The sequence below is a fragment of the Seriola dumerili genome, unplaced genomic scaffold (assembly GCF_002260705.1).
Source record: "Seriola dumerili isolate Sdu_G_001 unplaced genomic scaffold, Sdu_1.0 BDQW01000104.1, whole genome shotgun sequence".
Classification (NCBI taxonomy): domain Eukaryota; kingdom Metazoa; phylum Chordata; class Actinopteri; order Carangiformes; family Carangidae; genus Seriola; species Seriola dumerili.
The window spans coordinates 618033-872152 of NW_019174359.1; the positions used below are offsets into that span (position 1 = coordinate 618033).

General features: G+C 40.2%; 14 protein-coding genes across 16 annotated transcripts in view; 7 read left to right on the plus strand and 7 right to left on the minus strand.

Annotated features, from left to right (window-relative positions):
• Window positions 1–7879: 7879 nt before the first annotated feature.
• On the minus strand, window positions 7880–27794 carry LOC111222570 (large proline-rich protein BAG6-like). The gene is made up of 25 exons (XM_022746352.1): window positions 27703–27794; window positions 26542–26629; window positions 26325–26442; window positions 25391–25605; window positions 24561–24623; window positions 24355–24477; window positions 24059–24255; window positions 23674–23806; window positions 22925–23125; window positions 22613–22835; window positions 22233–22283; window positions 21440–21786; window positions 21268–21340; window positions 20202–20572; window positions 19064–19322; window positions 18762–18931; window positions 18458–18511; window positions 17703–17811; window positions 17329–17453; window positions 10065–10199; window positions 9757–9813; window positions 9429–9653; window positions 8713–8820; window positions 8478–8624; window positions 7880–8071 (listed from the first exon to the last, which is right to left on the minus strand). Exons 2-25 carry the CDS (start codon window positions 26620–26622, stop codon window positions 7976–7978), a joined length of 3681 nt encoding a protein of 1226 aa, XP_022602073.1. The 5' UTR covers window positions 26623–26629; window positions 27703–27794; the 3' UTR covers window positions 7880–7975.
• On the plus strand, window positions 10977–17060 carry LOC111222572. The gene is made up of 4 exons (XM_022746353.1): window positions 10977–11132; window positions 13096–13251; window positions 13343–13422; window positions 13565–17060. Exons 2-4 carry the CDS (start codon window positions 13113–13115, stop codon window positions 14969–14971), a joined length of 1626 nt encoding a protein of 541 aa, XP_022602074.1. The 5' UTR covers window positions 10977–11132; window positions 13096–13112; the 3' UTR covers window positions 14972–17060.
• Window positions 27795–27824: 30 nt separating the features above from the next.
• glrx3 (glutaredoxin 3) lies at window positions 27825–29603 on the plus strand. Its single transcript, XM_022746354.1, has one exon. The coding sequence runs from the start codon at window positions 27874–27876 to the stop codon at window positions 28849–28851; it is 978 nt and encodes a 325-aa protein (XP_022602075.1). The 5' UTR covers window positions 27825–27873; the 3' UTR covers window positions 28852–29603.
• A 2013-nt stretch (window positions 29604–31616) lies between these two features.
• apom (apolipoprotein M) lies at window positions 31617–35793 on the plus strand. Its single transcript, XM_022746424.1, has 7 exons — window positions 31617–31776; window positions 32194–32333; window positions 33399–33469; window positions 34812–34946; window positions 35363–35461; window positions 35562–35589; window positions 35698–35793. Exons 1-6 carry the CDS (start codon window positions 31663–31665, stop codon window positions 35573–35575), a joined length of 573 nt encoding a protein of 190 aa, XP_022602145.1. The 5' UTR covers window positions 31617–31662; the 3' UTR covers window positions 35576–35589; window positions 35698–35793.
• A 25324-nt stretch (window positions 35794–61117) lies between these two features.
• LOC111222585 (tumor necrosis factor-like) lies at window positions 61118–62936 on the plus strand. The gene is made up of 4 exons (XM_022746377.1): window positions 61118–61393; window positions 61494–61548; window positions 61663–61722; window positions 62015–62936. The coding sequence occupies exons 1-4, from the start codon at window positions 61208–61210 to the stop codon at window positions 62476–62478; spliced, it is 765 nt and encodes a 254-aa protein (XP_022602098.1). The 5' UTR covers window positions 61118–61207; the 3' UTR covers window positions 62479–62936.
• A 3063-nt stretch (window positions 62937–65999) lies between these two features.
• Window positions 66000–134957, minus strand: LOC111222634 (gamma-aminobutyric acid type B receptor subunit 1-like). 3 transcript variants are annotated; one of them, XM_022746428.1, is made up of 24 exons: window positions 134632–134957; window positions 131455–131541; window positions 131113–131177; window positions 129001–129139; window positions 123044–123229; window positions 121326–121343; window positions 113530–113690; window positions 106381–106515; window positions 101994–102164; window positions 101203–101304; window positions 100844–100909; window positions 100427–100618; window positions 96372–96617; window positions 95208–95271; window positions 94262–94339; window positions 88063–88213; window positions 82775–82907; window positions 78634–78750; window positions 77012–77122; window positions 74005–74098; window positions 71497–71624; window positions 69244–69372; window positions 68304–68447; window positions 66000–66292 (listed from the first exon to the last, which is right to left on the minus strand). In XM_022746428.1, exons 2-24 carry the CDS (start codon window positions 131531–131533, stop codon window positions 66008–66010), a joined length of 2994 nt encoding a protein of 997 aa, XP_022602149.1. In that variant the 5' UTR covers window positions 131534–131541; window positions 134632–134957; the 3' UTR covers window positions 66000–66007. The 3 variants fall into 3 exon arrangements, with proteins under 3 accessions (XP_022602149.1, XP_022602150.1, XP_022602151.1); XM_022746430.1 differs by lacking the exons at window positions 66000–66292; window positions 68304–68447; window positions 74005–74098 and having other exon boundaries at window positions 69270–69372; XM_022746429.1 differs by lacking the exons at window positions 123044–123229; window positions 129001–129139; window positions 131113–131177; window positions 131455–131541; window positions 134632–134957 and adding an exon at window positions 121485–121551.
• A 2223-nt stretch (window positions 134958–137180) lies between these two features.
• Window positions 137181–145250, minus strand: LOC111222631 (SH3 domain-binding protein 5-like). The gene is made up of 6 exons (XM_022746426.1): window positions 144565–145250; window positions 142290–142352; window positions 141573–141701; window positions 140420–140584; window positions 139083–139256; window positions 137181–137797 (listed from the first exon to the last, which is right to left on the minus strand). The coding sequence occupies exons 1-6, from the start codon at window positions 144802–144804 to the stop codon at window positions 137252–137254; spliced, it is 1317 nt and encodes a 438-aa protein (XP_022602147.1). The 5' UTR covers window positions 144805–145250; the 3' UTR covers window positions 137181–137251.
• A 1293-nt stretch (window positions 145251–146543) lies between these two features.
• On the minus strand, window positions 146544–150160 carry mgat1 (mannosyl (alpha-1,3-)-glycoprotein beta-1,2-N-acetylglucosaminyltransferase). Its single transcript, XM_022746392.1, has 3 exons — window positions 149906–150160; window positions 148053–148985; window positions 146544–147860 (listed from the first exon to the last, which is right to left on the minus strand). The coding sequence occupies exons 2-3, from the start codon at window positions 148683–148685 to the stop codon at window positions 147162–147164; spliced, it is 1332 nt and encodes a 443-aa protein (XP_022602113.1). The 5' UTR covers window positions 148686–148985; window positions 149906–150160; the 3' UTR covers window positions 146544–147161.
• Window positions 150161–151370: 1210 nt separating this feature from the next.
• Window positions 151371–152816, minus strand: LOC111222604. Its single transcript, XM_022746395.1, has 2 exons — window positions 151965–152816; window positions 151371–151862 (listed from the first exon to the last, which is right to left on the minus strand). The coding sequence occupies exons 1-2, from the start codon at window positions 152718–152720 to the stop codon at window positions 151779–151781; spliced, it is 840 nt and encodes a 279-aa protein (XP_022602116.1). The 5' UTR covers window positions 152721–152816; the 3' UTR covers window positions 151371–151778.
• A 1776-nt stretch (window positions 152817–154592) lies between these two features.
• On the minus strand, window positions 154593–157279 carry LOC111222601 (RING finger protein 225-like). Its single transcript, XM_022746393.1, has 2 exons — window positions 157096–157279; window positions 154593–156300 (listed from the first exon to the last, which is right to left on the minus strand). Exon 2 carries the CDS (start codon window positions 156241–156243, stop codon window positions 155254–155256), a length of 990 nt encoding a protein of 329 aa, XP_022602114.1. The 5' UTR covers window positions 156244–156300; window positions 157096–157279; the 3' UTR covers window positions 154593–155253.
• Window positions 157280–158463: 1184 nt separating this feature from the next.
• Window positions 158464–175516, minus strand: dhx16 (DEAH-box helicase 16). The gene is made up of 21 exons (XM_022746391.1): window positions 175257–175516; window positions 174729–174931; window positions 174376–174614; window positions 173389–173557; window positions 173224–173280; window positions 172745–172999; window positions 172389–172622; window positions 171731–171922; window positions 171325–171435; window positions 170926–171041; window positions 170424–170634; window positions 169979–170077; window positions 168690–168842; window positions 168136–168276; window positions 167165–167327; window positions 166946–167064; window positions 165641–165708; window positions 164831–164993; window positions 163521–163682; window positions 159599–159772; window positions 158464–159289 (listed from the first exon to the last, which is right to left on the minus strand). Exons 2-21 carry the CDS (start codon window positions 174924–174926, stop codon window positions 159161–159163), a joined length of 3153 nt encoding a protein of 1050 aa, XP_022602112.1. The 5' UTR covers window positions 174927–174931; window positions 175257–175516; the 3' UTR covers window positions 158464–159160.
• A 2354-nt stretch (window positions 175517–177870) lies between these two features.
• LOC111222602 (lysosomal thioesterase PPT2-A-like) lies at window positions 177871–183939 on the plus strand. Its single transcript, XM_022746394.1, has 8 exons — window positions 177871–178192; window positions 179045–179198; window positions 181613–181708; window positions 181877–181984; window positions 182097–182180; window positions 182312–182396; window positions 182765–182819; window positions 182913–183939. Exons 1-8 carry the CDS (start codon window positions 178037–178039, stop codon window positions 183054–183056), a joined length of 882 nt encoding a protein of 293 aa, XP_022602115.1. The 5' UTR covers window positions 177871–178036; the 3' UTR covers window positions 183057–183939.
• An 8896-nt stretch (window positions 183940–192835) lies between these two features.
• LOC111222632 (type-4 ice-structuring protein LS-12-like) lies at window positions 192836–194510 on the plus strand. The gene is made up of 4 exons (XM_022746427.1): window positions 192836–192874; window positions 193084–193158; window positions 193516–193666; window positions 194249–194510. Exons 2-4 carry the CDS (start codon window positions 193107–193109, stop codon window positions 194508–194510), a joined length of 465 nt encoding a protein of 154 aa, XP_022602148.1. The 5' UTR covers window positions 192836–192874; window positions 193084–193106.
• A 33794-nt stretch (window positions 194511–228304) lies between these two features.
• The window catches only part of ntrk1 (neurotrophic receptor tyrosine kinase 1), a 47131-nt gene continuing 21315 nt past the window's right edge, over window positions 228305–254120 (plus strand). Inside the window, exons 1-13 of the mRNA XM_022746383.1 lie at window positions 228305–228501; window positions 235050–235124; window positions 236195–236266; window positions 239221–239289; window positions 240557–240711; window positions 241985–242130; window positions 243781–243919; window positions 246678–247010; window positions 248338–248352; window positions 248465–248523; window positions 248623–248725; window positions 250918–251073; window positions 251390–251520. Coding sequence (XP_022602104.1) covers window positions 228305–228501; window positions 235050–235124; window positions 236195–236266; window positions 239221–239289; window positions 240557–240711; window positions 241985–242130; window positions 243781–243919; window positions 246678–247010; window positions 248338–248352; window positions 248465–248523; window positions 248623–248725; window positions 250918–251073; window positions 251390–251520 — 1650 coding nt within the window. The remainder of the gene's footprint in view (window positions 228502–235049; window positions 235125–236194; window positions 236267–239220; window positions 239290–240556; window positions 240712–241984; window positions 242131–243780; window positions 243920–246677; window positions 247011–248337; window positions 248353–248464; window positions 248524–248622; window positions 248726–250917; window positions 251074–251389; window positions 251521–254120) is intronic.

Consider the following 254120-nt stretch of genomic DNA (forward strand, 5'->3'; position numbering starts at 1 on the left):
TGCCATACTATACTATGTCGTTTTTTGACATTTTTCTGCCATACTATACTATGACGTTTTTTGGCATTTTTATGCCTAATTATATTATTTCGGCTCATGCCTTGACATACTATGACGTTCTTATGACCTTTTATGCCTTAATATACTATGATGTATTTTTGACATTTTCTGCCATACTATACTATGTCGTTTTTTGACATTTTTCTGCCATGCTATACTAAGATCTTTTTTGGCATTTTTATGCCTAATTATATTACTTTGTCTCATTCCTTGACATACTGTGACGATTTTATGACCTTTTATGCCTTAATATACTATGATGTATTTTTGACATTTTATGCCATACTATACTATGTCGTTTTTTGACATTTTTCTGCCATACTATACTATGACGTTTTTTGGCATTTTTATGCCTAATTACATTACTTTGTCTCATTCCTTGACATACTATGACGTTTTTATGACCTTTTATGCCTTAATATACTATGATGTATTTTTGTAATTTTTCTGCCATACTACACTCTAAAAAATAATGTACTGGGTCTACTCAAAAAGGTGTGTTAACTATTTCCACGGATCTTTTTAAGTTGTCTCAACTTCAGTATTATTAAGTAACTATTACTAACATATCACTATTACACCAACATAAATCATTAAATACACTGAAAGCTATATTAAGTTAAATCTACTTGATATTCAGTGGGCACAATTTGAATTTTCACATTGGATGTACTTAATGCCTGTGTTAGTTACACCATTAAATTAAGTACAATAAACATGTTTTTCTTCTGTATCCAAAAGCTAAATTAAGTAATACCTACTTAATATTAATTCAATATGCATTGAGATATTAAGTTGTCTCATCATTCAAATAAAGTTGGTTTAACTTAATTTGTTTCTTGTTTTCTACTCAGAAATGTCCATGCAAATAGTTAACATACCTTCTTTCGTATTAATACCTTGATTTACTTAAGTCAGGGGAAATAAAAAAAGAACCATATTTCACAATTCAACATTTTAATAAACAAATGTTAAGACAGCTTCTTTTTACAGTCTGGGTCTGCAAAAAACCAAGGTGTACTTACCAATTTAATTAAAACAAAATGTATCCCAAAATATTTCTGGAGATTATCTTATCAATGTGAAATGAGCTAAATAAACTCTTGAGCTAACATTCCAGCATGTTAAACAGTCTTTGAAAAACTCAGACTCGGACCCAGGCCATTTTCAAATGATTTGTAAGATGATTATGTTGCAACAACATTGCTACAAAACATGGGAAACCTTGAAATCACTTTAAATCAAACTCCAGCATTGAAGAGAAAAGTTTCAGTGAAGTGAAAATGTTAAACACACACAAGTTCATCACAGTACAAGTGAGAACTATGTTTGATGTTCAGCGACGAGGTTCAAAGATGATTGCTGACAGCTTCTGCTTAAGCGATGTGACTTTTGGGGTGGTCTACTGACCATCTAATTTTAGGAACACCTTTTGAAATCCCTCCAGAGTGTACTTGAGCTCTCTCGGCTAGCTCAGATTGAGGGCATAAATGAGTCCCATCAGCAAAGCACAAGCCCCTGGTACATTCAACCCCTCAATGACTTCTGTTCCTTCGATCATGATAGTTGTACTTGCTGGATCAGATGCTGTGGCGCCTTTGGTAACTAGGATCTTCATCACTTGGCTTTCAAGATCTCCGATTTGGCCTTCAGCATCCTGGTTGCACAAATATCAGAACAAAATTTCAGTCTTCATTGTCATTTAGCTGGTATCCCTAACCCTCTCATAGGTTATTATGTTAAGGGTTGGGAGAAAATACTGTATCAACTTGATGACTGTAGTCAAAATGCAAAAAAAAAAAAAAGTGATTTAGTTTTACCTACCAAATATTTGAAAAGATCCTCCTCCTTTTCCCCAAGATAAACCACTAGGCAGCGGATGGCAACCTCTCGGCGTGTCTCAATTGTGTTGTCCTGATAAAGTCATAGTAGGGCATAAAAACTTCATCATACAGTAAGGCATAAAATATCATAATATAGTAAAGCATAAAAAAAATAAACATAGTATGGTAAAGCATAAAAACGTCAAAAAACATCATAGTATAGTAAGGCATAAACACATAGTATAGAAAGGCCTAAAAACGCCATAGTATAGTAAGGCATAAAATTGTCAGTGTATTAAGACATAAAAACGTAAAAAAAAAACAAAGTATAAAAACGTAAGGAATAAGTCTCTTTTTCCTCAGAAAGCTCAGGTCCTTTGACGTCTGCAGTGAAATGCTGCATATGTTTTATCAGCCAGTGGTGGCCTGTGTACCTTTTTATGTTGCAGTCTGCTGGGGCAGCAGCATGTCAGTCATGAACACAAAGATAATGGACAAGCTGGTAAAAAAAAAGGCTGGGTCTGTGCTTGGCAGGAGCGTGGACTCACTCACTACTATTGTGGAGAGACACATGCAATGTAAGATGGAGGCCATGTTAGACAATCCCAACCATCCTCTCATCCATTCTGGCAGGACAGAGAAGCAGCTACAGGTGCAGCAAATGTCTCATCTCACTGTGCTGCAGAACAGAGAGGTTCAGGAGATCCTTTGTTCCCACTGCCATCAGGCTACACAACACCTCAGCCAAAGGAAGTGGACTAATCTAATTATTATTGTTTATTTATTATTAAGTGTTTTTATTATTATTATTATCAACAATGAGCTAATGGACACATGAATTTCCCCTAGGGGATAAATAAAGTATCTTACTATCTATCTCTCTATCGATCTATCTATAAATATGGCAATAAACGTCATACTACAGTGAGGCATATAAATGTTAAAAAACATCATAGTATAGTAAGGCATAAAAGGTCCGTCTCGTATGGCATTAAAATAGTAAGGTGTAAAAACATCATAATATAGTAAGGCATGTAGCTGGCCCTTGGTACCAGTAACTGAGGCGGAGAGTTTCATACTGGTGCATATATTTTATTTACGTCAAGCACCGTGAAAACTACAGATAGAAATATTAGTCAAAATACACAAGCAGAAATTTCATTAATACATTTACAATGTTGATCGCAATCAAAAGAAAACTTCATAGCACAAATTACCAAATACTATAAAAAGTGCAATTAACTAAAATTAATAAGAAAAGAAAAATACATTCATTAGACAAAAGGTGATCATTAAAAATTCGCACAAATAATTAACGCAGCACCATCGCTCAGAAACATCACTCAAAATTAAACAACCACAGGATTAATAATCATATCAATTCAAACTTACATACCTCGTTCCACAACCAAGGGGGCTAAAATATTAGGGGAACATCAAGGTACGAGTCTTCTAAAGGATCGTCTGTTTCCTAACAACCCGACAGTAAGAACTTGACATTAACAGCAGGGACAGGATAATTATGATGGAACCAGTGCGTCATCAAACAACAAAACTTACTCTGAGTACATCATGGACATGCTCGCCACACCGCAGCGGACAACAGGTGAGCAGTACCAGCAGACAGGAAAGCACGGGTGGATCATGTCATCTAATTAATCACTTCCTCCCCTTCCTGCCGCCGCATTTCCTCTGACGCTACACAACAATGACCGGTCCCCAGGCAGCAGTATGAACCAACCCGCTGTCATTCACACTCCCACCAATCATGTTATGATGGATCTATGACCACATGAATCATACATGATTTTTAAACAAAAATAACAAACTGCACAGTTAGAAAGGCTTAAGTTCTTAATACCTTTAAACCCATTGTATTGAGTCATTAAGGTTAATGTTGGCCTAATAATTACAAACAACAAGTCACTCATTCTCGAGAAGGAGCACCAGCTTCTGGATGGGCCTTTCAAGGATAGAGCGTTTGGGGGAGGGAACTGCTTTCCCTGATGGCTTCCGATCTCCGACTTGTACTTTAACTGTACGAACTAGATCATCACTTCCTCGAATGGTTTCAACAACTCGTCCCAACTGCCACTGGCTTCTGGGAAGGATGTCGTCCTTGATGATAACAATGTCATTTACTTTAAGATTGCACTGAGGCACATGCCACTTCTGCCGTGTAGAAAGATTCAAGAGGTATTCCCTCTTCCAACGACTCCAAAACTGTTCAATCAAATATTGCACTCGTCGCCACCGTTTTGTTGCATACATATCTTCCTTTACAAATTTCCCAGGAGGTGGAAGAGCAATCTTGGATTTCATCAGAATAAGATGGTTGGGCGTCAGAGGCTCTAGTGATTTGGGATCGTTGATTCCATCTGTATTCAACAGACGACTATTAACAATGGCCATAGCCTCATAGAACAAAGTTCGAAGTGAAGCATCATCAAGTCTACCCGGACAGAGAGAGAGAGTGGCATTCAACACATTTCGCACAGTCCGGATTTGGCGTTCCCATACACCACCGGCATGACTTGCTGCAGGGGCATTGAAGATGAACTCACATTGGTTATCAGACAGGTAAACCTCAAGGCAGTTGGTATCACACTGCTTAAGTGCCTCTCTAAGCTCGTTTCTGGCTCCCACAAAGTTTGTACCCTGATCACAATGCAATTGACGTACAGCTCCTCTGAGGCTAATGAAGCATCTTAATGCATTGATGAATGTGTCTGTTGACAGATCTTCAAGCATTTCAATGTGCACAGCTCGGGAAGAGAAACAAGTCAAGATCAATCCATATCTCTTATATTCTTTGCGTGCCTTTCTGATGATAAACGGGCCAAACACATCCATACCACAGTATGTGAATGGAGATGAGACCTCAACTCGTTCCTTTGGGAGCTCAGCCATTCGTTGCTCTTCTAATGGGCGTTGGAGTTTCCTACACCTCACACAATTGTATATCAGCTTGGCAACAGATTTACTCCCACCAATGAGCCAAAACCCATTGGCTCTAAGCTCCATTTGGGTTTGACTCCAGCCTTGATGACAAATTCTGTTATGGTAATGGGACAGAATGAGCTTAGTAATGTGAGAGTTTTTTGGAAGAATGACCGGATGTTTTAATTCTCGGCTGAGGGATGCTTGCTTTAGCCTCCCACCAATTTGAAGGAGTCCCTTATCCACAATGGGGTCAAGGCGGAAAAGAGGACTGGAACGAGGAAGACTGCCTCCTCTTTCAAGCGTTTTCATCTCTTGGGAAAAGGCTTCTTGCTGGGCAAGTTTAATGACCACCTCAGCTGAACTCTCTCGTTCTTCTATGGTCACATGATTACTGTGATGCCAGCCACTTGATTTTCGCAACAACCTTGAGGAGCCTTATCCAAGATGAAAATCGACTCAGACTGCTAAGCATGTTAATAGAACCGCTGCTGGTGGTGGTGGTGGTGATGGTATTCACTTGAACTGCTCTCACTTCAGGGTCACCAACCAGCAGTTCAGTAGAGAAGGTAGGTCTAGATTTCACCTCTCGCTCCCACAGGAACTTGGGTCCTGACATCCAACTTGTTGAAGAAAAGTCAGAGGCACGAAGGCCTCTGGAAGCATAGTCAGCCGGATTATCTGATGTATCAACATAATGCCACTGAGCGGGATCTGTTTTTTCCTTTATCACTTGAAGCCGATTTGCAACAAATACATGGAACCTTCTTGCATCATTGTTGATTTATGCCAGCACCACTTGAGAGTCTGTCCAAAAGAACTCTTCATCAATTTGCATTTCCAATTCAGTTTTCAACATGACACTTGTTCTGGCAGAGACTACAGCAGCAGAAAGCTCCAGTCTTGCACTGCTCCACCTGCTGCCCCTCCACTATTTCAGTCCAATGTCTCTCATTTGGCTGTACCTCCAAAGGTTAGGCACCTTCCACCAGTAGAGGGCAACTGGTCCCGCTTGCGTGCGGCGGTGCCAGCTGCCGACATCAGACGACAATGTGAGATGGTTCAGACGTGATGGTCGAGTTTTCACTGTAGCTGGCCCTTGGTACCAGTAACTGAGGCGGAGAGTTTCATACTGGTGCGTATATTTTATTTACGTCGAGCACCGTGAAAACTACAGATAAGAAATACAAAAGAAAAATAAGGAATATTAGTCAAAATACACAAGCAGAAATTTCATTAATACATTTACAATGTTGATCACAATCAAAAGAAAACTTCATAGCACAAATTACCAAATACTATAAAAAAGTGCAATTAACTAAAATTAATAAGAAAAGAAAAATACATTCATTAGACAAAAGGTGATCATTAAAAATTCGCACAAATAATTAACGCAGCACCATCGCTCAGAAACATCACTCAAAATTAAACAACCACAGGATTAATAATCATATCAATTCAAACTTACATACCTCGTTCCACGACCAAGGGGGCTAAAATATTAGGGGAACATCAAGGTACGAGTCTTCTAAAGGATCGTCTGTTTCCTAACAACCCGACAGTAAGAACTTGACATTAACAGCAGGGACAGGATAATTATGATGGAACCAGTGCGTCATCAAACAACAAAACTTACTCCGAGTACATCATGGACATCGTCAAACAAAGAGAAGGTGAGCAGCACGCCACACCGCAGCGGACAACAGGTGAGCAGTACCAGCAGTGACAGGAAAGCACGGGTGGATCATGTCATCTAATTAATCACTTCCTCCCCTTCCTGCCGCCGCATTTCCTCTGACGCTACACAACAATGACCGGTCCCCAGGCAGCAGTATGAACCAACCCGCTGTCATTCACAAGGCATAAAAATGTCATAGTACAGTAAGGTATAAAAAGTTATAGTATACTAAGTTGTACTTACTACAATTATTGTAGCTGTTGTTACTTTAGAAAATAGTTTGACATTTTACATACAAAAAATACAGTGCTTAAAGATGATTTGCTATAGACTAAACTACCAAACAGCATATATAACAACTACATGTTTGACTGTATTTTTTCTTTTAAAAATGCCAAACATTTCATGGTTCTTGGTTCACAAATGTAAAGGTTTGCTTCCTTGCCTTTTAATCATTTTAACATTTTTTATTTCTTCCTTTCATTTTAGTTACATTTGTTGAGTTATTAGTTGGACAAATCAAGGTGTCAGATTTCTCACTAATTTCTGAAGCCAATTAATTAATCAAGAAAATAATCTGCAGATTCATTCATAATGAGAAGTAGTTGCAACTTAATATAAAAGTTCCACCTCAACCAACATTAAAATGGAAAAATAATAACGATGATATATAAGTCTTCCATTCAGTATTTTTACTTCAGATACATTTTCCTGAATGTATTTATATACTTTTACCATTTTCAATACAAGACTTCTACTTACGTAAAGGGTTTAAATACTTCCCCCACCAGTGCTAACAGCAACACAATTTCTAAAATACCAAACAAACCTTTGGCATTTCTGCACTGCAATTTCATGTTATTTACCAGCATATCCACAATAAGCTAATATCAGCTCATAATATTTGTCAGTTTTACCCAGAAATCAAAGAGCACTCTGTTGTATCAAGATTTTATTAAGCTTACTGTACATTCATGTCCTGTACAGCATGTTCATCACATGAAAGTATACTCCTGCGCATCAGAGTATTGAGAGGAAGGCAAAAGTTCACTAGGTAATGGGAACTCAGGCTCCATATTAACAAAGCAACACGAGGATAAGAAAGCAAAAGAAATACAGACGTACACATGTATGCAAACAGAATTAAAGTGACCTGATTTAGTCAAACTTAAATCTAATATAATACCTTTTTGATAAGGAACATTCGCTCAGCAAAAGTTGGACCAGAAATAAACAAAGCAATAAATAGGCACTGGGGAAGTAGTCACAACAGCATTGGGCAATTAGTCATGAGAGCTGCTAAACTGCTTAAAAAAAAAATATATATTATATTATATATATATATTATATTTTTTTTTTTTTTTTTTTTGGGGGGGGGGGGGGTGCACTGAATGGTAGTCAATGAAGATCCAAAACAAAAAAAATATACAGATGAGGATGAAAAAAAGCTAGAGCGCTTATCAATTGCAGTTGTTTATGAGTCTGATGAGAAGGCTCTGTGTGCGTTGGGAAACTGCTGAGAGTTGAAATCCGGGTCCTCCCTCACTCTTTTCTTGATGTCGGCTTTAACCTGCAAGAACAAAAAGATGACACGATTATGGTGGGAGATACAAGCACAATTAAGAAGCTATAAACTACAACTAAAAGACTTTTTCAGTGTTTTTTCTTGAAAATTGAAAATGATTAATTATATATCTTCAAAACTGTTATGGACATTGGATACTCACATTCTTTGTCCCTTGAAAATAATTAATTTCGATAAACAAGTTATTGGAGACCTGTCTAACCACCTGTGTTGTAAAGTGTAAAAGTAAGTAAGTCTCTGCAATGAAGATTATGATTAAACGATATACTAACTAATGCAAATCATGGGCAAATCTGTCAAAACAAAAAGGACCACACTATGGTCATTATTAGCCTAAATGATATGTAGTTTGTCCCTGGTTTGTTCTACGATACAGGTAGGATTCAGTTACCTGTTCTGCATATGCCTCCTTCAGCTCCTGGGTCTCCAGATCGTCCTGTAGTCGCTCAGCAGAGGTCATTGGCTTCACTCCGGCTGTCCTGGCTGCTTGACTCACTGCATCAGAGAGGGAGAGGAGGCTTCCACCGCCCTGTCCGGTCTGAAAACACACACGTACACACAACTTAAAGAAGGCAAGACAGGTGACACTCATTTGTCATGACTGAGGTTACAACTGATCTGATTACCTTTCTGCGTTTAGCTGGCATGCCGTGCAAATAGGCATCGGACAACGGAGGCTGAGCTTTCATCTTCCTCTGGGTCATCATATCACACCTGATGATGGGCACCCACTCCTACAACACATACAGTAAATACACAAGGAAGATATGTCTTATGAAGATTATGAGTCACCAGGGTTATCTTTTAAAAAGGATCAGTTCTCATTTTTAAAACAACAAATCAAATAAAACAATCAAAGCCTCCTTGTGCTATTATCACTCTACCACAGTTCAGCAAGGAAACACAATCTGGGAAACCACAAGGGGGGAATTTTGTACTAAAAAGACTAAATCTTGATTTGACAAACTCAGACTGCAGAAGCATTATATTAGCTTTGGCTAAAGTTTAATGTGGATTTTGTCCCCCATCTCTTACACTGGATTTGAAAACTTTTTCAGTGTCCTGTTGTTTTAAGAGTCTCATTCAATTTGTCTTTCCAGAAACAATGTACCAATTACTCTGAGAAATTCAGACTTCACTAAAACTGTTTTCACTGGAACTATTGTCTACAGAAGAAACAGTTCCTATAAAAGTGCTGCAAGTTTGTTCATTGGATTATCCAGAGTAACAAGGAAACTTTCCAAGAAAGGGTCGACATGACTACATGTTTTGTTGCACTGTCCTGGTAAATTAGAAGATAAATGTTAAATAAAACCAGTAAACAAACTGCGGGGGCTCTTACAGGTGGAACAGCAGCCGCCCAGGCCTCTGACTCTCCAGCAGAATCCTCACTCCCTCCCTCAGCTCCCGCTGCTGCCATGTCGCCACCTAATGGTGCAGCTCCTCCTGAGGCTCCCAGGTCCCCAGGTAACACCCTTGTCTCCCGTGACGATGCCCTCGTGTTGGGTGACACGGACATGGCCTCCTCTGCTGTGGTTGCTGCAACTGGTGAGAGGGTGTCCCCAATCTTTTGAAGTGGAGAACAGCAAAATGAGGGAAACTAAAAGGCAAAGCAATACCTAAAATGTCACACTGAGTTCATCTGAAAAGGATATTAAAGACACACTTACCGTTGCACTTTGTGCTTGTTCAGGCTCTTGTGTGCCAGTGGCAGAAGACTGATCTCTCTGTGAAAGAATGTCATCTAATATTTATTAGCCATTTCAGACCTGCTGTCCAAAGTAACACGATATGTAACAGCCATCAGGTAAGACAGTGTTTTCTCTGCAGGTAACATGTTATATGCAGATGTATTCTGTTGTGCAGGAAACTGATAACATTTTCAAATGTAAAATTCAGGAAATTAAATCTACAGATACAGAGTCATTGATAATGAGATAAAATAAATATTTGAAAAACTGTGTGTCTGGACCAATACCTGTGTGCGAACTATGTAGTTCTGGATCTGCTCCTGTGTGATGGGGATGTGCTCCAGAATGACCTGCAGCCTCATCGTCATCATGCTGGTCATCCAGTTGACAAGGCTGGGGCTGATGTCACTGGACATCCTCCGCTGGAACCACAAAAGAAAATTCAGGTTTTACTTAACAACAGCTGTTTTGTTCTGTAGTCTGTCCTTATGGTAATGTTCCTCTCTTTGGTTGTTTTTTCTTTTACATGACCATTCTAGTTGCACAAAAACATTTCAAGAACACAATACATGATTTCAAATATTAACATAATATGAGTCTTGAACATGTGAAATGATAGTTGTAGAGTGAGTAGGTAAATTAAATGCAGGTGGAGACAAAATAAACTGTGAAAGAGTAAATAGCTGTAGAGTTAAGGTAGTGGCGATGCGTGGGTTGACCCATAACCTGCAGATCCCTGTGGTTTGACCTGCGCTGTCCGGTGCTAAAGTAGAGGACGGATTTGTAATTGCGCCTTTTTTTCCTCAGTCCTGCCCTTCTGTCAGTTTAGTCTCGGATCTATAATATAACACTCTATATGATAAATACTCCATTTTATACTGTATTGAAGCCTATAGTACACTCTATAGAGCAGTGCCACCTTTGTGATCAAAGTGACCAATAGCAATGTGAAGTTGCATTACAGCAACAGAAATAAGAGACACATTGCTGACTGCGGTATTCCTGCAATATTTCTGTGATCATTCAGTAGCATATATGCTGCTGAAAATACACACAGACCAAACTACCTGTCTAACAGATTATGTTAGGGGAGACATGCAGATATAGTTTAGGGCTGGCCCGACCAAGGCCAAGCACTGCATCTACGAATGCCCTTGACTGACTGAGTGAGGAAGTTACACCATTGGACGGCTAAGTGTTAGACTTTTCCTATTGGCCGTTGCGATTCATCTTCCGTCACCCGACAGCTCTTACAGCGGATCGACGACAGTTTTCAGCTAGTCTGTATATCGGTCTCTCTGGTGACTGCACCTAAACCCAAACTTATTACAACGGAATATTTTTGCAGTATTAAGGTAAGTTAAATGCTTAGTACGTTATACATTTGCCAGAAACTGAATTTTACTCGTGCAGTGCCCGTTCAAAATGTTTGGCTGCTCGCTTGGCCAGCGAACTTACCCGTTACAGAAACATACTGACTGTACAGAGGCACGGAGCCCCCTGTGCCCCGCAGGGGAAAAAAGATCCATATGAACATGTGTAGACACTGGGTTTAGAAATCTGTGCGCACGGATTATTGGCGGTACTGTCGGTGTTATACTCCTCGCCCTCAGATTTGTACACTGTGCCCTCGGATCCATGCGCTGTTTAGAAGTGAAAAGCATAAAAACTACAACGTTGCACAATGACAGCTGTGAAACGTACAACGCACAACACAGTATATCTTAGGATCTATCTGAAACACTCAACGACTCTGTTTGCGTGTGAAAAGCGAAGTAAATACAACGTTACACAATTTCAGTCAGTACACAACATTAAACAGCGAGTTCCGCCTGTTCCCTGGCATGTATATGGTCCGGGTGCTGCACTGCTTTTGTAGTGTAGTTCCGCCATTTTCTCCACGTCAAGTAACGTAGAGAAGCGGTGGCTGTGGTCGAAAAGTCAAAAGAAAATCTCCTTTCCGGACCACATTTCCATGACCTCGATGAAAAACGTCATGAGGTCGGGATCAAGGAAAAATGTGAAGGAGAATTCATAAGGATTTAGGAATATACAACTGCGGTGCAGCGAGAATCCGACTGCTTTCACTTTTTTTGAGCCAACTTTATTTATAACACATGGACGATATATACACCTTTCCTAACCACAAAAACAAAACAGGATTGAAATGTTGAAATAAGAATGGCCAACATAAATAGTTGAGGTATTAAAATAATTAAATGAAAAATAAGCAACTAAGTAAGAGGCCAGAAAACGGTATATTCAGACATAAGTAGGCTATATAGAGTTTTAACTTTTTTTAATACATTTGTTAAGTAGAGAAAATTCATATTTAGTGCAGTGGGAAGGGTTTTGAAATTACATTTATATATAAAGTATGTTGTTATGATGATGATGTTTGAAAGAGAAGAAATTTATATATTTATGGATTTGGAGCTTAGCCAATCACACAAAGATTTCCATAAATTTTTAATTGTATCTCACGCATAAAATAGGTGCTCTGTTTCTACATTTACGTGGTTCTGCCGTGGTAAACTGACAATCGTGCATCTTTTTAAATGTTGCTGCAGCAAGGACTTGAGGGACAGCATTTTCTCCTTTCCTTTCATAAAGGAAGTATATCCTATGCTAAAGGAGATAAGACAGGAAGCATTGAAGCTCCTTTCCCTATCAATTAGAGAATTTGACCGGCTCTTATCATGGCTGCCACTTAAGATTCTTTCAGGTCATTTCACTCAGTTAGGAACGATCCTAAGCAAAAAGGACTTTTCGACCACAACTGATGCTCACCCCACAGTTGACACTGCACTTTGTTGGGTCCTCAGCAATACACCTGCCAAGTTTTTGGAGAAAATCGGCCTGTGATTCTCACAAAGCAGTTAAAAGTAGCTCCACCTCGGCCAGCTACACCAATAAAACATGCTCATGCGTTGACTTATCAGTATTAATAATGTAACATTACAATCACTGAACCAAACAAAGCTGCCATAATTCTGCAAGCAGTTCAGTCTACAAACTACAATAGTAAAATTCTCCATATTAAGCATTAATAATGGCACGTTTCTTTGTTAAACCGCCCCCGTTTGTCCTGCTGTTTGTTGTAATTGCATTGTTAATGCTGACATAAGGCTTTTACTTTGAAACATGTGCAGGACCATGTTGTGTATAATTCTGTCACTTGGACTGTCCTGCAGATATTTCAAAAAACGTAGCTACTGCCATCATGTCTGACTTGTATTTCAAAAAATATGTTGTAATTCTTGTTGCTCCATGTAGTATTAAATCCAAACCAAATTTTGTCATGTTATCTTATCACAGGCACCTGAGGTGTCAGGATGGTGTTGACCTTAGTGATGACTACTGGGTGGACTTCCTGGGAAGCACACAAACCTCCCACACAACACCACAAAACAATACATCGCAGTCCTCAACCTCCAATCTGCCAACCTTCCACATCTGCCTTTCCAGTTCCAGGTGACTACTGTTGTGTCTATAATAGTTTAGTCATTAATACTATACAAGTACTCAGTATTTCCATTTTCTTCCCAATGATACATGTTTCTAGATGAAAGAACGGCACCTCTGGATCAACATCCAAGTTTACCTGCACAAACTGCTGAAGAGATAGTCACTGTCATTTACCAGGTACTTCTTTCATTTTTACATTATTGTGGTTTGTGCTGTTGCCAGGTATGAGGTATGCTTATATGCAATCATGCCACACTGTATAAACCCCTGGACACTATGGAATTAAATGACTCAACACTGTTAAAATTATTTCTGACAGGGAGTTGACAGCCCTCTGTGTCATCCACTGAAGGAGGAACATGAAATAAAGGAGGAATACGAAATAAAGGCGGAACACACAGGAAATCTATTTGACCAATGTCCTGAAAATAAGCAGATTGTGTGCAAGATCTGTCAAAACCAGTTTAAGAATTTGCTAATACACTTGAAGAAATCTAAAGCATGCCAAACTCATTACGACATGGATTCTTTACAAAAACAAGCAAAGGTGAAACGAAAATCAAAACATACTGAAGCTCAGGCTTCTTACAGACGAAGGCAATTACTGGAAGATCCAATCACATTTAGACAAAAACACGCTTTGGAGCAGGCCGCTTCCAGACTAAGAAACATGGAAAAAGATCCCATTGGAACTAGAGCTAAACATGCCAGAGTGCAGGCAGCTACCAGACAAAAACATCTGGAAAAAGATCCCATTGGATTTAGAGCCAAACATGCCAGAGTGCAGGCAGCTACCAGACAAAAACATCTGGAAAAAGATCCCATTGGATTTAGAGCCAAACATGCCAGAGTGCAGGCAGCTACCAGACAAAAACATCTGGAAAAAGATCCCATTGGATTTAGAGCCAAACATGCCAGAGTGCAGGCAGCTACCAGACAAAAAATTCTAGAAAAAGATCCCATTGGAACAAGCGCAAATCATGCTACAGTGCAGGAAGCTACCGAACAAACAAATACTAGGCTCCAGGAGAGCCAGAACAAACCAACAGAGGCTTTTAAGACTGAACAAGAGGAGGTACCGTGCAACCTCCTCACTGACCTGCTTTGCAATGATGAAAATGACCCGACCCAGTTCACCTTCTCCTGTGAGGTTGGTGAAGGCCACTCATCGAATGGAGATGGAGCCAGGTCTCCAGAAAGAAACTCTTTCCCTGACTCATCTAAACAGCACCCATCATTCATCTGCACTGCCCCCAAATTCGACCTCAGTCCTCTTGAGAACACAACAACAGTTTTTCTGACAGGAGCAGACTACCCAGGTGAAGAAGGATCAGTCCAGGTGCCAATAACAGTGGAGGTAAAGACAGAAGCAGATGAACAAACACCAAATACAGCTAGTCCCACCAGTAGCCTCTTGAACATGCCTTCCCCAAGTCCTGAGTGGTTCACCATTGAGGACAGCGATTTGAAGCCCCCAGTTGATGCAGCTCTGCAAAGGGCAGCAGAGCAACAGAACCTGAACAGACTCCAGGAGAACAAGAACAAACCAACAGAGGCTGTAAAGACTGAACAAGTGGAGGCACCGTGCAGTACTTACAGCCTCCTCCTCAGCCCTCTTCCACAAGCTGCACCAGCAACATTAGTAGTAGTACCCAGTAGTAGTATTCAGCTAGGGTGCCCAGTGTTTGGAACAACACCAGGCAACCCAGTTCTCTTTAAGTGGTAAAGACTCCCATAGTGGGGCCCACAGCACAGCCTGCACACAGTGAGTGAAACTGTTAACTGGGAGCTGGAACTAGACTTAGTTTTTATATATCTGGGGAGGAGAGAGACCAGACATTCCCCTAGGCTCTATACAGGAGAATGTATCTTCATCACCAGGCCTTTTTTGTTTTGTTTTTTTTGTTTGTTTGTCTTCTCACTTTGTTATTCTCTGTACATGTCAGTGGAGTTTTTTGGTACAGGTTCATGCGCATTTATACCTCAATTTACACAGGTCATGTCAGGTTTGGGTCATATGACTAATATGTTATTAATACTAAGTATTAAAGTGAAGGTATCATATAGTAAGGTTTATATTGGGTTTTAGATGCAAACTGATACAGAATGAACAATATATTGATGCATGTAAATATTTAAATGGGCCTTTCTTGTATATATTGGCATGAGCTTTATCCCCGACTGTTTTGTTCCTATACAGCCAAATGCATTCAAAAATGTTCAAGTTCATGTGAATGATGACTGACCGTTAGCAGTATGATTGGCTGCGGTGCCTTACACCTAAAACTGAGGGATGATGTCCCTTTTTGTTTTTATATAAAAACTTCTCAATAGTAGTGCAATATATTCCTTAACCTTTAAACATGTGTTTTTCATAAGTACTACTTTTCAGTCTTTTGTTGCATACAAAAACTTTTATTACCTTCACCAAGGAGTTTATGTTTTCCCCTGTGTCTGTCTTTCTGTTTGGTTTGTTTGTTTGTTTGTTTGCACTTAGTGGAGGGTTGATGCATGGGCCAAGGAAGAACCCATTAAATTCTGATACAGATCCGGTTAAAGGACCAGATTCAGGAATTTTTTTTATAACTTTATGAAAGGTACGACATTTTCCCCCATTTCCATCCATTCCTCAGGTAATATATGGATCTTGATGTAAAAAAAAAGATCGGACATATTTATGGTGTTGACATCTGAATTTGTACTATTTGGTTCAGATCCAGATAATAATCCGGATCTGGTGGAAATAAAAAATGCTGAATCTGTATTACAGAGTTGTACTTATTAATACTAAGTAACATTGCATACGGCACCTGCAGCATTTAGGAATGAATCAGTATTTAATTTAACATACAACTAAATAATAATAAAATAATAAATAATAATAATAAAAGTTCACAATAACAATAGCGGTGGCAACATAGTACTGAGACAATTCATACAAGATGTAGAGCTGTATGAATTTTAGAAGGCTGACGTCATTATTTCATGGCTTATGGAAGCACTTTAATAAAACAATTATTGTTAATGTTATTAGTAACGCCTACACTTTTCCTGCTATGACTAAGGATTTCTCAGTATTTGAATCTGATCAGTCATTGTTATGTGATTGTTAGGCCACTATCTGATCAAACTAGAACAAACCAGATCCACATGGTCCTGATGAAGCATATTAGCTGAGTTTTTGAGAGTTGAACATCATTTTTTGTTTTTCCAAACTTTAACCTGATTATTGGCTCGGCCAACCACAGCCCAGCGCTACATCCGATAATGTCTGCGACCAACTGGTGATGAAGTTACACCACTGGTCATCCGGCCAAATGTTGGCCTTTTCTTATTGGCCATTGCTCATTCAAAATGATTTGGCACAAACAGTTTCTATTACATCATCGTGGAGCATTTACAGTGTATCCATAACAGTTTTCAAGTACTTTCTCAGGGGGTGATTCCTCTCATCACTGTACCTAACCCCAAATATGTCACAACGGTACACCTGGCCTTCAACAGTTAAAACATACATTACTGCTATTTCATCCTGGCACGAGGGCTTCAGTGACAGATCAGTGTTTAGCCACCCTCTGATGAAACATTTCCTAAAATGACGCACGGAGACACAAGCCAGTGTCATGCTCCCTCACCACTTACTGGGATCTAGCACTGGTTTCACACGAGCCAGTTAAAGCCTCCTTTGAACCTCTGGATCTGGTTTCGCTTAACTTGTGTAATTTATGGTTATGTTACTTAAAATGGCCCTGCTTGTAGTGTATTGTGGAACCCCTGCTGAATAAACTCAGTCTGCTGCATAAATCTAAAGGTGCATTTACTCATTACTTTAATACACAGACTTTTAATATATTTTAAGCTTTTTTTCTTGTGCATTTACTGTCACAAGCACTTGCAAGTGTACCAATCTGGTATCAATGCCTACTTACAAGTAGACATGAGTGTACCTACATATTCATAAAGCACTAAATTTGATATCATTTGGCTAACATGTTTCATCTGGCATCTGCTCCATGCTGATCAGAGACCTGAATCTCAGCAGAAAGAAACAGTGAGTGATTTAGTGAAACATTGTGTACTAACTATTCGGTGGTTGATGACTGCAGTAAGAGCTCTCTGGTCTCCTCTCAGGCAGTGCAGGTTGAGGGCAAGACACTCAAACAGTGCCTGGTTACACATCTGTAGCAACTGGGGCCCAAAGGAGTCATCTGGAAAAAAATAATATACTAAATATTTTATTCCAATAACAAATTCCCCTACAGTTAAGTACCACATTTGCTAAGGAGACAGTGCACTTTGAGGTGGTTAATTTTACTAATTCACCTCACAGCAGTATTCCTGATAAATAATGCAAATTGGTTTACTTCTAGTGCTGCAACCTATACTTTAACACAACCAGTGGAACAAAAAGCTCAACACATACAGTGAACTGGAAACGGGGAAAAAAAGAAGTTTACCACTGCAACGCAGAATATGTGTGGCGATGCGAGTCAGCTGCTGTTTGAAGAAAGACATGTTGGTCTGAGTAACATCAACGCCCTCCAACACGGTGACTGAAGACTCTCTCTGTGAGAGGTGAGAGAGAAGGTTATAATTACTTGAAGAAAAGATGGCACAGCATTTCAACATTTAATTGTTTTTGTTTTCCTTATAAACTATTATCTGTCCTAGAATTTGAATCTATTCCATTCTTGATACTTCCTTAATACAATATACCGGTATTCACTACTATCAGTTTTACATTATCACCCAGAACACATGTTTTCATTTCATCTATTTCAATATAAGTTTGTGGTCCATGTTGTTTGTAACCTCTATGTTTTATGTTCTATGTGCTGCTGCTGTCTTGGCCAGTAGGCTCCTGTAAGAGATTTTTAATCTCAATGGAACTTTACCTGGTTAAATATATAAACTGTGTTGTTGGATCGACCTTGTGAGAAATATTTTACCTAGTACATTGGGCTCAAATTATCCATAATGCACACAAAAGTTGTTGTCCAACAATAAAGTAGGCTCAAATTTATTGTGTAACATCACAGCCCTGTTTAGTGTCCACTATTATACATTAAGTGACAATGACAAACTATGTACACTACAACAACAGACAGACTGTGCTGGATGTCACATGTTTTATCTGTGGTAAATTAATATCTTATAGTGTAAATAACTGTTTTGTATTTTACTGGAAGAGGAGTGGACATCAAGGACTTACAAAGCTCTCTGTGATGTACTCCTCCAGTTCATTGACAAGACTGTTGGCAGCCTCCTGGAGATGGAAAGAAGAGGACATGAGGAAAAACAAGATAATGACAGCACACAGAGGAAGAAGACAACAAAAATATAACATTTACTGGTTAATTACACAAAAAAATAAAGCAGATAAGCCATCAAACATGTGACCTGTAATGAAAGCTACATTAGCACTACCCATTTTTTCATTATTATTATTATTAGTATTTAAAGACAGGTAATCCATCTGAAGTTAACACAAATCATTTCTGGTGAGTAGTACTGACAGCAATGTTCTGGTCAGTGGGCTCTCTTCCATTGAGGTAGTTCTGGGTAAAGAACTGGGAAAGCTGAGGCTGGATGCGACCCAGCGGCTGGTGCTGACCATGAAGCAGCATCACCAGGTCTGACATGGTGAACGTCTGGCACACCAGCATCAGCAGCTCTCCAAAAAACCCTAAGAACCATAATTTTAAAAAAAAAAGCAAAAATAAAAGAAGATACGGGAAATTAAATGATCAATAGGAGTGAAATTCAGGTAAAATATCTTCTGATATGCTCCTTGACTAAATAATGTGATATTCTTTACCAGTAGGATCCTCAGGACTGATGAAGATGTTGGTTGCCTGTGACAACCTCTGCATAAACTGAGCAATGCTCTCTGTGTCGTTCTGGGCTTGGCCCAGAGAGCCCATCATGGTGCTCAGAACGCCACGCACGATGCCTGTGAACAACTCTGGGTTGAGGGCTTCAGCTGCTGCAGACGGGTTAGGCATTGGGTTGGGCCCTGCACCGGGAGCTGGAGTAGTACCAGAGGGAGGTTGGGGTGGAGAAAAGATTGGCTGGGCCTAGAAATGAGATGAGGATTTGTGAACATTACTTTGCCTTACTTGAAATAGAAGTGATTTTTTTAATGGAGAGAACTATATGTATAGCACAAATAACAACACTCACTGTCAGCCTATCTGTCCTCTAGTGGGTCATTAGGAGACATGGTGATGATTAAGGCTGGGTATCATTTGAAATTTTTCAATACTAGTGCCAACACAATGTTAACAAATAGTAAAATCACTTTCTACAAAGTCCTTTTGTTACATTTAACAAAAATCTAATTTCTCAGTTGTTCAAAGTTGTGAAAACAACAGTCATACAACAAAAAAAAAGTTTCAAATTTAGTTTCAAACTGGCAAAATTATAGTAAAAAATAGTTTAAAAAAAGAGCACAAATCTTAGCAAACATTCAATGCCAACTTTTGGTACTTCTGGCACAGTTTCCGATACTTGGTGCAACAGACAAAAAATTTCAATCAGCACCAAAAAAGCGCAGTTCAACAGACAATGATTTAGTCACTCTGTTCCTCCTTACAATACTGTTGTGTAGTGTGTAGGGTGGTTTATTACCACAAACTGATAATGTTGTAACTGGGAATGTCTACAAGGTGGAAAAAAGTTATAAAAAAATGTTGACGAAACCTGTTACTCTGATTCTAGGTAATGTATATCATTGCTGGCTAGTTTTAAGGTGTTTTTAGGATTGCAGAGTCCCCAACAAAAAATTGAATAGCATTAATTGTGCTGCACTTGTCAAATTAATTACTTCCACGTGATGTGTATGCACGTTATTCTGGATTATACACGACACGCAAATTCTGATGTGAGTCATATCCAAATGCAATTTTCCACCAAAGTTGATAAAGTGCACTCAAGTCAAATGTTCAAGCACTGACCTGTTGCATGAATTCACTCACTCCCTGGATGAAGGCTGGGACACCAGATGTGGTGACAGTGATAGAAGGGGCTCCTCCAGGGCCTGCACCAGCTGCACCAGCCACCCCCAGGAGAGAACCCAGGAGCTGGCTGAGGTCTGGGGGCATCTCCTGGGATTGGGCCTGACTGGGGTTGGTCTCAGGCTGGCTCGGTGGACTCGCAGTGCTTGCAGTAGACGGAGGTGTTGGACCAGAGGCAGAGAAAGAAAAGGAGGAGGAGGCGGAGGAGGTTTGAGATGAGGAGGAAAAGGAGGAAGAGGAGGATGTGGATGTGGATGTGGATGTGGATGAGGAGGAGGAGGAGGAGGGGGGGGATGTGACAGTTTGACCAGCTGTGAAAAAAACAGATTGGAATATCACTGATTGACAGCAATCATTTAAAATCTTTTCTCAAGTTATACTATGCAAGATTTTCCTAAAAAACAATCTACAGACTCATACAAAGGTAATCCCTCTCAATTATCACTTATGACCCAAGAGAAGTGTGTGGCAGGGTTTTATCTGCAGAGACCCTGACTATATTTTCTTCTTATTTTGCTATGTTGGGGACGTTTCTGGGCTGCAAGCTTTGGGCAGTGGGTGTGTAGCCCCCAGCTAAAAACAGTGCACAAGTGAAGCGACCAGGTTACCCAGGATGTTACAATGTCTGTGTCATAGATGTATGAGGAGCTGCTGGTCTGTGTGTTTGTTTGACGGAGGGCTGGGCTGGGCTGAGCTACACATAAACGCAGAGCAGAGAGGGTTGTGCAGAGGTGTGGGCATGTTTATTCATGCCTTAGAATACAACCACCATGAAACAATCACAAAATAATGTTTTATTTCTCTGATTACATGCATTGTTCTCGCCAACGTCACTAGCTCTCTGCATTTGGTTGAGCTGAGGGGGATAGGATACCTTTTCATGGTGTGCTTCCAAACAGCAACCTATAAATCCTGCATAGTATACCTTTAAACATTAAGTGATTGTATTTACAGAAACTGCTGCTAATACAGTCCAAATCTAAATGTAACAAAAGGAAGAGCTTACCCATTTGTCCTGGCAGCAGAAGTTGTCCAACTAGTCCACTAATCATCTGGTTGAGAGCAGCAGGGTTGAAAGCCTGTGGAGCAAGATTTATTAATTAGTCTCAAATGTTGATCATATTGGCAATCGGCCTCAAAAAGCAAACAGGAACCAAATCAGAAAACATTCTACCCACCTGTCCTGGCTGCTGGCCTGGCATGGCAGCCCTCACATTAATGGTGGTTCCCCGGGTACCGAAGGCTGGAGGGGGCATGTTTGGTGCGAAGGGGGGTCGAGTGAACACAACCCTGGCCTGGGGGCCCGTATGGGGAGGTGGTGGTGGAGCAGTAGGGGTGGTGGTGGGTGTGTTCGGACCCGTGGTAGTAGTTGAGGAGTTGGCTGTGGAGCTGTAGCCAGGAGGGGTGGGCTGGGGTGGGACTGGCTGGCCAGTGGCAGCAGCCGTGGCAGCACTAGTAGCTACAGCAGCAGCGTATTGGCTGATCTGTTGCATGAGATTTCGCATAAAGTCGGGGGGGAGGGCACCTGAGAAATGCATGATTTACATTTGTTATTGGCAGGAAGGGGGCTTCAGGGCTGCAACTAATAATAATTTTCATTATCAAAACATAATCATTTCATCTATAAACATCAGAAAGTAGTGAAAAATGTCCATCGTAATTTCCACGTCATGAAATGTCTTGTTTTGCAAAAGTTTAAAACCCCAGCATATTCAATTTTCTACAATGTTAGGCAGCAAATTTTTACATTTGAGAAGTGGGAACCATCAAATATTTGGAATTTTTGTTCTAAATTTGACTGAAACAGTGAACTAATTATTAAAATAGTTGCTGATTAAATAAATCAATTAATCAATTTTTTGACTAATCTTTCCAGCCAGAATGCTTTAGTGTTAGAAATGTAAAAACTGGACTTAAAAAGGTTTACATTAAAACTATAGTATGCCAAATGTAAAATCAGCTGGCCTTTACCTGGTTGTCCAGGCATTTGCTGACCGGCTGCTGCAGGGTTTGCACCTGGGCCTGCACACATACACAAAAACGACAACACAAAAAGTTTGAACAATTGTACAGAACTTGTCGATATATTACTCTCCACAGAAGTGCATTTGTAATAACAGAGCCATCATTCACAACACATGGGGGGAAAAGTCTTATGAGATTTAAGCTTATAATGAAACATGTCCCTTTCTTTAGGTCACTCAGCAAATGCTTGTGACAGCAGAGCATGGGCAATGAAGTGTTGCAATATATGCATTGATTTCATTCCGATGCACTGCACAGTAATAAGACACACAAACAGCTTTGATGAAGTGGAACATTCAATCAGTGGTGGATACGGGACAACACACCATCCGTGTTCATCTGCATCATGACCACCGGTACTGCCTGGTGGCTGATCCTGATGACCCGGGGGCCGGCCTGTCCCTGTCCAGCCTGCTGATTGGACGGGGAAGATTGTGGGGGAGAGGTCTGTCCCTGACCTGCCTGCTCCGATTGGCCGGTCGACTGAGTAGGCGGTGCTTGTCCCTCAGTGCCATTAGCCGCAACAGTCACTGTGGCACCCAGGTTCATCTGTTGGTGAAGATGCAAGGACAATCAGCCTGATGAATAAAAGGTTCGCATTAATTACTTCTAATTAAAATATGCTTGTGTTCACTTACTTGCACTGGGATGTGGTGGTGTACAGCTCCAGGCAGAGTGACCGGGGTGGCATAGTGGGAAAAAGGGCGCACCACATGTAGGTGGCGGGGTACAGGGCTCATGAGGTTCAGTCGCAGGTCACTGAGGGCCACAAGCGCGTTACCAAGGAGACGGAGACACTCCCATGTCAGGATGAGAGTTCGCTGATCCTCCTCTCTCTCCTGTGGCAGAAAACAAACCAGCCTGAGTAACTTTTTGAATAACAACAGGATAATCTATGTTAAAAACTCCAGGCCTTTTCACCATAAAAAGATTACAGAAATAATATATAAACAAGCTAAGGTTAGATTTCAATCGCATTGCTATTTGAACTAATCAAACTTTAATATAAAGGAGGATTCCTGCACACTGGGCCTCACGGAACTAATCATGAAAGAATTTGTTCTTAAGCAGCACGTACAAGTCCATGTTTCTCCACAGGCGTAAAACGTACACATTTGACATGTAATCATTATGCCCTAATCTGAACTGATTTCAAGTTTTAATATGATACAGAAATTAATTAAAATAAAATATACAACCACAACTTAAAAAACTAATACAAAAATAATTTTATGATCACCATAACATCAATCTACTCTCAGGCTATTACAGATTTTATGATTTGTGTGAAATTCTTTTTACTATATCCTGGCACCCTGATAAAAAGCATCTATTTCAGACATGTACTAAAGATCACCAGTTAATTATTATTTGGTTTGAATCCTACTGTATTGTTGTTGTATTCTGCAGTGGTGGCTGTCTCCAGGATGGTGTGAGCTCTCTGGATGAAGGGCTGCAGTCTTTCCTCCACCCTCCGTAGCTCAGACAACATCTCTGCCAACTCAGCTGGGCTGGGGTGACTAGAGGAGCAAAGGAAATCAAAGCTGGTCACAATCAAACACAATGCATCGATTCTGTCCCAAATAATTTCAAGTTCTTCTCAAATTAGAACTTAGACTTAGAAAGGTTTAGAGTGAACTTGTAAGTCGCCTTGTGTAAAAGCGTCTGCCAAATAAGAAAATGTAGATAAAAAAATAGAATTGCTTGTGTGAATCCACACACAACTGTGTGGTATAAGTAACAATCTGAGTCACTGAGGAAGATGATCTCACTTGGGTCCAGGTTGGGGTGTTGGTCCCTCAGACTGTGCTGAAGAGGTGGGTGGAGGTGGGGGAGTTGTTGGAGGTGGGGAGGTGTCCATGGGCTGGGAAGAAGGAGATGGAGTGGAGGTGGTAGATGAAGACGAGGGAGGAGGGGGGGCAGCAGCAGAAGCTGCCTCTGTTTGGGAGGTTGAGTCGCTCGGTCGACCCTGAAAGGAAACACAATATAGCAGGCATATTTGTTACTGATAAGGGAGCAATTTCTCTGGAGCTTTGCTGATGGAATAATTTGAAGGTTGAGCTCTCACCTCCATTCGGTGGATGACATCATTGACGTCCCTCAGCAGGTTTTCAGCTAGCACCAGCCTCAGCCTAGGCTCACTCTGCACTGGCTGGTCCATATCAATGTGCACATTCACGGACCCATTGCTCTGAATCAGAGAAGATGACAGTTAACAAAACACAAAGTAATGTTGTGTGGGATTGTATACAATCAGCAGACATAGTATCTCACCCCAGTGCTGGTTGTGACTCTGGCATTCCTGGCATTCTCTCCCACCATCTGCTGGACTGACATCTAAACAATAATAACAACATACAGAATTAACACACAAAGAAAACCTTCTGACTGACATGAAATGAAACATGATTAAAGCTGGGCAACATACATTCAGGGACCGCTTTGTTAAGTAAACCTGTTTAGTCTAATACAATCTAATACAACTGTTTTGCCAAAAAGGCAACTGACTGACTTTCATGATTCTTATAATGTTTGAATATTCAATCTGTTTTAGCATTGAGGTCATAGTTTGTGGTGGTGTTGTGCTGGACGGCATTATATTCAGAGGTGTTACTAATATTCTACCCCTCTAATGTATGTAAACAGGGGGAATAAAAATCTTTCAATATAATGTAGTCCAGTACGATCTTTAACTATGACCTCAGTAATAAACATGTCTGAATTTCCAACAATTTTCCAACAATGTCAACAAAAACTATAAATCAAAAAAAGGAACCATTTTATTGAATTACAACAGACTGTACAGGTGTAACCGAACCAGAGAACATTCCTCCACTGCATGTATGTTATGATATCTGTCTGGGTATAGAATAAGCACATGCTGGCTTTTTGAGTTGCAGTTTATCACACTGGACTGTATATCATATGGGAAGCTGAAACTCAAACTAGGTTTTGTTATATGAATGCTCAGGAATCTCAGAAATCATTCACAGAGATCACAAAGAAATCTGACAAAAACAATGAAAAGTACACCATAATGAGTCTGGTAAAGTATAAATGCTATTGCACTGAACAGCCCTAAACAAGTCACAAAGCAGACCTACCTGTATCTGCTGGGGATCCATGATGTTGACAGGAAGGTTGAAGGTGCCAAGCATTACATAGCTGTTAGCATTGCGATCATGTGGAGGCACTTGGGATGCACCTTGGGAGGACGAGGAGGGCCCGCTGTCAGCTGAAGTGCCTCCTGACCCTGAGCCAGGCTGAGAGGGCGGAGGGGGTGCCCGCTCCACAAGGTGTATCACCTTGCCACCCACATCTGGGACAACAACAGAGAACTATAGTTACACCTGTGCACATAAAATAGTGTGTTAACTGAGCTACTGTATTTGTTTAAAATGGAGCTAAAGTGGGCACTAATAATGAGTGAGTGAGACCTAATAATGCTATGCAATGAGGCTGCATCTAACAAATATTTTCATTATATATCAATTTACTGATTGTTCCATTAGTTCTTTGATCTCAAGCATCAGAAAATAGTGAAAAATAAACATCAGAATTTTCCTGAGTCCAAAGTGATTTCTTTATATAGCTTTTGTTGGAAAAACTGGAACCATCAAGGCATATTTGATTGAAATCTGAAACCTAATTAATAAAAAAAATTGTTTCTGAAAAATTTTCTGCCAATAAACTACTTGATTATTCAACCTATTTTTGTAACTCTACCATTCAATTCTGTCATTACTTTCTCCCACGGTAGTGATCCTACAAAACAGCAAAATACACCAAAGTTGCATAAAAAGTAAATAAAATTAAGAAGGAGCTAGCCTAGAAGTAAATTCTTACTTATATGCCAACATGTACAGCCAAATGTTGAGAAACAATGTGTATGTAATCATAAATACATGAGAAAAACACATTTTAGAGATCTGCAGTAGTGCTGTACGTAAAAATATGTAGAAATAAATCTAAAAATACCCTTGACACAAGATAAAATCAAGTTCCACATTTCTTTAAATGAACCCCTTAATTACTTACTGTAGTCTGCCAGAGTCCTTTCATCCTGTAGCACTCTGCCCTGGTAGATCAGCCTTTGTTTGTCCACAGGAATACCCACTGAAGGAGCAATATGCTCCTTGAACTCTTTCACGGTCAACTAAAAAAGAAGATGGAACAGATGTTAGTCAGATGACTTCAAAGGCTGACTGAAAATGAGAATTCACTTCTGATTTTGCAGCAGGAAATTATGATTTACCTGAGCACCAACAGTGTAGGTCCTGCTCTGGGAGTCTAATGTTTTGACTGTCACCTCTATGTCTGCAGTTTGTTCCTCCATGGTGTTCCTGTATCATAACATAATGTATCCCAGTAATTAAAGCCCAGCTGATATTGGATTAAAGACAGATATTGATATTAGTTTTAAAAAATCTGATAACGTTATATCAAATAATTTTTAGTATCAATGCATAAAATAAACAACCATCACCACCAAACTGGTCCTTATTTATGCAGCGACAGTTCTTGGTACTTGTTGGGCGACAAAGTTATACCCACATACTGGCAATAAGATAAGACCCACTTATACATCAGTAATCAGTTGTTGGGCTGTAATTTTCAGTTAAACTGTTGATTATTTCTGTCAACGATTTGACTAATTGGCAAGTCTATAAATTGACATCCTGCAATTGTTTTTGTCCAACCAACTAATGCAAAACTCAAAAATATTTGCTTTACAGTAGACGAATGGTTTCAAAAATCTGAAGCTGTGTTTAAACAGTTACTGGACTCTACTTGTTAATCAAGTACAGGTTTGACAAATCTAAATAAAGTGGGTTTTGATCTAAACCTGGTCAGGTTAAATTCTGAATAGATTAAATGTTTAAAAAATCTGAAAGTGTGTTTTAAACAGTCTTTGAACTCTCACTGTGAATCTACTCTAATTTAACGGATCTAAGTATAGTGGCTTTTATCGAAACCGTGTCTGATGATGTTTGGATGAGAAAAGCTGTCAAAAAGCCCTTTTTATGTTTTCACAAATAGACAAAAGGTTTCTTAAACCTGAAACTGTTTCAAACAGTTACTGAATCTACTAAGGGGTTAGCGGCAGTTACATTAAGTCAGCGTATCTATCGCTTGCTCGTTCGGACGTATATTTTAAATGTAAACATTAATTCAACACTTTGAACAATACCATGTAACCCAAACCATAACCGGATTACGTTAGCCAGCTACCGTTAGTTACCACTGGCTTGCTAGCATGAGTTAGCTTAGCTTAACTTGGGAACCAGGCAGGCGTTTGTAACGAAGCTAAGAGAGCTAAGCTAATGCTAAATAAACTAAACGTTATAATTAGCTTATCGTATCAGAGACAACCGAGTGCTTTCTTTTCATGAAGACCGTGTTGTTTAGCGGTTACCTTAAAAGCTGTAATATCCTTTCAACTTATCCAGTGTATGCAGCTGTTTCTTATCACCAAATAAGACGCAAATTACTTCCTAGTACAAGCTCTGGTACTTGCCAGAAGCTACCAGGCTTCACGGATGTGACGCTCGAGCTACACCGGAACCGTTGAGCAGGGGAAAGAAAAATGGCGAATCTCGTGGCGGTGACAACCCAACAGCAGTTTGAAGACTTCTTAGCCAAAGCTGGAAAATGCCTGACCGTGGTACATTTCCAGGCGGAATGGGCTCCTCAGTGCGGCCACATGAACGAGGTAATGGCCGAGCTGGCTAAGGAACACATACGCACCACGTTTGTCAAGATGGAGGCGGAAGCGGTGCCGGAGGTGTCGGAGAAGTATGAAATCTCCTCTGTCCCCACTTTCCTTTTCTTCAAAGGGGGGGAGAAAGTGGACCGCCTGGATGGGGCCCATGCCCCAGAGCTGACCAAGAAGGTGCAGCGATTGGCAGTGACCGGAAGTCCGCGTGGAAATGCGGAAAGTAGCACCACAGACCTGAACCAGCGGCTAAAGAAGCTAATCAACGCGGCACCCTGCATGCTCTTCATGAAGGGGTCATCACAGGAGCCCCGCTGCGGCTTCAGTCGGCAGATAGTGGCCCTGCTGAAGGAGCACAACATCCAGTTCAGCAGCTTCGACATCCTGTCCGACGAGGAGGTCCGACAGGAGCTTAAGACCTACTCCAACTGGCCCACCTACCCTCAGCTGTATGTTAATGGAGAGCTGGTGGGAGGACTGGACATAGTGAAGGAGCTGGCAGAGTCTGGGGAGCTAGAGAACACCTGCCCCAAGGCTGTTACCTTGGAGCACCGGCTGAAGACCGTCATCAACCAGGGCCCAGTTATGCTGTTCATGAAGGGCAACAAGGAGGCTGCAAGATGCGGCTTCAGCAAGCAGATACTGGAGATCTTGAATGGCACCGGGGTGGATTATGACACCTTTGATATTCTGCAGGATGAAGAGGTGCGTCAGGCTCTGAAGACCTATTCTAACTGGCCAACCTACCCCCAGCTCTACGTGAAAGGAGAGCTCATCGGAGGGTTGGACATAGTCAAGGAGCTGAAGGAGAGCGGAGACCTGGTGTCAGTGCTGAAGGGGGAGTCCTGAAGGGGGAGTCGTAGGTGGATTTGCCATGTCATCAGAGACAGGAAACAAGAAGCTGTCACATATGCCTAGATCGGCCCTCTGTCTCTGATGCAAAACTGCAGGAGTGCCAGGAAGTGAGAGAAACAATTTGTGAAGAGAAATTAGAGCTAATAATCAAATTACACTCTTCTAACCTAACTGTTGTAGCATTTGAATAGGTTTATGCTCTGTTTAAAGTTAACAATGAAACTGCAGTTAACAATGAGGAATGGCATGGTTTTCATTCTACATTTTCCATATAGTGTTACAAGAAAGTTTTGCTTCGAGTAATCCTTGAAAATACATCTTCAGGAATGTGTAAAGTGAAAGTTAAGTGTTCCCTGTGCTTGGCCTAATATCATAAATCCCTGCAACTAGTGATTGGTAGAAACACCTCCTCCTTGCTATGTGACACTGGGTGGGAATAGTTGATGTTAGTTCATATTATCTGGTGTCTAGGTTACATTTTTCCCTCCAGTATTCACAGCCTTGCACTTAACAGCAGGTTTATATTTAGTGAACCATTATTTGCCTACTACATAGCTGACTCTTCCTGCCGTCCTGTCCAGCTGCTGTCCACGCATTCTTCACCTGAAAGACACTAAAACTGTCTTTTACCATTTCCAAGAATCACTCTGGTTTAAATACTTTAAAACAAATTCTATGTTGCACTTATTGCTTTGTTTCTTCATCAGTAATATTATGATTAAACAATAAAAAAATATCATATTTTGTTGTTTTATGGTGCTCCTTACAAGAATTACTTACTATGTGTGATATCACTGTCAACGGCTCAGATTGAGAGTCAGCAAAATGGTAATTAACAACTGGGAGGGACACTTAACAAGAATGAAAATGCTTTCTGAGACAGTAATACTTCAAACTACAGCCTCAAAGTTTTAAGTCTCAACAAAAATCCAAGTTTAGTTTATTCACATATACAAATTAAAACAGTGAGGCAGTGGTGTGTGTTACTATATATTTATATACATATATGTACATAACACACACACACACACATTTGGCAGTTTATGAGGTCCACTGAGCTAAAACTAATGCCATCTAATACAGTAGTCCAGCAATAAAGCCTACCCTATCTTATACTGCTCTGTTTTTATGCCTTTGTGCTGGCGACAGGCAGAACCAGAAGCATATTGTTTTCGAGTTGTCCGTTCATCCGTCCCATTCTCGGGGACACAATATCTGATGGAACATATTAAAATTTGGCACAAACATTCACTAGGAGTCAAGGATGAACTGATTAGATTTTGGGGGTCAAATGATGTAACCTGAAACTAGCCAGAGAGGCAGGGGCATACAACTACGAGGCGGTAATTCTAGTTATTGAATTGTACTGCATTATACAGAGAGGTTTTCCTGTTATTTAACCTATCCTCATTGATGTAAATAAGGTAGCCAAATGAATGGAAACACCCATCTGCATAATGCAATACTCCACAAACTGCAGCATCCAAAATCACCACAAAGTTGAATCAACACTCCTCTGTTCCAAATCTCTTTTAAAAGCCTCAACACCAATGGAACATTACAACTTTCAATTGTTAAATTAAGTTAAAGTATTCGTATTCATATAAGTCGGCACATTGCAAAGAAACTGGAATCTACATACAATTTTACACTCTGATGTGCGTCTGTAATGTGGATTTTAGCGAGTTAGAGCAAAAACATCTGCTGATATTATTCATTTGGATAAAATCTCATCACCTGGACACATACAGTTCAGTGGATTTAATGCAGAAAGCCCCCGACATTAAAACCGGGGAATTTCTGGAGAAGTCTATACAGGTGCAATGTGTGCAGACAAGATTGTTGTTTGACACCACCTTGTGGAGGTACATGTCGAATTCAAGTAGAGCCTGATCTAAGACCTCATGATAATCTATAAAGCTGAAGGTTGATTAATTAATTAGTCAATCAAAACAAAAGTAATTGGCAACTATTTTGATGATTGATTAAACATTTAGGTAAAAAAATGCTGTCAATTTCCTGGTTTCCAGTTCTCTAATGTGAATATTTGTTTATTTTATTAGTCTTCTTTATGAGATTTTTGTATTTTGGACAAACCAAGCAATCTGAGTACGTCAGCTTGGGTTGTGTGAAATCTTGATAGACATTTTTTACTATTTTCTGAAATTTTATCGAAGCTTGATTAACTGAGAAAATAATCAACAGATTGTGTCATCTGAGTCTGTTCCCATAAACCCGAGACAGACGAGCACTATGGTAGGATGATAAAAGTACAGTTAACTTCAAACACGTAGTTAATGATTCCTGGTAGATGTATGTTGACAGAGCGTGTGGGACTGCACAAGTCAGGACAGAACGAACTCAAACAAATTAGTAATGTTTTTTTAAGGGTTTCTGGGAGTACTTGAGGTTGTAGCATGTTCATTTACAAAGACTTTCTATAATAAACTGCATTTTTAAAGTAATTGAAAAGAAACCATCACCTCCTACATATGATGGTGACTCAGTGAGCTCTGAGTTTCTCCTAAAAGCAGATTTTGGAACATGAGTAAAGCTTGGTGTGAGGAAGGATGATTCATTTTACTATAAATGTGTTTATCCTAGATCTTAACATTAAATGGTGCAGACATCCCCTATTGAACCCATCAGCTTCTGTTAAAGATCAGGGGTATTAGAGCTATACAGGTTAATCATTTACTTACACCCACACTCCTTTCAAGTGACATGTTGAAACATCAGTGTCCTTTATATTTACAGGCATTTTGTTCAGGTTCATGATTAAGTATTGACCCTAAGGCTGCAGTTATGTCGGATGGAGCACTGTCATATTTTCTCTATTTATATAGTTTGGTGTATCAGGCCCTCGTTCCCTGCCCAGTTCCTGAGCAGTTGCCTGCCAACACTATCAACCGTCAGCAGGTGAGAAACCAAATTACATTCAGATTTTCCTGTATCCCTGAGTTTGGTTCCACAGCGTATTATGATGGACTGAAAACATTTTATAATTTCTGTCTCTTGCACTTTGTTTTGGGTGCTTTTTCAGGCAAAATGAATTTTATGACAAATTTCATTTCAAGCAAATTCATTTTACTGTTACTATTTTTAATAAAGTGTATCTTATCAGAGTGAAAGTCAATAGTTCATACTTTCTGCAGACATTTACCACTATAATTATTAGACACCGCCACACTGATGCACTTTACACTCCCTCTGTCTTTTCCTTTAGTGGCCTTTGTCGCAAGTTGTGGGCTCATATCTTAGAATAGTTTCCATCTCTCAGCCGTAGCTGCCACCCCACACTTTTATTCCACCTGTCTGTGTCTGCGTGTGTTGTAGTATCTGGGGAAATGGTACTTTAAAGCAGCAGTCAGTCTAAGAGAGGCTGACATCCAGAAATTCAAAGCAATGGACAACATGTTATTCAGCATCGAGGAGAAAGCCAATGACACACTGCTGCTGACCGGAAATATGCGACTGTGAGCAGACACACACACCCCCCCACACACACACACACACACACACTACGTAATAGGAAACAAATCTCAACACCTGGAAGTCCAATAAAGAGGAAATTAAAGTAAAAAGAAGCATTGTTTATAATGCAAGTCATAATGAGGACAGTTCTCCAAAACTGGTAAGAGATGTTGCAAGAATATTATGATCTCTCTTGAATTTCTGACTTTAACATGACATTCAGTCTGGATTGGTTATTAATTGTATTCATTTATAATATCCAGTGGTGGAAGTACATGGATCCTTTACTCAGATAAAAACGTACCAATAAACAATCTAAAAATAAGCCCTGCATTTAAAATGACCAGCTAACCAGCTAAATGTACTTGATGTATGACAGGGAAAAGTTCTGCAGAGATATGGGCCCTGTGACTGATATACTAATATATTATTAATTAGTATATTATGATGGATTTCATTATTTGTCAGTATCAATGTGTAAACAGTGTTTTACTGTTATGGTTGGTGGACCTAGTTTTAACTACTCTATATACAGTTGGGTAGTTAAGTACAGTGATTACCAAACTAGGGGAGGGGGGCCCCTCCAAGGGGGGAAATCTCTCTTTAGTGAAACAGCAAACATCTCACAGACCTCTGAAACAGTGGGGCCCCAGCAAGAATCTACATTTCCCTCTGAGTTATAGAGAAGTAGCATAAAAAGGAAATACTCCAGGAAAGTAAGAATTGTACTTAAGGACAGTACCTAAGTAAAGTACTTAGATACTTTCCACCACTGACAATATTAAAGTTTTAATAATATAACAAGATTCAAACACGTGTATGAAACTGGTTTTACAGCATGGGTAAAATGAGACAGGGTCATGAGAAATGACAGAAACAAGAAAACCCAGGATTATTAATAGGGACCAGAATTAGGGAAGTGACATTCAGAAAGTGTGAAAGGTGTGAATAATGTGTGTGTGTGTGTGTGTGTGTGTTTGTGTGTGTGTGTGTGTTTATCTTGCAGATTTAATTTATGAAACTGCTTTGAGCTCAATTAATGTCTCTATTTTTACTTTATTTTTTAGGGGAGATAAATGTATGAACCAGACCTGGACCTATTATATATATCCTGAAAGGGATGATTTGGAGCTGGAGGGTAACTACAGTACTAACTGCACACACACACAAATGCACACACAAATGCGCACACAAATACACACACACACACACACACACACACACACACAATAGACCTATAGTTACGGGTTATGGCCTAAGCCAGGTTTATTTTATTTTTTTTAAGACATATTGAAGATGGGAATTTTGTACCAGAGTTTAAATAAAAAGAAAAAACAGATTCATGCCAAAACACTACAGGGATTTAATAATTTTCCCAGAATTGTATTCTTAACACTTTGGGAAAACCCCAGAGCATTTCTGCTGTTAAAGTCAAATCAAGTAAGTTTTATTTATATCGCCTTATATCACAAATTTGCCTTAAGGGGGTTTGTACAACATACAACACCCTCTACTGTTTTTAGTTTTAGATAGGTTTACAGCTTCAGAAACTTAAGCCAATGTATAAATTCTGAATCATGTCATCTCATGTAGAACAAATAAAAGGATTTCCTTTTCAAAGTCACCCATCGTTTTTTCACACTGACTGAACAAACAACTATGGCATACCAGAGCGTATTTCCAAAATTTACTGTTGTTTTTATTGCTGTAGAAACGACACAAAAAACAAGAATTTCAACGGGTGGATATCAACAGGACAAAGAGAGAAAGTACTATATCCAGGACAAAAATAACTGTACATTTCAAATGTGGCGCTCCCAAAACGTCCTAACCCTCTAATAAACCATTGCATGAATAGATACAGTAAGACTCAACTACAACATTTCTTAGTTGCCTACATGTAATGATTTGATCAAGTAATTGACTTAATTGAAAGGTCTTTCAAGTCATTTCTCCAATTTTACTGTCCTGCCTCAGGTCACATTATGACACAAGATATACAAGCAACATTTTCTATAATGACTCTCCTCATAAAAATACCACTGAAAAGACAATTTAAACAGATTTTACCTTTGTTAATTAAGACCAATGAGCTGCTGGGCCCCTACTTAACCACCTATTCCTCAAACCCTCTATGCAATGTGTACAGTGTACTATACTGGAATATAAACGGGCCTAGATCTGCTGTGTGGTAATTTTATTAAACACATAGGGATATGCAGCATGTAAAACTGAAATAATGTAGGTCTTAAATTTAGATTTTAAGACAGGAACCCTCCGTAAAGCAAAGGTTCTGCTGTTACCAGAAACAAAAAAGAGCCAATTAATACCTCAGTACATAACCCAAAGCCCAGGATGCACCTTGAGTCCTTAATGTCAGGTCATGCTGTGCTTTTGTGGTGCATATGTCCACCTTGTCCCATGTCACTTACTGATCAATACTGATGCTCCCTTGCCGGTGTCTTGTGGATTTGAATCAGGAAGGCCGCAGAGGAGGAGCCTGCTCTGGAGCGGCAAATGGGCCAACTGCTCCAACTGCATCATTTTCCAGGAAGTGGAGCCACCGCTAAGCCAAACAGACTCAGTGGACTCCCTCAACAGATTCATGCTGTACGGTAAGCCATCTTAAAGGAATAGGTCACCCCAAAATAACAATAATTTCAGCCTTCTCCCGAACTATTACCTCCTAGTTAAGTTAAGTTCAGTTAAGGCAAATTTGTGAAAACAGCTAATAATGTTTCACTGTTGTTTGGTCAGTTATCTAACTGGTTAGTTGTAGTTTAGTCAGTTAGCTCTCTTATTAGCTGTAGTTTGGTTAGTTTCTTGGAATCAAATAATGTTGGCCCCCAAATCCAGCATGGTGACTGCAGCAAAATCCAGGGAAAAAAGACAAAAATCAGGAAATCGTGAGGTAAAAGTAATTAAAGTAAACACTCCATGTGATTGTTGTTAATGTTTTACATAAATCAAAATGTCTCCTGTGCCTTCACCTTCATCTCATTTTTTTTGGTCAATTACTTTTCCACGCTAGCTCGGCAGGGTGATGTGGACCCTGAGGTGGTGACAACATTTCTGAAAAATTCTGCTTGTCATCAAATGTCGGCAAGTGTCAGACTACCTCAAACGAAAGGTTTGTCCTTTAGACAATTTGGAAATTATTTGGAGAAGATGATGCCTCTGAATCCCAAAATGTTTCTTTTTAAATCTAACAATATTGTATGCATTTACAGAGTTTTGTGCCTAAATCTTAACACTGAGGTATGAACATTACCTTTCACTTTCCTTATCATTTAATGATCTTTCATACCTGCCTTGGTCTGTCTTTGCTGATTGAAATTACAGTCCAGTCTCTCCAATTTCTTACAGGATGTTGCTGTGACCTTGGACGCCCAGGACAACAGTACGTTTATTTCTTGTTTTCCCTGTAAAGCAGTGAAAAAAATAAAAGCAAAAATACAAGCATTTTTTCCTCTTTGTGTCGTTTTATTCTGAGACAAATTATGAGCAACAGCAGTTCTTTAAATATCAGAAAATACGTAATAAAACCATACATATGTGGTGTCACTAAAATGGTGCTACAATGAAAAGTGAAGCTAGCCAATGACGATGTTCTGATTATCACTCTCAGTACAAAGAACCACAGGTGCAATAGCATGAGTTGAGTGAAGAAAAACACCTTTTTGGGTGAGGATCAACATCCACCCAATAAAACCCTGGGGATTTCCCATGATGCCACTGAACAGAAATACCTGTTCACATAACTTGAATGAAGGTTTATTCATGAACGATTCAGTACTAGTTTTGAACTAATTACACATTCAGATGTATTCAGTTTGCTGTAGTTTAATAACAAACCCTCAAAGAAACATTTAAAAAAAAAAAAAATGTGATGCATTCAGCCAAGAAAAATATTGGTTCAATGCGACTTCATTAAAGTAATGTTAAGGATCAGGTTCATATATATATATAAATGACCTTTTTGTTACTTTGTGCTGTAACGTGATTTAATATAGATTTTAATCATACACAGTTCATGAAAGTATTGTTATTAAAATTAGTTTCTGGTCGATTTTCCTCTGAAAAAATTCTCTCCTGAACAGGAAGTGACAGGTGTTTCGTTTACGTTTTTGTTTGCAAGTGTTAAATTTACTCAGAATAAACAGAGAGAAAATAATTCTAGGAGCGACATATTTATGTTTACGCTCTTGTTATCACAGCAACTAATATTCCAGTCACTTCCACATTCTTTATACCTCACTTTGTTCTGGGCCAAACAAAGCACAGCGTGATTATGGAATTCATGTTCTGCTGACACAGCCTAACCATACCATTTATTATGTATTTAGTAAATAAAGCACGGTCACTTAGTAACACGCTTACTTGTGAGACAGGCTGAGGTGGTGGAAATGCTTTGGGAAAGATAAAATAAACTAAATAAATAGATAAATTTAAACTACATCCACACAAAAGCAGAACAAGTGACAAAACAAAAGTTGAATTCCCCTCTTCAGCTTTGTCAGGCTGATTACCTGTGCCGTGTGATCCCTACTTACAATCCAACAGTGGCACTGTGTGACACTGTGGACACTGTGTGTCCATTTGTAATAGAGGAAGTATACTCCGATCCTTTACTTTATTTTGATTACAAGAAGACAAAACCCAGATTTCTTGCCACTTTTACACCATGGTATTATGACATGTGAAAATACATAAAAAACAGTTTGTTCTCGTTTTGACAACGTTGACTTAAAGTGAAGCAAAACTTGAAGAAAATGCAACTCTCACTTTCCATCTTTATACCTTTGTTGCAGGCTCCACACACATCCTGTAATACTAGCCAGACCAATCAGCCTGGTCGATATATTGGCCAATATCTGTTTAATGCAGACATGCCATATCGGCAGACTGAGGTCATTAAGAAACAGTGTCACTATAAGAAGTGTGTCCAAAATAGAGTAAACTTGTACCAGCAATACTTCGGTGTCTGGGACAATAAAAGCAGAACCGTAAGCTCTTGTTAAAAAAACGGATTATTCATCAGTGCTGTGACACAAAGTGACATAATGTTCTCATTAGTCAGAGCTGAACTTCAACATGATATATACAACTTGGTTTTTGAGGGCACGCACTTCTCTCCTGGAGACCACACTGACCTTATGTATTCATTTTATGCCATTTAAAATCTTAATACAGTCAGAGCTTAGTCTGACCTTGTCACTGATCTCCGCATCCTGCATCTATAGTGAGGAATTATGTGAGGGCATTTGATAAGAGGATGGTAAATGTGTTTTTATCGAACACTTTACTCTTACAGGTGAGATGCACAGGCAACAACAGTGAAAAACAGTTTGTTCCCTTTCATGTTTTGAGTGGGGACAGCACCCAACAGCCCACACCCAGCCTGTTTATCTTTCATGTCGCATGTGTAGGTGTATGTGTGTTTGTTTGTCTCTCTCTGCTTGATAGAAATTAGGTGGGAGAAAGTTGGTGACATTTACATAATCCAGGAGAAGACAGACTGGTTAGTTGGGGATGTCCCATGGAGCATGAAACCAAAAGCAGTAAAGTGAAATGGAAATGGATCCTCTCACTCTCTCGTCTCTTTGGCTCACCCTGCATTCTTTAAAGCTAACTGTCAACTTTCACTACTGTTTTCATACTAAAGATTTCTCATCCTCGTGCCTACATTTACATTTAAAATCTTTAAAATCTTATCTTACTGTAATGCAAGTTGCTCTTAACTCGTTACTGCATTACTACTGCCTTCAGCATCTGGGTAAAGGTAAAAGTAGGGCAGGTCCTTCACTGCGGCTTTGCCCACTTTAAAGAGTTCACAATTTTTCAAGCCAGTTTTAAAACGATAAGTCAGGTGCTTATATGAACACTGAAACACTGGTTCTTGTTTGCCGTAATCATTCCTCCTGTTCGTATGGGTCATTAAAGGACAAGGAAATTATGTTCATATAGTACTGAATTGTTTTCCCAATCACTGCGGTTAAATTTAAGCAACAAAAAGGCATGTCTTCTGTATTTAACCAGACCATAATCTTCCCCTAACTTGAAAGGAGCTATTTGTAAGTGTTGCTACTGCTACATAGCCAGCATTAGCATTTACAGTTTTTTTTACTTACCACTCTAGAAGAAAAGTTGTGAGTTCAGCATCACACTTCATTCCTTTACTCGCCAAGAGCCGTCTCCAGAGGTGACGCCGATGTTAACTCGTCTCTATCACATCTTTTCTTCTACTGAAGTTAGCACGCTAACCAGCTAGCCCCAGCCTGTCCTGTCACTTTCCAATAGCGACTCACTGTAGCCTCCAATCTGCGCTGAACACGTAGCGCTGCTCAGAGGGCGTATTAAAACCTCTTGTCTTGTAAATGCAATGATGGCTGAAGCTCTCGTCAAGCGACAATCACCACCACCCGCTCCCAGGAAGAAACCACGTCCGGCAGCAGAGAAAGCTCACAAACAGCCCCTTTAACCAAACACAACTAGGCTATATAAAAAAGTTTAGTAATGCTGTAGTCAGCACAGTGGATATTGCACTGCAGGATGGGATATTTTTGGCAGAAAACAAATGAAACACGTTCAGTGTCAGCATTTCTGGGATGTGCCAGATACATTCATTAACAACATTTCCTCGTTATGTCAATAGAAAACGTTATCAGTTCAGCATTATGTTTCCTGCAAAACTTACTTTCTGTTGCTGCAGGTGTGTAATTTCTAGGGGATAAGTAAGTGTGAGGGTATTCCAGAGTTTATGAGGCTAATATGAGGCTTCAGCAGTCTGAGTTAGTCAGATCTGTGAATAAATTATGAATTTTCTAGTATGAATTTCCCTTTATGCGATACTGCCCCTCCACTGCAGCACAACAAGGAAACACTTCCCGGGGAAACACAAGGAGGGAATTTCATACTACAAAGACTTGTTGAAATCTCATATTCGCTTTGCACAGAGCAAAGACAGTGGATTTTGTTCCCATCATTTACACTAAAAGCTGAAGAAGGAATCTCACCACAGCCGGTATGAACAGTATGAACAGTATGAACAGGAGGAATGATCACAGCGAGCAGAACTGTTCCCATGTTCAATATGGCCGACTGACTCTTCAAGACAGACCATTTTAAACCTATCCTTTAATGGCTGTCAGAACAGCTGGACAACAGGACTCTTAACTGCAAATGTAATAAACCACTTAACTTCTGTAACTATAAAAACATGTATAATTACCATCAGATAATTTATGTCAAACATCCTGATTATGTACAAAATAAATCTCCCCCAAAGATAAGTCTTATCTTTCACTGTCTTAACACAAGCATTGCATTATTTAATGGATGGGTTTTGGCAAATACTGTAGAATAGTGAGTGCTGGTGAGAGACTAAATGATCACAAAAGAGTCACAACAAAACTAAACAGTCAAAAAAATATGATCTGAAATTTATGGGAGGGAATTTTACAGTTGGTTCTGGCTAGATGCTGATATTACAAATCTTACTCACACTCTCCTCTCACTTTGAAATAACCATTTAAAAAAATCCTACACCTTTGTTTCATACCAAATATGGGTTACTCAATTATACCAGAAACCTCAGTAAGATTGAAATTTAAAAAGGAAAAAGACTTAAAATTTCAATTTGAGCAGTTAATTGGTTTGTCAAGGAACAGGGAACCGAAGTGGCTGTATTTAACTTAAGTGTGGTTTTCTATATGTATTTACATTTATGACATTTTTGGGCATTATCATTGTTGTTCCTAAGCCACACCTGCCATTGTGTCTTTGGAGGGTGAACCTTTGAAAAAGTCTGAGGTCCTGAGCACTCTGGACCAAGTTTTTTCACTACCTCTGTAATTTCCTCAATTCAGCGTTCCCTCAACCCTGACCGTGTCCCTGCCCCTGCCGCTGAAAAACCTTTTGTTGTATTGGCCAGCTGATGAGCGGTTCCTGGTTTCCTTCAGACATCCTTCTTCCTTCTGATGCTTAGAATTGAGTTCAAACAATTCAATCTTGGTTTCGTCAGAGCAGAGAATCTTGTTTCTCACAGTCTGAGAGTCCTTTAGGTGCTTTTCCTTGCAAGCTGTTTCCTTGCAAACAGCTTTCATGTGTCTTTCACTGAGGATGCAATGAAGCATCGATGCTGTTGAAGTTTCTCCCATCTTCACACAGGATCTCTGGACCCTCAGGATCTTGGTCATTTCACTTTCCAGGGCCCTTGTCCCCCAGTTGCTCAGTTTGGCCAGGTGACCAGCTTTAGGAAGAGTCCTGGTCGTTTGAAACTTCTTCCATTAAGGACTTACAGAGGCCACTGTGCTTCCACTGGAAGTTTCAACGCAGCAGAAATGTGTGTGTTTGCAACCTTCCCCAGATCTGCGCCTGCAGACAGTTCCTTCCACCACATGACTTGGTTTCTGTTCTGATATGCATTGTCAGCTGAGAGACCTTAAATAGACCAAGTGTGCACCTTGTCAAATCATCTCCAAACAATTGAATTTACTCACAGGTGGACTCCAATCTAGGTGTAGAAATTTCAGGTGTCATAGCAAAGGGTCTGAATACTTATGTCTATGTGATATTTTAGTTTTTCCTCTTCAATTAATTTGCAAAAATCTAAAAACTTTTGTCATTATGGGGTAATGAATGTAGATAAATTAGGTTAAATTAATTTAAATGATTGATTGAGCATAAGGCTGCAACATAACAAAATACTTTCTGAACACACTCTTACCCATACTCTCCTCTTAGCTGTTCAAGAGAGACTTTAAAAATATGCCATGCCACTGATGCCATCACTTTCTATACCTAATAAGATCAAGGCAATTCCATAAGAAAGGTTCAATTAGCAGCAGATGGACTTGTGTGCGGTTCGTTTCATTAGGGATTAGTCAAACATGGAAGAGGAAGAAATGAAGTCGACCTTCATGTGATTTTCAAACATATTTAAAATATCTAAATCTGGGGTATGTGCCACATCATGAAGCTGGAAATGACTCTTCTGGAGCACACCTCAAAGCTACGACAAATCTCGTGGCAAATCTCGCTCTTACTATCCTCTTCTATCCCATCCCAGAGATACTAATACTTTTTATGCCAAGTAAGGTTAGATCGATTGCGTAAGAAACCTCAAAGGAGTCTTAGCTCAACTTGTCCTTGTCCCAACATCTATTTAACAAACAAAATTCAGGGTTGGTTCAAGCACTTCATGAAGTTGAAAATTTAAACGAATGTAAACACATGTTCAGCTGTTATTGTACATGCCGAGTCTTACATTCAGAAAGAGTTTGGACAAAATGAGGCAGCAGCATGTCAAAAGGGATGCATGCCACATGCTACATGACGCAAAAAAGACAGAGTGTGCTTCCCTCGTCACGCATCAAGGTCAACTCAGATTAAATGGTGTGGTGTGAAGAAAAAGTCCCTGTCATATTTGTTTGGGTGTGAAATTCTCACAGTGACCTTATAAACGTGGGAAATCACAAACCACCCACAACAAACACATGTGTCAAAATGCCGTAGGACCATCGATATCTTTTTGTCACTGAAATGCCACAAATTTCACATCTTATTTAAGATCTAAATCTAAAGTCAAAATTTGTTTTACCCTCGCTCTCATTTTATAGGAACTGAGGGTGACCATTTGTTTTTAAATTAAAGTTATAGACCTACTATATGAAACTGCATTTGGGTTTCATTAATCGAATAAAAGTTTCACACCAGTCTGTATATGGTGCATCTCAGTTTCGTACCATATGCAATGCACTCTGTCGTCCACAAGTAGAGCCACCTACACCACAGCCCCCCTCTTCCTTTCTGTCTAACCACATCTCTCTCTACGGAAGAAAAAAAAAGTCTTTCTGATCTTCATTACAAGCCAGTGTCAAAGGGAAAACCCTGTCAACCTGACCTATCTCTCACAGAGAAGCATCAGATGAATTTGGACACTGAGAGTGCAACACAGACTGGGTAAGTCAAAACTTAGTGATGAATATAGATCCTCTCAAAATTTTCTTTTACATTCATGTGATATGATTCATGTGGGGATACTAGAATTTCTTCTGTTATCATTCAGTGGTGTGTGGTTAAGGTTATTGCTGCTGTAAAATGCTATAATGTTCAAAGTCCAAGACAGGGGAGGACACTGGTATAAAAGAATGTGATTTTATTTTTTACTTTTTTTAACAAAAATTTGTCACTCGAGCATATTTGCCAATTTACATAATGATACACTGATTAACTTGCTGCTAATCCTTTCACTTTTTAACTAACTGGAATGTAAAGCAGGAAAGTGCTTGGACCAGTAAACAAAGTATGCTCCTGGAAATTACCCCTTGACCACCTTAACGTTCTTGTTTACACTTCATGGTCGTTGGCATTTTAGCAATAACTGGTTAGTTTCGGTCTATGTCATTGCAAATGAACAACCAAACCACGAAATGTAAACTGGCATCTGAATTATCAAAAAACGCTCCCACTGAGGTAAAATCCCAGAGAGGCAGCGGCGTGGTGGTTATGAGCTGAGGGTACATGTACCCATGATGCAATGTGTGCCATACAGTTAGCCCTACATGTTTGTGTGCAGTGTGGTTTCATTATTCTTCTTTAGTCAAACTCTTACATAAAAAGACTTATTTTGTATTATGAGTTTTTTTTTAATGTTTTGACTATTATTCCTCTGAGTCATGATAACATTTTATTTAGCAAATAGAGATAGGCTTATAAATGCAATTGTACCTTTGGATTTCATTAGGACAAGCAACAGGAGCAGACAGGTTTTTCTGTCTATCCTCCTTTGCCTTTTTAAAAATAAAAGTCCAAAGTTATCATCAGCAGAAAATACTTAAAGTATCAAAATAGAAGAAGAAAACAAGGCCCCAATGAGCGGTATATGGTGAAACTAGTTTTAACTACTTTATACACAGTTTGGAAATTTGGTCCAGTGGGTCTTAAAGTAGGGGTTGACCCCCTCCGAAGGGTCACAAGTAAAATCTGAGAGGACAAAAAAACAAAGCTCTGCTATACACATTTGCTTTTTTGGATAATTCAACATCTTTGGGCCTCAAACAGTAAGTTAAATGGAACTATCTCAGAGGGTCAGGAACCACTGGTTTAACCTTTAATATTGTATTACATTTTATAACCTTATCATATGTTTTATATGTAAAATATTAATCTGAAAAGTTATTAGTACCTTTTTGCTGTCAGATAAATGTGCAATAAAAGCATAATATTCTCCCCTGAAATGTAAAAGTATAAAAGTAGCATAAAATGGAAAATACTCAAGTTAAGTACCTCAAAATTACACTTAAATACAGTACCTGAATAAATGTACTGTACTTAAAAGCCACAGGGGTCATTGGAAAAGAAAAAGGTGAGTACAGTGTTATCATAACCGACAGGAACGATTCTCAAAACTACAAAAACAAGGACCAGGTTATAAAAAAGGTTCAAACTGGGTATTATACAATCTCAAACATCTAGAAAAGCCAATATATGTAAGTGTGCATGTTTGTGTGTGTGTGTGTGTGTGTGTGTGTGTGTGTTTGCCAGAATGGAGGGTCAGTCGAGGTCCTCTCATAAGTACCTGCTGCTGCAGGTGTGGTGTGGTCTCCTCACTGTGGCCATGGTGGTTATGGCTGCATTTCTCACTTCAGTCAAACCAAAGCCAACTGAGGTCAGTACACCTGCTACACTGACATTCACATTCAGTGCTCAGGTAGCTGCTTGAAGTGCCATCTGTTTCCTATATAAATGTACTGACGTGACTGTACAGTTTAGTGACTCAATGACTGAATACTAAAGCAGTTGGTTTACTGTGTTAAACTGTTATTTCGCAAGTTATAAAAATGATATAAGTGTAAGAAGCTCCAGATTTATCTCTCTTGTCTTATCAAGTGAAGTTTGTTGCTGAAAATCAAGACTCCCAGTCAGTGCCTCTAGGTGGCAGCAATATCATGACTGACAGGATTTAGCTGTCGTATGAGAGCCGTATCTGAAATAAGGATACTCACAGGTGCCTCAGTGTTACAATGCATGTACACTTAAGAGCTGGATACATTAACTGAACATGTGCACCACACAGTGCAACTCAAAGCAAACATCAGCACAAACTAAAAACTCTTTGCGACTCTTTGATACACAAGATTACTGTATGGGCATCACAAATGAGTATTTACTGCAGAGCTACTATATGGTAGAGCAGTAAGGATCCTTGTAGAAGTAGATGTTATATTTTCCAGATAAGTTAAAGGAAAAGATCAGCTGAGAGTGATTCTTCTAGCTCATAAAATCCATCCAGTCCACAATGAATCGTCTAAAAATTTGATATTTTGGAGATGCACTGGTTTTCACTGAAGGGACAAATGTAATTACAACTGTAGCTGCAGTCAGTGAGAAAGCAAAGTAACAGGGATGATGAAGATGATTATGATGGCAGTGCAGATGATGACGCATGTGATGATGACGGTTTGTTTATCTTTTAAAGGACGGAGTCCCAACGCTGAAGCCAGACAATGTCAGTTCAACAAGTACGTGAACTGGACGTCAAATTTTACTGCGTTTAAGTCAAACGATGCCTTTTAAAGAGCCCATGAGCATTTAAGTGAAGACCTAAAAAACATGTCACATTTCCATGAATGAAGGTGGATTTAACTCGATACTTTTCTTTTGTAGTCAACCCTTCTCCGGCTCCTATGAAGTTAGTAGGTGAGTAATAATCTACTTTTTTTTTTATTGCTAATATCTCAAGTTTATCAAACATTTATAAAAGTTTACTATAAACTCACAAAGTAAAATGAACTGTGAACATTTCCACTGTGGTTTCATGCTTTTCAGGATCTTCTCTCTCATACATCCAGCTAATCAAGTGTAAGTACACTTCCTCTTCTGATTAAGGGTCAGTTTTATTTTCATCACTTCTTCTTTTGTGGCAAATTGATGTGTTTGGATGATTATAAGCTTCTAAAGAAACCATATTATCATATATTTTAGTTTTAGTTAGTTGTATGGAGAATTTGTCTAAGTTACAATGTTGTGTTTTTGTTTTAGCTTGAGGGCAAATCTAAAACTATTTTTAAAATTTTAAATCTTTGGCTCTCAGTCTTGTATTTTTCAGTTGCATTGCTTGATTGTGTCTGTGAAAAACTGGTTCAACATTAATCACGACGAACGTTTCCAGCTTTCTAAGCCATCAAGCATCCGTGTCAGGTTTTGCATTCAAAGAGCAAGGACGAGTTTCTAGAGTTGCTTTCTAGAGACAGAGATGACACTTTACCTCCAGAGAAGTTTAAACTGACCAAAAACGTGTTTTGAGAGCGGAGCCCGACTCTCACTTTTTTTTCTTTTTTTTTTTACTGACTTCTTTTACTTTCATTATGGCTGCGCTGCATAAAAACCGGATGTTGAGTGCAACAAGTTCAGACAGGTTCTCTGGGAGCTGCTAAAAGTTATTCTGAGAAACGTGGGAAGTCTGTAGATGACACAGAGGAAGACACAGCGGGGTGAGGGGAAATGGGGGCCGCAACAAGTAAATAACAACAAAATAACACCTAATATAAATTCCCCAATTTTAAGTGTGAAAAGAAACAGATCTCGTTGGGTTTATTTAGGGTCCTGTCAAGATTCCCTGAAAACATATTTTCCCAATCAAATTCTTGCTACAAACTGTGGGGCAGTTTTTGTTACTTCTGTTTCTTATCTTCCCTGTGGTTTAAAGTATTTGCAGATGTGGACTTTTGTTGAGCTTTTCCCGAGTTTCTGTTCGACAAACTCTAGAGAATAATGACCAAAGATGTTCCTCTCCAGACATGTTTTAAACAATGTAAAAAATACCCTGCTAAGATTAATATTTTGTTTAACATGGTTTTCTCATATAAAAAGTGAAAACAAAAATGGAAAACTGGGGCTGTAAACACTTACTTCCTCATTGAAAAATTCTGGATCAGGCCTTGTGCTAGCGCTTGGTTGACGAGTGAAAAAGCAGAGAGTATCATGATGGTTGGCGTTTGAGGAAACATCAGAGATTTTGTGCACCAAAATCAGTGACTAGAAGACGTATCAGAATGGTTAGCATAGCTGTTTGTCTATATTGTTCGTTAGCTTGTAAATGGCAGTGGCTGACACAGAGTTAGTGGCTGTGCTAATGCAAACTCTTACTCACTGTACTAACAAGGTTTTTGTGACAGGTGAAAGAGCAGTGCATATCAAGATAGTTAACGTTAGAGGAAACATCAGAGAGACTCAGCCAAATGTTTGTGCCTCAGTCAAACACAGACTCAGATGACGAGTCTGTTGTGCACCAAAAAGTGGCGACTAGCATACAGGATGGTTAGCGCAGTTAGCATCTCATATTTGTTTATGTTGCTTGTTAGCTTTCAAGTGTCAGTGGATGACACAGTGTTAGTGGTTGTGTTAAAGCAAACTCTATCTGTACTGGCAAGGTTTTGGGTTTATTCTGCCCACCCCGTCCCTGCAAATTGACAGGATTGGCTCCTTAGGTTTGTGATGTATGAATCCCTGGCTGTCTGAATGTGTTTTTTGTGAGCGTGTCATTGGTTCCAAGGTGGAAATACGCCTCATGATATGTCTTGTATTGTATAAAAACACCGGCAACAGCAACAACAGTATACAGTATGTTTCTGCATGCACACACACTCAGTCTAGAGAGACACATTACAGCACTGTCATATTTCCAATTGCATGCACTCTGTTCCTCCCACCACTCTACATTTTCCTGTGTGAAGTGGGTTCCTTAAACCACAACAAACCTGAAGCCGAGATATCATGTGGGCTGCGCCAACTTCAGGTGCAATTACAGCCCACGGCAGCGAACATCGGTTTTTCAGGGGATGCTTAGTCTGGCAAGCGAAAGGAAATTAGTCATTAACTGAAAGATCAACTTTGGCTTTGTGCAACTTATGTCTTTGTTGAACTTGTGAGTGTGAATGTTTCAAAGAGCCTAACAGTCCAAACCAGAAATGAAAGGAACAATAATGTTAATGTGTGTAATGTTAATTTTTTTTTGCATTTCATTTAATTTCTTTGGGCTCTAATGACAAAAATCAGACATCCAAGCTTTTTTATTTTATTACTATAGATCTCTTTTTTAATGAGAAACCATTCAAGAACAATGTGTAAAAATAAAACATTAATAGTTTAAATACAGATAAATAAATAAATAAATCTGCATTTGTAAATCTGTGTTGGGCCAACACAAGTTTTTTGGGCAATCAATCTTTTCAATGTGGTTTTCTATTAACCACTGGTGTCAAAAATTTTCCTCTTCAGGCCAGATAAGAAGGAGCGGCACCGCCCCCATTGATCAGAGAGAACTGTTAATGATTAAATTAGGTTTGGTTTAATTATTACCAATATTATTAATATGACCCTGTATTCATCTGAATTTCTACTGTATTTTCATTGAAAATGTCTTGACAACAGTTTATAATCAGAAAATGTAACAGCTTCACCATTAATGGATTAATGGACATGTGTATTGATCAGTAGAGACTGTTTTTGGGGGCAGGTGGGTATTGATTTACATCATGGTGTTCGGTCAGCCCTCTAGAAATGAACTAAATATATGATTTATATAAACTGAACCAATAATTCTCATGCGCCACTGTGTGAAGTTTCATGGGTGAGTTGAGAATGTCTTTATATCTGAATGACTAAAGAAACGTTTGTCGGATCTCCTCCAGCTCTGGACAAGAGCTCTTGGGAAGTATCACCTGGATGTCACTCCTGCTTCCTGTCCCTGCGTAACGACTCCATCCACTGCATGAAAAGCAGCCTCTACTTCATCTACGCCCAGGTCACCTTTGCCAATCTCCCAAGTAAAACACAGACCAGATCAGTGATTTTGAAAAGAAACCCCAGGGCTGGTAAAAAGATGAAGAAACTGGTTGAGGGGACCTTCCCAAACACAACTGAAGTCTCTGTGTGGGTGGCCAAGATTGTCAAGCTCAACGAGGGAGACAGTATCAGCTTAGATCTCACAGATGAAGTTCTAAACGACAACACATTCTGGGGCGCCTATCAGCTCCGTTAGCGCTGCAGGTCTTTGGATTTGTTACTATACAAGTGGGAATCATTTTTGATTGGACTGGTATGTTGTTAGTGCAGCTATACGTTTCGACAAATGCTGCTCATCACCTTTATTTGTTTTGTTTTTTTTAGTATTTTGGAGCAGATATTTAACAAAAATTAAAATCATAGGGATTCTGTGATGATCAACAATTACTGAATCTTACTTTTGCATTGTAGTAAAACCTTTAAATCATCTTTGTGGCCAATGTGGAACACTAAAATGCTTTTGGATTTTGGACAAACATATCTTAGCAAAGAAACATACTGTATCAGACCAGCCTTACAGTTTTCTACCTGCTGGAGTGAAATTGTGTGCCGTTTGGTGGTTGAGTAAATTTTTACGCTAACTGCATTTAAATGAATGTAAACTGAAAGTCTGGGGCATGAATGTGTTTTCTCACCACTGTGCTTGTTTAACTTATGAAATGTGATATTATATTGAGATGGTTTGATTTCTGAGGGGGAAGTAAAAAAAAAAAAAACTACTCAATTCATTGACTTCTTATTTGCACTGTGATCCACTCGCTGACCACACGGTGGCACCACCTTCCTGTCGTACATGAAAGAGTCTATGTTACCCACTCACCATCATTGTCACAGATCACATTACAAAGCTTGGAAACACACTGATCAATTAAATAAAGTCATTCCACTGATGACTGAGAAACCTCATCAGTGTCATTTAACAAACATCCTTGCCAACACAAAATGTGGTGCCACTCCTGTTACTGGCCTGAGGCTAATACTGTACACACATATGTAATACAGCACAACTGCAGTTATGTTCAACTGGCCGTCTTGTTTTTGAACCGGCAGGAGCAACAGGTGCAGAACAGGAAGCCACATATTTGTTGCAACATCAGTCACGCTGCTTCCCCTTTACAGCACATATCTCTTAAGACATTCTCAACACACTCCTTTGAGGTAGTTTGGTTCCTGTTACACAATATGAGCTAACATTATTCTTAGACTCAGTGTTAAGTGCATATAGCCAGTAGTAGATAATGTTGATGTGTACTATTCTGGCCATATGTCTGATTGTAACACTGGGGTCCTTCAACCAATTAAGCTGCTGATTTGTTGCCGTATTAAATGAACAATTTCTTGTATATTTATTGGATTGTAACCAACATGATTGTGATTCATTTGCTGAACTGAACGAGTCATCAATCCAGTGAACATTAAGACTCTGTGATGCTGTGAAACGGTTCATAAGCCCTGCAGAAGCCAATTTAAGAGGTTTTCTTTTATGCAAGTAAATTGGTAAAATGCTCAAACATGTTTGTACTTCTATACATGGGAAAACTCTGATTGAACAAGATTTATGCCACTGAAAAAAGAAAAAAAATATATCCACTAGGGATCAGATCTTCCCTCTCAACTTTTGCACAATGTAAACAAAAATCATTTATAGGAGATTACATTATTGTTGATGTTGAAATCGTGACATCGTAGATCAGGTCATTTCTGAGGGTCCGCACAACCAACGTGCCCAAGCAATGCAGGACATGTGAAGTAGCCATGATGCACATGCAAATGTTGAAATCAAGCATAAACAAGGACCTAAGAGTCTGTGGCTCTGCGAGGCTGCACATGCTGATGTTTAGCAGGTATAATGTTTAATATATTGACCAACTTAGCATGCTAACATTTGCTAATTAGTACTAACTCAAAGTACATTTGGGATTGATATGAACTTTGAGGGATAAACTTTTTTACCAAATTTAATAGTCGCCTATCCAAGAGCTGTCAAGACATGTAGTTCCATATTAAAAACTGGCCTAATCACCTGTGCACAGATTATTTTACAGTGTTGGAAGGAACCTCAAACACCCTCACTAAATCTGTGGAAGGTTCAAATGCTGGAAACTGCAGTGTGTGAAAAGATGTTGGGAAGATTAAATAGGAAAAATGATTTTAGTGACAGCTTTAGTGTGTTTGTATCTAGAGGGAATATTCTGGTTCTGTAAAGAAACTTGTGGTCTGATAGATTACATTTGTTACTGTCACTGTGTCCTAGTACCCATCACATTGCTATAGTCACATAACTATTGTTTTCTATCTATATTTTGAATATATATCATTGTTTGTCTGTTGCACTACCTGCCTATTTATTTTTGTTTTTTCCTTTTCCACTGTTGTGTTCTTATTGCTATAAAAGTCAATAAAATCTAAAATATATTTTTAAAAAATGATTATTGGTTATTAGTAAATGATAATTAGATAATACATGGACGTATCATTTCAAAAAAAAAAAAAAAAAGAGGCTCTACCGCCTGTCCAGTCTGTCCTCACTTTCCAGGATGTCTTCACTCTCCTGGCCTAAAACTCCAACTGAACACAAAGACAGAAGTACATGAACACACAAATACACCCCCACACCAACACACACTCACGAAGCCGTTACACTTCATTTTTTGTAAGAGTGATTCATCCACTTTGCCAGAGACACTTTATAAATAGCATTGACTGGGCTTTGTTCAACAGGGCAAACATTTCCTTTGTTTAAGGCCCGTAGCTGCCCTTCACCTTATTGTTATTCACACGACCTGTGGGGCCTCTTAACATCAGGATTTACAGAGGTCGGGCAGCATGACATCACCTCCAACAGGTATCTCGGCTGCTGACTTCCTCACACATTCTCTCCAACACTTGATCCTTTGTTCTCTCCTGCCTTTGTAGTTGTGTATGTAGTTATGTCATTCCTGTTGGCTTCTTAACCAAGCCAAAGAATCAAACTTTAAAAAACACACAAGACAAAAAAGCATATTAAGAAACAGATAAAACATTTCTTCAGTTAATTCCACGTTGTCTTCAGCATTCAGCAGCACTCTCTGGCGAAGGGAAATCCATTTCATTTTATTACAAGCTTTGTAAACAATTATGCTTCACATGCAGGCCATCTTTGGTGTGTAACAAATAATCACATTATCTCCAACAGTCTCTTTTTCCAGGCATTTTTTCAATAACAGTCACTTTACCTTTGTTCTTGTTCCCAAAGTCTCCTTCCCAAGTTGAATCTTTAAAAGCCACAATATTTTCAGTTAAGCACTTTTATTTTATAGCAAAACACTCCACACTAAATTTAATGGTCGTCTATCCAAGAGCTGTCAAGACATGTAACGGAGACGCTTTTGTCAAACAACAAAATAAAATATACTTTTTAAAAAGGAGCTGGAAGAAAAACTGAGATCTGTTACATGAGTAAAAGTAGCAATACCTTAATAAAAAAATACTACTGTTCAAAGTAAGTATATCAAACAAAATACTTGAAATTTCTAAAGTAAAAGTACTCATTGGTGCCCTTGTCAGTGTAACTTATATTACTTTACGGAATTACTGACATATAAGCTGGTCAAGGTGGAGGTAACTGTAACTGCTTTATACACTGCTGGGTATTTTAATTTATAACACTATATTTTATAAGCTCATTATGTTCCGTATGTAAAATTATGTACTTCAGTATTTGAGTTCATGTACTTGGCTTCATTCCACCACTGTATTTAAGTCTTTTCTTATACATATTTATAGTGTGTTTGCATTGAAACCCAAAGTGCCATTAAACTTTAATTCTTCACATAAATGCATGTGCAAGTCTTATCTAAATTAGTGTTATAGCAGCCAAGTCACATTACTACAACAAAAGATAAGGTAAGAAACAAAGTCAAATTCTATACAAATAACTAAAAGAGACTAAAATTTGAGTTGATAAATGTCACTCCCTCTTCCTGCTTCAACGTCTACCATCGCTTCCTCTTGCTCGTCAGTGATGATCAGTCACCTGACGTTAAGTCATGTTGATGTACCGTGGATATTTTCTGCTTTGTTTAATTGTAGCTTTAGTCACATGTGGGAGCTCATGTTGAATCAACTGTTCATCATGTGAAAGCGTTAACTTGCGCCTGAGAGAAAATACCAATGGCTGCACTCGTGGCATCTTATTAGTTGCTGAGTTTCCGGTGCGAAGAAGAAGAAACGAACCACCGCTTCATTTTCAGAAAACAAAAACAACAACCGTTGTTGCTTCATTGCTGTAAAAACCAAAAAGTAAAGGTCAAAGTGTGAAACCGCAAAGGGCAACAGGCGTAGGAGGAATCGACTGACAAACAAGAGATTGATGAAATGCAGGAATTGATGACCTAAAGATTAGAGAAGTGGACTCAGGACTGGAATGTGAAATCTGATTCCCCAGCAAATGGGAAACCTGAAAACACCCTCAAACAAAATACTGTTGTTTTTATCAAGGCACTTTACCTCTTACAGATTTCTGCTAAAAGGCAGACAGCAGATGTGAAACTATGGAAACTGAGTTTGCATGCATGCAGATTAGAAAAAAGAAAACTCTACTGTACTGTATAACTTAGTCACCTCTCTTACTCATAGTGACTCCATCTGACCAAATTCGAACTGAAACCGTCCCACATAGTCTGGACAGATTTTATCTGCGCTTCATCATGATCCCACTGGTTTCGACTTGATCTTAAAGCTGCTGTAATCAATATTATATATCAATAATTGATTACATGACTGAGTAACGTGAAAAGCATTGATTGTAACATCTCACCCATACAGAATTTTCACGTTCCCTCAGCTCTACAAGGCATTTACCTTTTTGTAGTCTCAGGGATCCTGCCTGATTACATTTAGAGCTTCTGCTCAATTTAATCATAGTGAAATTCAAATATTCCCCATTTTTCTGTGAACTCCCTAGAACCCTCTGGACCACTGGGGTCCCTGAACCTCAGGTTGAGAACCGCTGGTGTAGACAAATTCACTGACACACAAACTAATCTATTGTTTTGTCTGTTTCACTTTCTCTTCTCTTTTCCCTCTTGCCGTGACAACATCAATGAACAGTTTTCACTTCATGCACATTTACTGCAGTTAATGCAAAACTTATTTCAACTGAAACAACTTATTATGATGCTTCATTACATCTTATAGTTAATACTTTTACTTTATTTTAAGTTAAATAGTTGGCAATATTTCCCTCAGGAGTTGGTGGAGATCAAATTAGAGCTAAAAGAAGAATGAATATTCAACTAACATTTGTCAGGTATCCAGAAGCATCAATCTGAATAAATGCTAATGGTGTTTCATGTCTGTCTCTGGATGTGTAAGTGTCTACTAAGACCTTCACCATAGCGGCTTTATAATGTGACAGTATGTCAGAGAGTGTTGTGTTTACAGCTCTACGCTGCTGAAACAAATCACTTAATTCATTTTTAATGCACTCCACTGACCCACGTTTGTTCAAGGATCATTCTGTTTTATTACAGCATGGGTCTTAACTTAAGTTTTGGTCATTGTTTACATTAGTTGTGATAAAGTTGCACTCACCAAAACTGTAATCTGGGCACAGAGTGACATCACTAAACAATAAAAGTCCAATGGGGCAAGACAATCAGTCAAGTATTAAACAAGTCAACAGACTCATCTGACTATTTTCACCACTTTGTTTGGAGGTTAAAATAAAAGCCAAGATGTTGGTATTAGTCACTGACTGAACAGTGAGGCATGTGCAACCACAGCCAGCACAGCAGGAAGTCGGTCTGATGTCAGTGATACAATGTGTAAACATTGGTGGTCACCCCCCCACTCCCCCACCCCCCACCCCACCCCACACACACACACACACACACACACACACACACACACACACACACACACACACACACACACACACACACACACACACACAGAGGGGTTGGCGATAATACAAAACATGAAATGCCAGGAAACTAATATTCAGCGTCACCGAGATTATTTAATAATGAGGCGCACGTGAACATAAATCATAGACCAGGTGCACAATCCAACAGAAATCCGACACGGCTGTGACACAGCACCACAAGCGGCCCCGCATTTACAGGCCAGACGAGTTATACAAGACACACAGAAAGAAAGCATAAAATACAGGCAATCAACCATCAACACACAGGCCCACAAAACTACTAAATATTAAGATTTGATTCGTTTTTACTCACCCACGATTTTATTTTTACTTCATGAGGAAAGTGTTGCTCCTTGCAGCCGTGCGCTTTAGGGATTCATCTGCGTTTACATCCGGGTTCACCTTCACGAAAACCCCCGGTCCGGTGCGTTGGCCCTTAGCTGCAGAAGCCGCTTCTACAAAAGCTTCCCACGACACCTGGCCGTGTGTTGTTGGTGCAAGCCTCACAAAAACACCTTGTTTTGTTTTTTTGTGTGTTGCCATCCCAGGGGATTTTATTTTCCAGCTAGCTTGAAAAGTCGCTTCTTTTGCTCTTGCTGCTCGTGTGGTGTTTTTAGTTTTCTGATCCATTTTGCTGAAGCAAAGTCTCTTTAGTTAAAGCAAGTTTGTGGCCAGCCTTGACCTACATTGGCACTCCGTTTGACCCCGCTACGCCGTGCACGCGGGTCAGGTGGAGTGTGGTAAATGCTCGATTGGATCAATCGGATGGGCGCCCTGTGATTGGTGGTGACAGGTAAGGGGCAGGGTCCCTGACAGCCAGAGCCCAAGCCCCTCAAGGGCTCCGCTGACAGCGAAGCAAATCACAGCAGTTTCGTCTCTACTGCTGATGCAACCTATCACCAACCTGCAGTTTGTTATCAAATCAATTTGGGCCATTTTATATCTTTAGCACGTGGATGCTCGGCATTTTACCAATCAGCGCTTATGTATGTATGAGTCTGACTATTTTCTTTTTATGTATAAAGCTGCCAGGAAGGAAAAATAGAAGAAAAAAAAAGATACAGAAGCCCATAAAAATGTACAACCCTTTAGTGACAATCCTTCAAAAATATTACCAATACCAATACAACACAAAAATCACAGATATAAAACTATAATGCAGTCTGTTTACATGTAAAGTGATTTTATTTCAACCTGTTTTTCACATTTTTCATTGGCAGTCTGCTGTATGTCTGTCTGGAAATGTGAATAAACTTAAAATGATCATGGTCTGCAAACATAAATAAGATAATGTGTGAAAAACCATATCAGCACTTTCAATTGGTTTTGTCAGCTTGTCCTTACATGATATAAATAAATATAAATTAAGCGTTGTTACTGTGAATAATAAAACATGCTCATTGTGTTCACTGATGAGTAGACAGACCTCAAAGGGTTAAACCTTACACCATCTGATTTCTATTCAGTGATGTTTCTATATTCGCTGATCTCAGTCTTATTATGAATGATGAGAATGACGACCAAAACTACAAGAATAAGACCCAAATTGTAATAAATAGGAACTGTCCTTTAAAAGTTCAGAGGACCACTGTCTGGTTTTTCATGTATCGTAAATGCTGTTGCGTGCTTTCTGTAAAATGTGCTGAAAAACTGTCTAGACTGAGACAAGGAACTATACAGAACCTAACAACACAACCAATGTGGAAGTTCAACTTCCCCCTCAACAGCCTACGTTCAAAATGTGATATTTACGTCTTTACACATTTATACGTTTATTAATGTGTGATATCTGTCAGCAATTATAATTTACAGAAATATTATATTTGAGATATATGTCCCTAGATCAAGAGTGCTGTTGCCATATGTTGTTGCCGTATATTGGAGAAGACTCATCAACACAATGTATTCCCTAGGGTTAGGGTTAGGGTTTACCCCGGACTTAACCATCACAACTGAAACCCCAACCCTTACCCTGGCCCTAACCTAAACCTAGCCCTAACTATAACCCTAAAACCAAGTCTTTTAAAGGGGTGTCAGAAAGTGAGGACCGGCCAAAATGTCCTCACTTTGTTGAGAAAATACTATTTTGGTCCTCACACACACACACACACATTGACTTACCTTAACCTTAAAACATGCCTTCACCTTAAAATGAAATGATTTTAATTATGTGGACTTGTTTCTTGTCTTCATAAGGAACACAAGTCCCCGTAATGTGGCTGTGTAGACAGATTTAGGTCCCCACAACATGTGTAATATGAACCACACATGCTGTACATACAGTGGCTTTCTAACCTCCTCTAACTGTTGTAATACTTACCTCATAAGCATTATCTCCGACCAAATCCAACAAATTTATTTCTTATCATTTAGTTAAATTGATTTCTTGTAAACATGCACCCTGAGTTCGGTATCAGCTAATTTCATGGTCATGACTAAATGATAATGTAAAATCCCAGATTCACATAAACACCCAATCTAATCTATTCGTTTCCAAATAATATCATGGCAGACTGAATAGGAAATTGAGAAGGTGAAACCCCTAATGGTACAGTAGGCAAAGTGTAACTTCTTGGCATTGGGTGAGATTTGTAGGCCACCAGACTATACAGTCTGGCAGCAGCGGAAGCCACCTTGCATTTGTGGTTAAGCCTCATTTTGGCCTAGTTTATACCCTTACACATCATCAGCTCCCTCTGAGCCCACACATGGCAACACAGATGAAGGGATGATGAGAAGGAAACCAAAATCTTGTGATGTGGATTTTTTGATTCTTCAAGAACTTGCACCTGTGATCGTGTCACCAGCCAAATATGAAAATGGAGCTCGTCACATAAACATGACATCTTGTTTGCCTACTTCCTCCACTTCCTCCCTCCTTGCTCTCCCACCCTCCTCCTCGCCCTTCTTCCTCCCATCCTCTCCTTCCTGCCCCTGAGGTAATCTTTGTCTGCATTGTGGCTGAGCTCCACTGCGTGATGACCGCACAATCCTGGGATTTCATGACGCAATCCCTGAGCAAAATCAGCAAAGAACAAAAGAGGGCTTTTTTAAAGTGTTCTAGATATCGCAGGGGGAGTTACATGTAGGGAATATGTCACCATACGATTAGGAGGGGACTGATAAAGATTCAGACACACAGAGGAGGGAAAAGGGCACGTAGATATGAATGCTCAAACTGGGGAGGCTTAGTTTCCAGGGTTATAATTCCCCCACTTCATGAAAAGAGGCATTTGTCTCCTGGAGGAATCCAGGGGGAGTTTGTGAGTTACATATTACAGATGACCTCTGACTGGGAAAGTGAATGTCTCTTTTTTGTTTTTTTTTTTGTCAGCTTGGAAAGGTTCAACGGATTGTGGAGCATAATAAGTATCCTCAGTTTCTCTAATTTTCTGGTGAGGGTTTCCCCATTATCCCTCAAGTTTTCCCATCAAATATCCTTTTCTATGTCCAATCATAAGACCAGCAGCCTCCTTTTTAAAGCAGTTTTAAGTGATTGTTTCTTTGCAGGCAGAAAGCAGAATTTCATAGAGACAAACCGTAGATCTCCTCTTAAAACTACTTCTGTTATCAGTCCATCTTACTACAGATATATTCTCCCAAAATATGGTCATCTCTGCATGTTTTGCATTTATGTGCCTGCACTATTTCCACTATCAACACTGCTGTGGGTTATGGAGTTGTATATTTTTAATGTGAGTTTTGATGAATTAGTTAGTTCTGATTCCCCATTTTACTGTAACATATTTGGAGAAAGAATGTCTTTATGGATCTGAAAATCCCGTCACGACTGGAGACGTAGCCCATATATGAGCTTCCTGCACAGTCTGAGCACACCGGATATGATAACCAAGAACTTAACGCGACGAATCTTCATATGAATAATCAGGAGGTGGTGGGTGAGTGAGCAGGAGGAACTGTAAAGAAGCAATGTATATATTTGTTTGTGTGTGTGTGTGTGTGTGTGTGACATGTGGGCGCATATGATGATGGTTACTATGATATCATCCTGCAGCATCTTGCGGTCGGTTTGTATTTGCATGCTGGAACGAAACAGTCATGGTCGGACCGGGAGGTGCAATTTCAACTCTGATTTCATAGACAACACACACACGTACACACTTGTTATTATTCAGCGTCGCAGCACTGGAGTCCTGACAGGTTTCACTCAAAGCCATGCTGCAGGGGCAGGCCCACAGGGGATGGCCAGGGGAGCGGTAGGTAGTCGGCCTATCAGTAACATGAATGAATTAGTGAACAGGCTCACAAAATGACCACAAAAAGACTTTTACAATATCAGTCACAAAGTTACAAAAAGCCAAACCAACCACAAAGATGAAAAGAACCACAAAGGAACTAAATATGACTGTAAGACACACAAAATGGCCACAAAGAGACGAAAAATGACCAGACTGAAGCAAAGAATTACCACAAACTGTCCCAAAAATGACCACAAAGAGACAAAAAACAGTGTCAAAGAGGAACTAAACAACCACTAAGGGATGAAAAATGACACAAGAGACAAAAAACAACCATTAACAGACAGACAACGACCAAAAAAAAGAACAAAAAGACAAAAAAGACAAAAAATGATCACAAAAAGGAATAAAATGACTACAAAGAGACACAAAATGTTCAGCATTCATTTCTCGTTCTGAATAACTGATGTAATTATTAATAATGTACAGCATTATTTCCAGGAACTGGGGCTTTAAAAGTGAGTCCTAACACTTTCACAAGTCTTATCACCCTCCCTCGGGGGCCCTGAGCAGAGAAACTAGTACTATATAAGGGAAACTTAATATGAAACACATTCATAAGTGTTGCTAAAAAAAACTCTGCCACAAGAAAAAGGAACCTGGCGGGGGGCATTTCAAGCATGTGTGATAAAAAGCCCAGACTTAAATGTCCTGTCTCAAACACAAAAGGTCAGGTGAGAAAGTGAATTGGGGAAACTGAGGTTGAGAAAATCATCAACAAGCAGAAGTGTAAAAACCTGTTTGTCCAGTGGTTTGAACGGAGTTACATCATGTCCCAGTTCTGAAACAGAAAGACGAGCGCTGCCAAGTTTTTCTTTCACACGGATTTCTCTTTTGAGACTGAATGAGATTCCAAGACTAAATTGTGCCTTAAATTAAATTCACTATGTCATAAGGAAAAGGAAAGTCTGAGAAAATCCACAGCATGGTACTCCAGAGGCACTTTCGAGATAGTCACGATAAATCAGTGTTTAACTGAGATTTTTATTAATATTTTACTTCTTATAACTTATTACTTCTGCTTGCATCTGATCACATGTTGCTGTTTGTCACAGTTTTTACTGTATATCTTGTGTTTTCAGGAATCTTGATGTATTATCCTAAATCTTTACTTTATGTAGGTGTAAATATTTTCATTCAGATCTCTGATGAAAACTAGATCTTAATCTCAGCAGGATTTAACATGACTTAAAATTAAGGTTATGTGTAAATAAGATAAGAAGAAGATAAGATAATATGTTGCACACCATGTGTAAAGCACATGACTGTCACTGTGTTTACAGTTTAGGTGAATTCTTATCGTGCTGTAAAGTTAATGATTAAAATGGCTGTAGCACTTTAACCACTCTGTTTATTTAGCATTTACAGATTTATAACACGCGTTTGTTAATGCGTCGGTCAACATCTATAACTCCTCCAGTGTGGAAGGGAAATAGTAAAAATAGTAAAAACGCTATTGTAATAATATGAAATATATCTTCATACGCAAATGATATATATACATATATTGAATTTCCATATATGACTTATGTATACATATAGAATAAAAGAACATATGTAAAAATTCTAAATCAAAATTAAAACAATTTCATACATTGACATGAATGTCTAGCCCCTACAAATATGTATGATGATGTGTGTATGTTTATATTGTAGACATATGTTATTTATATATACAGTATATCCATCTTAAAGCCTGTCAATATATGTTGATATTATACAGGCTACAGTAGGGTCCAAAAGTCGGAGACTGCTTTCCCAGAATGGGAAGATAGACATGTAAACATATATAAGCATATAGAATTTTTATATGTATGTGTTTAAAGAAACTTACATAAATATATATTATTAACATATATGCTCACAACACGTTAAAATTAATCATATAGATATTCTTAATATATGTACTTACACATACAGTATCTTGCTGTGGGTATTTCATATATGTTATAAACTTATATCTTCATATATTCAGAGGATATACAGTGACAATCATATAGGTGACACATATGGCAACAGCTCTCTTGATATATATATGACATATTTGTCATAAATTAAATTTCTGTAAGTTATAATTGCTGACAAATGTTGCAAATGAATAAATGCTTATATCTGCTTGTGTGTGTGTGTGTGTGTGTGTGTGTGTGTGTGTGTGTGTGTGTGTGTGTGTGTGTGTGTATGTGTGTGTGTGTAAAGTGTTACCAAAATAGGCGATGAACAGGTTGATTGTTTCTGTGATCTCACATTTTTGTGGCGTTTCAAAACATCTGGTCTGATGTGACCTCAAAATGTTGGTGAAATTGAAGTGAAGTGTAAACCTCAGCAGTTACAGAGAGAACTTACATTCTGTGGGTGTCTCGAGCCAGTAATTAACTCAGTGTGTGTATATGTGTGTTTATGACTTTGCGTCTGCCGGTATTTGTGTTTATGCATGAATTTCACTGCTTGTGCGTGTGTGTGTGTGTGTGCGTGTGTGTTACAACACTGTAATTTTTTTAAAAACCCAAAAGCAGCCACCAAAAACTATCCCTTCATGAAACCGCGACTCTCGTTGGTTTCCTTACTTCACTGAAACTCCACTAAAAATTCGGTGACTTCTCTTTCCCTCCCGGCCGCGGCTCTTTTCTCTCCATGGCCCAGGTTGCTCTGCTGCAGCCTCCTGTCTCCGCTTACAGAGTGACATCACTGGAGTTTCCCTTCTGCTGAAGCAGCTGCCACAGCATAAATACTACAAGCTCTCCGGCATAAGTTCACTCTAACACAATAGCAACACAAAGAAAGAAGTATCACCGCAGAGCACTGGAGGCACCTGAAAACACAGACACAGCATTCAAGCCAAGCGTTCAGAGTTGTGCACAGTATGGCGGACTACACAACCGCACCAAGCCACGTGGAGTTGGCACTCGAGGACAGGACGGTGATTTTGGTAGAAAAGAAGTCATCTACAGAGTGGATATGGAAGGTGTTGGGGGCTCTTCTCGTTGTGGCCCTTTGTTTGGGAGGTGTCCTGCTGTTTGCTTGGTACTGGAACAGGCCAGAAATGATGGTAAGAAGAAGCTCTGTCTCTGAATTTGATGACAAAAAAAAAGAAAAAAGAGAAAATGTATATGCATCTCTAATCAATCTGTTTCTCCCCTCCAATCCAGACACAGTCAGGCCAAACAGAAGCACTAATCGAGAAGGACTCTGGTGAGAAAACAGGTGATTATACACATGGTTGCTCACTTTTAAAAAACTTCTGAGAGGTTGTGTGGGATGTATTAAAGTCTTTGCGGGTTTTTTGAGACAAGCTCACATTTGTCCTCCTCTCTTCAGATCCCCACTACACGCTGAAGCGAATCAGCAGCAAAGCCAAGGCAGCCATCCATTTAGAAGGTGAGTCACAGCCTACCTTGAGTTGGTTCTCAGCAAACAAAGGGCTCATGATCTTGGCTTTCAAAAGAGCTTTTCAGACTCTGTCTTCCACTTGTGTGATTTCTGTTGCTCCCTTACAGAGGTGTGTTAGCCAGGAGCACCATAAGGAAGTTGTTGCATTAGTTATTCATTGCCTTTCATTCCATTTTCTGAACAAAATACCTGTTTATCATTCGCTCCTGTGTTTTAAACCCTGGTGAGAAGAACTCCAGTAACGATGCTTCTTCTTCTTCTTCTTCTTCTCTGTTTCCAGGTAGCTACGATGACGAGGACAAGAGCTCGAAAGTGGAGCTGGAGTGGAAGAATGGTCAGGGCCAGGCGTTCGCTCAGGGCGGCTTCCTGCTGGCTAACAACCAGATCGTCATCCCGCGAACCGGCCTCTACTTCGTCTACAGCCAGGCGTCGTTCAGAGTCTCCTGCAGCGATGGCGAGGAGGACGAGGCGGGAAAACGCTTCATGCCTCTCAGCCACAGGATCTGGCGGTACTCAGACTCCTTGGGCGGCAAAGCGTCTCTGATGAGCGCGGTGAGGTCGGCGTGCCAAACCACTGCCCAGGAGGAGGACAGTTACAGAGACGGACGGAGCTGGTACAACGCCATTTATCTGGGTGCAGTGTTTCAGCTGAATAAAGGAGACAAACTGTGGACGGAAACCAACCAGATATCAGAGCTGGACACCGATGAGGGCAAGACTTTCTTTGGTGTGTTTGCACTTTAAATGAAACGACTCTTTGTTCTGATACTAATGGAGAAGACACACAGTGCCAATGGTGTTGGCTTTTTTTAACATTTTGTTTTATTTTTTTTATCACTATTCATCTTCATGGTGACATAGAAATGTTTAAATCTCAATGGAGATAAAAGTTGTGTTGATTTCTAAAAATGTTTTATGAACTGTAACAGTTTGCAACATTACTCTTATTTTAGGCACTTTTTGTACATTATTTATGCTGAGATTGTAGGAGGCTAGACTTTCTCTGCTGTACCAGATGACGACACAGCTCTTCACTGCAGAGCTGAGGTTCAACGATTATGTACATAACTATTATCTCCTACTATTGCAACCTATACGTATTTATTTGTATTTATTTATATTTAAAATGTTGAGATTAGGTGATTAAAGATGATATTTATGTACTTTCTATGCACTTAAACTTGATTAAAAAGCAAAAAGAACAATGACAACAACCAAATCAAAATACTGTGTCACTACAAAGGAGGAATATGGTTTCATAGCTGAAATACCAAAGCGAAAGTTGTAGCTGAGTCGGCAAACAGCCCCAGCCAGCCAGGGCAGTAGCTCTCTCACACACACACACACACACACACACACACACACGCACACACACACGCACACACACACGCACACACACACACACTACAGCAGACTTGTATCCATTATTTGGCAAAGAGCTGCAATGAAATTCCTCCACCGCCAGCAAATACTTCCTTTGTTAGATCAGACAAGACGAGGGGAATTTCCTACTTTTCTTGAGTCGGACTGAGTGCTGTGTCAGGTGGAGGCCCACAGAAGCCTCAGCCCAGAGCGGGTTTTTCCCACTGACACCCCCCCCACCCGCCCCTGCCCCTGCACACTCATACACACTCACACTCACACTCACACACACACCCTGCAACCTCCCTCCACACCACCAACCACTTTCCCTCTATTACCACATACTTCAGCTTCAGTCAGCTGGAAAGAGACACGACATGTGAGGGAGTGTGTGATTGCATACAGTGTGTGTGTCTATGAGTGTTCCCGGGGTCACGGGGCAGCAGCACAGCTGTTTTGTTTTATTTTTCCAGACATTGTCATCAACTAAAAACACACATTACACAAATATCGGATGCACTTGGGAGCAATTTGTCTATTTTTGTTTCATTTATCTACAAACATCCACTTATTGTCTCAGTAATGAGGTTCCCACTGGCCTCAGCAGCTGGACGCTGTGCTGAAAACCACTTCCCACTTTCGGCTAATGATCTCCTCTTCGGGGTTTATTTACTCTTTGGCTCCCCTGGGTCAACCTGGTGAAAACTATCAGCAGAGTTAATTGCTTAAAGGTCGTCATGAGTCAGAAAAGCGATAAATGACTGGTGACATCTAGTGGATGGTGTAAACAGGCTCGGCTGTGTAATCCAACAGGACATTGAGACTTTTGTTTTAAAGTTAGGGAGCTGTTTTTACAAAAAGGTTTACGTTTCCAAATTAATTGAGAAATTGTGGGTTCTATTTAACAAATATGATCTAGCTGAGCTGGAAGCTGCTCCACGTTTCCCCTGATGCAGAATCACTCAATCACCATCACTGAAACACAACAATACCATGTGAAAAAAACAATGATTTTATTTATGGTACCCATATATTTGCATACACATACTCTGAAATATATTAACATTTAAGATCTTAGATATAGTGAATACAAATATCCCCAAATCCATGTATATATTGTCATATATGTGCAAGATAATAGAACATTTCCTAAATTATTTCTGCATTCATATGTTACACTATCTGATCCATGAACTGCACAGTTAATAAATATGGCCTATTTCATTCATTTATGACTGTCCTGCTCCATACCCTGAGCTAAAATGTATTAGAATATCAGCAACATAAAGTGGAGTAACCATAGTTTGTTCAGTTTAAAGTGCACACTGAAGTGTATATATATATATATATATTATATATTTAAAAACATTTGTCAAAGTATTGTTTTACCTGTTGATAAAGCTGTTCAGGTTGCTTTATAAAATCTGGAAATAGCTCATGAATGAAATAGTACATCCAGATTAACTGCTGAATAAATACAGTATGTCACATTGCTTATATCCTTCTTTGATACATTTACAGTTATTGAAAGGCAAAATGAGAAAGAAAAGTACAAAAAAAGAAATATGAGTATCCATCCAGATTGTCTGTTATGGGAAAACATAAAAAAAAACATCCCTTTAAAATAAAAAGGCTCACAATAATGACATGTAACAGATTCACATGTATAAAAACTGTGCTTTCACTGAATATCTACAGAAACAGCCATCGTAGAAGCCCCACACCTCAGCGCACTGCTGCTGTAGAAATATAAACTGCCTTTTATTTTCAGGAGGCAGTAAGTACAAACTATTCTTCTGGCAAGTTGGAATTTGGAGTTTTGTAGTTTTGGATTTTTATATCCCTCACAAAACACAACAATCAGCTGCAGCAGGAGCCGGTAATATCTGCAAGATACTTTAGGTGCAGGTTGTGGGGTTTATTTGTTGGCTACGACTGTACTGCACTGCTAAGGAGAAACAACACAAATCTAAAAAAAATACATTGAAAAACATTATTTCAAATGGCAAAACTATCAAAAATGTCCTTAAACATCAGCAAGCTTTGATCATTTTCTCCTTTAAAATGTGTCCTATATTCATACATCAGCAAAGGACTGGGTGTTAAAGATGCAATGCTGTACTTGAATACACAGTCCTGACAACAGACGTCCATACATGCCAAGCTCCTTGGCCCTTCTAAGTTATGGCTATTTAATAATGCACATTATCACTTTTCAGTGAGACCAGTATTCCACACAGTCGAGTTCAGACGCTCTTCAGAGGAAACATTGGAAAAAACTGTACATTGCTTTGTCCCTTTGTAAATTTCAGTTTTCACAACTCTCCAGAAAAGTAAACAAATAATTGAACAACAACTCCATGACAAAACAGATCAGATATTACAGAACAATATAAATCACTACTGTATGTGCTTGTCTAGTCACAAACTCGAAAGACAAAAGGTGGAGACGATATAGCAAAGACACAAACACAAACGTTTCCTTTTAAGATCCTCGACGCGGCGTCTCCACAACAGAACGAGAAAACGAATGAGGGAGAGGAATGTTGAAGAGATCTGTCCATTGGCGCGTCCTTTCAAAAAGGACCTCGAGTGCTGCTAGCCCGGAGATGTGCTTGTTGCCGTGTCGACCAGTCACAAGTGCCTTGTTGCTGAGTTGAACACAGTGAGATCAAAACTGTGAGGACGGGTGTTACCTGTGTGACTCTCCCTGAAGCTGCCAAGTGTAAAGCCACTCCTGTGTACTTATTTGTGCTTCCGCGCCGTATTTTAAAACAGTGTCACTACACCGCTGTGCTCATCGCCCAAACAAGTGAAAGTCACAGTGTCTCCTTGTGTTTTGTGTCCCCTGTGTGCACTGTGTGACTGCCCCCGCCCCCCCCCCCCCCCCCCCCTCTCTCCCGTGCCTCACCTATTTATACAGCAGTGGGATCTGGCTGTTGTGACAGTGGTTGCGGCTCATCTTGCTGTCTGCTGGGTAGAGGTTGGAGGAGTTGGAGAAGGAGGGCGGGAGGGAGTGATTGTCCGTGGAGGGGTTGGGGTAGCCGGGCGGGGGAAGCAGAGACTTGGGATCCGGCTGGGACGAGGGCGGCGGGGCGTTGTGGTTCTGATTCTGGCCTGTGGAGGGTCGGCGGCGGTTACGTAGCGCCTGTCGCTCAGCCAGCTGGTTGCGGAGCGCTGATACCCTCTCTTCTTTCTAAAAACACGACGAAACAAACTCTCTTTGTTTAGCATTTATAAACAGTATATAAACATTCAGTGGTTTATAACAATAAAATGTAGTTGTAAGCAGAGGTTGACAAAGTACACAACTCCAGTACTTGAGTCAGAGTAAAGATACTCCTGGTCAAATATTACTCCAACACAAGGGGAAGTTGTTCAGTCAGATTTTTACTGGAGTACTTGCTTTTAAAAAGACTTCAGTATTCAAAAGTACATTTTTATGTCAACACATTGTCGTATTGTTCCACATTTACAGAACTTCATGACTCTGAAACAACCTACTGACTGAACTGACTGACTGCAGAACCTGTACAATAAAAAGCTTGTTGAACATGATACAAAGGAAACGGCCATAAAAACATTGACTCAAAAAAGGAGCCATTGTCGTTTTCATATTTCTTTTTTTTTTTTTTTTAGGCTGTGATGAAGTTTGGTTTTGGTACACGACAAACATTTAAAACAAAAAGGAATCTTCATTTATTTCTAACATTTCAAACATGAACTTAAGATAAGGCCGCGGTGCTCCGGTGAGGAATCTTCCTCATGTTTATCTAACGTAGCCATCGTTAGGACACTGACAGCTTCAAACTGAGCTGCTCACAGTTGGCTGAGATTGGTTTTTCTCCTGTGATGAACACAGCATATGGTCTATCACATCTTTTAAAGTAAAATTTAATTCATGTCACCGACTAAAAGCTCTGTTTCAAAGTGATACGTCATAGAAAATGTAGAGGAGTCTAAAGTACAATATTTGTCTCTAAGTGTAGGGGATTAAAAGTCATACATTTCCAAAAAAAGTAATACTCAAGTAAAATACAGACACTCGAAAAATCTACTTAAGCACAGTAGTGAAGTAGATGTATTTCGTTACTGTCCAGCCCTGGTTGTAAGCACATGTATGCTTTTATTAACATATTTGTCAACAGCTCTAACTCCTCCTGTGGACACCTGTAAGGGGAGGCTGCTGTATAAACAGATATTGAACGACACTATATCGAAACACAGATGCAATAATATAAAATATGAGTAAGTGAGTAAATAGAACTCCTGGAATTCAAATTCCACAATACATCATTTAGCATGTCCTCCTCTCTCTGCCGCAGACTCAGCTTTAGGCTTAGCTGTGTATAGTCCAATACAGACGGAGTGCAATAAACTTTACTAATATTTTTAAAGTGTATAAACCTACCGCACATACCTCTGATATATGCTTCCATTGTGTCAAATATTAAAACCTATCTTATTCTGAAGTTACAACATCCAAATCCTTCTGCACAAGCACTGAATAAAAGAAGAATGCTTCATGCCTTTTTCCATAACTGTCAGTGTGAAAGCAACCTCACATGTAATCAATGAGTCAATCAGCAGAAAAGTCATCTGCAAGAATTCTGATGATTGATTAATGGTTTCACTCATTTTCTGAGCGGAAAAAAAAGGCCAATACTCTCTTGTTCTAGCTTCTTCGATGTGAGGACATGCAGCTTCTTTTTCTGTCTTACACAACAGTCAATTAAAGATCCTTACAACTGGTGCTGGACAGTTGGTTTGACAAAACATGCAAACTGAAGGCGTCACCGCGGGGTGTGTAGCACAGTGAAAGTCAACTGATGGTGACATTATCAAAGAAAAACAACCAGGAATAACATGCAGTAAATAATCACAGTATTGTAAGTTAATATTAATCTACATCTTCTTATTTTATGCAGCATTCTCCGTTGCATAGTATGTCCAGAGGTTTAACGTGTCTATATGGCACACACATTAAAAAATACACACTATCTGCATGAAAATACATGAGTGTGTAGTAACCTATATGTCCGAGAATATATGTATAATACAGCGTCTGCCTCCAGGACGAACTGAGAATGTTACCTGATATGGAAATGTACAGTATATGTCTAGCATTTGGATGTGCATGTTTAATAATAGTAATAATAATAATGCGTGTGCACGCCTGTATAATGTTCTGTGTATAATGTCTTCACCTCCTGGATGATCTTTTGCAGCTCCCTGTTCTCCCTCTCGAGCTGCCTGGATTTCTCCTCGTCGTTGTTGTTGGTGGACGAGCCGGTCTTCAGAGTGTCCTGCTGCTCCGACTGCCACTCACCGCGGGTGATCAGACGCCGCATCTGGACCGCAACAGGAGCAGGAAGTCAATAAAGAACAAAATCCGGCCTGAGAGAGCACTGCGCTCAATGAATCATGCATCGAATGAGCCCACATTTTTAACATCCGCAGCCCCTTTTAGCCAAATCTCTCACACTTGTCTGCAGGAGGGTCGTCAGCACTGAAGTTAATCTAAAGTGTTGTTACTTTTAAAAAAAAATTTTATGAAAGTTTGGTGACATATTTGGCGCTCACCGCTGTGCTGTCTCTGCACTGCGCTCCCAAAAATAGCCTGACAATCAAACAGCGACGACGATATTGTGTTGTGTTTGAATTTCTGTAGGTGGCACTCTTTCCTCTGTTTGCACAGTTGTCTGCAGCAGTGCTCATGTGCACTACCGAGCTCCTCTTCTATTTATTCCAAACAAATCACAGTAGCTGCTGCCAGACATGTAAAATATCTCACTTTGCTTGTGCCAGAGAATTTTTTACTTTCCTAAAACCAAATGTTTACGGCAGCTAAAAGTGTAAAAAAACTTCTTATATTAACCGTCCATATTAAAATTTCTTATCCTTATTTAATAACACAGCCAGTCCAATGCTGTGCTGCATTCCACATCAAAGTGTGTTTAGGTGAAACTCTGAAAGTGCAGAGCTGTCAGACTGAACAATGTGAGCTTCCAGAAGTTTGTCATTTTCATGCACCGTGCAGAACAGGCTGGACTCTCCTCCTAAAGACACTGAGACTGTTTGACCTTTGGAGTGTAATTGTCAGTGTGTGCAGCAGTTCCTAAAGGTATCAGTCACGAGTCAGAGCACCTTGGGTACGAAAAGCACCACCAGAGTGATGTAGGCAGAGAAGACTACTGCTAGGGAGGCAAAGGCAAAGGAGGCGTCCTGCTGCGAAGACAGGATCATAGTCACCGGAGCTGTGATCAGGCACAACACCTGCAGGAAGAGAAAGACAAAGAGAGACGGAAACAGAAAGAAAGAAAAGCACGGAGGTTAAAACAAAGGAGCAGGAAAAGGTAAGAATGAGGTTTAAGCAAAGAGAAAGAAAGAGGCAGAGGGTTGTTAGTGGAGAGAGGGGGAGAATAAAGCAGAGTGAGAGAATGAGAGGGGAGGAAAAATCACATCCATAAAAGCATTAGGCATCTGTTTATCATTCCGGGGAAGGCTCCCATGTGAAAACAGCATTAAAAAGTCATGACTGAAGTAGCAACAGCGCACTGACAATCACCACATTGTCATCTCATCAGGGCCTGAAGCTCACAGCTTAGCAAAGAGGAAGGAGGTCCCTTTGCAGACACCATTAACTATTGACATCACCATAAAACTGAAATGTGTATATCATAACATGGAATAATAACAGTAGACTCATATTGTGGAACCATGTGATGAAATGAGTTGCGTTTAATGCTGTCATAAATAACCACGAATGATAGATCAGCGATAAATTCTTGATGAGAAGAGGTGAAATCAATCCGTTTATTAGTTCACAGAGTAAAAGTTGATACGAGTTCGGCTGCTCATTTGGATGCTTCCTCATTTATGTGAATCCCAGCAAGGACAGGAAATGCTGTAAAATGGCAGTTAAAAACTAAGAGGAAAAATGTTTCTCTGCATTTGATCAAAACAGAAAAACTCGTCTGGCAGTTAAAGTGACAGAAACCACTTTTTTCCCCCAGACATTTTACATCAATTTCAAAGTTACCCGGTGTCAAGAGTGTCAGGAAATGGCAGCGAGTGTTTGTCTAAAGTGGCTAAAGTGAACATAATGGCAGCTATTTCTGTGTAAAGTGCATCCAAGGTGCCTCCGTTTAAGATGATTCACTTGCTATTAACAGCCACTGAAAATTTTTATGACTGATGGCTGTGTTTACTGCTTTGCTTTAGTGCCCAAATAGGTACATTTTTAAACCTATTCCTGCCATAGGGCAAAGTAATAGCTCCATACACAGCTCTGTGTATGCAATGTCTAACCATCCACACACAAAGATAATACATAACTCCCACTTTATACGTCATATATTGTATATGCTCAGCACTAAAGCTAAAGGACAAAGCACTCATCTACAAACCTACAGCTGAAGCTGGAGCTGCATGAGATCCCAGCATTATAAAAGTTTGTGTTGCACCCTTTTGTGTTTCATTGATTTTAGTTAACATTTATTTCACCGAGAGGAAGTCCCACTGAGAACAAGCTTTCATTTTACAAAAGAGACCTGAGATATGACTGTTGCTATCACAGCACCACAGGCGCCACAATCATCAAAACTTATGATTCATATAAGACGGCAGTTTGCACTGGCAGTATTATGATTTGGATAGAACTCTGCCTTTTAGAGAATAAAATCTCAAGATGTACTCGTGGAAAAGCTTGAATATTTCATACATAAGGCTGTTTCTGTGCTTCATATTGTTCCAACCAAAATACCAGCATGTACTCTTCAGTATTATATACTGGCTCATCAACTTGTGATGTTCAGCATGTCCCAAAGGTTGTTTTGAGTGGGGGAAGCTGTCATTTATATGCTGCTGTTCCCACAGTTGGCTTCTTCTGGTGGGATTTTTGAAGATGCAAACTGGTGAATGTAGAAACCTTTAGGCAGTTACCTACCCAGATAAGAAAAATACATGACAGAGGCATTAAAGGAGCATTAAGTTATCTGGGAACTCCATTAACTTTTATAAACGCCCAGCAGAAACTGCAATGAGTTGCCCTTTGAGAAACGAGGCTTGAAAGGCTTTACAGCTGAAACGTCTTGAAATCCTGGTAAGTTGCCTGTTTTGTTCTAGAAGGAGCAGGAGAGTGTCCTCTGGAGGCCAGACATCTCAGCACAAGGCAAAGTAATCATGGAGGCACCGGCATTGATTAACTCCCAGCAGATATAGTACAGTCATTTTGTGCTACGACGCAATAAAAATCTCACTTATTGCCACTTTAATGTTATGCAGCGTGCCACAGACTGCTCTTTGCAGAGAAAGAAAAACAGCAGGAAAAAAAAGCAGACAGCAGCACCCAGAAACAGGAGTTTAGGCATGACGGTGTCGTTTCTTTTTTGGACTCACAGCAACGTTGTAAATAGCCATCCCAACGGCCCGGTGGTCATTGATCTTTTCAGTGGAGACAGACTTGGTCTCGTAAGCCAGGAATATGCCCAGCAGCAGCAGCAGACCCTTGTAGCCATAAACCACTCCTATAGGAAGGGAGAAAACAGTGAGAGAATACAGGTAGAAGAGTGAATAAGTGAGCGAGCAGCAATGTGACATGTGTAATGCAATAAAGGTGGTAATCTAAGTAATGGAGCACCTACAGTATGTATGTATATGAGACAAATTTAGGCCTAATGTTCAATTTGAAAAACAATGAATTAAATTATGAATGTCTAATGGCATAACCAAACTATAGATAACTGTATGTTTGATTACATTGCGTTTGGCGTTTCATTCAAAATTTCATCTCTCAAATTGGCAAAACACATGTCCCCCATTTGTCCCCGAGTATGTAAACCACATACTGTGATTATATTAATGCAAGTGCAGTAAGATCTTAGTTGAGGTCAAAGCTAAAAAGCAGAGCTAGTTTCTTTGGATCTTCTGAATATGAGCAAATGCGCGTTAGGAAACACAGTATTTATAATTTCATGGTATTTTTTTAAACAGTGTTGCGTGCACACGGAGAATGAGGGCTTCTATAGTAGTATTATGGACCAAGATGTCTTTTTGGTTTTTGATGTAACAAAGAATATGTTGTGCGCGTTGCATGATGTGGAAATAGATAGCAGTCTTAGATACATCAAAGAACAGGCTTTTTTGTAAGGGTTTTGTTCATATTCACTGAAGTGTACTGAAGACAGCAGATATCAAAAGTACAAAGCAAAACACAAACAGCGTCTCTCTGGCCCCACAAAAAATGTCTTCGGTGTGGTTCAAAACAGGATGTCTTGGCATTTGTTGCCTCAGTTTTGACCATTACTTTTTAGCCATGCTAGCTACATGGTGCTAGAGGTGGCACTGCCTTTCATCTTCATCTTCATTTGAAGTTTTGAGTAACTATTGGATGGATTGCCATGAAGTTGTGGCACCAACGTTCATGCCCCTTCCCCTCGGGATGAATTATAAAAATGTTGGTGATTCCATAACTTTTCATGTCACACCATCATCAGATCAAGATTTTGTCTATTACTTTGACCAATAACCAAATACCTGCAAAACTAGCCTCAGCTGTACTTTGTGTTTAGTGCTAACTAGCAAATGTTAGCATGCTAACACACTAAACATAATACTTGCTCAATATCAGCATGTTAGCATTGTCCTTTGTGAGCATGCTAGCACACTGATGTTAGCATCTAATAATAATAATAACTTCATATATATATATATATATATACATATATCACTTTTCAAAAGAGAGTTACAAAGTGCTGTACATACATAAAAACAAAACAAAACAATATAAAGACACGGAAAAAGAAGCAAAGTGTCAATTCGCAAGACAAGTATAACAGGTAGAATTACAAATACACGTTAAAAAACAAAGTACAACCTCTTAGCTGCTAACATGATGTAGACTCCTAGTTTTGTTACTAAAGAAATGGTCCTTCTGTTGTTTTTAGTCTGTCTCTTGTCATTTAATGCTACCAACATCACTTTAGTTATTTCTTTACATGGCTTAACAAGGCTATTGTTTGCTTCTAATGTGGGCAACAGTAACACTGTGAACAATGTTAACATGTCAACGTGGCCATTGAGGGAGAGAGTATGACTTTGTTATGCAGAGGTAGAAAACCAAAAATGTGGATACAATACATATAAAGCCTGAAAGATATGAAAAGCCAGTCAGAGCTCGACGGACTGACAGAGAAAAGATGATATGACAGTGAAAATGAGAGACGCGGGGAAGAAAAGAGAAACCGTGTGACCGAGTGAGTTCGACACTTCTTCAAACTGTCCATTGTTTCTTTTTACCGCCTGATTTTAAAGCACCATCTTTTCTTCTTGGAGAAAAGAAATGCTATGGGGCAATGGCCCAGTTTGTGACCCACATTATTTGAATTTCAGCACCATTATACTTTCATAAGAGCTGCCACGCTAAGAAAGACAGCAGAGAGACAGACAGACAGCGAGAAAGAAAGAGAGAGAGTGAGCGAGAGAGAGAGAGAGAGAGAGAGAGAGAGAGGGAGAGAGAGCGAGAGAGCGAGAGAGAGAGAGAGAGAGAGAGAGGGAGAGAGAGAGAGAGAGCGAGAGAGAGAGAGAGCGAGAGAGAGCGAGAGAGAGAGAGAGAGAGAGCGAGAGAGAGAGAGAGAGAGACTGCGTGGGCTGAAAGAAGCAAAGAGGGAGAAAAGCAAATGCTGAGAAAAAAAAGGAATCAAACGTAAGGGGGTGGCGGGGGCTGCTTAATTCAGAGTGAATGGCAGTGACGTGTGTGTGCATGTGTGTGTTTGTGTGTACGCATATGTGTCGGCATATGTCCATGTGTGTGACAGAGATATCCAAAAACCAGAGCAGGGCAGAGATTGATAAAGGGACAGATTGAGAAATGGAAAAAAAACAAATAAATAAATAAAACAAAGAAACCGAGCCACGTGTTCATCTTCTCTGAGCTGCAGTGCTCCAACAAGGGCTGAATCAGGACATCCAAATCTTCTTTAGGGGCCTCCTTAGTGAACTTCTACTCACATGACAGACGGAGGCAGAGGGAAGAGGAATGGAGGGATAAAAGAGATAGCGGGAAGGAGAGAGAGAGAAATGGAGAGGGGGAGATAATAAGAAACGATGAGACAGCAGCACAGTGGAGGAGGTGGTGAAAATGCACAGTAAGCATAAGCCCCAGTGACTGCACGGTTGATTCCCCCGCGTAAATAGGTCCTTCCCACAAGACAGATATAGATGACTGAATTAATAGAGTACCAGATATCCAATAAATATGAAAGATAGCCATTTAAAAATCCTATATAAGGCTTGAGTGTAGTTAAAGCAGATCTGGACTGATAACAACATCCAGCCTCTAGTTCCCACAAAGGCTGCGAGTAAGGAGGAATTGGATGAATGTTCAGTATTGCAGTGATGAGGTTTCACCAATGTTGTAAAAATGTTTCCACATATTTAAGGTACCCTGTGGAGTTTTTGACGCCTAGTGGCGCTGTGGGGCAACGTTTTGATGAACGGGTTATTGCATAGTTTGTGTCACAAATGCAGGCCAATCATCGGTTGCTGGAGGGAACATACTGTAGAGGGTAACACCGCAACAATACGAGAAGAGGGGGTCTGCAAGCTGACGTAAACAACACAAACGTACTCATTCCCTTTTTACTATATAGTGCACTGTATTTACTATCCACATTTTCATCCGTGTCTGTTTCGTTTGCTTGTTTGTCAGCAGGATTACGCAAAAAGGACTGAACTGATTTGCCCCAAACTTAATGGAGGGATGGGGCATGGGCCAGGGATCTAGTTAAAGGGGATAATCAAGGAATTTTTTTAAAATCACTTTCCTTGACATTGCGAGATAGGGCGTTTTTCAATTTCATTTTTGTCAGTTTCTCGGGAAAAAAATCTAAGGTTTTTAATGTAAAAATCTGAGATATTTATGGTTTTGAGATCTCTGACTTTGTCCAATTTGCTCCAGGTCCAGATAATAATCCGTCAGTTTGGCCTTGGCGGAGGTACGCCCTCTATTGAGTGCCGTTCAAGTTTGAGTGTCTGAATTCTTAATGTGAAATTTATGCACTACATAGTCCTCTCAAAAGTTCTCACAATGGGACAAAAAGTCGTGTTCATTACATGTACACTATGTTCACTAAGTGCCTCAGCTAATAGATGCAAAAATTTCAGTCATGCAACACTATGTTTGTCAGCAATGATGCAAAAATGAAGATAATTCATTAGTGTCCCATTTTAAAGCTCTCTATACAGTTAATGATTGAGTGTCTAATATAAAGGGAATTATCACTGAGTGAACGGGGGAGTGATTTCAAACACGGCCCAATTGTTGAAATCATTAATGACCCCATGAAAAGAAGATTTCAAAGCTGCAAAGAAAACAGTCACTTTCTGAAAAACAGTTAATATTTAATCTTTAGGCAAAACAAAAACTCCCACCGAGGAATTCACAGCAAACTTTAATGAAATCCTTACCCTCAGATAAAATCAGCCATGCTCCCTTCAACTGATATTTAAAGTGGTTTACGGTTTACAATAAGCCATTTTCACGGCAGACATTTGAACTAATAGCAGTAAAGACACAGGTGTTACTAAACACATTAACAATGGCTCCGTTCCATTCAAGTGTCTCAGTAAGTCGTGATGTGTGACGGAGAGCCAGCATGTACAATAACAAAAAGCCTGAAACCAAAGCAGTTAAAAGAAATTCATGACTTTTATTATTTACACTTGTATTTTTCTCTACTCTGACATATGAAAATGTCTCCTGTAACTATTGTGCAGAAAACATCAGAACAAGCTGACAGGTTAAGGAAACATGTTACGACAAGGGAGCCTTCCTTTACATCCATAAGAGGCTGAGCAATATTAGCATTTATTTGGAGTTGTGTTTCTGACCACTTGACAAAAGGAAGTCCAATAATTTTTTTTTTAAGTTCAGTTTTAGTCTCCACCCAACTCTTAAGAAATATATCTCGGTTTTTAGCTGCTAAAAGTTCAACTTTCTACAACAACTAGTCACAAACTTTGCCTGACTACTATTTGGTGCTGGGCAGGTCGTGGATCTCTGCGTTGCCTAGTTGCGTTTGACGAGAGCAGCTCGGAGTGAACCGCACGTAAATGTGCAGCAAACATAACAATGAGCTAAACGTACCCCACCACAGAGCTTTCTGTGTTTTCTCACTGTGAATGCCAAAAATAAGCAAGTGAGTCTTTTGAATAAAATGCTAAAGGTGCCATATTGTATGAAGTGCAATGTCTGTTCTGATTGGCTCACCGATCTGTTGTTACTAGAGCTCCAGAGAGAGGCCTGAGACAGGAGATGTAAAACTACATTGATATTGTTTTTGGTATCAAAAAAAAAATAAAAAAGCACAAATATATCTTCTAATGGAAATTGAAACTTCAAATAAAAAACTGGAAAAGTGTAAAATATGGGACCTTTAATACTGTAACACTGATTCATGCAGGTTTAATGAAGTTAAATGTACAAATTTCAAGGGACCATTAAAGGATAAATATTTTATGAGGCAGGAAGTTCATTTAACACGTTTGTTCTGTTGTTTGATGAATGTTTAATTAAATGAAAGTTTGTTTATTATATAAATGCCACAGGGTGCCCTAAACAGAGCAACAATTCAAAAGTTCAATCTAACATCAAACACAAATAAATATAATTATTGAAGCCATAAATGTCACTGTTGTAGTACTGCTGTTCATCTGTGCTTTGTGAAATGACGTGAAATTTATCCTTGTTTTAGACTCTGCTCTTTGAATGTAAGATGAATCAAAATGAAAGAACATTTCTACAAACGATTCTCAGGGTCTCATTACTGCATTATTGACTGATGACAGCGGCTGCACGGTCTGTGCAAATGGGTGATGAAACACAAATTATCTCATCTGTCTCTCGTACTCTTACCTCGACCGTAATGTGCAGAGGATCCACAATCTGCCAAATCATGAGTGACAGGAAGTCGATAGCCAGCAGCACTCCAACTGTTGCGTAGAGTTTCCATGGCTCCAAGTGTTGCTGTGTGAGTTTGAGGAAAGGCAAAGAGACACACACACACACACACACACACACACACACACACACACACACACACACACACATACAGAATAGTCATCACAGTCCAAGGGCATCATGAGCGAGTCCACAAACAAAGACAAACAACCAAGACAAATAATACGACAGGCGTCCTTGTGATTTCTGGATGACTGGGCACGAATTGTCTTTCTGTGTCTCTTCTGCGTGTGTGCACAAGTGTGTGTGTGTGTCCAAGTATATTTTAGGAGCAGTGGGAGTCGACGTGTGTGTGTGTGTGTGTGTGTGTGTGTGTGTGTGTGTGTCTGCAAGCAACACACGGAGAACTGCAGTGGCTATATTTATGCTGCCACCTGAAATCATCATTTATACACACTGAGATGACACTGCTTTTGTGTGGACAGTTTCCAAAGCAACTGATACCAACTCCATTATTCTTAACTCGAGCTATAATGGAAGCAATACACCCGTAACTGAAAACAAGCAGCAAATGAGCTCTCCCACTTTGCTCCCCCTCTGTCTTTCCACACATTTTTTCCCCTTTTTTTTTTTTTTTCTTATTCGACCACGCTGGCTTACTCCCAGCACCTCCAACATAGTAACAGCTATTCAAGCGTACAATCACTAAAACCGAAAAATAAAATAAAGACGAAAACACATTACACAGTCCTGGGCGCCTCTTCACTTGAGTTGCATGAAAACTGATTTGAAAAGCGCTCATTCTCCCCTCGATTTGTGAAAGTTTCTTTAAATACTTACGCAGAGCTCTCTGGCAAATTGCCCTTCTGTGGACATGAAGAGAGTTGAAAGTCAACCCGATTCGTTGTGCTTTGGCTCAAATAATAAACCCCCCGAAGGTTGGATTTCTGCATAGAACTTTAATACTCATCCATATTCATAAATATTCCATAAATGGCTTAATCTCTTATTCTTCTGATTAGGTCTTAGAAATTCCCACAACACATCGCAGACTGGCAGTATCTTGCTGGCTCGAGGATACACTATCTTCAAGAGGAGGCACACACGCACACACACACACACACACACATACACATACACACACACACACACCCACCCACACACATAAACACATGCACATCCGCTCTTAAACACACCAGCATGCAAATAAAGTTGATGACGTTGGCATCAGAGGCCTGCCCCAAATTTGCTATTATCTGCATGTTTCCATGCATGTGTGTGGGTACACGTGCACTGCGTGTGCATGTGTGAAGTACAGTATCTATGTCAGTGTGTGTCCAAAACCCTTATCCTTGCACTCTCGCTACAACCCCGCCATAGTGAATGATGCCGAGCTGGCCTCTTATAAGCTTATGTTACTAGGAAGCCTGCAAAGTTTCTAACTTTTTTTATCAGCCAGCGCCACACATGCTGCATGGCCCGGCCTCCCTCTCCCATCCTTTCTCTACTCCCCTGAGACCGCTGAGAGGCTTATCCTGTCCTCCCTCACTCCCTCCCTCCCTCGTGCTCGCCCTTACCTTCTTCTTCTCCTTCTTCTCCTCCTTCTTGGTGAAGAGGGTGTGGACCCACCAGATCTTGGTGAACATGCTGCCGTACGCCAGGCTGAAGCCGAGGCCGAGGAGCCACAGGCGGAACTGGAGGAGAGGAGAGAGGAGAGGAGAGGAGAGGAGGAGAGGAGAGGAGAGTAAAGGAGAGGAGGAGAGGAGGAGAGGACAGATTATTCAGGGGTGTTGATTTGGGAGGTGGGGGCCCAATGAGGTACAAATTAAATGAACACATCATCTATCCATACACTTCCTCTGTAAATAAAAATATCGGGTAACATTTTACTGAAAGTCCCCTTATTAAACACATATAAGCAGTATATAAACATTTCATTAATTGTTTATAACACACTGTAAAGCAGTTATAAGCAGATGTAAGTGTTTTTTAATGTATTTGTCAACAGGTATATCCTGTGGGGGAGTCCACAAACCATGCACCATGACAGCTCATTAAGGTTATTGCTCTGAGCACAGAGTGATAATTGAAGGCGACTCTGATGGAAACAAACATTTTTAACAATTCCTCTCATCTCTCATTTGGACTGTGGTGGCAGGACAGAAAGAGTTGAGAGAGATTTTTAAAATAAAAAAAATAAAATAAAAAAAATCAACCTGTAACTATATAAGTGAGGAGGACAGAAATAGGATTTTTAAGTTTCCTCTCATAAGCTCTTGCCTTCACTACTGCTTTCTTGCAGAAACCCAGAAAAGAAGAGAAACATATCCAGAATATGCTGATTTCCTCCATTAAGCCAGAGAAATGAAAAACCCGCTGTGAACATATTTGACTCAGTCGCACATCCAATACATCCAATGAAGGGGAGATGAGATGAGAGCAGAGATGAACTGAGATGAGAGTAGACATGAAATAAGATTAGAGCGGAGATGAAATTATATGAGATAAGAGCAGAGATGAGATGAGGTCAGAGATGATAAAGAGAGTAGAGGAAAAAGAAAGTGGAGAAGAAGTGAGAGATAAAATGAGTGAAAGAGAAGAGGTAAGGAGAAGAAAGATGATGAGAGGGTGAGTTGAAAAAGGAGGAGAAAGAGGAAAGCAGTGGTGATATGATAAGAGATAAGAATGACGATGATGATGAGATAAGAAGAAGAAGAAGAGAGGGGTGAGGTAAGAAAGAGAAGAGAGGAAAGTATAGGAGAAGGGAGGAGAGAGAGGTGAGATTAAATATGACAGAGGAGAAGGGAGAAGTGAGATGAGGAGAGTAAGAAGAGAGGAGGAAAGGAGAAGAAGAAAAAAGAGAAGAGGGGGTGAGATGAGATGAAAAAGAGAAGATATGAGATAATGGGAGGAGGTAGAGGGGAGGATAGGAAGAGAAAAAGAGGGGACTAAAAGAGATGAGAGGGGTGAGAGGAGAGAGAAGGTAAGGAGATTTGCAGGAGAGGGAGGTGAGAAAAGATGAGATAGAGAGAAGACACAGATAGATGGACAGGTTTAGGAGAGGTGAGAGGAGCCAGAGAGGGGAGACAACAGGAGAGGGGAGAGAAGGTGATGCAGAAAAAAGATAGGTGACAAGGTGAGATGCAGAGAGCGAGCAGGGGCGAGAGAGAGATAATATAAGTTTGAGGAGATGGAGAAACAGAAGAAAAAACCATCCAGAGTAGAAGGTCAGAGGCAGAGTGCGAGACAGAGGCAGAACAAAGCATGAGAGAGAATAACTGGACAGGGACAAAGAGAAGGGAAGCGACAGAAATGGAAATCTCCCTCTCGCCCATGCAACGCAAAGATTCAACATGGGTGACAGAGAAGTACTCCCACTCCTCATTACTGCCGGGATCCCATTGTCTGTGTGCTATTCTGGCACGCAGCAAATCGTGGCTGTAATACCAAAAAAAAAACCCCAAAAAACAAAATTCATTCAAATACTTCATGAATTATGTAAGAGTTTAAACTTTGACCATCTGTCATCCACTAAGTGTGCGTGATCAAAAACCTACAAACACTGCTGATTTGGTTCGCACGTGCCTTGTTTGCCACTGGCAGCAACACCACAACTGTCAGGGCGTCACGACACCTAAATGTGGGTTTTGCTTAAAGTAGGAACATAATTTCACAGTAGGGTAGGGTTTTACCAAAACTGACAGCTGTAACCGCAAAGTGCAAAACATAAAATAAAAATAAGAAAAATTAACTGCAAGGTCCACCAGTGCTGCAAATCAAATACAAGGAGTCAGTGTTAATCTGAGAGCAAAGAGGTGTACGCTGCTGACAGGAACATTAAACTGTTGATTGTATGCCTTAACCATCAATGACCTGAGGCCTGTACCATAAAACAAGATTAGTGGGTTAGCCTTAACTCATCACCTCTAACTCTTTGACGGACACCTTCATTTTTGTGCACAAGCGTGAGAATAATGTACCCAAAATTAAAAGGGAACTGTTCATCAACCCTTTTGATTACAGTCATGACCCCGATGTCCTTTGAAAGGTAAATTAAATTAAATTTTACAACCAGAAAGTCAGAACGAGTATAAGAGATACGTATTAAAAGTTAGAGAGGAACAAACATAATAGAAATTGTTTGGTTTTTTTTTTTTTGCCTTGCCCTTTATATGTTTTTAAAAAAAGGAATATAAGTGTTGTGTGGAAAACACTTTGGAGCCACAGCCGACTCTGAGTCAACCATGACATGGGGATCCTAAAATGCTCTGCACAGGCAAACAATGTATAATTTGTCAAGGTTATGTGACGATTGAGTGCAGTAAAGACCAAAACACACATAAAGAAGCGCTGCCAGGACCAAAGTGTCCCACAGTTGTTACAGTGACAGCAACCGATACAGCACAGCTATCCTGCTCTGCAGCAGGTTAACTTTAGAGGATCCAATCACAATCACAACAACGGAGAGTTTACCACAACAAATAAATACATAATGACAATTACAGCTGCACCGAAACTGCACCATGATTATTTCCTGACAGTGCTGATGTTTTAACACTCTTATTCCTTCACAGCTCAGAATAACACCGGGCGACTTTGTGATGATAATTGGAAATAAAAACTAAACCCTCTGTTGTCCGTTCTTCGTTGTCCACTGTTAATTAGCTCCCATGATTATAAATGCAATACAATGGAAGTTTGACATGACTTTCAACATATTCTGAATCGTTTGTTCATCACTGGAAAAAAGGACAAAAAAATACTTATTTATTTAAGACATTTAATAATTATCTAAATTATTTATAGCCTTAGCTTTAATTGGGACTTGGAATAGTTTTTCTACTGATTCTTATTCTATTCTAGTTTTGTGATTATATTATTTGCAGATCACCTTGTTGAATATCCCTCTCTGCTGTCGCTCTAACTGATTTTTCCTGCGAGTATTAGCGTTTCATCTTATTTCATTTTAAGTACTTCATTTCATTACTAAAATAACTCACTCATGGCCAGACAGGTGAACCCAGAGTTTTCAGATTCGGTAGATTATCCAGGATGGCCAGGACGTTAGGCTCAGCGAGGTCATGTAACCCCAAGAATGCCAGATTTAAGCAGAGCTCACTTTGTGATACAGGTCCCTGCAGATGGCACAAATCGATGGAAACTCATGAACCCACAGATGTTTATATCTGTTGGAGATCACACAGTTTCCAAAGATACCAAATGGTAATGCTGAGGGAATACATGAGGGAATTCTGCAACTATAAAAAATACATGGGTTTATATTTCACTCAGTGTAAACACTGCATCGCTTGAATTAAAACACTCAATATATACAATATGTGACAGTGTGAAATGCCACAAGAAGATGATATTCCCGACCTTTAAGCTAATTACCACAAAAAGAAGAGGAAAACTGTGCATAAAAGTCCAGCTGATATTAAATCGCATGTTGGTTTTTTCTGCTACAGCGTATATATCTGCTGTGTGCATTATGTGAAACATGAAGGTTTTCAGTGTTAAACATTTTTCATCAAACCAAGGTTGGAAAATTTTTATTTTATTTCTTACTACTAATTTTAAGATAAAGAAGAAGAATTCATGCATGAATTGCTCTGAATTTAATTTCTTCTACTTTGGATAATATCACATAATAAGTATAAACAGCTCTCTCTGCCTTCTGACTCTTTTCTACCTCTGTCTGGCTCTTTCTCCTGTTACCTGGCAGACGACGGGGAACTGTGATCTGTGGACGTGGTGACCATCTATCCCCAGCGGGAAGACTGCAGCCAGAGCCATCATGCAGCCCACTGCTGTCATGTTGTTCAGGTAGGGCTGAGAGTTCTGGATGTAGCTGAAACAGGGACACAGAGACAAAAAAAACGTTTAGAAAAACACTTATAATTTACAATTCTGCTGCGAGGTACAGTACATCTGATAAATTTCTAAGTAAACAGGCATTAATTTCGTGTGGTGGTCTGCTGGCAGCTCTTAGAAATGCAATCAGTTGCTGTTAATTGTTCTCGTGTTGGTTTTTAATGGAAATTTTATCATCTCTATTTGGTGGTTCAGACAGTCGGCTGTGTTTCATCGCTCTGGAAAAAAAAAGGTCCTAATATGGAACAGTGCTCTTCCCCCGAGCGTTTCCTTTGATGTGTGATTGACAGTCATTAATCTAATCAGTGTTGACAGAAGGCAAGTTCCTGTCTTCTGTGAAGTGTCTATTACAGGTTACACTTATATCTGCCTGGAGTTTTTACCTAGTGACATAGAAAAAGGAAATTCCTGTGCAGCCGATATTTCAGCACATCTGACAACAAACCAAGCTGCAACACAATTTAGAGCAGGAGGAATCATTGCTCTAGTTAGTGGAGCCCAGCAGCAGGTGAGCTCTTTCCTAATAAATTATGAATTGGCAGTGATACCAAAACATGCACAGAAACAATATGCTGATTCCTCTGGATAATCCACTGATCATAGTGTCAGCTGTTTTAATAGGGACTTATTTTTTTAGTAGCAGGACTGAGAGTCTGCAGTCATGTAAGCAGCTCTGCTCTGTGTGGCTGTACACAGACACAGCGGTGCCTTGAGCTCAATGCTAACACGAGCAAACAGGAAAAACGCCACTTATTGCGACTCGGCAGTGTTCGTGCATCATTCCAAGATGGTTAGCCCGAGTGCTAACACTGTGGTCACACCAGATAAACAGCCTAAATTAGCGTCTTTTGTCGTGTTACATTATTTGTAGTAGTTCGTTACTAAGTGAAACCAGATGCAAACAGTGTATAGCTCCTTTTGAGTTAGCTGAATGGATAGTTTAAGTGTTAATATTGGGTTTGATTTTGCTGTCGGCGGTGGTGNTGTATAGCTCCTTTTGAGTTAGCTGAATGGATAGTTTAAGCGGTGGTGCATTTGCAGCCATTCTGCCAACAGTTTGTTGAAATGTCTGTGGTTCTTTTCAGCAAGTGGGAGATCAGTTATCAGAAATTAACAATATTTCCAACTTGGAATTACAAGTCGGAAGCTGATGTTATGTGGTAAATGCATACTATATACTAATTCTAAGGTTGTTCGTGCGTTCACACTTGAAAAGTGACAAAATTAAGTATATTCAAACCAGACATTATGCACATTAAATAGCTGATTTTTATGAGTAATGTTGACGGATACTATCATTCCACAATTCAATGCACTAAGAAAATGGGGGTGCTGCTCACAGTTGGAAAATAAACAAACTGTGGTTAAATCTTAAGAAAGACACTTTGCTTTCTGTTTATAAAGTTTAACTTAGTCAGTCTGTGGTTGTATGTGTTGCATCACTTCCTGTTGTGTTTATTCTTTTGTACACTAACTGCAATATACCGTGACAATTAGTTTGTACTACCAGAATCCGTATGTAGTTGGATTTGACACACAGCTACAACGTGTCTTAGCATGCTAATATTTGCTAATTAGCACTAAACTCAAAGTACATTCGGGGCTGATGGGAATATCATTAGTTTTTAACAAAATTGAAAATATGACCCAATGATGACAGTAGATGAGAAGTTAAGGGCTCAACAAAGTTATTACTATTAATCCTGAGGGCAACATGCACGTGTGTAGCAACACTTTTCTCAAAACCACAATGTCAACTTCCTGGTGGCGCCTGAGGAAACGACAGGGGATCATTAAAGATTCAGACCATGAATGTCTGTACAAAATTTCATGGAAATCTATCCCACAGTTGTTGAGATATTTCAGCCTTGACCACAGTGGTGGAGTCACCGTGGCTAAAAAGTATATTCAGTGTAGACTGAGATTATCCGGAGAAGCGCTGACACTGTTTCCGGAAAGGCAAGTTGTTGCTGAAATTTTCCAGACTCCCTTCTCCTCCGCTGTGAGAGAGATATCAAGGACGGATATCTCAAACAACTGGACAGACAAAACCTCAAACACTTGAATGAATACCATTAAATGAAATTCTTTATTTAACCTAAGACACTGTATCATCTTGCATCGGTGGCAACAATGAATTGTGGATGTCTTAAGCTCCTTATCATCCACTTTTCTCTGCCTACATTTCTGACATCAGATGAAAGTTTTGCCACTGCGCTGAAGCGCGGCTGTGGTAATCATGTTTTAACACAGTACTGTATATGAAAGTGCAGACAGGAGCTTAAAGGATAATAAAGCACAAAGTAATTACCATAATAACAAATAATAAGTACAGTGATTCCTCAACTTGTGACAATGTGTTCATTTAACCGCTGAATTAGAAACAATCGCAGCACTATAATGTTCTCAAAACCCCAGATTTAAGACTCTTTTGTTTGGTATAATCTGCACTATACCATAACACCCACCCACCCACTCACCCACCGCCCCAGCGCAGCAGCTTTCCTCCGCTCCTCTTTTATTCTTTCATCCCATTGACCTGCCCTTGTGTTGCCCTGAGGCCACACTACTTATTTACTGTATAGCCACACACTCGTGCTGCCTGCATACGAGCACGCATTAACATGTACGCACACTCTCACCCATGCACACTGGCCCCAGTTCAACCTTTGAAACCTCTGGAAAAACCTTTAATGCTGCTACATACCATGAATATATGATGTTCGTAGCGCTGCAGGAGTTTTCTTTCTGAGGTGAAGTGTCTCTTTCTTCCCTTATTATGCACCATGTCTTTCAGCTGCTTTGATTTATGGTCAGTTGAGGCTACTGATAGAAGAAAATCTGGTATCTTTTCTCCCTGAATGACTGCTGAATGTCGTCCGGCCTAGAGAGAATTTCTCATGTGACTCAAAGGGACCGGATGCTTTAGGGTGCTTTCACACCTCACCTGTTTTGTTTGGCTAAACCGAACTCTGGTTTGTTTGGGGTGCTGGGAAAGCTGTCAATCAAACTCTGATGCAGACCAAACAACCAGATGGTTGAAAAGGAGGGACTCTGGTGTGGTTTGTTTGTGGTGAGATATTGACTTCAGGTTAGGGCTGGCTTCAAAGAAATCTGATTCAAAAAAAAAAAACAAGTGCATTAATGTAACTGCTTTGAGGTCCATTCACAATGTAAACATTAATATTTTTAATAATGCACCAGGTTAGAGCTACAACTTACAGCATTAGTTCTCTGAGAATCTCATTCACATCAAAGCAAAATTGGTAATGAACTAAATTATCTCTAATTGAATTGATTTGGGAAATCAGTGGCAATACCCAGCCCTAATAGTGGATCTAATGATTTTAAACTACTTTTAAAGCGGTCTGCTGATTGTGAATTGTTCAGGTAGAAATCTAAAAAGAAGTGATTTGTATAAAAAATGTATATATTTATGCATATCTTGTGGCAGTTCATCAAAAGCAGTTGAAAGTGTGTTGTGGTCTGTTGTGCTCGTGTGCTACTGTGTACTTTAAAATGTGCCTGACATGCTGATCCCACAGCAATACTCCCTAATAATGCTTATAATCAGCTGGCACTTTGTGAGCTCTTTGTGACACCAGACGACATAATAATGGACATAAGAAGCTTTAAAGTGCTGCATGACCTGCTGTGAGTCACCACAATTTGATTTTCCCACATAGTTCATGTCGCACTGATGACGGAGGATGAGGATGATCATGTGTTCGGCTCCTGGCTTGTTTGTAAAAAGCCAGTGTGAACAGAAACCAGACCAGAACTAAAATACAACAATATATCTTTTTTTTTTCTCTTGGTCTAGACCAAATGAACTGAATTACAGGTGTGAAAACACCCTGAGGGACCAAAATTCAATATTTGCTGTTGACATTTTAGATCACTGGAGGATATTCTCTAATAAAACTTCTCTGTAGCTGCAGTGGAGACATCAAAACATCATATCACTGGGCAGACAAACAACAGCTGATATATAAACAGTGTCAAAGTGTTTCATTTTCCAGCAAGTTGCTCCTTTAAGACTGTGATTGCATTTGACTTTTTCTTGTTTTCAGTGGATTGGTTATGTATTTTTGCCCCCTAACAAGACAGTGGGTGGCAAACTTGTTTTGTAAAAACAGGTGAAATCATGTTTGAAATATAATCAAAGCTGGAGGAGGGTCTGAGTGGTGCAGAGGAGCCAGCCAGAGATCCACAAAGAAACAAACCTCTCCAACTTTCCGTAAAACTCCTGATAAGCTCATGGACTTATGGGACTTAAAATCACTTTGACCCAGGTCAAACACAAAAACACTATGTTAAAAAGACATCAGAGATATTCTGCACTTGGTTCACAGACATGTATTAAGCTTGGAAATTCCAGATCAAAAGGCACTCTTTAAAGGAGGTCTATTTGCATTTGGTCTAGGGCCATGCTTAAGCAGTGACAATGAAACCAGCTCCTAGCTCGCAGAAAGCCACACCCAAATCACCAACTTTGTAGTCCCTAAACTTGACAGGCAGTAGCACCATTCAGCATTTACATTAACCTCAAAACAGGGAAAGATCTCCTCTGTGTCACATCAAAAACACATTCGCACCACACTGCATGATCAGCTGGAGCTTGTTACAGGCAGTCAGTTCGATTCACTATTCAAATACTCGGAGCTGTTGTTGTTGTTGTTTTACAGAGGTGACCTTCATTTAACAAAACTGTGTCTTTAACTTTTGGGCCACTGACGCCCCATTTAACTGAACTATAGGGGCAACCCATTAACCATGACCTCCATCTCTATTTTCACGATTACTTATGAATCATTTGGTCTAAAAAACATCAAGAGAACAGGGAAAAATACCAACCACATTATCAAAATACTGTCAAATGTTTTCTTTTGTCTAATCAACCAATCAAAGATATTTCATTTACTATGATGTTAGACCAAGAAAACAGCAAATCCTTATACTTGAGAAGCTGAAACCATTAAATAATTGACAGTTTTGCTTGAAATTTTACTTAAACGATTAATCGATTCTCAAAACAGTTGACTATTAATGTTCTGTTGACTAATCGTTGCAGAATGAAATGATGAGCATGCGTTCATCATCATTCAGTTCAGTGTTGGCGAGAAACCTACCGGACGCTGCCATTGTAGATGTTGAAGGTGAGACAGACGATGCCGAGCAGGATGCCGAGGCCGGCGAAGACGGAGACGGCCGCAAACAGCTTTTGAGACAGGAACCTGTACTCTTCGATCACCACTGTCCGATCAGCCGGAGGTCCAGCACCTGAACGGACAGGGAAAGAAATGTGATGAGTGAAAATGCTTCCGGTGCCCTCTCCCTTTTACAATGCCCAGGACACATCGCACATGTCGCTGTATTAATGGGATAAAAACTTATACAGATCACTTAGAGAGCTCCAAGTAATTGCTTTTCACAAGCGGGTGAGGACTGGACTTATATAAGCCGTCTGAGGGCCGTGTTTTTGTGGCCCCATTGGATCATGCTGTAAAGCTGTTCCCACCAATGCACTTTTATCAACCATCTCTACAATGATGGTGGGTACATTCTTAAGTCAACCTACACTGGCCAAATTACTATAAAGCAATAATGGCCTGGAGTTTTTCATATTTGGGTTTGGGTTAAGTTTTATTAAAATTAAATTAGATTCTTGTTGAGCAACAAATCAAAGGAAGGAAGCAATTAACTACTGCAAAACATTTGGTGTTTCCAGCCTTTTAAATATGAAGATTTGCTTCTTTTCTTGCCATCTGATAGTAGAAAAAATATCTTTGGGCTTTGGAGAAGACATTAGAAGGTGGCACTTGGAAACTATGATGAGCATTTTTCACAATTTTGCGAACATTTTTAAAGTATGAACAATACATCAATCGATTGAGTGGGTCAATCGATTAAGGGTCAGTCAATACTAGCCAACAGTACCTTGATGTTTCGCAGCTGCAGCTACAAAAACTACTGAACCCGGGAGCCAGGCTTGCTTTTACAGCACAGTTACACATATTCACACAGTCCTATCTACTAGCCACTGGGCAGCTTCACTGGAGCAGCTGGGGTTTAAGTGCCTTGCTCTAGGGCATCTCAATGGTGGTATTGAAGAGAGAGGCAAGTGCTGCCGTTTCATTTTCCCCCACCCAGATTCATCCTGCCACTCCTGGGATTGAACCAACAAGCTTCAAGTCACAAGCTTGCTTCTCTAGAATGACTTTAAAAGACTGAATCAATCATCTTTCTTCACAACTTGTTCACAAATGGAAAATGATAAATATAAGCAATCAGCATCTAATTATTAGAGCACCAATTACTGCAGTTAAGTGGAAACCATAACTCCTCATAACTTTTCATAATGATGGAGCCGCTGAGACGACTGAGAATGATTCATAAGAAACTGCTGCATGTAATTTCTTGCCATCACTGTTTACAGAGACGCAAGCATGCAGCTGTAGTTTGATAAACATCAGTGCTTAACCGCAGAATTACAGTTTCATTCAACACTATAAGCACCAAATAAAGTCTACTAGTTTTCTAGCTCACTTTTCATGCTCACTCTCTCTCTCTCTCATACGAGCTGCCGTCATGTCTTTTTTTAAACAAGTCAGGGAATCAGTTGAGTGTTGTTTAAACATCAGCATCACCAAAATAAATGGCCGTCAGGAACCGCCCTTTTCAACAAGGTCAGATGGAGGGCCATGAAGCTACTCATCATCATCATCATCAGTCTGAAAGGAATTCATAACAAAAAACATCATTTATGTCCAGTAGACCTGTGAAAACCCGCTATGTGCACATTTTACAAGGTTTAAAATGCACAACCAGCAGTAGCTGCCAGTGCAGTTTTTCAGCAGAGCCTGTCAGACGGTTGAATAGCTTTGACCATCTCTGTGACGGCTGGCTTTTCACTCCACCTTCATGGACCGTGGCCGTTCAGAACAACTGTAAAGCATATTTGATTTCCAACGTGGGTTGAACAACAAGTGCTTCCAACAGTTTCTGTTTGAGCATAACGCGACCTTTCGACATTCAACTGGCTGTGTCAACAGCAGTCAACAGCCTTTTATATTGTATTTCACGCTAAAGAAATCATGAGGGAACAAAACTTTAATTCATCAAGAAACATTTTTGCCCTCACAGTCATTATTCTGGCTGTTTGTTTAATGCAGTAAATAAAAATACTAATTGCATTCATGCCCTTGGATCCCAGAGTTCTTTCTCACGCCACCACCTCCATAAAACACTGATAGGGCTTCAGCACAGAGAAGTAAAATATACAACTGTCAACAGTTACCACTGATTTACACTTAAATGTCAATTTTGGTAATTCATATAATTTAGTAGGAAACTAAGTAACTTTGGTGTTAATTAAGAGTTGGAGCTTTAGGGTTTTAAAGAGTGTGTGCGTGTATACTAACTACCTAATTATTCATGCTTGTGTAGCTTTAAACCAGAAGAATTCCTCAGTGAGGAGGGTTCAAAGAGGGGCAGATGGACAGGGAGCCTCTTTATACACTCAACAGCCCTTGACTATCTGTCTGCCTAAATCTGGGACTGCCTGCAGATTTGTGTGTCTGCGTCCTGAGTAAACCAATGTGGACTGTGTATATGCTATATCCATGATAAGCATGTAGACCTACACAGTAAGCATGAGTGAATATGCTCAAGAAGGTGCATATCAGTGCAGGGGGAGCATTCACGCATGCACACACAGTATGTGTTTAGTGTGTGTATCTTTGTGTGAGAGAGAGAAATAAAGGGAGACAGGGTATGTGTGGATGTCAGAGGGGAAGCAGAGCGGGAGTGTCAGCATTGTCTATAGCTGATGTGTCAGATGTCAGTGGAAAGTGTCAGAGTGTCGCCCCCTCGAGGGTGGCAGGGTGTCAAGACGCCCATCACGCACTGTTTAGATTCTTGTCACTGCCGTCACGTAGCCGATGTGTGTCTGGTGTCATCTGACTGAGGAATGATGATATAAGGGGGTTTCTGCTTCCCAGAGATTAATTAAATATCTTAATCTTAATACCTGTTTTCCAATCATATCTGACAAAATATCAAAGTATGATGGAAAACCAGAAGGGACAAAATAGCCTGCAGTGATTTGCTATTATATCACATATATTTTTTAAGCACTTCCCGGCCATATATACCTAACAGTAAATCCTAATGATATAATTAATTAAATAAATCAAACCTGGACGCAGACAGGCGGCACAAAGTGGATGGAAAAATTAGCCAATTAAAAATCATGAATTGATGCAAGTTTTGACTTCAACACTTGCTCATTACGAGTCGGTGAGCGAGCAGCAGCGTTTGCTGCAGGCCTGAAGGTGCTGCACTATCTACAACCACAACAACCACACTTTTTATGTGCTTTGCTCCCAAAGATACAAAAACATTTTTTAACTAACATCACTGCCTGTGGTTTGCAAGAGGGAATATTTATTAATACCTCCTGAGGTTTTTTTTTGAAGAAACTGAATTTGATGCTTTTTAAGATATTTTTTGCGACGTGTAGATGTGTAAGTTTGTCCATCTGTTTAACTGACATCTGCAGCATGAGCTACATGACAGCATGCAGTCTGAACAGCACACACAACATATGTGTTGAAAAGTAGTACAAATGTGCAGTGACCCAGACATGTCACACAGATAGTGTGTTTTTCAAAGGTACAGACAGTTGAGACAAAGAAGTGCGAAGGGGCAGCCTTCTCTCTGAATATACTACACCCAATATGCAACTAAAGTCTGTTTACCAACCTTGGGAGTACTACTGCATATGTCAAAGAACTTGTATTTAGTCTTTTATGGATCCAGAGGGAGCTCTGCCAAAGTGGTGGTTGGCTCTGAAGACTACAAGTCTGAAAATAAAAAAAATAAAAAAAATGTGGGGGTGTGGAGTCACAAAGAAGAGAGCTTACCAAACCTCTGTAGCCTGCTCCTCATCTCTGCTTCAGGCTAGAGGCTCCAGGCTACATAAGCAGCTTCTAGCATTACACACCCAAATTGTCAGCGGTGGAGCTGCATTGTGGGTAATGTAGGCACCAGTCTTTGACAAAAAAGGAGAATGCATGGCATAAAAATGATAATATCTCTGGTTCAACTGCAGCGGTTTTGATTCTTTCTTGTCCATCAAGAGCCAGACAAAGTTTTAGGGGTGCAAAGCTAAATAAAGTACTCTTTAGTCTAGCTTCCATAAAGCTTTTATTGAATCTGACTAAAAATTATAGTCTAATCTTATCTTAAATCTTATTCCTATCATTCTAGCCAGTTTTATTGCATTTTAATGGTTTATTTGCAAACTTTTAATATATTTGTTTAAATATTTAAAAATGTTGTTATACACAGTTTAATGTAAAGCACTTTGAGCTACATTGTATGTATGAAAGGTGCAATACAAATAAAGTTATTATTGTTACTATTATATAATGCATAAAAGACGAATGCATGCTAAACGCTGTCTACGTGACTGAATGAACGTCCTGTATGGAATAGTAGTACACTTGCTGCTGTGTGTGTGCATACGTGTGCATGTGTGTGCACGCATGTGTCAACTGTCCATTCAGTCAATGCATTTGCACTATTTTAACCCTCCTCCGTCCTTGATCAAGGAATCAGGACAGAGTGTTGCCATGGAGACACAGCTCTATAACAGTTGCCACAGCGATTAGAAAAAGAGCTGAACTGAAGTGGTTGTTAGAGTGAAGAGAGTGAGAAAGTGAGGCATGGAGGCGCCTGGTAAACACACAGGAAAACAAGCAGAGGGGTTAAACTGAAAACCCCCATATGTACTCCACCCTGTCAGGTTGGAGCAAATCAACCCCCCCATATAAAAAAAAAAAAAACTTCCACAAACTGAGTCAGCTCCGGAGAGCAGGAAATTACTCATTTCCTCTCAACAACTAGATGTCAGATGGATGTGTCTTTATTTGGTAAACAGTAAAAAAACAAGCTTCAAGCTTGAAACAAAACTCACCTCTAACACTTTGGAGGGCGAGTCAGTTTCAACTCAGCAGGTTTTAAGTGGGCTAACGCCGAGCCTGTCACACTGCAACAAGCCAAACTAAAGAGCTGGCAGCCGACCTGGTGAAGGACATGTTGCCTACATGCATACGGGTCATACGTCCCTTGCCAGTCATGCTGACCTGGAATCTCTACCTCTTTGGGGTTCAGTTAAGCCTTGGCAACAGATCATTTCCTTAAAAGCCTAAAAAAAGGCGGCTCTCTGTGGGCCGTGGCAGCGTGCAGGATTGATTAGTGGCACACTCTGTCCAGGCACAAGTGTGTCACCTCTCCAGGGACGGATAGGCCAGTAAACAACTACAGAATTGGTCTTGGTGTCTGAGGCAAATCAACAGTAAAAGGTTTTCACAGCAAACTAGAATATGGGCAACAGGAGTCGTGTCGAGTGTCGGTTCTGGTTTGAGTGACGTGAGCTAGGTTAGCCCAGAGGCTTTCAGTCAGTGAGTCCTGGAGGGAGGAGTGTGAGGCAAAGATACTGCGAGAGGTGAGAGGGACAGGTTCATGTCAGTAAAAACAATGGCAGGTTACTGTATTGTAGTTTGGTCGGCAGTTGGAGCTGCAGCACAGGCTGTGCAGCTTATGGAGGCCATTAAGGTAAGGCAGAGCAATTAGCTTCAAATGCGCACTCCTTCTCACAGTCATAGCTCAGTCAAATCTTAACATGATACACATACTTTTAGATTGAGTCTGACGTACTCTCGGAGGATATGTATACATTATTAAACATCCATAAATCCACTTAGATATCAGGAAAAAAAGGATGTTCCTTAATTTCCAGAACTTGCCTAAGAATCATCATATTTTTAAGTTTTCTTCAGTATCAAAGTGATCCAGTGATAGCTGCCTGTGCCAATTTGCCAAAATGTAAACAAATATAGGCTACAAGAAGAAAAACATGGGCTGAAGTTGTAGCCTACAGCTAATTCACTGAGGGAGGAGGGGTCCCCACAGTGTCAGGCTTTTAAAACCCTGTGGGTTAGCCAGTCAAACTTAGCTGCTGCCCTTTTTGATTACCGCACATTTTCAATGTTTTAACACAGGTTGCACAGTGAGTGTGCAGGCGGCTCATTTTGGGGCGAGCGTCAGCATCAAAATAACCAGCTTCTCCCAAACTAGCTGTTAGAGAAAATCCCCCATGATTACATATAATTTAGACAGTGCGAAAGGCTAAATTAAGCCACACAGATGAGGTCTAATGTCAAAGCACAAAGATGTGACCCTGGTGAGTCACAGCAAGACAGACAGGACGCAAACACAGACACAGGAAGCTGGACAAAGGCAGTGTCATGAACTCCATCTTACCTATCCAAACATCATTTCCAAACCAGGAGAGGTTCTTCTGAGAGCTGTCATAGTAACCGATCTTCTTGTAACTGCCTCCTAAATGTTTGAGAAAGAAAGACACAGGGAAAAAAAGGAGATACGCTTTAATTAGTATAGCTTGTTTAATTCATTTCATCCCCCACTGTTTTGCGGGCGATCATGGTTTCAAACAATACAACAAAACTTGACAAAGCAGATAAACATCTATATTCATACTAACAGTATTTATCTATTTTTCAATCATTCCTGTGCTTTCACATTAATGGAATGTATTGGTACAGAAAGAAAAGACACACAATGAACAGATAAAAGAAATGAGGGATGAAAAGGTGCATAAAGAAGGACAAACAAAGAAGTACCAAGGGGAGAAGAAGGAGAAAAGAAAGAGGGAAAAAAGGAGCTTATGTGGCAGTCTTGACCAGGAATACTGATGAGGTCCCACAGTGACTCAAGGATTCAAGTCAGGTCGTCTCATTGTGGATGTCAAATTACCTCGACACCACAACAGGAAATATGAGACAGAATATGAGGGGAAAGGGGCAGGATTATGAAATTCTCATCCTTTAGGACGCCAAAGAGAACATAGGTAGAAAATAATCCTCAACCTTATCCTACGCGGGGAAACTCATTAAGTCACTGGTGTCAAATACGATGCCATTTCCAGAAACAGCTTAAAACGAAGGCTTGTGCCCAATTAGAGAGAAGCCTTAAGTCAACACATTTCTGCATCAGGCCCAATCACATGTGTAATTATAGGACACTGAGACCAATCGCAGTGAAGGCCCGCGAACCCCCAAAGAAAAGAGGCTTTGCTCTGAAATGAGCCGAGAGTAACAATCAATACATGATGAACACAGTCAGGTATGACTTTTTTTCATGAATGAGTGACATTTACTGTTAAGAGGGCAGTGTGGGAGCGTTTTACCTTGCAGTTGTTCGATAAGAGTCATTGCCATCCTGGAACCTTGGGCGTCAAACACCACCTGGCCCTGAAACACACACACAGGAAAAGGTCTGTTTTACTGCAAATAACAAACTCCTTGCTTAAAGAAACAGCTCAAGAGTTTGATAAATACACTTATTTGCTTTTTTGCCAAGAGTTAGATGTGAAAACTGATACGACTCTCACGTGTATATGCTAGAACAAGAGCAGTCAGACAATCAGCTGGCAGTTAGCCATACATATATATTTGGTTGAGAAGGCATACGGCAAGGCTTGACTACCAACCAGGCCAACTGCCCAGAGGCCCCCGACCTGTAAGGTCACTCCATATCATTTTGGCCTTCATAATTTGATTAATCACAAATCATGTTCCAACTTTGAACTACCACACTCAGTGCAGTTGTGCTTCTATTCTTTTATATATTTTATATGTATTTTATATGGGGTCACTTTATGTTTTTATGTCCAAATATTAAATATTATGTATCTATCAGAAATATCTATTCTATTTTGAAATTTTCATTGAACTGCTTCATCGTTGACTTTGTGGTATTAATTATATTTTTTTTCATTTTGTACAGAGATTTGAAACAAGGTTATAATTGTCTTGGATTTTTCATTAGTTTTTATTTTCATTTCGTTTTGACTTTTTGTTTTCAATTTCAGTTTAGCTTTAATTAGTTTTTAAAACAGGTTTGCTTGTTTAGTTTTTATTTTTTGAAAATGTTTAGTTTCAGTTTATTTTTTTTGTAATATGGGGGACTTGTCAGAGGCAAGATGCAAAAAGGTCTGAAAAACTATTGTGTAATAAAGACTCGGATGATTCATTTAGATGAACAAATTCAGCATTAACGGACAAAGATGAAAACTAAAGACATTTTCTCTTTAATTTTATTATATTTTAGTGAGTTTTGTAGTTATCTTTTTTTTTATAAAGCCTAGTTTTTATTTTTATTTCAATTCACCAAATGGTTCAGGTTTCATTATTTCGTTAGTTTTAGTAAACAATAATAACCTTGATTTGAAACAAGTGCGTTCACAGAGTTTGATCATTATGAAAAGTAACAGCTGGAACCGTAAGGGTCAAAAACACTGCATTCAGAAGACAACACAATACAAAAAACATTGTACGTCTGTGCTTCTTACCGAAACACCTTCAAAGGAGCTCGTGTTGAGGGCCCTGTAAATCTCGGAGGTGATGTCGTGGTTGTTATAATTGAAGTCCTCCAGACGTCGGCCCTTGGCCTTCAGCGGTGCGACAGTTTTATTGAGGGCAAGGGCCAGAGCCCACACTGCGTCGTAGGCCAGAGGAGCCTCCTGGAAACCGCCGGTCTCCTCAGGGTTCTTTCCTCCCAGACGAGACATCAAGGCGGCGAGAAACTCCTGCGACGTCTAAAAGAAACAGGACAGAGAGGATATCTAAGAGGAGTCTCTCTGAAGAAATGCAACGCTCTGAGAAAAGGTAACACTGAGTCACTATATCGGTACTACATATATATATATATATATATATATATATATACACACACACACACACACACACACACTCTCACTTAGACAGTGGTGATGAGACGCAGACAGTGAATGAGAAGCAGTCTTCATCTGGAGGAATTTTAATCCCCACATCCCCAGAATTGATCTTTGGTCTTCACTTAGATGTGTAAAATTTTTATCAGATTTTTTTTTCTGCTTCCATTGTTCACATATGCTAATGTGCCCGACTTTGAACGAAAAATTTGACCAAACTGAATGGCTTCATAGTCAGAAACACTTTTTGTAAGACTGTGACTGATAAAGGTTGGAGTGTCGAAAACTAATCTGTCTTAAAATAAATATTGCTAAACACCTTCACCTATCTTCCAGTGTGACACCACCCATGACAAAATCAAAGTGGTGGGACTGGATTAGCCACACTCTGTCCACCCACCTAAGAGGGAGACTGATGGACATTTAATCACAGCATGTGACCATTTCTAAATGCAGAGTAAGAGATATTTTTGCTTCAAGGTGCACCAGAGGGCCACAGGAGCTCTCTTGGGCAGACTAGAGGGTACTTAGACCAGCCTTGGTAGAATTAAGGGGTAATTAAGCTGACCCGGGGGGCACTTGGACCACTCAAGTGGCCCCCATGTGGACATTATGTGCTATTAGAACTGTGCTGAATGAAGGTTGTTTTTAATCCATTTGGCATTAAGACCTACTGCTGCAGTGTGACATTTATAAAAGAATAGCTTGTAAAAATACACTTGGTCGTTGTCGTTTCCTCATTCGATTTCCCCCTGCTCCCAGTCTTTATGCTAAGCTAAGCTAAGCTAATCACCTGCTGGCTGTAGCTTCCTATTTATTTACCTACAGACTTGAGTGGCACTGATCTTCTCATCTCTCTTTTGGCAGTTTTTGACAAAACTTTAGTGAATTAGAGAAACTAGGGCATTCTGTTTACAATTCATATCAAGGAGAAATATTGTTTTCTTATTGGCTCTGATGTAGATTATTATTTTCTTTTACTTTTTCTTTCTAACTGACAATTGATATATGTATAATACATGCCCAGTGGCCCACTGTGAATTACGAGATTAAATCATTAAAAATGTAGGATTAGGACATCTTGTTCCAGAGGAAATCTCCCCTGCTTTGTTCAAAACTTTGATGTGATTTTCAACTTTGTACCAAAGTTTTGTTAAGTGTACAATCAAGCTGTTTAGAAATAAAATAAAGCGCCAATAAAATTGATCTCTCACTGAAAGCAGAGATGAATGTATGACGGGACATTATTCAAACAAATCATCAAGGTGTCCCAGTGGATTCCCTAAGACCAATTAGACCTACACACCTCCGGCCCAGCTATGTCAAATTCAGCTCATTGAAATTCCACCTTGGCATTTGGCATTTAAATCTGCCAGTACCTACTGAAAACTAGCTGACAATGTGCTATTGCAGACCCTGCAGTATTGGCACACTAGCTTCATCTGAGACCTCTATCTAAAAGAAATATGCCAATTTCAAACTTGGAAATTGAATTTGAATAGATTGGCTATGAGCAGGAGTTGTGGCTGTAATTCTTATCACCCGTTGAGCAGCACGTCAACAGCTAAATCAGCAGGTCGTGGCAGGTGCTGTATGAATATAAACAACAGCTGCTGATGAAGTGCGAGAGAGGAAGGGGGGTGGGGGGTGGATGGGGGATTGGGTGGGGGGTGAGGAAATGGTGAAAGAGAAGGGAGGAGAGAGATGGGTAAACAAGAAGAGTGAAAGGATGATCCACAACAGACCAGCAGAGTCAGAGAAGGTCGAACAATGGGAGAGACGGAGAGAGGAAGAGACGGTTTAAGCGGATTAGAGAAGGTGAACGGAGGAGAGCGACGGGCGAAAGAGAAGCAGTAAAACGACTCGTACCTGAGAAGCTAGACAACGGTCAGACACAATATAAAAGGAAGACATTCAAAAACTGTGTGACACCGCTAATTCAAACGACTCATTGACAGCATTCCCCCATGAAGGAATAATTCTATCCTCTATCAGAGGTTGAAGAAACATAATATCACTGAAGGTCATACACAGTTCACTGAAGCTATGACATTATTGCTCTGAACACTCACAGTCTGGGTTTTTCCTGGAAAAAACTCTAGCCCCTTTTATACAGAGATCCCACTATATTGCCATTAAGAAGACCCCTCATTATGCCACAGCTAAACTAATGTGTGTGATTTTAGATAGCATGCTGGAATCGGAGGCAGGACATGAAATACAAGAGCAGCGGCAGATAAGAAAAGCTAAAAAAAAAAAAAAAAACTACAAAACTAAAAACTGAAAGTAATTTTTACAGTATGTTTTCATTTCTGCCAAAAATGATTAATTTGATTATTAAAGAAATGCTAATGTGAATTCAGACAGAATGTGAAGTGGATTTTAGATGCAGCACAATCACATACAAATTCAGTGGAAAAACAGGATTTATGCAAATAAGCTCAGGGCGACGCAGATTGACACACACACACACACACACACACACACACACACACACACACACACACACACACACACACACACACACACACACACAAAGTTTCAATACGGACAAAAAGAATGTAAATCTGCCTCAAACGTGCAGTGTAAAGATGAGAGGGTGACCCACACAACCACATACACATAGCTGGTGCGTATGTTGCTAACTAGCTTACAGGTAACTTTAATGTCTGGTCACTTGGTACATGGGCTGTTTGTAGTGAATCAACACAGTCTTGATGGGAATGTCTTTAGTTTTTTAGGCATTGGGTCATAAACTTAAGTATTAGGCAAATATACATCTTCTCCTGATGATGGCGCTACATGGAACGTGTTAAAGGAGCACCAAAGTTCTTACAGTATTGATCCTGAGGGGAACACACGAATGTTGTTACCAAATGCCAAGATTAAACATCCAATAGTTGTTGAGATATTTCAATTAAAAACAAAAACGTGTACCTCTTGGTGGCGATAAAGGAAAAGTCAGGAATCAGGAAAGTTGGAGAGACTTTCCCTTACATGACTCTGGTACATAATCAGCATCGCATTTGCACTTTATTCCCATTTTTCTTTGCACCTTTTAGGTGCATGGAGACATAAAATACATGTGGTAATTGGTGTAAACCAAGCTGCTCCTTTTCTGAGTATCTGAGTATTTTTCAATCAAAATCAGTTAATGGATTTTACTGATATGTTTAAGGGTTGTGCTATTTCCTCTTTCTGTCATTTCTTATTTGTAACTACTTTTTCCCCACGCATTTGGACCTTGGGAAATACAAGTGAGCTCAATTTCTCATATGTACTCGCATGTCAAAGCACAGGTGTGCTCTATTTGATGTCGTTAGAAGCTCATTAAGCAGTTGCATTAGACCTAAGAGCCTCAAGGATTTTTACATTGTGATGTGAGTTTCACTCATTTCACTCCATATGACATAAATGTGACTTATTATTTGTAAATTACACACTATAAGCTGTCGTTTCAAGCTGGTCGTGTTGCACTTCCTTGTCACTAATTAACACACTTGCACATGCTTTTCTTAAATGTGAAATATATAATGTTTGGCTGTGAATTACCTGTTTGTGTCTATTTTTTAATGTGTATAAACTGTATATATTTATTTTTGTGCAGACATCTCTCTTGAAAAAGGATTTAATCAATGTTAATAATAATAAAACAGTGTTTTTCGTGTTCCCACCATGTTGGAGACGCCACGGACAGTCTCAGGATTCAGCATGACGATCTCAGTGGTCACGTGTCCCTCCACGGCCTCGGTCATGTTCTCCACTGTACAGTTAATAGCTGGGTCTTTGATCTTGAACCAGTTGTCTGCGTACCAGCCGATGAGGAACCACACATACTTCTTCCCGTAGAGCTTCTCCTTGAACACCTGCAGCAGGGAGGGAGGGAGGGAGGGAGCAGGGATGAAGGGAGGGAGAGAATGATAAATAAGCATGAGGAGAATTATTCCCAGAGATGTGTTGAGTATGCTATATCACTGCCAAACAAGGAAATTCATTCAGACATTCAAACAGCTCATTACAGAGCTCAATTTCTGCTAATACCCAGTCAGGTTAAGTCTACAGGGATCAATCGAGCGGGAGAAAGTACTAACCTCACAAAAAACCTTCCTGGCTTCAGTCTCATAAAAGAGCCCCACAATGATCCTTGCATCCTGGCGCTGCGTCAAAACATGAAAACAAAACAAAACATTGCTTAGTTACATCTGCAGCAGCAATATAACTTCACAATGGCACAGCTTGATGTGGCAGCGCAGCACTCCAGAGTTCCTGCTGCTTCTCAGGACGGGACATACTGCTGTTCAGGAGCTGCTAATTAGCATGGCGCATTAATTTCCTCTATGAAATCACCTCTCTGCTAATGGTATCATGTGCAGCTGTGAGCCGGAGGAAGAGGAGAGGGGGAGAGAGGGAAAGACGACCAGCAGCTGAGGTGAATTTTTAATCAAAGCACCTTGAGGTTCTTGACAGCGACAGCCGGGTCGGTGAGGAAACTCTGGCGAACACTGATCTCGATGCCTGCCTCCTTCGTCCTCTGCTCCAGATCGTCCAGAGTCTGCAAGATGAAAGGGAAGGACAGACAGAGAGAGGGGAGGGGGAGGTTAGAGAGGCAGCTGGACAGAGACAGAGAGAGGTGACAGGTTGAGATTACAGAAAAAGACAAAAAAAAAAAAAAAAAGCAACAAAGTCCAAAGGGGAGAAAAAAAGACAAATGAAAAAATCAAAAGTGTATATTAGAAACATCAAGAGTTTGATGGACAGAGTGGGGATGTATGATAAACAAGAAAGGAAGCATGGGAGTGAATAGATTTTTACACAAAGAGCTTGACTGAAAAGAAGAAGAGAAGAATGTGAGAAGGGAGAGGAAAGAATGTGAGAGCGGGATCATTAACCTCCATTACAGGAACCAACCCAAGTGTCATGGTATCGACCGCTGTGCCTGGGAGAGATGTATTGCTTGATCAATATTTCTCACAACCAATATTCCAACAAATTACTTCAAAAATCCTCCATCAATCGCCAGGAGAGATTACCTGAAGGTGCATCGCATAGCCTGAGAACACAACTGCTCTCATAAACAAACATACGGAGGCAGGCAGACAGGCGACACCACACCCACACTTTAGCAAAAAATGATAGGACATGGCGCGAGTGAGGGAGGTGAAAGAAAAGGAAGAAGAAGAAAGAGTTGGAGATAAAAACAAAAGGCGTAAAGTTGAGATGAAGGAGATTAAAGGTACTGACTGAGGTAAAGACTTCGGTGGTCTGCTGGATGGTGGCGATGCGAGTCCACTTCCACTTCTGGAAGAGCTGCACCCTGGTGGGGTTGTGGAGGGTGGCTGACGGGTGTGTCCGGAAGAAGGTGGGGAAACGCTGACGGTTGGATAAAGCCGGTGAGCTGGAGCCATAGGACAGCTGAGAAACAGGACAAAGAAGAGCAAAACAGTGACTAAGGCAGAAAGGAGCAAAGGATACAGAAGTTTAAGGGGTGGGGGTGGGTTATACTTCTGAGGGTCCTTCCAGGCATCACTAGTAAACACACTTCAATCAAATGCATTCAAATCAGGACTCTCTTGTTCGTCCTCTGTACACAGTGTTCTTTGATGGCGACTGGTTCAAACAGCAAACAAGAGAGACGAAAGCCAGCAAGAAGACAGAGAACCACAGAGACAATCCCTGTTCCCATTTTCTCATTTTCATCCACACCCCCTCCCTCCCTCCTTTTAGCTTCTCTGCAGCTTATGAGGTGTTCTGATAAACTCTGTAATTTCAATAAAAAAAATTTAACAGGATTTCCCATGCATTCATTTACATGAAATTGTGATGACACTTTCTACTATTACAAAAAGAACAAACACAAAAATGATCTAATTATTGTTGTTGCAAACAGTAGTCCCAGTGATCATCTGTTCCTTTCATTTGGACCTGTATAATCTGAATTTGTAGGGAAAAAAAGCTTTTGTGATGGAGAGGCTGACTGCTAAGATGTGTGTCCAAAGCACCAGGTAAGAGGGATGGTGGAAAATGCCAATAGAACCAGGGAGAAGACTGTTCCTCTAACAATTAGTTTCACAGTGACAACTGGAGATAAAATCCTCGACAGGTCTGCTTTAAAATGAGAAACCTGGCGTTTAGGGAACCATTACAGATACATACAGCCTATCTTCTTCCCTAGCTCTCATCTCAGCCCCATTACCAATACATCCCTCGCATTTCCACCACTGGGCCCTCCCAATGGTGAACAGGGGGGGCTTGATGATAGATGTCAAATGTCATGTACAATGTGGACTCCCCACAATAACAAATCCCTGTGGGCACAGACGGTTAGACGAAGGGATGAGTACGAAGGAAGGGAAACGACACAGGAAGTGACAGCTGATCTGGGCGCGGCAATGAAAGATCTGGGAAAACCAGCAGTAGCTTTGGAGGATGACACGTGCTCAATGACAAAGGTGATCGGTGTGTATTACGTAAATGAGCACATGCAGACTGCGTGAGGAGAGTTAAAAGACTGAAAACCTGTTGTCTGAAAACACAACAACAGTCACACACACCACCCTGCTGCTCTATTCACTAGAGCAAAGTTGTATTAATTCAATGCACATAAATGTAATTTTGTTTATTGAACTATGCTACAGCCATGGGTGGCCAGTGGCTCGTGAGGCAAATGCTTTGAGCTAAATGCTAATGTGAGCACGCTAACATGCTCACACTGGCAATGCTAAGTAACATGCTGATGTTTAGCAGGTAATACTTACCACATTTACAATCTTAGTTTAACATGTTAGCATGTTAGCATGTTCTAGTGGTTCCTTTTCAAACTTGTGGCAATACAGAGGCCAAACACTGTGTTCCAAGGCGACTATTTTAATAACAGTCGAAGAGACAGGGTCTTGTCACCAGCGTTCTCCAAAGGGTCTGGAGCATGACCACTGTAAGGGGCAGCCCTGTATTTCTGTACGACAACAATTAAAAACCAAAGCAAACCAGGTTTGCAGCTATTTGGTCATGAACCAAAATACTGCAAAACTGAAACTTTGACTTGATGATGGCGCTAAATGAAAAGTCAGGGAATCACCATAGTTCTCGAGTGACATTGTCAAGGAACAATGAATGCTGCTGAAATTGTAAATCTGATTTTTCAATGCTATGAGCAGCACTAATTAAATTCCAATTAACTCAATTGTAGGCAGATGGCAATATCACTGGGCAAACTAAAACCAACAAAAAACTAACATGGTTAGATACCACTAATTTCCCTAGCACCATGTCTGGTAGAATGAAATAATATAACTGAGGTCAACACCTGAAAATTACCAAACTTAGAGCTCCAAGCTTTTCCCCATGGCAACACTGAAATAAACCTTCACCAGACACAAACACAATGGAGCAAAAAGCTACAGTGGCAGAAATAGACCAATATAGCAACACTCGACTCAAGAGACATCGAAGCTTCCCAAAAACCACAAACAATATCTCTCGATTCTCAATTCGTCAGTTCTCCCGTGGCCTTGTAGTAGCAGATCAATGCCCGTCTATAGCTTACAGTGCTCTTAGAAAAGGAGATTGGGATCAAATTAAGAGCCCCTCCTTGATCAGCGTCCAGAAATGGAGGTTGCTTTTGCCTCCCCAGCGCTCTGATGAGGCTGCTTGACATGCGAGGAGGCTCCTGCAGGCAGAACGCATACAGAAATAATTGAGTGTGGCGGTTAGGAGGTTGTGCCAGTGGTGGTATGTAGTAAAGAGAGACAGATCCCTTTGTGTGTAGGGAGAATTGACTGCTCGAGTTGAGGGAATGAGGCGGAAATGAAGAGTGGGAGAGAGAAGCGGTAGAGATGGAAAGGGGGAAGGAAGTAAGGAAGTAATGAAGGAATGAAGGAAGGAAGGAAGGAAGACAGGGGCTGAAATAGAGCAGACCAGCTCCAGGCAGCGACAACAGACAAGAGGAAAGTGGAAGGCAGAGTCAAAAAGTGGAAAAGAGTTTTTAATGATGAGGAGAGAAATGGTGACAAAGAGAGAAAGACCAGGAACAAGAAAGAGGGGCAGATGCCAACCACTAGAACTGATTGTTCTCCATGACTAATCTCTGAATGAAACTTCAATTATAGGACAAAGCTAATAAGCAGAGCGCTGTGAGTGACAGAGAGGCAGATCAAAAGAGAGATAAGGAGATAAACATAATAAACTGACTAATGGAGGCATAAAAAGCAAAAAGCAGAGGACAGCATCATATCTTTTGCTGATTTATAGATCTGGCATGTGCTTATATTTGTAATAAATGCATTATCATGCATTATGTCAGGTCAAACAGTATATTTTGCCCTTTAGCTGCAGTATTGTGGAAATGCCTTCTCAAGTCTCATCACTGATTAAAGGTGCTTTGTGAAGTATTTTAAAAATCGATGAACAACTACAGCATTAATTTTGGCAACTTACTGTAATTGGTAGCAGAGGACAGTTATTTAGATGAATGTCAACATCACACATTTTACTGTTTTCCAGCAGAAAACAGAGGTCTGATATTCCTCCAGCACAAACACGGACGAATATTTCAGTCTCAGTGTCAAGGTTTCTTTTCAGCTCATATCCCTCTCCGTGCTTTCCACAACAAAACTCCACCAGAGACAGAAACATGGGGCAAGAGGCAACATAAGCCCTGTTCAGACCTGCTATTATCATCCGTCTCAGGTGATCCGATCTTAAGTGGACTGCTCTAAGTTCAGGTGTTAACGCACTGAGGACGCATTTGAGATCCGATCCCTCATCTCCCAGTTTCACAATGAACCAAAAATATTTGACTATTTAAAATGGCAAAAAGCTTATTTCATTAGAGCTATGAGCAGCACATTGATTTGCTCAACCTCTCCACACCCCTCTGTCTCTCTCTCTCTCACACACACACACACACATTAACAATCGACCCACCTGTCCGATTGGCTAAAAACAACAACAGCATACGTGTTTATTTGCATATAACGCAGGGAACTAAGATCCAATCACAAGCGGTCACTTGAGACGCATGTGGAGACACATTTTAATGCCAGGTGTTTCATCAATCCCTTGGATCAGTGCAGTTATTTAAGTCACTCTGGACTTAAAAGTCCTTCCCCAACTGAACTTTATGTAAAGTCTTTATGAAAGAAAGCAACAGGTTTTTTTTGGCAAATTTGGTCCCAATTTTAAGAAAGAAGCTCTAAATAGTTTAAACTATACACTATACACTCCTTCATGTGTTGTGGTTGAGAAGACATGGTTCATATGACGTGGTTGAGCAACACGTAACACATCCACACTTCTGAACATCCACACTCGAACAGAGAGGAAGAAGCCATTAACACTAAAATACGAGTGTACCCGTGCACATTTTTAGACCGTTTTCTTTTGTTTTCATTGTACATACGAAAAACGATATGAAATAGCTGCGTATAGACGGAAATAAGTGATCATTAGAGAGAAGTTCAAACCATGCGTACAATTTCTGTGTGAAGAGGGTTTGAATGTTTAATCGTTTAAAGAAAGAAAAAATGTTCAACACAAACTGTCTCCCCTCCCCCCAATTGGGTTAATGACTTGAGAGTGAAGCACGTTCTTGAGATTTAGTATTTGGGTATAAAGAGTTAGAGGCACCCACCACTATGAGGTTCCACATGCGAGCAGCTTCAGCCACCAGCGTGGAGACGCCGCTGCAGCCGGGCATCAGGACAATCTTGATAGGCTCGGTGTACAGAAGGTCATACAGCAACTTGGTGGCTTCTCCTGGGTCACACTGGAAGGACAGAATGAGAAAGTATTTAACAGACGGACAGATGAACAGATGGCTGGGTGGATCAATAATGAGCAAGAGAAATGAATTGAGGTGATCGAGAGAGTCAGAGGGAGAAAATGGGAGAGATAAGAATGAGGGAGGCAGACAGGCGAGGAAAAGGAAGACACAAAAATGGAGTGTGGGAGATGGAGGAAACTATAAACAGACACAGTAAAACAGAAGAGAGTAGATAAAGTAAAGGGAAATGAAATAGAAGTAGCGAGGAGCGGCAAAAAGGTCAATGCAAATGCGAGGAGAAAAGACAAGTAGGAGAAATAGAAGGATAAGTCAGGGAAATGGGGAAAAAAACAAAAAAGATGGGGTCAAGTTAAAGGAAAGGAAAATGGCACCAAAGTAGCAGGGAGCAATAAACAAGAAGATGCAAATGTCACAAGCTGGAAAAAATATCATCTGCACACGAGTTCACGTCCACACAGCCAGCGTGTATCATCAAAACACCACACGCTGTCCACAGATCAAGACATAAAAACAGAAAGAGAGACATAAAGCAAATAAAAGTGAGCTGGACGAGCACAACAGCGGCCATCACAAGTCATTACAACTCTCCGATAAAGTCATTTTACAGCACGTCTAGGTGGCGAGAGAGTGGCTGGAATGATCCATCACTGCTCTGTCAGCCAGATTACCGACAGACCGTCACTGCCGCACTGCTCATCAGAGTCACAGATAAACTGGCCTGACACATCTAATGATTCAGCATGGAAGAGGAGACATGGCCTCGCAAACACAGACACACAGATGCACATCTAAAAAAAAAAAACTCACACACACACACTCCAGATGAGTGTCACAAGAAATCGTACTGAGGCCGATGACGGCAAACACCAAATATGGCTCCTAATTGGGGTGTTTGTCTCAACGGCTGAATTGTCTCTTTGAAGCAGCCCTGTGATTTTTTTTTTGAAGAGGTAATCACCACTCAAGACCAAGGAATATGTGGAGTAGCCGGGCTTCTTATTGATTGATGTGTTTTCCATTACCTCTAGATTGGGTGGAATTATAGTGGTGTCATGTCAGTGTAGAAAAAGTCAGGACTTTTACATGCACTTAGATAATTCAATCTGAACCCTATTAAAGCACGAGCTTTGATTGCTGACATTCTCACTTAAATATCTCTGTATATTTTCCTTTATTTGACCTAAACAAGAAAACCTGCTTAAGATTTCTGACCCTTTGATTTTCTGGGCCACACAAAACATGTTTATCTAAACTGTACATGTCATCAAGGCGGTCGCTGTTGAAAACCCAGGTCACAGCATCTGTAATGTCTAATGCATAGATGCTGATCAAAAGGGAAACGGGGAAATGCTACTGTGAGTTGGACAAAAGCAGGGGTTTAACTGTGAGATAGACCTGTGTCCATTTCTGTATCTAACTTTCATGGCATCCCCTTTAGGTTTTGACTGCTCAGTGGCTTTCCTACAGTAAAGTGATTAATTGGCTCTAACAAGCGCACATTCACTTTCAAACCAAGGCCATTACAACCATTATAACACATCCCGTCCATTAACAGAAGGACCCTTCTGCAAAAAAACACACCATGAAATAATAAATTCCCTGCTTATTGTCTCCTGCATATCTTCTGAAAGCCTGGAATTTGTTGAGCTGCTTTGACCACATTTGCTGTTCGTGCTTCGCTCACCATGTTTGCTAACAAAATCACAAGTCTGTTGAGCAATAATTTGGCAAAAATAGCAAATTCTATATGCTGCAGAAATGGTTTGATTAGTTTCAATTAATAGTTTGATACTTTTCACTGTAACCACCAACCCATGAGATGTAGTCCTAAGTAAAACTTACACAGACTAGTGCTATAACCCGACCAATAGAGGATATATGAGGCCAAGTTTGAGAATTTTAAAAAACATGGTGACTATATATTGTCTGAACATATCATAAACAACAATCTTGATATGGATCCCTTACATTTGTTTAAGAATAGTTATAATCAGCCGATATATTGACCCGGCACATTTATTGATCCAACTGTAGTACTATAAAAAGTTACATGAATATGAATATGTAATGTACGTTCCAATAGAAAAGTCTTTTTCAAATAAAATGCCTCGTAATAAAAATGTTCCAGCCCCAACAGAGAGTGCACAGCTGAAACCTTCAAAGTCTCTGGGCTGTCACTAGAGGCAGAGACGCAGGGCCACATGACCTGTCTGCCTCTCAATTGCATACTATCAATTACAAGCAAAATTCCTAAAATAATAATAATAATAATATTGACAAGATAAAAAATTTAAAAAAACACCAGTATATGTCTGTACCTTCAAAACTGTCCAACAACGGCATATTACCTGAAAATATTTATGTCCAACTCATCAAGTGTTTGAATTTACCAAACCATCGCAAAAGCCAGGGTGTTTGTTCTTGGGTTACACCTGCCAGCTGAGTATCTGAAACATTTGAGTGGACATTGGGTTTAACAATTTGTTGTAATGGTTGCTACTTGATCACCAAAACACGCAGCAGAGAAAGCGTGTGAAAAGCCGTCTTTAACGTCTGTGGACTCGCTGACCAACAACAAAATAAGTCCCGTGAACTTGTCGATCTTACTGCACTGCGGACCCTCCTGAGTTCACTGGGTTAACAGCATTATTACTGACTGGGAAAGCAGCTACACAATATTGATGTTAGAAGGGAATAGGCAACCTTGTGCAACGCAGGGCTGAGAGGCTGCAGGTTTTCCCCCCAATCAATCACTACGTCAGGTGATTTCACAGATCACTTCCTCCTCATTGGTGTTTCTGGGTAAAATCAGCAGCTGCGGTGTTCACCTGGTTACAAGCCTGCAGCCTGATGGGCGCCCACAGCACACGGCTGCTTATTCCTCCCAGAAAAGAATTGCAGTGTTATCTTCACGTGAGGGAGATGCAGATTGACGCACAGAGCTTTTTAAACACTGTCTTTCCCGAAGGTTATTTGTGTTCTTTGTCAAAGTGGCTGCTGGCTGGCTGCACGCTGAGAAGAAGCTTGTTAGCTCTCTTGTGTTACAGTGTTTTAACTTAACCCTGATGAGCGGTACTTCACTGCCTATACTGATTATCTTTGAATTATTTAATCAATTTATCATTGCCATCCAACATCACAGTTTTTAAAAGCATCTTGTTTTAATAATTTTCCCAAATTACTCGCTGCTCATAATGTGTCAGAAATTAGAATGAAATTAAAAAGTGCAGATTCTGACCTTGTAGAAGTTATTTATATATTCAAACCAAGACATGGAGCTGTTATCCCTTGACATGTTTAGACAAAACTATATCTCTACATATTACCTAGCCGTCAGACAAAATGTTTTAGAAAGGTATATATATTTTGAATTGGAACAAAGCTAGCAATAGTGTAGAATTCAAAGTTTAAATATAGTGTAGCGGGCGTGGCTGCAAAGCTTCAATTAAAACATAAGGGGAGTTATAGATGGATGTTTGCTTGGAAAATATAATGGCATGCATGAGTGAGAAAAACACTTTTATTGGGTGTTATGCTGGTGGCAAACCTAATCACAATTGGAAAACATCACTTCAAAAAGCCGCTGAAATAAAGCTTAAATTCTGATGTTAAAACCAGAGCAAACAAAGAAGGAAAAGTTTGGGCTTGACTTTAGTCTTTTTCAAGGAAAAATTTTAGCTGTTTCACCACCTAACAGTTACTTATTCCATCCTTATTCCACAGTGAAGTGAAGCTCATATGAAGAGGTTAACAGGCCACAGAGGTGTATAGTGAAGGGGGTCTATTCATGTGCACAGTTGCAAAACAGCATCTGACTCTATATTTGAACCTTTCAATCATTCAATGTTTTCTATGAGCATAAGAAATACAACCTTTGGTAACAAAACGGGAACAAGATGCTGTAAGAGATGTAAAAAACACACAGTCTCCCTCATGAAAAAAAAATAGAGGAGCAAACAGGGGGTATGGCAGGTATGCAATAAAGGCTGAGGAATCTCTGCTATTCTTGGAGGTCTCTCTTCTACAACCCTCTGGGGTCATCACCATTTCCACTTTCATTCCCAGCCCTCCTTGGGCCATGAGAGCACCTAGATTGACGGTTCTGATGCCATTCATGTACACATTCACATTTACTGACACACACACACACACACACACACACACAGATTAGTGCACGTGTGTGTACACAGCCATAAAAGTACACTCATACAGCTACACATACATATATGATTTAGCGCCAGCACTTCTGTCGCTGCCCTTGGTGCTGAAATTCCCCGAGCTAATATCAGTGTCGATGTTAACATGCCGATGTAGGATTTCCAATCAGTCAAACCGAGCCTCCGAGAACCTTAGACAGAAACTGAAGGTTCCCTGGGCTGAGAAGAACGGGAGGGGACACTGGCTTGTCATGATACACTCTGTAATTACGCTCCAGATTAAATAATAGAAAAAGTATGAAAAGGGGATAAGATAAGGGTCTGGGGGACAGCCTATGTGTTGAATCTCAAAGCACACGCAGCTACATCTCCTAATTTCCTCATAATTACATCTGGCACCCCACGCCAGGCTTGTGGCATGCATGAGGACCGGTGATGAATGCGGGTTACGCCACAGTGGATGGGAAATTGTGTCACGGCTGCCAATTAAAATAAAGGGCGGAAGTGAGGGAAGCACCTTGTTTCACAATTTCTCTGTATCCCCACTGTCTCACTCCTATCACTGTTAATAATTGATCAAAGTTTGCAGTCTCGGCTTTGATATATCCATGGCAACGGCCTGCACGAACAGTGTGTGTATGTGTCTGTGTCTGCACGTACTGAATGTGTGTGCAAGTGTGCGCGTCCGTCCATGCGTGTGTAGATCTCAGAAGGCTGTAAATAGTCTGATGCTGTCGCCAGAATAGCCAGAGAAACAAGTCGTCTGCTACCACAGGGTATCTGCATCCATTAAAAGGACAGGCTGGGATTAAGTGTTGAGCTTCATGAATATTGTATGATGTTGAACAAGCTGAGGACACGCTTGATACTCCCAACTCCAGTGGTCACAAACTGGTGTGTGTGTGTATTTAGGCACCTGTTTGCCAAATCCAAGTCAAACTTTAATACATGTCTTGCATTCGACACTGCTGTATGACTTTAAAGATGCAATAAAAGTTCCTCATCATGAGAAATTCAGGTCAAGAGAGGCTGATGCATAATTACACTTCTCCAGCCTTGATCTTGAAATGCAAGCAAACAAAGGGCCAGTTACACCCTTGTCTTAATCTCACAGTTAAACAAAGGCTTGTGCTCGCAAGGTGGAGATCTGCTCTCTGACCAAACAAGTCATAATAACTGGATCTAAATATCATAGCTAATTAATCTCTTTTCTTATAATTGCTTTTCTGCCTCTCAGAGGGTAAGATCCTCATTACTATTCCAGCCAGGTGAAAAACGTTTGCAATCAGAAGGTAAAAGCCTCATTCCAAACACACTGTACCCAGAGCAGGAGTAATAACCCACCACCCCTCCACCCCCTTGACTTAATTCAAGGAATTAACCAGCATCACTCAGACAATGTTTTACCAGCCTCTTTGAGCTATTCTATTCAAAAGGATCTGCATCTATTTCTCGAGCCGGAGGCGCCAGTGACTCCTGAAGCACGAGGAGTGATGTTTTCCAATCCCTATGAAATCTGTTCATGCTATTGCTTTATCTTTATGTTTATGGCTGCTACATCTGCAGCTGCCTGCTTCACTACACTTGTAATCAGAGGATGCACACACACGCACACAGACATACATTTGATCTGTTTAGCATTTGATTGCAAAGAACAAGGTGCATGTATAACAGAATATGAATAAGCATGCATTGTACTATCAGCTCTGCATACATTCAGCGTACGAATTTGCACACATATTTTCACAGAGCTGAAACCTTATTTGTTTCTGTGGTTTGCTTCAAGAGTAACTGTGTTGCCATGCCAACTCTCCCTCTCTCTCTCTCTCTCTCTCTCTCTCTCACACACACACTCACACACACTTACACACACATATACACGCACTATCTCTCCCTGCTATTCTGTTTAACAGGATTCCAATGCAGAGCCTTGTACACCAATCAGAATAAAGCTCGTAGCAAATTTCTAACCAGTCCCAGTACAGTTAACTGTTTGGTGCCCCAGCCTCTCTCCAGGCATCTGTCCTGCAGCATGATTGATAACAACCCTCAAGAGAGGAGGCAGGGGGGATATCCAGTAATTGTTTTCGTGTCTCCACTCATCCCTCTGTTGAGAAAAATGGTTCCTTTTGGGGAGAAACTTTCAGAATAACAATTAGGACGTGCAGCAACAAGGCACAAATAGAACTATTTTTTTTTGACAAAGATAAATAATGTGCTTTTTGATTGAAGTCTATGTGAGTGCAGTGGGTGGTAAACTGGGGCAGTGAGGGGAAATGAAACCAGTTGGGGGGGGGTATTGGATTTACAGTAGTTGATAATACTGGCATTTTAAAATACCACGATTAATGATTGATGAGCAACAATTAGGAGGTGTGTTTGTTCACTTTTTTACAAACTAGCACTGTGCATGGTGTGGCAGCCCCCTTTGTTAAGCAGAGTGAGGACGTCAGGGTTAGTTACCAATGGAGTGTCCTTTTATGAAAGCTCTTCTTTGAGATCTGTAGCATGGAAAAAAGACGTTTCTATAAAAAAAAAAAAAGGCAGCAGGTACTGTTATTCAGGCAGACTAAAATTTCTTACGCCTGCCACGACTCTTGAGAAAACTGTAGTAATAAAAATAAAATACACTCCATAAAGTCAGGAAATGTTGTTGATTTCAAGAGGAAACACCCTGATTAAACACAAGTGTGATGACAAATGACATCAGCACACAGCACACAAAATGACAGTTACTCCTCATGATGGGTTGAGAGGCAGGTCGTTAGATCCCTCACACACTGACACCACACATCACTTAAGTGCGCACCTCCCCTCGCTCCCCTCCACATGCACTCACCATGCTGTCGTAGTGGATGAGCTCCAGCTCGTAGTCGGGCAGGATGTCGCTCCTGTTGTTCACCAGGTCCAGGGCCATCTGAGCGGAGGGCATACACGCCTGACCGCCGGGCCAGCCTCCGCTCATGGGGAACAGCGCTCCGATGTACAGCTTCTTCTTGCCTGCGGACGGCCGAGGCCAGAGGAGGAGAAGGACGATGAGAGATGCCCGGAGGAACATCGCGTGGCCGCGGGTTGCGCGAATTACCCGCGGAGGGCTTCTGCTCCCTATCAGCATGGTTCAAGGTGAGCTGAACCGGAGTGAGTTGGCCCCGGTGCTGCAGCAGGCAAAGGTTATTTTATGTGCTACTAAAATTCAAGTGAACTCAACACGTGTCCGGCTCTTTTGGAGTTTGGAGTATTATTCCGAGCTTTGCAGATATTGTGCAGGCCAACTATTTACTTTTAATTGCAAGTGTTTAGCGAATCCAGTGAATAATTTAGCCAGCGTATAATTTAGCATAATGCGTGGTTAATTATACATGGCGTGCTGGATATACAAAGTCAAACACAGTTCAGTCAGTCTTTGCAGAGCTCATGTGAGGACGCGCTGCCGCTCGCTCCGAGATGCTCATCAGTCAAGTTTCAAACGAACCTCAGTCCCGCAGTCCGACACGTTTCTATGCAATTCCACTAAACTAACGCATTGCTTTCTGCTCGCAATCAATCATCAATATTGGATATTGGACAGCGCGTCCCTCACTTACGACTTTTACGCAAAAACGACGCGCGAAATGGAGACTGGAGTCCGCGCAGGAAACGTCAACGGAGGGGGGGGGGGAATTAGTGTGGATTGGGCGCTGCAGCTAAAAAAAAACACGAAAGAGTGGAGCGTGAACTGAGAGCTGAAGCAGCAGAAATAGCGGGCTACTTCTCCCTCCTTTAACGCAGCCGTATTCCAACAGATGAAACGATTTGCCGCGGAAAAAACAGGCGCGCCAGAGCTCTGCGACTGATCCACTGCAGCACCGGCTGGCTGAGTGTGTGTGAGAGAAAGAGAGAGAGAGAGAGAGAGAGGAGAGAGAGAAAGAGAGGGAGAGAGAGGAGAGGAGAGAGAGTGAGTCAGGACAAGTCTGAAATGTATACTGGGAGAGAGACAGAGACACAGAGGAAGAGACGGAGAGAGAGAGGAGCCCTGGGCAAAATCTCCTCAAAGATTTTGTAATGAGTTACAAGCTCAGCTTAACTTAAACAGTACATCCATCCCACAACCTCATTTAGTCACATCTTCTTTGCATTTCACTGCTTCCTCCATCACTTGCTGCAGCTTGTGGCTTACACTGTTAGCTACTACATCCATAATCAATTTTTGATCAGTGCATGTGGCCTCAATCACCTTGCAGGTGTTGGTGCAGGGCTCAGCAATATGCTGAAAATGAATACCACCACATCATGACTTGGCAGCTGTATGCAATACAATATTTGATTAGTTTTCTATTAAGATTTGCCCAGAATTCATTTAGAGTTTTACAATTTTTTTAAAGCGATAACAGGACGTGATCACATATTGTCACAATTTAATTCCACTAAAAGTTGCTAAACAATAATGTTCCACTATGGCTCGGCACACGTCTAACGATTAAAACTCAATTCTTTTTAAAGAATAAATGTTTCTAGGTTATAAGTAATGCTTCAATTTGAATGACATTTTAATGCGTAGTTCAATGTAGGACTGCAAATTACATTTTTATATAGTAATTATCAGCCCATTACTTTTTCTATTAATATATTAATTGTTTAGCCTTTTAAATGTAAGAAAATAATAAATTAAATCACCACAATTTCCAAAAGCCGAGGGGGTGTCTTCAAATTGCTTGTTTAGTTGGACCAACAGAGACCAACAAAGATATTCAGTTTACACATAAAACAAAGATAATCAGCAAATCTTCACAACTGGGGAGCTCAGGTAGGTAATGTTTTCACCTGATAATTAATATGAACAATTAGTCACTTATCAGAATAGTTGCCAGTTTATTAGATCAGATTAAATTATTTGCATTGCAGTCACTGCATAACGTAAGTGTATAGGGGGTGGTAGAGTAAGAAGCAATGCAACTGTGCACAAAATGAACCTTAAACCAATGTACAAAATGACAGTATGAGTGAATGCAACAATCATTTGTCATTAATATAATGTTAAATATCAAGCTTGTCAAGCTAGTATGTAATATGAATGGTATCTCAAGGGTAACATGAACATCTTTTTGTGCTAAAGAGAAAATCAGGGGATCACCAAAGTAAGCAGGATTCATCCTCTGGGAACCATGAATCTCTGTACAAAGTCTTATGGCAATCCATCCAATAGTTGTTGAGATACTTAAGTCTGGACCAAAGTGGTGGACCAAGTGACTGACAACAACAACATCACCGTCCCTAGAGCCGGCGCTATTACTGAAAACACTGATTCCGCTCTTAGGACCTGCACGATCGACTACAGTCATTTAAATGCTACTGAAACAATTTTATGTAACATAAGGAATGTTCAAATTTAGCCTGAGTTTGACCTAAATGCCTCAATGCTGTTTGACCTGCAAATGCTACCACACACACGAGCAATGTGTAACTCTGCTCTGTAACCACCTCTGCTAATTCATAGACCATTTCATGTCTACCTCCCCTACACAGCCAAGTCTACAAAGTGCCACTGAAGCTGCTTTGAGAAATCAGCAAGAATGTGTGGCAGGTGGTATCAATCACAGCTGATTTTATTTGCCATTATCTCTGTCTGAGGAGAGCACAGACAGTGATGGAGTTAGTGTGGACAAGAGAGACGCCGGACTCTCTGCACACCTGCTGTTTGAACCCTCCATTCACAGCACAGTCCCTATCTGTATCTATGACACACAAAGAGACACCATCACGCACACACCTTTTCACACACATAAACATGCGCATACATAAACACCTACACCCATATAATCAGGAACAGTGGCCTTTTAATCCTTTGTAGTTAAAACTGAATGATCATACAGCTGGTTTTCGTTTGTCATTTGTGTGTGTGTGTGTGTGTGTGTGTGTGTGTGTGTGTGTGTGGGCGGGGGTTCATCTGCCATCGTCATTCGATATCACTCAGTCCTTTGAGGAATGTTACAACTAAAGGTTGACAACTCGTTATCCAAGGAAAAAGTGGAAACTCACTGAGGTGGCGACAATACCTTTAGCCGTTTTCATCGACTACACTTTTATTTCATGCTCATGTTTTTGCAGTTCCTGTGTAAGCGCTTTAATTGCAATGTAATGTTAGTGTTAAAAGTTCCCTTTTGAAAATTACTTATTGTAGCAATTGAGAAGGAGACCATTATTTCTCCAGTCTAAATTAAAAACCCTCTGTAGTTAGGCGATGGAATATGACTATTATATAACCCTGGTTCATTACCCAAAACTCATTATCTGGATATCTCCATGTAGCAGAGAGCTATTCAGATCTAGCTGCTAACAAGCCCTTGCAGGCTGAGGTGAGTGTAGTGATCATCTGCTGGTATTTGCCTTCTACTTCCTCCTCCTCTTCCTCGTCGCCACCCCGTGACCCATCCAAAGCAGTATCAATTATTCAGCCGTGAACTTTACAGTATATGCTGTTGTGCTCCATAAGCCTGCAACCAACACAGGCAAGACACACCAGCATCGGGCAGTGCAGTGTTAACAACCCCCATGGTAGCCAATGCCACATTCAGAGAAGACATTAGCTGTTGCACAGCCTGGAAAGGATGCAACGGAGACATGAGTGTCGTAACGTGTTGCTGAGCCTCTTTAATGAGGACTGCGTTCTGTATATTTGTGTGTGTCTGCAGTTTGCACACCGGGCATCCTTCACGATAATGGCCTGTTTTCCTTCCGGCAGATGCAATAGTTGGGAAAATACTGTTTTGAATGTTCCTTTTTAACACAATTGCCAGATTACACTGTCCTCCACCTGCAGTGTGCATTTTAGCAAGGGAGCAATCCAAATCATTGTAAAAAAGCTCTGACAAAATATATTGTGAAAATCAATCAAGCTGTTTCAAATCCCAAGATGCTGATGTTTTGTAGACGTAAGGTTTTTCCAAAACGCGTCATATGCCGTTTCTTTGTGTAGTAATCAGACTCTGGTATTTAAAAATCCATCCTCTAGGATGCTTAAGTTTGCTTGTTGTACCAGATGGGCAAGGTGAAAACTCCAGCCACATTTATACATTTTCAGGGTCAGTGTTTTCTAGTGGAATGACGATTTACTAGTAGGAGCAAAAATGTTGGCCAGTATGCTAGAAAATAAGGGCTGTAAAAGCACTAACTTAGATACAGTATTATCATTACATAATTTGTCCTGCAGCAGCACACTACTCACTACCACGTTTCCAATACTCTGCAGCATCTCAGTTATTAGAATAATACATCCTGCCTGGGTATCAGGGTGGAGGGAAGTCTGTTAAGAATAATAAGTTCATTGTTCAAATACCCTGCCACAAGAGCATAACTTTGGAGCAAAGTTGTGTATTTTTATGAATGCAACTTTGAAAAAAGGAATGTCTTCTGCTAAATCACTATCATCTATCAGTATCCATCAGCTTTAAAAATCCATTACTGCCACATGCAAGGCTCAAATTCACATTTCCAGCAGGTGAGGAGAGTGAATACAGCACAGGACACATAAGGTAAATCATTTTTCTTTTTAAATCTCAGCTCAACCTTTTGGGGCAAGACTCTGACAGAACCTACTTACTGTATGAAGTAATACTTATGAACAGTGTGTCTGGTTGCATGTTTTGACATCCGGTGATACTGTACAGATGCACACACATGCCAAGCTAAAATCCCAGTGATACAACCAGTCTCCTTGAAGGATAAAGGTGGCAACACACAGTATATTTTTTCTTATTTTCAACAAATCCCTTGAGTCCACAAGTCCAAAACCAACAATGGACTGATCCCACATCAAAGTAAACAGCTTATTCCTCTATGCCACAGAGGAACCATTGTTGTCAAAAAACTATTAAAAACACATCAGTGAGCCTTCATGCGCCTTGATTACAAGGAACATGGGCATTGTGGTTTATTTTGAGTCAATCCCACATCCACTGTCCTGCTGCCGTAAACACTCCCTTGTGCACCAAATGCGTATTAATTCATCACTGAAAATAGTCCCTGTCAAATACAGTTTTTATTCTTGTTTGAAAAACTTTTTCAAATAACCTCCCATTTTTATTAAATTAGTTCGTTAAAAAAAAATCTACATTTATTAGGCATACAGCTGAAACAAATGATAAAGTAATCACTGATTAATTAGCTGATTATTTATTCAAATAATCAAAAAAACTGTCAAGCAATGCCCATCGCAACTTTGCAGAGCTGAACATGATGTCTTCAAATGTCTTTGTTTTGTTCATCTAAAAGTCCAAAAATCCCCAAATATTTGTTTTGCAATTATATATGACAAAGAAAACCAGGAAATCCTCTAATTAAAGAGCCTGGAATCAGAGAATATTTGGCATTTTTCACTATATTTGCTTATAAAAATGACTGGAACAATTAATCAATTATGAATATAGTTTCTGATTATATTTCCAAGAATCATTGATAGATTAATCCTTTCAGCTTTAGTGTGGCAATCATCAGGGGGCACACACACACACACACACCCACACACATCCACAAAAGGTGATGGGTAACAATTATCTGCACAAAAGGACAAAAACATGCTTTAATGCTTGTTAGTAAACCTGACGTCTAGAATGGCTGCAGAGTTTGGATAGAAGCTGTTTGTCCTGGCTGATTGCTAATTTGCTTGAACTCACTGTGTACCTATGGTGTTATTTTACTGTATGTGGATGCAATCCTGCTGCATATATACACATACACACACACACACACACACACACACACACACACACACACACACACACACACACACACACACACACACACACACACAGGGTAGAGCAGCAGACACAGACAGGAGCATGGTATTAACCTTTCTCCCGCTGAGGAGGCAGTAAGTGGGTGGTGATGGCACATGGAGTGGAGAGCGAGAGGGAGCGGAGCCAGAAGGAGGTCAGTATTGAGACAGTAGATGGAAATTTCTATTTGTGGAAACAGTGTTCTCTGCTGCTTTGTTAATTATGTGTTTGTCAAGTCTGTCCGTGACATTTGGAAAGTTTTTTATCAGCAACTCATGGGATTACTTACATAAAACTACATATATCTAGCTCTGCGTTGCATGCCGTGTGTGCACAGGCAAGTGTTAATATGTGTGTGGACAGTATTTGCATCTGTGACCAGGAGTGTTGTGCTTATGAAAGGCTAGCATAGGTTTATTCCTAATTCATTAGGAGTTACGGTGCACTGTTGTGAGCCTTCCAAGGATTGTAGCTAGTGTATGATTCAATATCTGGCCAATTCCTAATGTGGTGACATAACTGTGCAAGAGGGTGAGCCATCCTGCAACAGCAACAAATGTATTCATCATCATTGCCAGGGATCAGATAAAATGGCTGTACTAGTAGATGTTTTGACCCTTTATTTTCCCAGGGAAGGTTGACTAAGCACATTAGTTCATTTTCAGAAATGACCTGCTGCAAACTCATATACTCTTACTCTCACAGCAACAGAAATGCACGGCTCTCATAGCACTGCATGTAGGACTGGGGAAAGTGAACAGAATATTTCACACTTGATTATATTTATACCTGCATGGTGACAAACCCACAGCTAGTCTCATGCTCTCCTTTTTCAAAATCCCTCTTAGTGTTCGAGGGCAGGAGCATAGCAAAAACGATTAGCGGCAAACTAATAGGAATACACAATTTTCATTAAAACTTTGGAATTAAAATTAACTAAAGACATGAGGGGGTTAGTTTGGATGAGCTGAATAGAAAATGCTACCTCAGTAATGATGCTAACGAGCAAATTAAATTGTCTTAATCTCTTCTCTCAATGCTTTGATTCATAAAAAGAAGGTTTTACTTGATACTCAGGGCTAGAAAGATAATGTTCCTCATGTAATGTCTGGTGAGGAACTGGGGGAAATCCTGTCAGCCTATGTATGTTTTTGAATATTGATGTGCTTGACACAAAAACTAATTTCTTAAACTGACTTTACAGCTTGAAATCGAATTTAGTTTCTCACAGCAGAGAAACCAATAAGTGGACAGGTTGTTTATAGAGGAAGTTTCCTTTTCACCCAAGAGGTCAGATTTTCCCAGCTGCTGTGGGGATTTTTCAGATACAGTGCAACCACTTGTCAGTGCTTTAGGCTATGGCTGCCCCAAATGGAGACACGCCCCAGTTTGGCCACTTTCTCAAAGATCACTGCTGCCCTCCGGTGGTGATAATACATAATGCAACACAGCATTGCACAGCCTTATGTGCAGCAGGATTTAACTGAAAGATATTAGTGTGCACAGTTACATCCAGGTACACTACAACTGGCTTCAGGAACAGACAGTTTTATTGGGATCAGAGAAGGTTAAAAGACGGTTTGTTATGTGACTGAAGATGAAGTCCATCTCATGTATTAAACATTTATCTAAGGGCTGCACTTATGAGTCAAATGTCCCTCATGTCTGATAATTATTACCTTCAAAAAGAAAAAACATTAAAAAGGAAGGGAACTTGTGGCAGATGTAATTTGTTGAGCCTGGGTAAGACACCATGTGGTCTGGGCTCTTGTATGTCCATGACACAATAAATAACAAAATTAACTAATTATTGGTGCACAGTAGGATTTGGATACTGTATCTTATGCAGCAAGAACATGACAATAACAGTGAAAAAAAACCCTACCTGTGTAGTTTCTGTCATCTTTGGCAGGGAAACAGAAAAAGAGGGGAAAAGAACAGATGATTAAAAATACAATTCAGAAGGAAAAGGGTATGGATTATTCTACTTCAGCATTATAATACAGCTTTAATGACAAATCAAGTCCCATTTTTAATTATTCACCTTTATGATGTACTGTAGGCTAAGATTTGGTGCAGTAAAGCTGAAATTTCAAATGATTCTCCTCCACTAGATGGCAGTGACACATCATTGTAGTTTTCCTGGTTTATGCCAAGCAGTAAGGCCTGGCAGGAGGAGGCTGTGTTATATTATGTAATCTTATGATATTTTTAAAGGAATACCATAAGAATAGACACTAACACTTTAAATCTGATAGTTATATGGTGTAGATACCATACAAAATCTTATAGTAATACCTTGAGAGATTTAAACAGTACCCACATTTAAGTAAAAAAAGCATTTATAAAACATCTATTTTTTAGGGATTATAAAATAAATAGCCTACTTTCAATTACCCAGTCCAACTTGTGCTGATAATTCCATCTTTCATCCCTTTTAATACCACTATTCCCATAGCAACTTTACTAGTTGCCATGCCAACTTCTCTGATAACCAGTTGGCAATGTCATTTATTTTAGTTCTTTGTTTCATCTGTGTTTTTTTTCCTAAATCCTCATTTGTTTGCACTAATTTGGACAAAACTTCTCAGACACCAGACGTGCCAACTGTTGTAGCTGAAATCTCTTGGGTGTCAGTGACATCCCAAATATCCACTCACACTCCCATATTACATTCAGTGACTACTTATCCTGTGTATATATTAATGTAGGGGACATCAGATTTTCATTTGTATCCATCACTCATTTTACCTGCCTGTGCCAACAATACAGAGTGGCCTCTGTGGAATACACTCTTGATTGGCTGTATCATTTATTGCCTAGCAACCGTGCTCGGCCATTGGGAGAACAGGTGTTTGTAATTATGTGTCATCTTTAAAGCCTTATGTTCCCATTTATGTAAGGCAGACTGTGAAACCTATAAGTGAGCCATGTCTATGTGATGAAATGGCACTGAATATGTTATATGTCATTTGATTACAATGTACATTTCTGCCAAGAAAGAATCAGCTAAGCATTTAAACAAATTCACTGCGACTACAACAAACAGTTATTTTCATTATCCATTTATCTACTGATTCTTTTCTTAACATTGCTTTTGACTATAAAATCTCACAAAATAGTAAAAAAAAAAACGTCCATCATAATTTAAAAGGGGCCAAGTGGGTGTCATTAAATTAGTTGTTATATCCAATTATCCAAAGATATTTATTTTAGTGTCATATATGACAAAAAAAAGCATCTAATCAACATGTTGGAAGCTGGAACCAGAGTTGTGATTGGCAATTTGTAACTGAAACAATTTATCACTTATCAAAGTAGTTGCAGATTAATTGTAAATCAATTAATCTATTAATGAACTAATTGTTTCAGCTCTAAAAATGACAGAAGCGTAAATCTTAAAAGTTAACACTTCACTTTAAGTTCCCCTCTTTAGTATTTATTAGCAGTATATAAACATTTAATAAAAGATTTTTTTAACACACCACAAAGTAGTTATAAGCAGTAAATGGAATCCCACCATACAGCATCATGTTCCGAATTTGACTGTAATGCATCTTAATGTAAAATCTCATTTAGTCACATCATGGCTGAGAGACTCACAGAGGCAGGTGGGTTTAGGTGCATCCCACTTGCCCAGCTTAGTGCAATGGCTGATGTTTCTGCCCTCCAGGATGAAGCCAGCATGGCAGCTGTAATGGAGCACTGTCCCTTCCACTGGCGGTCCGGGCGGCTTCACTGTCACCCGGCCGTTCTCCAGAGACGTCCACACTCTTGGGCACAGCAGCACTGGAAAGGAAGAGGAGCACAAGAGACAGACGGAGACAGAGAAAGTTATAGAAATAGAAATATATAACTAGAATGGCAGTTAGTAGACTGTATAGCTCTGCCAAGGCCAAAAAATCCTACACGTCTGTGAGATCCAGGTTAATATGTGGATCTGCACTCGGTCTGCAGCAAAAAAGAATCGGTTCTTTCCTGGCCCATGCCCCCTCCCTCCACCAGGTTTGGTGCAAATCAGTTGAGTACAGACAAACATACAAACTTACATGGTGGAAGGTAATAACTTGTGGAATGGAGCTGTAGCAAACTAACTTAAAAGAGGGATATTGGTGTTTTGGCAACTAGTTACTAACTTTATCTGTCGGCCATTTGGTGCTGGACAGGTGGTGTGCAGTAGGGTTTTTTTTTTTTGCTTAAATTTTTCTGCCTGCTGCAGCTGAAAACTAAGTTGATGAGAGCAGTGAGTGAATCAGCACAGTAAAGTTACAGGCTGTAAAACCAAAATAATGACCTGAAAGACACTTCAAACATACATAGAGCTGAGGAGAGCTGCAAAATCAGGTGATAATTTTATGAGATAGTCCCTACGAGTGATGCCTTTTAATTTATACATTGTCATTTGAGCAATAGTTAAACGCATTTATATACATTTGTGCAGCTTTAATCAGAATGAAAAATCTCAATGGCCGACTGAAAGGTGGTAAATTTTCAACATGCTAAATTTTAAAACCTAAGCGTAACTTATGTGGTTCAGACCTTGTGAAAACCATACACAAGGCAGAACCACTGAAAGTGGCACAATGCGATGCATCGCACTAAAAAGCTCGCCTCTATTCATTTTCTATGCAACACAAGTGAATCGCTATGTAAGGCATTGTGGGATTCCAGGCAACACACGACTTGAGTAGCGATGCCAAAAAAAGTGAGGGGCTAAAAGTGAAGGCAAATGAGAGGTGAAATTTGTCTAACAGCTGCACAGTATTTTGCAGAAAAACAACATAAAAATGCAATGTTGGAACAAGAAGTTCAGTGTTTATCCTCTGGAAGAGATCATTTTACTGTCTGGAGTCCCTCTTAACTACATCCTCCGCCTCCAGGATTACAGATAGACACAAAATGAACAGCTACTTGGTATAGTAACAGGATGGGAGAAAGTGCAGGTTCCTTATTTACACAAAGTTCAAAGTTAAGGTGACCAGGTTTCTAAAATGAAAAGCAGAGGCCATTTCAAGATCAGCATTCAATATATCATTAAAATATTCAATGTTTATATCTATAAAATAAAAAGGGGGACAGTTCTGGTTTCATGTATTTTGACCATGGTAACTGATGTACCGTAATAAAATATGATGAAGGCCAACTGATCAAATTGGGTCACTCTTTGGACCCTTAACAGTTATAGATTGACTTAACTAAAGAGATTTAACTTTTTCTTCTCCTCCAGTCTTTCTCATCGTCTTTTCTTCACTTGTGTTACTTATCTTCCCACCTTTCCTTCTCTTTACCTTTCTACTTAATTCTTCACTATTTTACTACACTTTCACTCCTTAATTTTTCCGTCTCACCCTCTTCTCTTTCCTGTCCAGTCTTTAATAATAAATAGTACACAATTAGATAAAATACCTCGGTTAACAGATTCCCATTGCTTGCCTCATTTTTGCGTTTTAATGTTTAGAATAATAAATTGGTAGGTTCTGTAATCACTTGTTTACCTTTCCTCCTATATCTCCTTCCCTGTTCTCCCTAACCAGTCTTCCTCCTCTCCTTCCTCTCCACTCTCTGCAGGGATTAAAGAAAAAGAACATTTCTGACTTTTTTTTTCCTTTTTGAGGCCAGCTATATTCTACATTTACAATTTCTAAAACAATTTACAAACATGGCCCCTATTAGCCATCAAAATGATGCACTATATTTGTAAATATGGTAGCCTACATTCAAGTAGATTGTATACCTACAAATCAGCTACCTATCACCAGGTAGTACGATGCCTAAGTCCCTGATTCCAACTCTGGGTTTCCTCCTGGCTTAAACAGACGTTTGTGCTGATGCTGTGGATTCACTTGGCACTTGGTAGTTTCTGGTCAAGTTTTGCACATAGACTGTAACTAAAGATGCACGTAGCCTCCGTGACGTCACCCGAAGGTTTGTGACGAGCGGTTTTGAGTTTACCGCCTGGTTTTACACCGCAGTTTTCTCTAAATCCAGGCGAGCAACTGGTGTAGTAGTAGAAGAAGGAAAGTGATATGAAGCTGCCGTAGCAAGCAGCCAGCCCCCTCTGATGTCCAAAACAAACATAAGAGACAGGCCACCAAAAATGGGTACGTCTTGTTCCATTTACATAACGTTTGCTAATGAGCATTCGACTTGCTAGCTTGCGAGCGCTGATTTTGCTCGATGGTGTATCCTGAGTTTGGGGGACATGTGCATCAAATGACTGCCCCTTTGCCCTGCATGTCAGAGAATGAAAGCTGTAATACTCATATCGCTGCTGGACTCAAAGGCAATCATTTGTTTGCAGCTAACTGAAATATAATGATATTAGCTTAGCCTCTAGCTAGCCAACAAGCTAGGCTAGCACAGTTTCCCTGGAAACACGACAAGTCATGTCTAGTTGAGAAATGACTAGGCAAGTCTACAGCCATGCTAGCAAGAAACTGCAGTCTGCGGTACTGCAGGAACATACTATTGGACTCTGTTTCAGTTAAATGTTAACACAGCTCGCGAAAATACGTTCAATGACAATGCTTGGATGTTTAGCAGATCATATTTTACCGTGTACACCATCTTCGTGTAGTGTTGGCGCGCTAACAGCTGCCAATGGACGCTGGACACGAGCTGAGGCTCATGGGAATGTATTTACTTCATTACGGTTCTCAAGTTAGATGAAAGATTAGCATTGTTAGCAAAACATTAACAAAATAAAGCTTCAGTGACAAGGGCAATAGTTTAAATGTTTAAATTTAGTTTTTCTACAGTCCACAAATAAATGGATGATGTTGCCTAAAATATTTCTCCAACATCTCAACCAGCACTCGACTAGAAAAGAATATAAATGAGCTGCAAATTAAAAATGTTTTACCTTAGCCAATGACTGATGCTGAAGTTTAAATTAATTTATCCTGTGAGATTATTGATGGCTTTTGAGCAGCTTTACCTCAGAAATGTTTTCAGGTATTGGATATACCTAGTGGAAATATCTGAAAATTTCCCTGCACATAACCCAAATACAGTACAGACACAGTGTAATACAAATTTAAAGAAAGAAAGTCTGAAAATGTAACCTTAATTGACCAAGAAACCATTTTGTGTTAATCACCTGTAAGAAATAAATTAGGCATAAGCTTTGCCTTCTTGGTTTGATTTCCTGACAAAATGCCCAAGTTCTTCAATATAATTCTGTTTAGCTGCCGAGTTTGTTGAATCTTCCTTCCAGCATGTGAGCACATAATAAAACTCCAATCTGCACATTGCAGCTTGCACTCTTACATAAGCCAGAGAAAACAAAAATCCTGCTTTAGAGAATGCACTCTTGGGAAAAATAAATTCCACTAATGTTAAATGGGAACTGAAAGAACAAAAACAGAGATATACCAGGGATTTGATTGGATCGGTGGCCTTATTCTCAGTATTTGCAGAGGCACTGTAGACGTGATCTGAGTAGAAATTACATTCAGGCTTCACTGTTGAATAAGAGAATTTGGGTTTGCAAGCAAAGTTTGCAGAAGAAATACACAGTTAAACCACGTAGAAGCAACAAAACAACATAAATACTATTTAATAGAACAACATTACAAAAGGACACAACATCCAGCATGTGGAATCTAAGCAAGCTTGCTCCTTTATTCTTTCCCGAAATCTAAATGTAAGACCTCCGATGCTAAACCCAGCAAGCATCTGGGTAACAGATAAGTTTACATCTACGTATTTATATCGCCCTTCATCAGATGCAGATATCTCTGAGTATACAGTGAGATCGACCAACGACCAACAGGGCACAGCAAAATAACAAATCTATTCATAGATCAGAATTCCACAAAACCATGTTTACAAGCTCTGGTTGGTGACAGTATTATCTGTACAGCAAGAGAAGGATTTCACTGAAATTATTTGTGAACATTCAACCAAAATATCACAAAATAATGTCAGCTCAAAGGTCCACTTCCTAGCTTTTTGAAGCTCAGGGTCTTCATCAGCCAATGGCTCACATGAAAACAAGAGGTTCTATATATGGGGGAGATCATAACCCTCATCTCTGTTCAAGAATGGCCTCTGCTCTCAAACAATTATATTACAGACAGGCCTTTTTTTCTTGTTTCTTCTTTTCCCCATTTAATGTAAACTCTTCCTACTCTTCCTTAGTGTTGTCTCCATTTCCACAGTGCTGATTCCATCACAACAACAACAGTCAGGTCAGGCAGTCAACTTTGCGATTTTTACCATGAACTACAACTCCTCCATGAATTTCAGTTTGACATTGTTGCAGTCTTCCCTTTGGGGGACTAGTCATTAGGTAAACACAAGAGTGGTGAGCATAACATGACTCCATTGTTGTACTGACCAGCATTGTTTGTGCTAGCCACATCCCGACTATTACTTTTCATTATCAGCTTTTATATGAGAATTTACAGTAATTCCATTTTTTTACCAAGGGACCATGAGATGTGGTTGAAAGCTCCAAAGGAGCTAATGTGGACTTTTGAGTTGAGTTTATATTGTCACACATACCTCTGTCAAGGTCAAGAATTAACTTGCATGCTCCTATTCAACCAAAAGTTTTTACTGGAGGTCATTGGTCAGTAATGTTCCTTTATGTTTCTGCTCCCATTCAAATACAACAGTAATTATTATTTAAAGTGGCTATAATAGAATTTTTTTTATTATGTATCAAATGACAGTGTGAAAACATCAGGACAACGTGAAAGCAGTCACTCATAGTGATGAACCTCCAGACAATTATCACCCAAAATCTGCAGCTCCCATCAGTTTTAAAGATCTTTGTGTTTCATCTCACTGCTTAGATGTCGTGGTGCAACTTCTCTGTTCACTCTCACCAGTCTCAAAGCATCATTTTCAGATTAGCTGCTCAGCACCAAACAGCAAACCGACACAGTGAGTGACTGGCTGGTGAACATAGTGGAGCATTTAGCAGCTAAAGAGCCAGATATTTCCCTCGGGAGTTGGTGAAGACCAGAAACAGAGTTAAAAGAGCGATTATTTCACCCTGTGGACAGATGTACAAGAATGAATGGTAATTACAGCAAGTTCACCACCTCAACTTAAAAGGTGATGATATGTCAATGTTGTTTTCACAGCTTGTTTCTGCTGATCTCAACTGGCCAGAAAATCAGTGAGTGCTGGTTTTAAATTGATGGGAAGTCCTGTAGGAAACCAGGACAATAAAAAAGCTGCTTTGATTTCATGTGAGCTCCACTTAAGATTGCATCACTTTACTTTAATGTGGATTTTCATATTAGCACTGTAGAGAATAAAAATAACTAAAATCCCAATCCTTAGAAAGAAGTGAGAGTGAAGGTTTCAGAGTATTTCACAGTTTCCTCTGTGTAGTCTAAACAGGGAAGGTGGTAACATGCTGTCAAAACAACTTAGATTCTATTTTATTGTAATTGTGGCTTTAATTTGATGTTGTTCCACCAGATAAGACATGTAAGAACTGATTATGATGCCGTCTGGAAAAATGAAATTTGTGACAAGATAAAAGAAGAAAGGAGGACAGGATAAAAAAAAAAAGGGATGAGAATTAGACCAAAAGGACTTACAACATCTGCTGTGCTGCGTTATGTCCGTCCATGTGCCGTTGGGTAAGCACTTCCTGACTTTTGGCCCCACGATCACCCGGTTTCCTCTGCAGATGTACTCGATCTCGTAATCCACAGGAAGGATCTGCACACTGCGGATCTGTAAGAGAAACGGGGGCGAAGAGGGATTGGGAGGAGGAGAGACAGTAATTAAAGAGTGATTGATGCTCTCTCATACCTGTTTTTCTAATTCAGTCAGAGACCCTCTCCATTCTCTCTCAGCACAGTTGAGTCTGGTGCCATATGGCAGTGAGAATGAGGCTTCACTAGGAAAAACATTTCATGGTAATATTGTGTGAATTGATGGGCTGTCACACACTGAATTACACCTTCTCTCTGGTTGGGAGAGGGGAAATAAACGGGATTGCCCAGGCTTTATGTTTCAATTTCATGTTGAGGTGTGTGTCTGTACTGTACAGGTGTGTGCATGCAAGAAGAGTGGTGCGAACAGATTTCAAACATTTGAATGACTCAGTTGTAGAGGTTTTGGTACTTTCTACGTTTTGAAACCATCAAGAAAAGCCAGTTTTGATTCAAGCTGGAGCCTTTAAGCAGCTCGTAGGCCAGACCAGTACCGGCTTCACAGTAGGATTGGGAAAGTGCGGCCTTGGACTTATCAGCTGGAACGGGTCGTATGAATTGACAGAACTGACTGAACCGGTAAAGACAGTGATGGAGCCAGTAAAAACTTTTAAAACTTTATGGATGTTTTGACAAGCCACCGGCCGACTGGGATTTGAGCCAGTAGTCCCCATGACCAGTCTTATGAGTTCTCTGTTCTTATCTCTTCTTTTTGTCAAAGGCCTTTTTGTACAAAAAAGTGGAGGAAATTCTGAAAGGTCGCTTTCTCCTGGACGCTGTATAACACACTGTGTCATCTCACATGTGTCCGGTCCCTGTGTTTTTATACATGTAGAGACGACCAATGGTTTAACAGGAGGGACTCACATGCACAAACATGCACATGCTGCCAGACCAGCTACCAAAACAAAGAATGAGAGAAACTCAGGTTATGACACATGGAGGGCGGCGGGGGGGGGGGGGGCCTGTGACTTCATTCTCTGCTCAGGACGCCATTACTCCACCATATCTTTACATAGAAAATTGTTGTTTACAGCTATGTTATTGTTGAAATCTCGTTTACAGAACCTTTAAAAGAAGAATGGATGGGTGAATCAATGCAGCGATATGGGTCAAGCTCTGAAACCTCTGGTTTCTATATTTCCCATACTGCAACTTGACAGTGTCTCTTCATTAGACCATGCATGTTTACGTTGTAATGTGTCACTGTTTAAGAATGTGTTGTTTTGTTTGACATTTTTGCTTCACTGAACAGTTCACAGCTGAAAGAGACATGGAAAGATCAGAGGGAGAGCTGGACGTTAAAGGTCAAAAGTCGCAGCTGATCCAGGGTCATGGCTTCGGTGAGCAAATTTGCCATCAGAACCAGCAGACTGCTCGGTAGGCACTGATTGTATATAACATATTCCTTTAACTGAGGCAATATATCAATATTTTGTGAAATCTGCTTAGCTGCTTTCTTGCTAAGAATTAGGAGTTAGGAGAGTTTAGAAGTTTGATATACACATACATTATATAACATGTTGATTAGGGAGCTTTAAAGGTGATGGTTGGCAGATTTTCTTAATTTTGGACAGAGCCAGGCTAGCTGTTTCCCCCTGTTTCCAACTTTTACATTAAGATAAGCTAAGCTAAACCAAGCTAAGCTAGGCTACACTGAGCTAACTGGCTGCTGGCTGTACACATGCGAGACTGGTATCAATCTTCTCATCAAACTGTCCACAAGAACACTAATAAACATATTTCCCAAAATGTCAAACTATTTCTTTAAGTTCTATATGCACTAATGCGACCTGTTTTTGACTGAGGCTTGACTGACATGTTTTGTAACTCCCATTCAGTTAGGAGTTGATACGGTGTACAGATACAGTGTTAGCTGCCTAATATTTCCAATTCTGTGTTATTTATTCTGAAAATCTTCGAGCCAACTGTGGTTTAATATGTTTGATTTGACAAGTGAGCTAATGTAATTTGCACTAACAGTGTTTGTACCTGTTCTTGGGTCAGGCCTCTGTAGCGGATCCCCCCGTCCCTGGGAGGCCGGATGATGGCACAGCCTGAAAAAAGGAAGAAGAGGAAGAAGAATGAAGGAAGATAGGTGACAAGAGCAGAGAAGGAAAACTCTGTGTCCAGATAATGTATCTATATTACAGCAATATGATATATTGTCAGTTTAACTGACACTCACTGCACAATTTACAGTGCTTTATTCAGGCCACTTAACAATCTCTGCGGAGTTACTTCTGTCCATTAATGCATATTGTAAACAGACACACGCAGCAAACACACAGACTGAATCCCGCATATACCCAGTCACAAGCACACACAAATTACCTCCAGCTGATGAATTATGTATGGGCACAACAAGAGACGGAAGAGAATAGAGAATAATCAGAAACAATAGCCGTGCCATCTCTGGATCTGGAAGAGAAGGAAGAGAAGGAGAGAGGTTTTAACAGAAAGTAGGAAAATGTGAGGGAAATTGGGGGTTTTGGAAAAAGGCAGAAGCAGAAACAAGGCAAAAAGAAAAGGGTTACTGAGAAAATATTCTTACACTATTAATGTTACACCCCCATCCTCAGATACAGTCTTTTTTCAGTTCCCTGCTGTCCTTCTAAAAAGGAATGCAGCAACTTTTTGGCAAAATTAGCTCCCTTTTCAACCTGCCTGCCAATGCACGGAGAGGATGAGTTTGTATTTACAGCGCGGACAGGTCAGGCTCACTTGATCGCCAGCTTTGCTTCATTTCAAAGGCTATACAGGGTTTCAGCTCAGGCTTTGAGGCCTGATGGTGATGTTGTTGAAAAGTGGCTGCCCATAGAAACATTTCACACCAAGGCAGAGTCAATAGACTTCAGAGTTTTCTTCATATCAGGGTGGAAAACAGCTTGTAGACCGTCAGCACAAAAGGATTCGATTGCAAGGCAGAAAGGTGCTTTCAGGTGTGTTGACAGCTTTTTAAGGCACAATGACTCATCCCGCCCCACTGGCAATGAAACTCTGTAAACTTGGCAGACTCACAACAGATAGTTAAAACAAAATAAATATCAAAACGGAGTATATATTGATTATAAATATAGTCCTTTTCTTTCCATGCATTCTGCCTCCTTGTTGACACCCGGCGCCTACTTGAGCTGCAACGATTTGCTGATTAATCAATAAGTCAAACAACAGAAAAATTCATCTGCAACTGTTTTGACAGTCGCAAACTTTCTCTGGTTCGACCTTCACAAATGTAAGAATTTGATGCTTCGTCATATGTGACAGAAGCTGAATATCTTTGGGTTTTGGACTGTTGGTTGGACAAAATTAGACATCTGAAGATGTGACTTTATTTTTTTACACTATATAGAGCACACAATTATTACAAATCATCAGCAGATTAACCGGTGCTGCAACTAATGAAAATAATCATTAGTTGCAGCATTAGTGCCTACATTACCCACAAAGGCAACTCGACTGCGGACAGTTCGTGCAGAGTTTTGGGTGTGTTATGCTAGCAGCGTCTGATTTAGCCTTGAGTCACTTGCTTCAAGCAGAGATGGGGAGCTGGCTACAGAGGTCTGATCCCCAGACTTCACACAGCTCCCTCTGGAGCCACAAAAGGCAACTTTTTCCTCACATGTGCAGTAGTCCTCCAGCTGTAAACAGACTTTGATGTGTGAAATTGCAGGAGTCCCTCTTTAAATGAAGAGTGAATTTACAATTAAATAAGTCATATCAACAAATAGCAAAGAGAAAATCATGTCCCAATGTAAAGGCAAACATGACCTTAACCCGACTGAATGTGTACAGCAACACTGCCAGAATGTGCAGATTTGAGTACAGGATGAGTGTGTTATGCTAAGCAGCAAAAAGTCAAAAGGCCCTTGAGTCCCGTGAGCCACAGTGCCTCGAGTGCTGGCAGGCAGGGAAACACACACACACACACACACACACACACACACACACACACACACACACACACACACACACACACACACACACGTACAACTGACTTATCAATGATAAACACATTATATATAGCTGCTCATTTGCAGTTTTGGAATAATAAATGTTGCTTTATGAAGTTGTCACACATGCATAAACATAGACAAGGCAATAAGGAGTGTGTGTGTGTGTGTGTGTGTGTGTGTGTGTGTGTGTGTGTGTGTGTGTGTGTGTGTGTGTATGGGAGGGGATAACAAAGCAAAGCACCACAGTGAGGGAGACAGATGGCACCGAGGCTTGCTTGTGGAAGACAGACAAACTCTGCTGGATACTTCATTAGCATTATCCAGTGTATTTTTAGAGTTCACTGACAATATGCATGCAGGAGGTAGACACCACCAGAGAGTGTGTATTAGGTGTGTGATGGTGTTGGTGGTGGTGGTGGTGTGTTTGTGTGAGTGTGTGTTGGCAGCGTACAGTGTGTGCTTTTGTCCTGTGTGGGAAGGAGGGAGGGGAGGCAGTAGAGAGAGAGAAAAAGGGGGGAGAAAGAAGGACAGCCCAGCAAGAGTCATTAATATCAGCGATCACACACTGAGCCGGATAAAAGCAAACTACAGTATGTGAGTGAGAGTAGCACGTATGAGGCAGCCTAACCAGCACAAAGCCAGATAACTCTGTCAGCGCTGTGGCTGCAGTGGCACCGAGCAGACAGAGGGGAAAGGGCCCGTCCACTGGCCTTAAGCTCTCCGTGCAATTAAGGCTTCAGCGCCTTCCCCGCTCCAAAACACGGCAGCCGCGTGAAACACCTTTGCTCCAGTCCATCCACACTCACTTCCACCTCTAATGTCACTGTTGCACACATACACACAGACACACATAAACACACAAACACACACACTGCCTACTTCCTTGTGTGTTTATAATGCCGGAAGCTGCAATGGAAGGGGCTGATCCGGTCCATTTCAGCACCACAGACAGCTCACACCTCATATCGACGAGCACGTAGTGGCCATTCCGTCCACACGGGACACGCGCACACAGACTCAGATGCTGCATTTTGTGCACGGCTGAGCATGAACTGCTGAGACGTGAGGGTCACAGTAACGGTGCCACCAACCGTATGCTGTCGGTAGTTACTTGTCGTTCTGTTGACAAGGGAATCCGTGATGGCCTGGAGAGGAAGGCCGACCATCATCAACGAGCCCGGACAGCCCCCATATGAACACATCTCCAAACTAGCGTCTAGAAGAGCGTGTCATCTGCTTAAACCGGCTTCATGTTGTTTAAAAAGCGTAAAGCCCCATCACCACCACGCTGTTATCCTCTCTTTCTAAAGCATAAGAAGGGAAATGCAGGCAGGATGGTGATGGTTTCTTGCGAGAGGGAACTCAAAACAAATCTGGCCTGTGCCCATCGAAAATGTATGGCCTTTGCATACAAAATGAAGAGCGAATTTGGCATCTGTCTAGATGATCTACCGAGGAAACTGAGCATTTTCTTAATAAATGTAGTCTATAATTGCGACCTACAGTAATAGTAGCATCTAGCCGCCTGAAGCAAAGCTGTAGCATGTGTACTTACTATTAGTTTCGATGCGCTCTGTCAAGATAACAGTTCGTCCTCCGGGTTGGACCCGCCAGGGTAAAAGCCCAGTGTCGGATTATTTGGTAAAAATATGCATCTTTGCAACGATTTTTTATGGCTGTATATAATATGGCTATTAATGTGCAAGCTGCTCCGTGCGTAAACAGAATGTTACAAAAACAAATCGTATCTCATTCGGGCTGTTTCCATGTATTGCAGTTACGCATGGCAAAGGTAAGAAATGACAAAAATCCATACAAAAAATATACATGCACTATATACAAACGCATCCCCATAAACGACGAAACACCGATTCACCACACTCCCCTCCTTTTTTTTCTCTCTCTCCACCCCCCTCCCTCCTCTACAATCTTGAGCTAATTCACGACGTCATGATGGAGACGCACCGTGCGTAACAGTCCCTCGCTCACGCATTTATCTGATTTTTTTTTCCCCCAAGATGAAACGCGCTAAGGACTCGGCCCACAACAGCAAAATATCATAATGAATCTTAAGACGAGGCTTTGGATTGATGATAAGCTTGCGGATTTATCCCACCGTGAATAATTATATCACGGCAAGAAGACTAGACACGGGTGGAGGTGCAGATATGGCGCTGTGGTATTAACACTGACTACATTGTTAAGCCCCTTTCTAAAGCCCCTCGCAGCTTAAGTCAACGAAGCAGCAATCAGTCATTTCTGCAACACTGGTCATCTATTAAATCAAAGCCTGTGGACTTATTTTATCTCCCCTTTCCACCATTGGCCTCTGCTCCTCCTCTGTCATCTATTCTGAGATCAGCATCCTGCTTCATATTTATACATCTGCTGAATAATTGAGGGAAGGCTGGGGAAGACATAACCCCTCTGTCTCTCACTGTCCCTCTCCTGGTATCAGGCACTCACGTCCTGTCATGTCTCTTGACAAACAAATCTACAGTATATCCTTCAACATTATAAGTAAATATGAAAATATGGGAATCAGAGGAGCCCAAGAAGTATGATCTGTTTTATTGATTATAGGTATGACAATGCATAAATTGGAAACAGTGAGGAACATTCTGACTAATTCACAAATGCCATTAAAAAGGACGAAGATCAGTCGTTAAGACACAGGTGAGGGTGAGAGGTGTTTCAGATAAACTGCAACGATAATGACTTAAGCACACAAGGTACACATGTGGGTATCCAGAACATCTGTACAACAAAATTGTCAAATATCCAAATCAGCAACACAATTGTAACTGTACATGTCAATATCTTCCAGCTTTGTAATAATTACATACATTTACAAGTCATTTCTCGACTTTCATTGTTCTGCATCATACCCTTTGACAATCAAAGTACAATATCATAAAAGAAGGAAATACGGAAATCAAAACAAAATATTAATAGCTCTTCAAGTCTCATCGGAAACGGTGCTTGGGTGAGTCAGATTATTAAAAGTCTTTTTTAAAAATCAGTACAGGGCACACACTTGCTCTTTAAATGATTCTAAACAGAACTACAGATGAGTTTACAACAAAGTACTGCTCATGCTAAACTGGTTACTTGTTCTGTGTCAAGGCACACTTCAAATTACAACAAGGGCACATTTTTTTTTAAAAAGGCAAACACAAGAGGAAATTATTTTTCTCCCAAAGAAATCTACATATTCAAATGTAAACAATATCCAAATGATAGAAATTTGGGAAAGGCTTTTGCAGCAGAATACTACAGCATATGACATAAAAAAACAAACAAAAAAACCATGGCTGAGCTTCATCATCTTAGCTTTAACTGTGTCAGTTTTTGTTTCAGCATATAGCCCTGAATACATGTCATAAATGTCTGTCTAATTAGCGAACTAGGAGTGCATGCTGTCGGAGTGGAAACAGTCAAACAGAGTCTCTATGACCTTCAGACTCCACTTCGTCCTCTCTGCTCATCATTTCAGGAATTTTCAAAAAACGCATTCTCTCGTGCCAAAAAATAAGACAAGCGCTACTTGCAGCATGTTACAGGAAATAAATACATGAAATGTGAATCCAAACATGCTTTCACTCTGCACTGACAGAATCGTTTTTGTCATTTTTCCCTGCTAACTAACTCGTCGAGGGTGGATGAGAGCGGGGATCTCAGAGTGTACAGAGAGAGACCCAGCGACCTCTCTACCTTGAAGCAGTCGCTGATAAGATTCGACACGACTGGAAGGGAGGGTTTTGTTTTTTCCGGTGTCGCTGCTCAAACAGGACTTCTGATCATTCTTCGCAGTTCCTTCATGCTCAAGGAACAAATTCTACCCAGAGTTCCTCAGAGGGAGTGAATATACAATATACATATCCTGGAGGGATGTAAGCTCTGTAGAGTCCAGTAGTGTTCTATCTAGGCTGCAATGTTTCCTGTGATCAGTGTCAGCTTTAGAATAATGTGTTGTCAGTCAACATAAGTGTGCTTATTTACACCAAGTATCATACACCTACAACTGCATCACTCCAGTTTTACACTTTAATTCACTGTCTTATACTTTGGTGGGTAACTATGTGTGAGGGATGTTCACCCTCATTTGTATTTTTTTTTTTTTTAACTCACATTTTACTTTTGCAGTGTTTAGAGCAGTTATCTGTGTGGCAGCCTCACAAGCTGAAGCTTCGGTGGTGCTGCTTATAGAACTGCTGCTGGCGCTCTTTGGCCGTGGTTTCCGTCAGCTTGTCTCTTCTGTCTATCACTCCGCCTCTCTCTTTCTCCACCTCATCCCCCGTTACGCTCCCTACATCGCTGAGGTCCCCGAGGTGCTCGATGGAGTCATATTTCTCCAAGTCAGAAGCGATGGTCTGCAGGCTGAAGACCGAGAGGGAATCCGACCCAGCTCGCTCCCTCTCCTTTTCATTCTCCTTCTCCTTGTATTTCTCTACCAGGTCAATGGCTGCATCCACTCGATCTTTCCCAGTGGCACCACCGCCGCAGGCCCCACCTTCTTCCTGAACTTTGACATCGGACTCGGCTCCAACGGGGGGACTACGCCCAGCGCACACAGTGGGGCGCCCTCCCTCGGCCTGGTCCCTCCCCCTCTGAGCATGAATCTGCTCGCTGATTTGCTCCAGGTTTCGCAGGGCGATGGAGTAGCGGGTCTTCACTTTGGCTACGTGCTGCTCTAGCTGCAGCACTTTGGTCTTGTGCTCCTGGAGTCACACACAGGGCACAGCAACTTTCATTATCAATTTCAAAACGGATTTTATGCCAAACAGAAAAATGAACTACCAGTGACCTCTAGTAAATCCATAAGACACAAGGGTATATTGCAAGAGTTTGCAAACTCAGCAGCATATTTACAACTAGGGTTGGATTAACAAAAGAATTCTCATTAGTCGTGATTTTTATTTGAATGATTTAATATTGATCCTTAAAATCCTGAGATCTTGGTCTTTTTATTTAAGATGTACTAAACGATGTACTAAATGCACTAAATGTTCAGTTAAGGCTGCGTGATGTGTAAAATGTCTGCTTTGTGGAAACAGTGATTACAACATGCACCAAAAATTAAAAAGTAACATTGATAATAGCTGGCTATATGAGGCGCCCTGAATCACGAGTTACATATCCACAGACCCACCACAGTTTACGAGACTGTCGTGACTCACATCAATGAGAGGGATAGACAGAAAAAAAAGACTTCACACTGATCTGAGCTGTGTTTGTGTTTGCTGAAGACGTATTATCTCTGGCTACGAGATGGAGGCTGTGAAACAGTATGTGGATTCTACTTTATTCGGTCTGTCCCTGCAGGGTAACTAATACTCACTAGCAGCTGTCTGCAGATATCAGGCTGATGTCTTGTCAGCACAAACAGTGCAGATGAATTAGAGCGCAGACTTTCACTTCCTGCCCTGTCTGTGCTCACATGATCATTAAAGTGGATGTTTGTGTTTAGCTGATGCATCTGCTGCTGGCAGTCCATGTGTAGCTGTGTGGGATAATATTCATTTTTTAAAATATGCATAATGATGATAATCTTGTAAGTGGTGCAGGTTTTTTATGCACAGTCTTCAGTTGCTCTGCAATTTCCAAATAAAATAAATATTTATAACCACGAAATGTGTTTACAATTAAGCCAATGATGTGCACTTAACATAATTTCAATGCAATGAAACAGCGTTGCTCACCAGTTGAACGTAGAGGAAATTTAATTTCTCATTATAAATTCCGGGAAGCACTTTAAGGAACATTGGTTTTTATCTGGTGTAACTGAAACATCAAGAGTCGAATCGAATTGAATCAAAATGAATCAATCCAGGATTTTGTGAACTGAAATTAAGTCTGGAGAATGTGGAGATTAGCACTGACATCCAGTCCTATTTACAACTTGACCACACAAACAGAACCAAACTGTCCTTGTGAGAATGATAGACTGGAAGTAACAGTGCAGGACGCTCTGCACAGAAGATCTCCTATCTACGGTTGCATTACCTCCAGTATGTGGTTGAACTGGGCCTTGAGCTCAAAATAAGGCTTGGACTTCAGGATGACTCTTTTGAGAGACTTTTGCAGCATCTGAACACGAGCCTCAGCTTCCTGACAGGCGTGTGTGACGCGCATGTGCTCCCTCTCACTGCGGAGCCGCTCCTCCTCTGCTTCGTTCACCTGTGAGGGATACGCAGGAGCAGGGTGTTAAAACACACACACATGCGCACACACACACACACACACACACAAAACTGAGGTTATTTTATTAAGAGTAAGTAGAACACATCAACCTTTCTTGTCATTCAAACATCCTCTCCACTAAAGTTTGTAACAAACCAAACAGTCAGTCAGGCCTTGTATGTCCACGTCACTTCTCTACTAAGTTGTTGAAGCCAACAAGACTGTTTCTCATTTATCTAGTTCTTGTAAATATGCTAAAATAAACTAATTTACACTGACTAAGCTTTTTGTCTTATTCATGTCATCATCCAACCAGTGTTAGACAAACTATTTTTTTGTCCTGTGAATGTTTTCTCTGTAAGTCATGCAGCGTCCCATGTGAGACACCACAGAACATCCTGCACTTACAGCACGTGGTCCATCCAACCCAGGACTGGTCTCAGGTCTCATGTCTCATTATAAGTAGGGATGTGCACTGAATCCAGAACCCGGGGTAATTTTAAGGTCAGCTCTTGTACTTGTACTTGATGAAGCCAGTGAGTGTCATCAGCAGAGGGGAAAACATGGTTTTGGTGTAATTTGTTGACATATAACTGGCCTCTCCTCTGCTCTCTGTGGGCAGGGCTTTTATTTGACTCTGCCAGTTACATTATAGTTGTCTACAGGACCCAAAGGTTATTGCATTCTTCAACACTCAAGGGTAGAGGAAACACCACCTGCACCACACAGCCAGACGTCCTGTTACAGTGAGATGGAACAAGATTTCACCCGCTGTCTATTCTGTATAACTGTAACTCATTAACAGTCAGTTTGTGAATGTGTCTGAGGCTGCCAAATATCAGTACCATTAATCTGCATTCATATTTTTACACACACACACACACACACACACACACACACACACACACACACACACACACACACACACACACACACAGAGCAGACAGCACAGCAGAGAGGCCGAGGAGGAGATCAGACTTTCTGGCTGCGATAGCAGTCCCCCTCCCAAACCAGCCCCTCCTTCCTCTACCAGCTGCAAAGTCAATCCATATCAGCAGAAAGAGGGAGGATCATAATAAATCAAAAATACATAAAAAAAAAAAAAAAAAAGAGCTGTAGTATTGATAAAACTCCTAATTATATCCATTCCTACTTATTACCTTAGAGGTTGCATGGTTGAGCATCTCCTGCCAGGTGGGATCCAGGGTGTTCTTGCCATCAGCCATCAGGCCCTGCTCTGCCACATAGACCATCTCCCTGGCAGCTGTGTGCATAGAAACCGCTCTCTCGTAGCTCAAAGCTGCCTTCTGGGTCTCCTGCTGTGCCTACAGAGAGCAGACAAACCTTTTACGCTCCACAGAAGTGGAATATGACAAGAACACGACCCCCTGTTCTGTTAAATCCAATTACAAATCAAATCCCTGTCAAACTGTACTTGTAAATCCTAGTTTTTTTTTATTTAAAATGCTCTAAGTTTGATTAAAGTAAATTGATCAGGCCAACAACAGATAAGAAAACAAATTGCTTTTCAAATACTTTTATATAAATTTGTTTACAATTTCCCAGATAAGATGGACTGCAGTTCACACCTGGCCTTAGAATTAATCATATTTCTATTTCCTGCTCAGATTTACTTTTACATATCGAGACACACGCTTCCCGTCACTGAGTGCAGCCCTCCGCTGTCATCATTAGTCACCGTAATAAGGATAACACACCACTTGTCCTGGGTGCGGTGGAAACATGAAAATGATAATCACTCCGATACAGAAAAACTTGTGACCATCTACATCTTAATCTATGTTGTTTGCTATGAGTGAAGAACAGGGTGTCGGGAATTTATGATGCTATATGCACACTGAAAACAACTCTGGAAAACCTTCAGTGAACCCAAGAGTGCATTTGCAGTAACACTACATTACGTATGTGGACCAAATGCTGTCTGGACAATGTGAGAGCTTTCCACTTCTGATCATGTCAACCCCAAGATGCATTTTAGTGCTCAACAGGAAGAAGACCAAAGGGTGTTGGTCATGCTTAATAATAATGGCCAATTACAAGGAAGTGGAAGTCCTTGATCTGGTAGGGATTAAGTGTCTGGTCCAAGGACGGTTCAGTTAGCTTTGCTTATAATGAGGTTAGAACTTGGCTACCATGGTAAACATGTGCCTCTGCACTATATAAACCTAACTGAATATAAATATGGTGAACTGTAAACTGACACAAAAGATTTCTTAAAGATGTTTGTCTTTTAAAGCAACAGCATTTTAAACAAATGGGACACGTGTATAGACACACGGTGTTTGTCTATACCTCTTTTGCAAGGCGACGAGCTTCATAGTACGGTCTTGCTTTCTCTATGCAGCTGCCAAGCTGAGAGCTCTGAGCATTCAGCTTCCTGGCAGACTCTGTAAGGATCTTCCGGTACCCTGATCTGGCATCCTGGATGGTTAATGCATGAAAATTACAAGATTAGATTTATCTATAATGGAATGACTGATTCAGTTTCACACAGGACAATGGCTAGATGTGAGCAATCAATTCACTGAGTGTCAAACTATAAGCACAAATACATTTTCCATTTTAAGAGTTCTCACTTTTCTAAATGTTATGCTTAAAAGATATTGAAAACAAAATCATCATATTGATTTGCACCTTCTGGGTGGAATAACAACATAATAAAATATTTAGCAACAGAGACAGACTCAAGCAATTCCCAGGGTGGCAATAAAAAAAAGAAAAAAGAAATCACATTCACAGAATTTTCATTGGATCTGTTCGCCATCTTTATCACTCATGTGTGGGAAGACTGAGCTCTATTAGGTTAACAATTATTTTCATAACTACTTATTTTTGATTAGATTATCTTATGATCTTAGACAATTCTCAATTTACCACACCCGAGGTCACATGATGATTCAAAACAGAGAAACAGGAGAACATTTGGCATTGTTTGCTTGATAAGTGAATAACTGTTGCTCAAAATAGTTGCTGATTAAATTTCTATCAATCAAACTAATTTTTACTTACATCCAGCTGCAGTTCTAGTCTGTTGATTTCTGCACTGGCTTCATTGAGGTGCTCCAACTCTTCCTGTGGAAAAAAGAAAAACAATGCACTGATCCTATTAATGACTAGAAAAAGTAAATTGGTAGAACTTTATTATATGTGGCCCTATGTAGCATATATAAGCAATATATAAACATTTAATTAATGGTTTATAACACATTGTAATGTAGTTGTAAACAGATTTAAGTTTTTATTAATGTGGGCACACCTAAGTGGAGGCTGCTGTATAAACAGATAATGAAGGACAATTTACTAAAAGACAGTTGTAATAATAGAAAATGGGAAAAGTTCATTGGAGAAGTTATAATTGCCAACAAATGCTGTACATTAATAGCACTTAAAAATGTCCTTACAACTACATTATATTACATAAACTATTAATTAGTGTTCATATAGTGCTTATAAATGCCAACTAGGGGGACCTAAAGTAACATGTTGCCAATATTAATGTAACTCATACAGCCTGAGTGAAATTAGCTCCAGTTTGTATATCATGGAATTATCATTACAAGCAAATGTAATCAGTTTGCCATTCTTAGGGTGTAGTGATAATGCAAGAGATGCACAAACTGGAATGAAACACCTTTGATAGGTGTGTTGTGCTGCAATGGACATGGAGGTGATATTTATACAAACTGACAAGATAATCAGTCATATCTAACAACTTCTTATGAAATTATCACAAAATACAGATTTAATACAGAAATCATTAAGATGTGTTCATTCTGGCACACAGCTACCTTTGCTGTGGGGATCAACAAAGATTAATCCAGCACTACCCACCCAGGTACCGTTTGGTTTGGTTTCATTTTGTTTTGTAAGACAGCCTACACACACAACACACTTGTCCAAATTTTCAACAAAAAAAAAGAGAAAAAAAGAGAAAAAAAACATGGCTTCAATACAACATGAAACATGCACATAAGAGGCACAGTAGAGACAATACAACACAAACCACCAGCAGCACACAAAGCAAACAAGGTGTTATGTTGAGCTGAACAATTATTCAAAACCACTATATGGCCAAGTGCAATATCCAAATCGCAGGAGGTGTGTTAAGAAGACGTTAAGAAGTGTTAAGACATTTATGATTTGCTGCTAATTATTGACTAGCAGTTAGCAATGTTTAACCATTTTAACAATTTACAGTGTCCTAAACTTCAATGTGTTCTTTTATTAACATCAAACATGTAATGAATCATCATATTTTGTACAATCTGTACAGTACAGTTTCTGCAGTTTTCACCAAATTATAGACTTTTTAAGAACCTTTTTAATACAATATAGAGTGCAATTTAACTCCTTTTTCACAATCACACCAGTCAAAAAAACGATAAAAACAAACAATGGCCTTTAAGTGTTTATTATGTACATGGATTTATTGACATTTATATAACATTTTTATATAACAATTATATCTATATATATTGATATATATTAATTAGTAATCTAAATAAATCTATTTAACGAGACCTGGAGCCATGTATAGGTTACTGAACAGGCCAAGGGCCACAGGCCAGAGGGGTCGGGTGGCCCTTGTACCAGAGCCTTTGTACGAAGTGACTTTAAATATTTCTTGTTTGAAAATCACAGAGTTGAGTGAAAATACTACAAAGGGGCGCCAAATTACCACAAAGAACCTAACCCTAACCCAACGACAAAGACATTAAAAAAGACCAGAAAAAGACAACCACAAAGAGACGTGACTACAAATGTTTTCTGTCTCTTTCGGTAGAGATGTCCTAAGTACTGGAGTGTGGGGGGCCTTTTACTTCTCTATGACCAGGGGTCAAATGTCTCATGATCGTTGATTGATAGCTGGATTAACCAATTTAAAAATTAAAAATAAAAATTTGGTTTATTTAAAATATTGCTCTGATTGACATTTGTCAATTACGAGTCGATGAGCATCCTAGTTAGTGTCTCCTGACAGCCTAAAGTTATAACTAATGTTGATGTGTACGGCAGGCAAGAAAAAACATTCAAGCCCTTTGTAAATTAAATTCAATTCTTTTTTATATCTTCTAAAGGCCTTTGTTTGTGAGGAAACAATTCAGTGCTTTTCACTACCTGCAGATACAGGTGGGCCTGCTATTGTTTAAAATGTCAGAGTCAATAATCGATAATAATCAAGTCAATAGTTAATCATTAAAAAGTGGGCAATTAATATGTTCACCTAGCTTGATGGGGTTAAATGACTACTAATAGAGCAAACATCAGCCGCTGGTTCTCATACCTGGATCCGGGGGTCCAGTTCCTCCTCGTAGGGACTGTGCAATTGCTCTCCCATGTTTTTTTGTTTTTCACTTTCGCCTTCCCCGCTGGTGTCCCTGTGCCCTGTCTCTAGTGCTGTTCCATTGGTCTCGGCAGCTTTGACCTCCTCATCCCCATCCCCACCGGGAATCACCTCCCTCCAATCCCCAGTATCTGACTCCCCGGACCCGGCGGGGCTCTCCCGCAAATCGCCTGGCTCCATTCCAGGCCAGACGGTTTCGCTAGCAGCAGCGTTAGCTAAGGCTTCAGAGGCGGACGCGATGGCTAGTTTACTAACCTACAAGCCCGGTCTTTTTTAACAACGACTGAGTATTATTAAGAAGGGGTAAATTAGAAAAGAATCCCAGCGGTGGCGAGTGTTGAGGAGTTTCCAATCTGCCATATCAAACCACACCGAAACACAAACCCCCTGAAGCTAGTCTAGCATGCTAACAGGCTAACGCCGCTGTGAGAATTTAACGGCTGTTTTACAGCAAACAAGTGAGAACAGAGATGAAACGTAAAAGGAGACCCATCACTATGTCCCCCAATACCATGCGTTTTTATCCCCATCTCTTTTCAGGTCTTCCTTACTTTAGCTAGGCTAGCTAGCTAGCGGTTTCGGTCTCACATCATCATTTCAAGTGAAGTAAACAGAAGGACACTAGTTGTAAGAGAGACGCGCCGTTTGGACCACGACGGCTACCGTACACATTGACAACACTGTCACTGTTATCAGGTGAAACAAACTTTGACTCATGGGTGTCAAATGCAAACCATGGGTTTATTATAAGAACTTATAATAGCCTACATCCATGGTGCGAACTTATACAGGTAAGTTGACATACGCCCTGATTGTCTCATTAGATGTCTATTTGGTACTGTAGTTTTCCCAATGTGTTTCCCTTAAGAAACTTTATTGTCATCTAACGCCAAACTACCGGATATGTATCAAATGGACGGCTGTATGCAAAAGTTTGGACTAATTACATATTTTGTGATTTTTGAAGTGAAAAGAAGCCAATACAACCCTGGCAGCAAACCGAGCCTTTGTTCAAATGGTAATGCTTACTTTTTATTTCATGAACTTAAAAATAAATAAATAAAACTGTGTAATGTGCAAAAGTTTGGGCACCCTACTCACTCAGTAGTTACTAATCCCCCCTGTGTCAACTAGTAAGCACAGGGGTGGAAATATTCTGCTTTGGGGTTGTGTGTTAGCCAGTGGCCCAGTGAACATTACACAGATAAAGGGAAGAATAGATCCCACTAAATATCAGCAAATTCTGGATGCAATTGTCATGCTGTCAGTCGAGAAACTGAAACTGAAAAGAGGCTGGCTTCTTCAACAGTACAAAGATACAGAGCAGACATCAAAATCCACCATGAGCTCTTTCGAGAAACACAAGCTGAAGCTTTTGAAAATAGGTGGGTAGATCTTCAACATGCTGTCCATACAACAAAAATATCGCAGAGCTTGGACTGATCTGCAGGAAGAGTGGGTGAAAAATCCTATATCAAGAATGAAAAGATTTGTAGCTGCTACAAAAAGCATTTGTGAACTGTGATACCTGCCAAAGGGAGGTTACTAAGTATTGATTTAGTAGGGTGGCCAGACTCCTGCACATGCCACAAATAGTGTTTCATTTTTTTTTAAGTTCATGAAATGAAACGTAACAGTGCACTGACATTTGTCTCATTTTTAATGTGTTTGCTGCAGGAGATGTGTTTACCTCTTTTCACTCAAAAAAACCCAAAAACCCCATAATTCAGCCTGACATATTTGTTATTTTTAGGATTTTTAGGATTTTTAGGGATGTTTTATGGGTTTGGCTGTTTGGCTGCACACCCTGAGTTTGTAATATCTCCCTAAAAGGATATTATTAACTGTAACTGAGAACATTGTGTATAAGTGAACTAAATTAAGTAACTAATTACAAAGCAAAATTGTGTATTGTTCTTTTTTTTATTCCAAAAATATACAAACACATAAATGTTGCAGTTTGTAAGGTAACAAAACTGCAAGGATTACAACACTGAAGAATCATTTGACAGGAAAAACTGATTTTAATGAACCACAAAAACAAGAATCAAATGACAGGTTATACTGCAGTTGTGACCAACACCATAAGCAACCATACCACAGATTATGATTTCATATTTATACCAGACATAAACAGTTCATATAGGCTACCAGAAATTGCAAATAATTTAATCAAAAGTGGCAAATTAGGTAATTGCATTGAATGCATAAATGAATGTCATGTGCACAATTAGCATAATATAAAAATAGATCTCTGGTGAATTACAGCAGTTTTGTCTAACAATCTGTTTAGGCTGCATCCTACACTTTAAGAAAAGTTTTGGAATAATGAAAAAGACCTGAGTAGTATTGGCAAAGATCCCTACACCAGAAAGAGGGACAATCCATTCTGCATTATCAAAGACAATGAACTAGAGTACATATCATTCGATCCAAGAGAAAGTTTAAGGACATCACTCTTTGGTCTGGAATGCTCTCCCCAGTTGATATTTAGAGATTACAAAAAGGCTAGTGTACATAGGCTTTCTCCTGGATTATCAGCTCCAGGTCGGATCATACTGGGTCCATCCTGGAGGAGGGGCTAAGTAGATCCTCCTTCCTCTGGAGATGAAACTAACAACTCCTCTGTATCCGGTTCTTGGGACTCCAGACTTCAAGTCATCCATGATTCCCAGGTTTTTGGCCATCACTTTGAAACTGTCCTTGCTTGAGTATTGAAGGCGGAAGGGCCCGGGTCCTTTTAGCTTCCCCTGCTTAACATCTTCATATGTAACAACGGGAGCACTGTAAACTTCCTTCTGAAAAGTTTCTCTGTACGTCTCCTCCTTCAAGTAACTCAGGTCTAACTTGGTGAAAGGCACAAATTCGGTATTCAGTTTAATATAACGCAAGTACTTGTCATAAAATTGACCCAGACTCACACCTTGCCGGCCAAACGTTAAAGTCCGTGAGATCTCTGGGCGGATACAGGCACGGTTGCGGCGCTGCTCTGGCTGACGCATCCAGTCGTCCCAGAACGAAGCAGGCCACTTTGGCTCCAACTCCTCCCACATCTCCCTGAGTAGCATCCACCCTAGACCAGGAAAGAAGTCTGTCCGGTAGAGCAGGTTAGCCTTGCCAGGATCCACATAGCCATCCCTGCCATTGTCATTCCAGGCTGACACACACCAGAGACTGGGGTCGGATTTCAGGAGTGACAGCGAGGCTCGGAAGTACTCAAAGAAGTCTGGCGCCACCTGGAGTAGCAGAAGAATAATTCTGTTTTTGTGACATGCCAACAAGTGAAATCAATTGTTTTAAGGATATGACAACTTATCAGCTGTAAAATATGGAACATATGCAATGTTAATCTACTTATTTATTAATGGGCTTTCATGTATAAGCATTAACTGAAGCAATTTAGTGACAGGAAGTGCCAATATAATTACCTCCAAGTCATCCTCTACAATCACAACAGAGGAGTGAGAAAGGGTCTTGAGCACTTGGTTGAGAGCCCAGTGGTAATGCCTGGAGATTTTGTAGTAACCCTGAAACTTCTTGTGCTCTGGCCGCACAGCGATGTCCGACAGGTCCGGCTGTTTCAGGTGAGTTACTTGATTTCCATAAGAACGGATCACCTCAGCAGTTTCGGCGTGTCCACAGTCCTGACTCACTATGATTGGGTAAAGCTCTGCTGAAGGACGGTGCTGCAGGAGTTTGTCCAGGCAGCGCCTCACAGTGACCCGGTTACAGGCGATAACCAGGATAGGAATGACAGGCTCATGGGGGACCTTGAGCTTCGGTTTGTTTCTGTTTGATGGCTCCCACAGTGACTGGTGACTCTGGATCTGGATCAGGATTTCTTTCTGCAGTTCAAGCTCTGCTTCGAATGTGTCTGCCATTCGGAGCACATCTCCCACCACATCATTAGGAGGATTTTGAGCCTCTTCCCCCTGCTCTTGGCCAGGCTCACCCGGCTGCCCAGGTGGAGGTCTGCCCCACAGCAGAAGCACCAGTATGGCGTTCCAGGTGATAAACAGGAACGTACCACAAAGAATGAGGGAGCCTCTCTTGCGGAGCATGGCCCAGAAACTCAAAGAGAGGGAGGGGGGTCAGGAGGACAGGGTCTGAATAGAAAGACTTGTCCTTGTTACAGACAATAGGAATGGGATACGGGATGGGCAGCCTGTGTAACATCACAAGTGCATGATCAGAGATGTGGAGTCGCACCTTGTTGGCTCACTGTGCAGTTACTAAAGTTATAAGGACACAACACAGTGTCAATGAAGGTGAGGGTGGATGAAACATGAGGAGGGGCAGAATTCATCCTGGAGTTAACTTGTGATTCTGGCAGATTCTCAATTTTCAATATCCTCTTCCATCTGAAATAATAAGAACACAATGTACTTTGAGAAAATAAAGACTGTGGAGCTACAACAGTTAGTCAAGTAATTGATTAGTCGGTCGACTGAAAATTAATCTGCAACTATTTTTACAATCAAAGTATTTTTTTTATTTTTTAGCAAAAATAGTTTTCTCTGGTTCCAGCTTCACAAATATGAGAATTTGACACTTTTCTTTGTCATATATGATAGCAAACTGAATGTCTTGGCATTCTGGACTGTGGGTTGAACAAAACAAGCCATCTGAGGATGTAATCCTAGACTCTGGGAAATTGCAATGTGCATGTTCACTATATCACTATAAATTATCTTCTACATTAACAGTTAAATCTATGAAATGTCAAAAAAGAAAAAGTGAAAAAAAAGTTCATCTCAGCTTCACAGGATCCAAGTTGAAGTGTCCAAATGTCTTATTTTGTTTGATCACAAGACCAAAGACTGAAAGACAGAAGTTTATAATAATATATGACAAAGGGAAACAACCATTTGAGAAGCTAGAACCTAATATGTGTATAATGGAGAAAATGAACATGCAAATAATAAATACGTGTCGCAGCCCTAAACGACTGCTATAGTTAATGACTACAGAGTGGAGATAACACAACACCATACAAATGAAACTTCGAAATCAGGCAAGCATGTGATCGTTTCCATTTCGTGGGAAGTTCATGTGAACCGGAGTGATGAATCACCCAACTGTCGCTGATCGATTTTCTCCTATCACCTGTGGCTGCCTCGCCAAAGCAGCCAAACGAGTTATTCAGGTTTACAAACAAAACAAAAATCAAAACAAAAAACAAAACAAAACTATTCTATAAACGGCGGGTTTCGACTCCCTGCAGCTCGACAGATGTAAATACTGAAGGTTGAGGAGGAGCGTGCTGAAAATTAGCCCTTACCGTGACAGTGCGACCACTTCTCCCTCCTGCTGCCATTTCTTCCCCCGTTTCTTCGATGACAACCGGCAAAAGTTGAACGGCAGAAACCGTCAGCTCGGGTGGAGTCGGTGTAAAAAAAATGCCCTGTCGCTAGTTTTCCGCCCACTAAGGCAACTACTTCACCCCGCTTTAGTTTGTCTTGTTTCTCGCAAGCCTGGAAGAAGAGGAGGAGGAGGAGGAGGAGAAAAAGTAACACGACGACTTCCTGGGTAGAGTCAGTGAGGGGAAGTCCCGCCCCAACTGTCACCTTGAGAAATGACACGACGCTTTGACGTCTGAGCTGCTCTGTGCGGAGCTCATTACAAAAACCACGGCTTTCTATATGTTTATGAAGATTTATCCTCCGCTTTCACACACACTCTGGCTCCGACATGTTCGTTAAAGAGACGGGTGGGCAAGAAAAGGGAAGGAGGGGTGGATTGTGATTAAATATAGACCTTGTTACTGTAACAATATCCCCTTTTTTCTGGCTTGGCTGCAGAGATATATACGCATGCAATTTGCATATGGGAAGAAAGGCAAATGTATATTGCTTCCTCTAACTACCTGATAACAAACAGACAATATAACGGTGTTAAAAGAAGGGTTTCGTTTCTTTTTTTTAGAAATAAATTCGAGGTAAAGGTAAATTACATATTTAGTGGATTTTTTTTTTAAAGTAAACACGATCCGTGATCCGTACTTTACTTTTGGGCTGTTTTACTGTGAAACTGATTACATGTTTCATTTGTAAAAAATCTACATGTAACTACAGCTATCAAATAAATGCAGTGGAGTAAAGAGGACAGTGTTTTCATCTAAAATGTCGACGTATGACATAAATGGATAAGTTATGCATGACTAGGCCGACTTAAAAAAAATAGGCTATAGCGTGTTAATATATATTAAATTAATGGATTGTTGTTATATATGCATTAATGTAGAAGTATCGATGGACCATTATGAGATGGAGCTAATGTTGTCTGTTTATCATTGGTTAATATAATCTATAACTGATCTATCTGTAACTAATTTAACTAATATAATATTATTCTGTGCAGTAACCAGTAACTGCAGCTGTCAAGCGCTAAAAAGTTCAACATTTCCCTCAGATATGATAATGAAGAAGTATAAAGTGGCATAAAATGGGAATACTGACGTTAAGTATCTTACAACTTGCGTAACTTCCACCACTGCCAATAGCCCATTTGATAACGTAACACTGACAGGTGCTATTCTGCATCATGTGAGTACTTTTACTTGAGAATCCTTCAAGTACATTTACTGACAACTTCTGCCACTTTTACTAATGAGAAAGATCTTAACTACTTCTTCCGACACCGTATTTCAGTGATCACAGTCACGACTTTCATAATCCTGAAAACTGGTGGATTTATGTAAGTGACCTTCCACTGGCACTGGATATTTATTAGGCTCTATATTTTTATGACAACACATTTAATAGTTTAAGACAAGAATAAGTACATTGTGTTTTACAGTTTTTACTCAGACTTGATTTGAATATTTACCTTTTGTGAAAGTTTAAATCCTTCCAAAAGGAAATTTTATTCCACAGTATAAGCTTTTGTGCGAAAAGGGTCAGCTCAAAAATAAAATGTACTGACATATTTGAACTGGCTTAAGTAAAATGTGAGACTACATTCAGTACAGCTGATTTCTTACAGTATTACCTTTACATACTAAAGGAACAGCAAAAAGAAATACCCTAAAAACAACCATCAATCTTTTAGGCTATCACGGGGTTGAAGTCCAGATGTTGTGTATTGTGAAAGCCAAGTAAAAATCAATAAATAATGTTGGATCACAGTTTGGTGCTGAGGCCTTGGACGCTCTCTCAGTCAGGTCTGTCCTCTGTGATCGTCTGTCCACAGCCGGAGTTGTCCTTGGAGGAGGTGCGACTGTGGATCTGTCCATTTGCCTGAAAGAGGAAATGGTTTCGTATAGTAACTAACATACTGTAAATGACATATTCTATTGTTAAAATCATCCAATCAGCCTAAGTCTTAGCTATAACACTCACCTGCAGGGGATAGTTTTTGATGATGTTCTCATCCTGTTGGCACTGCAGATGCTTTGGCGCATCACCAGAGCTGCTGCTGCACTTCCACAACACTGCCAGCTTCAAAAACAGAAATTCTGACACCAGGGCAGTCAAAGAGAAGCAGGTGCTCTTCAAAGTTGACCAGCCCGTCAAGACGAAAGACGGTAATTGTCCTGCGTTTTCCATAAAACATGGGGACGTTATGGACACTTTCAAAACGCCAGCCGGGAATTCACTGATTTCCTTAAGAAACGCTATTGTACAGATGTGTGCAACACATGTGTCGTATTTGATCATCTGGATGATTTTAGAGCATTTATCTATCCCAGGCAGGTCAGGTGTCAGCTTGTGCGCCAGCTGACGCACCAGCGCGTTTTGGACCCACGGCGCAGCGGAGTGCGCGTCCCCTGGGGAATGCAAACGTTTTGGATAATACAATTTATTCATTTCCCTAAATTCTTTTTTTCTGAACATTTTACCGCGGACCTGGGACGACTTATACGCTACAGTCAGTCTTCCTCCCACCGCAGCACGCTCTCCTCGGAGAAAAGCCTCCCACGCCGACGCCTGGTTTGACCGGTTGCGCTCAACTGGCGAGTCACGCATTGCCCCGCCGGCCAGGCCGAGGCTGTACACCGAGGTGGCAGGCCGCTTGGTCGGCGGATTCCGGGTCCAGAAGTTCCCCCGACACCGGAGAACAGCAGACAAGGCAGAGGCGGAGGGAGTGGAAGCCATAGTGGTTGATAATATCCACAACAGACCCTTCCTAAAGTTTCTGATGTTCAGTCTCTATCCAAACAACCAACATAATGTATAAAGGTTAATTTGCGTAAGGAGTGGATTTGGGGTGGGGGTGGGGGGTCTTTTCTGGTCTGGTCCACCCGACCATATTTGCCTCGATACTCCTTAAGGGAGGTTCAGGGGGGTGTGTCTTTAGGCATTGGTGGAAAAAGTACTCATAACTAGCCTGGTAGCCAAAATTTTGAGAGTATTATAGGCTGGCCTCTGTATAACAGTATTTAAATGTTGTGGCTGGTCATGGTTGCGTTCATTTAAATGACTCTATACTGTTGAATAGTTAAATCTGTAACAAAGATCTTGTTTTATGAAGCCATGACATTGTATGTTCATTTGTTCAAGTAGGCCTTCTGTACAGGTCTGAGGTACTTTACTTTTTAAGATTGATTTCTGCTATTTTCTCCTGTAACACCAACCACAGTCCAGAGGGAAATGCTTTTACTTTTTAGTTCAAATTTACGGCTAAATTTTCAGATTTTACATTTAAAAAAAAAGACTTGATTATGCTTATAAATAAAACTTATTGTGAAAGATGAAACCAGTGGTTTGCAACCTTTTTGATCAGTGACCCCAACCAACACAAAACAAAGTGGTGTGTCTCGTTGGGGCCTTTGGATTATCATGTTTTTGAGGAGTTCCTTCCTCACGTGTCGTTTAAATGACCAAAGAAAGAGGTCGGCATCTCCAATATTTCACAAAAAAGAAAAGACACAATACAAATGTGTGTAGCACAACTTTGTAATTTCTTCTTTCTAGACCACTGATCATCTCTCGACCTCTCAGATTCAGCCTGCGACCTTTTGGAGGGGCCTGACCCGTAGGCTGGACACCACTGGACTAAACCACCAAACTGTATAAAGTAGCTGTAACAGCTACAACAGCTACAAAATGCTGCATATTCATTGATGCATCAGTATTAACAATCTAATCATGTGACATACAGATATGGGGACCGACTTTTGACACTTCATTTTTTTACCTCTATGAATGCAGGATTTCCATTGTAATGGAGCATGTTTACACTGTGGTATTGGCACGATCTGATTGGCTCATATTATGCTTTTTATGTAAGATCTGAATTTCCAAAGTACAAATGTAGTGGAATACAAAGTACAATATTTCTCTCTGAGATGTAGTGGAGTAGGAGTGTTATATAGTATAAAATGGTCTTTGGGGGGTGTGCAGGGGAGGCACGTGCAATAGTCTTGTTATTTCTATATAAAAGCACCTTTTCCAAATGTCTCTATACAGCATTTATCCTACTGCTTTTTTTTTTTAACTCGCCTTCAGGCAGCCACTGAATGCTCAGCTGCTAAAAGACTGCAGGTCGGACAGGCTTAAAATCTCACATGCCTCATTTTTCTCTTCTGTCATTCCTGTAGTGTTTGTTGTAGACTTTCGTGAATTACTTGTTTTGTCCTCCCCACAACCCCACGTCAAAGAGTTGGATGGCATGTTTGCAGGTGATCCTGTATCTCCTCTCATTGCCAGAACTTTACAGCTGACACTCCTGAGTGAGCTGCAGAAAAAATGCTAAGAAGGTTAAAAGCCTCATGTTGCCAAACAGGTTTGTCTGCCTCAAAGCAAAGAGGCACAGCTGAGGAGAAACTCAGTATTCAAGCCAACCTCTTTAACTCGTCTGTTTACACCACTAGAGGGTATCAGGTGTCTAGAGAAGACGTGCAGGCTTCTGAAACTGGCTAAACAAATCTGCATCAGGGAAAGGGACAGGAACGTCTCACTATACTATAATCAGATGGAATATATAGAAGCAGGAATCAGAGCAGTTAAAAAGCAAGTTGGCCATTATTTAATTTCCAAATGATATTTTTAAAAAAATCCAGATTATCTTATTGAAATAGAATTGTCATCACGTGTTTTGGAAATCCTGAGCGAGGAGTTTTCAGTGTCTCAAACAAGGCTTTATTTGATGATACGACGGGGAAGTCAGTTCTTACGAGGGAAAAGAGAAAATATTTACAAATATATAAATCATCTCTGGCTATGTACAGTGAGCTGCTCTATAAACACATAAGATCTAGAAACCCTGAAGTGGTTATTGAGCTCAGACTGATGCAATCAAAAGATTTAGTGCATTTCAACATTTACAGCTTATTCAGCATTATGAGCAGTTTTCTTTTCTTTTTGTTTTTACACACAGAATTTCTTTCTGGTTTTCACAGTAATCACAAACATGCTCAGAAAAGAACACAAAGGTAACAAAAAAACAAAAAACAAAACATGTGTGTTTGCCCTGTGTGTGTCCGTCTGTCCCATGTTTAAAAAAAAAAAAGTTGCTGTCCTTGTTTTCCTTCATTTCTTCACGTCACTGCAGGTGAACCAGCTCGAACGTGTCCCAGTGCTTAGTTTGTTTCCTTCCTTCACCATTACTCACCAAGAGGGAAAAAAAGGGAGGCACAAGTATCACTGAGAACCACAACAAGTCTTTGCGTGATCGGCCCTGCCCCCTTCAGGGTGTTGTGAGTCTACCTCCGGTTACTTGGGTACCGACGAATGTTTGGTTCAGTGTCGGAACAGGCCTCCGCTGGATCACGTTCGGTATGATCACAAAGGCCAGAATCCCCACCAGCATGAGGGCCACAGTGATGGTGATGATGGACGCCACCACGGCGTAGTAGCACTGGTCCGAGCGGAACAACCTGCGCAGGCGACCTCTCACCCTGTTTGGAGGCCTGCCCACGTCCACCACAGTGGTCGGCACTATTCCCTGCTCCACTGCACTCAGGTGGAGGTCACCACCTGCGGTCACCTGCGCATCCTGACTCTTCTTGGGCAGGGCGAGGACAGTAGACTTGGTGGGGCTGGTGGGAGGTGGGTTCTTCAGGACCAGTTTGCCCTTTCTGCGCTTGAAGCGGATGGACAGTGCCCTCTGCATGTCGGGCGGGAGTTTGCCTATGATGCCCTCATTGTTGCCCAGGCGGGGCAGGTCCTGGCCGTGGGGGAGCTCAGTCAGCTCACGACACACGGGGCAGGACAGGGCCTTGAGCTCAGGGGAGGTCACGTTGATGCGAGCGAGGCACTCCAGGCAGAAGGTGTGCCCGCACGCCAGCAGCTTCGGGGTCTTGAAGACGTTGTCGTAGGAGCAGAAGCACACAGCGCACTCAGTGTCCTCCACATCATCCTCAGGGGGCTTCACCTTCCTCCGGTCGCTGTCCCCCTCTCTCCTGTCTCGTCTCCGGGCCTCCTCACTCCTCCCGCGCTGTCTCCTCTCTCCCTGCTGCCTGTCTCTTTCTCTCCTCCTCCCTCTATCCACCCTCTCTGAGTCGGTGCTCCTGGATCGCCTCACTTTCGGAGTGCTCGCCCTCTTCCACTGGTTCTCCTTGCTGTTCTTCTCTTTCTGGCCGAGTTTGGGTTTCACGTTGGGGGCCTGTCTGGCTCCGTGGCTCTGGCTCTGGCTCCAGCGCTCTTCGGGCCAGTGTCTCTCCCTGTCATCGCTCATGTTGGAGGGAGGATGTTAGAGGTAGAGTGCCGGCTGGAATCTGCTTCCAAACAGAAGCTGCGGAAAATAAGGATGGGTGATGGATGAGTTTTCTCAGAAACCAGGTGAGACGGAAATGGACTGTTGGAATTCACCTGCACAGTCACCACTGCTGTTGCATGATGATGAAGCAATAAAGCCTAACCTCTTGCTATCTAACATCTCTATTGTATTAAAATGCTGTGTTTGCTTAATAGGCTTTCCTGCACAGAAAATCATCAGCAAACACATCTGTAATGAGGAACTGCAGAACTCGAGGCGCTACAGATAGATTTTAGTGCATGAGGATTTTATGATCCTGCTGCGTTAATGGATCAAAACCTGTAAAACTAAACCAAGGGTGACATCACAGCTCCATTGTTTTCAAATAGCAAACATACAATCATACCCATCAGTCTTTCATAGTCACTCATTAACTTGAAGTGTTTAACCCAGAGGAGGATCACACCTCATATATTGGCAGCTGTTTTTCTTCCAAGTTGTAGAAAAACTGGTTTGACATTTTCTTATAATTAAAGCTTTAAAAAAAAAAAAAAAAAAAAAAAAAAAAAAAGTGAAGTTCTGAGTTTTCCAGAGAAAAACTTCCGTGTTATGACAAAGAACAGGGAAGACAGAATTTGTACACACACACACACAAACACAGACACAGACACACACACAGAGAGAAAGACACACACACACACAGACACAGAGAGAGAGAGACACACACAAACACAGACAGACACACACACACACACACACACACACACACACACACACACACACACACACACACACACACACACACACACACACACACACACACACACAGACCTGCTGAGGTAGATGAATGTCGGATCACGTCGTCAGAGATGGTCTGACAGGTAAAATAATCCTCTTGTGTATCAGTGCAGTAAAAACTTGCACAACAGAAAACTTCATTACTAACAAGAAAGAAAGACTTGACTCAGAAACTCTTCTGGTGTCTCTGCAGTCCCTGCTCTCCTCCTCTGTTAGATTCTTTCCTCTCATACCTTCTTGTCTAATTGTAACATAGCACTGCCTCCTCTGAACCCTCCTCCTCGCTGCCTCCTGCCCTCCCTTTACATCCTCTCCCTCCCTCCCTCCCTCCCTCCCTCCCTCCCTCGTCGGACCAGTTGGACCAGCTGTTGTGAGCCAGCGTTTTTTACGGTCTGTGTGGGATATGTAGATAATCAGGCCATTTACTTAGATAATTCTCATGTGTCCACTCACACAGCAGAAGCTGTCATACTGGCATCACATTACTTATAGAGGCAGCGCTGACAGTGATTACATCTCAATTCTCTTTTTAAAATCAATCCGCCTTAGTTTTTGTGTCTCAGCCTGTGTAGTTTAAACTCAGCCTTCAATATCAGATCTGGTGTCGTTGGAATGAGATCTATGCGAGTGTATGTGAGATACAACTCAAGAAAAACAGCAGTGACTGCTGGGAATATTCCACTGTCGCTGCATGAAAAGACAAAAGGTTCAGTACTGTCAACACTGCACTCATCAGGGCCTCATACCTGTCATACCTTCACCTGTCGCTTTGTTGGTTTACCATCCAAACAAGAACGACGACGTAGCTCAACCTGTCCTCACTGCTCAGTCCTACTCACTCACTCCTCCTCTGGGCTCTGTGAATATGTGAGAATACTCGTGACAGTCAAATCCATGTGGAGATTTAAATATTTCACACTGAACATCAACAGCATTAAAAATCACACGGGGCAGTTTTGTTTGCTCTGTCAAGCAGCGCTTCCTGAAACCAGCGATGCGTCACTCTTTATCTAACAAAAACATGCTGCTCTGCGACGGCCTCTGACGGGACGTAAGGCATAACATGTTTGGTTTTGACTTTAAAAGTTGAAAATGAACACACTGGGGGTATTCCAAACTAGAAATTAGTGAGTTAAAATGCCATGTCAATAGTAATAGTAACTCAGTCCCTTTGTAGGTCAATGTAATCAGCATGACAATAGGATCATAAGAAGCCATTCAAATATGACGTCTAAATATAACTTGTTGGACGGTGAGTTTCCTGGTGAGATTAAACCCAGAAGAATAACCTGAATTAAATCTCAAAATTAATAAATACCAGTGTGGTGACTAAATACTGAGCTGAAACAAACCGACTGACACACTAATTCTACTCAGCAATTTAGGCAAAACAAAAGCAGATGATTGTAAAAGTTTATTGCTCTAGAAAAATGAAAATAAACAAGGCGCCTCACGTGAGTGAAACTTATTGGTGGAGACAGTTTGACAGTGTGCTGCTTTCACAAATGCAAAATTTGACAAAGCCTGTTCATTTACAGCAAGTCAACAAAAGCTACTTGCTGGGGGGCGTTCACAAGCAGCTGAAAAAACAAACCAACAGTCTTACGTTCATTAATGAGCTGAAAAACCCAGAGTGAGTCCGTACTGCTGTTGCGGGAAACTCAGATCCAACTGCACTAGTTTCTTTGTAGTGGCCCCGCTGACGCAGCTGGTTTATGATTAAACAAATCAGTAGGTCTGTGACCCACTTCTCTCTGGACCCATCACTCTGCTCCATGTGTCTGCATTCAGGCGACTCTCTGCAGCCAAAATTGGTCCAAATTTACAATGTTGAAACTGAGTGAGCACTGTCAAAAAAATGCCATATCACGCTACAGCAAAATATTGTCACATGTGAAAACAGGCAGCAAACATGTAGCTGTTTATGTACTGAACTGGTGCCACACACAACTACATTTCCACACTTTTCCTCTTTATTTTTATGCAAATTGCAAGCATTCAAAGTCATTTCCCCTACGTTCACCCTGCCCTGAGAGAGGAAGGGAGTGTGACCCCAGTGCTTTGTATGGATCTGTCCCCTGAGCCCTTGGTCTTCTCTTCAGCCCAGCTCTTCTTTAGTTTTACCCTGCTTGCGGGGCATCTTCTTGCTGCTGCTGTCCTCCAGCTCTTTGCTTTTGTAGTAGTGAGGAGCCACTTCAAGCAGCCAGCCGCTGTCTATCTCAATCACCTGCATGCAAGGGAGACAGAAAATGCAATGTGATACTGATACGGGAAGGAATAAAGTTAAATATTGTCCAGGAACCTGCATCAAACTTCCTCATTAATGTGCTGTCTCATGCCCATAAGCAGTTATTCTGTGGACACCTTTATACTGGACTTAATGGGAGGTGTGACTGTTATTCACATTTTAAACTGTAGCTGTTTTATGTGTTTAATGATTTTCTGCCAGACGATCAAACAAGCCTCTGAAAAGCTGCTACTGAACCAGCTCCTGACACTGCAGAAGTAAACTACATCACATCCTGAGCAGGCTGACCTGTCTCATGAACTCCTTAGTGGTGAAGACCAGCTCGTGGTAGATGAGCCAGCGGGGCTGCTCCTCGAACAGAGAGCTGTTGGGGTGGACGTAGACCGTCTGCTGGTGCTTCACCGTCTTGTAGCCGCCTTTGCTCAGTCGTGCCGTGTGATAGAAATATCCTGCAGTCACCGCCTGGGAAGAGGGGGGGGGGGGTTAAACAGCTGATACATCACATCGCCATACAGGGTAGAAATCAAGGTGACCACAGCAGCGTTACACGAAAGGAGGACTATTAAGATAAAGAGCAATAATGTGAGAATGTACTTGTGTAATAAAAACCAAATCATAGTTAACTGTGTCTTGATCCCTATACATGACTACCTCAGGTAGGTCACAGGTGGACGTGGTGATGGATGAATATTTATATATATGTTTTCAGGGAAAAATGACAAGTCACAAACAAAACAGATGCAAATTATTTCTTCAGTAGATACAATTGTAAATAATCTATAAATCCAGAAATAACGAGATGAAGAAGGGAATGGAAGAGCAAATACAGCAGCTATTCAATTCTCTGGTTGAGTCAACATAACAAATGACTGGACCCTCCAGTCCAACACAACATGGATACTGCATAATGCACTCTACTTACCAGAAGAGACTTCACTGTGTTATTTCAACAAATGGATCAAACTGTTTTTTGTTGAAATTAGTCATTTTTTCTATCTATGATTGATGAATTAATTCCTGATTAATGAGCCCAGTTTTTCTCTCTCTTTCTTCTCTTTCTCTTTAAATTGACTCTGATCACAGTCACGGACGCAAACACAATTCCAGCTGCTCAACATCTGATCCTTAACCAACTTCAACTCGACGCAGACAGATAATCACCAGCTGGACACGTTTAATCAAACTAACTTCGGCCAGGTGCCCGACCTGCAGTGCATGAGTTTTTCCTTCTTCCATCCTCATGTGACGGTCACTGATGGAGCAAGTTCGTTTCTTCTGTTCGCTCTTGTAAAAACTCAGCTTTTCCTGTTTTTCCTCGACATTGCAACGCAGCAGAGCGATGGTGCGATGTAATCGATCAATGTCAAGTACTGAACTGAGTCAGATCCTGACACATCCCTTTCATGAATTAGATGACGGTCTAAAGAATTGGCTCACTCCCTAATTGTGTATATTAGCACCTCTGCTGGTTTTCCCTGAAGCTTAACCGTTTTTCATTACTGCGTCACGCAAACCAATCCAGGCCGACAAAGGTTAAGACAACACCAACGCATATAAGGCAGAGGTGGAGTGCTGAGTGTACAATAAGAGAATCACCTTTCACAGTCACACCTTCATGGTCTAGTTAATAAATCCTGGTTGCACAATTAATCAAAATATTATTGAAATCGCAATATGACCAAGTGCAATATCCAAATCAGAGGAGCTACAAACGTTTTGATAAAAAGGTCAAATGTGTCACAACAGACCATAAATGAAGCATTGTGGTGCTACAGAGACGCACCTGGCTTATAAATCATGTTCTCCGGATGTAATGGAACATCATCATCACCATCTTTATATTTTCTTTAGTAAAAATGACCATTCCAACTTAAATCATGATTCATATCACCATTGCAATATCTGCCAAAATGATCGCAATATTATTTTTTAGTTGCTTATCGTTGAGCCGTAGTAAATACTTATTTAAAAATTGTCCATCTCATCTTCTTTCCAGGCTTTTCAGATAAAGGGATCAAACTTAAAACACATCAGAACTAAGTTAGCTCCCTGAAATCATCATCATTTTTACAGTATGAAAGAAAATAATGACTCATTTTCCACTTAACCCACTTCACAGCTCTGTCTCCCTCCTTCCTAACAACCTCAGTGGAAAAATACCAGTTCTCAACAGTGCAGCTAACCGACAACTCTTTTGTCTTCTAGATAAACCAGATGCAAACATATGATTCACAAAGGTGAAATCGAATCTCCTGATGTTTCATAAAACACGACGACAATGTAGAAATAATATATTTCTGTTTTATATCAGCTTGAATGTGTCTTGCTCGAGGAAACTACAGCACCGTTCAGACAGCAGATAATTCTGTATCAGGAGCGTCGAGTCATTCACTAGTTTCGTAGTGAAGGTGGGTTTCATGTGGGACTAGCTAACACACACCATCCACACACACATCTCCACTCCAAACATTCAGACCCTAACCCTAACCCTGCCTCTCCAGTCCTCTTTTCACTGACGCACTTGGTCTGTTCACACCTGCTGTGATCTAGACCAGGTGGTGTTGGGTGTGTTCACAAAACTAATGCTTCGAAGAGGACAGCATGTCACTTACATTCATTTGACAGATAATATCTGTCACACACTAGTCATGCGGTGGATACAGTAAAGATACACTTGTCTGTCATTTCGCCTTAAAATGTTCTAAACATTTTCACGGGACTAATTCAGTTGGTTTATGTTTGTGTGTGCAGGCAGCGTGGAGATGTCAGCTGACGCGGGGGTAGGGTGGAGGTTTTCGGTCGTTCAGTCGAGGCGTTCGTCGTACGGAAGTTGGAAAAGCAACAGACGCTTCCCGACTTACACAAGGAATAAACTGAAGGACACGAAAGCCACTTTATGGAACTCAAGAAGTAAAAAAAGAAATATAAGCAACAATACCTTCTAAAGCAACACGTTTTCTTCAGACGTCAATAATAACATTAAGTGTAAATAGTTTGAATATTTACTGAACTATTAATTAATACCCAGATAGCAAAATAAACACACTTGGGCCACATGCTTGTTTTCTTCTGGCCCAGAATACGCCCGGGTTGCACGGCCCGAATCTGGCCCATATACAGCACGATTGTAAGACGCTACTTCCACATCTGAACCAATTCTTTCGAGCACACAGAAAATCTTCCGGCTGTCAGTCAATATCGAAAGGTACCGACTAAGGACTCTGCCCATATGTGGAAGTACATGGGCCAGACTCCGAGGACTCTTGGGAACAAAATAAGTTGTGGGATTACTTTTAGCCTATTTGGCTGCAAGATTTTTGACACACACAAAGTCAGCATGCGTTGGAAAAAGGTGTAACCCAGCTAATAAAACAAACGCCCTCGCTTATCTCAAGTGGTTTAGGCGTGCGTTCACAACACATTTAGACCCTGATATGAGAAGGCGATTGATACAGCTCAGGTCAGTGATAACTTACAGCTTTCTTCTTAGATTTCTGTTCATATTTTGAATTTTCAGAACAATATAGTCTCTCTGGACTAGTATCAGCATTTTGTCAAAACTCTTATGTGACAGTTTCCACCTGCCTGAAGTGAAGCAAACACAGGGGCTGTATCTGAGGGTGACTCTTCACCTTTCACCGCCCTAAGGAGACATGAGGGCTAAAAGATCGACTTCGGAAGAAAAAAAAAAAAAAGGGTCATGTTGACAGCAGCTTGTCAAAGCTAAATTAAGCAGCTTCCCACCTTGAGGCCTTTAGTGTATTATTAGCCCTGCCCTCCACTAGTTCAAGTTTCAAACACTTATCACTCATCTTCAGTTGTTTACCTTGAACCAGTGTTAAGTCTGGAGTTGAGTTACTAACATTCAGAAAAGAGGCAATACTGAACTCAAACACTGTTTTCTTTTTGATTTTAAAAAAGATTTTCACTATGCTTTTGAATCAGGTCTTAAATGCAGGATTATTTTTGGCATCTCGCATTCCCACGTGGGGCGGACACTTGTATGTGCATGACACAAAAACTAACTAACAGCTGATTGCATCTACACAACATGCTCACGAGACGTGGCCAAACCAAAGAGCGGCCATGTTCACGCTGAGCCACAAACACACTCATAAACTGAAGCATATCCTCTTAATTAATATCAGGAACCAAAGTTGAGACTCCACTGTGGTAAAACTCTGACTCTGACTTTCTCAGCAGCACTAACCTTGCGAATGGGCACATTGTCTCCCTGGGAGCTGACCACCTCCACCTCTATGCGATCCATCAGACCCTCCAGCTGGTCCCTGACATCCCGGGCTCTTCTCATGGAGCGAAACTGGATGAAGTTCTCGTAGCACCACTGTGTGGAGAAGCCGCTCTCCAGCCACTGAGGGAGAAAGACATTGTGAGCGCAGTCAGCACAACACCTGGGTTCAAGGTGGGAATGGGAATATCTCAAGGGCTTTTTAGTTTCCATAAGCAATAGCTGTAAATCAACGGTTCCTAATTTAGGGGACTAAGAAGGGGTTGCACGATGAACCTGAGCTTTTGTGATTTGTATAACAGGACAGGAATGCAGAAAGTCGCTCCTCTAATCTTTGTTTTAGCCACGCTACGGACGTTGGTCTCGGACGATGAATACTACCACTTTGGTGATTCCCTGAGTTTTAATCTGGCGTCATGAGCAGCTTGACATTTGTGGTTTTCAGTGAAATATCTAAACCTGCTAAATTTATTGTCATGAAATTTGGTACAGATGTTCATGTCTTCCTCGGGATGTACCACAATAACTTTTCAGCATCATCAGGTCAATATTTTTATTTGTCCAGACTTTTGGTTTACGACCAAATACCTGTAAAAGTAATGACATGCCAAATCAAATTAAGAAATGTTGAAATGAATGTTGTTGAATTACTGTATAAATCCATAAATTAAAAATAAAGAAGAGGGAAAAAAACACTCTTTGGTTGATGATGGTAGACCTACGCATCCTGTGACAAAAGGTGATATAGTTTTGTTTTAAAGTGCTATTTCAATATTTTTCAAGCAACTGTGCATTCACAGTATTAAACTATCAATCCCGTCTTTTGATGAATAATTCTGACAATAAGTTACAGGTTATTAACTTTTTACATGTAGTAGACTACAGCTAAGTAGGATACGTAGTAAACTATTCTAAAAAACGGAAGGACTGTCAAGAAGAGATGGTGGGAACCTTGTTTCAGTGTGCATACACAAACCATTTGCATACAAGCTCACAGAAAACCTGAAAGTTTGGTAGTTTCCTATTTTCATGCAGGAGGGTTAGACACAAATCATGAACACAAACGCAGTTCATAACAGCAACACAGCAATAATTCCCACCTTCTAGGATCAGCTCTAACAGTCTGTCCTCCTCATGTAGGTAAATGGACAAAATATTTGCAAAGACCTTTTACTGTGGCCTTGAAGATGTATGCAGAATCTACTCCACACGTCTCTGATGCTATAAGCTTCATAAAGACCGAACATATCTTCAGGCCAAACTGTTTATACCTGTGTGTAGACGTTGAGCAGCACCAGGTGGTCTCCCCCTGGCACCACAAAGTTCATCCTGGCGTTGTCGGCGTGCACCACTTTGTCTTTGGGCCGGTAGAAAATAGAGTTGTTCACCGACAGCATGGCTGCTATTGTCAACACTTCCTCTGAACACTTGTACCTGGAGAGCGGCACAGAAGGAAAGTGAAATAGAAATACAGTGAGATGCAAAGAGAGATGAGAAAGCAACAACAGTATTCCTTCCTGATACAAGTTTCTCTTTTAACTCCCAAGCATTTACTAATGAGTTGCCAGTTTTAAGGCCTCGTATTCAAACAATTTCAGACAATGTGAATCATCCACATCCAGCGACTCACTTCCTTTTATTGACAAAGGTCAGTAAAGGAAAATAAAACTCATTTTCTACTTCTCACATTCTTCTTCCAAAACAGCAAACTGACCCGTTTCAATATGAGAACCTTTATTGTCTTCGATAGATTTTCAGTAAAACAATCACGCAGCTGTTTACTCACAAACTCATCTGCTTATTTTTCCTTTAGCCCTGCAAATCACTTTCTCCCTTAGAGATACAATATCTTCTGTTAATGCTTAAGTTGGAGCTCCCTGATTATGAATAAGTTAACTCCTGGAGTAACTTCCATCACCCCCTAGTGCATAATCAAGAACTGGACAAATACAAGCCTGGAGGAGTTTGGTATATGTAAGAAAACCTACATTTTATGCTTCATATAGTATTTAGTCAGGCAATGCACCCTGTTCAACGGACACATGGCGACGGTTCATGCTAGTACCAGAGCGGAGACTTACTGCTCGGACGCCAGGATCATCTTGCTCAGCATGGGGTCCACGGGTAACTCAGCCATCCTGCGACCCAGCTGACACACAAGAACAAACAAGTTATTTATTCATATTGATAAACATCTTATGTCCTGAACACAAGTCGTCACCTGGGGGGGGGGGGGGGGGGCGCATCTCACCACAACCCCTATCCCGGCACGGACTGATGCTGATATCCTATCATCCTCACATCCTTGACAACCACTGATTGATAAGACTATAGTGGTCATAAAAGCCCTGAGTTGTAAACACAGTGAGCTCTCCTCTCCAAGTATCAGCACCTTCAATCAAGCCCTGACAGAGCATAAGAAGCTTCAGGTATGTGCAGCATGTCAAGCACACACGCAGGCAGAGCGAGAGATGAACGCAGATTATGCACGTCAAAGCAAAAGGTTACATCACTATTTTCTCTGATTAAAGTTAAGAATGCAAAAGAAGCTTCTTCTGTTAACTAACGACCTTCTCTTGTTGTGTCTGACTGTGGGACGAGGATGGAGTGGGAATAATTAATCCATTACTTGTTGTACATGTGTGATAGGACAATAATGATTTTTGACAGTAACATTTTTCACAGAATTACTAGATTTGTGATGGAAAATAAATTGTAATGGACCCTATAAAATGAGACCAGGATGAACTGATAGTGTAAAGTGACTATACACATAATTTACTAACAGAAAAGATTTGGGGTGAAGTTACTCTTTAAAGATATCAAGCACTTTAGAGACGTTTGGAATCTAAAGCCTCAAAGCTTTTTATCCACTGGGTAAAGAGTTTTTCCTGTTGCAAGTCCAGCTAACCGTACTCAAGGTACATCAGCTGCTACATTTAATGTTTAATCACTATTTAACAGGAAGAGTTTAAAATAACATAACAGTTCACGACGGAGCTAATTTCCTGCCAAACCTTAAAAAAACAAACAAAACCTGTTTAGCCAAATGCCCTCCAGTTCACAAACAAACCCAGTGTGGTTTGCAAATACAAAATGTACCTGTCAAAAGAAACAGAATGCAACTGTATTAGAGCTTAAACATGCACTAACTGATTTTTGTTGGCTGCTTAGGGGCAGCGATATGTCACCCAAAAACCATGAGAGTGAACCAAAACAGTAAAGCTGCGGAGCAGGCAGCTATATTTATCTTCAGGCCAGAGGAAGCTGCAGATAATTCTCTGTAGGTTCCTCATCTCACATCGCTGCCACTTGTCACATGTAATTATAAATATATTGATTAAGTCTAACTAGACGTTTCATAGATACAGGCCTCGAGTGTGTACCTTTGTGAGCTCTCCCAGGTGGTTGAGTGCTCCCAGGGCGTAGAGCTGCTCCAGCGCTAAGACCAGAGTCTCATGAGGGGGTGGGTCCATGAAGTCAAAGTGAATGAGGTCATTGATGCCTGCAAGCAAAAAGTAGGAGTTTCTTGCACAGAAACAGCCACCAAATGTTGATCTAATCTGCTTCAACTTAATGAGTAAGCACATAAAATGACCCCTCACCTAGACTCTTCAGCAGCAGGACTACATTTCCCAAATTGGTCCTCTGAATCTCAGGCACGGTGGTTTCTTCCATCTCATGTTTAAAGGCCCAGGCTGTGTAAAGCCTAAAACATTTCCCAGCAGCCACTCTGCCTGCACGGCCTGCTCTCTGGTTGGCCGAAGCCTGAGAGCGAAAGAGAAAACACACAACATGAGCTGGTAAAACATTTAGAAACCAAAACAGAGTTACACACCCACAGTTAAACAGATGCTTCCCCCTGAAGCAATCTGACAAACACTAACTGCTATTTATGTAGCAGTGCTAATTAGATCAGTTCGCTGTTCTGGGATCAGCTGGTGATGTTTTCCATGACATGGGCTTATTATTTTGTTTTTAGGAAATTAGTTCAAAACTACATTATCAACAAAATATAAATTATATTACACTGTCGGGTAAAGAGATGTTTTAATTCACGCTGATAAATCAGATGTAAAAATCATCTGGTTTAGTGATTATTTGTGTTTTAGTGCATCATCATAAACTGGCATCAGAGCTCTTGACTTCTTTTCAGCACAGAAGCAGCTGCTGTAAACACAGTGAGACACAGTAAGGACATTACTTTGTTTATACGATATCTGCAGTGGATGTGATGTTGTCAGGCGATGGGACCTTCTCATCACCCGTGTCCCTAAAGCTGAGAAATGTTTGGCAGTCTGTGTGAACTGTTCAGGGCTCTGACTTTTTACTTGTATTTATTACAACCAAAAATAGTAACTGGAACTTAAAAGACAAAACCAGAAATGGAACGAACGGAAAAAAAGCAGCATGGGGTCCGTACAGTATCACAGCTTGTAGCCTGGACCTGAATTGTGGTGTTTTTTTGAAAAGAAAACATGTGCATTCACTACACTCCTGGATAAAATTTGCCATGACTTCACTTCAACATGAACTTCCTGCTTGTTAAACATTAAGAGAAACAGCGAGCAGTTACCCGTGAGCAGGGCGTGACAATGAGTGACTCCATGCCAGTGCGGGCGTTGTAACTCTTCTGCTTGCAAAAGCCTGGATCGATGACGTAGATGATTCCATCTATGGTGAGTGAGGTTTCTGCTATATTGGTAGCAACCACCACCTTGGGTTGAAGGGAAGAGAACACACAGTGTGAGCAATCACTGGTCAAACAAAGCAGCGTAAAGATTAGATCCAGCTGTTGGGAATAGGAACAAAAATGTGAGCTACTAAGTCTCTTTAGTAAATCTCATTGTGCTCTGTTGCCTCTGTTGGTAAATACCAGCATGGACATTTAATTTGTGTAAATATGAGCAGGCTCTTGCCTAATACACAGCTGATACAGGAAACAGATATCACATCCATCGTCTTCATTTACATCTCTCTAAGGAATAAACTTGTTATCATAGTCTATTGACTAGTGTCTACCAAGCTGAAATATTAATCCAACAGTGACCTACTACATCCAGAGCAATTGTGTTAGGGAACAATAAAAGTTTCCCAAGGATTCTGCGCAGAAATAAGACATCGCCTCACCTTACGGGCCCCAGGCGGAGTGGGGTTGAAGATCTTCGCCTGCATGTCGGATGGCAGGTTGGCATAGATGGGAAGGACCAGCAGCTCTGCGATCTTAGATCCCAGCCGCCTGCATCTCTCCTGGAGCAGCTCGCAACACGCTTCGATCTCCTCCTGCCGGACACACACAGGCAAAGAGGTTAAAGAGTAAACCCACAACACACAAGGATACATGAGAAGTTTGGGGATACTGGTTAAGTAAACCAGGTAACTTAGGTCGCTTTCACACCTGTAGTTTGGTTCATTTAAAGATCGAGGAAAGAAAATGCCTTTTTATGTGTGTTTATGTATATAAAGTAAGCTACTACAAAACCCAGTCAATATTTATGCCAGCAATCCCTGCACTTGTACACACCTCTACACTATTTGTGTACTTGTTTACAATTTGTATATAAACACTGTATGTTGTTGTGCTTTACTGTTGCTCTATTTTTCTACTTCCTGAACATTGTTCCTGGAACAGTGTTCACTTCGAGGCACCAGGGTTGGGCCAGTGTAAAAAAGGTCAAACCAGTCTGATATTAAACCAAGCACAGGACAACACCAGTGTACCAAATGTAACCACTGGGGGTCCTACGTGACTCAGCAGATGCTTCTGAGTGGAACATAATGAGACTGAGAGCCCGTGAATGAGAGTGTAGCGACTCTAGTCCACTTGGTGGCAGTAATGCAGCTCTAAAAGTGGATCTTCATGTTAATGCTCATTGCTTTTCATGCAATATAAGTAGGATTTAGCGGCATGATGGTGATGGAGGATACTTTTTAATTTGCCAGAACCTGTCATAATGATGAATGTTGGTTCAGCCGGTAAAATCAAACTGTTTCAATCTCCTACACCGGAGCAGACCGACAAACAGACACTAGAGACTGGAGTCAATTCATTGTATTATAACACACATGTGGCCAATACAGCTGGTTCTTATTCCTCTTTCAGTTCTGGTCCGATTCAAGCTCCTCCTGGCTTTTTACAAAAGCACCAAGAGCTGTAAATAAATCGAATGGACTGTCAGGTAACTCACTGACTGTACAGTATAAGCACCCTTAGACAACCACTTCTTGAATGTGTTTAAAAGGCAGATTTATCTGTCTGCAACACACAGGATAAGAAATGTGAGGTGTATAAAAACACATTAAGATTATTCCATCCAAAATGGATTATATGCAGATATTACATACAAAAGAAGAAGAAATTACAAGTGTAATGTGCTGGAAGACTTTGAAAGACTTTGAAAATATAAGTGTAAGTGTACCTGTCCAGTGAGGAAGACCAGAACATCTCCAGGAGACTGGGTGACATGGATCTGTAGCACTGACACAACACACGCTTCCAGGTAGTCTGCCTCTGGAGCCTGGGCAACACAACAAACACATACTTTTACGACTTTTACGATTTACAAAAAAATGATCTTTCTTTCTAAGTCTTTCTCTTCAAAATACTGTGGTGACCCACACCGGAGCTGTAATCCTGGCCCAATCTCAATGTCCACCCCTAAAGCCTAAGCCCTGAACCCTCACAGACTTAATTAACATCACCTGGTAAGTGACTGATACGCTCCCTGTCTGTAAACAAAATATTAGTGTAATGTTGGATAAGAGCTGAAGAAAGCAGATTTGGAATTTATCATCATGTCATTATAAAAAAAAAAAAGTTAATATGTCCTATATTAATCATTCAAACAACATGCTAGTTCCTACTTTAGTGTAGAAGATGTCGACTGGGAACCTCCTGCCAGGGATCCTGAAGACAGGAGCGTCGTCAAAAAAGCAGGAGAAGCGCTCGGTGTCCAGAGTAGCGCTGGCCACCAGCACCTTCAGGTCTGGTCTGAACCTGGCAATGTCCTTAATCAGACCAAACAGGATGTCTGTGTGGAGCGTTCGCTCATGGGCCTCATCTATGATGATCACACTGGATGGACAGAGACAGACAGAGAGTGTGGGGAAAGCAGATGACTGAGCACAGCAGATAAGGTAATACCTACAGATGTACATAAACATAATGACTTCACATGTTGAACTGCTGAGAGGAACTGTGGGAAGTTTGAGGCACTGGGATGTCAGCCAGAGAGCCAGATGGATGATCATTCAGGTGGATTAATAAGGTCTTGTAACCCCCTAAAACTGCACGTCAAACATCCTGATTCTATAATCAGGCTGCATTCGTACGGTGTCTGCGTAGTGATTCTCTTCTTTGCATTACCTGTAGCTGGCCAGGTCGGGCTCGGTGAGAAACTCTCGGAGCAGCATGCCGTCTGTCATGTACTTGAGCACCGTTCTCTCTGATGTGCAGTCCTCAAAACGAATGCTGTAACCCACCTGGATCAACCAATTAAGATAATATAAATAATACTGATCCAAGACTTTCATTTAAATTTTTAACCACTTAAAATTGTTTGAAGAAAGAGGCAAAAATACCATGAAATAAATAAAGAATGCTTGGAAAGATGTTATATACCACTGCACAAAAACATTGATTATAGTATCATACAGAAATCATTGATGTACAGATATGAAATAGTGTCCTGCAGCCACATCTAGAATGAATAAAACTGTAATAAAGTGAAAAACGGTGTCAACATGATTAATGTGCCAAGCTCACCTCGTTCCCAAGCTTGACGCTCATTTCCTGTGCCACTCTGGCTGCAACTGACATGGCTGCCACTCTGCGAGGCTGTGTGCAACCGATCTTCATGCCTCCTTTAGTGTATCCCTGAGAGAGGAGCGCCAGGTTCGATGGGTCAGTTCATTTTCACTGGTTACCACATAGAGCTACAGTGAAGCAGTAGTTTAACAACTTGTTTGCGTAAAAAGAGACAATTTGTGGTGTTACTGGGGCTATGTGGCAAACTACCTCTGACCTGGGAACAGTAACTTCCTGGAAGAAGTTACTGTGTCTTTATGCTAAGCTAAGCTAACAGCTACTGGCTGTAGCTTCATATTTGCTGGACAGATGTGAGAGTGGTATTGATTTTCAATATGTATGTGTATGATGCTTCTGCACTCACATCTTCCAGGAGGTACTGTGGGATCTGGGTGGTTTTTCCGGAGCCCGTCTCCCCTTCAATGACCAGGATCTGGTGCTCCTGGATGGCAGCTAGCAGGTCCTCTCTGTAGGGGAAGATGGGAAGGCTGCGTCGGACCTCCTGCATGGACTGTTTCTTCAGCTCCGCCTGCGACAGAGCCGGGGCCTCCTGATCCTGGACACGACAGGGCCAGAAGAAGAGCTCGCTTCAGTTTTTGTAGATCATCTTTTTCACTGATATGTAACGAGTAACTGGGAAGGAGTTTATGTCTTATTCTGGGACACGCTGACAGGACATATGTGTATCTTTTTCTGGTTTCCCTCACCGTCAAATAAAAAGAATACAGGTGGGGGGTTTTCTTCAAAGCTCAAGAACTCTTTATGGCACAGGTCAAGCCTGATGCAAGAAATCTTGATGTTATATTTGATAGTGATTTAAGTTGTGAGCAGCATGTTTTTGTCATCTTAGGAACATTAGGAAAATGTGATCTTTCCTTTCACTTAAAGACACAGGGACATTTTTACATGATGGACAGTTTTACTGATGCAACAGACTTTGATGAATAAATTCAGTGAAAAGCAAAAGGAAAGTTGAGACACAAATTATAATGACGGATTAAAAAGCACCAGATGAAGCCCACCTTTTCTGTCCGAGTTCCCTTCATGGTAATGGCAGTGCTGACAAAGTCGATCATCTCCTCCTCCTCCAGGATCAGCTGGTACTTCTCCTGTTCCTTCCTCATCCCTTGCTCTCGCTCCTTCTTGGCCCCGAAGCTGAGGGAGGCTGTTTTCAACCTCTCCTCCTCCCAGCGGCCTTGCTCTCCTCCCAGCTCCATGGGAGTTTCCTCCAGCTCCAGGTCCCTCTGGGGCACCTCCTGGTCAGCGGGGAAAGGGGCGAGGGATGGATGGGAAAGAAACAAAGAATTTAACCTATGCACACTTTACTAGGTGACTGTTTCTGCACATTGTGTCAGTACGTGGCATCTCTCGTGCCTACCTTGCTTCTCTTCTCTTCTGGCATATAGTATCTGTTCTTCCTCTCCTCTTGTTCCTTGGCACCGGCCTTTTTGTAATCTTTAGCCAGGTCCCGAAGGGTGCGTTTGTATTCCAACTCCTTTCTCTCCCTCTCAGTCAGCTCGTCAGTAGAGAAAAGATACTCGTCGTCTATGATCTCTGCCTCCAGGTCCTCCAGCTTCTCTGCCTCTCTCTTCTTTAGATACTCCCAGCGAGAGCGCTTCCTCAACTCTGGCAACTAGAGATGAAAAGAGATGGACAAAGGATCAGAAACTTTATTACACAGTTAGAATTCTAGCAAATGATTTTTACTTTCTTTATTCCCCAGAGCAATTTATTCTAATGCCCGTGAGAAATGGTGCTAAAGTCTGCTGTGATAGTGACAAAACATTCTGTTCATAAACGTGAGAAGATTTTTTTTCAACACAAACAGAAACTTGTCTCTCAGCTGAGAGCACCCACCATGTTGTTCTGATCCTCTTCAGCCATCTTCAGCCTCTTCTGAGCTTCCTCATAAGCCTGGAGGAAAACAAACAAATGTGAAATGATCTACCTTCGAGACACAGAGGCTCATCTTTGAGAATCATCTTCAAGCATGAGCTGTGATTTAATTTCCTCATCTCCCACCTTTTTGTCAGTCCTCTCCGTTATGTTGCGGGTCTTGTCCTTGTCTTTCTGCCTCACTCGCTCGGCAAACGCGTCTCTCTCTTCAATGTCCTGCAGTCGCTCTCGCTCTTCCTTCTCCCATTCTTCCTCTTCCTCCTCGTCTTTCTTTACTAACTGGGCTGAATTACTCCTGATATTAGAAAAAAAAAATTGTTTTAAACTTTTTATCACTAGTTTAAAAGGCCCTGAATCGTTCCAAGATGAAAAATATTTACAGGTTGCTTCTCTTTTCTGTGGGTTTAGTCTCAGTGTAATACTGGCAAACCACACATAAATGTTAGAAAGCTTTGAACTCTAACTCACATGAAGATAAATGCAGAGTAAATACAATTATTATTATCATTATTACGTCTTCCGCTCACTTTTTTTTCAACTTAAAACACAAATCTAGTATTTTCTCCAAAGAAGTATTAATGATATTTAGGCCCTGCAATTTCAGATATAATTTGACAGTATCCTGCAGTAAACCAATCCTTTGCAGCATGTCAGAAAAATACAAATTTAGTACTCAATTTTTCTGTGTGACTTTTTTTTGTTTTTAAATCATCTTTCACTGTGTCACTGTATCACAGAGTCCTTGGCCATAGTTAATGTCACTACAAATGTTTGAGCCCTGTACTGACGTTGTTTCTAATTGGTTTTTCCACGGGTTGATTATATGTATTACTGTATGAATGGGGGGTGGGGGTATTTTCCCCCTTTTTAATTATCCCTTTTTTTGACCAGGACTACCCACCAAGTGCAAACTGGAAAAAGTTTTTAAATTGAACCACAATCAATGCATCATGTACATATAGATAAACTTCCAATAAATTAGAAAATAATGCGGTAATCATTCAGCTCTAACTTTCATCCAAAACAGCATATCCTGCTCTACTATTAACACTATACACATGTAATTGTATATTATATACACACGATAAAATCAATACAAAAAGTCTGAGTTACCGTTTAGGTGCTTCATCCTCACTAGAGGACTCGCTCTCTTTCTTCCGTCTGATGTGCTTCCTCTTGTTTCCTCTGTCCTTGTCCTTGCTTTTCTTTTTCCCTTTCTGTTTCTCCTGCACAGTGTCTTCATCACTGTCGCTGTCCTCCAGTAACGTGTACGTCCGATTTTTCTTATCCATTTCAATGGCTTCTCGTTCCATCGCACGGGATGCTTTCTCAACAACCTGCTTGCGAGGAATCTTTAACACAGTGATAAAAGATTGTTAGAGGTTTCATTCTCACCAAAAATTCCCAGATTGATGAAGTTCATGCAAATATGTAAATGCAAGCTCTATAGAATTTTATGACTATACCTTGTCAAAGAGCTCTTGTGCGAAGGCAATCACACTCTGGTCGATGTCAATTGTGCCCGTCTGCTCAAGGCGAGACACGAAGTCTTGTGCATTCAATGCTTTCCGTGCAGTACCAATCATGAACTGAGACACGTATCTGTCACTCAACCCGAGGATGTCATGGAGACGGTCACTAACCCACTGCTCTAGATTGGCCATGGTGCCTGTTGAGGGAGCAGTCACAACACAAGAACCTCTGTAATCCAGGCCTATATTTATGCCATGATGTTACACAAAACGACTGAAGGAATAATTACACTAGAAGCTACACTGGTTCTGTCCTTCAGAAATCTGGCTGGAATTGGATCCAAACCAGCTGGAAGTTCAGTTTTGACCCACAAACCTAATTTCGCGGACTGTCTTCATTTGTGCATCTGCAAATTTGTTGTTGGACCATCACATTCAACGGTACACTGGTGAGATATTCTGCTATTTCTTTGTGAAGTCTACTTTAGACTGAAAACGTTGAAACTCATTAATTTCACTTACCGCTTTTCAAAACGTTCAAAAAATGTGTTGTTTTGGTAGAAGTAGCAGGCTGTGAGTTAGCTTACTCAGCTAACTCCAGGTACAAATGAGGCGTCAGTTTGAGTTGTAGCTCACAAGTTCCGGGTAACGACACTTAATAAATACGTACATCTCTCCACAGCTATGTAAACCTATTTATTTGTGCCTATGTTGTTCTCCTAAAACAGCACATACAAAAATCAATACGTGTTTTTGTTCACTTAGCTTGATTCACGCTGAAGTTGAAAGCGGAAACACGTGTTTTAAAATGACAGAAGAAGAGCAGAGCTGCATCAGGGGCTGCAGCGCTCACTGCCCCCTGCGGCCAACAGAGGAACGACAATAATCATCTCCCTGCCCCTACCGCACGGGTGACGGGTGGTGATATCAAGTTGACTATTGGAAGAATAAGATGTACGATTGATCATTTAAGTGTTGTATGTCAATCAATTTTCCACTAATGCAGTGAGAAATCATAGAGAAAGCTAAAATAGCATTTTAAAAACCCACGCAAATATTAATTTGCACATTTATTTCGACATAGCTTAGCATATAAATAAGTGAACAAGGGGTGAAACATTAGTAAACAGTGATGCTGCAAAGATTGGTCCAGTGGGACCTCAATACTATTTCTACTTGTTAAGCAATGTAAAAGAAAGCGCCTTTACTCATTGTGTTATGCACAGTACTTTTATTGTGAAAGATGTTTATTGTCCGATCCCAGATATGACATGTGTAGCTTACCCCGGGAAAAGTTTTTGTTCACGCTTGTGTGTTCCAGCGGTCGGTTATGGAAAAATAAAGCAATGATGGAAGCTGTACTGAAGTGGAGTTTGAACGAGAATCCTTAACACTACTAATAATAATAATGATAACCTTTTTCTTTTTTACTATATTTTTTTTACTCATCATTATTTGTTGTAATATTATTATCAGTGGTATAGTAGATTGTTAAATGGCTATGTGATACAAATTTAACGTTTATGCCATAGCCTAGTAAAGACAGCGGTGGACGAAGTAGCTATAGATCTTTTACTCATTTCAGTTCGGTTTAAAGACTTTATTGTCATATGCAGAAATAAACAAGTTTTCAGTACCGTGAGATTGTTGGGTCTGCTGTCTCTCTATTCTCATGCCAGTCATTTTATTTCTATTTACTAAGAAGTTAAAAATAACGATCAAAAGAATAAAATCAATTAAAAAAACAAAAGGAGATACATGTTATCTGAAGTAAATATGGACTGAGAAAATGTTTTGTAAGGCAAATATATAGAAACACACATAGTAAACATTATATAAACCCACATAAGATAAGATATTCCTTTATTAGTCCCAAATTGGGGAAATTTCCAATATCACAGCAGCAAAGTGGAAAGTACAAAGAAAGAAAAACAGATCGCCAAATGACAAGAACCAAAATACTTAAAGAGATAAATAATATAATAGGATAAAATAAAATAAAATATAATATTTACAATTAAATTGTAAATAAAGAGGATACAAAATATAAAAAACAAAAAGTAGCAGCAGTATTGTATTGCACATGGTGCAGTCTCTCCTTCACACACTGTGGGTGCAGCAGCCTGTTACTGAAGGAGCTGCTCAGTGCTGTCAGAGTGTTCTGCATGGGGTGGCAGATGTTGTTCAACAGGGATGATAGCTTAGCCATCATCCTCCTGTCGCCCACTACCTCCACTGGGTCCAGGGGGCATCCCAGAACAGAGCTGGCCTTCTTGATCAGTCTGTTGAGCCTTTTCCTGTCAGCAGTGGAGGTTCTGCTGCCCCGGCAGACCACACCATAGAAGATGGCTGATGCCACCACAGAGTCATAGAAGGTCCTCAGGAGTGCCCCCTGCACTCCAAAAGACCTGAGTCTCCACAGCAGATACAGCCTGCATTCATATCCACATATGCATACATTTGTTGTCTGCATATACACACTCCCATGCACATGCATACATCCATACATGTATAATGAGGTAGACGATAAGAATACAAATTATGTCAAGTACGATATAAAAGTATGTGCAATAAGACAAACTGAAGAATACTTGGTCAATTATATCAAAGCAGCAATACAACAGTATAGAAACACTGCAGGCCTGCTACTTACAAGTGAAAAGTGATGCATTCAGAATGTTACTTATAAGCTAAGTAAAAGAATTACCATAAAAAAATATACTTAAAGTTCCTTAATTAAAAGTTCTCATTATGCAGAATGACATACCTACTTTCTTACCCTGCTGGGGGGGGGGGGGGGGGGGGGAGGGGGGGGGGGGGGGGGGGGGGGGGGGGGGGGGGGGTCATATTTCAACCTATAATAATACATCATCATTTATTTGTTGAATATTATTCATCTGCAATGAATTTGCAAAGTAACTACTAATTAAAAATAAATGGGGTAAAAAAAGAAAAGAATTGTAAGTAGCAGATATTGGAAATACTCAAGTGCTACTTGGGTAAATGTACTCAGTTACTTTCCACCACTGAATAGAAAGTTGTTCTGAAAGGCTGGGTGAGTGGTGAAGATTAAAAACGGATGTGATCTGAACACCAACCTAGAAAAAAAGGCATCACACTACAGACGCAGCGACGAGGAGGAAGCAGGGCACATATAAGTCTGCACACAAAAGTTTAAAGAGATCAATAATCCCTTATCAGCACTATTAAAACCCCACCCCCCGGGGTCAAGTCTCTCTCCGGGACCTTCACTCGATCCTCCACTGTGCTCGGCCGGAGGTCTCACCTGAGACCGGGTAGAGATGAGGACTCCGCAGATCATCCGAGGATCACCGGCGCAGCTGCTACTGCTGCTGCTGGCAGGGGTTTGCGTTGACGGCTACAGGCCTGTGGTAATCGTGCACGGCATTTTAGACGGACCAAAACAGTTCCAAACTCTGCGTCAATACATAACCAAGGTAGGACACTCCAAAAGGCTAACGCGAAACTGCATGAAGTGCACAAGCGAAAATATGTTTAAGGATAAGAAAGTATAACTGGGCAGTTCGGTCTCCTACCTGATTTTGAATTTGCATTTAAGAAAACTTTTTATCAGTGGTGGAAGAAGAACTTTTACTTAAATAAAAATACATCAGGGTAATACAACTGAATTATAATTATTAATGTGTCAATGTCACTTAAATGTTGCAGGTGGGGTTAATTTGAACTACTTTGTATATTGCTGGGTACCTTCATCTAATAATCATGTATAATAATACCTGAGAATGTATTACCTGATTAGCCTATGTGTTGTATTAATGTGGATCAAAGTGAGGAGTAATGAGTAGTATATAAAATGGAAAGTAGTCAAGTAAAGTTTGACTACATTCGCCACTGCTCTCTATTAACCTGCTTGGGAATTTCATATTTTACTCACCAATGAAGCTTAATCTTAGTCATTTGAAATGTGAGATGCTCAAACTTCCCACTTAACCTGAGTATTAATTAAACTTATTTAGGAACTTATTTATTTAAGATGTACAGTAGAATAGAGACTATTGTAAAGGCAGTCAGATTTTAAATGAAGTGAAAATCAGCAAGCGGTTTCAAGGTAATGATTTCTGTTCCCTTATCATTTTCTATTCCTCAACATCAGTTTTGCTTTGGGAGAAATCTGCCTGAGTTGGCTGATAACTTAATCAGTCACCTGGTTGATAGTTTGCTGACAGATGATTTAATCAGTATTTACTGTTTCTGTCGCTCTGTGCCTTCTTTTGAATCAAGAGGTCAAAAGTTTTATTTTTATTTTTCAATTTTTATTTTATTCCCAGGCGCATCCAGGCACTGAGGTGCCAGTGATCGACTTGTACAACAACCTGAAGAGTTTTGTGCCACTGTGGAAGCAGGTCCAGGGCTTCAAGAAAGCCATCGAGTCCATCTCGCAAAAGGCTCCCGATGGCATCCATCTTCTGTGCTTTTCACAAGGTCCTCTCTCTGCCCCGCTCACACACTCACATAGACACTATACACACACACACACACTTTCATACATACACACACGTGCTGACCACTGCCGTTTTTTTTTTTTAGCATTGTAACATTTGAGCATTTACCGAGGGATGCAACAGCAACGAGGGCCTATTCTTACATATTGGTGTTGAAGATTGAGCAGGTAAAAGACTGAAGAGCATGGGAAAGAAATAGCAGCTCGTACTATAAGGAGGCAGAGTTAGCAACCAGGCAAAGTGGAAAATGTACATTTGAGTCAGTGGCTCAGCAGGTAGAGCAGATTGTCTATATTGAGGAGTTGGTGGTTGATACCCGGATCCTCCTGTCCACATGTGGAAGTGTCCTTAAGCACGATGTTGAGCATGACGCTGACCCTCAGTTGCTCTTGATGGTTGAGTCAGTGCTTTGCAGGGTTATTTAGTCAACTATCATTGATGCAATTAGGGTAGACACAATAACATAAATACCTACCTGTGTAATGCAGCACCAACACCTCACTCCGAGCATTATAACCTTCGTGAAGGTAGGAGTTATTGCAGGACTGTTGTATTAAGATGCATTAGCGATAAAAAAAAAAAAAACTAGATGAGAAGCGAGGCGTTAGTCTCGTTGTTTGGCAAAAATATATGTTCTATAATTTGTGCATTTAGGACAACAGGCAATCACACAGCAAAAGTGGACAGAGTGGCTGTTTTCTGGACCCCACCATGACTATCCAGTACGTAGGAGGATATGTAGCCTACAGCATACAGTACAATAAACCGTGAGAAGGCAGTTACACAGAGCCTACAGTCTATACAGCACACACAACCGCACACACACATACATTAAATTGAGGAACAATATCTATATGCCACAGGTCCTCCATTTCCACATTTCTAACATACCAAGATAAGTGCCAAGTGACAAGTTTTATATTTTTTATCTTCGGGGCTCACGGTTCTTACAGTTCTGCTTTTACATTGACACGTCTCCATCTGTTCTTATGTAACCAAAAATGTAGAAACAGAAAATACCTCAATGAAGTCAAACTTTTAACCTAAGACTGGACTTACAGCTGTTTACTAAATTTCATCATACAGAAATGTATCTTTAGGAGCACATTTATGTCATTTAAAAAAGTTCCACTGTCTCCTCCAAGAAGCCCAAGAAGCCTTTTTTCACAGCAAGCATATTGACTTGAGCAAAAGCACAGGTGTTACCAATAACATTAACGAGCGCAACCAGAAACGTCTCCGCTCCTCTCAACTCGTACAAGATACTAAGTTTTGCACAGACATTCATGATTCTCAGACGACAACAACCTGTTGGCAAAGATGTAAAACAGCAAAAACCAGGCAGTTACCCGACAGGCCCTCTCAGACCTTTTGACACTCTTTATCCAAATATCTATATCCAGAAAACTGTGTTGTACAACATCAATAACTTCAACAGTCCCTCTCATCGCTTGCTTAAATATCAGATTGATAACGCTCTTCACTTGAACAACAGGTCAGCCAATGAACTCAGCAAAGGTAAAACACAAATTTCCCTCACACTTTTCCTGCCACAAGGACAGTTACAGTTTTTCAATCAAATATCTCAACAACTGCTGGCTTAACATTAACATTATTATTGTTGCTCCTGACATTATTATTATTATTGCTATTGTTGCATGGTGGTCTTTTCCCTGTGCTCTCTCTTGCTCTCCTCTCCTTTCCTCTCTTGTTCTCTCTCTCTCTCTTTCCTTGCTTTCCTTACCCAATCGGTCGAGACAGATGGCTGCCCACCCTGAGTCCAGTTCTGCTCGAGGTTTCTGTCTCGTAAAGTTTTTCCTTCCTGTTAAAGAGAAGGTCTAGACCTCCTCTATTTGGTGCTATACAAATAAAAATTGACTTGACTGGCGTGAATATTGCAAACTTTTGGTTTGCAATGACATTGGGTTCAGACAGTGCCCTCAGGATCATCTGTGATCGCCTTGGTGATCCCTTAACTTTGCGTCTAACCACCAACAGGTCAGAATTTGTCTAATACTTTAGTTTGTGACAAAAATACGTGTAAAGCTAACGGCTTTCCCAATAGCCTCAGTTTGCTAATTAGCAAATGTTACCATGCTAATACACTAGACTAACATAGTGAACATAGTAAACATTATAACTGCAAAACATGTATTGTCATTGTGAAAATGTTAGCGTGCTGATGTTAGCATATAGCCAACGTGTGGCTATGGACTGTTTTTTGCAGGGGAAATGAACAGAAATCATTTGATGCTACTAATGTAATGGGAGGCACCCACTTGTCAACCACAAAGTCATATCCTGAGGATGACTGCATCAGGTCATATACCATCTATTGGTTTGTCTGAACTCTCTTGCTGTTGTAACTCGTTTGTCTTCTACTGTTTTTCAAAGGTGGTCTAATTTGTCGAGCCCTTCTCTTCACAACGCCACGCCACAACGTGCACAACTTCATTTCACTGTCATCACCGCAGGCTGGGCAATATGGAGGTCAGGGCTTAGAGCATGTCTACATCTTAACACTTGACAGACTCGACAGACCTATCTACTGTTAAAATATCAACCATCAGTATTGGATTGAAACAGATCCTCAGTTGCAAATAAATAAATAAATAAATATATATATATAACAGTATTTCTCACTCTCTTACTCCACAGACACAGCCTACCTGAGGTGGCTATTTCCACAATACTTAAAGAAGACAGTGTATAAAATTTGCTACTCAAGATTTGGGCAGACTCTGTCTATTTGTCAATACTGGAATGGTAAGAATGAGGGAGGTGGTCTTCAATGGTTTGAAAAACTGAAACTATTTACCTTTATCTGAGGAAGGCCTGCATACAGCATTACATTTATTTATTTATGTTTTTTCCACAGACCCTCACCATAGGTCTCTGTACCTGCAGCGCAACAACTTTCTGACAAAGCTTGATGGTGAAATATCTCACGCTGACATGATAGGTAACTTAATGAATTACTGTCATGCTCATTTTGTACTGTATACTTATGGATGTACAGTAAACATGTGCATTGTAAAAAACAAACAAACAAACAAACACACACACAAACATTGCTCCATCTCACTTCCTCAGCATGGAGAGAAAACTTTCTCCGCATCAAGAAGCTTGTGCTGATTGGAGGACCAGATGATGGCGTCATCACACCATGGGAGTCCAGGTTTCACCTAAAAACGTTTTATAAGTCACTTACACACTGTCGTTCCGTGTTTGTTTAAATGTGTCTGTGATATTGAAGCCTAATTAATCAGTTGGTGGATATAACAGCCTTCTTATCATATGTTCTGCTGCTGAAACTAAATCAAACTGAAACCTTAAAAGTGAGGGGGATAAAAATAGCCTGTTTTTTTTTTTGTTTGGGAAAATCCCCAGTGAAAATGACACCCTTGGTTTAGATAGATTCTCAGGTGGAAGACGGTGCCGTACAGCTACTAACAGAGGCTTCAGTATGTGAGTTGAGTGGACTGTTTCTAGCACAGGTTTCGAGGTCCCTTTACCTGTTATACCTGTTTCCTCTTTTCTACACAGCCGCTTTGGATTCTATGACAGCAACGAAAATGTTGTAGAAATGAGGAACCAGGAGGTAATATGCAAACTAGTAGTAGTAGTTTCATTGTAATTCTGTGAAACTTTGTGTTGGCTGACCTGTCCCTCTCTTCTTTCCTCCCCATGAAAGTTTTACAAGAGTGATGTGTTTGGGCTGAAGACGCTGGATGCTCGTGGTGACGTGAGGACGTGTATTCAGTCTGGTGTGAAACACGTTCAGTGGCACTCCAACCACACGGTGTTCAAGAGCTGCATAGAGAAGTGGCTCACATGAGAACAGCCCGGCTACAGACGGCGAGAGATGTTAATGCAATGTGTTATTGAAGTGAAACAGACTATATGATCAGCACTGGTTACACATGCAGACACTGAATACTGTAGAAATAGCTTGTGCTTTTGCAAAAGTTCAGATGATTGATATTTTATATGCTGGTACATGTTGGATTAATGATTATGAAATTTGGTAAAGAGCTTCAGTTTCCCACAGGATGAATTAATAAGTTTGCTGATCTCTGAACTAAGAACAGCTTTACAGAGCCACAGTCTTGTTTAACACATTTTTTATACAAGAAAGAAACCAGATAAACATAAAAGTAACAAAAACATACAAAGGAAAAAGTACAGAAACATGTGCGGCAATACAAAAGCAACATCTGAGGTTTTTCTTTCCTCCTCATGAAGACAGGGGCAGGTATATCAGACATGGTCTCCATAAATATGAAAGGTTTCCTTGATTGATTATAATGGATTCAAGTAAGATCAGTTAACCAGAGAGTGTGCACATGTTCTCAAACAATGAACCCTTTTACAATAACCGTTGTAAAAAGGGACATAACACTTCCTGCTTCCAGGGGATATTTTACAACTGAAAATTCATCAAGTTTTCAGGTAAAACTAAAATCAATTAGCTAAGGTTCAATCAGCATGAATATTTTTTTCAATGATCCGTTTTGTGTTCAGATTTGTATATTTGAAACAGTTTTTGAATTTAGTAAATATCTGCTTATTTTTGCTTGCTTCTGAACAAAAAAAAGAAACTGCTGCAGACTCTCCGCATAGGAACACCTTTAAATGGTTATTATTATCGTAAAGGCAGTGGTTCTCAAAAGGTTTACACAAGTTAGACCATGGACCCCATTTGATAAGATTTTAGATGCTTTATTACAGAAAGTGTTCATGATCAAAATAGTCATACATTCTGTCATTGTGGTGAATGAATGAATGGAATTATAGCGAGAATAAAATATTCCCCTTTTTGCTCTCGGACCCCACGTTGAAAACCACTGCATTAAGGGTACTAGTCTGAAGTGACACAGCAAACCATGAGTCAAAACGAGCTGTGACCAGCACTGCCCTCTGGTGGAGGTTTATGGTACTTTAGAGTCCTGTAAAACTCACCTCATCACACACCAATGAAAACTGCTTTGCCCTCCACTCTTTGGGTTCAAACTTTATGTGTGATGTGTTTGTGCCGTATGCAATTTGATTTAAAAGAATACCTAAAATGTGGAACTTTATATCTGTATTAAAGTCTTTGGAAAGTCAGATTCTAAATCATTATTGGTTTGTTTATTTTTGATTACACTACAGCAATTACATTCATGTGGCAGAAACATTTTTGACCAAACTATACAACCTATGTATGTTGACGTTTGTGAGCTTGTTCTTCATGAGAGACGTGCAATTCAATTCAGCGCAACAAAGTGTCAGTTTGTTCCATGTACCTCATGAAAATGGAACAAGGACGTCGAGAGCCGGAAACAGACACAGGTCATCTTCAAAGCAAATGTTGCACGTGGCTGCAGAAGTACTGGCTGCAGTCGTCAATTTAAGGAGAGCTAAGATAAATAAACAAACTGTGTAAATAATGAACATAATTCATAACTGTTATAGGGTTTTTAATTGCTGTGTGCAGGTTACCTTTCATTCTTATTTATAAAGGTGGTGGGGAAAGGTGAAGGGGTCAATTCGATGTATGGTTGGAACATAAAAGGTTTACTGGTTGTTGCACAGCTTAACCCAACCAAAATGACGGTGTTGGGTCTGTAAAAAAGATGTGGCAGCCTAATAAACGTAGATGAGTAAAACATCTCAGTGATGTATAATATCCCAGACAGTTGACAAATAGAAAGAAAACCCAAGATAAAGTGTAGTAGTAGGTGTTGAGCCAAAACAGCTTCAGTGGTTGTTAAACTGGGTTGAGAACTGGTGACTGAAGGCCACAGCATATGATTCACATCATTTTCATCCTTATCAAACCTTTCAGGTCACCAGGGGTGACTGGTGTGCACATTAAACACATGGATCCAAGAGCCATTTAACCATTTATTTTGTTCAGGAAATTCAGCAAGGAACTGATGGATGGATGGATAATTTCTTCAGTACAACAAACTAATTAATAATAATAATAAAAATAATAATAATGATAATAATAATAATAACTAATAACTTCGCTCCAGATGGTTGGCATCCCTAGATTGATGTCCTTACTAAAAGATTTAGGAACATTTTCTGGATATAAACTAAATGTGCAAAAAAGCACAGATTTTAAGGTATAACTATACTCCACAGCAAGATACTAAATAGATTTGATTTCAAATGGAAGTCAGAGATTTAGTACCTGGGGGAAGGCACACTGAGCCAAAACTGGACCACTGACGCCATCATGTGTTTTGTTTTGTTTTTTTTGTTTTTTTTGTCGTCCGTATTTAAATCCGAAATGGCGCCAACACTGGCCAATCACCACAAGAGGGCAGTGTATAACAGTGCAGAGCTTCCCTCCGCTCGGGTTCTTCCCCTCCCCTTCCTGCTCGACCGTCTGTTACAGGTGTTTGTTTGTTCCCCACCATGGTTGTATTATTTCAACCTAATATGTCTGATAATAGGCCTACATCCATGTTCCCCACGTCGATGGTTCCACAGTTTACTTTTCTAATGCTATTATTCCTCTGACTCGGCCGAGACTGCGAGTAGTTTTGCCGCTTTGTTGTCATGGACACAGGAAAGGAAAGAGTGAACCAGCAAACATGGAGTCCAGCTGCAAGTGACACAGAATCCATAAAGGATCGTTCAAACTTCATAAGCTGCAGCTGAAAGCCATGAACTGCAGCGGGAAGTGAAGGTAAAAGCCCAACAGCAGCTGTGCACGAAGTTCAAAATACTAATAAATAATAATCACAACATTCATAAACACAGTTCATTCATTTGAAAGCAATTTAACTAAATACTCGGCTTAAATGTCACATGTTATTCCCGGGCCCAAGGACAGTTAAGTCTGTATTATCTGTCTTAAAGCTAGAAATCAGAGAATCCCCAAATCCTCCATAGACAACACAAGGGCACTGACTTTATTCTGTGTCAACAGTTGTGTAATCCATTAAAACATCGATTAAATGTCACAAGTGACAAATGAAAATGTTGAATGCACTTTTTAATTGAACCACCCAAATTAAGAGCTAATTGGTGCAAATGATGAACTAATTACTAAGTAGAAAAACAGACTCTGGAAGTATAAACTTGCAAATGTCATATTCTAAAAAAGCCAATGGCTTGTTTTCATCAGTCAGGCTACTGAAGTTATAAAGCTGAAATTACTTTGAGCCACTGTGAGAAATGTGTTACTGCATTAACCTCACAATCTACACTAGTTGTGTAGTGTACCTCCTAACAGGTGTCATCCAGATTTTAAATTGGACATAAGGTTGAAGATATAAAACACTAATCTTAGTGAGAAATTAGACAAACATTTTATGGCTTTGCAGCATCACAGCCCCATTCATTGTTATAGAGCAAACCAGGATGACATTGCAGATTTTAAGGTTCTCCCTTTGGTTTCTAATTTAGAGGAGAGTGCAGCATGTTCACAAATATTCACCAATCTGTTCTGGGGCACAGGAATAAGAAATGTCAATTCATAACTCACCCCCTGGTGTACTGGGTATATTTACAGGGGCATAGTAGCTCACACCGTGTGTCAAAACTGTAAGTTAGTTTGCAATGTGGGCAAAGAACATGTAGCTTTACATTAAAATGTCAGCTTTGCTGGTTGTGCTGTAAAGGTGCAATATACGATCTGGCCAGAACTTTAGTTTAAAGTGTGAAAATGAATCAACACCATCAACGGTGTGTGAAGGAGCCACAGTAATGATGTCAAGATCAAGACCTCCCTCTATTCTATATCGGTTATCTATTCTTTTGTGCCTTACTTTGAATATGTAATGTATTTAATAAAAAATAAATAAAAAATTTCAGTTATCTACTGAGATGAGCATGCTAACCACTCGCCCCTCCGACCTGTCCCGAGTTTTAATACCACTTTGTGACACTAGATGCTGTGTGAGTCAGTGGAGCGCTAAGTCTGCCCTCAGTCCCACGAAGAAGAACAACTTCCCGCAGCGCCTGAAGTTAGCTACAGCTCCTGACTAGCATCACAGTGACATAGAAATGGCTGAAGCTCCTAGAAAGCGATATTCATCTGCATCCCCGAAGGACCGCTCCCGCCAAGAAGCCACAAAACAGGAGTAAATCCTGGTGGGGCTTCCCACCGCTGGAGACAGCTCTCGAAGAGTAAAGAGATGCTGTTTGATGTCGAGCTCTCAACTTTTCTTTTAGCCTGGTGAGTAACATCAAATGTTGGTCTTTAGCGAAAAGTATCATTAGTGCAACAAAGGACAAACCGTACCGACATACATTTCAAATGGCATAATTGTACGATATTGACGTTGTCGACAGACGTTTTAGCGGTTAGTAGGATTGTGTCTGTTGCTCTCGGCTGTTGTACAGTTGGTGACGACAGTAACTTTAGGCTCATTTTGTAGCTGATGACGGTAACTTGAGATTGTATGGACCCAGTAGACCGAGTGAATACACGGCGATCGGTTCACCATGTTTGAACCACTTTACATTACTGTTGGCAGATCAGCCATGATTGAAAGTGCACTAGGTTTTTACATTTCTCAGGAGGTTTCAGCATCCCTCTGTCTTTATCAGGACCTGAGCCAGTACAGATGCAATACCGCCTCCACCTGTCTCACCAACGGCAGAGAGTCCAGACAGTGAGGAGGGTCCAGGTGAGTAACATGCTACCATTCACTTTTAAAAGTAAGCCTTGTGTATACCACTGTGATTAAATCAGACCCACAGTGTAAACATGTTCACACTGCTGATTCTTAACAATGAATATACCACTGCCTGTATTGGTTATGTGTTTTACATTATATCCATATTTTTACTATTCTGTTGTTTGTTGGTTATATAGTGTGTGTGCATTGAATTCCTATAACTCTAGTTGTTTATTCTTCATTTCCTTGCATTTACATTTCATAATATTCATACTGTTACTAGTGTTCACATTGTGTATATCTCAGCATATTCATGCCATTATTAATACTGTATTTATTTGAGCTTATTCTTATGTATCCTCACTATTTATTATACACACACAACAGACCTAACATGTTTCAATATAAAGAACTTGTATGAGCTAAACACATTGTCTCATCACATGTTTGTCTGTATCTGGACCAGAAGTCTAATCATCACCAATGATGGACCAGCACCTGCCTTTTCTTCTGCATCTGGCTTCATCAATCAACCACATTACATCAACACCTTCAGGTATTATCCCTGCACGTAACAGATATTGTCTATACTGTGATCTTTTGCACATCCCCTAATCAATACCTTTTGCACATCTTGCCCAGCAGGAGATTTGTCATTCTAAAACACATAGTTGTGTAGTGTCTTTTCCATTGTTTTATTTTTTTTATGTGTATTTATGTATATTTATATTTGAGTGTTGCAGTATTTTACCTTATTTCCTATGAATACATTAATTGGATACTGCACCAAATACCAAGCCAAATATCTTGTAAGTGAAAACCTACCTGGCAATAAACCTCAATTTCTGAGTCTGCCTTTGTGATGATGTCTTCATCCTTTCCTCATGCTGCTATGTGCACGGCTGCCTGGGTTATCAATGTGGGTATCGAGTTTTCCAGCATGCCGGCTAGCTTGCTGACATTGTATACTGCACCGCTGTATATGGAGAAGTGCTAGTTGTTGTTTCCTTTACGCTATTTATCAAAACAAATATTATATACAGTAAACGCGTGAATAAATAAGATGTCATAAAAATAAAACTAATTTTTTATGGTGGAGTCTCATCTTGTTATACAACCCTGTGTCAAACGAATAAATGAATAAATGAACCCTGTGACCTTTCACTTATTTAGTATATATTGTGCAGTATGATATATTCCTGTCCTAACTATTACCACCTGTAAAAGATGAGTTGGCTGTCCCAGTGACGGTGCAGGACTAATGAAGGTAACTGCCAGCTGATTAGGTGAAGATAACATATAACTGATATGCAGAAAATACTAATTAAGCTGTAAGCAGCAAATGGACCGAAGGATTACAATAACCTCAATGGTAAAGAAATGACACCAGTTATCTCTTTACAGGTCGGATGGGTATGAAATGTGTATTTATGGTACATCTGCATCATCATCATCATCATCACAGTAAAATCCAGCACCCTGCTTTCATTCCCTCAGTCTGCAACACGAATGTTTACTGTTGCCATGGAAATGGGTGCAGGTTTAGTAGTTAACGTTAGCTCTCCCTGTCCTCTGGGAGCATGCTGCCCCCCCCCCTCTTCTCAGCACCTCTGCTATGGACTAATTGGCTGCTGAGGCAGTTCAATAACAGGCTTTTCTCTGCAGGGAAACATTGAGAAACGGGGATATTTTTGTAAAGTGGAAAGAGTACTTGGACATTCTTCATGTTGTGAGCAAAGTGGTCACCATTTGTTAGTTTGGAAAACTTGGAGAAATAAAGTGCAAGTAGTAGTGTGGTAGATGCCCTTCGAGTTTTGAGCGTCACACCAATTTTGGGATTTTGGGTTTATAACTGGCAGGGTAGGTTTCCGCCTTAGAGGGTTCACTACTCACTCTACCTGGGAAAGCACATTCGCAGTAACGCTCTGGGAGGGAGGCTCCAGCTAATCTTTAATCCTTAAATTAATCTGGAACAATGCAGATTACTTTCTGGGTACAATATAGAGCCTTTTACCTTTCACACAACTGAGGAGAGAGGGGAATACGTTAGCTCTTGGTATTGCTTGAAAACTTTCAATATCTTTGCAAATATAATAGGGAATCCTGAGAGGGCCTGTTGCAGTATAAGCACTAAGAGGACTAAAGTGGATGAGATCAGGTATCTTGGAGTTTTGTCAGTAGACAAGGGTAAAAGAAACTGTCACTACTGATCAGCTGAAGGCTGCGATAATCGGGAAATAATGGCAGGTTATGTTAGTGATGAGTTCCAATATCTGTGGTTACAAGATTAAGGCGGTTAACAACAGCTTGAAATCACAGACTCCAATGGGCAAAATTTGTTTTCAACACAAGGTGGCAGCGCTCACTCTTCGCTCAGCAATTTCAGAAGCCTGCTCTTGCAAAGCCTTACAAAGTTGCCCTCTAGTTGCCAGTGCCAGAAAGACCACATCTCAAACCTGACCAGAAGAACCCTTTAAACCTCCCAGGGAAAATAGGTTGCTCTGCTTTCCCGGTTTCCTGCGCAACCCAAAACCACAGCAGCAACATTTGACTGATAGATGAATAAAAGTAGTAGTCAGTAGTCAGAGAGTGACAGCGGTTTGGTTTTGTGCCCACTTATATGCTTTCTTGAGCATTTATCACAGTGTTGCACTAACACTAGAATCGATAGAGCTATGTAAGATATGCTGTGTGGGGGGTTCAACTGAACAGAATTAACTACATTAGTGAAAGACGGCCATATATTTGATCATCTGCTTTATCTGCTTTGCGTCAAATATCTCAAGTAAGTTGAAGCCATATCACAATTCTTAAGCACAAAACTATCACAGGCCTGAGGTCAGTGTGATGTTTGTGAGATAAGAGCTGACCTGAACTTTAATCTTATGGATGTTAGACTTTAGCCTGTATATGTAAGCATGTGAATACGGACATCACCTCTGCATCAATAGACAACTACACATACAGTAGGTCTAAAGTATTACCAACACAACAATCTGACATGTATCCATCAAACTGAAAATTTGTCCCTTGGCTCTGCAGTCGAGGCAGAATGTTTTTCCTTAATATCTTCCTGAATCCATAACTGTTCTAAACTGACAATCAGTCGTATTTATTCAGTTTTAAATTACAATCATTCATCCAGTTATTTTGACCTCACTGCTCCCATCAAACTAAGCACTCTGGCTTTGTTTGCACAGACATTTTTTCACTGTTCAGTATGCTGTTCAATAAGGCAGAATCCAAGATGACACACATAAAAAAGTGAGAGCACAGCTTGCACACACTGAAAGGTTAACAACAGCAGTATGTCTTAAAAAAAAAACACATTATTGTTCTCATTGTTCAGGAATACAGAGTGTAGCACAGTATCAAAAGGTACAAAAAGAGATGGATATGTGGGTTGCCATAGTGAAACTACAGACGCACAATATCCAACCTTTCCCACTGCTGTAACCATTCACTGGAGAGGAACAGAGCACAATATGCTTAAACGTAAAGAAAAACTAAAATAATTTAAAATGATAAAAGAACCATTCGAAGACTTGTGGAAACATTTTTCAGGGACAGATGGTTTTAAAAAACATGAAGTAACAGGACAAAGAAAGAACATGATAACATGCATGGGAAGTACAGTATCTTCAGATGTAGGTTATCTTCTGAGATGAGTTTATCAGGGGTGCTTCTCTCAGTCTGCTCTATGGAGCAACTGCTGATAGAGATTAGTAAATGAGGGCCAAGGCCTGATCAGCAGAATTGAGTAACTGTCTCATCAACTGATCTTCTGTTGTAGACAGACAATGTAAGAACTAACTGCTGCCATCACAAAAAATTTAAAAAAAAAAGGGAGGGAGGGGGAAATAAAAATGGGCTCAGAGCTATTTCAATACAGATCATGTGCCAACAAACCTGTAGGTTTAATGGAAAAGGAAACGATTTACATACAAAAATGTAAATCTTTATGTGAATATACGGCACTTTTTGCCTTTTTCTTTTTTTCAGTTGATAATTGACATATATCTTTTAATCAGTTACTGCAAGCGTTTTGTGTTTTTTACTTGTGCAGTGGTCGAAGAAGTTTTCAGATCTTTTAGTAATCTATCAAGAAAAGAAAATGCAAGTAAAAGTCCTACACTCAAAGTACTTTATTTAAGCAGTGTTATAAGCAGTAAAATGTATTTAAAGTATTAAGTAGTAGAAGTGCTATATTATATTATTGTACTGAAGTTAAAGTTGTAGATGGTTGAAGTAAAGGCAATTTTGCTACTTCACATACTGCTGGGGAATTTTAATTTGTTTCAATACATCATATTTTAAAAGATGATCTTCTGTTGTGTGTGAAACACCTTGATCTTCAAAGTAAAGAGTAACTTCAGTTGTCAGATAAAAGTAAAGGTACATTTCCTTCTGAAATGTGGTGAGGTCAACTTTACTTCTAGAGCACATTTAAACACAACCTGAGCTGACCAAAGTGCTGTACAAAGGACATTAAAATAAATAAAAGTAAGTAAAACAACTGAATAAAATAAGTTAAGACACAAGGAAAGCACACTAAAGAGACAAAAACAAAAGCAAAAAACAACAAGGAGCAAATACACAATTATGAACATGACAACGGACTAAAAGGTTAGTGAGCCAAAAAGACCAGTGAATAAAAAAATGTAGTAAAGTATAAAGCAGCATAAAACTGAAAGATTCTAGTATAGTACAAGCACAAATGTACTGTGTTTGAATTAATTCAGTGATTTAAAACTTAGGTGAAGATTCTTCAGGTCGCAGCAGGAAGCAGTTCATGAATAACATCTACTCTCCGTTTCCAGCTGTCGGAGTGAACTTTGTGCCTTTCTTGTCACAGCTATCAGGCACCAAGGTTCAGCCAACAAAATGATTGTTCTCCTCTTGTCAGGTCAGGTCTTTGCGTTGGAGGTGATTAAATTGTGATTAGCTGAGATTTACTCATCCCCCGGAGCTATAAAAGCCCCTGGCTCCCTGACAGAAGGCACCATTAGGTCCAAGAACTCCAGGAGTTAAGGTATGTCTCCTGCTGCTTTTACCTTCCTGTTTCTTATTCTTTCTGTGGCTGTGTGACTGTGTGACTGAATGTATATCATATGTTAGAGAAAAAAACATCTTGAACACTACTTACATTTCTTCCCTCATCAGAAAACTGCTTTACAATAATTTTATCGTAACCTCTACAACTTTCAGTGTTGTCTGACTGATCCTTCTAACTTTCTTTAGGTTGGTCTCGCTCGTCTGCAGCCATGAAATTCTCCCTCGTTGCCGCTCTTGTTGTTGTGCTGGCTGTTGCCCACGGTAAGACATATGTAATGTGTTTTTAAAATCATATTCAGAATTGAAATATGCAATCTTTCTGAATATCTGCCTAATTATCTGCGCATCAAAACCTTTTCTCTTTGACATCTTGGTTTTACTATCACCACTGTGCAATTTAGAAAATATTTGATACAGTACATTTTATAGGATTTGAGTTCTTGCAAGTTTTAGACTTAAACAAAAACCTGAAAATAACCTCAATTTAAACGGGTTTTAACACAGTGTGCAAGCCTTCCCTTCAATCTGCTGAATCTAAGTCATATATTCTTCATCCTGTGTTACGTTCTAATTTAACTTAGTGGATTTGAATAAAGAACTTTAAATGTGTGCTCACAGGCTCTGAGGCCGTGTCACTGGTGAAGCGTGACATCCAGTCTGATGTGGACAGGATCACCAAGCTCATCAACGACATGTCCGCCAGCATCACCACCGCAACCCAGGACATGGTGGAGAAGGTGAAGGCTCTGGAGGTGACCAACACTGCTCAGTAAGTAACAACCAGCACAAAAATCTACCTTTACTCTCTTTCCTTTCCTTCTTCATCTACTGCTCTAACTCGAACCCAGAGTAACTGCACTGCTTTCAGTCTTTCATGGTTGTTTTATGGACAAAGTATTGCTCTTATGTCTGAATGCATTAATATGGATTTTCTTTTGGATAGGGCATTCAGGCAAGTGCTTCAGTGTAAACTCTGAGTAGGGCAGTGTAATGAGTGTATGACAGCTAAATTGTTCTTTGAGCATTATGAAAGTTCCAGTAGAACTAATTTTCCCTCTGCTATTTTTACTTCATTTCTTAATTTTGAAATGAATTTTAATGACACTTGAAATTGAAAGTATAGAAAATCTTATGTAACTGAGAACTTGAGAAAGGGTGGTTTAAGAAACAGCAAATGTGTCACTTCTCAAGACAAAAATGCCACATGGTAGTCAACAACACAAAGATATTTCTTCAGGGGCACACTTATGAAATGTCAGGCAGTTTTAGTTGATTTTTCTTTATTAAAATACAAGTCAGAGTCAGCAGCAGTGGTTAACAGAAAACCTGTCACTTCCTCTGTCTACCGCAGGACTTACATGGAGGACAGCAGGGCCAAGATCCAGCCTCTGGTTGACAAGGTCCAGGCCGAGGCCGCCAAGCTGCAGGAGCAGGTCAAGCCCTTCATTGCCAACATCGAGGATCAGATCAAGCCCCTGACTGAGAACCTCAACGCCCAGGTCAAGCCTCTGACCGACAACTTCCACACCCAGGTCAAGCCTCTGACCGACATGATGGAGAAGTTCTTCCAGCAGGTGATGGACCAGACCAAGGCCCTGCTCCCCCCTCAGTAAAGCTGCTGGTTCGTTCCAGCTACAATAACACCCAAGGGCTAGGACTCACGTTTGGTTCTACCCAGAATGCTTCACTGGTGTTTGTCTGTCATACTCCTCCATCTTGAATGTCATCATTAAAGGAGTTTGAAAGTCATTATTCTGAGCTGACGTATTATTTATTTTTGGCTTGTATGGGCTATATTTGATTTGCATTCATTTGAGTCCAGGGGTTAATTTATGTAAAGCCAAAGGGCAAGTAATAAAGTTGAAGTGAAATAAATTTGTAGCAGAATCTGATGAGAGTTGCTCATTGAAGTAAATGTCAATATCAACATTACCTCTAACCTTTGGGTCATTGAGGTTTTCCATCATTCATGGTTCAATATTCAGAAGTAGGCTGTCAAATATAGGTTGGGGTCCAGCTTACAGCATGGATAAGACCAGGCTGATGAGATTAACCCTTTGAGCCAATAATTAACCCAATACACAATCAGAATGATAACAAATCTGTCCATGTGAAAACTGAGTCCCACTTCACCTGTGTTTATCACAGCAACCTTAAAACCCGGGGGGGTAAGAAAATAAGATCACCTCCAGAAGCAGCAGATTAAAAACAACAGATGCATTTTTATGTTTAACTCACTATGTGGCAAAGTCAATCAATATCTCAGATACACCTCAAATATAGCTTTATCCATATTCTCCCAAGAAGCAACCTCTGCATGAGCAGCACACTTTAAAGCTGTGGAAACATTATCAATTATATCTTTAACACAATGAAGACTGTATGTTATTAAAATGCTTTTTTTCACAAATGACCTCACAACAAAATTCAGTTTCTTATCAGTCGAATTCTGTTCGATGTCGTCTCATACATCACTTACCACAGACCCTGCAGATACGAGTCTGCCTTCATTTCCTGTGCAAAAGTCAATTTGAATACGTAAATCACTCTAAAACCTAATTAAAAAGGTCCATTAAAGATCTGCGATGATTTTTAAACTCCCAGTTAATATTAGCCTCTTTGTTATCTTCCAGTAACTCTGCTAAAATTCCTCATTGTGGTAAAGTATTTTTCATGCAGTTGGAAATCTACAATTCAAGCAGTCCTGTCTGACCCAGAGTTGTGGGGCTTCTCCTAATTTGATCCAGATTAGTCAGTTGTGCACAACAGCGACACAACAGAGTGGAATTACTGTTACTTTTTCTCGGAGGGCAACTGGAGCACTTGGTTGTTTTTCCTTTTTTTTTATTATGTTACTACCCAAAGGGAGATTTTGAAAGACATTTTATAGACTTGGCCTGAGTTCAAGCTTGTGTCTCAAAGCAGTGAGGGAGACAGTGATTTGTTGTCAGTTTAACCACAAAACAACAAAATCACTAGTCTTCCAAGCTGCTGTGGACTCCCTCATCCAGACTGTGAAGGCCATGAGATTTTATTTTGTCAAATAACTAAGCAGTATTGTTCTAAGATAGACTTTATCTCTCTAACAAATTTTTTTTTTCATGCCAACCACAAATGCACCACTTAAATGTATATTAGCGTACTCAATAAAATACATTCCCTCTGGTGTTAATCTGTCACTGCCTGCTCCTTCCAGTTCTGTTGCCAAGATACAAGCCATACTCAAGGTGGCCTCCTTGAGCCAACGTCTGATCTAAATCCTCCTGTTGAGACAAGGGAGGGCTGAAGGAGCTTTTGACAAAACCTCCCATGGCTCACCTTCAAACCAAACTTTCTTCAGAACCCTTCAAACCTCTCGGATGAAGGCCGGAGCCTGTGTTTCGCAGCAGCGCTGGCAGTTCCGAGCGGCCTTCTCCTTGTGCTTGTAGAGATTAAATGAATGGGTTGGCAGCCTCTCAAGAAACCATCTGTAAAAGTGTTCGAAAGGAAAAAAAAAACACTCAAAGAATAGATGAACAAGTTCTCCTGCACGGAGTTATTATTTCAATTACTGCAATTATCTCTGTGCGACTACTTCATTATCTTTCCTCCAGCATTTTTCATATTTGAAAACAGGAATCATAAAGTCATCATCCTGCAGCTCTATTTACTCATATTGAGTATTTTGTTCCCTTGTGCCACTACACTGTATCAATAAATCTAGGTATTTACACGCCACTAACACACGCACAACCTGCATGACACATGTAAAGCAACAGTTTAGTGTGAACCTGTGGTGGTAGGACTCTGTGTCTGCGAGCCTGATGTTCTGGAGGAGGGAAGAGGCCGGGGGATGGATGAAGGCAGAGGTTTGAAGCGGGGCCAGGGGGTCAGCGTCAGGGGTTATCTGCCAGGACAAACTGTGTGATCCAAGGCTCGGCACAGCCAGTGACAACCCTGAAAGCTGGAACAGAGAGAAAACACCCGCGGACACGCTGTCATTCAGTCACTGTGGTGTGTTTTTATGTACTGACGTCAGTTTGATTCAGCTGTCAGTCAGAAACCCTGCTGAAATAAATTAGGATTCACTTAGTTCTCTTTAATTGATTAAGTTTACACTGAGTAATCTTACAAGGCATTTACTTTTGTTTCACAACAGAATAATGCGAAATGTTGCTTTAGAAAGAAAAACTGCAATGATCAGAAAATTGAACTGCAATTATATTGATAATCAATTAATTGTTTCAGTCATTCTAAAGCAAAAAATGTCAAACATTTGATGGCTCCAAGTGCCTAAATGTGAGACTTTGCTGCTTTTCCAATAGTAAATTGAATTTTTTGGTCATATAAAACTAGACATCTGAAGACGTCCCTTTATGCTCTAGGATATTGTGATAGGTATTTGTTATTTGCAGCCCCAGTTAAAAGAAATAGTCATATATAAGAGATTGCAATGAATAGAAAGTATTACATAAACATGATTAAACAATACAAGAAGCTGTGAACAGATTAGTGGATTTTTTTTTTGGCATCATATAATGATTTTTCTTTTCATTTTCTAGTTGTTTCAATTGATCACTTAATTGAAGAAGCTGCAAAAATCAAATATTTTACATGTGAAATTAAAACATTTTGTATTTTTTTCCCCATGAATCCTGTAAACCAGCTCCTACTCAGCTTTGCAGACCCCTACAAGCTGAAAACTGCTGTATGAATTTAACATTTCTGCTACATGTATGTACTGTACTCTAGTCCACAGAGTGAGTTAGTCTACTTGATGTTTTTATGTTGTCAATAATGATCAATAATTTAACAGTATAACAGCATTTTGGACATCTGAAGTCAGCTTTTGAGGGAAGACGTACAGTCAGTTGTTTCTCACTGGCACTTTGCCATTTTGTTAATGCTTCAGCTGGACACATATCACAGTGCTGGACACTTATTATAGCGATGGACACATATTACAGTGAACAAATTATACATTACATTAGATGGTTGATTTATATCAGGAAAACCACTTTAATTGAAAATGTTATACCAACACGTCACCCTATATATTTGAATTATCACATACTTACGTCATAAATGTACATACAACATATTAGGGATAAGAAATGGCTGTTGGCAGTAGGATCGTACTGTCGTCTTCATACGTGCTATGTAAGTGCTTATTCTTCAGTTCTAGCAGATAAAAACATGTTTTTCTCATAATAGAAGATGAAGACAAAGATATAATTATCTATTCTTCAGTCTCTTTCGCCTGAAGAAAAAGTGACTAATCATTGCTGCATTTACAGCTCTGCACTTACGATGTGTGTGAAATTTCTCTGTGTGAAACTGATTCCTCCTGAATTTAGAGAATGATGTGAGTATTTACTGAAACTTGATAGCACATCGGCCAACAGTGCTGCCATCTCTCCGGACCCTCTACACAGACAACCCTGTGTGAGTGTGTGTGTGTGTTTGTGTGTGCGGACTGCACAGACACAATGAAACCTGATCTGCATGTGTGTGTGCTTTTTCTTGTATTTGTGTATGCATACATCTACAGTATGTCAGTGTGGTATGTGTGTGTGCCACTCTAAGGTGTGCATATTTGTAGATAACTGCTTGCTTGTGTGTGTTTTTCAATCAAAACATGTGTGCTTGAAATAGTTTTCATTAATGATTATGAACGACCAGATTTGTCTGGATGTCATGTCTGTGTGCAGCAATTTGGTGTTAAATGCAGGGATGCAGAGACAGAATGGACCAGTCGCACAACTGAAAATCAATAAGAGAAAGCGGGTGACATTGGCAGACAATGGCAACAAAGTCACGAATTAGAAAGGAAAAACGTTTCTTTGGATTAGCACAGCTAAATTACCGCAATAAACAGGAAAAAAACATTGTAAATATTCTAAAGGCCATACAAATATTCTCGCAACCTATCAGTCAAAACAATTCAAACACATAAAACCACAGTATAATGAGAGACACACAAATTTATCTGAGGGTAAAATTATTTGCACTTACCATTCCTGAAATAGGCACCTGGGGTCATCCACAAAGGTGTCGATTGCAGGCACACAAAAGAGAAAGCGGAGTCTTTGTCAAAAAAAAATTAAACTCACTTGAACGCACAAAAGAGATGTTTTAAAAAAAAATGTTCGTAGGCTCGCAGAAAAGATACTAAAATGATTTTGAGGGGGGTGGAGAAAGTGGACGGGATGAGGGGCCAGTTCCTAACACCTAGCGTTGAGGACAGCAGAGTCGATGTTGGCCTCTGAGGAAAAAAAGGACACAGTCTGTCTCCATTGACCAGTGGAGAACACTGATAGATATGTTTTTGCTGGCATGGGTTATGTTTTTACTCAGAACTGACAGACAGACAGCCCCCATGCACACAGGTGCTATTCAAGGAAACTGTGTAAAAGTGACGTCACTGAGAAAAATCTAGCCCACAAACCTTTTCAACACTCAAGTCCCACCCACTACATGTTGCTCTGTTCATATTTTTCCCATTTTCTCCTTTTTTTTTTCTCTCTCTGTATCTCCACTTTTCTCCCCCCCCTCCCCCCTCACTCTTTGTCCACCCATCTTTGTGGATTTCTAGCTCTCTCTATCAGTTTCTCAGTCTATAAAGTGCATTTCAACAAACTATGAAGCCATAAACACACCATCTGCTGTAAAGTCACAAAAACCCTTACAGGCATCCCTCCATTTCTTTATCTCTGTTTCAGTTGTTGTCTTTATCACTCTCTCTGCCTCCATCTCTCTCACACAGACACACACACACACACACACATACACAGAAACACACACACATGGTATAGGTTGACTACACTACACTATATAAATCGTTCAGTGTTTGTTTTCATTTTGCCATCGCCAGCTGAATGTACAATACACTCTAAACGTCTTTGCCTCTCCGCTGTTTGTGTGGCTTTTGCAAATGTGCGCAGCTCCTGATGTGAAACCACCAAATGAAGCTTCCCCCAATTTTCATAGCCCTCCAATTTGGAGAACGGCCGTCTCTCTCCCTCTCTCTCTCTAATGCTGAAACACCACTTTGTGAAATTACAGTACAATTTTGAAAAGTAGAAACAGGCAGCAGGCAATTCAGGTGCTCAGCCTCGGCAACAATGGAGTGCTGGCCTTGGTGATGGTTGCTAGGCAATGGAGGAAATACAATGGCTTCCTCTGAAACCAAAGGCCCTTAAGTGGACTGACAGCAGTGAAAGCACACACACACATACACACACGCCCACAAAATAGAGCGATGCAGGGAAAAGAAGAGTGCAAGTGAAGCTGTGCACCTCTGTGTGCAGACGCTCAACCAAAATATTGCAGTTGCTATTTGGAACATAAGGAGGGATTGGACTGAATAGGTGTGAATCAGGTTTTTTCTTTGGCTAGCACAACACAAGAAGCTAGCAAAAATAGGCAGGCTAGTCCTGGATATGTGAAAAGCTATGTCTGTATTGACTGTATACGCTAATGCAACATGCCTCTATCGAATACATAAGTTGTAAGGGCATTTTTTCGTTGTGGTAGACGGCTTAGGATAACCTGATAGTAGTAGGTAAGGTTTCAGACAGAGCAATGTATTGACCAATCACATGATCAATAGAACAACAATCAGTGGCTGCTCACGTCTGGCAGGCTGTCTGCCTCTCCATCCTTACAGATGACCATCTATCTGCTGCCCGTCTCCCCAAACATCCATCCATCTATCAAGCCATCCAATCAACCGACTAATGACACAATAATGTAAACAGAGTCAGAGTGTCATGCAAATCTCTACATTTTAAACCCAGACATGTGCTCACCTGAAGTGAAAAGACAACCAGATATAAAAATATATAGAATCATAAGCTGTTTTGTTTTACTCTGCAGTCAATCAAATCTATTAATTTATTGTCAACAGTGGCGGAAAGTAAATAAGTACATTTACTGAAGCATTCACTGAGCTTATTTATTTCTTAGTATTTACATTTTCTACCTCTTCACTAAAGTACAGATTCATTTATTGCACTTTTCTCCAATACCTTTATTTATCAGCTTTAGTAGTTGCTTTGGAAATTCAAATAAATTATGATGTATTATTGTAGATTAAGATTAATCGTATATTCAGCTGCCCCTTTAGTATATAAAAAAATCAAAATTAAAAAGCTGCATAATAGCTTACCTTTACTTTTGGTATTTTAAGTATATTTCTGTTGCAAACATTTTGAATGCTTGACTTTTACTTGAAAAGGAGTATTTCCACATTGTCCTATTGCTATTCGTATTTCTTCCACCACTGTCCATGTCTACACGTTAAACTCACGTGCGCAGATAGTGAAAAGAGGATGTGCAGGTGTAACAAGATTTGGATAGGAATTGTATGCAGTTCTGACTCTGCTACGCTATCAATCAAATCTAATGTCTAATGTCAATATTTTTTTTTATTAAAAGGAAGAGCAAAGAGTTTTCCAAATATATCAGGAATGCTCCTTTACCTCTCCACTGATGTCGTTTTCCTGTGTTTGATTGGCAGCAGCTGCAGGCTGAGCCTCGGCAGGAAGTGAGAGAAAAAGTACACAAACTTACTCAGTGTGTTGTTAGCGGTAGTATTAAGGACTACACCAGCATCTAAAGTGATATTTGCAGGTGAGTATATGCAGTTTAATGTGCTGCAGGTGAGCAGAAGTTTGTTTGGTGGCTCTTCAACAAACTAGTGTTTATGTTCATGTTCGTGTAGCTTGAAAAGAAGGAAACTGTGGCATGAAGCTAATGTGGGTTGTTGCTCAGAGTCAGTGGGTGCATCCCAAAACTGGTTTGGGTCGAACAGTCACGGTTAAATTTCTACATTCAGACAGGACATGAGTATATGAACTAGCTACAGATATTATGCTGAGCTCCACAGTTCATTCATTGACCATAATTTGTTTAAAATCATGGTTGAATGAAATAAAAAAAAACAAAAAAAAAAAACAGAAAATGACATAATATTATGATAGTGTCTTGAAGGGATAGTAGTGAATAGTTAAGTCAATTAAAGACGTGTATTCCTTATGTGTAACTTACAAGCAGAGACAATGTGTTGCTTAGTATAAATGACGGACTTTCAGAGTTGTAAGGCTGGCATTATTCAGATTGATATGTGGTTCATCCTCCTCAACAAGTTCCACTTACTGTCGCCTTTTTAAAAAAATTATCATCCATTGTTTAGCAGCTGAAGAAAGTAGCCGCTTTCCGCTGATTGAACAGTGACGTTACTGCTTTGTGCAAATGTGGTTTAAAATGAAGCTATTTGATTGGCTGGAACCGAGTTCTCTATTAATGTACATTGCAAACGTTAGCGCGGGGAAGTTCAAATGTGATGTTGCCTCGGTAACCCGGGTCTGGACCTCGAATGTATCAAATGTTTCTAGTTTTATTCCTGCGCACATTTCAGGGCCAACTGGTAAGACACTGTGACGTCACCCGAGTTAGGTATTTTGAATGTGGCCATCTTGTTTTGTTTTTTTTTTGGAGTCAGAAGAAACCTGCTCTCCCGCTCTTAAAACATGACCATGTGAGGGCGGAAGGACTGTTGTTGTCTTCTCCCAGTAGAGAAGACGGCTAGCATAGCTGCTAGTCAACACCGGCTACTCCTGCAAGTGGATAACGTTTAACTCTTTATCTGACGCTGAATGCTTGCCCCCTCAATCCAGATGAATAGTGGAAAATATTTTCAAAGACTTGTTATGTAGAGGCACAAAGCTAGTCTGGACTACAGGTATTAGCAAAACAGAGTACCTAGAAACATAAGAAGCCACACAGGAAAGCTGAATAGTGTGATTAGCTGTTCAGATAATTCATTTCTTATATTTCCAGGCTTCAACCGGTAATGCCGTGGCACCTGTAGCAACAAGAAAGCGACAGGAAGGGATAGCTGCAGCTACTGAAGAGAGAGGTGTAGGAGAGGAGGAGGACCGCAGCCAAAATGCTGCTCTGGGAGAGCCAGCTAGGGCAGAAGCAACAGGTGAGATTGATAGCAAACACAGAGACAGAGCTGTATTATTTGTCACAAAGTATTTGGCAATTAGAATATTTGCAGTGGAGCACCTTTATATATAATGTATATCATGATGTTCCCTGTCCCTGTGACTGTGTTGCCGTTAGAGGTAAGGGTTGGTGGGAGGTGGTGGTGCTGAAGTGGTTGTCCATAATAAAAGATGTAGGCTACGTAAAGCTCATAACTTATGAACTCAATAAGTGTAACTACTTAATTGTGTTGATGCTACTTGTGTATTTTTACAGTAATTGAACAGAACTCCTATGTTGCTTGGAGAGGATAAAAGTGCTTAAATCAATATGCAAAACAATTAGTAAAGACCCCTCCAGTGAAAAACAAGTTTTTAACCTTGTTAACATGTCCATATGATGTTTTTTTTTTTATATAATACAAGACCTTTCATGAGCAAAATAATAGGTCAACGCCATGACTGTGCATTTCCACTGTACCACTGACAAAGTTTTAGGTTTATAACCACCAACACTGTCAGCCTCTGCCAGTTATAAGTTAGACCCAGACTCCTCATCTGAGTCTGGGTCTGACTGAGGCTCAAAAATGTGGTTAAGTCTCTGATGTTTCCTCCACCAATCATATTGATACTCTCTGCTCTTTCTGCTCGTTCACCTTATGCCCCACCCACCTGGTGGCCAAAGCCAGATCCAGATTTTTCAATGAGGAAGTAAGCATAGATGTTTTTACAGCCCCTGTTTTTGTTTTTGTTTTTTCTCTCTTTTTATTTGGAAAAACCATGTTTAAAACATGTCTAGAGAGGAACTTTAACAAAGGAGAACACAACAACACATCTGTACAAGTTATGTACACGGCAGATATGTCAGATTTTCTTCAGCAACATTTCTATGAAAAACAATCAAGTTGTGCAGCAAAGTGAAGCCAAATTGCTTAACAGTGTTGAAAACAGCATTAGTCCTTCAGGGGATGACACTGCACTGTACTTTTGTACTGTTCTTTTGTTGCAGCACAGTCAGACAAGTGCACTTTGCTGGGTGTGTTTGACTGACTGAAAATAAAAATGTAACATATAAAGAATATGTTATGGTAATTTTTTTTTCTTTCATGTGATGGTCTTCTTGACAATCTGAAGCTTTATTCTGTAGGATAAACTTGAGTGCATCAGTGAAAATAACCTAATTGAATGTCTATTGTCTGGGGTATATCAAACATTTCAGTGAAATTAGCTGTATTAAAGCAACAAAGGGTGTATTCAAGAATGCAACAAGACCTTTGGTAATGTCTTTATTTCTTTAACAATAGCCATCACAATTAAGAGGTGCAGCTTGGATAATTACAGCTTGGCGGTTTGGGCCTCCTGGCCATGCCATAAACAGTGTGCAATCAAATGAGTCGCCAGGGCACATGCTGACCTTTTGAGACATTTTTAACAACACTGAAAATACTATGAAGGGCAGTATCTCCCTGAAGTACTCCCCTTCCCCTTCAATCTCATTTCCACCCCACACATCTCCCTCATCTGCTGGAGAGAAACTGAAGCACCACTTCAAACCAGTGCTATTATTTGCTCCTTTCGGGGCTCGGCCCCTGAAGTACTGCACTCAGTTAGGACCTGTAATGTAGATTCCATTTCAGCTGCTATTAGGCCTCATCCGCTATATCAGACCTGCTTGTCCGTTATTTCTCCACTGCTCTCACCATCCTCCATGCCTTACTTCCACGCGTGGCCATACAATCCCTCCCATCCCCCTACCCCCCTTTCCCTTTCTGTTTTCTGTTGTGCCACCCCTCCACTCATCCTCTCATTCCTCCTTGCTCCTCCACCCATCTGTCCCCCTATCCCATCCTACTATCTCTCCACTCCACCACTCATCTGACCACCCCGGTTTCTTTCCTCCTCCCTCCTCTCCCTCCATCCACTTCACTTCACTCTACTCCCATCCCCAGCCTTGCCCCCAGGGGAGCCCTGCAAACTGCTTATTCAACAATCGGCCGCCATAAAGATATGTAATGACATTTTTGAAGGCAAAGAGGCCTGTGTGGTTTTTAATTCATATTTAATGGCTGTCAGGCTAAATAGCCCACTATCCTAAATGGGAGAGAGGCTGCTGCTCTTCCACTTAAGACTGAGAGCCGTCTGCTTGTGGATATTGGCTGGCTGTCCAGAGATGCTGCTGTTGTCTGTTTTCCTTTTGGAAAATCACTAAACACAAATCACTAAAACTCAAGCTCATGGTGAAGCAGAGTGAGACTTGAACATGGATTATCTTACAGCAAGAAGAAAAGAAAAGAAATTATGTGAGGAAAACTGACAGTGTGGTGGACATCCTTATTCATTAAAGCCACATGGTGAGCGGTGGTGGGAGAAGTATATCTGAATGATATAGTAGTGAGTAAGTGAGTAATACCTGCATTCAAACTCTTACTCAGTAAAGGTACATAAATAATATCAGCAAAATGTACTCCAAAAATCAAAAGTAAAAGTATTCAATATACAACAGAATGGCTTCTGTCATATATTATTAGACATTATATTATTGGATTAATGTTCAGTTGCAATAATGCCACAGCAGCATGTCAGTTATACAGCTGCTGCATGTGAAGCTAATGTTAACAACTTTATTCTGAGGCTACAACTAGTGATGTTTTCATTATTGATTAAATCTGCCCACTATTTTTTCAATGAATTCTTTTTCTATAAAAAGACAGTAAATAGTGAAAAATGTTTTACAATCCAAAACTCAAAGATGTTCAGTTTGCTTTTAGAGATACGCATCAAATCATCACATCTGAGAAGCTTGAAGCAAATATTTGACATTTTGGCTTTAAAAATGACTAATACGATGGTTTATTCTATAACAGTGCAACATATTTTATAAAGTGATGATACATTTTGTGTATAGAGTTTTAATCTCAAAAGTAACAGGATATTTGTCAAATGAATAGTGCAAAAAAGTACAATATCTCCCTTTGAAGTGTAGTTAACTATTAGCATCAATTGAAACTACTCAGTTCCAAGTACCTCAAGTACTGTATTGAAGTACGGTACTTAAGTAAATGTTCTACCACTGATCATGAGCATTGTGCTGTTACACTCAAGAAAGTATTACAAAAAGTCTTAAGAAATCTACTTTGACTTCTACTTTAAAATCACTGTCTGATTACCTGTTTGCACTTTCCTGAAATCAATTGCAATTACATAGTGGCATACAATAAACTCATAATAATCATCAACAATCATCATGTTGGTATTTAGTATGGGTCTTACTGACAAACAGTAATAAGCAGTGGTTGTTTGGTATCAGAATTCAGCCGGATGTCTGGCTGTTCAGTCAGGGTTTCTATATTTTCTCCTGAGGAAAATCATTGGCTCTTTTCCTATTTTCTGATTATGTCACTGTGTCATCTTTCATATACTGTTCTCTAACAGTTACATTCCTGTCTATAGAAGCTGAATTGTTATTCTCTTATTTTCCCTCAATTTCAACATGTCAAAATGACACAGTTCACTCTTTTCTGGTTTTGTTCATTTGGAGAAAGCTATACAGTTTTTAACTGCTGCTCATTTTAAACCTATGACAAGGCTTTATCTTTTCTTTAAAAAAAGAAAAAAAGAAAACGAGTTTCATTGAGTTACTCAGCTTTACAGAGCTTTGCATCTAATCAGCGCAGAGAAAGCGGAGAACACCGAGCACACTCAGTATGTCAGGGTTTGTATGCTTTATTGTAAATCTTAATGTACAATAGAGATGAAACAATCAGTCCATAAATCAAATGGCCTGTCGACTGAAAGTTAATCTGAAGCAATTTTGATAATGGATAAATCATTCAAGTTACTTTTTAAGCAAGAATTCACACTGGTCACACTCTAAAATTAGATTTTTTTTGCTGGTTTTCTTGCTTTTCTGTGATTGTAAAGTAAACTTTTGGGGTATTTGGATAAAACAAAACATTCGAAGACGTTCGTTTGAGCTCTTGGAAAATGTGATCTCCATATCTATAACCATGCTAGCAGCGTGGGCACAGGTCCACCACTGTTTGATGGATTGCCATGAAAACATTATGCCTGCAAAAGATCAGCATCTTAGCACTGTCATTGTATTTTGTCGCGCTGACGTTAGCGTTAAGCTGAAACTACAGCCTCATAGAGCTGCTAGCAATAGCATGGCTGTAATTTTTTGATTTTATTTTTAGAAACAACAGATTAAAGCTTGTGCATATTTTCCTATCATTATTCCACAGGCTTTTCTCTGGCTGCCAGCTGGCTAAGTCGCTCTCCATCCTCCGCGTGCCAGCCAATGCTCAGTCGATGCTGCCGCTAACCTCCATCCAGGCAGGAGACCAGAGGTTTTAGAGCTGGGACTGTGTGTGGAGTGTTTCCCTTGACTGGCTGGAAAATGTGAGTGAGTGGGAATTGATCTTTTCCTACTTAGGAACTACTGTAGCAGTGGAGACTGTTGTAGTGAAAATCATTCAGATGATACTGGAAAAAAAATGTGTGTTCTATTAGAAAATCTTCTCAGGATAAATAAAAAATAAGTAGTAAATTAGCACTATGCAGTCAGAGATGCAGCCTAAAGGCTGAGAGAAAATGTGGCATTCAGTGGCTGATTTGAAGTAATTACATGGTAGAAACAAATTAAAACCTTGAGGGCCATTTATAATTTTAGATTGCACATTTGGTCTAATATTTGGCACAGCAGGGGTTCTGCAAAAATGTCTCTAAGCCTTTCAAAACGAAGTGACAGCCTGGTCATTTGGAGTGACTTGAAAGTAATCATAGTGGTACAACAACTGAGAAGTGCTGTAGTGTGCTCACTCAGATGTGATAATGCAATCATGTTCATGAAATAGCAATTGATTAAGTGTGAGTTAAAGTTAATTAGAGACAGAAAGACTCTCACAGCCCCGCTGAAATTTGCTCAACCATTTAAAAAATATCTCCAGAGGCAAGTTGTATATTAGTTATCCAAATGTACAGTATGTAATGGCCAGTAAACCACTCGTGTCCGTCCCAGCCAATGACTGACCAGTACATCATGCAGCATCACCAGCAGCATTAAGCCATGAAACAAAAGAGCTGGGGGTTGGGTAAAGGCGGATCATCACTACTACAAAATATTGATGCCCTGGTCGCCTCGTATCATTTTTTTCTGAGTGGGGTCCAGGCGCTGAAATGTAAATAAATCTATCAGGGCAAGGAGCTGGGGGCTCCAGTTACCACTCCTAACAATCAAGAGGCTTTTCATGCTGCCCTGGAGGGCCATTCCTGTAACGCTAGCACACTGGAGAGAGCCACAAATCATCATCTCTCCCTCCGTCTGTTTCACTCTCCTCCTCCTGCTGTTTCTCCTTCTCTTGGTCTTTCTTTCTTTCTTTCTTTCTTTCTTTCTTTCTTTCTTTCTTTCTTTCTTTCTTTCTTTCTTTCTTTCTTTCTTTCTTATTTTCTCAACCCTTCTCTCTCTCTTCCACTCACACATATAGACACACAGCTGTCCTCCGTTCCTCTGTTCCCTCCACCTCGTCAGCCTTCCCTCTGTCTAGCACCTTCCTTTTCATTCTTAATGCTCTTCATCATAATCCCCTCATGCTCTCTGCTCTCCCACAGCTCTGCCTTTATATTGTCACTTCTACTCTTGGCTCCTCACTGCTCCCTAAAGCTTTTTAGTGAAGCTCACGCTACAACAAAATGAAAGACAAATTTATCAAAGATCTCAAACATCATCATGTCACTTTAAGAGACACCTATCAATGTGACATTTGCAGGAAGAGCTTGGAATGTGCTACAACATACTACATGGAGAAAGGTTAGGACCCATATTTTACACTTTTCCGGTGTTTTATTTGAAGTTTTGATATCAATGATAGGATATATTTGTGGTTTTCAGCATTCTTAAAACAACAGGAAGTTAGTTTGATTTTGATTGGCCCTCCTGTCCACAAGTCAGCAGTTGCAGCCGCTGGAGTGGCCGTGACACACGGCTCATCGAGGCAATTAAGGTGCTTCAAATAGAAAAATGACCCAATTTGATATCAAGAGCATCATGGCCTGTAACTACAGCAGCTAAACCAGAATGATGGAAATATGATGAACAGTAACTCAAACTGAGTTTAAAGTGACTCACCGTGGCCATTTCTTTTATAAAAAGGTGTGTTTTGTAAAGAGGCCACTTAGATTGAGTTAGTATATAGACAAAACCTGTGGAGTTTGAGTAAGTGGTTCAAGGAAAGAGGAGATGGTGGAGAAATTTAACAAGGTGAAACTAAAAGCAACCGAGACTTCATACTGAACTGCAAAGTACATGGCAATGGCAAGACAGGCCAAACCATTGAGGTCTATCTATCTAGACTCAAAATTGAATGATAATGTTGGTCTGGAACTTGCGGGCTGTGTAAATTAGCAATTTCATGATATGTAAGTGTTCACAAAATGTTTCTACTGCAGGTTTTAGGAATCAAAACTTGCTAATACACTGGTATTATCCTTTAGAAATGATCACCGCTCTCATGACCAAATGTGAAGCTGCAAGAGAATCAAAAATAAAAGCATTTACTAGTAAAGCCATGCTTTAGGTTCTTAGAGATGTATCAGCGCAAAAGATTAAAGTCCTGTCCTTGATCCCAAAATGATTCAATTGCAGGAATACATCAACTTTTTGTCATTATTAAATAAGAAAACAGTTATACATAAAATAATTAAGAAATGTAAAAAACATCTGCATATTCAGTGTGAGTCACAAATGTGTTAGGGTTAGCCGGAAGACAAATGTCATTCATCAGCTCAGCTCTCATATCACAGTATTCAGTCAGCTGTTTGTGTTGTGCTGTTTCCCCCTCACTACTCTTGTGTGGTGGAGAAATAGACTTGCTTTTAAAGACTGCGTGCTCTATTGAGAAAACTATAGGTGACTGTGCTGAAATAGTTGAGGAGGTTTTGTTCTGAGGTGAGAAAGGAAGTTGGTATTGATCGTCAGCCTTGCAAACCCTCTCCACACATATTATCATCACTTAGGGCACTAAAAGTCTTAGTTACTGCACATTTAAGCATTATGAAGACATATACTGTAGGTGTTGGACGTGGATCCCATCTTATTTCGAGCCTTCACACATATAACATCTGTAGCTACTCCTCGTTGAGTGATGATGCTATCTTCGTCCTCTGATCAATGATGGACTGAGCCTGTCATTGATCTGTCTGGCTGAGGCTCTGGGACTCGGCCTGCTCTGACCCACAGAGGCCAGCCGTGTCACACAGATCATGGCCACAGTTTGCACCGACAGAGTCAGAGGTTAATATGCACCAGGTAAACATGAAAACATGACACCAGCAGAGAGAAAAAATGACGCTCTTCTCATGTCGTTTTTCTGGAAATCAAATCAATAGATGAGGCTTTTTCTCATTCTCTTGTCATTTTAGCAAATAATCAAATGAACACTTGAATGAACAATGAATGAGTTGCAACCTAAGATTTTCTAATATATTGAAAGCATTAATGATGTTTTTGAATTTTTTTTTCTTGCCATGTCTGCAGCCAGACACTGCAAAAATTTTTGTCTTCTTAATCAATAAGCCAGAGGATATGTTTACAGTAGTGAGCTCCTGCCTTGGGTAATAATTTCAACCTCATGCAGAGCGTAATTTCTCCTTTCTCCACTTCCTGGGTGAGTAACTAAATCTCATCTCTGTTCCTCAAGTGTGATTTCCCCGAGTGCCCACTTAGATATCAAGCTGTCAGGTGGATTAGGTGGTGGCAGTCATGAAAAATGGGGGATGGGGAGCCAAAGGATCAGCTCTACATACAGACGTATAAGCTTAAAGTTGGGATTTATGATGATATTGTTTTAAATGACATGTTCATTTACAAATTTGTTTTATAAAATTAATATTCTTCCAAAATATCTCAGTATAATTACTATGTATATATTCATTAAAGTTATATCCAAAGAGAATAATTGATTTGGGATTTGGCCTTTAAAAGTCTTGAAAGTTTTTACTATAGTAATTTACATAATCAGTGCTTTTTTCATTCTATTTGGCGAATAGAGCAGGAAGTGGTTCAGTGGTTTGGACATTGATAAAAGCACCAATCTGTAATTTTTATAAAACGAATTTCACTAACACTGGACCAGTGATGTACAATTTCTGTGGCTGGCCCTAATAAAAGCTGTAGTCTCAAAAGGCTTCACAACCAACCCTGTGTTCTAGAAATTACAGTTATATGTGACCAATTTGCAACATACTGAGAGAAAAAAATGCGACCTGGACCATTTTTTTATAATCATAATGAGGAAATGTTGTTAACAAACGTATCTGCCAAGTCACAAAATGTTGATATTGAACATACCTGAACCACAGCATTAGCACTCTATGTGTTATATTCAGCTAGCTGACTGCTACCTGTAGCTATCTCAAAATATCCTTTTAAGGCTAGAGATCTTAACCAAGTGCTTTTATTACCTAAAGTCCTGCAGTTTGTGCACCTGACCTTGTCCATTTCCCTGTTACTTGGGTGTTGTACAAACACATTGCACCTTCTGAACTGAAGAAAAAAACTTTGCCATAATCTGGGCAGCAATTACATTTCCCATCAAAACGTAACTGCCAAGTATTATATAAACATAATATCTAGGATACAGGGTTATAAACCAAGCAAACACATTGCTCCCATGAATAATGTGAGTTCCCTTTGCAAACAACCAGTAAATTAATATAAAAGTGTGCACCTCCATCAACCAGCCAGTTCACTTTAAGTTTTATGAGACAGTTTTGTGGAAATCAAAGCTTCATCCAAGATGTTGTGTGTGATCAACAGTCAATTTTAAAAAATACTGTAGCGCCCCCGGAAGGCTAATCAACATTTTGAAAATTGGTTTTCCAGGATGTTTTCAGGTGTTATATATATGTCACAAAATACACAGAATTAACTGAAAAAAGTTGAGATTTCCTTTCTGACAAACAGGGGACAGTGACTCTCCAGGTTCAGGGCAGGATCTTGAGGTTGGCCTCAGTACAAACCACTCAACCTTAACTCTGCTGATCAATGTCCAACTGGTTGGAAAGTGAGCCTATACCCACAGCATCTCTTGTGACACAGCTGCTGACATCCTACTCACAAGTTTCTGAGTATGGGATTTAATATTTGTGTGTTTCCATGCATGTTCTTGACCCTTTTATCCATGTTTCACCAAAGCTGATGTGAAAATGTGACACAGAAACCATTCACCATCAATTTACTCTAATTACAGCCAGGCCTCTGGTGGGCCACATCTCCCAACCCGGTTACTGATCCCCATCCATCCTGCCAAAATGGCAGCTTTATAGCCTCCTTCCAGGATTGGCCTCAGTTGGCCAATGGGATGGGGCAAGTCTCAGCCTGAACAGGGGGCAAACAAAGGGATACATCTGGTTGATAAATTATGATGTTGCCCAAAGGGTTGTTGGTTGTGTTCTTGGTCAGTACGCTCATCAATTAAATCATTATCCAGCAGTCATTTATACTGTTTAGGGTCTGCCTCTCTCCACTTACCCTAGTCAGGATATTGCTAATTATTGTGATGATAAGGCTGTTTAAAAACTGTTCAGAGTTGTCTGTGAATTTTAAATATAGTAAATTTCCCTTTGCTTTAATATCTAACAATTTGTGTTCAATGCAGTAGAAACAGGAAGTGATAGGATTACTATGGCTCTCACTTTAGATTATTTTTACTTAAAGAGATAGTTCGGGTTATTTGACATGGGGTTGTGTGAGGTAGTTATCTAAAGTCAGTGTATTACCTGCAGTTGATATAGAAATGTAATGTTGGTAGGTCAGTCCACAATTTTGGTCCAAACTGAAACATCTCAATAATTAGTGGATGAATTGCCATGAATTTTTACACGTATTAATGATCCCCTGGGGATGAATCCTACTGACTTTGATAATCCCCTCTCTTTACCTCTAGAGCCATTATGAGGTCAAAGTTTTCATTTAGCAAGTGAAATAATTCAACATCTCCCTGATGGATTAGCATAATATGTGGTAAATGCATTCCTCTCCCCTTCATGATAAATCCTAATGAATTTTGGTTATCTTCTGACTTTTATCTAGCACCATCATCAGGTCAAAATTTCAGTTTGACCCATACTTTGGTTCATGATCAAATCCCTGTGATTATTTTATTATTTCTTTCTTCCTCTAACACCTTTATTACCAACTGTTTTGATTACGGTCATAAGATCAAACGTTTTTGAACTAATCTAAAGGGGAACGACATACCCTGACAAATGACCAGACAGAAACTGTCTCTCTCCAAGTGGGTTAAATCAGTTGTGTTGCCCAAGTCCCCAACAATGTAAATGTAATCAGCCAATTTCCATGGACAGAAAATCCACCCTCCATGGTGCTTCTGAATCCTGAAATTGACAGTATATGTCAGACTGTAGTCACACTTTATTACCTACCTCGTCTCACTGTAGACTGGTGATCCCTTCTATTGGATTGACTGGAGTGAGGTCTTCCTTCCACTTAGCAAATGTTTTGATGATGTTTCAATTCAGATTGCTGCCTTGGAAAAGTAACACTTCAGTCTTGTTGATGTTCAGACCTGCCCTCCTGGCAATCATGTCTTTTTCAAAATCTGATAGATGGCACTTTGAGCCCATTCTCTATAATGTTTTCACATGCACAACATTGAAATTGAGATACTGTTGCTTTGCACCTGTTAATAGCCCACTTTTGCTATAAGGGTCAGAATGACTGACACAAATGCTATAAAATTGCAGGTCAAATTTTTCTTTATTCATTGAGTAAAATGCAGTTGTGACACTGGGGACCGCACTATTCATCATTATCACCAACATCCTCTTCACACACACACACACACACACACACACACACACACACACACCAGGAATAGGGAGAGAGAGAGTGCAAGTGAAGCTGTGCAGCTGTAAAATGCATGCACATGCTATATGCCACACATACTCATACACAAAAGATACACACATGCAGATATACAGGCACGTTTTCTCTCTCACAAATGCACGTACACGCACACACACGCACGCACGTACGCACACACACACGGTTGCTGGTCTCTGGTGCTTTACTCTGCAGGGCTCTGCGTGACTTGGAAAGAGCTGCACTGACTCCTCCTGGTGCTGCTAACACCTAATCTGCCATTCTGATCACAGAGCAGCAGCCCATCCTGCCAAGTCGACACTCAGCAGTCTCCCAGCAGCTTCTCGTTCACACAGAGAATCCGCTGAGACACATTTGCTGTTTTAATACAGTACAAATGAACAAGCTATGTACTGCTTTTTACTCACTGTTACTGTTCTTGAAATGATGAAATTCACAGAACAAACTTCAATGATTAGTTGAAATTTTTAATTAGTGACATGGAATTTCAAAATGCATCACCATCCCCTTATATTTTGGAGATATTGAATTTCAGACAATTATTATTGAAATGTGGTGGAGGCATATCTGTACCCCAGTGTCTACAGAGGCAAAACATGAAGCTTAACCTCACCTTCAGACAAACTAATGGAGCAATAACAAATATTATATTTCATCTCCAATCAAAGACCGAAATTTATCTTCCAAAAGGAATGAAATATATCAAATGCTATGGAGGCATCAGAGCCAGCAGTAATTGACCAAAGGGCTAGCAGTGATAACACTGTTCTCTCCTGGATGACGGTGCACATTGATTAGTCATCTTGGGAGCTGAACCGCGAGCTGCTGAGATGACCGTCGCTCTCACCCATCCTGACATGACCTCACATCTTTGAAAACATCAGAACAAATTTGCAAACAGGCATTATTTGGATACACTGGCCACTTATTCGAAATCTAAATGGTTACTTTCTCAGCTGTAAAAATATCAAAACAATAGCAGTCCTAGGTCGAAAATTAGAACTTCTTTGAGTCTAACTCAAAGTTTCTGCCTTCACTATTTGTTGGTGCGAAATACATTCTGGAAAACCTGGCTACTCTAAGACCCCACGTCCACACAAGTCAGCTCCCAAAGTGTCCTGTATTTGGCCAGATGATAGATTTGAACTGGAATAATGGGCTATAGTAGGCTGTGACTGATTGGTTGATTGAGGTGCAGAGAAAAATTTGGAAAAAAGTGGACAGCTCTAAGTTCAGGTGTGAACGCACCAAAGATGCATTGAGGACGCATTTGAGATCCAATCACTCCGACCACATTCAGTGGTGGTCTGCGCCACATGTGGCCACATTCTTTTAGCAGTGGCCACATTGAGGGACCGCTTACTCCACAGACGTTCTTTGCCACAGTCTAATTAGCTTAATAATTAACCAAAAATACTTTACTAATGGCTAAAATCTTATTTCATTGCAGAGAATGTGCACAGTGCAACGATTCGCTCAGCCCCTCCGTGCCCCTCTCTATCACTCTCTCATTCTCTTGCTCTCTGTCTCGCTCTCTCCCTCAAATTCAAAGAGGTTTTATTGACAGGACCATAGTCAAATACAGCATTGTCAAAGCACACTGCACAAGGCAGTATGAACAGGGAAAAGATATATATACATTTAAATTCTCTCTCTCTCTCTCTCTCTCTCTCTCTCTCTCTCTCTCTCTCTCTCTCTCTCTCTCTCTGATCTGTCTGTCATAGTTGGACTTGCTTAAAACAACAACACATATGTGTTTATTTGCATTTAGTGCAGGAAAGTGAGATCTGATCACAAGTGGTCACGCAAGATGCATGAGGAGACGGATTCTAATGCCACGTGTGAACTGACGTACTCAGAGCTTACCTCTGAAGATCGGATCACATGTTAATGCCAGGTCCGAACAGGGCCAGAGAGGGATGTGATTTGGTTTGTGTGGAGCTTTAATGTTGCTAGGTTAGTGATAGTTTTCTCTTCTGCTTGTACTCGAGTTAGTGAATCACCGTTTCTCAAGAATAATGTTAAGATGTGTTTAGAGGAAAAGTAAAATGACAATCTTAACAATAATAACAGACAAAGTCAGACAAACCTGACTTCCAAGAGCTTCACTGATGTACGTTGGTGAGTACATGACTGATAAAGAAAAAAAAAACTGTAACTACTAAAGTGTATAACTAAATGTACAAATGTCACAATCGAAATCTCACAGTTTTTACTTACTCCATGTTGTCCACATTTAAGATTGACAATATATGTTGAAATGCTTTAATCAAAGGGGTTGTTGTCTTTAAAAAGTCAGGGTCAGCTAATGCTTGCATCAACATGGTTAATAGGTTTGTCTGCATTAGGAAAATAGTGGCTGTATAACAGCTTTCCTGTTTAATTTTGTAGCATCCAGTTGTGTTCTTTATGTGTGGAGAGAGGAGTGGGTCTGTTGAGGTAGGAAGGTTTGGAGACAGCCTTTCTTCAGCATTAACAAAATACTTCACTTCAAATACAGTTTCTCAACCGACATTTGCAAGGCAAAGTGCACTTGAGAAATGCTGCTAAAATGGAGGCAAACAGACCACATCTCTTTTTTTAATCCAATGCGGTGCCTGATGTTTTGCTCGTTGAGGCATGCTGACATATCATTAACTGAAACTGCAGGCCGCTGCACACTTTGTGATTCATTTGTTCACAGTGCTGAATATTAGGAGATGATGCAATATTTTAACTATGCTGAATGAAAGTTGAATTTCTCATAGAAAAGGGTTGCTGTAAGGATTCCTGTGGGTTGAAAGCTAATGCTGCCACTCACACAGTCCACCTCAAAAACTGGAGGCACAACGGGATGCCACTCAACGTGAACTGAACCTCAGACATGGCGTCTTCCTCTGTGTCTCAAAAACTCAAAAGGTGGCCAGCGGGACAATTTTAGGAATTTGAGAAATGTACAACTTTATGGAAATGTCCTCTGACGCTCAACGAGCCGAAGCCTTCACAACTCGTATGATAAAAACTTCAATTTGCTCCTGGGACTTGAAAAAGCCCACTGAAATGATTAATTGATTATCAAAATAGTTGCAATTGTTGCATCAATTAATCAACAATTTCTCTCAGCTCTAGATCAACTGATAGTGGAATAAAATGACTGTACATATATTTTACGAAGTCAAAAAGTGGATTCAGTGATAAGTCACTTCCATTAAATGTGATACGGATGATTGTCACCTACCCAGTCCCTCTGTTTATTCCAAAGTGACTGCTGTTCCCGTTCACACAGTCTGATTGGGAAAGCCTGTGCTCATAGAGCTGGGGTTAGAGTGGTTAATTTTTTTTGTTGTTTCCGGATACACAGGAGGTGATTCACCAGGAAAGACTAACCAGACTCAGTAATTAGAACGCTAAAAGCTTTTTTTGGCTGGGTTGAATCATTGTTGTGATTCTCACTCACAGTGGAAGTAGTGAGTCAAGTTAATGGTAAAATCAGCAAATTATTAAGACGAAAATGTTGCAGATTGTTTCCTAGAACAAAACTAATTGTATTTCCAGTGCATATAAAACAAACCATTGATTGTTGAGCTTTTTCTTGTTCAAGTCAACCTGAGCTAATATACGATATGTTACATCCCATATATAATCTGGGTGTTTTAAGAATAACCCAGAGGCTTGCTGTTTTTCTCCATCAGTAGGATCCGCTGTTCTTGACGTTACTCTGCATTTGTACTGTATTTTCCACTAATGACTCGTGGCATCTCGGCATGAGAGCGGTACGTGATTATAGTGTTCCCGCTGTGTATTTCATTGGATTATTGACTTTTCCCAGAGCTGCAGAAAGCATATTCCATAAACCTCTTTATGGGAGTGGACCTAGATGTAGAACATGTAGTGCATGAGTGACATAAAGGCCTCCAATGTTAATATTACAAAACAATTCTGGTAGTTCTGGGAAGTGTGTGTGTGTGTGTGTGTGTGTGTGTGTGTGTGTGTGTGTGTGTGTGTGTGTGTGGTGTGTGTGTGTGTGTTGGTGTGTGTGTGTGTGTGTGGTGTGTGTGTGTGTGTGTGTGTGTGTGTTTAATTATAAATTAAAACTGATAAAAAAAAACAAATAGTTAATACTTTGTCATCTCTGTGCAGAAAAACTGAAGATTTGTCTTTGCTGCCGTGGGATGAACTGTAGTGCATGAGATGAATAGAGGGGTTATGGCCGTGTATTGAGAATAAAGTGGCACTTTACTCTCATTTTTCAATTAGGATAATGGAGAGCAGCTCTTTGTAAACATGGATATGAGCTGGAGATGTGGCTGCTGGGAAGGAGGGGGAGACAGAGCGACAGTCACACAATGAGAGAACGAACGGGAGAGAGTTGTTTTTTAGTCTTGCATGTTTGGTTTTTATTATTGCATATGGCAGAATTTTTTCTATTGAGGAAGCAGTGTTGTTGGTTTAAATGACAAAGTACAGCAGCAATAACTTTAAAAATAGTTGATTTAGCCTGTTTGTTTGAAAACTTATTGCTGTAGACTCATACCATTATTAATAGTAAATCGTCTTTGCTCACAGGAGGTCATATGTAGAGACATAATAGTAAATATGAGAACTTCATAGCTAGAAAACAAAAAAATATCACAAATGTAAAAATTCAAGTAAAATTTTATTTGAATGTGTAGGGATCCAAAAATCAAGTTGTTTTTAGAAGGTAAATAAGTAAGAACATAAAACACTGAACTGTGCATTTAATACCAACATCACAGACCCAAAGTGCACTCTGCAAGGTTTACTGACATGACATTATGAGATCTCTCTCGGTTTTTGAATTCAAAACACACATGCTGTACGCTCAATGAATTCTCCTCTACTGTTTAGTTGGTGTAATTCTTCTCACTGGTGGCCAGGTGTACTGCTCTTGATCTGTTATAGAGGCTATTTCTGTGTGTGTGAGAAGGAACAATTGACAGTGAAGAGTGACTGCAGTGAATGTAAGACTGCACTGGACTGTATGAAGAAAGACGGACAAACGCAGGGTGCTGCTGAGGAGCAGCTTAGAGCTAGATGGGGAGTGTGTCTTTTTTTTCTGCTCATGTTCTTTTGTAAGGAGGCTGTACCTTATATTCACCTGAAGCTGAATGTGCTTGAGTGCTTCAGCAGCACTGATGGAAACTGGAAGGCTGGTAGAAAGATAAAGAGACAGACAGGCAGACTAAGAGAGAAAACAGTTGCATCCAAGTTACAGTCCTTCAAATTAAACAAAAACAAAATAATCATTCTCCTGAGTGACAACCTACTGTAGAAGTGTTTTCTGATCTGATATCTGACATTGTTTGAATACACATTTTCAGAGTGTCTTTGGGAAGGCATTCACAGAGCTACTCTTGCTTTTTCACATGAAAAATGCCCTGACAGTTATGAAGAAAATGAAAAGAGAAGTACATTCCTCGACTCCTGTCTCACATTTGCATAGCTGGCCAGTCACAGAGTGAACTGGATGTAAGTGTCGGATGATCGGTTACAATTATTCCCACTGCTGTAGGATTTTGTCACTTTGACGTAAATGTTTAGCATTACTGGGCATTCCCTGAAATGACTAATGCTGTTGTTTTTATGGGGAGGATATTTGACAGTTTGAAATTAATTAGCTTTCTTTCTTTCTTTCTTTCTTTCTTTCTTTCTTTCTTTCTTTCTTTCTTTCTTTCTTTCTTTCTTTCTTTTATGAAGCAGATGGATGTAATTTTCTAACGGATACTGCTGGTTTTGCTTTCATTGATTGACCAACTTTTCCATCTCAGCCGAGCTATAAAGCTTTTTTCCATTATTTTGATTTTTGTTTGACTATTTTATGCACAAATTAAAAGTGTGCACAACTGCTGTATACATATGTGCCATGCCACTGGGTGCATGGCCACTTGACTTTTCTTATTGGGTTAAGGAAAAACAAAAATAGGTCTGTGTAGCATTTTGTTGAGAAAAGACAAAGGAAAAGACGAAAGATGAAGCAGAGACAATGTTTGGTGAGACAATGTAGATGGTAAAATGGGCAGAGAGACAGAGAGGAGAGATGTTGTTCATTAGCTTCTGAGCTAACTGCTGCTGTCTCACCCCCCAGCCCCCACCACAGCTCCTCAGGTTTCTGCTCATCTGCATGAGCCTCTCAGAGGCCTCTGGTGTCCACAGCCCGGCTACTAATGAGGGGCTGAGACGGGCCGATCTGGTTACACACACACACACACACTACAGCTTGCTCCAGCCCATTGATTATGGGTTTACCCCTCGTGATCTGCTTCTGTGAACACACACACTCACACACAAATAGAGGCATGCATCCAAGACATGCACCATTACATAAAGTGAGCAAGTAGTAGTTGAGAATATACTGAGTCACGCACGCACGCACGCACGCACGCACGCACGCACGCACACACACACACACACACGCTGGTCCAGGCATTACTGGTTGGGTGTTGATGATCCAGCCACAGATGCAAATGGAAAATAAGATGGGAGAGGGTTGGGTGAATGTAAAAAAGAGGAGTGGAGAAGTGACGAATTTGAGACGGCTACACCCAACACCGTTGTTTTGCTTGATGGTGTATCGATCAGGGAGGAGAGGATTTCGTCTGACAAGGGGCTGGGGGTGGCTTAATGTCCAGATCTGTAGATAAAGACACTGCAGCATGCGATGGCTTACACAGAGACCCCTCTCTGTATCTTGTTCCATCAGCTTGTACAGAACTACACTTCATCTGATAAGAGACAGAGGACACATGCTCCTGTCGAGCTCTTTGGATAACGTATGGCGTTAACATGACCAGGGCTGGTGCTCTGATTTCAGTTTTCTCAGGCCACCCACTCGTGCTGAAATCTCACTGTTAGTGTCACTCTTATGACTCAGGCTCAAACTAAATAAATGCAGCTATTTTATCCAAGCTGTCTTTTTCACTGCTATACCTTTGTTTGATTTTGATTTGAATTGGAAAACAGTAATTAGGTTGCATTACTGTGAAAAAATCAACAACATTATTTACCATTGAAAATAGCTGTAGATGAAACTGATGCATAGATGTTAAGAACTGGGAAGCTTTCAATAGCTGGAATCAACCTTGTGTCTATGTTGCTCCTAAAAAAACAAAAAGTGGTGAAATCAATTTAAATGTTGAAAAATGGTTTTGCTGTAACCAACCTTTTGTAGTTCATATGCTTGTTGAGTGTCCACACATCAGGGCCAGTTGTGCTGGTTGCTCAGCTCTTAAGGAAATACTGTAAGTGGCTTGTTTATTGCATTGAGATGCCCCTGTACCATTAGTCACCTCAATACTTTCCTCCATTTGTGGAACAAGAAACTCCTATTGGTTTTAAAGACTGTGGGAATTGTGTTTATTTGTCACTGGTGAGGCAGCAGTTTATATACGACAACAGCAAACAGCAGCTGCAACAGCATATATGTAACTACAGAAATGTAGAACTGTCTGAATTATGTTTTTTATCAACGTAATTAGGACTTTTTCTAAATGAACATGTCTTCCACACAAAGTGTATCTGCTGATTCTAAACATGCACTGGCAGAGTATTTAATGTCTGCTCTTGCAATATAATTTCCAAAAGTGACTTAGATGACTTAGAAAAAGATCATTGCATTGGTTAAAGGTCCGCTATGGAGTTTTCTTGTAAACAAACGATTACTTTCAAAGCCTTATTTTCGTGGCATTGCAATGAGGAGCAACAGTTTGGTATTTTTGTGATCTCCATCTAAGAGGTATTTTGGTGTTGAGCGCAGAGCACACAGGTGAGAGGAGAGGTGCAAACAGGTGGGAGGTTCATTCAAATGAGGCAGTGCAAACTGAGTTGTATTTTGGTGAAAAATGCATCTTAGACTCTGCGCTGAGCATAGACTGAGAATAGTATAAAGTAATTTGTAGGTGATAGGGTTGCTATTATCATGGGCAATAAAAAAAATCATGATCTGCACAAGAAGTGAAAAGAAGTAAATACAGCCCCTGCAGTAAACAGACATTCAAAAATATTAATGTACTGTTACTTTTTATTTCATGAACTTAAAAAAATAATGTGTGCTATTGTATGGGTAATGGGTTAAAAAAGTTTCAGGCACAAAGAGCTTTGTTACCTTTACATTATTCAAAATAATATATGGCAGTGCAATTCCAAATTATACTTGAGTATGCGGAGTGTTAATAATGATAGAAATGTTTTACAGGAGAACACTGAATACAAAATGATCATATTCAAGATAAAAGTGCAGTTAAATTAGCAGGGCCGCAGGCCAACTTTTAATAATAATAATAACAATAATAATAACTTCAAGACCAACTAAGACAGGGTCATTATTTTTAAATGATGTACTTTAGAGTTTTTAGAAATAGCAAGGTCAAGGTCACTGTGACCTTGCAAACACAAAATTATAGAGGTTTAAATTTGTGTAAATGTTATCAACTACTTATCCTTAGCAACTGGGTATGCGCCATCTTTTCATGAAGATCATTGATCAAAAGCTCCAGAACAGCCACTAAATGGACCTTGTTTTCTTATTGTCAAAGGAAATTTGGAAAGTCTGAGTAAGTATTGTGTCACCGACATCTTTGAACTTCCACCAGGAGGGAATTATTTGTTCAGGCAATCAGTTTTTAAATACTTAGATATTCATGGTTGATGTTTGGGCAACCAAAGATGCTGAAATTATTTTAATAGAATATAATCCATCATATCAGTGTTCTGTACATTAGTCAATGTACAGCAAGTGAATGGCAGCCAGAGGCAACACAGCCTACATACAAACATGGCAGCTCTGTACATTTACCACTTAAAGTGTAAAAGCCTTTCCTTGTCCTTGGTCCAAAAGAGCTTTTACTCACCTGCTCATTTTCTTGTTACACTCTCTCTCTTTCTTTCTCTCTGTCACCCACTCCTTCCACCTCTCTCTCTCTCTCTGTCTCTCTCTCTCTCTCTCTCTCTCTCTCTCTCTCTATCTTGCCAATGCTGCACATATATATGAAACTGATTGATTATTGTTTAAGGGTCTGACAGTAGTGCAGCCTCTCTTAGACTCTTCCTCTCCGCATGTGTTTAACATCCCCCCACTCAACCCCTCCGCACCCCAGCCCTTCCTTGTGCTGTTGCTACGCAGATATACTGTTCATGTATGCCATATAAAATAACATACAGTAGATGCACCCATTGGTTTTTACAGCCTTGAAAGTGTTCTCAAGTCTTTTTCTTTATCATGATAGGATGAAAGGGAATACCTTGATAACTTTCTCCAGACTTTCTGGAGGCGTTTCCAACAAAAAGGATTAAACTGATCTTTACTTTTGTGAAATTCTCAAACCTTTAACAAAACACAAGCTCTTTCTCTTATAGGTAGCTCCTTCATATTTTCTGCCAAACAAGTTACATTTAAATAGAAGAAAGCAAAAAAAAGAAAAAACAAAGTTCACCCTTTGCACAGTATGTTGGTTGAAAAGCATCACAGTCAGGGAAAAGTGGCTTTAACTCTATATTTGTCAAGATGCTGAGATTAAAAGAAGCATTGTACAGACAGTGGTGTAAAAACAGTCTACAGCCATGCTAGCAGCTCTGTGAGGCTGCTTCTTTGAGCTAACTGCTAACATTAGCATGCTAACGTGCTCATAATGACAATGCTAACATGCTCATGATTACTGTCTTAGTTTAAGTAGTAAGCATGCTAATATTTACTCATTAGCAATAAACACAAATAAACCAAAGAGTGGCGCCACGGTGGCACCAAATGAGAAGTTAAGTTATTACGATTCAACCAGAGGGGAACATGATTGTTTCTTCCAAATTTCACAGCAATCCATCTGATAGTTTTCAAGACATTTCACTCAATATTACAGAAGTCAATCTCATGGTGACACAAGAGTAAAAGTCAGGGCATTATCAATGTTAGCAGGATTCATTTTCCAGGAACCACAGATGTCTGTATGCAAGTCATTGGAATTCACCCTCTGTCCACTTTGGACATGTGCACCAAACTCCATCCTATAGTTTTTGAGACATTTAATTAAAAACTAAAAATGTCAACCACATGATGGTGCTAGAGGAAAAGTCAGGGGATCCTTAAAGTGAGGATGCTTCATCCTCTGGGCACCATGATTATATCTATACAAAATTCCATGCCAGTCCATTTGATAGTTGTTGAGATAGTTCAGTCTGAAACAAAGTGGATTGCCGTCTTCAGGGTTGTGCTGCTAGCGTGGCTAAAAAGGCAAAATATTTCTCTAAAACAGCTGGGCATTGATGATGGGATGAAGGGAGATGGGTTTTTGATAGTTTTTGGACAACAGTGGGTCTCTATACCTCAGAGGAATAAGATATATCAAGATTTGTTTGCTGGACTTTTATCTCAGAATGATTTAATGAGGCTGCACACTGAGCAGTTGCATATTCGTGTGTGTATGTGACAGAAAGATAGAGAGAGGAAGTTATGGACACATGGTGGAGATATGGCTGGTAACATGGTCAAGTCTATAAAACAGGATGTAACAGTGGCTGTGTCTGTTCTTAGTAAGCTGAGTCCTACCCAGTATGTATATCTTTGACGTGACAGGGGGAGATTGATTCAAAATCCAAGTGTTGCAATTAACCCCTTCTATGACCATCAATCACTATAATGCATAAAAACAGTAATCTAATTAAATACCCAGAGAGAAAGGAGGCCATTATTATCTGTCAAACGTCCACTATTTCCAAATGATGGGAGGTTGAAAATTGTCACATGGCTTGTATGAAATTAGATTATATGTAAATTAATTGTGCTGATTGAAATGAGGACAAGGACAGACAGAAATGAGCATGAGAGAAAAGATATGATGCAATAATGCCACATACAGAATTTGTTTGTAAAATACCAGTCATAAGAAGTATGTTATGAAAATCAGAATATTTTGATTTAGTGTTGTTTATCATAATGTAATTTTGTGTCATATTTTTCAGCTGGTGGATATCTCTGAGTAAAACTATAATATGTCTCATATTCTTCTATTGTTCAGAGCAGACAATTTTAAATGGATGTTTTATTCTAGTTGTCAACTTTATGAAGTTAACATGGACCTCTAGAGGAAGCTGATGATGTGTGTGGGCGGCAAATGTAAATTGCTTGATTGGTTATTGTTTTATCAGGACTTATTGTGTCCAACCAAACTCCTGATTCTAAGCAGACTCCTTATAGCAAGTGATTGTGCTGCAGTTTCCAGCAAAATAAATATAAATTTATTTAACTAAATAAACATGAACAGAGGGTAACTTAATTCTTTCTTTCTGTGCTTTATCTCTCAGTTGGACGTAAGGGAGGCGGCGTTGCTATGGGAAAATCAGAGGAAAGCAAAATTGACCTATGATAATAGTGTGACCACAAACACAAGATGTAGTGAACAACTCTAATGCCGTGTCTCAAATCAAACACTGCCATCGGGCCCTCACCTGAAATGACGATCGCAACATGTGACCATGATTGCTGCTCTTGAAAATTTTACTTTCCTGTTTGTGCCCTCTTTGTCATATGACATGGAAATTATGCCACCATTGGCGCTGACGATGTGTCCTCCTTCCTTGGTTGCTGTTTTCAATAGTTTGAAAATATGTTGGTGGTCCCTCCCCTTCTGCTACATCGCCAACATGGCTACTGTTGACAATGAGTGTCCATTGTTTTACACTCAATTTTTTCAGTAATTAGCAAAAATACAAACACAAAAGTTCAGCTGAGGCTGATGGGAATTTCATCATAGTTTGATGATATTTAGTCATAAAGACAAATTAGAATTTTAACCAGATGGTGGCGCTAGATAAAACTTTAGATAAAGCTCTTTCATACCCCCCTCAGAAAGGTTTGTAATGTCTCTACCAAATTTCATGGCAATCCATCTAGTAAATGTTGAGACCTTTCACTGGATAAGGTAAGATCTTTGCTTTCTTGCACTAGAGGAAAAGTCAGATCACCACTGGATTCCTCCCATCCAATAGTTGAGATATTTCAATCTGGATCAGAGTGGTGGACCCACTGCTATGCCGCTATCATGGTTGAAATATTGGTTTAAAATAGAAAGCAATATATATACTAAGGGTGTCAAAACATGCTCAAATAATGTACATTACAACCTGTTTGCATGATTTAATTTGCATATGTTTGTTTAGCATGATTATGTTGAATGTTGTCAATTACGCCTCCCAAATGCCGTCCATTCAGTTTTTCATCTTCTAACTGCTCTGCCTGACGAGCTCTCAAACACGTTTCCTGTGAATGAGTGCCTTGTCCCGCCGCACTATTTGCTGAGCTAAGACCAAGAAAAAGGGGGCGTAAAAGGAAGAGTAATTAAGCCACCAGATAATCCTGATGACGGCAGCAAAAATGGCTATTCAGCTTATGGCCAGTAATTGTGGTTGGGACACTATGACCTTACTCATGTGCAGACTAAGACTAAGAGGAATGGGGGTGGGGCACATGTAAGAACCAGCCCCCCTCATGTACAGAACACATGTGTGATGGACAGAGCCAGGTCTCTGCAGCAGGTTAATGTTAGCAGTTATAGGATTAGAGGCACTGTCAGTGATGTAGACATAGAGCTGACCTGCTGGCATGGTTTTACTTTATTTATAAACTGAAACCATGAAAAGTGCAAGGGTTTAGGTTCGGTTTTAGAAATTAAATCAGAGCTTCACCAACAAAACAAGAGGAAAAAAAACATTTAAATATGTGAATGCTTTTTCCTGTTTCCATATTTAATTAAAACTATTATCTAGCTTTCCAAATTGATAGTGATTTAACAAAGGAAAAATAAATTTAATATACTAATGCCACTTAAAAGTCTTTATTTTATATATGAGTTTCTTTATTACAAAAGGGCAGTGTCTTTTAATACCTTATCTTTGCATTTTTAGTGTTTTTTTTTTAGGGGAATACTGATTACAAATAATAACACGTATGAGTTCATAACATCTTTACTGCCCTGTGTAGTGGCTGCAGGTGCAACCGTGTCTGCTAGAAATTATGTTTCTATTCAACTAAACTGCAACAGCAGATGCATTTTGTAGGAAACATAATTGTGACGTGACCAACTTTGTACGCCCACCATCCACCCCAATCACCTCCTGGGGACTCAGCTGATGTTGCTTCTGAACATAATCCGTTACGTTTCCTTTGCAGTTTAGTTTTATAGAAACGTAATTTTTAGATGACCGGGTTGGAATATGTGACTGAACCAAAAATGTAGTGTGAATTCTGTTGATTTTTAAAAAATACTCCCCACATTTAGCATTTCACGTCTGTAACATTCTCAGACTCGTGATGAACTATTTCTTTTTTAAAATCTGAAGCAGTAACACCAAAGATATCTTCTTTTTTTATTTCGTGCATTATTCATCTTTGTCAAAACCCAATACCTACATTACCGACAGCTGAGCTGGGTGGAGCGGGGCTGCAGAGGTCTGGTAACCTCACTTCATCTCAGATTCTCTCAAAAACAGATTTCAATGGAACGTTTGGCCCTGATTTCAGGTCCACAGAACATTTTTTCATTTCAAAATCAGAGGTGTGTCGCTACCACAGAGCATTTGTTCAGTCATGTGTGGCAAGAGATAATGTTGGAGCATGACAGCAAAGTACTGGAGTCGGTCAGTTGTTGTGACTACCACTTGAATTGTTTCAAGATCACAATGAGGGACATGTAAATTTTGTACCAGCAACTGTGAGGCTGACAACACTGTATATGAGCCAGTGATGAAAAACAACACGCTCAGAGACCCATACTCCTTTGCTTTCATTTCCTATCATTAGATCCTGCTTGGAGTTCACACTGTTGAAAAACAGCTTATTGCAGATAGTGATTTTCCACAGCCATTAAATTCATCACTGACCTCCCAAGTCTAAACCATCATGAACCTTCCAACAATCAATTCTCCGAGGACAGAGAGCTGCATCCATCCGTACGGGAGCATGTTGCTACAGGAGTTTTAGCGTGAGTGTGAGAGTGTTGCTGCGTCCAAAACCGGCACCCACGAGCCCTGACTTCTTGGCTCTGCTTGCACCTCGAGCTGCTGGGACACCAGACCTCTCACCCGGGGGGGGGGGGGGGGGGGACAGATGAGATCTCCATCACCATCTCCTCCTGTCATCATTATCAACACACACCCTTAACCCCCCCCGCCCCCACCCAACCCCTCCCTCTTCCTCCTCTCGCTTTCTGAGGTGTCTGGTGACTCTGGCCCCTGTTATCTTGCCCCTCCCTTTATTGTGGAGGAGAGGGAGAGAGAGGGAGAAAGAGAGAGGCTGCAGCCCACTACCACCATGTCCCCAGAGGCCCCTTGCCTGACTGCCTGCCTGCCTGCCCCTCCTGCTGCTCAGTACAGCTGTGGCTCAGTCCCAGACCCTGACCAGCTGGGATCTCAACCCTGCCAGGGAGCCACTAGAAGAGTGTGTGAAAGCACCTCTCTCCGCTCACTCTTCATTAAGTGAACCACACAGACACTAACTCCAACTACAGCTGCCAAACCTCTGCACTGCTGCTGAGAAGATCCTCTTTTCAGCATGGCTGTGGCACCCCGGGCCCTGACGCTTCTCCTGCCCCTGGTGCTCGCCCTGATCAGCCTGGCCCCGGCGCCCACTTTGGGAGGTTGCCCGTCGGCTTGCCGGTGCTCATTCGTCATGTTGCAATGTCTGGAGCCAGATGGTATCACCGGCGTCCCGATTCTGGCAGCGCAAGAGAGCGATAACGTGACAGAGATGTGAGTAAGATGTGTCACCTGCCCTGCATGTGCCTCTAAATGTGCATGAGTGTTTCAGATGCGCTCACATGTCTTGATGTTGTTGGATGGCCAAGATGGATTTTCTGTTCACTTTATTCTTTTGGGTTGGTGTTGAATTTGTTCAGCGTTTTTAATGGAGCATTTGGAGCTGCTTCCATTTCTAACCTGAAGTTTCAGGTTAGGAAAATACTTGCTGATAACTTTGTGTTGCGCACTGGTTCAGGAGAGTATGTTTATGTAGACCAGGTGTTAAATGGCTCCAAAAACATTGATAGGGTTCCTAGGATGAGTGATACAAAAGGAGAAGTTTTCGATGGATGAAGATGGACCAGTTGCATTGACTGTATCATCTTAGGTTGTGCCACTATAAAGTTGCTTTCCATTGTTTAGGCTAAGAACAACAAGTGCTTCTCTGCATGCTGTGGCTTTTTTTCTTGACTTGGAGTGCAGCGTTGTCTTTCTTTATTTCTCATTATTTGATCAGCAGAGCTGAAGTCTGACGCTTGCACAGTGTGTTTGTCCAGTTGTTGTGAGCAAGATGATGTTCATGTCTCACCAAAGTACCACAGCAAAGTATTGGACAGTATCTGCCTTCAGTCCCTCAAGATCACAATGAGCAAAATGAAAGCTGTCTTCAAGGCTTTGTTTACACCTCACTATTAGATACACTTAGATTCAGCTGTGTTTTCAGACCATGTAGAGTGTTTGTTCTTAGCGTTAGCCAAATCCATGTGCTGCTTGATGTGAGGTAAATCTACTGCTGTTTGAGATGCATTAACGTGGCAGTGATTCAGTCACTTTGGTTACTGGATATCAATTATGGATTGGTGCTGACAAAAATGGACATAAAGGGACGGGAAGTGATGTTGTATCATCCAGTGCACAACATAGTGTGGCCTCAGGGTCCTGTCAGCTGTCAGCCATAGTATGTTCACATGTTGCTAAGTTACAGATCTGACTGTTACTTTGCTGAATAAAAATACGTAACAGCACTACTAGTATCCCCTGACGTGTAAAAATGCATTTCTGAAAAATGCTTGCTTTTTTTTTTTTTTTGGTCTGTTGATACAAAGTTACACAGTTTCATAAACTTTAGTTTGAATCTTTGTTCTGCTGCTCTGGTGCTGTCTCGTCTGCAAAAGATTTACTTTTGAAGCATTTTACAGCCAGACATCAGCAATGAAAAACTTGATTCACAATAATGTTAAAGCTTGAAGTTTTTCTCTACAACATCTGATATTGACAAAATAAGCAACTATCAAAGTAAGATTTGAAAAAAGCCTCTTTAGGTGCCAGTTTAAGACTAAAAAACCCATCAGGACTGTGTGGGTGTGGTTTGATTCGGAGTCCGCAAATTTAGGAAAATTTTTAATCTGCAGATACAAAGTTATGACTTTTTATCTGCTCCCACTTCTGTACACCAGTAAACTTTTTGCACAATACATGTGTACGAGTTTCTTGAGATTAATAAATCATTACTTCCTGTACCATAGTTGAAAACCACATGTTGTAATCTGAGATACAAGTATTTTTCAATTTTTGAGGCTCTAATGTAAATTCCGTTCCTGATGAACGATCTGCTGACCTGCCTGTACCACTGAGGTTGTCCTGACCTTATTTAAGTTCCTTTTCTGTGGTTCAACTGGTGCACAACAGATGAAATAAGAAATGGCTGATCATTCATGCTGTGGTTTGGAGGGTAGCTTGATGTAGGTAGTTCTTTGCAGCCATACTTGTCATGTTTTCGTGGACAGACAGTCCCTGGGGGAATGTGTTTGAATAAAACTCATCTAAGTGGTTGCTCAGATGAACTGAGACTTCTCGCTCAGCTACAGCATGTCTGCAGCAGATGACTGTTATTTAACGCTGGCTTTTTAAAACTTTGTATGGGAAAAGAAGTAAAAACTGACCACCTGTGATTTAAAGAAGGCTGCTGTATTATTATGCAACCCACCATCAGCTCCAGCATGGAAAACTAAATGTCACTCTCTGCACCACCACGCTGTTCTCTCTTTGTTCCTGTCCCCGGATCTGAGCAATTAGCACTTGTTAAGAAGGAACTGCATTTGTGAAACGCTGTTTCGGTGGAGCACGTAAATTTACCGATGCTCGCTGCCTCTATTCACCTATACCCCACTCTCCTCTTTCCCTCCCCCTCTCGGTTTTTTTTTTCTCCCCAATCTCTCTCTCTCTCTCTCTCTCTCTCTCTTACCTCAGAGGTATTTCCTTGTACCTGCAGTTAAGCATGCTTCGCAAAGCTCAGGGTGAGGCTTGACATTCTCTCTCAACCGTTCAATCAATAAGTAAGCAGGTCTTTCTCTGCTTCTGTTTACCGCGGTGCTCTACATGCCAGCAAACAACAACACTCACTGTATTGGCAGTGCAAGGGAATACAGCCGACGCGTGGAACAAACAAGGGCCCATTAACTGTGAAACAGGGGCTGAAATTCATCATACGCTGAGTTATAAATTCAATTTTGTGAATTGCCAGTCAATGCCCCCACCCGGGAACAATAGATGATATACAACCCACTTGGCTCAATCCAATAAGTATGGGCGATGGGTGATCCTGGGCCCACCTGCCCTGTAATCACATTATTGCTGTGTGGGTCAATCAGACATGAATAAAAAGGTTTGTGTGTTGCAGCTGACAAACAGAGAACTGGGAGGTTGAAACAATGCCACATGCTGAAAGTGGCTGTCATCATCTAGAAATTGCTGCAGGTATCTATCTATCTATCTATCTATCTATCTATCTATCTATCTATCTATCTATCTATCTATCTATCTGTCTATCTGTCTGTCTGTCTGTCTGTCTGTCTGTCTGTCTGTGTATCTATCTATCTGTCTATCTATCTGTCTGTCTGTCTGTCTGTGTATCTATCTATCTGTCTATCTGTCTATCTATCTGTCTGTCTGTCTGTCTGTCTGTCTGTGTATCTATCTATCTATCTATCTATCTATCTATCTGTCTGTCTGTCTGTCTGTCTATCTGACTATCTGTCTGTCTATCTTGTTATTTTGCAGATTAGAATAAGATTTCACACAGAAAACCTTGAGTATTATAAAATATGATGTATTATTGTAGTTTTACCCAGAAGAATATAAAAGTGAGCACCTCGTCTAGCTGCGAAATTAAATTGATCTCTACATAATGCACCAATAATAACAATCATAACAATTATATGGCATACAGTATAGTAATATAACACTGACAGGAGCCTATTTGACAGGAGTTCTACCTTAACTATACCTATCTATCTACCTGCCTCTATCAGTGAAGGATATGTACTCAAGTACTAGACATGCACACAGTTTGAGGTCTATCTATCGAGCTATAGTACCACCAGCTGTCTGTGTGCATTGACAATAATATCACACTGACTGGGGCCATTCTGCTGCCTAATCAACTTTTATATTTTGATACTTAAAGTAAATTTTTCTGATAGAACTTTTGTACTTTCCAGGAAGATGTCTTCATTAAGTTTAAGTGATAAACATTACTGTAATATTCTCTCTAACCATTAGAAATGCTGTAGCCCTAATATGTCACATGGCTGACTGGAAATCAGCTGGATTTTCTTTCTCCAATCCTCTGCAAGTGCTGTGGTGCCTTTTTTGTCTCAACAAAATGTACTTTAAAAGCTTTTTTCCAACCAGTGCATATATAATTCACAATAGCTTGCATTTAAAGCCCCTGAAAACTTTCAACTCTCAAGTTGGTCTCCATAACATTAGAAAGTTAGATTACAAGTGTGAATAAAACATTCTTAGGTATCATTTATAACAAGTTTAGTAGTTGAAAACGCAGCAGGACTGTGTTTGTGCAGTTTAGGTAAACAATCCTTACTGGTGCAAGAAAATACACAAGATTACATTTCTCCAACTGAGCCACTTCAAACTGGAGAGAAGAAAACAGAAAGAAACCACAAAATACAGAAGTATTTCTAACTATAATAACTTTGGCAGATTATTTAATGTTCAGGTAGGACTCCATCACTCAGGGTAAGAAGCTGATTGAGGAAATATGTTTTTAAGGCCTTTAAAGATGTACTTAAAATGTTTTTATTCTGATGCATACACCATATGCAGCCTTCAGCAGCTGAATCAACACCTCTTAAACTCAACAAAAACTGAACATCATAACCTTCATTTGGAGTCAAACTGCTGCCTCATAGTGGTACATTGGTGCACTTGGGGCTTGGAGCCGGAGAAGCTGGAATGCATGTGTAGACTTTGACACTAGGAGACTGATTTCATATTCATCTGCTGAAGCTGGAATGGAAGTGCTTTCATCAAGTCTTAGTTTAAGACATGTTTTTACAAGATAATTGTTTGACATCACAACTAGTTTGGAAGTCAGTTGAGGTTCAATATGCAACTGTGAGGCGGAAACCTGAAACCTCCAGTGAACAAACACTGAAAATGGACTTTTCAGTGAAGTAGAAGACGTCTTGAGTTCTGCAGTTAAACTTTAGCAAATGAACAATATTTGCATGTTGATTGAATCTGGATTTGTATTGTAGTATTTTTATGTCTTAATGTCTGGAGAGGAACTTTAAACTTATACATCATAGTGCTAGTGGTTTGAGACTACATTAGCTGCCACTAGCATAACAAACCCAAATCTCCAACCCAGCTATATGTGGTTGAGTTGCATTGTGGGTAATGAAGGTGCCAGGTTTTGAGAAGACAGAGTGCAAGGAATAAAAAGAAGATGTCTTCGGTTCTGTTGCACTGATTTTAATGGATAGGTCTGACAGTGTTATAGAACAACAAAGCTAAAAGGTTTTAAAAGTACAGCAAACTATCATTGACTATTCCAAAATAAAAGCAGGCTTGAGATGCAAAGATATATTTCAATTTAAAAAATGTGTAAATAAAGATTTAATGCAAAGTGCATTTGTCTTTGATTCACATATTCAGGTTGATTTTCTGTTTCATAAATTAAACATGTTGGGGGTGAGGGGTTGTTTACTTTGTTTAGTTGGTTCAGTGGCTTTGTAACAACAAAATTCTGCCTTCAGGTTAGACTGCAGCAAACTCACCTTCACAGCCTGCTCTTCCTGTCTGCATTAAAAATATCTTAATGTTAGTTCATGTGCTTTCATCATTATTTTTCTCTCATCTCTGATTGTCGTTGCCTCAAGGAACTCTCCTGAAAATAACTTTTTAATAATGAAAATTTAGTAATTTCCTTTTATTTTGATCATTTGGTTCATTTTATGTGGAAAAGAATTATATATTTTGTTTTCTAGAAAGGTATGAAGACATTCACCTGGATAAAATCTCTCAATATTTGAATCTAGTGAATCTAATCTTTTCAGACAAGCTTATTAAAGAAGTGTCCTCTTGAGCTAAATGGACAAAATTCATATATTGGATGGAAGGCAGGGGGCAGAGAAAGAGGTGGATGAGGGAAGACAATGGGATGGACAGTTTGCTCCAACGAGATCCTTGGTAAGTCCGATCAAACCATCTATTCAAACATCTCATGAAAAGGGCTGGCTGTCCTTGCAGTGAGTGCTGAATTGATCTACAGCTCACTAGTTATTCTGAGGTAGGCTGAGTGGAATAGTGGAAAATGACTCATTGAGAAGAATTTCCCATCAGCCTCATCTACCTGGCGTCTCTTAAGGTATTATTTTTTCCACATGAGCAGCGGATTAAGTTCTGATATGAGCGTTGTGGGTCCCTGGACATCTCGGCCGGTTTTGTTATCTGTTGTTAGTTTGTTCGGTGGATGTCAGGGAGGTCGGATACATGTCAATGAGGTTGACTGTGGATGCTAACCACCTTCTTTTATTCCTTCATCATAGTTTTGTATCCCACTCGCTCCCCAGGTTGCATCTGTTTCTTCCCATCCTCTTTTTTTCCTGTTGTTCTTCTCCACTCTGAATGACGATGCCTCTTAAAAAAGGGTTAATGGTCTAAGTAATTAGCTGCTGAGTATTGACACAGAGGTCACACAGGTGACTCTAATTCGATTCAGCCTCTTCTGCTGCTTTCGGTGTTCGGTGTGGATTGTTATTGTTAATAGATTGGCATTTCTATGCTTTACTTTGAGTAAAAAATGGAGAACCATTTCTCTTTTGTTCTCTTTGTTGGCATGGTCTTGTATTTGGTACAAAACTGCCCTCTCTAAAATAGCAAATCAGCAGTCTGTGAAGATTCTCAGTCATCCAGGTCATGGTTATTCAGTACTGAATGTACTGAAGCCTCTTAGATGAGAGTTGAAACGTCTTCAAGTACCTACAACCAAGTCCTGTTTTGGTCCTTCTTGGATGGCAAATCAGTATATTTTCAGTCATCTGTGCACAGTTAAAATTCCCTAAATGAAAAAACGAAAACTTATATGTCGCTGGTGAAGGATTTTATTCACTTGTTTTTTGCAATTTTCAAGTGTTTTGTATCTTTCTTTTTTTTTTTTTTTGTAACCACTGAAGGTCACAACAAAATGTATGTATTTACCCTGCAACTCTCTCTCCCTCTCTTTCTCTCCCTCCCTTTTTTTTTTTATTAACCAGTTACATAGAAAACCAAGTAGGCCTGGAGAATATAACAGAATTTGATCTTGTGAACTACCGCGAGCTGAAGAACCTGTAAGTAATGCTTTTCTCACAACTTGCTGTACAACAAAGACACATGTTCAGCAATTCATGCTTCCAGATGACAGACTAACATCAATGTGATCCTATACAACTGACTGTTCGCTGAGCCCCCCCTTCACTTACCGTTGATACGCTTGTCAAGCTCTCAGCTCCCGCAGTGCTGTCAGTAATTCTGGGAACAATGAGTCTTTCATTTCAGGAAAAAAAAGTACGCTTCTCATGTCTAGCGGCAATCATCCATTTTGTCGTCTGAGCTTTCGCAGGCAAATTTGATTAGCTTAAGCTAGCTAATTAAGCTAATGTTAGCTCGATGAGTTTGAAACCTGGTCTCCAGTTGATGTTTTAGTGGCTACATTTATACTGCACTAAGACTTAGGCTAGATATTATACTATTATAAGTGTGATGAGGAAAACTAAAAGATAACGCTCGGTTGGTGCTGATAGTAAACCAGTTAGCCAAACATGCTAGCATTTGAAGCTTACGTTGGAGCAGATAAACATCGTGTAATTCATTCCTTACAATTTTTGCTTTTTTGGCTTTGGAAAGGCAAAATAAAGACGCTGCACATAGCTGCTGTGCCTAGTTATGGTTGCTATGGTTGGTCAATCACTGTTTGTGGACTTTTGTTTAGCTGATGTTCAATTGCAGCCATGTCTTAGCTTCCTTCTCAGCTGTAAATTTGAACATGGGTTGTGTTTTACATATTTCACAATTATGAGTGAATTTACTCAAAATTCAGATTTTGCTGTTTACATCTAAAACAAGTAAACTATTCTTACGTCAAAAATATGTGGACACCCGAAAATTGGACTCTCAAGGGCAGTTTGGAGGGGCATTTCACAGTTTTCTGACAGAACTGACATTTCATTGATTAAGTGAAAGATATAACCTGCAGATTAATCGATAATAATAATAGTGCAACCCCTGCTTTTATCTGTCTCACACAAATTCACACAACTTTTAGTACGTCTGAGTTACAATGGTTTTATTCGCATGTTCAAAATTTAAAACAAACAAACAAACTGTTTTTGTGTTTATTGTGCTTTCTGCCCCTCTCCAGCACGGTTACATCATGTAAGCTGAGGCTCATCTCTGCCAACGCCTTCCAGTACAACCTCAAGCTCCAGTATGTGTAAGTGTCTTTGTCAGTACAAAAGGATTGTCTTCCCAGTGTCATGTTTTGACCCGTGTGTGGGTCAGCTTATTTGTCGCTGTCAGTCGGTGCTCAGCTGGCCTTTTAATACTGCACATGTCACATGAAAGTGAGAGGTACATTTCTCAAAATTACAGTGACTCACATCACTTGTTCAAATGGGTGTATTAGTGATCCACAGATCTGGGAAGTGAGTGAGCCCATTTAAGGCAACCTCCTCTAATCATCGTTCTAAATGGATTTTATAGATTGGATTGTTTGAGAATCTATACAGTTGTTAAAAAAACAGGCAAGTTTAGACAAATTCGTATACTAGACAGTTTGTCTGATATGAGGACTTGCAGCTTTTCTCAGTTTTATATCTTTTCTAAATCTTTTGCATTTAGACTGTTGGTTAGACAAAACAAGCAATTTGAAGATCACCATGAGCTCAGGGAAATTTTGACGACAATTTTTTACTTTTTTGCTAAGGTTCAAAAGACTAAATGATCACTGATTAATGGGGAAACTATATAATTGTGTAGATTTATTTATCTAAAAAAATCTATCCCTCCTTTTTCAACAGTCATGTAGGAAACATATCAGCAGCCTGGTAGTTAAATTGTAACCTTTTCACTTCTTTGTCAGATTTTTAAAGTTACATCATGTCAGTTCATTCCACTCCAGGCCCAACAATAAATAATAATATGAAGACTTATCAACGGGAACCATCAAATTTGTCTATTCATCAGCAGCAGACCCTTATCGCCACCATCTTGTCCTCATCGTTTTACTGAGCGTGTGCGACATGTCCGATGTTGTTTATCTGAAAGACAAGAGGGTTCCGAGGACCAGAGATGGGGCGGCAGTGGTGGCGGTGGTGAGGTGGGCTGGGTGAGCTCGGGAAATTGGAGAAGACATCCACCAGTCACCTTTTACTCGCTCACTTTGGCGGATTATCGACAACTGATGCATAATAAATACACTCCACTAAGGGTCCATTATCACTTAATCAATATTTCACTGTGGAGGGAGAGGGTGGGCTGGGGATGAGTGGAGTATAGGGGCTTCTGTGTGACAGATGTCTTTCTGAGATTAAGAGGGACTGACCATAACTAAACCAAGCAGTGAACATGGAGGCTATGTGAGCTTGGTCCATTTTCCTTTCCCTCCTCGTGTTCTTGTCTTCATCCACAAACCTCCTGGAACTCAGTTGTCTTTCCTAACAATGCATTCAGGTCTTGAGAATGGCTAAAGGAGACTGAGCTGGTATTCCCGGCTCTGCTCTCCCCCCTCTGGACTCGGGGAGGAATCGAGCTGGTAATGGATAAGCCCCAATGGCTAAACCATCTGACATGAACTTTTGGGAGCAAGGAAAACAAATAATTGAACCCTTGGCCCTGCCAGAGTGAATATGTATTGGCTTCCATATGCATGCTCCCCAGTGTGGCTTTGTCATCTTCTGGGGGGAGTTTATTTACCGCCTGGCTTCTTGGCTGTCTGAGGATCATTTGAGAGCCACTGTGATGATATTGCAGTGGTCTGAGAGGATTTACAATAGGATATGCAGCATTCATCCATCATAGCGTTGTTATGATAGATAGCTATGATAGACATACATCATTTTAGATGTAGGCTTAAGTTAATCACCATATTTGTATTTATGTTCTTTGAATTTTAGAAAGGAAGTAAACAAGACTAAAGGCTTCACATCACAGTGGTAAAGTGGTCTTGTGCTGCACACTCCGTGTTGGTTGGCACAATATTTACGACTTGTTTCAGAGACAGTGTTTTTGTAACAAACCTCGACGCTGCATGTGTACTGATAATTCACCAAGTGAATCTAGTTTTTGTCTTGAATGTTATGTTGTACAATTAAATCAAATAATATAGTCCATACTGTGATTGGCTGTGCCCTCAAAGGTCAGTGCAGCTCAGGTCAAAGTTCAACAAAATTGAACAAAGTACAGATGAGGCTGATGGCAATACCATCAGCAAGTGTTTGGTCATAAATCAAAGTATTAGACAAATCAAAGTTTTTACCTCATGATGGTTCGAGATGACAATCATCAGGGTCACCACAGTGATTACAGTTTATCCCTAAGAAGATCATGAATCTGTGTACCAGATTTTATGGCAGTAGAACGTGAACATCATGGTGGTGCCAGAGGAAAAGTCAGATTCATCCTCTGGTAACCATGATTGCCTCCGGCCGGTGCAAACGGCCCTCCCATTCAGGGGGTGCAGAGCATGCTGTGTGTATGTGGCCTATCCCAGTATTTATTCGACCCACATGAACCTGATCCGAGTTGGTGAAGGTTGTTACTTGTTTGACACGACAAATAGAATCTAATTCTGTCTGAAACACTGAAATAGTGTTTCAAGTGCAATTCAGTCCGCATAGACAGGGAGTGTCCTTCCTCCAAGTGTTTGCGACTAATCACCTAATTCACTGAGCCCTACGCAAACACTGAGAGTTGTGCTGGAGGAGTTTGTGAATGTGACTTCTGGCTAGTGTGAAATACTTGTCAAGATAATTGATCAGAATCCATTTGGATGCATTAACGTTTTCCGCAGAGAGTAATTCAAAGCAGGTAAGCATTGTTCTGAAAGTGAGCAATCAAATCACATTGTGACTCAGCTGCAGAACAGGACTAGATTACAACAAAGAAAAGAACATTTTTCTTGTGTATTGTGTATGTTGTGGCAAATCAACAAGTTTCTACAGACCTCTTCTGTTCAGGTGGTTGTTTCCTCTCATGCTAACTCTTAAACTATGTATAAACTGCTGTTGTGTCATTAGAAAAGTAAAATGTTGGCAAAGCAAAGCTACCACATGTAAAAGCTTTTCACAAACTGGGTGCCAAATAGCTTAAATTACTCTTGTGTTGCATACAGCGACAGAGAAGCAAAGTAAATGTTGACAGTATGTGTCTTCTCTCTCTGTTTCATAGGAACCTGGCATCCAACTCACTGGAACACATCTCCTGGAGGGTCTTTCATTTTCTACCTTTACTCAACCTGTGAGTCCCTTTAAGTTGAGAATGAGGATAGTCTCACTCATTAAAATAGGATTCCTATTAGGTAAGGCCACCTGTAAAGGAAGAAACTCACTGACTGCGTTTTATATCAATAGAAGGAGCCAAAAAAAAGCAAAAAGCACTAGCCAAACTTGAACAAGCAGATCTGCGGCTTGTCAACTGCCGAGAAAACATGTCCATTAATGCAAGATGCACAAGACATTTATGGTTAGTCCCATTTGTGCCCTCAGCACTCTCTCACTCAGTGATTTGGTCACCTATTATCCAGAAGCAAATGCGTCTTAAAAGTCATTTCTGTGATTTCACAAAGTGTGTTTCTATCCACCCGTTTTTATGTGCATTTCGTATATCACAAAAAAATATGAGCAATGGAGAACTGGCGCCACCATGCACCCATCTCCTGATATTTACCTACGTGTTTGTTTAGATTAGTGAAATGTGTAAAAAATTAACAGCGTTGCATATTGCAAATTTGGTGAAACAGCCCCATGGCTAGCTAACTCGCTGTAGGAAAGTATGGTTGGTATGGACTTGGAAGGTCAGGTCTAATACGTAGCTTAGATTACTTAGTCTGGCTGAACTGAAAATGTGTGTTTTTAGTCATGTGCAAGAAAAAAAAGACAAAACCTGATCATTTATTTTACAAATAGAAACAGGCTTTTGTGCTTTAAACTGACATTATTATGTGCATCTTATATATGAATCTTACATAAGTACAAAGATGGCAGGTAAAAACACAAAGTTTTTGAAGGTAAATCTCTAAATTAGGAACCCTCTCAGTGGCCTTTCTTACTTTATTGTGTTTTCAACACACTGTAACCTCAGTTTGATTGACAGCACTCTTTTCAGCGCTCTTTATTATAGGTTATGGCTCATAAGCTTTTTGAAAGCTAATAGAAAATAGAATCATTATCGAAGATAAGAAGGTATGAAAGGTTATTTTCTATCCAATGGTTAAATTCTTCAAGTATTTATATTATATATAAAATGAACATATTTCTAATCAAGTAGTGGCTTAAAAAGGAAATAGTTTGAGAGTATATTCCATCCTAACTATATGTTCTTACTTTACGGTGAGCCAATACTGTTTAAACTCTTACATAAAAAGAGCATGTTTTGTGACAAATAAAATCATGCATTTGTTTCTCTGTGGAAATTTCATTTATAATGTTTGATGGTTGAAGCTCTTGTCTTTGTTGTTGAGAAACGGATACAAAAGAATTTTTTTTCCCTCCTTTTTTCCCCTCAGGGTTTTGAGGGACAACCCTCTCGTTTGTTCGTGTGATCTCTACTGGTTGCAGCAGTGGCAGCGAAATGACCGTGGCGACCTGGACAACCAAATGTTGTCTTGTTTCACTGACAACGAAGAAAAACCTCTCAGCACTTTGGTGATTGACAACTGCAGTGAGTTTGGGTTTCATTTTGATATCTGTAATGAATGTTTACAGTAAGATTTGCAAAACATTTAAAGGATGATCAAATCTCATGAAAATAGATATTTTTAGTAATGTGTTTAAAGCTCATTCTACTCCACAATGTGCTATGTTTACTGTTACTTCATGTGGATGTTTGAGCTTCATTGTGCAGAATGATCTACAGCATTGTGCAAAGGTTTTAGGCATGTGCTGGCAAGAGGGTATGGTTTCAAAAATCATACCATGAATGTTTTTTCAGTAAATATTTGCTGTGAAGAAAATTTGCCTTTTAAAACAACACAAATTCTCCAGGTATACCTGCACAGAGGTAGGTTGTTTTAAGTATTGTGGAGAACTTGCCTCAGCTCTTCTGTCTCAGTGTCCTCTGTCTCTTCATGTAATACCATGATGTTGAGATCAGGGCTGTGTGGGGGTCAGACCATCTGTTGCACCTTGTTCCTCTTTTCTCTGAACATAGTTCTCTGTGACTCAGGCTGTGTGTTTGGACTTGTTTTCAGGCTGCAGAATGAATTTGGGACCGATCAGATGACGAGTCTCTAAACACCTAAAGTGCCTTAAACTTTTGCACAGTACTGTATGTGCAGAGTTTTAGACTAAAATGTTATTTTCCCTTTTATCTGCTAAAGTGAGGAAGGTGTTCTCACCTCAAACCTCAACATGCATCAGTACAAGCATGATTTTATGACTTCATATCTAGTTTTTTAAATCAAGTGTGGTCCAATATACACATTACACACATGTGCTGTGTAAATGCATAGTCTCCAGTGCACTTACATTGAGAATGAAGAATATGAACACAATATTTGCATATTGACAGATTCTGGATTTTTCAGTGAGAGAGAAAGAGAAGGTGTGGAATTTTTTTATCTTAGAATTTGTATCAAACAAAAAATAATAATTGAAAGCAGAGTGATTGTCTATATTTTAAAACATGTAGAAAATTTAAATGATGCAGCTTCATCCAGTTGGCTTGAAAAGAAAAAATAGAAATAATTTGTTGTTTCTATTATGTGTATTAATTTGTTCCACAAGCAGGTGCAGTGAAATGCAGGGAAGAGATTGGCTCAGCATTGTTACCTTAATCACATACAGTAGGAACATCCTGTTGCCAGGAAACATTAGAGAGTTTTTGGCCCTGTGCTTTTTCTCTGAATTTCTAAAAAGGCTCGGCTCAGTTGTACCATCTCATCTGCGACCTGTGCTCATCGCTTTATGCTCATGTTGTCTTCTGTTGCTCTCAGGTCTGCCTGAGGTGAGAATCAACTTCTCCAAATACAAGATTCAAGAAGGAGGCAACCTGACATTCGAGTGTCAGGTGACAGGAAGTCCCACTCCCAATGTGAGATGGCGAACTGATAAGCTCAGCTCTCCCTCCTTTACCCAGGTAGTGAAAATATTTAGTATGTGATGCAGATGTTAACAAAATGACAAATGATCAAGTTTGTGAAAACTATTTCCAACCATGACATACAGGGAAGCAAACATAATGTAAAGTGTTATCAAGTCACTGTAGTAACAGATCAGGCTTCATCACATCGCCTAGTTGGTATTCTAAAATATATTAAGATAATGTCACCACTTAAATGCTCTGCAGTCTTTGCCCTGCTTAGTGAGATTAATTCAGTTATTTTATTCAGTCCGCAGCACTTAACCTTGTTATTTTGTCAGACCACAAGCATAAAAATCTCAGTCATATACTGTATGATTCAGACAAACAAACAGCAGGCCACATGGTATTTTAGTTATTTTTGTCTATTCTATACACATCACATTTATTGTGTCCGTCTGTCTTGTCAAGACGGAGGCATCCGCTGTTGCTCTTCCTTTTCTTTCCCCTTGCAGGTGTTTTTGTGACATTTTTTATTACACATGGTACATGCAGGTCTTAAAAAGCAGTAAATTCAGTTTCCTCAAAAAAGGCCTTTAAAGGTATTAGAATGTCTTACATTCAATTTACAGAATCTTAAATATTTTTTCTTGCCTTGTGTATGCAGTAGTTATACAATGTTTTTGTATCAGATTGCAAACTGAGACATTGCACACATTACATAATGTGCTATGATAAATAATTCTAAGACATATTTCCCATACTGGTTTTCCATTATCCTTTCATATTTTTTTCATATTAAGAAGTTTTACGTTTAACCCTGTACAAATTCCTCAAGTTAATGGTGTAAGTATAGTGTACATGTTTCTCTGACCTGGAAATATCATCATATTTTTCTTAGTGTCTACAAATTCCATGAAAAGACCAAAAACCACCAATAAATTGATTCTACCAACAGTTATTGTCTGTGTAGTCCAAACCATGATTTCATTCCTCTGTGCCACAGAGCTCCATTTTTGTTCAAATACGATTAAAGACACATCTGTGAGCCACACTGTTGCACTGGGTGACATGTTCCTTCATTATCATGAACATGGGCTGAGAGGCACACACAGACTTTGCAAGTGTCATCCTTTAATCTTTAACCTTTCTCCAACTGCTACTGTTCCTCCTTTCACTCCCTGTTAGTCACAGTCTATAAGCACTAAGTGGTCCCCAGACCACGTTGTCAGAGACCTAAAATTCTCTGACCAGAGGCTCCTGTCAGTCCCCAGATTCAGGACTCAGTGTGGCCATCCCAAAACCTTTTCCATTTGATCTCACTTTTTCTACTTTGAAGATTTAGTTTAAAAATATGTTTTCTAGCCATTTTCTCTGGCTGTTTTTGCTTGTTGCTGTTTTTCCTTGTGGCTGTATTTGTCTTTACATTTTCTTGAACTTGTGATTTTTATTTTATTCTCACATTTTCTCCTTCCTTTTCAGATTTTGTCACTCTTTTGTTAAGCTCTTTAGATCAACAGAACATTGTTTAAAGTGATATAAATAAGGTTCAGTTGGCTTCTGTAATCTATTGATCTACAGCAGAGTAAATTGGGTCCCACTTCATCCCTGTCACTTGTTTACCTCTAAGTGACCCAGTAGTGAATGTGTAGCTGTGACCCATCAGGATTAACCTCGTCTGCTCTTTGTGTGCGCTGTCACCTGCTGCAGGAGAGAATCTGGGGCTCCACATTAGAGCTGGTCCTTTACCTCACTAACGTTTCCTACAAAGACAACCTGCGCAATCTCACTTGCGAGGCAGAGAACCAAGCTGGGCCCAGGGAGGACATGGTGCAACTGGACATTGAGTGTAAGTGCCTGCAAAATAAAGCCGCACTCCTGAAAGCTCACAGCCTCAATACGAGTCGTCAGGCTTAATGGAGGTTAGGGCGAGAGCACACTGGGGCCATTTTTCTAGTGCAGGCGGGGTGGACAGCCAGAGAAAAGAAAATTGCACTGCACTGATTTCTTCTAAATGCCCCTTCTACAAATACGAGTATGTACCCACCATGCTTCTAATGGAGCTCTCTGTCATCTGCAACTCACTCTGGCAACTGGTGAAAAGTGTTAAAATAATATGAGTGAAGTGCTACAGGTATGGCTTGCCATTTAATGCAGGGATACAATGCGAGGACAAAGGAAAGTGAACTTACCTCTCCTTGCTCTTAAAGAACTCCTTCACCCCATATACACTGTACTGTACTAAATTACACTTGCAGCTTGACCCAGGAGGTTTACTGTTGTTTCCTCTTTTCAGATGCATTAGTGCATCTGGAAGTCGAGGAACACTGAGGAATGACAGCACCCAGTAGTCCCTCAGAAAAACACAGTGAGACGCATTAGTGATGCATTACTGAAAATACTGCCCAAACAATATCATATATCACCAACTCAGTGACACTCATTAGAAAATAAATCCAAAAGGAGCGAAGGCGCCAATCAGCTGAAGCCAAATGCACAAGCATCAAGGGACAGATAATGAACATCAGGAAAATGGGGCTGATAACCCGCGCGAATATCTGATTTGAGCCTGTGCTAATGGACTTTTCCCTCCTACTCCGGAAAACCGCTTCATCCGCAGTGATTGGCAGTCTCTAAATGCGTTAGTGCAGCTAATCTATCAACATCAGCCCCCCTGGTGGACGGACACTCGTTAACCGCTAGCCCTTTAATTACTCTTAATTACCTCTCAGAACAGTGGGTGTTTACTGCTGAGTGGCTCTCTGTGCCATTGATTCATGGTACTCGTGTAGCTTCCTCTTCATAGAGGAGCTTTTTCTAAATTCTGTATTTCGCAGTGTCGCAAGTTTAAAGGTGAATTCAGACCATAATTTTTATCATCGCAAATGTTCTGATTAACTACGAATCCGCCTGGAAGATGTCAGGAATCATTTTGTGTTTTTGCCACATTTATAAAAAAAAAAAAAAGTCATTGTCTAATTCTGCAGTGAAGTCTGAGAGGCAGGCTCATTAAACATAATTCTAGCCTTCCTTTTAACCCCTGCAGTGAAATCGCTTGTGTAAGATTAGTAGAGGTCGCTAATGGATGATTAGTTAAATGTGATAAATAGCACTAATTTTCACTCAGTGTAACAGACTTTAGCACTGAGTAAAGAGACATATGCCTCAGTATCCCCTTAGCACAGCACTTCCTGAGGCTGGGTCATGGGTTAAGAGCAGCAGAATGAGGGGTCTCTGCACTCCAGAGTCCTGTTCGATCTAAGCGAGGCCGTTTCCTGTAACTTCATGTCCAGCTGAGCTTCCAGGTAGCTTTTGTGGTCAGGGGCACGACGATGACCAGGATTCATTATTCATTTCAGGTCAGGATAGGTTTGCAGTGCAGATGGAGAACATTGATTCATGGAAACTCACAAGGAACCTACAGGGCACTTGACTCACCTTTATGTCATATACAGTATGATCAAGGTGCACATTCAGCATAAAATTGTGACATAAAGGCTTGTGCATTTGAGCTTCTCTGTAATTATTAATTGACGTATTGGTAATTATCAGTGGTGGAAAGTAACTAAGTGCATTTACCCCGGTAATGTACGACTGTGAGGGACTTGTAATGTAGTTAAGTATTTTCATTTTATGCTGCTTTATATTTCCACTTTACTTTACCACATTTATCTGACAGTTATAGTTAACAGGTCATTTTTGGATTCAAATTTCGCTCATGTTTTGGATGAATCTACCAAAAGCTAGTTAAAATAAGCTTCATCTCCAGCAGTTTAATTTACAACATTAACGTACCACATATTAATACATCAATCATATAATAACATAACACTGACATGGGCCATTCTGCATAATATTCACTTTTACTTTTGATACTTTGGTACAGTTTATTGCTAAAACTATATACTTTTACTTAAGTCAGTTTTTGGATGCAGTTACATAATGATATTCCACTCTCAAAGCAATAATTCAACATTTTTGGAAATACACTTTATTACTTTATTGGCGAGATTGTGACTGCAATTAAAAATGATCAGTTAATCTGAAATTTATATGGTCCATGCAGTCTCAAAAATCATGACAAAAATGCTCTTGATAGCCCAAAGTAACATCTTCGAACATCCTGTTTTTGTCCCTCCAACCCCAAAACAAAGATATGAAACAGACAAAAAAGCTAATTGTCATATTGATGAACCTGGAAACGGAGAATATTTGGAATTTTACTTAAAAAAAACACCTGAAACTAATAATCATTAAAATTGTTGCAGCTCCAGCTAAGAGTTAGATGAGAAGATACCTTAGTACAAAGACTTGAAACATGAGGAAAGCTTTAAAGCTTTATTGGACACAGGATGGTAGCTTCCCCCTGTTCTTCAGTGTTTCTGATAAACTAAGCTAACTGCTGTCTGTCGTCTTTTATTTAATGGATTGACATGAGTGGTATTAATCATCTCATTGAACTCTCGGCAAAAAGCGAATAAGCGTCATTTCCTTAGTTGACTCTTCAGTAACAGGATAGCAGCTCAGCTTGTGGATGAGTAATGAAAGTTACAGTTTACTTCTTCTCTAACCACCCCTGAATTCTCAAATCTGTCATCTCCCAACAGTTCCAGTCAAAATCGTCTTCCTGAGAGACGCTGTGCAGCAGCATTTCTGGTGTTTCCCCTTTGCCGTGGATGGCAACCCTGAACCAAGCTTCACCTGGCTGTACAATGGCAAATTACTGAATGAGACTGCCTACACGTACACCCAGTTTATCCCTGACTCATCTGACGGATCAGTGAAACACGGTTGTCTCTTCCTCAACAAGCCCACCCACATCAACAATGGCTACTACACTTTGATCGTGGAGAACAAACTGGGAAGGGATGAGGCCACTGCCACTGGGATGTTTATGGACAACCCCTTCGACCCGCTCGATCCTGAGGGGATCATTCCTGGTAAGTTCCTGAAATTGTTTTGTAACTGCAGGATGTTTTTTTCCGAGCAGCGCACCATAACAAACAGAGGAGGCCATTAGGGCAGCTACAGGAGAGATCATTCTGAATATTTCATCATTTTAACACTGTGTGGCCCAGTGATGAAACAATAAGCTGATTCATTGGTGACACTTCACAGTAAGGTCCTCAACATACAGTCACTACAAAGAAATGAGTAAGGAACGAATCAGAAATGACCTGATTATTGACGAATCCCTGATAACTAGTTCCTCTCCAATGAGGACTGCATATGAAACATTATGTAATGATTAGTTCTTATCAACATACTAACCACTTTCTTAATGAGTCATTCCTGATTACTATCTACTCACTGATTACTAATGACCTAAACATTAGCTTCTATTTTTTGCCCCCTCAATTAAAGTGGTGCATCATACTGAGAAGGTACACATGAATCTTTATTCACAAACCAACCAACCAACCAACAAGAAGAGTTTTTACTGGAGAATTCACAATTAGTGCCCAGATAAGAAACGAGAAGCAACAGGATCCTTCCTCATGATCTGTGCATATGCACACTAATATTCACATCCAAAAAATCAAAATCAGTGATGCTGACGCCTGAAAACTCAATTGAATAAACAGTATATGAACCAGTGTGTTTAATATATAAGTTTAATATGTTTATAGCTTTGGTTATGGAGCCATGTGGAGAGGCAGTAACTCCACACACAAGCACAAGTTTTTCCATTTACAAAACATTTTCAGTGTCTGTCAAAAACAAATCAACTCCTAGTTTTAGCTCCATATTTAATGTACAAACATGAGAACGGTTTAGATATTCTCGTCTAACTCTCTGCAAGAAAGCAAATAAGCATATCTCCCAAAATGTTGAACTATTCCTTTAATGTGTCACTTAATCTTTCATTAATTCTTAAAATGATTTATTTGCTTAAATAAAAATTAACCATAGGTTGTACAAGGTGTCATTGAATATTAAACTGAATTATATTATGCATTTATTATATAGTATGTACGCTGAGGAGGCGAAGCAGTTAAGAGGTAGAATACTAGATACCTGACACTGCGATAATAATTGGAGTGGTGCTTGGGAATAATTTACATTATGGATACACAGACGGTGTACCATAGCTCCAGTCTTTATCAGACCTTCACTGCTCAGGGTTTAATATTGAAAGAGGTTGTATGTGAATGCTTGACACGTCGCTAAATAGTCAGTGCAGCCTTGGATAGCACAGGCTGCATCATTGGATCTGTTCACTGTGTGCTCATAAAAGTGTTTGTGCTCTCACTTCCCACATGCCAGTCCTTGTGGATCCAAGTAAGTCTTTGATTGATTTTGATTCTCCTCAACATCTCCAGTGTGTCTTCTCAGAACTGCATGGATTTGATGTGAAGTTTTTTCTTTAACAAATCTCATTTCTACCCCTCAGTTCCTACAAACAAATCAGACATGGACGTCACAGAGAACCCAGAGAGCCGAGTGTTTGTGGTACGTACGCGATTCGTCATTGCTAATGCAAATGTAATGACTACTGTATCAACAATATAATGAGTATAACTACAAATCTGCACGTCTTTGTTTGGACAGGTGTCTGTGGCTGTGGGTCTTGCTGTGTTTGCCTGCACTTTTCTTCTCATCATGGTTTTGGTCATTAACAAGTGTGGCCAGCATTCCAAGTTTGGCATACACCGTAAGTTTGTATTCATCTCTGAAGCTCAATAATCAACATGTTACATCTTGTTTGTTAAATACAATCAAATTGTGAAAATGAGAAGTTGTTGTTTTAGGAAGTCACTGACCTGGCAGAGAACTAATTGCAACACATAACTTCCAGTGGTGTGTATTCCTCGACAAGAAAGCGAATAAGTGTTGAACTGCAAAGCAGCTAAAGGAACAGCTTTTACCCATTGGATCCTTATTTAGAGACCCCCTCTGATGGAAATCAAGTGTTTAAACTTGTTAACATCCATATCATGTTTTTTTGTATAATACAAACAAATCATGAGCGAAATAATCAGTCAACGCCATGACTGTTTGTTTCCACCTTGGAACTGCAGTGAACCAATGACTCCGTGTCTCATAAAAAGGGATTCAGACAGCCAGAGATTCATACATCTTATAACCTAAGCAACCAATCCGGTCAACTTGTGGGGACGAAGGAGGGCAAACTAAACCAAAAACCTTGTCAGTACAGAGAGAGAAAGTTTGCATTAGCACAACCACTAGCACGGTGTCAGTCACTGCCAGTTACAAGTTAACAAACGAATCAAAAATGCGAACTATGCTAACCGTTCAGATACATCTTCTAGTTGCTGATTTTGGTGCACAATAAACTCCTCACTCAACAACTTCTGAGTCTGGATGAGGCTCAAACAGTCTTAGTCTCTCCGATGTTTCCCCCACTAATCATATTGATACTCTGCTCTTTCACCTGTCAACCTAGTGCAAGCAGTGGTGGTGGGTGGGGGGCAAGGCCTGATTCAGGTTTCTCAATGAGGAAACGTAGATGTGTTTTCAGCCAGTTTTTGATTTTCTTCTCACTTTTTATGTGGGAAAACCATGTTAAACAAAATGTTAATCAAAACATGTCTGGAGAGGAACGTACATTACAGTTTGGTAGTTATTATGAAATACTCTTACAGCTCTCTGTCTGATGAATCATAAGTGAATCGACTCCCAGTTCTAGCTCCATAGTTAACACACAGACATGAGAGTGGTATCGATCATCTCATCTAACTCTCAGCAAGAAAGCAAATAAACATATTTCCCCAAATGTCAAACTATTCCTTAAACGTGTCACTCAATCTTGCATTGACTCTGATTACTTTGAGCCAACAGGTTTGGAGTTAAAGTAAGTTTTTGAGAAATCCATTATTGCAGACGACTGATGCAACGTGACTTTCAGCATCTTCACTTCTATAATTCAGTTTCCATATCTGTCTGTCGCTGTTGCTGTTGTTGAAGTTGTCTCAGCCCAGAGCCACATCTGAAAATGCAGATTTGAACAGGAGTGAGCCATAATAAAGCGTTCTCCTAAATTATTGTTTCAAGTCACAGATGGATTCTGTCAGGCTCTCTGAAGGTAAAGCATAGAAGAGACTGGCTAATATAGGATTTCCACTGAGCTGTAACTTTGCACACAGGCAGCCGCTGTGTCGGCCAGGCTAAAGTGCCTTAATTACTGCACGAGAACGGCGGCAGAAACCTCCCTTGGCCACCGCCACGTGGTGAGGGCTATTAAAGAAGATGGATGGATGGATGGTAGAACAGCTAGACGTGATATAGCTCTACTTGGACCCCACCCCCTAACACACACACACACACACACACACACACACACACACACACACACACACACACACACACACACACACACACACATCTACCCTTCTCACTCTCAAAGTGCCTAAGTGGGCCTGATTGCCTAAGTGGACCCTGCTCCCTGTTTCCTTCCCTCCATTGCCTCTGTGCTCTCTCTTTGTTGTTCCATTTTCTACCATGTTGGACTCTGGGGGTTCTGTGGTTTGCCTTGCTGAGTGGGGTTTTACAATTTGGGCCCCACTTGTTTGGCTTTTAATACGCACTGTAGTCAGGAGTTGCTAACCATTCAGGCTTGCTGTATGGTCATTTTTCCAGTTCAATGTGGCCTGATTGCTGCGTGGCTGATGATGGTGATTATTAGGGCTTGTCATCATCTGTCACCATGGTACCAGCAAATGTGCAACCAAGTTTGTGGCGGAAAGCGTCGATTCCTCAAAGGGGGAAAAATGGGTTCTGAATTACTCCTTTTGATGGGCCATTGTAATCACAAATGGTTAGAGACTGATTAGGTGTTACATATCTCTCAGTTTTACTTGTTTGCTTCCCTCCCCATTTCATTAGGTTCATCAGTTTTGGGTACAGAGGATGACCTGGCCGTGTCACTTCGTTTCATGAACTTTGGAACCAGCCCGCCTTCCTCAGATGAAGACTCTGGTTTATCCAGCTTTGTAGAGAATCCACAGTACTTCTGCGGCATCATAAAGGACAAAGACATGTGTGAGTCTTATTGCTTACCTTGTTTGCGCTCTGCTGATGTTTGGTAGTTTGTTAGTGAATCCACACAGAAAAAAATTTATGAAATTTCAATGTCTTGATTTTTGGTGTTTTTATTTTTTATGTGGGGTGTTTAGGTCATTCTTGTTGGTTATTTGTTCATTAATTTCTCTAATATTTCTATTTGCCTGACAATAAGTAAAAAAGAAAGGCAAAGTATTAAGAACTAAAGTGGTTAAATCTTGATCAAATATGCTTAACTTTTATTCCCAGATGTTTTCACCCAGATTTTCAGAACTTTTCTGTATCTAATAATCAGGTGTCCAGCATATTAAACGACAGGACATTGTGTTGAAGTGGGAGCTGGGTGAAGGAGCGTTTGGCAAAGTCTACCTGGCAGAGTGTGCCAACCTGAGCCCCGACAGCGACAAGATGCTGGTCGCCATCAAGGTGAGTAACTCTTACCAGTTCCCCTCCACTGTTTCAAAAGTAGTCTGGCTGTTAATGTATTTTTATTCCCTCTGAACAACAGTTTCTGTAGACTTTTGCTCAAAGTCTACATGTAAAAATAACAGTTTGAAATTATGCTGAGCTAAAAGCAACATTTTTTTATTACAACTACAGTGAGGAAAAGCACAGCACTTAAACTTGAATCTTCCATATACTGAAATAACATCCTGTGGTTTCTGAGTGAGTCATCTTTGTTAAAGGACAGTCAGGTGGTTTTAATACACGGCTCATGTTACAACAGGTTAATGCAAACCACAGTGAATAAAAACAAGACGATGAATCTTTATCATCCCATTAATCAGACATCTGCTTTTATTGCAACACGTCATCACCCTTGAGCAGTTGTGTAACAAGGAATTCTTGGTCACAGTAAAGAAAAACTCATTGGAAAAATAAAAACTACACAACCAACCTCACTGTTTGTTACTTTTATTGCTGTTAATTTAAAGATTTTTTGCTTCTCACTTTAAGCCCAAAAACCAATAAGAGCTGGTGACTTTCTCAAACTCTAAGGAGGCTTCTGTCCCCCTGTTCAGAAAAATTAACACTCTTTCAGTATATTACTGCAGCAGATAAGCTTATATATGGAAGTATTGTGCATTTAATGACTAAAACATGAAACTTTCTCCAGTGTTTCTATAAACCATGAAATTTATTTTCAGACCTGGAGTCATTTCAGATGTGACCTCCAGAGCCCCCTGTAGTAATGAGTGTGGTCCAGACCAGACTACCATGCTAGCCTCTGGTTAGAATGTTAGCTAATGTGCTAGTCATGTAATTCCACGGCCTTACTGTACTTACGATACTATGACGTTTTTTCTCATTTTTATTCCTTACTATACTATGACTTTTTCTGTCTTACTATACTATGACGTTTTTTCTCATTTTGATGCCTGACTATACTATGACGTTTTTTGACTTACTATACTATGAAATTTTTGGTATTTTAATTCCTGACTATACCATGATGTTTTTGACATATTTATGCCTTAATACTATGAAGTTTTTTGAAATAATTATGCCTAAATATACTATGAAGTTTTTTTTTACATTTTTATGACTCACTATTATATAATTTTTATATGACGTTTTTATGCCTTACTATACTATTACATTTTTTTTACTTTTTATGCCTTACTATAGTGTGACATTTTTATGCCTGACTATACTATGATGTTTTTTTGGCATTTTCATTACTTACTATTATATAATTTTTATATGACGTTTTTATACCTTGATATACTATGATGTTTTATGTCTTACTATACTATGACGTTTTTTCATATTTTTATGCCTTACTGTGACATTTTTATGCCTTTCTGTACTATGATGTTTTTTGACATTTTATGACTTATTATACTATGACTTTTTATGCCTTACTATACTATGATTTTTTATGCCTTAATATACTATGTCGTTTTAATGACTTTTTATGCCTTACTATAACATGACTTTTTATGCCTTACTATACTATGACTTTTTATNTTGATATACTATGATGTTTTATGTCTTACTATACTATGACGTTTTTTCATATTTTTATGCCTTACTGTGACATTTTTATGCCTTTCTGTACTATGATGTTTTTTGACATTTTATGACTTATTATACTATGACTTTTTATGCCTTACTATACTATGATTTTTTATGCCTTAATATACTATGTCGTTTTAATGACTTTTTATGCCTTACTATAACATGACTTTTTATGCCTTACTATACTATGACTTTTTATGCCTTACTATACAATAACGTGTTTATGACTTTTTATGCCTTACTATACTATGACTTTTTATGCCTTACTATACTATGTGACGTTTTTATGACTTTTTATGCCTTACTATACAATGACGTTTTTATGCCTTACTATACTATGACTTTTTATGCCTTACTATACTATGACGTTTTTATGACTTTTTATGCCTTACTATACTATGACTTTTTATGCCTTATTATAGTATGACGTTTTTGTGCCTTACTATACTATGAAGTTTTCATGCCTTACTATACTATGTCGTATTTATGACTTTTTATTCATTACTATACTGTGACGTTTTTGTGACTTTTTATGCCTTACTATACTATGACAATTTTATACCTTATTATACTATGGCGTTTTTATGACTTTTTGTGCCTTACTATACTATGACTTTTTGTGCCTTACTATACTATGATTTTTTATGCCTTACTATACTATGATGTTTTTGTGCCTTACTATACTATGAAGTTTTCATGCCGTACTATACTATGTCGTATTTATGACTTTTTATGCCTTACAATACTATGACGTTTTTATGATTTTTTATGCCTTACTATACTATGACTTTTTATGCCTTATTATACTATGAAGTTTTCATGCCTTACTATACTATGTCGTATTTATGACTTTTTATTCATTACTATACTGTGACGTTTTTGTGACTTTTTATGCCTTACTATACTATGACAATTTTATACCTTATTATACTATGGCGTTTTTATGACTTTTTGTGCCTTACTATACTATGACTTTTTGTGCCTTACTATACTATGATTTTTTA

Coding starts and splice junctions, on each gene's coding strand:
- LOC111222602 (XM_022746394.1), top strand. CDS start 178,037: ATGAGGACTCCGCAGATCATCCGAGGATCACCGGCGCAGCTGCTACTG. Junction 178,193..179,044: donor TGCGTCAATACATAACCAAG/GTAGGACACTCC, acceptor TTTTATTCCCAG/GCGCATCCAGGCACTGAGGT. Junction 182,397..182,764: donor ATCACACCATGGGAGTCCAG/GTTTCACCTAAA, acceptor TTTTCTACACAG/CCGCTTTGGATTCTATGACA.
- LOC111222570 (XM_022746352.1), bottom strand. CDS start 26,622: ATGGAGGAACAAACTGCAGACATAGAGGTGACAGTCAAAACATTAGAC. Junction 22,284..22,612: donor GATGCAGATGAACACGGATG/GTGTGTTGTCCC, acceptor GTATGTGTGCAG/GCCCAGGTGCAAACCCTGCA. Junction 21,341..21,439: donor CAGGCCAGCAGCCAGGACAG/GTGGGTAGAATG, acceptor CTTGCTCCACAG/GCTTTCAACCCTGCTGCTCT.
- LOC111222601 (XM_022746393.1), bottom strand. CDS start 156,243: ATGAGCGATGACAGGGAGAGACACTGGCCCGAAGAGCGCTGGAGCCAG.
- LOC111222572 (XM_022746353.1), top strand. CDS start 13,113: ATGGTGTTGACCTTAGTGATGACTACTGGGTGGACTTCCTGGGAAGCA. Junction 13,252..13,342: donor ATCTGCCTTTCCAGTTCCAG/GTGACTACTGTT, acceptor ACATGTTTCTAG/ATGAAAGAACGGCACCTCTG. Junction 13,423..13,564: donor TAGTCACTGTCATTTACCAG/GTACTTCTTTCA, acceptor TATTTCTGACAG/GGAGTTGACAGCCCTCTGTG.
- apom (XM_022746424.1), top strand. CDS start 31,663: ATGTCGGATGGAGCACTGTCATATTTTCTCTATTTATATAGTTTGGTG. Junction 31,777..32,193: donor ACACTATCAACCGTCAGCAG/GTGAGAAACCAA, acceptor CGTGTGTTGTAG/TATCTGGGGAAATGGTACTT. Junction 33,470..34,811: donor GGATGATTTGGAGCTGGAGG/GTAACTACAGTA, acceptor GATTTGAATCAG/GAAGGCCGCAGAGGAGGAGC.
- LOC111222632 (XM_022746427.1), top strand. CDS start 193,107: ATGAAATTCTCCCTCGTTGCCGCTCTTGTTGTTGTGCTGGCTGTTGCC. Junction 193,159..193,515: donor TGTGCTGGCTGTTGCCCACG/GTAAGACATATG, acceptor GTGTGCTCACAG/GCTCTGAGGCCGTGTCACTG. Junction 193,667..194,248: donor GAGGTGACCAACACTGCTCA/GTAAGTAACAAC, acceptor TGTCTACCGCAG/GACTTACATGGAGGACAGCA.
- LOC111222631 (XM_022746426.1), bottom strand. CDS start 144,804: ATGGAGCCAGGCGATTTGCGGGAGAGCCCCGCCGGGTCCGGGGAGTCA. Junction 140,585..141,572: donor CTCGTCGCCTTGCAAAAGAG/GTATAGACAAAC, acceptor TGCTCTCTGTAG/GCACAGCAGGAGACCCAGAA. Junction 137,798..139,082: donor AGTTCAACCACATACTGGAG/GTAATGCAACCG, acceptor GTGTGACTCCAG/GAGCACAAGACCAAAGTGCT.
- LOC111222604 (XM_022746395.1), bottom strand. CDS start 152,720: ATGGCTTCCACTCCCTCCGCCTCTGCCTTGTCTGCTGTTCTCCGGTGT. Junction 151,863..151,964: donor TCAAAAACTATCCCCTGCAG/GTGAGTGTTATA, acceptor TTCCTCTTTCAG/GCAAATGGACAGATCCACAG.
- LOC111222585 (XM_022746377.1), top strand. CDS start 61,208: ATGGCGGACTACACAACCGCACCAAGCCACGTGGAGTTGGCACTCGAG. Junction 61,394..61,493: donor GGAACAGGCCAGAAATGATG/GTAAGAAGAAGC, acceptor CCTCCAATCCAG/ACACAGTCAGGCCAAACAGA. Junction 61,723..62,014: donor GGCAGCCATCCATTTAGAAG/GTGAGTCACAGC, acceptor CTCTGTTTCCAG/GTAGCTACGATGACGAGGAC.
- mgat1 (XM_022746392.1), bottom strand. CDS start 148,685: ATGCTCCGCAAGAGAGGCTCCCTCATTCTTTGTGGTACGTTCCTGTTT. Junction 147,861..148,052: donor TTGTAGAGGATGACTTGGAG/GTAATTATATTG, acceptor CTGCTACTCCAG/GTGGCGCCAGACTTCTTTGA.
- dhx16 (XM_022746391.1), bottom strand. CDS start 174,926: ATGGCCAATCTAGAGCAGTGGGTTAGTGACCGTCTCCATGACATCCTC. Junction 174,615..174,728: donor CACAAGAGCTCTTTGACAAG/GTATAGTCATAA, acceptor ACTGTGTTAAAG/ATTCCTCGCAAGCAGGTTGT. Junction 164,994..165,640: donor ATGATCCTGGCGTCCGAGCA/GTAAGTCTCCGC, acceptor GCCGCTCTCCAG/GTACAAGTGTTCAGAGGAAG.
- LOC111222634 (XM_022746428.1), bottom strand. CDS start 131,533: ATGGCACGGCTATTGTTTCTGATTATTCTCTATTCTCTTCCGTCTCTT. Junction 95,272..96,371: donor GCTCCTTTGAAGGTGTTTCG/GTAAGAAGCACA, acceptor TGTGTGTTTCAG/GGCCAGGTGGTGTTTGACGC. Junction 78,751..82,774: donor AGTTCCCCGTCGTCTGCCAG/GTAACAGGAGAA, acceptor CCTCTCCTCCAG/TTCCGCCTGTGGCTCCTCGG.
- glrx3 (XM_022746354.1), top strand. CDS start 27,874: ATGGCGAATCTCGTGGCGGTGACAACCCAACAGCAGTTTGAAGACTTC.